At 41.6% G+C, this 229,267-nt stretch overlaps 2 protein-coding genes and 1 long non-coding RNA gene across 6 annotated transcripts; 2 read left to right on the top strand and 1 right to left on the bottom strand.

Moving 5' to 3' along the window:
* Positions 1-8,516: 8,516 nt before the first annotated feature.
* On the top strand, positions 8,517-21,452 carry LOC138719825 (uncharacterized). 2 transcript variants are annotated; one of them, XR_011337315.1, is made up of 8 exons: positions 8,517-8,885; positions 9,422-9,544; positions 10,377-10,480; positions 11,451-11,573; positions 14,396-14,496; positions 15,214-15,353; positions 15,550-16,174; positions 21,202-21,452. It is a non-coding gene; the product is annotated as an uncharacterized lncRNA (long non-coding RNA). The 2 variants fall into 2 exon arrangements; XR_011337314.1 differs by having other exon boundaries at positions 10,343-10,480.
* Positions 21,453-37,198: 15,746 nt separating this feature from the next.
* ZNF330 (zinc finger protein 330) lies at positions 37,199-53,532 on the bottom strand. Its single transcript, XM_069855278.1, has 10 exons — positions 53,389-53,532; positions 47,740-47,871; positions 47,442-47,461; positions 47,262-47,332; positions 45,105-45,184; positions 43,692-43,818; positions 42,840-42,944; positions 40,028-40,074; positions 38,819-38,936; positions 37,199-38,155 (listed from the first exon to the last, which is right to left on the bottom strand). Exons 2-10 carry the CDS (start codon positions 47,857-47,859, stop codon positions 37,881-37,883), a joined length of 963 nt encoding a protein of 320 aa, XP_069711379.1. The 5' UTR covers positions 47,860-47,871; positions 53,389-53,532; the 3' UTR covers positions 37,199-37,880.
* Positions 53,533-82,247: 28,715 nt separating this feature from the next.
* RNF150 (ring finger protein 150) lies at positions 82,248-214,403 on the top strand. 3 transcript variants are annotated; one of them, XM_069855274.1, is made up of 7 exons: positions 82,248-82,776; positions 157,000-157,250; positions 164,221-164,292; positions 164,753-164,835; positions 172,338-172,434; positions 179,766-179,976; positions 183,165-183,391. In XM_069855274.1, exons 1-7 carry the CDS (start codon positions 82,311-82,313, stop codon positions 183,374-183,376), a joined length of 1,392 nt encoding a protein of 463 aa, XP_069711375.1. In that variant the 5' UTR covers positions 82,248-82,310; the 3' UTR covers positions 183,377-183,391. The 3 variants fall into 3 exon arrangements, with proteins under 3 accessions (XP_069711375.1, XP_069711377.1, XP_069711376.1); XM_069855276.1 differs by lacking the exon at positions 183,165-183,391 and adding an exon at positions 214,348-214,403 and having other exon boundaries at positions 82,254-82,776; XM_069855275.1 differs by lacking the exon at positions 183,165-183,391 and adding an exon at positions 206,474-214,260 and having other exon boundaries at positions 82,255-82,776.
* Positions 214,404-229,267: the final 14,864 nt, after the last annotated feature.

Genomic DNA, 229,267 nt, shown 5'->3' with positions numbered 1-229,267 from the left:
TCGCCCTGTCCTGCTGGCCAGCTATGGTTGATATTCTGTACATCAGCCAGTATATGTTTTATGTGATGGTATGACTTGCTTTTCTGAGTTTTCTTATTGGCAACTGCATTAGCCTCAAACTGAGGCTAATTCTTCCATCTAATTATCAAGTCTGATATTACTGCTTTATCCATGCTCCTGAGACTACATGTCATCTGCAATCAACTGCTCATTGTTTACACACCCTGCAAGTATGGCAGCTAGCTTCTGTTGCCTGTGCACGTGTGAAATGAGTATATTTTTCAAGCATTTGTCACACCACGAACAACCTGCCTTTCATTACTATTGCCTCATTGCATGAATTACTGTTTTCTTTTCTTGAGGTAGCTATGGTAATGGGTCCCAGAACTGCTGTTTCTAATAATTCTCGCATCATTGCCTCTCAGCTGCATATTTGTCTCCCTGTTGTTGCAAAACAGCGTGCACTGTTCTGAACACCTTGATAGTAAAAGGTAAAGGATTAGCAGTTGTTTATATTAAATGGAGTAGTAGATCAAAGCATTCATAATCTGATGTTAGGAATGTCTTGGACAGCTGGATCGAAGAAGGATATAACAAATCAGGCCTTGTCATCAAGATTGTCAGTTTGGCAGAGAAACATATGGGGAAAATATCCTTAGACCAGATCCTGACTCACAGAATATGCGAAGCATGAAATTAGTATGATGCAACCACGTATGACTTTATAAATGACTAGTTAGTGATTTACATAGATGGAAGTACTTTACATGTATTCACTTGGTAATTTTTGTAATAAACTGAGCACAGAGGCTCCTGTCAGGGGTGCTTGATTTGTCGAAAGCCACAGAGCACCCAGACTTGAGCAAATCTGAAATAAAATCAATGTCTCAGCTTGGCATGTGAGATTGTTACTGGCATGCCAGGTAATGAATCTGATTTTCTGGAAAATACTAAGAGGCATGATGTTTCCATAGAATACTTCCTGGTGCTCAATACATGCATCTTCAGTTTGCATCCCTCTTTTCCACTGGATCTCTTCTAGCTTGTCTATATGTTCTATGTCAGCAGTCCTTGCTCATGAAAAAAGAGCAGCTCAAATTGTATTTAAATAACGCTAAGGTCAGAAGTTAAATGCTATAAGAATGTCACTAATGGGTTTAGCCATGTGCTCATCCTTTTTCATCCCCCTGGGATTCTACCCATTGCTGAAGCAAGAGAGAGAGGGGCTAGGGAAATTCCAGCTGTCATTGAAACACACTTCAGTGCTGACATAGTTGGTAGCAGTGTAACAGCTAGTGTGCAGTGAATTGAGCAGATTCATTTTAAGAGTTTGTCTGAGGCTACCTACTGATTGTATAGTAAATCTACTTCTAGACTGAGATCAGAAAGGTTTTGGCCACATGGCTTACAGCACTGATCCAGTGCAAACTCACCCTGCCAATTCAAATTTGTTTAAAAGCAGTAGGTTCAACAGTGTAATGTTGTACTAGCACGCTTTTTCAGATTAGATACTGCTTATTCTCACAAAATAAGCATAGAAAGCACTCTGTGGTGTGTAGTCTGGCTAATGTGCCAAAAATACCATGGCCTGATCCAGACCAAATTAGTACTGCTGAGTACATCATGTGCAGCTCTGGCATTATTGGCTGTGGACCTGCAGTGATAAATACATGAATGATAGTAAGTGTTCTTCAGCTCTTGGCAGAGCTCATGCTGTAGGTATTTCTGCTCAGTCTGCCTGAGCCATGACTAATGCCATGTAGGGAACCTGAAGAACAGCAAAAACCTTTGAGGCCACAGAATTAGAACCTTACTTCTCCAGCCTTAGACAGTCGACTGTTTTGGCTTTCACCTCCATGGGAAACAGTTACCACATTCTTTGATGTTTCTGTAGCTTTGACTGCTTCCAGCATTTGAAGGCCAGTTGTTACCCCAAGTCATAGAATCACAGAATAACCAGGTTGGAAGAGACACACTGAATCATCGAGTCCAACCATTCCTATCAAACACTAAACCATGCCCCTTAGCACCTCGTCCACCCGTGCCTTAAACCCCTCCAGGGAAGGTGAATCAACCACCTCCCTGGGTAGCCTGTTCCAGTGTCCAATGACCCTTTCTGTGAAATTTTTTTTTCCTAATGTCCAGCTTAAACCTCCCCTGGTGGAGCTTGAGGCCATTCCCTCTTGTCCTGTCCCCTGTCATTTGGGAGAAGAGGCCATGAGGGTGCCCTTGGTACATCTCTGTTGTTTAGCTTTTCCCATGCAATGCAGGAACATGTAAGAAGACCAAAGTTAAGATGAGATGCTCATACTGTCCATAGGTGCAGCATAGGGTGCAGAATATTGCAAGACAAGACAGTGAGAGGAGGCTGTATTGCTCGGGCATCTCCATTTCTCATCCCCACATTACAGAATTTTCTTTTGACTCACCATGTGCTGCTGAATTCACTACAAAAACAAAAAAGACCCACCTATATTTTTTCTGTAGCAACTGTTCCCTGACCATATCTTTTGAGGCATTTTTTTTTTTCTTTTGTCCAGTAAATTGCCAACTTGGCTAGGACTAATCCTCACAGTGACTCAGGGATCTGGGAAAATGTGGGTTGGGTTTTTTTTTAAGAAAAAAAAGCAAAGCAGATCAAAACAAACACCTAAACCCTATTTTCTGTTCAAAATTCCAGTTTACATGGGATAGCAGTCATTATCGGATGTTAGTGACAGGAGTTCTAATACAAGTACCACTGTAGAACAAAAATTTAGGCACTATCCCATGCCTGCATGTCTGTTTAGCTGGCATCAATGTGCTGGGAAAAGATATTTGAATGTGCAGCATGTAGCCACCCCATTCTGTTAATCTCACAAACCCCACGGTTTAGGCTATGCATTATTAATTATTATCTCTTTGCACATCTGCTTGTAATTTGTCGTGGGCACTCAAATTGATTTGGAGGATTTCCTAAGCCAAGATAGTTATTTGGTTGCTGTTATGCAGTTCAAATGCAGTGGGGCAGCGTCAGAGCAGGTCTGCTGTATGAGTCCCACTGACAAGAAGAAAGGGAGCAACCAAAGATCAGCATTGTGAAGTTGTCTTAGATCCCAGCTGCATATTCAGCTGCAATCTGTCTTACAGAGCCAAGTCCTTCTTTCTCTAGGCACTCCAAGGAACAGATGCCTGTCTAGTGTCTCTCTGGACACATGACTCAGAGGTCTAGAAAGGGTGGTCTTTGAGTTTGACAGCTGGTCTTGCCTTAAGTGAGCAATTGCATAAGCAGTGGATATAAATGATCTCATTTTATTTAAGGTGGATCTGTTTCTGGCTCTTCCCAGCTCTTACTTTACCTTTGCTTTGGATCCATAACAGCTCTGACCAATGCGAAGCACAGGGGACTTTCTTTGTTGGATCTGCCAATACAAACTGTTATAAAGAATCTACCAGGAAAGCCTGGTAGATAAAGACAGATAAAAACCTATACCCCTAGCAAAGTGAAGAGGCAGTTTAATTCTCTCTTGAGCTGTTTTCTGGTGCTTCATCCATGCTGCATTATGTGCTGCAAAAAGCAGTGCAGGCCTGGAGCACCTAGGTTTCTTCTGGTGATGTTCAAGCCAGAACGTGTTTCTGGGCTTTGTTTTGGCTACTGAGTTCCTGCTTGTGTGTATAAAGGAGTCACCTAGTTTGTTTATCAGGCCTGGCGTACAATCAAGATGGTGAGTAAAATGTAGAGTAGAAGTGATTCATCTAAAGAGGCTGAAATATCAGAGAGGTATATCTGAGATACAGTTGAGTTTAATTTCTTCTGTCACCTGCTATTGTGCCTTTTGGATCAGGGAGGGCTCTCAGGCAGTCCCCAGGTCTTGATATTCCCCGATGCTCAGTCTTCTGTGAGGCTGTCACTCTCTTTTAATGACCATATCCCTTAACAATCTCCTGAAGAGCTCCAGGGGACAATTTGGAGTACATGGATTATACCACATTAATGCGCATCCATACTATTAAGATGCCTGTCTTGGGTGACAGGCAAAATTAGATAGCATGAAAAAAACTTCAGTCAGAATGTCTCAGCTCAAGCAGCTTTTAATGCTGTGAGGTTTGTGCAGCTGATCTGTTTTACTCTTGGCAATTAGGAGAATGAAACAATACACAGTTGTACATAGCAAGTATCTTCCTACATTGAAACGCCACCCTAATAGTAGCCACATTTTGAAATGGAGCCCTCTCTCCAGTTCAACTGTTTTAAAAAAAACAAAACAAAACACGAACACAGTAAAAGAGTTTTAATTATGTGAAAGAAATGCCAAAAAATGTTAGGATTGATATAGCTTTTAAAGGTATCGGATGAAAGTGGGATTAACTGTCACTAACTTCTGGGACTTCTGGAGGTCTCCTCTAACTGACTGAAAAGTTGAGAAAAGGTGTCTTGACCCCAGTGACTCCTGAATTTATGTGGAACACTGCAGCAGCACAGCTACAGACTGTGAAGAGAGTGGTAAATCTATTTGGTAAGCAAAGTATCACAACCAAAACTTGCCTTGGATTGTGCACCCAAGCGCAGCCCCTCAACCTGCCCTGGATGCAGGTGTCAGGCTGTGCCTCGAGCAGCTCTGCGTGAGCCAATGAGCTGCTGTTAGTTGTCCCTTGGACTGCAGTACAAAGCATGTGTGGCTGCTTTCCATGCTGGATGCTAATCTTGGAGCACTGCAATCATAACCTGTTCTGAAAATGTAAGTGATTGCACCAACTGGACCCTGGGTGTACATAGCCAGGCACCCAGCTTTTAAGGTCACGAAGAGAAGACTGCACTTTTCCCTAAAAAATGACCTGAAATATCAGTTGGTAAAGCCTTTGGTAAATCTGCATGCAACATTTCACTGCTTATTTTGACAGAAAGAAGGGCCTTCAGAAATTCTATCTAAACATGAAAGGGAAAGTGGAATGAAAAAGATGACGTGGGAAAGCAGGTTTTCATAACAAAATTCTTTTCCAAATACTACATATTTGTGACATTTAGGCTGATTTCATTAAATACTGTAGCACTGGTTTGATTAGTACTTAGATATATTGTTGAAAGCGACAGATTTGTGGGAAATGGTAACTACTGAGCCAGGTATTTTTTAAAGTGGGAAACCCCTTATAATCGGCTAATATAGGTGTTACCAAATTCTCTGCTATAGAGGTATGCTTAGAATTCATACCTTCTGAGCATGTCACACCACAAGGTCTTTCTTCTCCCTCGGTATTTAGATGTATAGCCTTACATTTTTCCCCCCTCATAAGCTTTTTCATAGTTACTTTCAATAATCTCTGTGTGACTATTTTCTATTAAACCTGTATTTATATTATTTACAGATACCTCTGTATTATTCCCAAGAAGTTTTTCATGTTGACTTCTTTATTGGCTAAAGTTTATGTTTTTCTTTCACGGGTGGCTATAGGTTTTCCTGAAATGACATTCCAATTTTAACATCGCAATATAATGTCAGTGTTAAAATGGTCATAAGCAAGAAATGCACTATGATAATTCAAGCCTTGGAAAACGAAGAGGAGGCTATTACTAACGAAGCAGCTCCTGTGAGGTGAGGCAGGGCTCAGTGCTCCAAGGGCTTGCTTCTCCCACTTTACCCCCCCAAGCAGCCCATGATTTCTGAGAGGCTGTGCTCTTTCAGAGGACTTGGTCTGCTCACTCAGTGAAAGACTGTTCGGTAAGGACAAGAGGAGTCAAATCTGAGAGTCTACTGCCTAGAAGCTTTATCAAAAGGTTGATTACTCTGTGAAAGGGCCAAGTAATGAGAAATGATGTTGCTTTTGTCATAGGCCACTGGGTCCTAGGTGGTTGTTCCCATTTTCCAGAGCTAATCTCTAAAGTAAATAGTTTTCTTTTTGTTGACTGTCAGTGATGTGTCACTGTACAGTGATCTGGATGTACAAGTGCTGTGGACTACAGATATTGTGGCCTCTATCGAATCCGCACAGTGCATGTCTCCCACTCCTGAATGCCCCCTGCCATCCATTCCTTTCAGCCTGGAAGGAAGGAGACAGTCTATCAACGGGCTGAGATTGAGCCATTTGTGACTGTTGAGAAGCAGCCTTAACTGTCTGATGGCTAAGTCCTTTCTTGTTGGCCTTTCTTTTCTTACTTCTGAACCTCTTTTTCATTTTAGCAATTATGCTTTGCTCCACTCCTCCTCCTGCCTTTTTTTCATTTTTCTTTTCTCTGCTTAACTCAGTCTTTCTTTACAGGATATGACTTTACATGTGCATGCATGCACACACACTGAATTTGAGTAAATTGTAAAATCTGCTCATGATTCGTAGTGTTCACACTATTCATAATTCATCTGTTCACAATTTCATAGTGTTGCATTGCCTACTTCAGCCCCTGACTAATTAGAGTGATTAAGACACCAAAGCAGTATACATGTACTCTTCCTAGTATTTTTGTCTCTAGCTGCGTGTATTTTATTTCCTTTCTAAGAGATAGGAGACCACCTTTCAAGGCACTGTTTCTTTGAAAATTACTGATGTGAATGAACGATACACAAGAAGTGATTTGGCGTGGAGCTGCACTGAGTCTTGCACAAATAATGATGTGAATGCTTAAATTAAAAACCTTGAATTCTTTTAGAAAGCTTCCATTAATCGCATGAGAACTTTCACCTGGTGACTAATTTGCCTATATCTCTGCAGCTAGCCGTTACTATGTGCCCCAAAAGACCAAGAAGACTGCACAGGGAGGAACAGAGACTACCCAAAAGTCCAGTCTCGCACAAAAGTCCTTCATCCCTGCTGTCAGACTCTACATCACAACCATCTTCCTCAGTTACGAGGTTAGTGACTGCAGTTTATCCCCGAGAAGAAAACCAGGTGCACAGGTCTTATTCTGTGTACAGCTACAAAACTATTTATTTTTCAAGTCGTTGCCCCATGACAGTTCTTCATGAATAAACACATGCAATGAGGAGATTCTCACTGTGACAAAACCCACAGTGTTTCAGTAGTGCTTTCTCAGCTGATGGTTGGAGGCAATCAGAGGGAACCAGACCTTAGGCATATCAGCCTAATAAAGTAGATCGTAATGAAGTACTGCCAGGCTTTGTCCCTGGTCCTTTTAGGCTTTACACCAGCTGAGATCTTGGGCATACACACCTCTAGAAAGCTTAACTTCTCATCTCGTAATGGCATGTTTTTAAAACGGCCACGTACTGCTATAGGAAACAAAGCCCAGCCCTCACCTTGCAGATCTTGTAACATGAATACATGATAAGAAAATGAGCAGATTCAAAACCAAAGGTAGCATCCAGCTAGGCTTGCGAGTTTGGAATACGTATAAAGGGAGCAACCACAGCACAGGAGTAATGAATCACTGTCAGATGCTATGTGTATGGGAAGACATATGTAAGTCATAAGAGATTTGATGTGACCTTGTAGATTTTCTTTAGAGGAAGCTTTTCATTTGCAAAAAAGAATGTGATAAGAGAAGAAGGAGCAGTATTGGAGAGCACCAGCAGCTGGAGAGCCATCTCTTACCTTCTTGGTTAGCTGCAAGCCAGTACTGACCAGGATGGGCTTTGAGAGAAGGGGGTAACAGCAAGGTGCAAAGCTTGTTTGATGCATAAGAAGAAAAAAAGTAGATGAGGGATACAGAGAATGTGAAAATACAATAGAGGTGGTAAGTCAGCAAGATAACTTTTACTGCAATATGTTAAATGGTTTCGCAGGGAGAAAAAGTAGCTTTGTTGAAAGACGGGAGAAGAAAGTTTCAGTTGTGGGTATGTGAGACAATGAAAACCTGAACTAGAGCTTTACCAAAGAAAAAGCAGCTGGGTTTTTAAGGCAGTATGCAGGAAGAATGTACATGATTTGTGTCAAACAGGTTGCCTCTTCTCTTGCCAGCTGTGCACATTAAAGAGAATGCTGGGTTTTGCCATTCACAGGTTACTCCTCTAACAAAATTGCTCAACATTTCCATGCCTGTCATTGTTTAGAAACGGTTGCAATTAAGTTTATCTAATTATTTCAGTTCCCTCTGTTTTGGTTCCTCTTATTGTTGAGTTTGGTTCCTCTGCTAGAATCTGCAAGCTTTTGCAACTTTTATTTCACTCATTATTCCCAGTGTAACCATTATGTCAGCATAAGAGTCATCCCAGCTTGTGCAGCATTTGTCTATAGCTCTGTCTTAGGCCATATGAACTGAAATCCTGTGAGGAGATTTTTGTTTAGGAACCTAAAATGTTAAGACTATGCCAAACTGTGTTCCTCAATTTTTATCCTCTGTTTATTTCTCCACTAAAAGCTCTCACAACATTGATGTTTGTAGAAATACTTCTCTTTGTGTCATTGAGCATGATACAAGTAAAGTTAAAACCTTGATAATACTAAGCTTACTTCAAGAATTCTAAAGACTGTCATGATACGAGCAAAGACCAATGCTTGTTGTGAGTCTTAATGATAATTTTGGTAAGGGACACTCTCTTAATAAACAAAATAGAAACAAAAATCATGATCTGTTATGTTCCTATAGCTAATACCCAGATTTTCTGGGAGAAAGAGTTCTCTCTGGAACCCAGAGAAATTGCTTAAACTCTCAACTGTAGAATTCATATTTTACCATAATGTAAAGGCTTTTCCAGTACAGTGAATGTTACTGAGGATTTTCCAAGAGTAGTTTTTACAATCTCTATTTAGCATAAATTGAAGTTTGGTTGGATTTATCCTTATTATTTGTAACCTGCAATCAAAGAAATAATACCTCTGAGGTATTACATTAGGATGCATCGCACCAGAGGGAGATGATTATCCAGAGGAACAGTGAGCACCTGAAGCCACTTTTGTCTCCTGGAGGATGTCAGTGCTGAAAGGAGTCAGCTCCTGAGTTGTTTGTGGGAAGAAAGGTATGATGTCTTTGGTTTTTGTTTAGTTTAGCAGTTTGTTTCCTTAACAAGATGAGAACAGAAGTCAGCTTTGGGCTAGGAATGAACAAAAAGGGATATTCTTTATTGCTTTCAATTCTCAGATAGAAAGGAGATTCTCCAGGTTGTGCTGATGCTATTGTTGGTGGAAACTCAGTCACTACAGGGGGAAAAAAGAGAGTCATCTAGGGGTGGTACAAGATAGTACAAGACAATCTTGCTCCTGTTCTTGATACAGAGCCTGAGGATCCAAATTATGGTATTATGACACTATTCATAAAAATATTCAATAGGAATGACACATGGGGCTGTGGAAGTGAAGGTAACATATAAGGGCACACTGTCAAGCCATGGTCTGAAGTTTCTCCTTTGTCTTCCTGAGACAATACAAGTCTGGGGAAGATGAATAAAGCTGAGACTGTGATTCTGCAATCTCTGTACTGATACAAGCACAAGCTACTGCAAAAGAAAGAGAACCATACATTTTGACAAAAGTCTGCCCTTTTATTTTTTTTCAGGGTAACCAGGGAATCGCGCCCTCTGTTAAGTCAGGCTTGGTTGTTGATAGAAAACCGAGAGTTACTCATGTTTGCATCAAAAAGAAGCAAAAGCCACAAAGGCAGTGTTCCTTAAGTACAAAGGTAAGATTTCTCTTCAAAGTTTAATACTTTAAAAAGCACTGAGGTGTTTGAGGTAATCTTATCTTACCTGCTATCCCCAGTTTTTACATAACTTTCACAGTGAACATAAGCCATCCTAATAGCAAAAATGGGTGAAGAAAAATGATACCAGCGGGTTCAATTAGTCATGGGAGCCTCTTGCAATATGCTCTCTGTGCCTATGAGGAGAGCAGTTTGTCTGTCCCCTGAGAGGGTGTGTTGGAGCACACTAGGTGCCTGGATGCGCTGGAGGCATCAACTGCCACCATCCCTGCTGGGTTCTGGCAGAAGAATCCAGCTCTGTGGCAAGCTCCAGCCTTCCTGACTTTCCTGGTACTGACACTCCACACACAGGAAACAGGGATGTGGAACCTCAGCTCTGCTCACTTCTGCTGGTTCCTGAGATTCTGTCCTGTCACTGTGCTGACTCAAAAGGTCACATCTTCATGGGCATGGCGCTGCCAGCTCAAACAGATGCAGAGTCTTCAGGACAAGTACAGAAATTAATCACTCTATAATTAGCAGAAGAGAGGTATGAATCCAGATAAAGCAGCCAAACCCACTCCAGATTATTTGTATGTACTCCACAAGTTTTTCATCCATTTGTGGAGTAGTTAGCAAATTTAAATCAAACTGAGAAAAATATTTGTTCTCCTGGTCCCTGCATGCTTTTTTCTCTCTTTCTTGAAATGCAGTCTATTTTTCCAGGACAACCAATTTCTTTCTTCCTTGCTAACTACCCACACACCTGCACCAGCCCTTTTTTTTTCCTCTTGGTAGTGTCCAGTACCCTTTGATGGTATCCTCTTCACAGCTTCTTCAAGCAAACACCTGAGGTGATACCTCCAGCAGATGTGCTCTTTTGGTAACAGCCTCTCAACACACCAAATGTTCCAACAGTGTAAAGGGCAGATGAAGGTAGGTGTACACACTATTGCTAACAAACCAAAACATACAAAATCTGTGACTGGGTGGGGCATTTTTTTTTTCTGTTACCCCTCCTCCTGCCATTCCATTCTATATATGCCTGTATTTATCCATGTTAGATACTTTTCTTTCTTATCTGCCCAACACAAATGTGTTTAGACAGAATGCAGCACTGTCGCTGATGCAAACTTGTGCACTAAGCAGATTTGAGGAGTATGGGCAAAACAGAACTAAAACAAGCATGATACTAGTTCTGAGTAAAAGTGCTGAAAGAGTGAGAGCCTAAGGGGTGTTTAACTCTGCAGGATGCTATCTGTCCTAACACAGCAATATCTATCCTAACACAAAACCTTCCTGGTGCTTCTTCTGAGACAGGGATAGAGCTTGAAATAGTGAAACAATATCATTAGGCACACGACTGTAAATGTAAGCAAAATGGGTCATCGCAAAGGCTTTGAAGTTTGCACGTACAGTGCATAGAAGAACTGCAGGCACTTAGGTGTTCCCTCTTTGTGGTGACTAACTTGGTGAGGTTTCAAACAAAAGGGAATGTATCTATGTTCTGTCTCTTCAGCTCTGCTTCACTACACAAAGTGATTGTGCTTCTTCCACCTACAAAGGAGAATAAAATGTTGTTGTCCTTCTTTAAAATTTTCTTTTGTGGTGATGCCTGAAAAAGTGCTGATAGCAGGACCTGTATCTCAGAACCGCCTGCCTTACTGATCTCCTCTGTCTCTTATTCTCACCATCTGTTGATTTGTGTTTTGCGAAAGGTGTGAAGCAGAGATTATCTGTGTACAAAACCCAGCAGAGTACAGCTTTGATCTGCAACCAGCTCTTATTATCAAACTCATCAATAATAACATGGAGTTCTTTGAGCACAGTTTTTGGTGGAATACAGTCCCCATGGGGAGGCAGCGTATAATTTCCCCAGTGTCTAAAGAAGGTTGTTTCTCAACAGATGCATTTCTCTTTTCTTCCTGACTACCTACTTTCGTGGAACATGCTGGAAGATAATATACAAAAAACGTCTCCATCTCTGTCAAATCGAACTGCAGCTGGCCAGAGGTTCAGAATGATGAAGGTGAGAACTGAGAAATACCAGAACAAAGACTGATATTTTACCTTCAGATACGCTAAGCTAAAAATGGACTGGTTTGTTTTCAATTAAAGGAAAAGTTAAACTGGGATGATACTATAGGAAGCAGCATGCAGAGCTACTGTAAAACAGGCCACAGAGTAAGGCTGCCTGACTAGGCTGCAGATATAACGTTGTGCTGGGGTGTGGGACTCATTTGTTTTGGTTTGTTAGCATTTTCTGTATTGGTTTTTTGAGTTCTGTGAGCATGACTCTCTGTAAGTGTGCGTTCAAACCATTTTTCCTTTGCTTCTTCATGTTAAGTCAGATCCATGTTTCTAGAATTCTTGTGCTTCATAAAAGATTCTAAAATATCTACAGCCAAATTTGTGATGAACGTACCCGAAACGTCCTCATGAAAACCTGCTTCAGTCCATACCAAGTTGCGCTATCTTCGTACTGAGCTGTCCTAGATGAAAAATCTAGAGAAAGTAAAATGGGATCTCAACATCTCCACTCTTTTTTCCCAGCTTCTAAGAAATAGCTCTATTAGAAGACAATGTCAGCAATTTAAAACCTGGGTTTAGACGTTGTTGAAGGTTTCGCTTTGCTTCATAAGAACACAATTCAGGTTCCTGATGCAGAGCTGCAAGAAAAATGTCATACTGCTTCATAGCCTGGAAAACTGATCTAGCAAATGCTGGGGAGACAAGCCAGGTTTTTTGTGGTTTCTGGCTGATTAACTGGCAATGGGATAAACAATCAAGTAAATAAATAATAGCAGTATTTTTAATCTTTGTTAGATAGATTTGGGTTTGGTAGGGATTAAATAGGAAACATCTGAGCATGATATTTCCCTAAGTGCACAGCAGCCACTGATGTTCATGTTCTGTGCCCTAGGCAAGAGAAGATTTCCCATTTGTCATTACTACTGCAGTGCTTCTGTCGACAGAGTGGCTGCATCTCTCATCCCTCTACAGCAGTTGCAGTGTATGCAACAGCAGCACTGTAACATAAATATGTCCAAAATCATACTTCCATTTAATTGCCTATAAAAATTCTTCTGTAGAAGTGAGGGAAAGAATTCAGAATTGCTTTTCTTAAATAGATTGAATTTCAATAATAATCCTGAAAGTTCCTTTACCTTTGATTTAAAGAACGCAGGAAAGGCCTGGACAGTCACTAAATCAGCTGTTCATTGGTAGAAGGAGCTTGATGCTGCAGTAGAGATTCAATGCCCTAATTAAAAAGTCTGACACTAATAGAATTTTCCATTATGAAAACAGACTGTCTCTTTGCCTCACCATTATGATGTTATCTTTACTCATCGCATGTATCACAGACATACGGAAATTAATTTGGGTAAAAGAAATTTAGAATATATTCTTTTACACCATCCTCTTCTGAGAAAGTGGGGAAGAAAAAGAGTGCAGACCTTTTAAACATCCTACAATTTGTTTCCACTTCTTTCTATGCTGCATTCCAGTATGTGACAATTTCTTTTCCACCATCAGAATACAAAGTGCATCTGGATTTTGTATCTTCCTTTAGAGGTGCAATCCTGTAGGAGCTATAAAGGCCTTAAAAGTATCTACTTACACTACAAATTCTTTGAATTTTCTGGGTGTAGTGCTCTGTATCTGTGTTTTCTCTGGGCAACCTATTCCAGGCTGGTTCCTATTCAAAAGAACCTCTTCCATTTGAAAGCACCATTTCTTTTGTTCCTTTCTAAACATTTCTTAGTCATATATCTAAATTATGTAAGCAAATCTCCACACAAAAAGATAGTTCCAATCAGGAATCTAAGTAATGGAAACAGTATTCTCTGCCAAGTGTTAGCTGGGCATCTTGCTATTTAATATAAATGCAAGAAGTCCCAAGTACTTAGGAAGTCCTGTTGAGAAGAATGGCAGGACTGAAGAATAGAGAAACCACTTGATGACTGTGTTTTCATCTGCAATCTGCAGTACAAAATTCACTTGCTGCATGTCTTCTTTTCAAAGTATATTATAGATGTATAAATTTGTAAGGTACTGGGCTAGGTGTTAATTGGCACATGGTGAGTTGGCAGTAATGAATACTGAGATTCAGTAAATGACCATGTAAGAAGGCATTGTCACTCTTTATGAGCAAACCTCTCTCAACAGAGAGAGGGCCTTTTGTAAAGAGGAACAGAAACCCAGGCTAGACTCCTACTCTGAATTGCCTTTCAAGAGGAGCTCTTTTCTCCCTATTGAGAGCCCAGCCTCCTGATTTCAACATCTACATTAAGTTTCTAAAAATGGAATACACCAGGACAAACATCTATATAAACAAACACTTACTTGTGTAAGGCTGTGCATGTTGAAACTAATTCTGAAAATAAACTGTCCTGAAGCAGACACTGCTTTTTGTAAAGCATTTATCACACTTCACAGTTCATTTCACCTGAAACCACCTTTCCCACACCTCCTGTGTGGGGGTTATGCACAGGAGGCTATTGCAGAACTAGGCTATATCTGAATGGCAGAACCTGGGCATGGTCCTGTGCTCTCAGACTGAAGTGCACATCACTCACATACCAGCCTAGAGAAAGTGGATTTACAGTTTATTTTTTGACGTGGGATTTGGGGCAAGTTTATGATTTGAGAATAAATTTGCCAATATTTTTAGTTTAAAACAACTTGATCTATGTTTGTAACTTCTCAAAAGAAATGTTAAGAATCTCTGTTGTGAAACGTGGAGATACTAGACTGTTAATTTTTCCATGCACTGTTGTTTGTTTTATTTTTCTTTTTCTAAACATATACCATTTCTTTTTTATACTATCTGAATATTCTGCTTGGAAGAAAGAATCTCTGCTTGCCTGCCACTGAATTGTCATGGAGCTCATTACCTCCGATGAGATGTGCAGTGACGTGAAATAATTAAACTTACTTCCTGCTGGCAAGTGAGAAATCTTTCCACTCCGTTCCTTTTGATTTGACCTTTGACTAAACACATTTCTCTTTGCTGCATGGATGGTATTTCATCCCCTGGACGCAGTGTATTGCTTTATCCTAGATGAGACAGTGACTTCTAAAGTGTGGTTTTTGAAACTGTTTGCAAGAAAGAAAATGTGATCTTTTATATTGTTGAATGAAGAAGAAGGTTTGCCTGGGCAAATCCTTTTTAGATGCTATGAAAGTATGCTTTTTCTGCCTGTGTGAATTAATTACCATAATGGAATTTCTTTATTAATACCTTTTAATGAAGTTGCGTTTCTTTGTTTATACCAGGTACTGTTTAATCATGTAAGAATCTAAATCAGAGATTTCTGGTCTAATCCAACATGCAAAGGTAGCTCTTGGGAGGCTTCACAGAGATTCAAGAGTTAATTCATACTGAAATGAAGAGGAGTAACACTTCTATTATATGTTTTTTCCTTAGTTACCAGTAAAAAGCATCCAACATCTTAAAAAAAAAAAAACCACAAAAAAAGCTCTTCTTCCCCCAAAAATCAACAAAAAATAGGCAAAAACCCAAAGTAAAAAATAAAAAGGCTACCCGTCAAAGTGTAATGTAGCCTAGTTACAGTACAAGATGAGTTTGATTTAGTGGTATCTGGTCATTGCCTGTGGGTAACTGGTATTTTCCTATGGCAATTTTCCCTTTCTTTTATTTTCAGGTCATTTGGATGCTTATGAACATGGACACTCCATGGGCCTAAATGCATGAGAAACACTGCGTGGGAACCAACAGCACATGCCTACTCCCACCATCCTCATAACGTTGTCCAGCTGGGTTTAATCGTAAAGAAAAACAAGGGTAATGCCATTCCTCAGCCTGCTTATAGGCTGATCCCTGGGAACCTTTAATTCTTTTTCCCTGCTCTGTCTTTGCAATATTTTTGACATTAGTGAAAACAGTCGTAGTATAGTATCTCCCCGTCCCTATGCAAGAAAGTAATTTCACTTCCTTGTTTTCTCACTTTGACGCTATTTTCTTTTTCTTGTTTTTTTAGTGGAGAAACTTGCCTGCCAGGGATAACAGAGAATATGTGGGCTCGAGTCCCTCTGTAGCAGAGAAGGGAGGATTACACAAGAGTGTCCCTTATCCTGAGGGCATTGGCTCACCCCATACTGGTGGGAACAGTGCACTGCTTGTGTTTCTCAACCCCCATCTGAAAAAAAAACTTGTTTGCTGCTCAGTTTGTTAAAGAAAGATATTGGCACCTTCTTCCTTCTGGAGGACAGATGGAGGTATGTCCTTGAAAATTCCTATGGAAAATCCTTCCTCTCCATATCAGCTTTGCCTTCTGATGCCCATAGGCCCCCAGAGTATGGGGTACATGCAGACCCTAGGAGGAGCGACTGACTTTGGCTTGGGTTGCCTCCCCACATACACCAAAAAGCAGCTTGCACAAAACAAAGCTGTGGCCTGTCTGGATCCAATTACAGTATCATGGACAAGAAAGCACCCTCCAGTGAAGTGTCCCCTCCTGACAGGTGGGAGCAGAAAGTCTGCAGAGCCAAATGCTCCAACCTGAGTGTCCAGTCCCTTCACCACTGCTTGCTGACCATGGCCCAAACAGAGATTTGGAGGCATCTATGGAAACAGGTCTGGCACCAGTGTGTTATGCAGAACAGGTGAGATGTTTCTATTTGATATGTTCCTTCTGTCAGGACAAAATTTATCGGTCGTTATTTTCAAGTATTGACAGTACTGAACTGTATATAAGAGGAATGGGTGTAACTCCTAACAAGGTGACCGTAAAAACAGAGTGGAACACCCAAAAGCCAGTAATGTATACAGGAAATGTTGACTTGAAGGAACATTTTTGTATACAAATAAAATTTCCCACTTCCTAAAAATGTGTTTCAAAGTATTTTAAAAGGTATGACTTTGAAATTGAAGCTGACTCCTAGGCAACAGAACTGAGGCAAAGGTAGCTAGTGGTACATCATCACAAGATACTGAAAGAGCCTGGTAAACAAGACAGTGATGAATAATAGAATTCTAAGGGAAGTTTAAGGAAGAAACGTCCAACCTGCTAACCTTCCCCCCTCGAAAAAAAAGAAAAAACCCCACCATCAACAAAAATCTTTATTTGTAATCACGCTACGGTTAGCTATTATTTACAGAATGATTTTAGAGGTTTACTTTGGGTGGTTTTCTTTAATTAAAATCACTGTAAATTGAAGACCAGTAAACCCTGTTTTACTATAAAACAAGTAACATAAAACGATAATTAATTTTAGTTTTAAATAATGTAGTCCCAAGCTAGTGTGGATTTTTACTGGAAAACAAAAGGCAGGTGAAAACAGAGGGAGTTAAAAATGTGAGAGAAGAGACTCCTACAAGAAACACAAAACACATAATTGACCTCTGGCAGGTATTCGTTATTCATAAAGAAATGGATTACCTTAATTTACTAAACACTTAAAAGGGATATAAATTCTTGTGCTTCAGAGTTAAGACCAATTTCTATTGAATGGAATAAAGACGAGCAACTTTCACTGTATGTACCTGTCATTTCTTCATTGCCTGTAAGGTAATTCTTAGGACTTTTCTCCAGTACCAACTTATGTCAGGAGCAGATTTGGGCTGATTCTGACAAGTAGTTCAAGTTACACTGTACAAGTAACTGCAAGGCGAAGCAGATATGGTGTAAAACCAGAAAAGACAGGAAAAGGAAACATAAATATTTCCACGTTTGAGAAACTGGTTATAGCACTGCCATGTCTTTTAGGAAATCTTTGTATCCCTGCAGTCCTTCTAAGATGCCCTAGTTCAGCCACAGGAGAGAATACGCATCCCAAGTGACCCATTATCAAAGTGGGGAATTGGGAAGCACACGCAGAAGAAAATAAGATCCTGCAGGCCCTTTTATATTTTTTGTGTAGGATTCACATCAAGGGGAGTTTTGCTTTAAAAACATGTTTCTTCTTTCTACAAAACCTTCTTTGTGAGAATGCTAATATTCTTTCCATAGCAAGGAAACCTTTTTTTTTAAGCTTTGGCCAATGATCCAGTTTTTTCCAGCTCCTTTCCAATAAACTTAGTCTTCTGAAGTCCCCAAGTGCACAAACAAGATAGCTTGTAGTAAGCTGTCTAACAACAGATTCTCATTTCACTGGAGTCACAAGCAATATATTTTTATCCTTATATCCAGCACCAAAAGGCTCTGATATGGTAATTTTTACCCCTTTTACTTCCTTTTCTCCTCCTTCCTTTGTACTCATCTCAAGGTATCTAAAGCAAGAGACACACAGCTGTGTCTGTGCATTCATGCTGGAGAGCTGAAAAGCACACGTGCCACACCCCACAGGGAAAACCAGAGGCTGGGGTTGGCTTAGGATGTATTCACAATGCTCTAGTTTATCAGGAACAGCAGCTTGGTTGAGCTGAGGACCAATCAGGCTGCTCTCAGCAGGATACTTTGCTGGATCAGGTTTGCTGTTACCACCTTTTTTTTTTTTAATTGCCTACCTGCCTTACAACAGGCACCCATAGCTATCATTGGCCCCTTGTAGTCAGTTGAATAGGCACAGCTTTGAGTTTTTAATGTGATTCCTTTCAAAGCTTTTGATTTTTCTGTCAACTCAGAATTAATATTTTGCTAATACTTTCACATACTGTCTTCTAGGTGCTCATACCCATTTGTTTTTTAAAAAGCTGCTGAGTCAAACCAAAATTCTAACAGGTCTTTGATTCCCTGATACCTAAGTTGCTCTTGAACACTTCATGCTGAAAAAAAAAAAAAAAAACAAACAAACCAATATCCCAAACCCACAAAGGTTATATGTGCAATTTTAACAAAAAAAATGGTATTGGAGTTGCAAATTCTGACATTCATCCTGCTCAAAGAAGCAAGATTATAACACAAATGTGCCTAAAGTCTATGTAAGCACTGCAATCAGAGCAGGCAACTCTTTGTAATTCAATCACAGCGCTGGTGCAGAAAATTTCATCACAAGTAAGAATGGCAACATTGAAGAAAGTACTTTAATTTTCTAATACCTTGTGTAATGCAGAAGCAACCCTGGGATGCACACCTGAGACAGCATAATCTGGGAATTAGCTAGAGACAATGGCAGTAAAGATTCTTTAATTCAAAAAGCCAAGTGCTCAAACCACACAAAAACACTAAGAAAGTGCTACAAAAGATAAAGTGAACAAACCGCTGGCCATGTAATTATTCTCCCAGCAGGCTCATCAAACCATTCCCAGCATGCCCTCCTGCCTCTTCGGGAGATGTTTTGACTAAACCTAAGAAAATAATAGCTGCAGTCACCTCCTTTTACAGTCACTTGCGATAGAAATTGGATGCAGTGTCAAGTCCTTGAAGGAATTGATGGTTCTCATCAGCAGTATCTGACTGTCAGATGCAAACCACCTGGCAGACATGCAAACCTTTTCAAGGCAATTGGAAAAAAATCCATGTTTTTCTAGGCTGAGAAGTCCTCAGGGGGAATCATGCTGAAATATGCACTTTTGATATGTTTCATTTTAAGAGGAAAGGGATTTTTTCATATCATTTTAGATTATTTTAGAAAAAGCTATCAATACTCTGGGAAACTTGCTGTTCCTTATCGTAGGCATCATCTTTGCCCTCATTAGGAGCAAGCAAATTGAGTAAAACTAACTTCAGAAGCTGTTTCAAGGCACTTGTCCATTTGTTATATCTTTTAATCCTAGTCATAAATATTTACTGCTTTTAAAAATTGCTTCCAAAAATTGAACTAGAACTCAGAGCTTAACTACCATGTCTTCAATACGAAGATGATTCTCAGCTTTAATACACCTTGGTGAGACCTGAATTGCTAATATTTACATTTCTTTCATTCTCTCCGTGACAAACTCAGGAAGTAACCTAGAGTCAGAGCTTCACATTTAGCTAGGTCTTTCACACCCATTGGCCTCACTGCACAGTTTTAAATATAAACATGTTTTATGTCTGAGTAGTATATAACAACAGCAATTTTAGCAACTTGTAGGTTTTAACGGTAGAAAAAGCTGTAACATCTCCCAGAAGAATAACAGCATGATTAAGTTGCAAGGTGAGGCTTGGTCCCTTCCAGTACTTAAAGGAGGCCTAGAGGGAATCTGGGGGAGGGCTCTTTATTGTGGAGTGCAGTGACAGGACATGGGGTAATGGTTTTAAACTGAAAGAGGGGAGATTTACATTAGATATTAGGAAGAATTTTTTTCCTGTGAGAGTGGTGGGGCACTGGGAGAGGTTGTTCAGAGAAGTTGTGGATGCTCCATCCCTGGAGATGTTCAAGACCAGGCTGGATGAAGCTATGAGCAATCTGATTTGTTGGAAGGTGTTCCTGACCATGGCAGGAGGAGGACTGGAAATAGAGGATCTTTAAGGTCCCTTCCAACCCAAACCATTCTGTAATTCTATGATTTCTGTGTCTTTTTGTACACTATCAGACATAAACATAAAGCAGTGTTCCAACTCCTTTAGGTCATAAGAGGTTGAAAAAAATAGTCAGTTGCCCTCCTTGATGTACATAGGTCTGTTACCCTTCATTAATAATCAACAGTACACGTTCGCACAGCTTTCAGTCAGATTTTTCTAGGTTTGAATGAGGAACACCTTCAAAATCCAATTTTACTATCGGATATGGGCCGTGGCATACCTCACCATCGTTGTCCCAAATACAAGGTCAGATGCATCTCAGTTAATGGGAGAGGACAGGGAACCACCTTGAATATCTGAGTAAGATCATAGGAGTCAGGTGGAAAGCTGATCTGTTTTCACAAGGAAGTTATTAGGCATCTGTGAGACTTTCCATCTAAGTTTGTAGGGCTACAGCAAGAGGCTTTACCTTGATATATTATGAACCTATCCAGCACTGGAGATTTCTGGATAGTTGTCAAACTGCATTTCTCCCTCTACCGATATAGAGCTGAAGCAGTACCCGTGGCATGAGTCAAAATGGTCCTGTTGAAATCAACTATCTCTGAGGAAAAATAAAGCCAACCAAGATTTATACCATAGGTGCTATGTATGTCTTGTCATACTTTTGTGAGGGAGAAAAGTTACAATCTCTTGATGTTTCTCATTGCTTCATAAATTCATGTCCTTCAAGATGAAGAAAGACCACTAGCCTTTCTCTTGACTGTGCCTCACAATGGCCACAGCATCTCATTACCACCAAAACAAGGCATATAACTTGCAAGTTAGAATTAAAGACAAAATGAGTCAGCCAGAATGAAAGCCCAGTGGTTTTCCTGCTGCTGCATCCCCACAGGGCAAGTAGGAGTGTGTTTAGTGACTGCCCACCCAGCCCTGGCAATGGACCCGCTCCTCTTCCAGCCTAGACAAGAGGCACTCCTAGGCAGAAAGGAGCTATGCTTCTAGAAATATTTGCTTGTGAGAAGATAATAAAATGGCAAATGTTAACTTGGAAAAGATCTTAAAAATTTCCCTATATCACTGAATGTTTGTAAAGCTTAGGATAGCTGAAAAATCCAACTTGCCTTTGGAGAAAGCTGTTTTCACCAGTGGCAATTCAAAATGTTAGACTTATTCAAAACATGACATTTGCATGTCTAAGTGAAGAGATTCGTCTCAGTGTGTGAATTAGAAAGTCTGCTCTTATCTGTCATTGACTTTATGGAAGTGAATGTTCTTGCAACGGGCTTCTCTTATTTTTTTTAGGTCCTTACCCACGAACCTCAACATCTCAAGTTAGAAAATCAATACTATGTTGAAACAGTTTACCATGTTTTCTACAGTCTTTTGGGTTGTATGCTGGATAACAGATGATTTAAGATCAAGTGAACAACAGGGTGATCCAGAATAGTCCTCCTTGAAGAACTACAGACACTCTTTCTATGCTAACATGCAAAAAGAATATGATCTGTACCCTTTGTGAAGCTAAACTCTGTATGAGATAACTAGCAATTTCCTGCACCTTCCTGAAAGAAACCTTGTCTTTTTCAGTCCTCGAGATCTGTTTCTCCTTCATCTGTTCTGTCTCACAAGGTTTTCTGGGTCACATTTGCTAAGTAAGGGGTGATGCTACCTCCACCGTCACCTCTCTTTCTGGATCTAACAGAGCCAGCCCTAAGACCAAATTAATTAACTAAGCAAAAGACTGCAATGTGTCCCAGATCTCCTGCCTACAGGAGTGCAGTTCCTGCAGGACTTGCCTACATGTCATGGTCAGAGCTAACACAACTGTGCCACATTCCCAGGCTTTTGGCTGTCCCCAAAAGAGTATATTTTACTATTCCCACTGAATTCAGTAGAGCTGGGGTTTGGCAGCTGGTGTTTTTGCACAATCCCTAACTTGCGTCTGTAGCTATAGGCATCATGGGTTCAAGCTGGACAATTTCTTTTGTCAGGATGGCCAGGAGTGCAGGTTACAGAGGTGATGAAGAGTGTGTGTGAAGACAAGTCCTCACCACCTTCTTCATGCTTGCAAGCATTCAGCCCTACTCTGTCTCTGCTTGTTGTAGCAGAGCTAATTCTTCCGTCTTTCCAGCCTTGCAGTCGTTCTCCACAGGTCCCAAAGGCATTGACCCACTGTTTTATCTAAAAATTTCTAGTTTAAGATGGAGTCTGAGCAAAAAGAGCATTCCTTTACTTTGGGGTATATATTTCCCCCTGCATATCTCATTACAGCCTGGTCTGTTTAAACATCAAAAGTGCTTGTGTAAATATATACAACGAGGCTAAGTGATTAGAATAATCTAATGCAAATTTCAAAGACTCTGAGCAGATCTGAGAAATCAACACTGTCATAAGTTTTATTTCTGCTGCATGAATGGAAATAGTATAACCAAAGTACAGGTTGTGCTTCAAAGAAAAGCAGTGTTGAAATTCTAATAAGTAAGAGGGTTGCCCGAAGGTGAGGAGGGGAACGTGGCAGGTGGGGGGAATGGTCTTTCCCCAGTTGTAAACACGTTTTATTTTTCCATAAAGACCTTAAGATTGCAAGTAATGAGGCACTCTTTTCCATTAACTTTTACCATATCCTATTTTCACACAACCTCATTTGTTCCCTGAGCCTGACCTCAACTTCACAGGCTGTCCCTCCCCAGGCCATCACCCCAGCCTCTCTCTACAGCACCAGCTGCAGCCACCGCATCTGCTGAGGACCAGAAACATCCCAAGAAGTAAAGCTCTACTCCAGGCAGCACTCCAGCCTCAGCCGCCAGCTTCCCAGACCAAGATGCCTGTTCTGCAAAAGGAAACTTAGTGAAAAGCAAAATATGATGCACGGATTACCTGGAAAAAGCAAAATATGATGCACAGATTACCTGGAGGCAAGAAAGGGCAGTGGTGGCTAAGCCACAGCTCTGATATCTGCAATTCTTGTGGTCTGAGCACCTGCCCTGGCTCCCCCACGTGTCCTTGATGTAGCATCATGTGTCACCACTGAAGCGGATGTGGGAGAAGGGAATTAAAGTGTAGAGTCATCGCATCTCCCCTCTGATGAGGACGTGAGGGAGCCTCATTAAAACATCCACTTCAGATTCAAACTTTCACAAGGTTGCAGAGCTTTGCCTGCCAGCAGCAAGCGGCAAATTGAAAATAAAATTGCTGGCCCCTAGAGCTGCCAGAGAGGAAGTGGCTGCGTTCCCGTGAGGGAAGTGTGGTGCAGAGCAGATGGTGCATCTACTCCCCGAGCTGGGGCTGAGTCTCCCACCTTCTTTTGCGTGTGCATTATCCACTGAGACCCAGAGCAGCTCTGCAGCCCAAGATGCTCATTTTCTCCATCATCATTCCCCCACAAAGTGCCGCAAGCACCTCATCAGGGAGCTGGTGGAGAGGTAGGTGCTACAAGGCTAGGAGTGTGTCTGGTTTTAGCTTTGAGGACGGGCATTTTCACGAAGAAAAAAGGGTACATTTTCAGAACAATAATAGGTGACCAGTTCAGAAATAAAAGCTTTTCCCTTATATTATTATATGCAAATAATCCAGGCTGCTCTAACAACTTCAGGGCTGTAATGATCTTAAAGCACTGTCTTTTTGCTGCCTGCAAAACAACCAAAGCTTGACCTGTGAAGGACAATTTCATTTCAAGTGACATGGGGAAGCAATAAAAATGCAAAGACAGAATAGGAAGAAATATTTATTTGGACACTCATGGTACTGTTTTTATTTGCATCATAGATATCATTGACCAGTTCTGTATGATCTTTCCACTCTGTAGAAATTGCAGTGTTCCACTGTAGCAAATGCACAGAGTTTAAGGTCAATGTCGAGTCATAAAATGGCTACAAGTACAATTTAAGCATTTGCAATTACAGGCAAAACAAGAAAAAAGGTACTTTGTGCTCCATCTGGAATTCTACTCACTCTACACAGTGTTAATAAAATACAGATGCAATTCAGGGCAGTGGTAATCGAAAGTCATTAACATCAGAAGCTGTTCGGTGGCCTGTATGAATTGTATTTTGCTGGTCTTAGCCCAGTGCCCATTAGACAGACATCTACATTATAGCCAGAGCCTTTGTGTCATTGGCAAGGACCAAGGACTATAACACATTTTCTTACTGAATTCCCCTTTTGCAGGTAGAGCTAATCACTTTTGGACACAATGGGGTCCCTCCTACCAGGCAGCACTTGTGCTCATAATATTCGTGGTCTCTGAGGGCAGAACGTCCATCTGCAGGGCTGCTGGGTAAATAATAAAATGCAAATACACATAGGTCAACCGAGAAAGTCATGACTGATGTAAATGGAGCAAGCAGCAACTCTCAGACTGCCTGTTTAATGCAGAGTACCTGCCTATCCAGAATCAGACCCATGTGCTGACTGCAGTCAAAGGCATTGCTGTAGAAAAAAGACACTGTGTGCCTGCAAAGCAGCTCTCTGGGTGCACAGCATCCAGCATGATCAGGGCTTTGCTGTCTAATAGAATTCTAATCAATTAGAAGAAAGAGATTGGTAAGCATACCTCTCTCTTCTGCCATGTAACTTCTCCCTAACTTGTCTGTAATTTTTCTCCATGGGAGGCTGCTAAATTCAGAGCTTAATACTGCGGCAGCATCTCCCATACCACTCTCTCTGGTCTGTTCTGCTCTCTATAAACCAGCTCTTATTTGCATTTGGCATGAGGGAGACTTCAGTTTCCACTCCATATTTTTCAGGATCACCTTTTCTGAGAAACAGAGCCCTTTGCTGCCAGCAGAGAATGCCTCAGCCTTCCTCTCAGCCCAGCTTTAAAGCTTTGTAAGATCCATATGCTTTGAATGAGCAGGGTGATTTTTCTCCTCGTTTTTGAATGGGTGTAACTTATGGCTATCTCATCCATGCAGTGATGGCCATATGCTCTTGGGTACCAGCAGAAGCACATGGGAGAAGATTATCTCTTCAGAGGCCTGTGTCTGTCATTAGCGCAGCCCTTGCCGTAACGCTACAGGACCAGTGAGCTTTGAGTCCTCCTGTTAAGACTTGCTGTTCTTCTAAGATGTGACCTTTTGTGCTCAGACTTGTCATGCACCTCACAGGCTGGAGATTATATTGTGAGTCATTAAATCCTCCAGTCCTATCTTGAATAACGCGCTTTGTTTAAATATTTCTTGAAGGCATTTCCATGAAAATTCAAGTAAATTTGTTTTTTTAAGGCTGTAAGGATCTGGAAATATGTATTTGTTCACCAAGATGTTTTTAAAAGAGTACAAGGCTTAGCAAGTGAAAATAAAATATGTCTGATTTATTCAGCAATACAGTAAAAAGGCTGTGCAGGAAAAAAAGCAAACGGTAATTTTATATACATTTAAGCACATTAACTCTCTAAGTGATTATACAGTCTCTAACATCTAGATTTTCTTGGGGTTTTGTAAGGCTTCAAAGGGATATAGCTGCAAACAGACAAGTATAAGTTTCATTTTTCTTATTTCAGTAATAGCAAGTGCATATTTTTGCTTTCAGAAGCAGCCTCTTCTGTCAGTTGTACTTACATTTTTGTCTGCTTTTATGCTGCTAAAATTCTACTGATGTCAGCTATAAAAAAACTTCGTGCTTCATAAAGGTGTGAGCAAGAAGAGAATTGGGGTCATGCTAAACAAACAAATGTCAATCATCAAGGAATAAGTGGGGGGTTTAGCCTGCGAAGAGGAAAGGTAAGTGGAAAGGCCTTTGTATAACTCTTCCTCCATGCTCAAAGGTAATATGCGGATGGCTTTACTTAAATAAAAGCCTAGATTTTGCCTTCTTTTTTTTCTTTCTGTGCTCTCAGAGGAACAGGTATTGAAAAGGCTAAAGCCACTGACATTTTGGTGTTGTGAAAGAGTGAGAATGTAAGCTAGAAATTAATGGAAATACTCCCCTAAGTATATGATCCATTAAGTTGTTTTGCAATGCTAAGAAATGAAGCATAGAGTATTTTGTTAAAGTCAGTATCCCATGGGGATGAAAGAAAGATTAAGATCTTTCCCTGCAACAGGCCAAGCCCTGCCAATAAGCACATGGGTATAAATCAAAATGCTTCCAGTTTAGTCAAGTAGCTGCCCTGAATTCACACCAGTGCAGCTGAGGACTAACCCGTGGGCTGTATCCCCACTTTGGATGTCTCTGGGCCAGTGTGCTCAGCGCTCTGAACGAGCCAGTGGCAACTCGCTGTGTGCAAAGAACTTCTGCCAGATGTGTTGATCCAACAGCAACGCAGGAGATCATGACCTCCTACTGCCCATTCCCAAGTGAAGGGTACCCTTTTCATCACCAGGATTTACTGTAGTTATCTGAGTGACTTTTATTTTATTTTAACTGCACAGAGTTGCTTGCCCTTCCAAGAGCATAAGGTATCTGTTCAGTGGAGAAAGGGGGTTGCATTACCATTCTGCAAAGAGCGTTTATGAAATTCTCTTATTAACACGTTGCCCACAGCTCTAGCACCAAAGGACAGTATTTTACTCGGTCCTGGCAGAACAGGTTGATTACCAGTTTTCGCTGGTATGAATCTTGATGTGCTGCTGCCTTTTTCCTATACCTTCTGGCTGCTTTGATGTCAAGGTTGCATTGCTCAGTGGCTTCTGCTCAATCTACTAGGCATTCAGCTAATCAGTTGGTGTTCCAGCATATTTTCTTTGCTTTGCCTACAGACCTGAATAACAGGAAAAAGACCACCCAGGTTCAAGATAGATCTTAACTGGTTTTTTCAGAGGGGCTTAGCTGCGGCAGGATTTCTTTTCATACTCAACTCAAAGGATGAAGTAAAGAAAAAACTCTCTGGGGATTTTCTTTACATTGCATACCTGAAACACAAATTAAAAGAGAAGCCAAGGCTTAAGAGTGCCAGCTTCAAAAAGTTGTTGGCACTGATGGAACGTGGCTGATCAATGGTGTTTTGTTGCTACAAGAGGAGCTTTAACTGAGGTTGTTTTCCCTTGGTCTGCTGCCAGAGAAAGCAGCAGAGGTCACTGAGGAGCTCAGGAGGGAAGGCAAAGGAGCCTGCAGCAATTCCTTTGTGGCAGTGACTACGGACCAAGAGAAACCTTTCAAACACGAACATTTTTACAGCCAAAAGCTCAGTAAACATTAAAAGCAGGCAGCATGTTGTTGAAAAGAAAGGCGACTCAAGCCTCAAATACCTCTTTCGTAGTATTCTGTCTTCAGGTTTCATGAAGTGGCAGGGGAGATGAAACACATCTGAAGACAGTTAGGTCCCTCTCCATCTTTCCCTTTGCATTTGGCATACTGGGATCTAAAAAGCAGTGCAATTATGAAGCCATGGTTGCCCATAGCAAGGACTCTCTCACCATTGTCCGTTCAAGACAATAAGTATCTTTGCCATGGTGAGGAGTCTTACTCAAGCACAGCAAGAAATTTGTGCATGTGGGATTTCCCAGGTGTCCCCCATACTAGAGTTGCAGCAAGCGTGACATTTCCAAAATCTGACGTGTGCGATGCACTCCGGGAGTGCAAATGTGTAGGTCCTGCACACAGAGACCCACTGTATCAGAGAGACTGATACTCCCAGGAACAGCAGGTTTACCCTCCTCTCCCCTTGGGACCAAGCAGTTCGTGCACAGGGCTTTTTTAGGGGAGGCTTCGTCCTGTGCTGTCAGCAGGTCAGGAAGCCACAGCGTCAGACTTGCAACATCAGGCCAGATGTTGAGAGGCACAGTTGGCCTCACTGCACACGACGCTGCTTTAGGGCACCCTGAGACCATGACCTAGAATTGTGCCTTCGCATACAGACATACCCAAAGGAGCTCTGACCTAGCTGGCTCACGTGGTGCTGCTGAGATGCCTTGGGCTCAGGAAGCTGGGGGGCTCATCCACTGGTGTTGGGGTGGTTTTTAACCTCTTCACAGCTAGTTCAGGTTTGTTTGCTAGAGTTAAATTCACACACATGAACCACGCAGCTGACATTCACAGTAAAGGAGCCATGCTGAGGACAGCAGGACTGCTGATGCGACCAACGTTCACATGTAATGAATGGGAATAAAGTCCGGAGCACTGTCATGTCTCAGACTTGGAGTAACTGTGTCTCTCCACTTCTGTCATGGAGTTTTTGAAGCAACGATTTTTAATTCTTCTTCTAGAAATAAAACAGATGCCTTTAATAAACAAGCAGAAGCCTTGGGTGCTGCATCTTTTTAACCAGATGATAGTGTGGCTAGAAACCATCTCTCAATTTGATAACTTTTGCCTTATCTCTAAAGTAGCACATTTACCTGATCAATCAAATATAAAAATGCAATTTGAAATGGCTCCATTCTCGTTTTCTGAAATTCACAACATCTTTAGACTGTGTTACTCTTCTCCTCTAAGCTGCAATATAATTTAGTTAAAAACCTTCTCTTTTACCTTACTTCATAGTTCCATTAAGACTCCTTTCCTTTAAAAGAAATGGGTATGATTTTTTGGCTGCTGGGGGTGAGGAGAGGGGAAAAACTGAGTTTGGAGAGGAAGCAGGATTGCTTTCGTGTTTTGCTTTTCTGTTTGTGCATATAAAATTTAAACAATGAGTAAACCTTTCCCATCTGTGAGTATATGCAGAAGTAGCTTACATTGCCTAGAGCAATTGCAATAACTCACTTGCCACATCTATAAAACTCTCTGCTTTATTAGTTTTATGCTGATAACTTCATAGTTACTTTCCAGGCATATCGAAAGTTGGTAATTGAAATCACCAAGGTAGCTTAATACCTGAGTTATTGTGTAATCACCTGGATGCATCTGAAACTACATTAATAGTATGATGGCTCTTTCAGCTGCGTAGTGATGCTGGTTATGTATCAAGTAACTGATTGTTTTCCATGCAAGCTGGACAAGTGACAGAAGGACCTCTTCTCCTGACAGTGCAAGTTCTGTAATATTTAGGAGCAAAAATTTAAGACCACATGGTCAGAAGCTACACTTCTACTGATAAATGTGCAATGGGAGAAACCTGTAATCCTTATGTTTGGATTAGTGGTGTCAGTAAAAGCTGAAAATACTATAAATCTGCTAGATCTTCAAAGCTTTAAAGAACTGAAGTTTATTTACATCAAAAGCTTGTGTTTTCATGGCTTACAGGCACAGATGGAGAAACAGCTTTCACCATTTCAGCCACGATGAAATATTTCACGGTGGCTAATGGAATGCAACAGTGAAATTGAAGAATTCTCTTTCTGTGGCTGGAATAAGACTGAAGACCATGGATATCTGGTGCAGCCAGATCTCAGGATTAATCTGAACTGACTAAAGACGGCATGCAATTCCAGCACCTCAAAATATATACTAGTATGCAATGGACCTGGGAATTCCTTCTCCTGGCACCTCTACTTAATCTTCCATATCTTCAAAAGCTATTTCTTCAGTCAAGCATCATATCAGTTTCCTTTTCCCTGCAGAGTGTGGCTGTAACAGCAAACAGGTCAGCCAGGGTGCCATAAATTTCCAATTAAGGTGCCAATTGAGGTCTCACAGTAGGTGAAAGCTGAGTTTGGAAAAACCGTTTTCCATCTGGGCCCTCAGAAGAAATATAAGGTATTTTGTTGTTCATATAGTAACAGCTGGAGGTGGGTACGTGATACCTCAGCACATTTCTAACTTTCCCAGGATCAATTGCACAGGAAATTAAATGACAGGAAATTATCATTTCCCTATTTCCTACACTAAACACAGAGGCAATCTTAAGTGAGGGGCTTTTTAAACCACAGCCACTAATTCTACATTTACATATACTCATTAAATTTGATTCTCAGAAGGTGGAAAATCCCATCATTAGTAGAAAAAAACCAAAGCATGCTAACAGCTTTTTGTCCTGGTCTTTCTGTTCAGCTTCAGAGAAAACTGTTGTGTGCTGTTAGCTTCAGTTTGCAAGGCTCTATGCAAGGAGGCATCGCTCAAGGGAGTGCAGGCACTACAAGCAGCTGGAGCTTGTGCTGTTCGCCTTGGTCCTTGATTAGACTCGATTCCTTAGGCAGAAATGGCTCCCTAGAAACCAGTGACTGGTGCTGGTCTGGGATTCCTGAGACAAGAATTGCCTTCTGCTGTTCTCTGCTGACAGCTCTGGGTAAATAAACGTGAGTTGCATTTGGGCTGTCTGTCACTCACCATGCTGCAAAAGCAACGCACGAGGCTTCCAGTGTTTGATCTCGCATACTAAATGATCAGTATTAGTGCCAGAAGGAACACCAGCATTGGAAAAAGGGGAATGCAAAGGCACAGCGCCTGCTACAGCTTAGACAGTTGTGTCTGAGCCCACCTGGTAGCCAGTGGGCAACCATCACCAGCTCCTGCAGGCTCAGAAGAAGGAAGAAGTCATCCTAAGACCACATTTGCCCAACACACAGCCCATGTTTCATTGGCACACAGCTGATCCTAACACAGTAATGGATTACTGGATGCTAGACACCAGTTCCTGCAGTTCAATTGAATCTAAGGGTGAGTGAGCAGCCCTGGGATCTTTGGCAGCTGGGAACAGTACAGAGATTGAGATGAGCAAAGGACCACAGCCCACAGAGCACTGTGCAGCACACAGGGAGCTAGAGGGCTAGAAAAGTACAGGTACAGGAAACCTATCCCTCAGGCTTATTAATTATGTGGTTTGACAATATTCCATCCATTAGAACAAAATGCAGACACTAGACTTATCCCAGTAAAGAACATGACAGATCATTTGGCTTTTGTTTTCGCCAAAGGACCTGAGCTTAGTTGGAAAGAAAATACCGCATCCTGCGGCTTCACGGGTCAGATCACAGCTTGGGCTGAACGCTACTTCTCTGTCACCCCAGAGTGTGCTCTTCTGCTGGGCTAGAGCTTACGAGACCAGCAGTGTAGCAGGTGGGAAGACCTCAACTTTCTCTGCGAAGCTGGAAGCAAGTTGATTATCTGAGAACCAAACCTTTCCAGCAGGACACAGACTTTCAGACGTTTGAACGGCACTGTAAGGGCTGTGGCTCATTTTTGCTGTTAATGATCTGATACAGCTATAATACAGACAAATCACAGCATATGAAAGACCATGAGATTATATTTCAGTTTGCTAGAAGCTGAGATAGTCACATTAATATATTATGAAGGCATTGTAACAAGAGTGCTAGTATTTTAATGATAAAACATCCAGGGTCAGTAGAAAATACATATCATCATCTGCAAATTCATTTTAGGTATAATAAAATAGCGTAGCATAGGAGAGCTGTCAAATGTTAAGTAGGATAAATATTGTTTATACTTTAAGCTGCAACATTTTAACTTTTGAAGCAGCAGGAAGGTGCAGCAGGACTCAGTACTTGATCATGCAGCATCTGTAAACGTGCAGAGGGGCCACGGCAGCTGATCTGACAGCAACGAGCAAAGACTGTGGTAATTCTGGGGCTTGCTGATACTGAAGGCCAGCTGCAGAGAGACAAACCACATTCACCTGTTCCATCCAGGAGGGGCTAACTGGGCCCTGCTGAAAGGGTGCAGGTGAGGAGGAAGGTTATAAACAGAGGAGCAGGCAGGGAGTGAGCTGTGAGTGTCTACAATGTCGAGGAGTGTTGGCTGCTGCCCTGGTCTGGAGCTATTTCACCTATGGGTTAGTGATATCTGTGGTTTTTTTATTTTTATGAGGGTAGTGTGATAGTCAGATGTTGCTGGTGGCAAGGAGTAGAGGGGAAAGGCTTGTGGTAGTGAGTGGTTTCCCTTGTGAGTGAGCTCTGGTGCTTTCAAGCATGGCCACAGGGAGCTGTGGGAAGGTCCCAGCTCTGTGATCTTGCTTCACATAGCTGAGCTTGGAACAGGGTTTGAGCACCCTGGGGTACGGTGACCCTGGCAGAGCCCAGGGGATGGCAGATGTGCAACTGCACTCCAGTGCCAGTGGTACTTGGATGCAGGTCCACCTTTAGTTGATTAAAACTGACTCACTTAAACCAAGGTCAGAAATGTGGCTTGTCAAAAAGGCTTCATGAGCTGGCTTTGTGAGGTGTCAGAGAAGAGAATGGCAGTGGTTTTCTAAAGGTGTACTAAACCTAGACAATACCTGCTACGTTTATATTGGTGCTATCTGCATAGAAGAGATTTCTGATGGTAGGTTAGAGTGTGCTTGTGCAGTATTTAGCATGTAAATGTCACGATGGAATCTTTGAAATACATGGAACATCAAGAGGGTGGGGAGGTTATGCAAGGAAAGCAACTTATTGTCTAACTTAAATTATTCTTGCTGTTCTAAATCTGCAGTGGCTGTGTGCGCTAAATGCCTAGTAAGGCTCTGTACTGTGCTCCCTCTGAAGCTCCCTTGGAACTGTTTATTTTGGCAAACAAAAACCCTGAGGTTAAGCTCTGCATAATGCTTTCTTGGCCTGTACTTCCAGACTTAAAAGGAGGGTGCATGAAAAGCTAATTATGAGCATATGGTATTGTTTCTGCATCTCCCTCTTCCAAAGCACTCGGTACACTGCTGTTGGTAGGGTAAATTATTATTTTTATAATAAGGAAATAAACAGTAATAATGACTTCTATATAAGCTTATGGACATGTTCTGTTATCCCTGAGAAAGAAGTGGAGGGGTAAATACTTCCTTGAGCTTTGTAGATGTTGTTTTTCCAGTTAGTGTGCATTTAAAGACCAGTAGAGGCTGCAGCATTTGGATTTCTGCAGGCTTCCGAAGTAATCTAGTGAAAGGTCACGTTTCTGTTCCTATCACCTTGAACTGGCAGGAGAGCACACAGCTTTGAATTGATGCTGACATCGAGGGTGAGGTCCTTGCACGTCTCTCCTGCTGGTGGAAAAATCTCAAAGGGGCTCATCCTTGTCTCTTTCATCAAAATAAGGTGCTGAATTTAAATCGGACTGGAGCTAGCCCAAGGGTTTATGTGCCTGACTAGCAGTGATTCACTTTGAAAACAATCAACCTGTTTCTCTCTGTCAAAAATAAAACAGTGGGAAGAGCAACAGGCAATTATTGCACTAAAATACTTGTTTTACCTGCTAAAGAAATTGTGCATCTTTGGCATTCTAGCTCTGATACAAACCCACCAAGTTATTTTTAAACTTGCAAGCCTACAGCTGATGTCATGTAACATCATGATGAAGTCAAAATATTACTCAGTGCTTCTCATTTCAGATGGAAAAAAAAGTAAATTTCCAATTACTGATTGGGGAATGTTGTGGAAGAAGCACTGGCCTTGGACATGGGGTTAAAAAGAATGCAGTAAACATTTTCATACACTTCAGTGTTAGAAAATAGCAGGAGTAGGGATAGCTACAAAGGCTTTCTCTCATTTTGCAGTCATTTCTCTTTTGAAAAACCATTGTGCAGTGCTTAAACATGGGATGGTTGTAAACTAACAGTAAAACTGCCTGCTTAGGTAGCTTAATTTGGTGAGAGTCTGAAATGCAATTTCCCCCCTCCTCTATGCAGTATGAGTATCTAATCAAGTAAATAACTGCAGAAGCAGTACAGGTTTGTGAGCCTGTTGTTTGTTTACCAAAGGGGAAACAGTGGCTTTTCCATAGAATGATCCTCGTGTCTGTGTTCTCTGGCTGATTTTTTTTGTTGTTGTTGTTGTCTGTCCTGGCTATGGAAGCTAAAAACTAGGCTCTGCTTCAAATTTCAGATATGTGGTAGCTAATTACAGTACACATAATCCTAATAAAGAAGTGTCATTAGTTACAAAATATGTTTACCCTAGAGTTTCATGGGTAGGAGATGGAGGATCCAAGCTGCAGAGGGCTGTTGCCAACTGGATGGCTCAGGCTGTGATTTTTGTCAATTACTGTGTTCTCTATTTATGTACCTACAAAGCAGAGATGATAAAATTTGTCTGTGTCCTAATTGCCTTGAGCTTTTAGCAAATATTTATGGAATGCATGCAGACTTTCAGGAGATGAGTAATTAAATTTCTACGTTATATTAAATGTGTTTTGTAGAATCATAGCTCTTCCTGCTTTAAATGGCTTCCTCTTGCGAAGTACTTTCCAGTAGAACTGTTCAAATTCAAAACAAATATTTTCATGCTAATATTTTCATGCCTAACCTCATGTTAGGCTTTGCTCCTTCTTCCTCACTTCAGCTTATTCCTATGTCTTGTTCCATAACACCTCTTGACATTTTAAGATGAACTGTAGATACTAAAGATTATTAAATTTCTCCCACTTGAATAAATGGGAGTTTTGCCATTGGTTCCTCTGGAAATAAGATGACAACCTGGACAGATGCATGTAATGTCTTGTAAGACATGCTAATAGGCTTTCTACCTGACCAAATAGGACTCTAAGCACTTCTGAAGCTTGTCCTCTAGTTCTCCGCGACATGCAGGTTAGTACTTGATCAACTGGCAATTGAAACTGTTCGGTATGTTACAATGATCTTCACATTAATTTGCTGGAAGCAAAACCAGAAACCCTGCAACAGGATTGACTCAAAGACTCCCAGCCACAGGCACTAAATCACACCTGAGTATAAATGAAAATGCATTAAATCCACATAAGAACCCAATGAATTCATAATGAGCTGGTGCTGTCACCATAACAAACTAAGGCAAAAAAGAGCTTACAGATGTGGCCAGAGCACTTTTATTTTTAGGGTCTACAGGCACACTAAATATTACTCTGATTTTGATTCAAATTCTACGTAAGCTTTGCTTAAATGGTCATCATGAAAAATCCTACAGTAAGACTTCATTAAGATCTTGGTTTTCTGGAGTACTATATATAACTCTCAAGTATTCCTGATTACGTGTTACAAATACCCTTCTTGCAGCTCAGAATTTCCTTTAATCAGGGACAGGATTTAAAAAAAAAGTTGATGTACTATCACAATTTTATTTATTTAGCTTATGGCCCGCCAGGAAGCCCACTCAGCAGTAGTGCAGGTTTAAAGCCATGGAGTTATGGGGGCATTTGTGTGCCCAGGCACTAAGTCTGGGACTTCAGTGCCTTGAAAAATCACTTCTTGTTCACAGAAGCAGCTCAGCAGTCACCTGAAATTACTTGGTGGATTGTGGCAGTGTCTGAACTAGCTTGAGATCCTGTAATTTATAAAACATATGTCATCAGTACCACAGCATCCTCACCTTCAGATTTAGCAACAGCGAAGTTGAATTTAGAATCAAACAGCTCTTGAATTTAGAAAAATAAGTAAATGGAGCACTAATGTACAGTTCAGGTGCAGCGATAGCATACAGCCCTGTCTGTGCTCTACTAATGTTCCTCCAAGATACTTCAAAGTAGGGTACGAGCAAAGAAATAAAAAGGAGCCAATAAGACTGGAAGTCTGTCCTAGACCTGTTTTTCAATAAAGCTAGTATACATGTTCATTCTGTGTTTCTTACTGTTCCTGTAATTACCTTAAGACAACCAGAATTATGCACTCTATGAAAGCGAGCTCTGAGGACCTATCCCGAACAGACCATGTGCTTTTAACTCTACTAAACAAGCAGAGAAGGATGAGAGAGTGCAATCTGTAGCATCGTATCCTGTCTGCCTTGTCACAAATTGACCAACTCCATTAGTAGAAAATGCAGTCGTGTTTGTCTATTCTAGGTGGAATCCACCGGATTATTTTAAAGCAGCTTAAACTTGATTGTCTTGACCCCCTGAAGGCCAGCCGCTGCAGGTTTAATACCTGAGCCCTATTTCCAGACAGGTTCATAGCACAGGCGTTTTCAGTGGTATGAAAAGCAGTACAAAGAAAAAGCAAATAAACTTCTCTGTCCATTGAGTGGTGACCTTGCTAAATTACAGCAGGAGTCCCGAGCATCTGTTGTAGGCAGTGCTGTGGCCTCCTCTTACAACAGTATAATAGGAACACGCGTTAGATGTTGCAAGGACATTTCAATGAGAAAATGAATAATTCTTTACTCTGATTATGGTGATTAATTCTGTTACGTCAGCAGCCTTTGGCACAGCCACTAACAGCAGCAGATTTCATACAAGGAAAACTTAATTCAAGAGCCTTAAAGGGGAATCTTGTGTGGTTAAGTAATGTTAATAAATGACATGCATGCAGCTATAACTTTATGTGTATGCAGAAGCCCACATACTTTCCTAGGCCCTATGTAAGACTTTGTACTGAGGTATAATTTTTTTGCATTTGAAACAACAGCTAAGATAAAAAAATCTGGCATTGTTGCTGGAATTGCCCAGCCACTGATGGACTCAACTTTGCAAGTTTTTTGGCCGTGTGAAGTTAGTCATAAACTTTATCAAATGTGCCAATTTCACAAATAAGTAATAGCTGGCAAACTGGCAGGCGTCCTGCTTCCCTCCCCTTGAGATTGATTATGCAAAAGACTAATCAAGACAGCCATCAGGTACATAATTTAAGATGGGCAGCTCTTCACTAGCACATGAAACTGGATAGCCCTTGAGTTTTAGTTTTTGAAGGGGATTTCAGTTTCTGACAGTGCACTAATTGATTTCCTTTCCAGTTCTCGTGGTATGCACTGATCAGGTCATGTCTCTCTCTCCAGTACAGTTTCCTCCCTCAGCTGCCATAACCAAGTTATGCTCTTTGTCAGTTTGTTTTTGTCTTGGACACATTCCAGCTCATGTCTTTTATAGCATTCACTATGAGAGGCATTTAGGAGGGAAGTATCAAGGCCAGCTTTCTCAGCCCTGTTTTGTTATGAAATGCTCATTTGGCAACCCTAACATCATTAAAAATTGTTCTCAAACGGGTATGCTCTGCCAACACATGACCTTTAGCTGTTAAACAGCAGAAAAAGCACCACAAAAGTAGGTAATTCTATGAGTTCAGATAGTTGACAGATAACAAGAAATGGCTCTTTCGCATTTAAGCATGGCGTTTAGAAAGCTGGAGTGATGTTTTAGGTGGCTGCACTTATATCTTGATCTGTCTGCTGCTAAAGTTGCTATCCTCTCAACATACCCCTAGAGGAGGATACATACTATCACTTAGATGTGTAGAGGGGTAATTAGCATGTTGACTGTGGGTCTTTTCCAACCCAGTGATTCTGTGATTTTCAAATCACAATCACTGCAAACACTTCTGCAAGCATCACCTCCTCAGCTTAGATGTGCTGGTGCAAGGCAAGCAGTCAGCACATTTGCACAGAACAGTATCATAACCCAGTATTTTGACCCATGCCTGTGTTTACTCACCTTATCAATTAACATACAAGAGTTGTTTCCTATGACATTTCTTGGGTTTTGCACTACGTGCAAGGAAAGAGTGTTGAAGGTTAGGCACAGAAGAAACCAGCCTCTGTTTGATCTAATGAGAAATTGTCTTATAAATTTTAGTGGCAGAGAGGATAGGCCAACATTTTTATTGCAATAAATTTTATTACCTGGGGTGCATTTGTAATGACTGCATATAGCCCCACTGATTAATGTCTCATACTAAAAATGCTGAAAAGGTAACGTTCAAGTACATAGAGAGCTACATTGATCTGCCTTGCCTACATAAACAAGGAAGTTATTTTAGTGTCAATTTACACTTTGTATACAAGCTGCTTTCCAACTATTCAAGGGAGATCAATATTTATGACAAATTCATAAAGAATGCAGTTGATTTTATTGCACAGAGCAAAAAAAAATGCAGTCACCAACCCACCACTACATTAATTCTATGAAGTCAGTTAACAAAATTATTGTAAAAAATAAATTAATTTCTGATGAGCAAATGCAAACAGTTGTACAGCCCCCCAACATCCCTGTATTGATAGGGGAAATGGTGCTGACCCATTAAACTCAGGAACTTGGGAACAAAACTGCTTCTGTTGCTCAGGGGAATAAAACTAGTCTTGTTTTCTTCTCCAGTCCCAAGCCTGATAATGGTTTATACCAAAAAAATACAACCTCACTTTGAGTTACTGCAGAAGTCCCATGCTCTTTAACTTTGATACGCAAGTACCTGACAGAGCTATCTTACTAGCACGTACACAACTCAAGTGAAGCACTGCTTGGTTCCTTCCATGTATTTTTAGCTTGCCAGCATACTAAGCTTAATCTTCTGGCTCCTCATAATGTGCATACCCACTAGCATACGTCCTTCCCAAACTCAAATTGCTGAATACATCTGTAGTCTCAGTATCAGAATCCTTCCTTCCCTCATCATTGTCGTCTTCATCATCTTCTGCTTCATATTCATCATATTCATCCTCACGGTCAACTGCATCTCCAGCCTTGCTGGAGGCGAGGTTCTTCCAGTAGGCATCATAACCAGAAGCTCCGTCTGCATCTTCACCTCCAGTCTGTCGGCCAAACTTCAAAGAGCGTGCTGCAGGCAGAGAAAAATCATCATGTTCTCACCCTTCAACAGCAATTTGAGCCGAGCGTCTGACATTTCTTTTCCATCCTTTTTCACTACTCAGCAAAGAGCACGCAATATTAGACAATCTTTTTCTAAACCTGACATTTCAAGATTTAATCCATACTCTGACAACCTTTCTGCTACAGTCTGTTCTCCTGCGCCTTGGCAAGTTTGTGTAATAACTGCCCCCAGAGTATGACCTAGATTTTTGGGGTAAACGTTTGGTACTCTAGCCAAGAAAACCTGTGACTGGATTTGCTTTGCAGACACCATGTGTTGTGATCTATTCAAGAGTCATTGAAGTGGACTGTATGTATGTCAACAAACTGCACTTGGAAATTCATTAGCCAGCTTCTTGTAGATGGAAACAGAGGCTTAAGCAGTGATTTTTTACAATTTAGCTATAAATAAAATTTAAAACTAAATGAAAGCTTTCACTGTATTGGATTCACATAACCATTAAGAATGAGACACTGCTCAATTCTAGAACTAAGAAACATGAAGTTTCCGAGAACAACTGCAGTAAAGCTTTGTGAAACACTTCAAAGTAATTGGACATCAGTGTGCTTATGCAAAAAAGCTGTCATCAGTGGTAACTGTACTACTCGTTAGCTAGAGAAGCAGGCTTACTTGACATGCTCAGATCCTTTGTCTGCTGAGTTTCATGGCCACATTTAGGGCAGGGAGGCTCTTTTCCTTTTTCCTGCTTGAAAACCTTACTTCGCACATGATCATTGCAAAAACAAGCCTGTAGGATGAAAGGTGAATAAAAAGGTTAAATGTTTTAATCATAGAAGCATACTCTTCAGCAAGAAGCAAGCAAAAAGTGTCTAACAGCAGCAGGATTTTCTGGTTGGGATTAAAATTTAATGAGCTCTGCAGTGGAACTGGAGGCTGTGTAGGGAGCAACAATTTCTGTGTTCAATGTTGTTTCATGGCTTCCTAGGGAAGAAGGCTGGATAAATGTGCTGATAAACAAGTAGAGAAAGTAACACACTCAAGGACTGGATTATAGTGCTGCCCACAAGGAGCCTGGCAACCTTTGGTTTACACTGACAAACTTAAAACACAGAGATATTTGCCAGAACGTAACTATGCGGTGACCTGGAGGCAAGAATTAGAGATTGAAATTTCATGTGTTGAGCACCAAGGTGCCAGTGAAGAAATGTCAAAAAAGGAACAATTAGGAATATGAAATTGATGCCATGGGGGACTGCAGGGAAACATATGGAGAATGAGGAAAGTAAAAGCAGGCAGCAAACCAGTACCTGGAGAAACCTGGACAATACTGATGAGTAGAACTTTTTAAACACAATGATTTCTAATCATGTAAAACCAAACGCCTGATGTCAACAAATTAGCCCTGCACATGGATTAACTGTGGAGGTTATTGAATCTAGGCTGCAGTTTTGTCTGGCCAGATCATCACTTCATGGGTTTTTTTTAAAAAAAAAACAACAAAACCACACTCGAAATTCTTCTCTTAGTTCTACACTGGATCAAAGCATATTCCAAAGGCTTGGATTCTATTCAAGATGAAGGATTTGTTTGGTGGTGTGGTCTGTTTTGGTTGTTTTTTGAAAAGGCCCAAACATGGTACAGCCCCAATTTAAACAGAGGGCTGGACAAACTGAAGATCACATCACCTGGCCTAAGGATGCACAACACTGGCTTGTGGTTAGCAGGCAAGTGCAGCCCTTTTGCCTCCCCATAAGACTGTCCTCAGGCTTCAGAAACTAATACAAAAGAATGACTATTTTTTTAATAATGAAGACATGACACTGCTTGATACTAGCTAAGGAGAAGTCTGATATCACAGCTACTTGAAACTCTCTTTACCTTACAACGCAGGCATGAATGCTGCCCAAGCCTGTTACAGGAAACACCTGTTGGAGAAAATAAGACATACAATTCAGTACTTAGAAACTGCAGACCTGGGAAGTTGTAAAAACCTTGTAAAAGTATGTCATAATGTAACAGAGACACTAATTTTTTATTCCCTGACACAAGTGCACTTTGGCAACATAGAATCATAGGATGGTTTGGGTTGGAAGGTGTCATCCAGTTCCAACGCCCCTGTCATAGGCAGGGATGAGGTTGCTCAAAGCTTCATCCAACCTGGACTTGAACACCCCCAGGGTCAGGTCATCCACAACCTCTCTGGGCAACTTGTGCCAGTGTCTTGCCACCCTCACAGGATAAAATTTCTTCCTTCTATCCAATTTAAATCTGTCCTCTTTGAGTTTAAAACCATTACCACTTGTCCTATCACAGCAAGCCCTTGAAAAAAAAAATCCCTCTCCTGCTTTCTTGCAGGCCACCTTTAGGTTCTGGGAGGCTGCTATAAAGTCTCCAGGAAGCCTTCTCTTCTCAAGGCTGAATAATGCTAACTCTCAGCCTGTCTTCAAAGTAGAGGTTTTCCAGCCCTCTGATAGTCTCTGTGGCCCCAAAACTGAATGCAGTACTCCAGGTGAGGTCTCGTGAGAGCAGAGCAGAGAGGCAAAATTGCCTTCCTCCACTTGCTGGTCACACTTCTTTGCAGCCCAGGATACAGTTGGCTTTCTGCACTGCAAGTGTCAAGTGTGTGTCATGGGCTCATGTTAAGCTTCTCAACAATCAACACCCCCAAGTCCTTCTCCTCCTTTATTACATGCAACTTCATACAAAAATCTATCCAATTATATTAAAGAATTTTGAGCAGTGTGTGAGCTGTAAAGAGCAAATTCGGTGGTCAAAATCTAACTTGTCTTGAAGCTTCACATTAGTTTTAGTCCACTAGAGGGAGTATAGTGAAGAAAACTTCAAAGCAATGCAAAGCTGGGTTTATAGATACTCCTCAAGAAGCAGCAATACGTATTTTATCAATGTCTGTGAGTACTTGTTCCCTTCCACCTTGCCTTATCTGTGTGACAATCTTTTTGAATATGAAGTAATAACTATTGTGAGTTGTCCATGTGGGCAGGACAGCCACAGGATTTAGCACTGTCATGTTTAAAGATAGAACTAGAATGCTCATGCATGTATATTCAAATGTTTCTGGAACATATTTGTTCTTTAAAAAACTTCTCAGTGATGGAAAGTAACGATACCTTTTTCCCAGTTAGAATGCTATTTAGACCATAATCATATGACCACATTTAAAGTTCATGTATTCTGTAAAAATTCAGGTTTTATAACCTTGTTATGACACACTGACAAAAAGCCTGCCCCTCTACTGAGACTGCACCATGCCACGAGACATGGAACATAATGTGAATTCTCAAAAAAGCAGTTTTCTCTATTCAGGGTGTGACATCACATCTGTGAATTAAAAGCTTCCAACAATCCCTGAAAAAAAACGTTCTTGTGGAACAGCTGTTGCTGCTTCAACATTGCTATGCAGGAAGATATTCTGGCAGAATACATCAAGAGAAGCTAATCAAGGCTTAAAATAGCTGGCTGGGAAAAGGATGAGAGACGAAAAGGAGAGAGATTTCCAAAGACGGGCTATAGCACTGAAATCACCAAATACCCTGAACTAAAAGAAATCAGGACAAGAGATCAGTCAGTTCTGAAGAAAAGTTTTATACGTGATAAAGAGCACCCTGAATATTTATAATAAGGACTGAAAATGTTCTAATAGTCAAAATACATGCATACAAGTTTTAGAAAGGACAAACACTTGTCTTAAGGGATAAACCAAATAGTAGTTAAGGGTGGGTAGAGAAGAAATACTTTTACAAAAGATTAATTACTTCTAACATGCATAGTCTTAGTTTGGTTGGTTGGGTTTTTTTAACTTCTGTTTAAGTTTCCCTATTTTAGCCAGAGATGAGTAGTGAACCACTAAACTCGGGCATGGCTGTCATATCCTCTTATAACTATCAGTTTCAGTTTTGTCCACATAATTAATCAAAGTTCAAAAGGATATGAAGTCTTCAGCTGCCTGTTCTTTACTCAGTAAAAGTGGACACGTTTTAACATCTGATAAGCTACTGACTCTTCCACTGGTCAGTGAAAAAACTAACACTAACTTCATGCTCCAGATGATTTTGTTACTCGCTTCTGTGCTCACCCTATCTCACTGAATCAGGTGACAACTGCTTCCTGAGTCGCAGTCTTTCTTAGGACATGCTGCTTTTGCAGAATCCGTGTAGGTGCAAGCCCTTCACCAACATACAGGCCATCCACAGCAATCAGAAGTTAGTCAGATTAACACAGGTGTATTTTTAGGGCAGTTGTTTTCCATGAGGAACAGGTATCTAGAATTAGCTCATTGTATGGTTAGAAAAGTGAAAGAGTTCCTTCTTGCCTGCAAAGCTTTGTGGAGTAAAAAAAAGCAGATTCAGCAATTCCAGCAGTTTGACTGCAGTCCTGGCTACTGCCACCACTGCAACTTTAGAGACTGCTGGCTCCTACAAAGGCAACTTCCCGTATAAGTAAGAACATTACAAGGAACAGCTGCTATGTACAATTTGGCATGGAGGAAGATCAAAGACAAAAGCTCTAGTCTAGATAACTGGATATCAAGAGCAAGCACATAGGAAACTGGCCCTTTTCACTAGTGGTGACAAAAACTACTTGGAAAAGGTGAGGGCGAGTATTCTGGAGCACAGAGGAAGCAATGGAGAGTTTGCTTAGCTGTGGCGAAAAGGGACTATGAATAACTTACATTTAAATGTCTCTGCTTCCAGAACTTGGCAGCTGGCTTGATGTTCAAACTGATCATCTTCACAGAGGAAATTGTGGCAAAAAGAGCAGGCGAATATTCTGCCTCCTAAAAGATTCATCAAGGCAAAATAAACAGCAACAGGAATAGGCATCAAGTTCAGCTCTGCAAACAATTTAGGTCGTAGTTTTGATTTAAGACCTTGTCTCCCTTCTGTCACAAATGCTTCAACAAAGTCCTAAATTAGGCACTGCCACCCATTACTACACTGAAAAATACCGTGTATCCTGCAATACAACACAGCATAAATATAAAGCAAGTGTTACTTTTAATCCTTTTCTTCATTTTAATTTGACTATGGCATTAAGTATTTTTCTTAAATCAGATTGCAGTCTGTCTCCTCCAGTCCTCTTCCTGCCTAGCCCCTCACCTCTTATGCACACTGAAATACACCCTTTAAAGGATTCCACGCACGGGAATCAGTGTGTTTGCCAAGCAACTGGGGAACCAAACACCTATAATTAGCACAGATGACTTGAGTAGGAATAGCAGAAAATTGTTAACAATTTGATGTGGTGCTTGATTACATGAAGCACTCAGCTGACAGGACAGTTAGAGTTTAGGTTACATGGACATCCCTGAGTACTGTATGTTCTTAAGCAGGTCATTAACATTCCCCAACACATAAGGCCCATTTTAAAAACAGTGAAAATACCTTGCTTTGAACAAACATACTCCAAGGACTGATTGGTGAATTAAAAATGCTATTTTAAGAACGTAGGTACAGTAACTTAAGCAATGCCGGGGTGGGGGGTAAACTTGGTTAGATTTCATTTTTGAGTGTGAACAACCTACCGTGGTCCCAGACGCCCCTTTCACACTCAATACATTCTGCATCTGCAAGGGGGCAGATACACGCATGTGTGCTGAGACACTTCCTCCCATGACACACCCAAGCTTCACAGAAATCACAGATTGCACCCTGCAATTACAGAAAGATATCTTGGGAATTCTGCAATACCTGGAAAGACGCTCCTATTCCATAACCCTAAAAGTATCCAAGTATCCATTCTCTCAGTGGGTTCATTCCAGTTAAGTGAGAGAGTATGATCTACATCAGTATTCCTATCAGGACACTCCAAAGTTCATCTTGTTTGCTTAGTATTCATTTCTGCAGGATTAAATATAATGCAAACTAACTTGTTTTTCTCCTTTTCTGTTCTTCACATTCATATCTTAAATCTTATGCATGAAAACTGTCCTCCAGCTGAAACCTGAGCTGAGATCCATAAATGATAACAATGTTCTGGCAAAAATGCAATTTCAAAAAAGACCTGAAAAATGCTACTAGATTCTTACAGCTGAAATTGGTTATTCTGATTTTAAACCATGCTGTATCACAACACAAGCTTTGCAGAGAGAAAATATGAAATAGAAATAAGATCAAATAAGAAATAGAGAACATAGATCAATTAGAAATAAGCCAGACCCTAATTCTCAATTAAACAACAAGATCTATACACTTCTTTATCTGTAGCATTTAAGAAACCTCCTCAGCCTGAATGTAACAAACTATAATGTGCATATAATGCACACAACTAAGAAAACAATGGTGAATCGAATTTAATTGTTGACAAAAATACTGTGGCAGTGAATGCATGAAATGAGTTTAGTAACTTCAGACTGGAAAGGCCAGCTGTATTACTGAGACAAGCTACAGGCAGAAACAGGATGGAGGTTTAGTCCATTCACTATTTAATCCAGAGGCTACGACATAACATACCTTGTTTCCCAGAAGTAACTAACTTGTCCTTCTAAGAACAAGAATTCAAAGGACAGAATCTATGACTAGCTCTGATAAGAGCCCAAATGACTATTTTTTAAAATAAAATTCCCCCTTGATACCATTAAATAGTTTCTCCTCTATGATACTAGTGGTGTCTGCAGTACTAGTTTCTACAGAATGATTGTAGATTTTAATGGAGACTGAGAATTTGCTGTGGGACATGTAAGCTCCAATACTGTTAATGCTTAGGGCCTGCCACCAACACAGATCTGTTGGCATTCAGGATGTGCCAGAGCTTGCAGGAGCTGAATCTAAAAAATGCAAACTTTGGGTTTCCAGTATAAGGGAAAAAAGTTTGTGAAGGTAAGATAAGAAAACAAACTTGGCATGCTATCATTCCATGAATCTGTTATCCTTTTCTCAAAAAGATTTGCATAGAACAATCTCATCGGGCAAAAGAGGCTGTAATTTTGTATACATACCACCATTGCCAGTCCAGTACTGTACACACCAGCATGTTTTATAACGCAGTCTGAAGACTTCATCATGCATTTAGTTTTTCCTGTTTAAAGAAGGGCAAACAATCAGAAGAAAACTACACAAATTAAAAAAAAAAAAGAAATTAGAATAAATGTTCATATAATACCAGTACTTCAATGAAACACCTGTACTTAATTGTAAATTGAAGTAAAAATAATGTAAACACATCTGCAACTTGCAACCCACTTTTACATGTTCCTTAGATCAAATTGTTGTCCATTTTCAGCCAAAATCTCTTGCCTGAGTGCTGAGATAATGAGGGAGTGTTGTCTTACTGTATATTTCCACTGGCAAGAATTTCACTTTATTTTGTTCTTTGGTTTGCTTTGACATTTGAAAGTCAAGCAATGACATCTTTAGAAGTTGCACTCTAGACTTCTGCAAGTTCTGTCCCACCATAAAAGCAGTACATGCTGTGAGCAAGGCTTAGGTCCTGTGAAAAAAGCACAAGTGCACCTGATGATTTAACTACTGCCAGGCACTTGCATACTTGACTTTTTGGTACTAGTGGTTGTTTCGTCATTTTCTTTTTTTAAATCATGTAAGAGATTGCTTCCTAGACAAAAAATTCCCTTTAAGTGGAGGGGATGGGTGGGAGAAAAAGCCACAATCTGCACTCAAAAGTCATTCTGAGACAAGCAAGCAGGTAGGGTAACAACTTTCCCCTACTCCTTGCCTCTGACATAAATAGCTCTACCAGAACTATCCACACTCTGTATGCAGTTAGACAAGCGGAAAAAAAAGTCTTATTGCTAGCCAAGGTTACTGCAATGGGGTTTTAGTACTGACTTAAGCTGCCCTGCCACAGACCCTTTTGGTGTCTCTGTTACTGCCTGCTTAGGGGAACTAAGCAAAAAGTGCTCCCTGTAAACCTATTCAAGAGCTGACAAAACCGCATTCTGCTCTGAAAATTTAATTAAATTCCAGGATGGCCACATTAAATCATGCTTCAGATTCCTCACCCTCCAAGTGCCACTTGGTAAGACCTGTGGTGGGGATGTTACTGGGTCTGCAGGTCTGCAATACAGACCCCATCCCTCAGGGACTTCTCTAGGAAAGATGCTGTTAGTTTAGAGGGGCTGTCACCAATGCTCGATTAAGCACCAAACAGCTCTAGTAGTCTTTGTCTTGGAAAACCCTGGGATTCAACGTCCTGCAGATTAAGAAAAACTCAACATATGGATGTCAGCTTTGGATGTATAATATACTGTAAGACAGACAATGTGTTTTTAGTACTGCACTGCATGATGGCAGGAGGAAGGTTTAAGGAGGATGGTGCACTGCCACTGCTCACTAACAGCCTGGCTTCTGGAAATTATCAGTATCTGGAGATCCCAACAAAGGCACTGGAAGCTGCAGACGACAGCAGCTCTGGAAGTCAAATTACAGGACAGCCAAATTGCTTAATGACAAATTGAAAATCTGCAAGGATGTTTTGAAACAGTAAAACAACAAAATTAATCTGAAAGCACGAAATTATCAACATTCCCTGCAAGCAAACAGTTTGGTCTGTTTTGGTTTTTTTAAAAAAGAAGCGGGGGGGGGTGGAGGGGGCATTTTAGCTGGATTCAGGGTCCAGTTCTGTCACAAGGAGTCCTCTCCTTCTGATTTCAGTGTCAGCTCTGCAGCACATACAGATAACATAAGCAGCACGTTACATTACAAAAACCATGCAAGGTGAATAATGTACTGTTGCCTTAATTGATACTAAAGTGATCAGAAATTATATCATCCTCCTCCAAAAGCAGTATTTATTGGCAGTCAGAGCCCTTTTAACTTTGCTGTCATTATGAAACAATACCTCACATGGTCAATCAGATGTTCTCAATCCTCAGAGGCAGTGAGACAAATTCTTCCAAAGATCAAGTGCTGAAGGCAAGCCCATGACCCAGCCTTGCAAACCTCTGGGAGCCAGAGGCATATGCATTAGTGTAGCACTGAGCAAGATCTCTTCTCAAGAAAGATACACGCATCAGATTTAAAAGAACCTGTTCCAAAAATTGCAAAGGTACTCTAAAACAGAGGTACTCTAATTGCTGAGAGTTTAACAACACAAATGGCACCGAGACAACGTGTTTTCCTTCATTATTTCTACTTACCACATTGCGCACAAATGGGTAATTTTTGAACAGAGTTACAGAAGTAGCAAAAAGCTCTATTCTTCTGTCGTCTAGGCACATGAGGGGGGGGAAAAAAGAAAGTAAACATTAAGAGACCTGTAAAAGGTTTGAAACCAATTAATATTAAACTACTGGTTTTAGAAGGGGAAAAACACTTACCTTTGGCATTTATCACATTCCTGAAGAAAAGAGAAAATACTGGTGATTATTTTTATTCTAGGTAAAATATAAAAAATTTACAGATTGCACAGCAACTTTGAATTGAAATTTGATTAGGAACCAAACTTTTATTCAAGTATTATACCTCTGATGCAAATGTAACCTTAAATATAATATAAGGGAAGGATAGTAGAAAGAATGGCATCCTAGTGGCATTAAATACAGTCTATCTATTATCACTGATTTTACACAATTTAAAATTAAGTATTATAATATAAAGTAATTCAGGTTATTTTACCATTGAAGCATTACAAGGATGTTTGGCTAAATCTATGTTGGCTCTGGAAGCCCTTATCTGCTTTTCACGTTCACGGCGGTTCTCAGCTTTCTTACGAGCACCAGTCTTCTTTTTAGGCATTTTTCACTACCTCTGTGAGGAAGAAATAGATATATAATGAATACACACAAAATGTATGTATGTCAGTATATGGATACACATGACCCTTCCAGCACTAAAACTGGGTTTTGGAGTTCCCATGTTAGCAGTTTCATCTGTGCTCATTTCCTTTTCTGAAAGTTTCTTTTCAAACACTGAATAAGGGGCCAAGTCCTGTAGGAAGAATCATGTGATGAACAGTGAAGAATCTTGTGATCTGGAAAGGACTTTGCTGTCTTAAACTTAGCGCTTAACCATCTTTGAATTGTTTTGCCTTAAAAAAAAATGTTATGCTTTGTAGGTTGGTTTGTGATGGGCCTCTTTTTTGTTTGCCTTGTCTATTTAATAAGGACAATATTCAGTTTATTTTCTCTTTTACTTGTCTCTCATGCTAACTACTTCAACCAGCTATAAAGCATTCTCAGATAAGCAAATTGTGGTGTACTGCAAAAATTTAAATTTCACCCTTCATGAAGAAGGCTTAGAAAACAAAATGTCAGTATTACAGACTTAAGAGCTATGACAATGGGATGTTTGTACTGCTTATTTATCATTCTAGCACATTAGCAATAATGAAGAGATGGGCATGCATTTCTTTGAAGAATGCCACTGTTTCCCAGGAAGGATTTACACTAATTTAATTCCATCTGCTTCAACAGTTTGTCTATTTTAACATTTTAGGAGGGAATTAATGCAATACAACGGCAAGACCATCAGGTAATGAATCAGACCACTGCTCTCTTGTCATCTCTGTAATCAACTGTGCAGTATTCACATATGCTTAATTCATTCTGTGTTTATGATAAGTAGCAGAGTACTATCCTGACTTCATGAAATGGACAACTGAGAGATTAAATGCATGATCTGATGTTAGAATTTCTCTTGTCAATGCAGACACTCTTCCTTACACTCCATCTTTATCATCTCCTCCTTTCTGCTGATATTAACTGTTGTTGGTGCCACATTCTAAACCAGATACAGGTTAAAAACAAAATGACCGAAAGACCCCAAATCAACAAACACCTCCGAGACCCACTTTACCATGATCTGATGAGAGGAGACAGTGAAAGGAGCAGGGGGTATTTGCTTAGCAAGCATGAGAATAAGAAAGCAGCTGTGGAAGAGGCAAGGACTGCTCAACTGACATGAATAAAGGCCTTATTGAATGTAGTTAAAAAAATTCCCAAGTCTGTGGCCCAGGTTGACATACTTCTTTGTGCTGTAGCTACCAAGCCATACTTCCTTGCAGACAACATGGCTGGATTTTTTAAGTGTTTAGTTCTTATTTTGGTACCACACTGCAGCTTGGACTCGATGATCCGGTGGGTCTCTTCCAACCTGGTTATTCTGTGATTCTGTGAAAACTTAGCCTCTCTAGCAAGTTGCACTGTACAACTAATTCACAGTTTTTTCACTACGAGTACATCAAATACTACTCCTGCCTCTGCATTCTGTTTTCCAAAACTGCATAAATATAAACAATTGATAATTGAGACTCAATTGTCATCTTAAAATCTCAATCTCCACTTGTGGGAGTGGGGAGGAATTGATCCATGTGATGAGAAAGTTCTGCCCAGGCAAAGTTCTGCTGATTCAGTAGGTCTCAGAGTGGCTATCAAGGGCTACTGGCATGAGGAAATGGGAGGCAGCTGTTCATCCCTAACGTCAAGCAGACATACAGGTGTGCATGCTGTCATCCGTAAGAAGAGCTGCAGCATCAACAAGTGGTGAAGTGTAGCAGCTTAAACTTAGAAGAAAAATTAGTATCTTTGTTCAAAAGCTCTTATAAAAACCCCACAGTCCTATCTTTCCCAAACAATGAAATATATTGTCCTGACCGTATACCAACATTTGTTGTTGATAGCACACGTAAATCAGTTTGCACACTCTGTAGCATTTTGCACTGTGTTTAAATTGTATTAGTGTCATACTTTGTAGTCAAAATAGCACCGTTGAGCTGCCTGCTGGCAACTGTCATTATTCTAGAGCGTGACATTTCTGACTCTGGGAGCCCAATATGAGGTTGCACGCTAATTTTCAAACCGCCTGAATGTTGATTTAAGAACAGAATCTAATGGTTAGTATTTATACCTTGACTCCTCCACATTACCTTGTAATCAAAAGCATTAAACTGACAAACCATTTTGATGACAAACACTCTCAAAAACTACAGAGGACACAGATTATAAGAAGTCTTTAGGATAGTTTTCAGAAAGTTGCAGTAAACTAAATAAAACTGCAATGCCAGGTTCTTTTAACAAAACTGTCAAGTCAATCCAGGCTTTCAAACACCATCCAATAAATAACATCCTATAGACCAATATTCTGTCACTCTTTCCCTCTAAGCTTCTCCTTAAAATGTTTGTTGTCTCTAACCAGACTTCTAAATTTTTAGGGAACTGACACATTTTTCTAACTTTCTCACTAGAACTTGCTAGTGTTATGATGCCAGAAATTGACAGTAAAAACTTTGTTTACCTGCAGTTCCTTCCAAATCGAGGGTACCACACCTTTTAAGCACTAATCAGTATTTAAAATGCCTCTGTAGTATGTTTTACCTCCACTTTTGGTAACACTTCTGTAATCCAAGCCTGATAGGTGACCCAAAATTTAATTCAGTCACCACAACACCATTACCAAATACTCAGAAAGAAAAGACACAGTGGAATATGTAGTCCAGCTCCCCTGTAGGGTGCATGAGAGGGAAAAGTGCCTCTGGGAGACCTAGAATAACAAGTCCACCTATTAAGGAAATGCCTACAATGAGCTTAAGATCTACTTGTCAGAAAGGTTGTGTAAACCTTTTGCTTAAACAGAGTCTTTTTTCTGAAGGCAGAGACCTAGAGCCATGCTAGCAACCTCCTTTTTATCTATGATACTCTTGTAAGAGAAGTTGCCCAGAACACAGTAGATCCATGCCTGGTTTCCTCCTCAGTCTTGGGAGGTATGACCCTGCTGTCCTAGAGAATATCCAAGCTTCCCAACTGGGGGCAGTTCTTCATAAGGTTTTTTTCCATTTGAAGTTTTCACTCAGGACCAAAATGCTTCAGAGTCACCAGATCAGAGTAGCAACAGGAAGGGAGCATGACTCCAGCTTAATAGCTGATGCTGTGGCACAGAAAGCAGAGTTTGGATATCAGGAGGCCATGTATGAGGTGAGCAGTAGTTCAAAGAAAAACTCCTAAAATGTGTTGTATGCATATGGGATTCCCAGCACTAAGTGCTTCCTTCAGTAAAAGTTTCACCTACTTTTTCTTGAGTTCTGTGTTATTTGCTAAATAAACACAGGCAAAGCTATTCACACCACAGCTCCAAAGCCTGCTAATTTATCTTACCCAACGTAAAACACATGGACCACGTCTGGCATCTAAATTCTGTTAAGGTAGTACCACCATGCCTATGTCATTTTTTTCCCCCTCTTGAAGACTGTCCTTGATGAGTTCCCAAAGATGCACAGTAAGTTTGCAGCAGACAGGAAAGCAGATTGCACCAGCAGATTTCCAGATCTGTGTTGAGCACAACGCTCCCTTGCGTCACATTATCTTGTCTTGCATGATATGCTAACCACCTTGCTGTCAGAGAGATAATGAACAGCTGTAACAAGCTATTCATTTAGGGGGCAGTGAAACTGTCAGGTTATTCTTGTCGTACCACCTAACACCTAAAAGAGGCTCTTGGTATTTCAAAACTTCTTGTACTTGACCACTGAATAGCTTTTACCTTATGCAGATTCATAGAAGAGGAATCATGGTAAATTCACAGGGTCACAACGACTCTGTTCAGGACTCAACACCACCCATTCCACCACTTTGCAAGAATTATACAAGATTAGAATATTAATTTTAAAAATGGATATGAGTAGTATCTTGTGGTTATGGAGTTGTGGACTGGAATGACCTCTAATAATGAAACAACTTCCAAAGCACTGTGATTGTAATGACTTATTCCATCTTTCAGTAGTGTGGTGGCTACCTCTACAGCCTCTGGGGACTGCTGCCTTGACAAGGGCCCTGATGCCCAGAGGATTCCACAGGGACATCCCTGACTGCTTCCCCCCTAAGGAAAGGCACTTCACTTCAGCAGGAGCATAGCCTCTCCCGTGACTGCTGGTAATCATAGAATTGTTTGGTAGGAAAAGACCTTTGAGATCATAGAGTCCAACCATACCTATCCACTGCTACACTGTATCTCTGAGGACCCTGTCCACCTGTCTTCTTAAATGCCTCCAGGGATGGTGATTCAACCACTTCCCTGCGCAGCCTGTCTGAGTGCAGGATAACTTTTGGTGAAGAAAATGTTCCTGATGTCTAATGTAAACCTTTCCTGGTGCAACCTGAGGCCATTTCTTTTTGTCCTGTCACTTCTTACTTGGGAGAAGAAACCAGCACCTGCCTCGCTACAACCTCCTTTCATGTTGTTGTAGAGGGTGATAAAGTCTCCCCTCAGCTTCCTCTTTTGCAGGCTAAGCACCCCCAGTTTATAGAATCAATTAGAATCACATAATAGTTTGAGTTGGAAGGGACATTATAGATCATCTAGTTGCAACTGCCCTGCTATGGGCAGGGACATCCCACTAGATCAGGCTGCCCAAGGCCCCATCCAACCTGGCCTTGAACATCTCCAGGCATGGGGCAGCCACAACTTGCAATGGCAACCTGTGCAACTGCCTCATCACTCTAATGGTGAAAAAGTTCTTCCTTATATCAAGCCTAAATCTGCCCCTCTCCAGCTTATGCCCACTCCCCCTTGTCCTATCACCACAAGTCTTTATGAATCATCCCTCTCCAGCTTTCTTGTAAGCCCCTTTCAGGTACTGCAAGGTCACTGTAAGGTCTCCCTGGAGCCTTCTCTTCTCCAGGCTGAGCAAGCCAAATTCTCTCAGCCTGTCCTTGTATGGAAGTTGCTCCAGCCCTCTGATCATCTTCGTAGCCCTCCTCTGGACCCATTCTAACAGCTCCATAACGTTCTTATGCTGAGGATTCCAGAACTGGACACAATACTCCAGACGAGGTCTCACAAGAGAGGAATAAAGGGGCAGAATCACCTCCCTCAACCTGCTGGTCATGCTTCTTTTGATGCAGCTGGCTTTCTGGGCTAAGAGTGCACATTTAGTTGAAGAAAACCTTTCAGATCGGGTCTGACTGTACCTGTGTCCACTAAAACCCTACTCCTGACCACCTCACCTGCCTGTCTTTTAAATATTTCCAGGGATGGTGACTCAACCCCTTCCTTGGACAGCTCGTTCAAGTGCTTCGTGACTCTTCCCATGAAGAAATTGTTCCTGATATCCAAACAAAACCTCCCGTGGTACAACTTGAGGCCATTCCCTCTCATCCTATCACTTGTCACTTAGGAGAGGAGTCCAGCACCCTCCTCTCCGCAACCTCCTTTCAGGTAGTTGTAGAGAGCAATGAGGTCTCCCCGCCGCCTCCTCCAGGCTAAACACCCCCAGCTCCCTCGTGCCACGTGCGTAACACAAACACACCAGTTTCTCAGCTTTTGGTATTTTACCTTCTTTTTAGCACGTTAAGGAGCCGCAACTCGTTTCCAACCCGGGGCCGCCGTGTTTCTGGGCACTGAGAGTCCCCGGGGAAGCCGCGGGGCCGGGGCCGCCGCCCCCTTCGGCCCCCGTGAGGAAACCGGAAGCGCCGCCTCCACCCCCGGCCTGCGGACACCGGAACCGGCCCCTTTGCTCTCCCCTCCCCCTCTCCAGCGCCGCCGGCTCCCGCACGCGTGCGGAGACCGGAAGTGCCACCCCCGCCCGCCGGCGTCCGCGCGGAAGCCGGAAGCAGAAACGTTCCGAGGCGGGAGGGCAGGCTGTGAGGGAGGAAGGGAGGCGAAAGAGGGAGTCGAGAAGTGGGGAGGAGCTGCGGCTCTGCCTGACGGGAGCTAGGGAGGGGAGCGAAGGCTAAAATGGCAAAGTCTGTGCTTTCCAGAGCGTGTCCAGAGCAAAGCAATGAAGCTAGTGAAGGGGCTGGAAAACAAGCCTTACGAGGAGCGGCTGAGAAAGCTGGGGTTGTTTAGCCTGGAGGAGGCTGAGGGGAAACCTCATTGCTCTCTACAACTACCTAGAAGGAGGTTGTGGAGAGGAGGGTGCTGGCCTCTTCTCCCAAGTGACAGGGGACAGGACGAGAGGGAACAGCCTCAAGCTCCTCCAGGAGAGGTTCAGGCTGGGCATCAGAAAAAAGGTTTTCACTGAAAGGGTCATTGGGCACTGGAACAGGCTGCCCAGGGAAGTGGTTGAGTCACCTTCCCTGGAAGTGTTTAAAGGATGGGTGGATGGGGTGCTGAGGGACATGGTTTAGTGATTGATGGGAACGGTTGGACTTGATGATCCTGTGGGTCTTTTTCCAACCTGGTGATTCTGTGGTTCTTGTCACAGAATTGAACTGCATCTCCTTGGACAAGAAAAAGGAAGAAAAGAAAAAGCCAAAACTGCTGTCTCCACGTATATGTTAGTGTCCTGCATAGAATTAGGAAAAAAAAAAATCTCTTTTGTTATTTTGTGGGTCCTAAATAAAGTAATCTTTCTCCTCACATCAAGTATGCCGTCTGTTTCACTCTAGTTGTGAAATCATTGAAAAAAGCTTTATAAACTGTTTGCATGGATGTTATTGTTCAGCAGTTATTCCATCCTCTAATTTGGTGTCCTTTTGTAGTGATTGCCTCACAGTTTTCACTTGAGAGAGACCAAATGTTAGGGGATAGTAATTGCAACAATTAGTTGTGGTTGTAATTGATTAGGGTTGGCTGGAACCTGGAAAGTTATCTCTGAAATCTTTCATCAGTGGCTCCATCTGTTTTCAAAACAAGCTATTATTTAATCTTAATGGCAGGAATAGAATGTAACATAAAAAGGGGCATTATATCTGTACCATAAAAAAACCTCCACAAAGCTCTGTCCCACCTGAGCTTATGCAAGTCCCACTGTATCACAGATTATCTTGCCCTTCAGGAGAGTTCAGTCTATTTCTCAGCAGTTTCTTCTCATTCCCCAACTCAGACACTTAGAGGTCTGTAACCTAGTGGTGCTTGCTTGCTGGAGATGTGCAATAGCTGCAAACTCTGGAGCTTGCTTTGGCTGGCACATATGAAGGACACTACGTGAGGCATGACAGAGTATGAAGTATGGACTTGCTGTTCTCTTTTCTTTGTATCTGTGATGAACCCTTGCTTAACTACTTCCCCTAAATGACACACAAAGCAAGAGGAATTGTGAGGATGTCTTTGATTCATTCTAATGTCAGTTGTTCTCCTTACAAGCATATTTATTGCTCTTGTGCATGTTGACTAGAAAACCCTTTGTGAAAATCATTAGATGAGTTATTGTATAGATACTTAAATGATGGTGATTGCAAAGGTCATGGAATAGTTACAATCCAGTGTATTTCATAGTCTTTTCTCTAGGAGAGGTTTGATAAGTATTTCATATGAATAAGTCTTGGAGTGCTGTTTTATTTCTTGTGTGCTTTAATGATCCATTCACTCAGATCAGGTGGTTGTACTGCTTCACATTGTACTTGGGCATGTTCTTTTTATTGAAAGTTGACTGCTGGTTATGGAATCTGATTTCACTGAATGAGAGTGGTGCATATTCACTGGCCACCATTGCCATTTCAGGAAGACTCTTGTAACTTTTGTGAGGCCAGGGTTGTATCTCCCACAACAAATAGTTTGCTTATCATGCTTTTGCTTCAAGATGTGATCTTAGTGGGACACAGAAAACAGCATTATTGCTTACATGGTGATTATTTAACTGGGCGTTTCTTCTTTGTAAGAAAGCATGTGGAGAAGTCGATAACCAGGACTACATAGTATTTAACTAAAAGTCTAAGTAGAAAATACAATCTTTTTTTAAGACCTTTGGGGGGGTGTGCCATTCTCACTTTTCTTAATGACTTTTCTTTAATTCTGGTTATGACAATTCTAGTCCATATCAGGCAGCTATGAAAGCAAGAACACAATGAGAATAAATAATTTCATCTAGTTTAGAATAATTATTCCAGTCAGTTAATCTTCTTTCATGAATGAGCTGAGCTGCTGAAAAAAGGACTCTCAGAGACAAGACAATTGTTCTCTCATTTGAATGGACATTTTTACATAAATACAGAATACATAGTCTTAGGCAGACATGGAGATTTTTATCTTTGTCTCACTTAAATAGATTTTAAGCAGTTTTGTTTTATCCTGTGAAACTATACCTCCCTCGACTATGTTCTAGAAACCACCCTCTAGATGGCAGGAGTTAGTCACCTCACTCCTGAACGGTGGAGTATCTTCTGGTATAATTGGCCTAGGGCTGTAATACAAGTAAGAAAGACAAAATTAGATAAGAATAGCCAATTTAGGGCTTGCAGAATTTTCATTGGCAATACTAGACTACTCTCTGCAGAATTATTGCATACTATTGTTGTTTTAAAGGTATGTTTAGAAAGTGAGAGTCACCCTCATTTTTGAAAGGCATTTTCAGTGACTTTTGTTAGAGAAGCCGTGGAAGGACACTCTGTGTGCTTCTGAACTATCGTCTTTCCATGTTACTTTACAGAGAATGAGAACTGTCATGTTTTTGCTTAATGGCCGCTGTTTGCCTAGCTGAGAAGACAGGACAAGATTCTTGTGAGGGCCTCTCTACGTTGCCTGACAAAGGTGTTTGAATAGTTGAGAGTTTGCATGACAGCACAAATATTGGTGTGCTAGCTGCAGAGTAAAAGCTGTTTGCTAGAGTGAACTGGCGATGAAAGTCACTCTTGTAAACTAATGATGCAATGACAGCTTAGCTGTCCTGGTTGGTATTTACACATTAAGGGCGTATCTTGCAGTGTGCGTTGTTTTTCACTCCTGTTTTGCTCTGCTAAACCACTAAGCATCTCATAAAGCTAGTTTCACCTATGCAGAGGGCCACAGGATACTAATAAATCACAATCCACGTGAGATAAATTGCTGTCCAGGGTGCAGAACAACGACGTTTTGGGCAATCTCTTTCCATCTTGCTCCCTTTTTCATTCACCTTTTGGGGTCATGTGGCGGAGCAGAGCAGTAGCATTATGGATTACATAATGACTGCTGGTCAGATATGAATTTTTAAAGGCAGAAAATTCACAAACATTTTAAATGGGAATAATTTAGCAAAAAAGTAGTGTTGGGAACAGTTGCCTGAGGGAGGGTGGGAATTGCTTTTTCCAGGGACAAAGTCAAGTAGTATCATTGCAGCACCGCGTATCAGCTCATGCGGGCACTAGCATTCTTCAGAATTGCCCTTTAACTCCTTCACCTGCTCGTCTTGTAGAACTTCTTCCTTTCCAGTCCTGGATGGACATTTACTTATTCCTTAAGCTACTCAAGTAATATGAAAGGATTCATTCCATCATTCTATTATTGAAAATGATTGAGATCAGAAAGGAAAACCAGGAAATTAAATATGTGCACAGCCTCTATCAGAATGGCAATACTCTAGGAGAGACATTTCATATGCAGTGACACTGGGCTGTGCTGGATGACAATGAAACACTTACTGTCTTTTGCTGTAATATCTCAGTTCCCCCTAAAGATACAGTAAAGCATGTCAACTATCAACTTGAAATAAATACTGACCTGAATTGTTGTAATTTACTTTTAATTTCATATACTGTGATTTCTTTTTCTCTAAATAACACGCTTGTTCTGATCTAATTAAGCCTCTATTATCTACCTACCTATTACTGTAATTATCTTCATTATAGCAATGTCTCTCCACAGCATTCAATATGTTTGCCTCCCTGGGGGCTGCATTGTAAAATGGGTGCAACTAATACCTTTCTAACTGACCTTTGAAATGGCATACATCAAATTTAATTTGGTTTTAAATTCTGGCCTTGCAGCAACTGACCTTAAAAGTCATGTCAATATTTGTTTGATGTAAGATAATTTTGTCTGTAGACATTTATCCTTGCTGATTTAACTACATAAAGAAAAAGGAAACAAAGAAGAGACCTTGAGGCAAAAATCTTTACTGATATCTAGTGAATTGCCATCTTCAAATGTTTTAAAATTGGCCGTCTTGCATTAGGCGTTAGAAAGATTTTTTGTGTGCATGCTCTCTTTTTCCCGCTACTATTATAATTGATACTTACAGTCATTAAACTTGGCCATGCAAAATTATTCCCTGAGAAATTTTGAAATAGTTATTTTGTCTGGTCAATGTTTGTGAAATGTATCAAAATGTAAAAGAGAAAGAAAAAAAGAAAAAGAGAGAATCTTTGATATTCAGGTTGTATATTTCCACATTTCTTCCATGACTTCAGCAAAGAACTGAACGGCATTTTATTGTGGTAGCTTGTTGGGATTGTTTTGGGTTTTTAATATGAAGGAGATGCAATGAAGCTAATGTTGGGATTTCTGTAGCACATTTAATGTGGTATCATATGTTAATTATCATATGTTAATTAAGATTGCTGAGGTGAGGGGATGGTGCAAGACTAATCAGTTACTCATTTTCTAATGAAAGGGGTAAGCAATAATTATTTGTGATGGAAAAAGAACTTGTTGGCTGATAGCAAATCATTAGTATTGTTTTTCCATTATGAGATTGTAATGTTGTAAATTATCTTGTTTCTCTTCTACCTGACCCCATCAAAGGCTGTCACATGGTGATAAATTTGCTGCCTGTGTGACACTGAGAGGCTTTGTGTGTAGAGAAAGAGATAACTGATAGAAATAAACAGGAGCACCTGTGTGACAGAAATGGAAAAAAAATGAAAAAAAAAAAATCAAGGTCAGACAATGGATGACTAATGACAAGAATTTGTCTTGCAATGCTGGAGCTTGTCAGATGAAAGTGACAGAGTAGAATGAAAAATGTGAATGCTTTAATTGGTCACAGGATATGATTCTAGTTTACCTACCTTCAGCTGTGTAATGATGAGCTTGTGGATCTAGCTTGTTTACCAGGTTCTCCCTCTAACCTATATAGAGAGAAGCTCAACTGAAGAAGGTCAGCCATCTCTCACAGGACAGGATAATCACTTTTTTTAGGCAGCTGAAATCTGCCCAGGGTGCCTACCAGCTGCCAGTACCAAAGACAGTTTCTAGGCTGTACTGAAGCTGGTGTTTCCAACAGGAATAGGGAAGATCTAGTGGTATCAAAAAGTCTCACAAGGCATTATCTAGAAAACTTGGTACAGTTACTCACCTGAGATCAGCCCTGATCTAAAACAAGGGCTACAGAGCTGCAGCTGTAACATACGAGTCAAGAGATGTGTTAGACTGGAGGATGCTAGAGCAGAAGGGAAGAGAAGAGAAAAGAATGATTGAAGTTCTTGTAGACTTCCCATAAGTCCTCCTATAAGCATGGACCAGTTAATACCTATTTATCCTTGTTCAAGTTAAAGTACTCATCCAGCCAGGTGGAAGGAAATTTCGCCAAGGTGATCAGGAAAATAAGAAGTGAGTCACATGGGAGGAGGCTAAAAAGATGTGCTGTGTCTGGCAAAATGAAAGGTTAAAAGAGGGTCGAGTGGTTTTGCATCAGCATGCAAAGTACAGGGGTGAGCAAAAAGTCCATTCTGGCACAAGAGCAAATGGGTTTGAAACTTCACAGCCTGGGGCCATACGGTGCAAGGGAGATAACAGCGGGAGAGTGCCAAGGTTCAGGAGCTGCAATTGTGTGATGTATGATGAGAGCTGAGGTTGTTTGATCTGGAGAAGGGAAGGCTGAAAAGATCGAATTGCTATCTTCAAGGACCTAAAGGGAATTTATAGAGAAAACGGAGTCAGATTTTTCTCAAGGGTACACAGTGAAAGCAGGAGAGGCAAAAGTCACAGGCTGCAGCAAGTGGAATTATGACTGGCATGCAGAAAAAATAGTGTTTGGAGTGAGAGTGGTTAAGCACTGGAAAAGCTATGCTGCAGCCTTATGCATTGATGACAAAAATCTCTCTTCTAATTTAAAATGGATATTAATTAAAATAGCACAATAAACTAGATTTGCAGGGACCTCTGGACCTCACCTAGCCAAGAATTCTGCTGGAAATTTCCACATCAGATAAGGTTGGCTGCCATGTCTAGCTGTATCTCAAATGTTGCCAAGGATGGAGATTGTACAACAGCTCCGGGGAACCTTTTTCCAGGCTTAACAACTCTCCCTGCAAAGATTGTGTATAGGATGATCCTATTGACTTCACAGGCAGTTGGATTATGGGCTAGATGAGGCAGACTATTTGTTTGCCATCTTTTTTCTGAAATATCTGTGCTAACAATTTCAGCATTTGGGCTGTTCCATGGTTTTTCTCAGTTATTGAGTTGCGTGATGTGTTCCTCTTTTGTGTCACTTCTTATCTAGATAGCAATTTTTTCTCCTTTAATTATGGCTTTTCCTTGTTCAGTAGATTTGGTTGTAGAAATCTTATGCAAATACAAACTGAATCGTTTTCCTGTCTAATTATAGCTCCATTTAGTTGAAATTAATATTAGTGGTACTGAGCGCTGGCTGAATTGAATACTGAATTTATTCAACTAATGAAAGCTGAAGGATAGGTTGTTTGATTTACAGCGTGGGTGGTTTAGCTGTTGGTTCTGAAGGGACTGAAAAAGAATTTTTGCATCACCAGTTCACTTCCCTGATATCGCAGGGAGTGCTCTCATATAATCTTTTTCACAAGCTTAACAAGCTCCTATCTCCTTTGCCCTCACGATGATTTTGAAAAGCAGTGAGGAGAAATGACAGAATTATACCCAGCGTTTATAGTAGTATCATGCAGCAATTTGTCACATGTTGAGCTTCATATTGTAGATGATGTCATACCTGTATTATAAATAAGATGTTTGAATGCAGGTAATCAAGTGTCCAATCGTATGCTTATGGCACTATGAAGGACAAGAGTTAGAACAATTCCTAGACATGGACATCAGTCTTCTATATTCTGATTGATTTAGAAAAACCCATCTGGTTATGTTCCACTGCTTTTAGTTAGTATTCTGACAGTATTTTCTATTCATTGTCATTTGTATTTCATTTGTTAGATTTCATTTGTAGTACAACAATGTAATAACGGGTCTATTGCTTCTCAAGTACCTGTACATTTAGAGTTATTGCAGTGTCACTACAAGTAGTCATGCGCTTACAATGTTCACTAGCTCCTTATTTATATTTATTGTGGAGTTATGAATACTCTGAGCTAGAACTTATCCATGGGTGATATATTGTGAAATACATTTTCATTTTCTAATAAGTGTTCCAAGCGTGGTGGTGGTGTTAAAAAGCCAAGTAAAAGCATTTTTGCTGGAATATAAGGGGGAATTGAAGAGATTATTATTTTATTGTATTTATGTATTATTCAAAACATTGGAGGAAAACTGCAATGCTGATGTACCCAAACTAAAACTGCAAGAGAAGGACAAGAAAAAAGCAAGCAGTTTCTGAAAACAGCACCTCAGAGTGGCATTTAGTTCCTTTACTAATTTTCACTCTGTTCCAGTTCTTTTTGAAGAGATGGAGTTCTCTCTAACTCATTGTAGATGTGCAGTCTCCACACTGAGTACGTCTGATGGGTCACTGGAGTTTCATCGGGGTGTTTAAGGAGCTGTTTGTTTGTTTTATTATATTTCTTGCTGCTGTCATGACACTGGAGAGTCTGATGCCATCCACAGCTAGGATGTGGCTATGTATTTTTATATGAAGTTGAATATTGGTCTACAAGGAATAGAGCCTTGAGGCTATGAATTTACTATTTGCATGATAATGAGTGAAGTTAGACAGGAATAACTTTTGGTCAGTGCCAGTTTCTCTTACTCTGACCCACTCTGAGCTTGAAGACCTTCCAGGCATCCTGCAAAAGCTAGTTGTGTAACAGATTTGGGCTGGAAGATGGATGGGATGCCCCTGGCAGTCAGTATGTTTCCAGATAATTTCCATTTGTATCTTTACCCAACTGCAGTAGCATGTTTCTTCCATTTGTTTTTTTTTCAAACAGCTGCTTGGTGGAGTTTATTTGCATAGTGTTATTTTTGTCACTGGTCAGTTCATTTTAAATCTAATTAGTTTCAGAGAGTTCAGCCCTTTTAAATGAGCACACTTTTATTCCTAAGTTAAATCTGGCTAAAACAGCCTAGAATGAATCTGAGCACTAGCCTAGAAAGGAAAGTCTTCACAGTCCATTACCGATCCCCTGAGCCATCTCATCCCCTTGACTGTCATGTAATGTTTGTTTCATGTAGAATTTCCATATAAAATGAAACAAAATAAAACACAAAAAGCAGAACAGCAGCTCTTTGGCATTAAGATATTAAAATGTGAAGGTAGTGAAAATGAGATTTCCTTTCATAAGCGCATTAGCAACCTTAGGGGAGCCCTCAGCAGGGAAATGCCTCAGTGGTGAGAAAAGGCTGAACTAAGAGAAGGGGGTGGATGTGCATGTTTGGCAGTGTGGGCTGGAATCACTGGAGAGTTTTGCTTTCAGCTTCGAGGGTGGGAGCCTGTGAGGATTTCTAAAATAAGTGCTCTGGGCCAAGCTGTCACTGTGCATGTTACCGAGTATGTCAGGGCAGGAGCGTGTCACTGTGTGAGTTACTGAGGATTGCTACGCGTAAGTAAGCACGTCATTTCGTGAGTCACTGAGGATTTCTGTGCATGAGTGACTGTTTCTGTGCTTGAATATGAATAAATAACATCCAGAGCCTCCAGTCATTCTAAAAAGGTTTAATCAGGGCTATCAAATAACTGGATTGTCAAAAAACGTAGCTTACTGAATTTATTCATGGAGTTTCAGGAACCAAAGTAAATTCATCATCCCAGAAGTTTCTCCTAGGTCTTTCACATTTCCCAGGAAGACCCCTAATTAATATCCTGAAAAAATGTAAAGCTGAAATGGTATCACTTGTATGAGAGATGGAAGTGATGTTTTCAAGTCCTGTGCACGTATCCCCTATTGTGGGTTGCTCTCAAGGTCAACAAGTGTCTCCGCAGTCACTGGAGGATCTGTCTAGCTTTGCATGGTATTGAGTGTTGACTATAACATTAATCTGTTGGTGGGTTAGGGATTAGAGGTACTTGGCGATAAGGAGAATGCATGTAAAATGTGAGTAACAGCCTGCAAATACTTGTTGAAAGTACTGGGAGCATGCAAGGGAAAGAATTTCAGAGCTCACTCGCTGAGCGTGCGTTAACATTACACTTTGCCTGTCTGTGTTTTCACCCAGGCCTGCTGAGTCTGGTGCGTTCAGCAAGATGCTCGCCCAGTCTGCCTCTGCATCCCACTGCTCCTTCCGTCATCCAGATCTTGCCTCACCTCCACCTCATGGTGGGACCCAGGGACTTGTTTGTGTCACAGTCTCTCCCTCTTAATCTCTTGGATGCCATCACTCCCATCCCCTATGGGACAGCACAAATTAAGTCAAATGAGGCAAGTAAGGCTGTTCTGTAGATTAATATAAAGACATTCTAAGAAGGAATAAAATAAAAAGAATTACAACACCTGAAGGCTATCCACAGAATTCAAGTTAGGAAGAAATGAATGGCAGAAAAATTTATACAGCCATCATCAAACACAGACTTCCTTGGATTCAACTTTAGCAGTTGCTCCTCAGCCTGGTGGTGATCTCATCCAAATATTTGGATAGGTGGCAGATGGCATTGTTTACATTTGAGGTGAAGCTGATGTAAAGTTTGGAGTAATTTTCTTATTGCAGATATTTTATGCTTCCTATATAGCAATGTACACTGAAGTTGTACAGAGAACACTGTATGACACAGCCCATCTCAGAACAAAGCTGGAACTGAGGTGCTAAAATAAAAGCAGTAATTTAAAGCTAGTCGGATATTATCTGCAGGGTTTGCTGCCCTATCTCTGTTGTGCAGCTACACCTCTTGCGAAGCAGCTGCAGCTAATAAATAGGGTGCAACAATACTACAGGCATCCTTGGAAAAAAGGGCACAGAGATAAATTAAAACAACCATGAATTACTATTATCCAGCTTGGGAATGGCTTGTCACACAATTCTTACTGCCTTTCCTTTGGGGAATTTTGCAGAAACGGACCTTCCATTTTCATCCTCTGATAGAAGATGGCACCTCCCATAGCCAAATACACACAAGCAGCCCTCAAAAGCTTTTGTTCTTTATTGACTGGAAGAAAACATCCTCGCTACCTACTGAATCACTGGCTGACAGGGCTGCAAGATTTTCCCTAGCTGAGGCTTGTTGGCACTTGACTGATGAGCAAAACCTTTCAGCCAGCCTCGGGTAGTCCCAAGGGTGTCCCTGCTGTGACTGGCAGCCAGGGATGGGGGATCTGATTTTACAGGGCAGGAGAGAGGGGTCTCCTGGCTGGGCTTGTGGTGGCTGTGCCATGTCTGTTGGCCCTCATCCTGGTTTCTGTCCTGAGCTCGCAGGACTTGGCTGTTATCTCAGTTTCTGTTTCTGGCCACGAGTTCTTAGTGACATAACCTTGCTCCAGCCCTTGGCCCTAACAAGAGGACAAGACTGGTGGCACAGCCTAAGGCTGGCACATCAATCCTCTCTTAGCCCATGTAATTAGAGGGTGGCAGTGCTAGTTGCCCAGTGATTTCTTGGTCTGCATGCATAATGTCTTTTGTGTGTTTTCAGCTGCTAGCTGTGTTTGCCTTTCCTGTTGCAGCTTTTAATGCCTTTCATACCGATTTCAGAGCCGATTCTTACAATCTAGAGGAAAAGGAAAATTGCAATTCTTACTTAGCAATTTGAGTTTCTTGCATATCTTATATTATTTATTTTTCCCTGAAATAGTAACTCATTCAATAAAACTGAGCAAAGTAAAGCTGTGGAAGAGAGAGAAAGAGAAGGAAGTCCCCAAGTATGCTGTGTGTTTGAGTGGGAGAAAAGGGAGAGATATGGAAGACACTGTCATCCTAAGCTGGGGAACATGCAAAGATGCCAGCTGTGGAAAGTCATCACACAGACAGGAAGGAAGAAGGAGAATTATTTTCCTTTTTTTTGAAACATATTGGGTGAAATCTTTGGCATTAAAAGTTGGACTTCGAAACCTCCCCTTTGCAATGGTGTCATGAAGTGATATTTCTGAGTAACCAAACTGATGTAGCAGGTACATCACTCAAAGCAGAGGCAAGAGCCTAAAACCATGGTACGTGGCAGCAAGCTAGAGTACAGCACGGCCACACGCAGCTTGTCTGTACTGGCAAAATCCTGTAACAGGGGGATAACGTAAGGCAGGAGAAGGGTGGTTTTGTAGTGGCTTAAAGTTTCTTAAAGTGGCACTGGATCAACCACAGTCTGATGTAGTCTCTACAATATCCTTCTCCCCTGTCATTTGGATTCTTTGTCACCTTCCATGGTGTAGTTATGCTTGTAAAACTTAATAACACGGGGAAAGCTTGTGTGGCTTTAAGAGATAAGGAAACAAACAGGGTAGCTGGGTTTATCTAGCCATCTGCAGGTAATCGGCAGGCAGATGCTACAAAGGGCTACTAGATACAGCTACAAGAAAGGCAGTTACTTTGAGAGATGTTTGGGGTCAAATATTAAGGGCTGATTGAAGCCACGAGCAGACAAATGTTGAAGGATGGAGTTCCCTTCAACATAGAAGGAGTCAAGGTTTTTGAATTTTTGAATAAATTTGAATTTTTGAATAAATTCTAGAATTTTTGAATAAAAAGTAGTGAAAACTTTGTCATCATTTTTTTCTGATTTCGTGACATGTGCTGGGGATATTGAACTCTGAACTACCTAAAAGGGCCCAAATTCACTGCTGATTGCCAAGCTGTGATGGATTAATCTGTCTGGATAGAAAATAACTGATTTAGCAGAGTGATGGAAGCTAGTGTGCTTTGGTATGGATGTTAATTAACAGAATGTCTGTGCACATGCATAACATGATTTAGCAGACAACGTTCATTTGATAAGGTGGAAGACAAGAAATCTTATGTTAAAGCTAATATTTGGTATAAGAATTAAAAGAACTTTGTCTACGTAAACTGTGTTGCCATTTTCATGGGAGATGTGATAGAGGTATAAACCAATTGAAATTGGTTTTGTTACAGTGCTTGAAGTAGTCATAATAAGTTAGCAAATTGTCGATGCTATTTTTTTTCACATTTCTCTTGATGTAACATAAAACTTATTTTGTCAGGCCTAGTTATCCAGTTAGACTATTTGGAGTAGTTGAACATTAGACTATGGTTCACATAATGAATAAAAATATCCAACTCTGTACGTGAGGAGGAAGTCGTTTATTTGATAGAGATAGTCAATATATTACAGCTTTCAAACATAAGCCACAATACTGTGCTTTTCTCATACGTTAATCGTATACAATTATTCAGACTATCTAACACACATTTTGTCTGTACTGCAAGTTGAACGTACATCAGGAGTACATTTATTTCCCCAACAGTTCTTTTTCAATTTGAATTTCTTTTTCACTAATGCTAGCTAACAGCAGTGCTGTTTAGAAAAAAGTGAGATGAGGACAGATATGAATAAAATACGAAATAAATATTAATTGGGAAAATCTATATTTAAAAATATTTTTAAATACAATGATGAATATACTCTGTAGCTAGAAAATCGGCATGTTGTAATATGTCCATTCAATTAATGAATTGGTTTTCTTTCATTCTGCATTATCTGTCCTGCAAGGTTTTAGTATTTCAATAAACTGTAGCCACTCATGAAAGCAGCCTGACACTGGTGCTAATTGAATGGTACTGGATTGTTAGCTTTGATCTATAATGAGGTTTCCATGGCAATATCACCAGGTGAGACTATGGCCACTATGGCAATTTCTTTGTGCTGTTGTGATTCTGAATCACCTGCCTAGCTGAGGATGAAATCACAGCTCTGATGAAGATTAGTGAGAGTTTGCTGTTTGTTTCAGAGAATTTGATGTTGTCTCTATCATGACTGGATTTGGAAACATGCTCTGGAGTCATATAGGCCCCAAATGAAGTCAGTCTGTACTCAAGATAATACTTTTGGTTTAAACTGTTCACTGTGTTGCCTGAAACCAGATGGAATTTCTCGACATTCAAAACCCTTCTGAGACTCACCATGTCTCCACATTAAATAAGTTATGCAAGACACTTCCCTTATAATTTAAACACTTAAACTGTGCTTATTTGATTTCATTGCATAGGAGCCCTTAGAATGGAGTAGGGCCATCTTACATAAAGGATCATAAAAATATAGAAAAAGGTTCCCCTTCAAAGATCTTCCAGCTCATGAGAAAGACTGGGAAAGAGTAACGTAAGGAGAACTGGCATTGTTCAAAGCTTATTGATTGCCTGACTACATTTGGTTTGATATTTTGCCATTTGAATAATTGACACCGGTTTTAAGAAGGCTTTCCAAGGAAGAGAAAGTGATTTACTCTTCTGCATGAAGCAGGTGGACAGAAGTGTAGCAGTGCTTTTTGGGAAATAAGGGGGCAGCACAGACTGGTAACATGTGCAGAAGGATGGCAAGGTGGGTGAGGATGCAGCAGTGGCAAACCCATGAGCGACTGCGATGCCCCTCAAGGTGAAGCTGGTAGCAAAAATTTGGTGTGACCAGGAAGAAACAGCTGGTGGAGGAATATAAGGAAAGGGGGTAAAAGGGCCAAGATAAGATGATTATCTTTTAACAGTGCTCTAAATTGGCAAGTTTGCATTTGCAGGACAAGACAAAATGAAGCTCCTATAAATATGTGAGATGGGTGAAACCCCAATTGGGACATGAGATGGATTCCTAGATGAGAATTTTTAGGTGCAAGGGTAGTTGAAGTCTGTAATTTTCAAGAGATTATGTGAAAAGAAATCGGCAAACTTTGCATGTAACTCGGGTAAGAACATTTCTGGAGGGCTCTGAGTATAAAACAGTTTTCAAACTTCTCTACTTCCTTATGCTAGTAAGACAGCCTCATATCAGGTAACAAAGTAGAGAGAGAAGCATTTCTGTGATACTTCTACTGGTTTTTAAAGTTAAGAATGGAACAAGGAACAGGGTTGCTTGTAGAAGGTCGAAAGATGTCTTAAGGAAGGATGTGAGCTTTAATTTTACCACCCATTCTTTCAAACTGAGAAGTAGCTGTTTCTCTTAGCAAGAAAAATATCTAAAATAACATCCCCTTCTTCTATCCTTGTCTTAAAGTTGAACTATGTGCAGAAAGGTTCAAGATAGATATTTAAGGAAAGTGAGAAAAGAGGTATTAAAGGTACATACTTGAAGAAATAGTTTTCAATTTATTGCAGAAACTTTTTTTAAATGAAGAAGGCAAAACAATCTAGTTCTATGTTTAGTTTTTTCGCTGGTGTAGTATTGAGTAAATACAACACACAGGAGAAGAGACCAATGTTTTTCTTCCTAAACTGCGGAGAAACTGTTCTTATAGAGCAATCATGACCTCTTGCGGTCATTTGGTAAAGTTGCAGGTTTGTTTTGTGTACAGAGGAATTTGATTTTTTTTATTAAATTAGGGAGAGTCACAAAATCGGCTGCAACACTAACTATTCCTGTACAAATCCTTTACTTAACGGTGGAGTATGAGCGTACTGTCAGAGAGAATGAGTTTGCCTCTTTCACACACGATGAGGTTAATGTTCTAAGCTGAAATGAGATTTTTTTAAAAAATCCATAAAAGCGAAACAAAAATACAAATAGACTTTGTGCGATTAAAGCCTTGCAAGTAAATGTCCCTATCAGCCTAAATGTGTGGTACCCAAAAGTCGTGGCACCGTGCTACTGTCCAGGAAAGTGCTGTATTTTCACTGTTTGTGTTGACTGAAGTACTGAGACTAAACATTCTGCATCAGCTGGTGCAAAATATATTTCTAAAATTACTCCCTTGTAAATACTCTAATTTACGTTCACATTAGTGTTTTTAATGATACCACGTGCTTGGAGTGTTAGCGTAGAGTTACAAACTTACCTTTAATCATATAAAAAGCTTGTCTTATTTAAGTTGAAATTGTTTACATTTGACAATGATCTGCAAGTTAAAAATCTATTGACTGACTTGAAATGTGGTTTAAACCATCAGTGGGTTTGAGGAAGGAAATGATCTGTCTTTCATAGAGCATCAAAATCATCACTAGACTTCCTTTCTGTCTCTGCTATGTAGTGCAGTATGCTGTGAAATGTGATGTGTAAGTAGCCCACAGTGGCTTTGTACAGACCTAAGGTTTTTCTTCTGTTATGTGTTGCCAGAAGTAATGTTAAATCTGTGGCTTGAAGACTGGGAAGTCAATATAAAAACTTTCCAGTCAGTGAAGGAGCATATCTAGGCATCTAAACAACCTTGGGAAGAAAGGCTTGATTAGAAACATACAGACAGACTCCATTACCACGGGATGTCAGTGTAACTGAGAGTATTGGAAAACTCAGAGACTAGACCATGAGGTATTTCAGAATGCATCTTTCTGGTGGTTGATGCTAACACAAAGCAAAGATGCTTCAAGACTTAAAGTCATTTCTGCAAGACAATGTAATATGAGGTGGAGGCAATGACAAGAGGAAAAATCAGCTCACGTCATTTTATCATAGGGCTTTGTATCTTCCAATATGTTTCCTTCTTTTGATCCTTCAGGGGTGGTATGCTAATTCACATAGATTGTATGTCTGCTAACATATACCCATTTCCAAGGTCCTATGAATAAATCAGTAGGCTAAACATCAGAAAAATAAAAAAAGACCACCAGAAGAAATTAGTTTTCTTTCTGCATAAATCACTTCAATACGCATGAAGGCAACACAAATGTTTCCTAAATAGCGTGGAAATGTTGCCACTAACAGTAGATTGCAGCACACTAAGTACAAGTTATATTTATTTTCCACCTACCCTAGTTGCTCTGCTTCCATGGTTAGAGATCAAAATGTTCTAGAGGTTTTACCTGGCCTATTGTCCAGAACTAATCACTGTCCACAGGACATCAGAAGGTGTGTCAGAACCCCAAATTTAGAAACGACCACATGTGCACATTACTATACAATCAGGTATAAAGCAATAGGTATAAAGCAGTGCCTACACAGAAGCATTCCCATGGTTGGTTCCTAACCTGTGTTGGTGCCAGAAACCCACCCACTACTCTTAATCTCAGGTGACTAACAGGCATGGGACACAAATTATGAGTTTTCTTCTTTTGGTTTGGTTTTATTTTTTGAAGGAGTCAGTAGCACTCCAGTTCTGAAAGGCAGAGAAATGTTGTACTGTGGCTATTGCTTGTAAGCTCCCAGCTGGCTTTAAAACGCTGTGAGGGAACATTCATCAAATCTCTGGGCTCAGATAAAACACTAGAAACACAAGAGCAGCCAAAGTAACTTATATGAGCAGCGAGTTCCTCAGGGGGCTGACCCACAGCCACAGATTAACTCTGAGGATGTCTATAAAGTACCTCCTTGTGCTGAGGGATTGGCTAGCTACCAGGTACCACATAATTGCCCTAAAAGTTTTAAATATACTTGCAGATTAAGTAGAGCACTTTGATTTTGTGGCACTTTTCCTTCTGCTTGAAAAAAAAGAGGAGGAAGACACAGATGATTCCTGCTCAAAGAGAGGACACTCATCCAGAAGACCTTTCAGCAACATGGAAGGCACCAGGTGACTCTTCTAATCCTAAAAGATAATGTTTTAAAAAGAACGACATTGGCAGAAAACTCACAAGTATAGTTATCTCTCAAAAAACTGCACATGCAAATCACCAGTCATATGACCTTCCACCACTCTTGAGTGTGAAGTAAAGTTTCTCCATCACGGCTCTTCCCCCTGCCCCTTGTCCCCCTGTCCCCCACAGGACAGAGCCTTAACTCATCCCCACGTGGTGAGAAGAGGCCATAAGGCTTCTCTTGCCTCAAAGTGTAGAGAAAGTCTCAGTTTGCTTTCTATGACCGCTTTGGGGTTCCCAGCAGACTAAAGGGTTGAGGCCTTCCTGACAAATCACTTCAGGCTCTTATCTTTCAAAAATTTGCCTAAGGGCTGATTTTGTCGAAGTTGTAGTATTAGGGCTTAACATTTGATAAATATAATAAAATATTTTTCTTGAGTCCCTGGGGGTTATTTTGAAGTGAGCAGATATTTGGAGAGAAAATTTTTTGCTTATATGTGTCAGAACAGGTACTTGTATTCAATTACTAAGCAAAGCTTTCTGTTTAGGACCAAAATATTCAAGGTAAAGAAACCAAAACAAGGCTGTGCTATGCCTAGAGAAAGGAACACTAGTTCTTTACTAAATGCCTGCTTTGCATTTATATATGCTTCTTGTCATCTCCAGCACAAGTGGAACAGCCTTACAACCTGCTGAAACGTTTTGCTAGTTTTTATATATGGTTTGTATGGTAAGAGGGCGACTATTTATAGTGAAAGTATTTTTGCTTAAGAGTCAACCAAATTTCTGCAAACTTACTTTGAAGATCAAAAATCAGTTTGTAAAGTTTGAGATATATAATGGAATATAAACCCTCTGTAAATTCCCGGAAAGCTAACAAGTTGAAAAAAATACCTTTTTTTTTTTTTTTTTGTAGTGTTTCGTAAACCATGGATCTAAAGATGATATCTGATATTAAAAACAATATTCACAATTTAAATGTTACTAATACAATTAGCATTGTAGGAAATCAGAAGAGGTGATCATAATGGACCCTCTTAAAGGAATCCTAATTAGACTTTGCAATTTATAGCAAAAACAAACCCATACTGACTGCAAAAAAGCCTCCTCTTTTCCCAAGATGTTGTTATAATGAATCATTACATTGACTTGTATGGCAACACAGCTTTCAGTCTCTTCACAAAAAAAGAAGCTTTTAGACTAGATATTGACAAAGGCATATGCTAAACAAAGGTGCAATGTAATAAAGGGATTTGAGCAATTTAAGTTTAGATCTATCAGAAAAACAACAGTGTTATTGCAAACTGCTATGCTCAATTCTATAAAATGACAAAAGCCCACGTTAGAGATTAGAACTAGAACTTGATTAGCAAACTTTCTTGAACGGCTTATTTGCAAAATGTACTTATAAATCATTCATCAGTTTTACCCTGGAAGGACCATTTCTTTGTTCTAATTGTAGTGATAAACAGTGTATAAATGTATGAGATAAGAGGGCAATACAAACAGAAGGGCCATTATCTAAACTCTAAATGCAATGTCTGAAGTATTTGAGTGATGAGTTCAGAACACTCAGTTTTAAAAGACTAGTCTTATAGGAGGGCAAAGATCTAAAGCACAAAGAGGACGAGAATTGGTAAGAGCCAAAGTTAATAAAATCCATCTAAGCTCTATCAAATTTTTAAGTAACATCTACATGTACTTCTTCCATTAACTCTATGTTCAAAATCTAACTCACAGTCCAGGTAACTAATATCCTGTCCTTGAATTTAAAGAAAGATCCAGTGAAGGAAATAAGAAAATGAGACAGCAAAATCCTGGGCTCTCATCTTTTTTTGTGTGCTTGGCATCCCTAGGATTTAGCGCAATTTTTATTCAAATGAGTTAATAGAATACTGTTTGAAGAAGAATTTTAGTGTCAACACATGGAAGTATTTCCTTTGAGCGCAGCACTTCTTCTGAGAACCTGTTCAGACATAGATTTGAGCAGCAAACAAACTTTAATAGCATATGTAGGAACATCATAAAATATGCTTAATGTGACACAGTTTCACAGCATTTTGGCCATTACCTGTAAAAATTAAAATCTGGATGTACGGAGCTTATAAAACAGTCTGTGACAGCACCAGCTGGTGTCTTCCAATAATACTGTTTTAGGGGAGGGAAAGGAAAGAAATGCCCTGCCAACTTTTAAAGCTAAGTTTGCATATAGACAAAGGGGATTTCCTTGATAATCTAGCATCATGTATTATTGAATTACATCACATCTCTCTCTGTCACATCAATAAGGTTATCCTGTATCCCATATGTGTCTTTCTATTGCAAATGGCACGTTAATTTGTCATCAATGAATTTCCCATTTTGTTTGTATGCACCATGGTGACTAGTGAACATATTAAATATGATCAGTCCCAGGAATCTTCCTTGGAAAACCTCCATGACTAACCCCAGAGACCCGTGTCTGTGTCTGCAGCCTGTGTGGCGCTGTATAAACGGTTTATTGAAGTCCAGCTGCAAAGTGTATTTGCATAGGAAAATGCTCAATTAATTCAGGTATGTGCTTTCTCTCTCTCAAGCAAGACCAGGAACCTCTGCATATTTCTGAATTGTGCCCTATAAACAGTCTTGCCATTATTACATGCACAGGCTTGTTGGTGAAGGTCTTGACAAACTTGAGCATCTTGGTGTCACTAGGCACACTCAACTTTTTATCTGAGTATGGTAGCTTTCTGAAGTGTAACACTGTAAAGGAAGTCACTTATAAGCACAATCTCTGAATCATAGCTAGAATATGCACATGTCGCTCATCCCGTCTCACACACCTAATACTAAAAGTTTCATATTGGCAATTGTGGAAGAATTTTGGGGTTGTTCTTTCAAAAGCCGAGGTTCCCACTAGAAAATCTGACTCAGCTCCCATTTCAAAGTCTGACTATGCCGCTCAGAACTACAGAAATGGTTGAGTTGCCTTAGCCAGGTAAATGTTGTATTTTGTAGTTCTGCACCGTCTTCCGTGGGCGATTGCTTAAGGATCAAGCTGCAGGATGTCTGTTGAGTAAGTAACTTAGGCCATGTGAATTATACCTCTTCTGCAGCATATTCACTGATATGTTTCGATCAAACCAGTGTGAGGTAGGGTTCTGCCACTAACTTGAAAACTATAGTAGTATTTATTGTATGCTGTCCACAACAGACAGTGTGCTTTTCTGGACAGAGGCTGAACACAGTATTTCCTTTGAGCATTAGAGAATGGCATGTAGCTGGCAACCTCTACTTCCAAGATTTATTGTTATACCACAGAAGTTATGAGCCACCTAACTAGCACTTAGTGTGACTCTCTTTGTTCCAGATCACATGGGCTTCCAGCATGAGGCACAGATTTCTAATCACACATTTCTATCTGTCTTCTGTAGCATGTTCCACTCTACAGTCATCATGTGTAAATAGATTTCCAATTTGTTTTTCTTTTTTTGAAAGAAACTCTGTCATAAATTACAGCTTCTTTCAGATTCTTCACAATATTTCCCCTGGAAGATGATTAAAGTGCTAGGAACTGGCTCCATTTGGGAGCCTGAATTCTCATGTGTTAAGAAGTTCTGTCTCAGCAGGACTATGTTTCACTCTGCGTGTGTCTGTTAGCAGCAGAGGGGCTATCACAGGCACAGAGATATATCCCACACTGAAGCTAGAGGCTGTCTCCAGTCAGTCCGGCTGACCATTCAAGAAAGATGATGAAGGTACCTGGATCTGATCCTGGTCACGCTAGTTCCATCCTTTCCCCCTATGCTGTATAGAAGATGGTAAGATAAATAACAGTAGCTTATTAGGTCCTGGTAAACCTTGGATGTATTTGGTTACATGCGCTCTGCCTTAGGAGGAGGCAGGGAGAAAAGGAGCAGTAAGTAAGGTGAGCACTTGTAGTCAAGTTACTGGCGTACTGCAGGAGAAACCTCCCAGCTGGGATGGCAAGAAATGCTGGCCCAGGGCTGACACATTGGCAGCAGAGCTGGGGCTGGATTTTCTCACTTCATTCTTTCTCCAAATAAGATGTTTAAATAATTCCCTTTACAGAACAGTAACGAAATAACTAGTCACAGGAGAAAACTAACTTTATTATATTTTTATGTAGCAAAGAAAAAAACAATATTTTGACTGAAGGCTGAGTAAGCCTCCACATGAAATAAATGAGAAATGCGGAAAATGCTGAAAATTTAAGGGAGCTGAGTGAGCTATTATGGAACAGAAAGAAATTGCAGAAAGGAGACACGTTTCTTTCAAATGTTCTTTAAGAAGCTATAATAGAAGGAACGGGCAGAAAGATGTTCATCAGCAGCAGTCTCCTGGGTTCTTGTAGTTTAATCTGTAACAGAAGCAGATGCTAAACAAATATGATAAGACATGGCGATTTTTGCTTCTGAGACACAGGGAGCACCATCTCACTATGAAAACTTAATAAGGATCAAACAAGATAAATCTCCTTTCAGCTCTTTTCATATTTTTTAAATTAAAATGTCACTTTCCCCATAAATTCTACTGAACCTTTCCTATAGCTCCAATGAGGAGTTTATCTTGACTGGAACAGGTTTTGTTTTCTGGAACTTTACTCTGAAGATTTCTTTAGAGCATCAGAACATTATCAAGAATATTAAATTGACCTAAGTAAATGAAACCAGAACTACAGTAGCAACTATCCTAATCCAAACAATGTTACAGAAGAATGAAGCAATATTCCAATCTAAGGCAGGATTCTTTAAGAAAGTAAATGGCAAGCAATATAGCTATTAGGATATGGATAGGAAGATGGATGGAGTATTAATGGTGTCAGGTCAAGAAAAGATATATCACTCAATTAACTCTCTAAATGAAAAAACCTGATGGTTTTGGTTTTTTTCACTCTAAGCACGGTATTGGCAGCAAAAGGGTGAGGCTATGCTAGTGCTTTATCCTTTGTGTGGTCTTAGGTTGTTAACATCTCTTCTGTTCTTCTCCAGCTGTAAACAAGAATCAATTTCAGGCTCATGGCTCGGGAAGGATAAAGAACTTATTTTCCTGAGCACCTGCAGAGAGATAGTATTTCAGTCAACTTTTCCTGCTGTCCATCAGCATCGAGAAGCCCTCAGGCTGCTTTGGAGTTAGCTCTAAGTGTTAGCTCTCCCAGTGTGCACCTGCTGGGGTTCTCAATGCAGAGGAAACTGAGTTGCCGACCGAAACCTCCTGAGACTAGAAAGTGAGATGGGATTTCTCACATACTCTGTGGCATGTATTTTCCATAGGTTTGCTTTTGCCTATGCAAAAGTGACCTCTTGGTGCATGTAGGTCCTATATACAGTAAGGTATTGAATTTGCATCCTCTGGATTGCTTGCTGGAGGCTCTTTCTGTTAATGGTAAAGTGAGCCAATGCAACTAATTTATTCTTTCTCAATACCCTGCAGTGCTACCTTCAGAATATTTTTGGATTAAGATTCTTAACTTCCCAGTAAATCACTACTTCAGCAGAATTTAGGCAGCCTAGTCTTTAAAAGCCCAGCTTTTAAGCCTTTTGCTACTTTACCTCTCAGCAATGATTATCCCAACAGGTTGAGACAGAGGTCCCCAAACCACGATGGGATTCCATAATGGAGGGGCTTATCGACATAGAAGAGATTCCTCACCTTTAACTAAAGCAATTTCCAGCCATTCCCTTTGAGATCATTTGAAATTCTGGGTACCAGCCCAATCTAGGCATAACAAGTTACCTTTTAAAAGAAAAGTTGTAGAAAGTAACACATTTTACATTGTGAAAGAGCAGTCTAACAAAGCATTGTGCTGCGTATTGGAGGTAGTCATGTAGTAAATACATAAATCTAGCTTCTGTACATCGAGAACCTGGAGCTAGAGTTCCCCGCATGCCACTTCTCTTCCACTTGTTGACCGTGTTTCACACATTCAAAACTGAATATGACGGTCTTGTAAATTTCTGCATGGTATAGTTCAGCTGGAATTACTGTCACTTCAGAAACATGGAAAATGGGGAGGAGTTGTTGTAATATATTATTAAAGTCATATATAACGTGCAAAATTCAGAGATACACCCCCCCACCCCCCAATGCTACAGGCATTGTAAAATGATTTTCAGTAGCATAGAAAAAGAAGAGATCGTGCTTTTCACTGTAATCCAGGCAAGATCATTCTGGATGAGAGTCTTATGTGCCTCTGCGGAGGCTGGAATGAGACAGAAGTCTTAGGGTTTGGTTTTTTTTCAATAAGAGAGCATAGTCTAGGATAAGGTGGTAGATAGAAAACATCTCGCTAGCCTGAGAGAAAACATATTGCAGCTGCTTGGATGTTCACTGAAAGTATGGTGGGGTTTTGCCAGGGCCAGAACAGAGATCTGGGGACCCAGGCAAAGGGAGAAGCTCAGATATTCCTAAGAACAGAAGCAAATAATTTAGGAAGGACCACCACCAACTATTATACCAAACTGGGTGATTATAAGCCAAAGCATTAACCTAGTTAATTGTAGTTTAGCTTTTAGCAACACACGTAATCAAATATTCTGTTGTTTTTATTCAGGAGTACTTTTAAGGCGAGAAGCGACCACTAGATTTTAAATTTATTGTGAAGAATTTCATATCTTGCACTTAAATAAAACATGCTTTTCAGCAGGTTTTTTTTGTTTAATTTGAATATGAGTAGATTGTCTTTCACTTCCCAGGAAAGCCTCACTTCTGAATTTTTTACAATGGGCAATCACTTTTTAATCATGTACTTTTGCTCAAAGTTGCATTGTGTAGTTTAAACTTTGGTTCTTGTTATGCCTCTGGCTTAAAGATCCTGTTAGTACCTGCTGTTATATCCCTTTGACAGTACCTACATAATGTAATCATCTCGCTACTTTTCTGGAAAAGCTGACTAGATTGCACACCTGAAATCTTTCCCCCAGAGAGGAATCCTTCAAGTTATTTCTAGGGTTCCTTTCTTAAGCTTCTCTAGTATTTCAATATCCTTTTTAAAATGCTGATACTAAACCTGGACAGCTGCCTGTATGTGTGTCTCTGATGCTTCAGAGAAAAGCTCGCTTCCCTATTCCTACTTTTTACTCTTCTGAAACATCTGAGGGTACCTGCATCCCTTTGGGCCCCTTTTCCCAAGGAGCATAGCAAAGTTCCTTCTTATTCTGACCCCCAAATCCTTCCCTGTGTGAAGAGTGAATGACACACTCCCCAGTTCTGCTCCAGAGTGGCTGGCATTTTGGGTCACCTGGAGTCATATTTTTTGCATGCAGCTCTATAAAAACACGTTCTGTTTCAACAAAGCTTATCTTATCTGGTCCTTAATAGGTTATATGTGCAATGAGAACATCACATATCATTGAATAACACACCTTTCAAAAACCTGTTATGGTCATGGCTGTGTAAGTTTACTAACCACACTGATAATTTCCTAGCAAAAACATGAATCATATTTGCTTGGCAGGCCACTTCCCATAAAAACTATATCTATAGACTGGATTTTTTCTCTCAAGTTTTTCTTGCAGTTGGTTAACATTAGGCTAACCAGCCTGGAACTACCTGGTCACCATAATTAGGTTTTCTGTATCTTATCAGGAAATTGAATACTCATTCTTTTAAGATTTTCCTGTTACGCCAAGTAGAGTAGAGTTATTCTCCTTGCCCTCTCACATGCTCTTTTGGGATTCATACATGCCATTTTGCCAGGTCTGCTGGGTTTTGTGTGTTTTTAGAAGACACTTCCTAATCTCTCTTTTATCAGTTAATCATATGGCAACTATGTCCTCTCTTCTTTCCAAATATAAACCTGAAATATTTATTGGTCATTTGCACATTTTCTGCCTTCTTTTATAATACTTCTTAGTCTTCCAAATATACAAAGGCTTAATTATCCATAGCTCTTCTAGCCAAGTATTGTCCTCTAATGGCTTTTGCTTCCCTAATGAAATCTCAACACTTTCTTGTTAATGCTGATTGCCATCTACTTTTGTTTCTCAATGTTAGTTCTACATGGTCATTTTTTCTTCTTAGTTGCTGACCTCAGTTCTCCAGGAGTGGGCTTCCAAGGAAAGTTGTTCTCTTGCTTGATAGTAAACCTTTTGTCAAGCCAACATATTTCCCTGTAAATATTTCTATTTTATTCTCCTATTCACCTGCACATTTTTCTCCAAAATTCACTTCTTTTTTCAAAGCTGGGGAAATAACTTCTACAAAGCAGCATGTGTGTGTGCAAAATACAGTTAGGGCTGTAATTTGTATTTTTATCTCTTTGCTTAAATCAACGACAGCTATGAACATAAACTGGAAACTAGCAAGATACTCAGGCATTTCACCTAAATCAACCTCTTCTCCCAAGTAACAAGTGATAGGATGAGAGGAAATGGCCTCAAGTTGTGCCAGGGAAGGTCTAAATTGGATATTAGAAACAATTTCTTTACTGAAGGAGTGGTGAAGCATTGGAACAGGCTGTCCAGGGAAGCAGTGGAGTCTCCATCCCTAGAGGTTTTCAAAAAATCTGTAGACGTGGCACTTCAGGCCATGGTTTAGTAGGCATGGTGGTGCTGGGCTGACAGTTGGACTGGATGACCTTGGAGGTCTTTTCCAACCTTAATGATTCTACTAAAGGGAATGGTATTTCTTGCAGCAGATTTTAATAGTCAGGGGGGTAAACCAGACAATATATATTAATTTTGTGAGATGTCTTTATATTACTAAACATAGTTATGGAAAAGGAGAACGTTTGCTACTCACTTGCACTAGGATAGTCAGTTACATTTTCATGCTGATTGATATTGTTATGAGAGGCTTTTAAGTCTTGGTCAAAAGTGTCTTTGGGTGTTTGATATGTTAAAATATCCTCTTTCATTGAGCCAAATTAAACTATTCTTGAGTGTTTTCAGAGAGCAGCTCCGTCATTCTCTGAGGTTTCACCTTCCCTGTTCTTTCTGTCCCTTTCAGTTGGCACCGATTTTGGTAAACGTACTTGTCAGTATCATCCAGAGCTGTATGGAAAGAAATTTATTTGTTTGGATTTTAAAACCTAAGCAGGGGTACTTAGTAGCAAATAACTTTTGAAAATATACAAACATTTGTTCATCTAAGCTGTGTGGCATCATTACAGCATTCCCATTTGCCTTCTTTTTTTTTTTATCATAGAAGCATAGAATTGTTTGACCTTTGAGTCTTTTGGACAGCCTGATATAGTGGGACGTGTCCCTGCCCATCACAGGGGGGTTGCAACTAGACGATCTTTAAGGTCCCTTCCAACCTAAACTATTCTATGATTCTGTGATCATTAAGACCAACTGTACTTGTCCACTGCTAAACCATATCCCAGAGCACCTCGTCTACCCATTTTTTAAATATCTCCAGGGATGGTGACTCAAACACTTCTATGGGCAGCCTCTTCTACTGCCTGATGATACTTTCAGTGAAGAATTTTTTCCTGATACCTAATCTGAACCTCCCCTGGCAGAACTTGAGGCCATTTCCTCTCATCCTATCGCTTGTTACTTGGGAGAAGAGACCAACACCCACCCCGCTACAACCTCCTTTCAGGTAGTTGTACAGAGCAATAAGGTGGCTTTAGCCTCCTCTTCTCCAGACTAAACAGCCTCCTCATAAGAGTTGTGCTCCAGACCATTCACCAGCTTCGTTGTCCTTCTCTGGGACACGCTCCAGTGCCTCAATGTCCTTCTTGCAGTGAGGGGCCCAAAACTGAACACAGGATTCGAGGTGCAGCCTCACCAGCACTGAGTGCAGGGGAACAATCAATCCCTAGTCCTGCTGGTCACACCATTTCTCATACAAGCCAGGATGCTGTTGGTCCTCCAATGCAGAAACCCGTGAGGACGAAAATGCAGTAAGCAATTGCATTTCCATGAAACTAAAGCAGAATCTTAAATAGCAGCTTCTTTAGGTTATTTCCCATCTCTTCTATGCAAAATATCAGTGTAGGCCAATCACAAACTGCTGGGTTTCTGCAGTGTTTGTAAACGTAACAATGTGTGTTTGTTAATAATAAGAAAATGCCTTTGAATTTCTGTGTGAAATATGCAGAGATGGTAGTCACACAATACTTCTGAGGTGGAGGGCTCTGAGATGTGTTCCAGTGCTACAGCTGTCAGCCTTTCTGTAGACACAAATGTTGTACTGTCAGAATTTAATAGGGTGAAATAGGTTCATTAGCACTAAGTACCAGAGGACAATCACGTCCCCGGTCCTGCTGGCCACACTGATTTCTGATCCAAGCCAGGATGCTGTTTGCCACCTTGGCCACCTGGGCACACTGCCGGCTTACATTCAGCCACGTATCAACCAACACCCCCAGGTCCTTCGCTGCCAGGCAGCTTTCCAGCCGCTCTTCCCAAGCCTGTAGTGTTGGATGGGGCTGTTGTGACCCAAGCGCAGAACACTTAGGAGTGCTGAACCCACCGCAGTGCCTGCCTCCCCTCCAGCACATAGATGCGCTTAGTGTCATCTGCATGCCTCCTGAGGGGTGCACTCAACCCCCTCCTCCAGCTCCTATAGCAGTCGGGGAAGGAGAAAAAGAAAAACACAGTTAAAACTAGGCATGGGGGGGCACCCTATTAAATGCGAAGCACCCCCAGCCCGGGAGAAGCGCTGCCGCCCCGCTGCCGGCAGGTGGCGCTGCCGCCCCGCCCGCTCCTCCCGCGGGGGGCAGGAGGGAGGGGGAGAGGGGGCAGGAGGGGGAACAGGAGGGGAGGGGAGAAAAGGAGGGCAGGAGAGAAGGGGAGAGGGGTAGGAGGTGGGGAGAAGGGGGAAGGAGGGAGGAGGAGAGGGGGCAGGAGAGAGGGAGAGGGGGCAGGGGAGGGGAGAAGTGGGGTAGGAGGGAAGGGGAGAGACGGCAGGAGGGAGAGGGGAAGTGGGGCAGAAGAGAGGAGAGGGGGGAAGGGGAGAGGGAGCAGCAGGGAGGGGAGAGGGGGAGCAGAGGGGCAGGAGGAAAGGGGAGAGAGGGGCAGGAGGATGAAGAAGAGGGGGAGCAGAGGGGCAGGAGGGAGGGGGTGGGGGAGAGGGGGGCAGGAACGAGAGGGGAAATGAGGCGAGAGGGAGGGGGGACAGGAGGGATGGAGGGGGCAGGAGGCGGGGAAAAGGAGGGAGGAGGATGGGGGCAGAAGAAAGGAGAGGAGGGTAGGGGAGAGCGGGGAAGGGGAGAGGGAGCAGCAGGGAGAGGAGAGGGGGAGCAGAGGGGCAGAAGGAAAGGGGAGAGAGGGGCAGGAGGATGAAGAAGAGGGGGAGCAGAGGGGCAGGAGGGAGGGGGGTGGGGGAGAAGGGGGCAGGAGGGAGAGGGGAAATGAGGCGAGAGGGAGAGGGGGACAGGAGGGATGGAGAGGGGCAGGAGGCGGGGAGAAGGAGGGAGGAGGATGGGGGGCAGAAGAAAGGAGAGGAGGGTAAGAGAGGGGGCAGGAGGGAAGGGGAGGGGGGCAGGAGGGTGAAGAAGAGGGGGAGCAGAGGGGCAGGAGGGAGGGGAGAGAGGAGGAGGAAGGAGAGAAGGGGGGCAGGAGGGAGGAGAAGGGTGGAGAGAAGGGGGGCAGGAGGGAGGGGAGAGAGGAGGAGGGAGGAGAGAAGGGGGGCAGGAGGGAGGGGAGCAAGGCGGCGGCGCGGCGGAGGAGGAGGAGGCGGCGGGAGGGCGGAGACGGGTCCAGCCCGAGGAAATCCAGCGTCCCCGCTATGAATTAGGCTGCGGAGGGGGAAGGAGGGTGGTCCCCGCCCCCTCCTCTCCCCGCACGGCCGCTCGGGGCGCGCCGCTCGCTCACAGCGCAGGGGCGGGAGAGGGGGGGGGGGCGGGGGGTGGGACAAGAGATATTAAAAAAAAAAAAAAAAAAAAAAAAAAGAAGCAGGGGAAAAAAAAAAAAAAGCCAAAAAAAAAAAGCCGGCAGATGAAGATGGCAATGTCTGTGATCCAAGCGTGCCGCAGCCTGGCTCTCTCAACATGGCTGCTGTCCTTTTGTTTCGTGCATCTGCTGTGCCTGGACTTCACCGTGGCCGAGAAGGAGGAGTGGTACACGGCCTTCGTCAACATCACCTACGCCGACCCGGCTGCCGGCGGCGCCGAGCTCCGCAGCGAGAAGAGCGAGTGCGGGCGGTACGGCGAGCAGTCGCCCAAGCAGGACGCCCGCGGGCAGGTGGCTCTGTCCGCCTCCCCCGCCGACCGCTTCGCCTGCGACCCCGGCACCCGCTTCAACGCCCCGGCGCCCGGCAAGAGCTGGGTGGCCCTCATCCCGCGGGGGAACTGCACCTACAAGGACAAGATCCGCCACGCCGCCGCCCAGAACGCCTCCGCCGTGGTCATCTACAACCTGGGCTCCAGCAACGCCAACGAGACCATCACCATGCCCCACGCAGGTGAGACCGAGCGCCCTGGGGGTCCCGCTTACCTGGGCGGGGGGAACGCGCTCTGCCGCCCTCCAGCCCCGAGGGGACGCGGCGGGGCGAGAAGGTGGCCTCGCTCCTCCGGGCAGGGAGCGGGGAACGCGCTCTGCCGTCCCGGAGCCTTGTGGTGGGAGCTGCAGGGGGAGAAGGTGTCTTGGCAAGGAGTAGGGAACCTGTTCTGCCGTCCTGAATCCTTGTGGTGGGAGCTGCAGGGGGAGAAAGTGTCCTCGCACCTCCAGACGGGGAGCAGGGAACCCGCTCTGCCATCCTGAATCCTTAAGGTGGGAGCTGCAGGGGGAGAAGGTGTCTTGGCAAGGAGTAGGGAACCTGTTCTGCCGTCCTGAATCCTTGAGGTGGGAGCTGCTAGGGGAGAAAGTGTCCTCGCACCTCCAGACAGGGAGCAGGGAATCTGCTCTGCCATCCTGAGTCCTTGAAGTGGGAGCTCCTGAGGCGAGAAAGTGTCCTGGCAAGGAGTAGGGATCCTGCTCTGCCATCCTGAATCCTTGTGGTGGGAGCTGCTAGGGGATAAACTGTCCTCACACTTTCAGACAGGGAGCAGGGAACGCATTCTGCTGTCTTGCATCCTTGTGATGGGAGCTGCTGGGGGAGAAAGTGTTCTAGCAAGGAGTAGGGAATCTGCTCTACAATCCTCAGCCCTTGTGGTGGGAGCTCCTGGGGGAGAAAGTGTCCTCGCACCTCCAGACAGGGAACAGGGAACCTGCTCTGCCATCCTGAATCCTTGAAGTGGGAGCTCCTGAGGCAAGAAAATGTCCTGGCAAGGAGTAGGGAACCTGCTCTGCCATCCCGAATCCTTGTGGTGGGAGCTGCTAGGGGGGAAAGTGTCCTCACACTTTCAGACAGGGAGCAAGGAACGCGCTCTGCTGTCTTGCATCCTTGTGGTGGGAGCTGCTGGGGGAGAAAGTGTTCTAGCAAGGAGTAGGGAACCTGCTCTACCATCCTCAGTCCTTGTGGTGGGAGCTCCTGGGGGAGAAAGTGTCCTCGCACCTCCAGACAGGGAACAGGGAATCTGCTCTGCCATCCTGAATCCTTGAAGTGGGAGCTTCTGAGGCGAGAAAGTGTTCTGGCAAGGAGTAGGGAACCTGCTCTGCCATCCTGAATCTTTGAGGTGGGAGCTCTCGGGGCAGAAAGTGTCCTCATACTTCCAGTCAGGGAGCAGGGAACCTGCTCTGCTGTCTTGCATCCTTGTGGTGGGAGCTGCTGGGGGAGAAAGTGTTCTAGCAAGGAGTAGGAAACCTGCTCTGCCATCCTGCATCCTTGAGAGGGGAGCTGCTAGAGGAGAAGGTGTCCTCGCACCTCCAGACAGGGAGCAGGGAACCTGCTGTGCCATCCTGAATCCTTAAGGTGGGAGCTGCTATGGGGGAGAAAGTGCCCTCACACCTCCTGTCAGGGAGTAGGGAACCTGCTCTGCCGTCCTGCGTCCTTGAGGTGGGAGCTGCTTAGGGGAGAAGGTGCCCTCGCACCTCCTGGCAGGGAGCAGAGTGGGCTGCGTGCTTCGCCGGGCAATAGGTGCCCATCCCAGGGGCCATGGAGCAGCTTTCCATGCTGCCATGACAAAGGATGGATGTACTGCTAGCAGCAACGCACTCTGGTGCTCCAGGGGTGAAACATTTGGGAGATGTAAAGTTTGGTTCTGGTCAGAGGAATGGATGGGATACTGAGCCCTCTGTGAGGCACCAATGTTTTGTTGTGTCCTGAGGATCCTCTGGCAGGTGTCATCTAAGATCAGGTGCGATTGAGACCTTCAGAAGAGGAGAAAGGTAGTGTTTATGGTGCAGGCTTATCAGGAGATGCGATAGAGCAGGGAACACGGTGTCCACTGTCTTGTGTATGATAGTGTAAAAGGCATGGGATCGAGTTGGAACGCTGAGTATCTGACCTGGTGAGACTATGAGATATTTTGTCCAGGACCGGGCTTGGGAAGGTGTTCGCTCTCCCAGGTGAACATTGATGCAGTTTGTTGTTGCACATGGGTGCTTGGGTCCCAGCATGTTCTCATCAACCAGAAATCTGATCACAGGGGATAACCTAAACCTGGCATGATGCCCACAAAAAACAGTGGGCTTGTAACAACGTTTGGTCTGAAATAATGTTGTTTTAAAAACAGATCACAGGTTTATATTTAGGGATGGAGTTTTCTGCCAGGGGTCAAGGTTCTTTTACAGCAGCATTCTATGCCATGGGGACTAAAATGCCACCTCTAGTGAAATCTCAGTTTGGTTTGCATCCAGTAACTAATCATGCCCAGCTGTTTCATGCCAATTGAATCTTAGCAGAGTTAGGGGTAAATTGAAACACAGAAAGCCTGCAAAACAGGATGTTATTCTAATGACATTTTATATTTCCACAGTAAACCAGCTAGCGTGGATGTGCTGGCAAACCATTTGTTGCCTAACTATAATGCTATAATACTGCTGATGCAAAAGTATTGCTTTTGGGACCTCTTGTGCATGGCCTCTTTAAGAGATTAACCATTTATTTGGGCCAATTCATGTTTCTTCGGTAGGGTTGGTAGAAGATGGGGTTTTTTTTCAGTATTTTCCATTGGTTTTGTGAGACAAGCAATTCATAACCCCTTGAGCCTCTTTAAAACTGTACTTTATAACCTGCGTATGGTTTAGTAGCTGTTCAGATTATACTTCTTGGTACTTTAAGTATCACAGGTTATATACTAAGCAGTATAAAATAGTAGGAGCTTGGCATACTTACGCATGCTTGAAGTAAAGCTCAGGCTGTTTCAAAGCTTAAGATGCATCTCTTGTTCTTTTCTAGTGAATTTTTCTGAAACTGCCAGCATGCTGGATCAATTAATGGTTTGCCTGTTTTTAAAGTATGCACTGAGCTGGTTTCCCACACAAATGGTGTTTTATTAAGAAACAGTGGGAGTAAAAGATGTGTCTAACCTTTTAAAATGTTAGAGCTTTTGTTTGTTTTAAAGTCTAAACTGAAGTAAGCAGGGAATCTTTCTTACTGAAAGTGGCCTCAGCTTTCAAAAATACGAACACTGTATCGCTTATCTTGGGGGCAGCTTCTTTTATGTCATATGACTCCTTACAGTTTATTCTGAGAATCCTTTTTGAGTACTGAACTGATACCCAGCAGTGCGATTGTGCAGTACCAGAAGCTGAAATAAAAGGAAATGCCGAAAATAATCTGGACTTGTAGAACACAGACAGTGAGACTAAAGGGCTTTGTGGATTGATTGTATGAGGCTGTCTTTGTTTTAAGGATTTTTGTTTCATGAAGTTAAAAATGGTTGTTGGTCTTACTTTGGGGAAAACCTGCCCTCTCTGTACAGTCAAAACTCGGAGGAGTTTTGGAGCATAAGCCTCCTGGAGCAGGAGGAAAAAAAAATATTCTTAAATATTTGACAAACTAGCACGGATTCAGAACTGGCTTTACTTTTCCTCTTGTACCACCGTTGCACTGGGACATAATGAATGTACAAGCTGTGTTCAATTATCTTTCTGACTTGCAGCCTTTGACGTTTGCTTGGTCCCAGCCTAAATGATAGCGCAAGATTCAAGGGAAGAATGAATCAGGTTCTTGGTTTCTGAGTTCAGCAGCATCTGTGGTGCTCTGCCCACGCCAAATCCTGGAGTGGGAAGAAGCAAATTCCATCCTGGAAAATACTTGGGGGGTGGAAGGGGAGGGTGAAATATGACCTAAAAAGCAATTTGAAAGTCAAAAGAAATATGATGTTACTCTCTTTTTTTTTTTCTTTTCTCCCCCAGATATTTTTTTTGTGGTTTCATATAAGCTTAAATAAACTTTCTGTACAGAAATCAGTATATCCTGTTGCGTAACAGTTTGGCTCCTGCCCTTACTAAAGAACTATTACTCCTAGGAGAGATGCTTTTCCTTACATGTGTTCATCAATTCTATATCTGTTGCCTTCCTTCTTTTCTGTCATTTTGTCACTGTACTACTTCTTCAGCTTCTTTCGCCTTCACTCTCATTTTTTCATCCCTGCCTCTGTGCTTCATTTCCGTTCTTGACCATGTTATTGTGTGGCTTCATAGTGCTTTGCCCTTGCAACTTTTTTTACCAAAGCTCTTTTGCTCTTGCCAAAGATCTTACCTCACAGCTGTATGTTTAATTATATTTCCTGTTTTCCGCTACAACGCCTGCCAATAACCCTTTGCTAATATGTTGCCTCCTGATTTTAAAATCTATAGGCAACTGATCAACTGTTTTAATATTCTTGAATTTGAAGGAGGGTTGGTAAACCTTCCCTCCCCCTCCACCCTCTCATCTCTAAATCTAAACCAGGGTGATATTATATTGAAGCTTGTTATGGAAATCTTCAAATACTACTTTCCAGGATTTATTTATAGTGCACCAGACAGAACAGATGAAGTGTGCGATTTGAACCAGTTCAGTCACTGTACTGAAAGCCTTTGCTTGTGCTTAGGTTGCTGCTTGCATATACAGAAGGGAGAGGTAGAGCTGTGACATCTGTGTTCACAGGGGAGGGAGAGCTCTGTGGTTCTTGTGCTAGGACACAGATTTTGCATCACCTGCTACAGCCTTTGTAAACTCGCGTCTTTATTTTTACTGGCTTGAAGTATGATATAGGAGCTCTGAGTCCAATTTGTTTTGCTTTTTGACCAAGTATACTTTAACCAGAGAAGGAACAAAGGCGTCTAGAATTTCTGTTTCAAATGCTTTTTATTTCTCTTAAATCAACTCTTCTAGTAGAAAAGTACTCTAATAATATAGAGGGTGTTCTTTTTCCTCCAGAAGAACGTGGTGTTGGCTATGGTTTCTGGTTGACATTTTTTTTTATTTAGAACAAATTAGCTGTTATTTAGGTTTGAAAAGGCTCTAGTCACTGTGTCTACATTTAATAACTTAGTATTAATTGGAAGTATTCTTACTGTCTGTTATAGCACATATCCTAACACTGCCTCTGAGCTCTGGACAGATACTGTAAGGGAGCCTTCCAGAAGATGATTCAAGGTGAGAACTTCCTCTCTCCAGCTCTTACTTGAAGGAACCTAGCGTGACAAATGCTAACTCAGGCACCTGTTGGGTGCTTGGGACTAGGGATGGATATTAACTGTGACTGTACACACGATTCATATGTGGGTAAAAATCAAGCCCTTAGGGTTCAAATACGGTTTGTAACATTCAGTTTGACTTCTGGGGTGCATCAGAGTATCTCGCAGAATGAATTATGTGAAATAAATTGTCTCTGAAGTACTTTGCACGAGAAGCATGTGTGAGTTGGCCAGTTTTGCATTCTCCATATTCTGCTTTTCCAGTGCATGCCTTCACAAGTTTTAAGTCACGTATTGTGCGTATGACAGCTTATTTTCCACGAGTGGCAGATGCCTCAGTTTTTGTAATGGCTCATATACACTGGCAGCAACTGTAAAGTGTATCTTTGAGACATGAATCTTAGATGTGGTCTAGGATGACCGTGAGTTCTCTTTGGCCCTCAGCTGCAGCGTGCATACACCAGATGCATGAGGAAGGTGTGACCGTCCCACTGCAACACCAGGTGTGTCCCTGCATACGTACTGCAAATGTGGCCAGCCTTGATCTGCACACGTTTGGTTCAATAACGATTTCTTCCCTTGTACTCAGATTTTCGTTCCATGATCAATGACTAGTCTTGCCTTTTACATATTTTAAGATGTGTTGGTAGTAGTTTTGGCTTTGGGCTCCACTGTAGATTTGTAATGATGTGCAAATTAAACACTGAAGTTGAAGATTTCTCTCTGGGCAGACTTGCTTCAGTACTGTAGCTATGTTTGTTCCTTTACTAAAACAATTGTTTCCCTAAACTTTTGTTGAATTCTGGTGAGGAAAAATTGCTGACAGCATTCACACTAAATTTACATATGGATAAGTGTGAATTAATCAAGGGTTGGAGATTTCAGGCTTCTAAGGCCTGCCATAATTATTTTCTGTTCCAGGCACCCGGGATTCGTTCCTAATAGATTCTCGGTGGGGGAGGGAGGTGGAGATTAGTGCATCTCTAAGCCTTATCCATCATGAAATTGAGGCACAGCCAGCATGTGCTGCCATCCTTAGGAACTCACAGGAGCTCCTGGATCCATCACGTTGACTTGACTTTCAGTAGTTCTTGAAAATCTGGTTCTCTATCAAAATCAAGGATTTATACCATTGACTAGAGCCAGTAGTAATGCTGTCCTGCTGTATTTGCTGATGAGCCACTCTTCTGTCTGTTAGTTCTGCTGTGGCTCAGTGCTGGACTTCCCTGCTGCAGATGTGTTCAGTTATGCCAAGCGGCGGTGGGACTTTGTGATATTAGGTAACTAGCTTAGCTTTAGCTTAATTAAAGGAGATGAAATCGACTGGTAAGGGCTAGAGCAACAAAATAGTCCTAGTCTCCAGTACTATTTGGGACAGCCACTTCAGCGCTAGTTTTGTCATTAGATGAGACACTTCTTGCCTTGCTGGATCTCACGTCTTCTTTCAATCCCGCAACTGGTTTGTGTTTCTCCTTCAGAGCCCATTGCAGTCAGTGGAGAGAGTGAGTCTATTGACTCATAGAATGATTAAGGTTGTAAAAGACCTCTAAGGTCATCTAGTCCAACTGTCAGCCCAACACCACCATGCCTACTAAACCATATCCTGAAGTGTCACATCTACAGACTTTTTGGATACTTTAGGGATGAAGACACCACTGCTTCCCTATACAGCCTGTTCCAGTGCTTCACCACTCTTTCAGTAAAGAAGGCTTTTCTAGTATTCAATTTAAACCTCCCCTGGCACAACTTGAGGCAGCTTTGAATCAAGTCATAAGGTACAGCTTTCCCTACAAAGCGGCGAGTTATTGATTCATTGAAGATTGTATTGATCCTCCATGCTTACTGATAGCAAAAGCAATTAGATTTCTGCATGCCCTTCAGTTATCTGCAGCAATTGTTTGCAGTGATATTGATACAAGTGCTGTCTTCAGATCTCTGCAGTAAGAAGTGACAGAGTAAGAAGAAAATTGTCCTCAGAAACAAATCTGGTTCAGCATAGATTCTAATTCTGCCTGTTAATACAGAGCACCTCCTTTTGGTATCCTATCCTTAGGAGAATAGTTTGCTGTAGATAAAGTGATGGTCTGTTCTAGTCCCATTGATATTTTGGCTTTATATCTGTTAGCTTGAGTTGTTAGAGTTATGGGGTGGTCTGTGGCTAGTCTGTTAACTCCATTGTAGCTCACTAGTTGATGCAGACACATTTCTGTGCCACCTCCCTTCGTGGTAGATCCCACAGCACAGGAACATTTTCAGCAAAAGGGAAGAGAAATGTACAGTTAGTTTAGTGTCAGCACTTCAAGAGTGCCTCTTTTTTATAAGAGAAGAGTACGCTTTCTACTTTTCTGTTGTAAGTTGAGGACTAAAAGAACCCATTATTTTGCTGCACTTGTTCGATGGAGCTCATAGCAGACTGCCATGTGAGACTGAATTTCAAATTATCTCTACCTCCTTGCACCATGAGCCAGGCTGATGAAGAGTTAGATCTCCACTTCCCAATAACTTCTGCACAGCTAACTTGCTGTGTCATGTGATGATTTCTTTGGCACAGAAGGGATCAAACAATATAATCATTGACTCATAGAAATCAGATATGGAAAAGGCAGAGTAGCCCACGTAATCTGTTACCTTCTAATGAAGGACTGCTTCCTACGGTGTCACCATCTACTACTGTCATAGTCCTTTCTACTTACTGTCTTATAAAGGAAAGAATGTTGAGGTACTTCAGAACAAAATGCAGTGGATGAGCAGGGGTCAAGGACACCCCAGGGTACCCTGCTTGTCCATGAATGTGTTTATATATAGTATCTTAGAAAGTAATTATATTAAGAATTACAATTTCTGTTAAACCTCAGCTCCTGAAATTTACTCTATTAAATCTACCAGCTTTATATCTACTGTTTGACCCACTCCCACATTAGTGGATGCCAAGCTTCATAAACCTGCAAGTTTGCTAATGAATTTGCTGTGAATTCAGGCTCATCGATAATAGAATTACCATTCTTCAGTGTATTTTGTGGACCCCTTAGGAGCAATTCTCCAGCCAGGTTGGATTGAAAATTTCTGAGTTAGGTGCTTACTGCTTTTGTGGAAACAAAGTTTTTTAATTAAAAGATGGATGAGTGGAAGCATGTCTTCTTTCATGAGTTTTAGTAGATCGAGAAAGGCTGTAAAGATTGGTTTGCTTATGAAACAACAATCCTATGCAGCTGTGGTTTACAAGAGAGGCTTAACAAGGGCATTATTTATGTTTTGGCTCCTCTTCAATAAATTACTTGAGATAAACCTTAGAAAACTGAGCTGAGGAGAACTGAAGGAGATGATGAAAAAAGATTAACCAGTTAGTTTTATTGTTATTCTACATTGAAATATGAAAAGCTAGCACCTTTGATTCTTTGCTACTTAAAGATACAATAGCTTTTTCAAATAATTGTTCATTTCTTTTCCTTCCCAAGAGTGACTTAGAAATAACATCAATAAAGTGAAGTGCTATTTCATTTGTTTCTGATAGTATAATCATAGCAATATTCAATTGTGCTGCTAAACCTAAGGGTCTGTCAGAGTTTTGATCTCAAATTAGATGTATTTTACTGTGTATACGTGTGTAATAGTCCATGCTGCAAATTGGAAAGGTAGCCCATTTATTATTTTAACCTTATTTTCAATTTGAGACCAAACTGGAGGAAAAAATGTTTATATTTTTCATTTCCAAAACACAGAAACATAGATTATAGCCATGTAACTCCATAAAGTCCTGGTTTAAGTATAGCTGGTATACTCCATAAACACTTACAGAAGCATTACATCTGCGTAGGAATGTAGTTCTTCCTGGGATACATAGAATAGGGTGAGCAGTTCTTTCTGTATGCTCTTCTGCCAAGACAAGCCCCTGCTGCTGACGTGTTTGTCCATCACCCATGATTTTTTTCTCCCTGAACATTGGCTTAATTGTATAGGATGTTATTTTTCCTCATAATTTGTTCCATGCCTTGGGCTTCCTCCCTTTTTTATATGCTCTGGTTTGCTTCTAACAGTTCAAATCTCTCCTTACAAGGCATCTGATTTTTGCAAGTCATTGTAAGAATATCTCACCAGATAATATATATATTTTAAGGAGAATTATACATCACATTAATCTCTGGCTTCCAGCTTTATAAATCGCACATCATTAAACAGTGCTCTTCCATTTAATGCTTGATCTTGCAGTCCTTGTCAAAAACACTGATTTCTAGCACGGTCACTACTGCATTGTGTTGAATGTGTCTGACATTACACTGCAGCACTAAGAATGGACTTGGGAGCCTAGTAGGTAGATTGACCTTTAGTTAAGGTATATGTCTGATCTTAAGATTACTCTAAAATGTTTCAACATTAGTTGAGTATGTGTTGTGGGTTGGTTGGGTTCAGACCCAGTACTATAAGCTGTACCGTTGTACCATTTTGCTTAAATTGACTTGTGAAGCACTTGCAAAGCTTTTGCACCTCATTTTTTACTGTCATACTTGCAGAGTAATTCTAGTTCCTCCTGATCAAAGCTCTGGGTGTCTAACAAGTTCCACTGTAAAAGGTTTCTTGGATTTTCCAATTATGCAAAAGTTCTATATCAGTATCTGATAAAGATCTCTCTGGTTTTACATCCTGCGAGGTCAGTTAAAATGTTAGTTTTCTTTTTTTCCTTTTCCATTTCAGTATTTTCTGTTAGAAGGCAGAAATGTATTTCTTCTTTTCCTCTGGCCTTTCAGAAGTCTCTGTACTAGAGAACCTTAAATCTGTCTGTATTTCTGGGGCACGTCTGTGCTTATGCTCAAAAAACCCCCCTTTAAAACAGAGCAGTCTGATGCTGCAGTCTCATTCATTATTGCTTCTTATACTTGTACAGAATGCTCTTTCCCCTCTTGCGCCTTTTTAAGCTTTTTTTTTATATGCTGTCTCCTAGTTTTACCTGCCAGTATCATGTTCCTTGAGTGAGGCAGCTTTTGCAAGATTGTGTAATATCTGCACCTGGTCTCTTACTGCTCTTTATATGTCCATGTGTTTGAAGTACCAGCTGGTTGTCCATGAAATTCATACCTTTACTAAATACTATATCAAGAATTTCACTCTGGAAAATTAGGAGTTGTCTGAGTAAAATCCATTGTGTCTTCTTATAACACTGTTTTTGATGTCTTTCTCTTGCCTTATTTTTCCTTTTTTTCCTTTAATACTCTCTTTGTCACTTTCTATTTGTTTTCTCTTTCTTTTTTTTGGTGGGAGGGGGGAAGAGAGGGGGCAGGCAGAGAAGGAGGGAGAGTTGTTATATAATTTCTTTACTTTCCACACTTCGAATAAATCTTTTCCTTGGATTTCTTACTCATTTTTTTCTATCGTCTTCACTTTTCTTTGTGCTCTGCACCCATTTTTCATCTCTCCTAGGTTTTTCTTTTTTTCCTTTCTCCCCACCCCTTACCAAGTTGACAAAAGTAGCCAAAGGCTATTGCTTTACATAAAAAGCAGTGTAAAGGGAAGCAGGACAGGATTGTGCTCTTTTGCTTGCTTTTCCTTTGCAGCTGACTCCAGCTTTAAAGAGCATCTGCTGTCTGCTGCTCAGGGTCATCTGGGAGGAGTGGGACACCAGCAACTGGGACATGTGGCAGTGCCGTTTATGAGCAGAAGACTGTCAGTCAGGCATAGCACATTTGCTGTGCGTAGAATAGCTCTGTCTGAACACTCCTGTCTCTTTCATGAATTCTTAAAAGACTAAGCCACGATCCCCTCTATGTAAAGGGACAGATCCTGCTCTTTCATGCTTTTGCGGAAGATGATTAAGTTTCCCCAGCTGGATGCTAGAAAAAATGACAGGGAACTTTTCCATCTAAACTGTTTTTCTTTAGTAGTGAAATGTATTTTCAAAAAAAAAAAGAAAATTTGAAATCTTTTGCTCTCCAGGAAAGCTCTTATATTTCTGAGTTTGAAGAAAAAACTTATTTTAGTAAATATTGAATGTCTCAGAATGTCAGATTCAGAAAGAGTTTAGTTTCTCTTTCCATTTTTGATGATATATTACATTTTAATCAGCTTTAGACACTAGTTCCACCCCAGAGCACAGACGTGACTTCTTCCCAACTCAGATGTTGCACTTCTCCAAGAGTGAATGCATGCATTTGATTATAAGTACTATTTAAAGAAACTGAACTCAGGTTTGCAATGCTGATTTTCTTTTCCCTGTGATAGCGTGCCAACAGCTTTCTGTCTTCCTATAGCTCAGTCCCTAAGCTATAAGATCTTTGGCCCTTGCTTGGTGTGCATATGTATGCTTACCAGCAGGCTAGACGTGACGTTAGCACTGTCTAGATACACACGGGAATGGTTCTTGGTATGAGATAAAGATTGCCCTCATAGACAAAGGCATTACAAGGATCAGTAGTTGTCAGTGGAAGTGAGACAAAGTCAGGCATGTAGTGAGATGCAATTTCCTAAATGGTCGCCCGTAACTAAATGTTATTTGAATGGGCTTTGATAGCTCTCAAAAAGTCACATCCTAGAAAAATTACTCTGTCGTCTGGGAAAATGGTGACAGTATGTTTACAAGGAAGGTTAGAGGAGGTGTTCGTGGTAGTTCTTTATGGTTTTAGGGACTGTGCCTCTCTGGAACTACCACCCAGCTCTTTTCCACACTTGGAGACTGTCAAAACAGCTGTGGCAGAAGCTCTGCATGCTGCATGAAGTAAATCATCAGCTTTTCACAGAATCACTTGGTTGTAAAAGACCTCCAGGACCATTGAGTCCAACCATTCCTATCAAACACTAAACCATGTCCCTCATCCACCCATCTTTTAAACACCTCCAGGGATGCTGAGTCAACCACATCTCTGGGCTGCCTGTTCCAGTGCCCAATGACCCTTTCTGCCCCTTGTCCTGTCCCCTGTCACTTGGGAGAAGAGGCCAGCTCCCTCCTCTCTACAACCTCCTTTCAGGTACTTGTAGAGAGCAATAAGGTCTCCCCTCAGCCTCCTCTTCTCCAGGCTAATCAACCCCAGATCTCTCAACCGCTCCTCATAAGGCCTGTTCTCCAGCCCCTCCATTGGCTTCGTCGCTCTTCTCTGGACACGCTCCAGAGACGGGATTTCAAGACGGGATTTCTGCCATAGCATGTCTTTTATTACCTGGAAGGAACTGAGCTGGGTAGCAGCAATGAATCAATGTCAGGTTATTATTTCTTAGTGACTGTTGTTTATATAAGAGGAAGCTGCACGAAAAGGCACTTACAAGAAAAACGTAGTCTGAGCCACTTCTATTTTTTGTGTCTAAAGATAGTCAACAAATGCAGAGAGCTGCATGTAAGCCTCCACAAAACAAGGATTTGCTGGAGTGTCTGTCTCATATCATAAGAGAAGTTGAAAGCCTTTCTCTTCCAAAACTTCTATACAAATGCTGATTATCAGCACAAGGGAATATCCTGATTAAATGCAACCCAGAGTGGCAAGGGTGTCACAGGTGGGGATGAAATACTTCAAAAGCCAATAGGACCATCATTCACTTTGCCAGAGGAACAGTTAAAATAGCCATTAGGTGAAGGGGAACATGAATGATCCTTGGTCCTGGAGAGGTGAATTCATACTGATGGGAAAATAATACACATGGAAGTAGCTTGTGACCTGTGTGGCATCATTAGCATGGAGATGCTCTTCCTCTTGGAGACTATGAAACTTATTTTACTAATCCATATATCTTAATCCCCATTTTGGTTCTGCACTGACTCCCATTTCTCACTGGTACCCACTGTCATGATCTCTGAACTTTTCTTGTTTGCTGCCTCACTGCTGTTTGTTCCAGTCCTTCCTTGCTGCCTTTGCTGGTGGTGGGATCATTCCCTAAGGTGATGAAGATCTTGGTAACTTTGTGCTCTGGTTTGAGCATATACCTTTTCTAGTTGCCTTTAGCAGTTTTGCATGTTGCTTGGTGTTTGCGTATGGATGATTGCGTTGCTCACAGAATATTGCCCAGCTGGATCCATAAGTAAATTGGAGAAAGCTACTAAACAGCCTGACTGTATGGGAAAGTAATGAGGTACATCTAACGCAGTCAGGATCCACTGCTGCATAATGATTCTTCAGGGAACTCTTCTGCCCTTTTCACTACACTGGCCTGCTAACCCCTGCTTAAGAAACCACATAGGAAAATTTCATTTTTCTATTTTTTTTGTCCTCTAGAGACATTCTCTTTTCTTTATCTGTCTTAGTCTGAGACAGTTATTTTTTTTTTCATTTCTTTTTTTCTGTGCTGGTCTACTAACCAGAACTTATTGATATACAAGTTATGGTAGTCCATAGCCTCTTTCTAAGAGAAAAATATGACCATATAACTGAATTTATAATCTCTAATGGTTGGTAGTTAAGGAAGTTCAGAGAACTGATAGTATGTGGTCTCTAAATATGCGTGACCTATCACTTCTTTCTCCAATAATTAAGGGCTTCATTCCTGTTAACTGATTTATAGAACCGTCTTTCTGATATTAGACTTATGAAAAATAACAAAGCAAGCACTGAAGTTTTAGTCTAGAATATCTTCTGTTGATAAAAGTGTAGAATCTGTTCTTGGTTCTCAACCAGGACCATGTTGAATCAGCACAATGATTGCTGTTGGTCTTTTCTGGACAACTTGTTTTGTGTCTGTAGACCAGAAATATTTTTTGCCGATGCAAAGATAACTCCAGTAGCTTTATCACAAAGCTGCTGTCTTTGGCTCTGACTAGCCAGATCTGTTGTGGACTAGCCTGCAGAACGGGAGCTATTGTGCATACGTAAAGCAGTGGATTCTATGATTCTATGATTCTATGATTCTATGATAGCTGGGAGGCAAGTATAACTGTGTCTCACCTAGACAAGTACAGCAGCTCCTAAAATCATGGAGTGGTTTTGATAGGAAGGGACCTTAAACATCATCCAGTTCCAACTCTCCTGCCATGGCCCAGTCAGTTTGCTTAAAGCCCCATCCAGTCTGGCCTTGAACACCTCTAGGGATGGGAGGTCAATTAGATATTATGATGTCTTCCTAATATCCAGTCGAAATCTCCTCTTTCAGCTCAAAACCATTACCCCTCACCCTATCCCTGCACTCCTTGATAAAGAGCCCCTCTTCAGCTTTCCTGTGACTCCCTTTAAGTACTGGAAGGCTGCTATAAGGTCTCCTCGGAGCCTTCTCTTCTCTAGGCTGAACAAGCCCAACTTTCTCATCCTGACCTTGTATGGGAGCTGCTCCAACCCTCTGATTACCTTCATGGCCCTTCTCTGGACTTGCTGTGACAGATCCATGTTGTTCCTGTGCTGAGGACTCAGAATTGAATGCAGTAGTCCAGGAGAGGTACTTGCAAATGAGACTGATACTTAAAAATCACTTCTCGCATTACTGAGTTTTATGACAGCAAAATCACTCCCTAGTAGGTATTTTAAAATTTAGGTTAGACATTATTTCTAATGTCTACGTTACATTAGGGTAATTTGGAGAATGCTTCATGTCCTATTTCAGGATGATGTTTGCACAAATGGTTTTAGTTAAGCTCGTGTTTAGTTCTTGCTGAGGATGGGCCAGAAGTTGAGCACCTTGACTAAATGTAATTAAAAGTGATTTTATGAGAAAATGTCATCTATCAAAGAGGTACAAGTGTCTCATGAAATCCAGAGGTTTATTACTAAGAATCTTACTCTTGTAATCTTGGGGGATCTTAACGCCTTCCTGTAGCACTGTGGACAGTCGAGGTCTTTCAATGAGGAGTTTTTATTTATAATTATAAATATAATATATATTTGATACCTTTCATAAAACAAGTGCTTTATAATACCTATTGAGAGAGGTACTTTATTTTATGTTTCTCCACATAGATTGGCATCTGCTTTCTGGATTATCAGGCATGTCTGCATCACAGTAAAAAGCAAAGGTGCCTCTCAGCTCTAGTGAATGCTGTTCTCTTTCCATCTGAGGAAGAGTTGACCACCCTTTAAAAAAAAAAAAGCCTTTAAAACTCATATGCTCTCTCTTCTTAATTGGACTTTATTTAATGTCTGTTACCAGTGCATGCAGAGGAGCAATCACAGCAGTGAAAAGTGTGGACATCTGGTTAGTTATTTGCAGATAACTTAGAGATTTATATCAACTGGTTGGTTGTACTTGCTAGGTGAGCTAGAGGAGTTTGTGTAGTTTCGAATAGCCACACAGCATTTCTTGCTACTCAGGGAGTTGCCTGATTTAGAAATACATATATCTCAGATATACAGCAGCTTCATACCTTATGCCCATTCCACTTTGGCAGTAATTATTGTAATGTTTTGCGGATTTGGTTTCAGTAGGTAAAAATTTGCATTCTCCCTTGTGGCCTTATCAGTCTGTCAGCTTCATTTTGCTTTGAGAAACTCAAGTTTTCTCAATGTTCCTCATAGTATGTATCAGTTTTGAACAGAACTTCAAGGCACTTGGACAGTGGTTGGGGGTATTCTGTGAGGATGGAAAACTGTAACAGAGGAGGAGGGAAATGTAAAATGAACAGATATTCTTCCATTAGACACTCCTAACAAATTAATTGCCAAATTTGGTTAAAGGATCTGCCTGGAAATAATATAATACTTATTTTTAACAAGCTCTAAGTATGCAAGGATGCCTTATGACAACAGCGTTAATATCACAGTAAGATTTGCCACACCAAGCAAATATTAATGTATAATCAGCAAGTATTAATGAATACCTGAGGTGACTCAGTAGTGTCCTCAGTGCTCTGCAAATCTGCATTTATCAGCACAAGCCTCAAAGATCCTCCATAATCTCAATGTGAATGGACATCAGTGAGAGCAGAGGTGATTAGTATCCATGTGTGAATGCTGTGCTTTTCACAGACCTGGGCCCTAGCCTGCGTTCTCCTGTGCCTCCTTGTTTAATAAAAGAGAATTGGAATCCATCCATCAGAGAATTATTGCAGGTTTGATTAATTTCAAAATAAACATGATGTTCCTGCTGTTACCTAACAGTTATCTCCACCTGTTGGCAAGAGTTTCAGGATCTGAGAGTGAGTTAAGTCTTTATTCAAGTGCACAATATTCAGTCAGCTGCAAAAAAAAAAAATTAATTACAGCTTCATTTTTGTTTTCCATCTTTAATAACAGCAATGTTCCTATCACTGAAAGGGATAATATACACAGCATGGAAGCACCCTCAGGCTGTAGCAATGAAGAGATTGTGCCTTTTTCCTGTGGAAGGATGCTATGCTCTGACTTGGTGTCATGGAAACTGCAAGAATGTATGTAGATGAATTTTAGATACACTTCTCTAGCTACTTTGAAGAAGCACACAAATGATTTGGCTATAAAATTCACAGGAAGTACACGGGACAAAAAATTCTCTAGCACCAAGTTGATGGTTTCCACAGTTCTTATGTGGAGTTTTGGGATTAGACTGGGCTTTAAACTGTGTTTCCACAGGCCGTATTTAATTTCTGCAGACTGCTTTCAGGCCAGCTCATGTTCTAAACTTTCAGATTAGTCACCATTGTTTGAGGAGTCCCCCAAGTCCCCATTTCATTTATTTACATCTTTTAATGTTATGAAGGTAAAACTAATAATCATCCTGTAAAATTTGACCCCAAAATCTTTCCTTTAGAAAAAGCATTAGAAGCTTGCTGACTGCCAGCAATGCACTTACCTATGCTGTTAATTTGTAACCTCTGCTTCTGAAATCCTAACTCTGCTGAAGTCAATGCCAAAACTTCTTAAGGATTTCATTGCCTAGTAGTTTAAGCAAGAAAATAAATACGTGGACTCATTATGTCTTCTGCTGCCCCCACAGTATTTAACACATTGTTGTCAAGTACAGAAAAGTCTCTTTCACTGAAACCCCACAAAAAACCCACCAGTCTTTCACTAGCAATCACCGTGAAGTATTAGCACTCTGCATTTCATATGAATTGCACACATCTATCAGATACTAGTAACACAACAGACAACACCAGGGCTTCACAAAGGTCATTTTGTAATTGAGTAAAATTATGGGCCAGCCTGTGAGTCCTTTGAAGCTGTAAGCATTAACTTGTATGAGTTTGCCAGCACAATTAATAAAAGGTCCACCTGGCCTCCAGTGCTTGTATAAATTACGTAGCCATTGTTACAGTTATGATATAGGTAGAAGTTAATTTTCTTACCTTTTGAAGTGCTTGAGAATAGTAGGACATGTCTTACGTGTATTTCTGACAGTGGGCTTCAAAACAATTTCTTTCTGAAATCTACTGACAGCTTAAATTTAATTCTTTCAAGGCTTACATATTTTGTGTGAAATTAAAGGAACTGGGGAGGTGTGGTGGTGTTAGAGCTGTGCTTCAGGAAGAGGCTAAAAAGCTCGGTTTGCAAGGTGCGCGTGCCTGCTAGCTCATCTCCGAGTGCAGCGAGCAGCCACCCTCACAAGGGCTGTGAGTGATGCTGATGTCCAGCAGAAGTCATAGTTGAGATAAAAGCTTCTAAATCTCAAGCAGGTACTAGCTGGACACACTGCCAGGAGACCTGCTCTATATTTGGAGGGTGAGAACAGTACAGTTTATGGTTTTCACACCTTTCTTTGCTAAATGGTATACTAAGAAGGAATGGCAATGATGACAGCCTTATCATGGGGGGAATGCTTTAGAGATGGTTGTTAGGAGAACGCTCAAAATAAGCATTTGCAGTTTCCAGTGAAGGAGTGGAATCTACATTTTATACATTCTATATGCTAAATAAATGTGAACAGGTGTCATGAAAACAGTTATGGAAACAAATTCTACCACATTAAGCCTAGCAGAGGTCATTCCTTACCTGTTTCCAGTCTGACCACAGTAGAATGTCATTTAATACAGGGTGAATTTATTCCAAACAGAGGATTAGTTATTAGATTTTGGACTATGTGGTTGTTTAGTGAATTGTTTTCTTAATTTTAATGGAAATACTGTTCAGGTGAAGAGATAACAGTGCAGGCAATACCGCAGGTGATTCCAGTGCCTTTGTTGTGACATGCATATTGTGTTTTGAGTGGTGCTGATCTGTTTTGAGAGCTTGTGGGATTTTCAAAACCACTGCTATGTTAATCTCATTTGGCTGCTGCAACATGTTTCAGATCACTCTCTCTTTTCAGGGTCTGATGACAAGATATTGAATGGTGTGATTTGTATTGCAAATGGTTTGTTTTCAGTTTTCACTGCACCTTCATTTTGGAAATCTGTGACTGCTTGACTCCTTTTGTAATTCTTAAGGCATGCCTTATTGTGGTGAATCTCTGCTAATAGAGATGTTTGCTAATGAGAGAACCTCTGTCTCTCAGTTGGTGTAGGCATTGCTGTATCCTAACGACACTTTGCCTTTTGATCTCTTTGATCCAAATTAATTGCAAGAGGCTAAATGCAGACAGAAATACCAAATGCACAGCTATGCTTAACAGAACTGTTACAATTACATAAAAGTATCAGAAATCAAAGGAGAGATCCAGATAGGTAATTCAGCATAGAAATAACAGGGTAGAAGTTGTTCATGATTTTAGCTGATAGTTCAGATCTGCTGTATGTAGGCACTGAGTCATCCAAGGCATAAAAGCTAAATGAAGAAAAAGAACACAAGCTTTCATACAAGAACCAAGGTAAATACAATTACCCTCTTTTCATGTCCTCTTGCATGTGGGCAGAATTGTAGTCTGAATGTAGACATATATAAGCAGCAGGAATATTACCAACAGAGGAAAATTTCCAGTAGTTAAGACTACTGTGCCTCCCTGGGAACAGGAACCTGTATGTGTTTTGTTTGTTGTTAGGGAGTTTGGTTTTGTTTTTTGAAGAGGAGAGAAGGGGCAACAGGCATGTAAAATAGCATGTAAAGATCCAAAACAGCATAATACAGCATCTGAGTTGCAGTTTCAGAGAATAACTAGAAGTTACCAAGTTTGGCTCAAAACAAGCCTTGGTTTGGCATCAACTGAATAACTTAAAAACATTCCCTTCACATCTTCATCTGTATCTTGTGTACTAAAATTTGCTGAATTTGGTGCAAGATTTAGTTTCTGAACATCTTGAATCCAGTGTGTTTCATATCAAAGTCTTGTTTCAAGTCACTTAAAGAGTTATGAAATTCATATTCAATCCAGAACTCTAATCTGCAATATCTGGCTCCGGTACATGTAAAGACAATCCAGATTTCATTAGGGTAACAGGGCACTTACCTTATCTATTACAGATAGATCCAGTATAGAAAACCCTGTAGTCAGCAGGTCCTATAGAGAGATCTGCATTGGTATTCATTTGAGTATTAAAAATAAGGGATCTAATTAGCAAGGTACTGTGATATCAGCATTATGTTAAGTGCATTTGTTTCCATCATCCTCAAAGATTGCCTAGATCTCTTAGAGGAATGATGGAAACTGTATAACAAACCATATTACTGCATCAGTCACAGTCATGCAAAATGTAGCGTGGCCAAAAATGTGAAGCCTGCAAATACTGGCAGGTAACTGACAAGTGCTTTGTTTTAGAAATACAAGCACATGCAGCACACTCTGAAGAGATCATTTCAGTAGAGCATCATAAATTTGCCTGAGAAGTATGTGCTGAGAGGAATTTATTTCTGACTGATTAGTCAGAAGCAAAGTCTGTATTGCCTTGCTCCTATAAAAGGAGGAGCACAGAGGGGAGACTCTGCCTACTTAAAACAGATTGGGAGCCATTTCATAGAATCATAGAATGGTTTGGGTTGGAAGGGCCTTTTGAAGATCATGAAGTTCCACCCCCACCTGCCATAGGCAGGGACACCTCCCACTGGATCAGGCTGCTCAAAGCCTCATCCAGCCTGGCCTTGAACACCTCCAGGGATGGGGCAGCCATGACTTCTCCGGGAAACCCGTGCCAGTGCCTCACCACCCTCACAGGAACAAATTTCTTCCTAATATCTAATTTAAATCTTTCCACTTTCAGCTTAAAACCATTACCCCTCGTCCTGTCCCTGCACTCCCTGATAAAGAGCCCCTCCCCAGCTTTCCTGTAACCCGTATTAAGTACTGGAAGGATGCTTTAAGGTTTCCTCAGAGTCTTCTCTTCTCTAGACTGAACAAGCTCAGCTCTCTCAGCCTGTCTCTCAGCCCCCCAATCATCTATAAAAAAAGTAACTTCCTTCATGGGGATGGGCTATAGCAGATAACCCGCACCTAGTCTTGAACTCCTAGATGAGTCAAGCCATTTAGATTTCTGGTATGATTCTTTGGCCAATGAATCTATCTAGATGTCTATCTAGATGTAAACAGTCCTATTTTGAGGCCTCATGGCATGGTAGTAATACTCTTGCTGGTTGCTTTGGGGTTCATTTAAACTGCAGTCATGCAGAACATATTGAAAATTAATAAAATAGAGCTTTCTAAAGTTTCTAGACAGTTTTAAAGAAGCCCCTTTTCTGTGCTTTTTTTTATTTTTTCTGATTTGGGAAGGGGGACTGAGGAGGGGAGGGGGAGGAAAAATGTCTCAGCCAGCTCTAGTCCTTAACTTTTCAGGTCTTAGAATCTAGATAAAACTTATTATACAGCCAACTCATAATGCTATCCTGCAGCTTGTATGTGCACATGTGTAACAGTGGGGACAGGCATTTTTCTTCTATTCAGCAGTATTTCAGAATACTAGAAGCAAGAGATTCCATCTGGAGATGAGTTTCTCATAGTTTCTGGGTACAAAAATGAAATAAATGTTGTTCCCATATTGTTCTAACTGCTTGGTAAGAAATGAGTCAGAGAGTTGTCTCTGTGTTCTCCATCTGGATATGTATACTCCATGGTAAGCTTGGATATGAAATTTAAAAATTCTGTTTAAGTGCTTAGCTTCTCAGCTAAAAAGACAGTGTTAGTTGGTTGTAGGGAAACTGTAGAGATGAGTTTTACAGTCGTAGGTCCTCATGCTGAAAATATTTTTGTGGGCAAGTACCTCATGCATGTAATGAACTTGCTTGATCTATTTATAGCTTTACTCAGTGGATGTTTGTACCCAGATGGTGCTCCTTAAATTTCTCTGGCCTGTGTGAATAAGCAGCAATTCACGCTACAGATCACAATGCAGGACAAGAATCCAGGTAGCAAACAAATATACTTAAGTAAGTAGGTGTTCACAATTAGTTAATAGAATATTTATGACTTTTTCTATTAGTGTCTCTCTGCAAGAAGGATCTGTAACTGCATGTAATTAGTTTTTAAAACATTTTAGATCATTTTCTTTACAAGAATGAGTAAATAACTTTCAATTTTAACAATGGAGAAACTGACAATAAGGGAGGAGTAGCCCAATCTTGCAGTGTGTCAGGAGCAGGTTCCAAACTTCCAGGCTCCCCTTCTTCTCTGGTAGTAATAGGTCATTCGCATCCCCACATCACCTTGCTTCTCCAAGCTTGTTCTTTGCTAATTTTGATTCTCTGTTTACTCTTTCCCTATGGGGGTTCAGCCTCCACCAAGGTTGGTTTGGATTTCTTTTACAAGCAAAACTGAAATTTTCCTCTGTGCTTAACTGAAGTCCATATGTATTTGCTTCTTCATAAGCTATTCTTGTAATTCCATTAAAAAATACCATTTTTATATATATATTCTGAAATTCTGCTTCAGGCTACCAATTCAGAGTTGTCTAAGTCCCCAAAATACCATAACTGTGAAGGGGGAACATAACGCAGGCAATGAATGCTAACATTAAACTTTAGTGGGAGAAAATGCGTTTCCTTGTGCCCCTCCCCTCCTATTGAAATAACAGATTTCACATTAAGTACACCACTTGAAAAATGCGCTTTTTTTGGACACCTCCAGCTACTAAATGGTGTTTCATCTCCTAATATAGTGATACTTGTTAAAGGATCTGGTACACATGAACACACCTAGGATGGCTACTTTTAATATTTGCAGGGACAGATATTATGACTGTGTATAAGGAGGCCTGCAGCTGTCTTTGGGAGGGTTACGAATGGAAACTCACTATGAGTCTGAGCTATAAGTATGGGTTGTTTATTTTGTTTTCCCTGGCAGTGAGTGTCCAGAGGCTGGCTTCCCTTCTGCAGTTTGTTACCTGTAAAAGCATTTGAAAATACGAATGTTATGATTTATTTGGGCACAATGATTGCAAAGAATTGTGACTTTTAGGTTAAATTACTGGAATTGGATTACATCAAAGGAACTGTAGGAGTATTACCATTACAAATCTGCTTCTTGATCAGAGCTATTCACCACATTGATTTCAAGGTGGTGAGATTAATGTATTTCTGTAACATGAGTGAAACCCATCTCAGGTTTTAATACAGCCTTTTATGCACTGCATATAACTTAACTCTGTAAGTAGCCAGATGCTAAGAGGTGCCGAGTGCCAGCTTTAAGCTAATGATAATTTACTGATTCTAACTAAAGAGGCATTAAAAGTTACAGGGAAGCAGCAAAGAAGGGAATACTGCCTCTTTAGTCATAGTCCTCAAAGCAGTGGCTCTGTCTTTATTGTAATTTCTATACACTTGGCATAAGACCTCTGTTTTTTTAGAAAACATTTTTCTGTCACTGTTCTGATAAGAGAATTGAAATAGGAAATGTCCTTTAAAAAGATCTGAAAGATCATTTTAATGAACTTTTATTTTTTTTCAAGACATTCATATGTAAGTATGGTTTTTTAATACTGTTACAAGTTTTGCATTAGTCTAGTGTGTCCTGCTCATCTGTCCATGGCACCGTCTCTGCTTTCTTGTGTTCATGAAGACCCTGTAAGCAATATCCCACAGACTGACTGCAGAATGTCTGAGACAACAAGACAGTTAATGACTCGGTGTATTCTCTTCAGAAGCACAGATGTCTTAACAGGCTCTCCCCATTCTCCCTTGCTCTCTTCCTTCCTAGTGTTTCTCCAAGATACTTGTTTCCCTCTCCCATATTGCAGTTTTCTGCCCTTTTAGCTCTTTCAAAATGAGCTGGGATTTTTAAAACTTTAAAAAGAAACCAGTCTTGTTTGCTTTAGATCATATCAGACATGTTTTGCCCTGCAGCCCCTTAGTTGGCCCAGCTGAACGGTGGGTGAGTGGTGGTGTTGTAGCAGGAGCAAGTGGCTGCACTGGTGAGACTGCGCCTGGAATCCTGTGTTCAGGTCTGGGCCCCTCACCACAAGAAGGATGTTGAGGCTCTGGAGCGAGTCCAGAGAAGAGCAACAAAGCTGGTGAAGGGTCTGGAGAACAACAGGCTTTATGAGGAGTGGCTGAGAGAACTGGGGTTGTTTAGCCTGGAGAAGAGGAGGCTGAGGGGAGACCTTACTGCTCTCTGCAACTACCTGAAAGGAGGTTGTAGAGAGGAGGGTGCTGGCCTCTTCTCCCAAGTGACAGGGGACAGGACAAGAGGGGATGGCCTCAAGCTCCACCAGGGGAGGTTCAGGCTTGACATCAGGAAAAAAATTTCATAGAAAGGGTCATTGGGCATTGTCAGAGGCTGCCCAGGGAGGTGGTTGATTCACCTTCCCTGGAGGTGTTTAAAAGACAGGTGGATGAGGTGCTAAGGGGCATGGTTTAGTGATTGATAGGAATGGTTGGACTCGATGATCTGGTGGGTCTTTTCCAACCTAGTGATTCTGTGTGTTGGTGAGGAGAGGCAGTGACTTGGTGAAATGGCTTTGTTCCCGAGGAAAGTACATGATGGAGTTGCACATGTATTATGTCTTGAGCGGAGCATCAAGTGCAGCTGTGTTTATTACAGTGTCTGCAAAACAGCGGTGTGCAGGCAAAAGCTCAAAAGCCCCTTAGTAGCTTCCTAATCAGGGGTCAGTCAAGAAAGGATTCACCTTTTTCTGCATTCAACTCCCAGCTTAGAGGGAGGACCTGTACGTAAATCTGCTATATATTCAAATATCATTTGAAGTGGTTTAGGCTATAGAAAAACAGCTAATAGTTTTGGTAGAGGACTAAGGGACTGGAATTAGTGTAAGTAATTTACATGTCATGCATAGGTGTGGTACCATCCATACAATGTGTATGCCCTGGCTTCCCAGGCTCTGAGTGCTGACATACAAAGTCTGACACATAAACCCCTAAACTGACTCTATAGCTTGAGAACCAAGAGTGGGAGAGGACAGAGAGAGAGATGGTTATCGAATATGTTCTAACCTGTCACAGTGAGACAAGGCTTAACTCTTATCGCTCCACTCAGTATAAGTGAATGCATGTTCAAATACAGATTTTTTTTTACCCGTGGTTGGGAAATGTCGCTGTGTGCCAGCTCACAATGCTTTGTCTATGAAGTAATTTTTAGCTAAAAGAATATCACTGTGCTGGAGCACCCACCCTATCCACCAGACCTGGCTCCCTCTTCCCAAAGATCAGGTTGGTGCTCAAAGGAACCTATTTTTTTTTTTTGTTAGTAGAAGATGTGAAAGCAAAAACAACAAAGATCCTCAGCAGCCTTTTAGAAAATGATCTGTGAAACTGCTTTGAACGTTGGCAGCATCATATGCAGCTGTGTGTCAACTCAGAAGGGAAATGTTTTGAAGGTGATCATAGATGATTTTCTTAATTTGTTAAATAGAAAAGTTACAGGCACAGTAACTACTTCTGTGTGTGTTGGACCTCATCGGCCTTCCCTGCCATACATGCTTAGGCTGTTCATGTTGGGTTTTCTTCTGACAACACTTCTATCACACTAGCTGCAGCTTCCTGCTCCCCAGGTCTTGGCACGCCCTGTGGTTTGACTGGCTTGATAATATTCCCGTCTCCAGCAGAGCCATCTCTTCCTGTAGAACATCTATCATATCCTTGATGACCTCCTGTCCAGTTAGCAATTCATCCACACTTTCAGTCTCTTTCCGCTCCGTTCTGCCTGTAATTTCAGGTTATGTTACATGCCACTGTTAGCATGCATGTGCTTTTCCTTATCCGTGTGCCTTTCCTTATCCATGTGCTCGATAATGTTTAATCAATGCTTTTTGTAAGGGTGGTCTCTAATCTTGCGCAGTTTTAGTAGCTGCAGCTTGTTGAAACAGTTGTATTATTCTGAAGCGTAGTAGAACTATATGTAGAATGTCTTTTTCTATCCAAAATATTTTGAGAGGCAGGGAAGATTTTCAAAGAAAGGTAGGTGAGGTAATGGAAGAACAGTTACTTACGCTGCAAAATCTGTGAATGCGTCTTGGGTAAATCTGCCTGGGGCTTCTTAATGGTGATGGGGGTGTTAATAATTCCCACTAACATGTACAAATTCAGTGTTTGTGCTCATTCTTCACATGATGTGGCTGTTTATCTCCTATTCCTACCTCAGTCAGATGTGTAGGAGCCATAAATAAGCTGTATAGCAAGTGCAGCTCTTCCAAGCCAGCTTTTCTGATCAAGGTTAAATGTTGCATATTTCACTCTATGCATCTTCCTTCTGTCCTTTATGACTTCAGTGAAAAATCAGAAATGGTTTTCTTGAGCATTTCTTTAACCTATGTAACGTCTTCCTCATTGTAGTTTCAGGAACCATTACGATTTTCTGCTTCATCTCCTATAGTCACCAGCCTTTATAGATCATCAGATGCTTATCAGACCTAACAGAAGTCTGAAGCAGGAACTGAATATTGCAAATCATGTGATGATTGTGAAAAGCTGCCTGAAACTCAAAGTCCGTGTCAGTCCTGGAGTTTTTGCCTCTCTTGCACGTATACGTTAAACGTTACAGGGGTAGTTCAGTCTGTCTTTAAAATCAAGATAGACCTTATTTTATGGAGGTGTAGCTGATCAGTCTAGTACATGAGTATCCAACTGCATATCTCTCACGAATGGCAATAAATTATGTGATTAAGCTGCTGTCTGTATTGCACTGTCTAGGCAGTGGACATCTCCTCATCACTCTTCACATTGCCATTTATGAGTTTTCCTGTAAGCTAATAGAACCGGTATTAACTCATTGCAAACAAATAGAAAATCTAGTTCTAAAGCAGTTATCCAACATGGAAGAAGACTTGGTGAATAAACGTATCTTTGGTTAAGATTCTTGACATTTAAAAATGCATTTTAAATTATTAAAAGTCCTTTATAGACTCTATATTTAGTCCGGTGCTGTCTCCCTGTCACAGATGTACTATTAATTCATTAGCATGATTTTCACTGTAATTTTTTTTAGCAAGCTTGGAAGTAGTGAAAAGTGTAGCAATTGAAAAGGGGAGAGAAAAAGTGAATGTATTCACTGGAGGCAATAAGGCATGGGAAGGCATTTTTTTCAGCAAATTAGAGAGTTTTTATTTTATTTTGCAGATGAGAGATGTAATATGCTAAAAGTGCAGCTTAATATGTTTCTGCATCTCATTTGAATAGACATCAAGCAAAGCAGAAGATCTGTATAGCATCAGAGTACTTGACCTCAGTACTGTGTAAACATGGGTTGTTATTTTCTGGCTGTTTTGGTCTCCCACAGAGTCCAGTACATACTTTACATTTAAAATATGTTGCCTCATTGCATTTGAAATGGAGTCTTTGTGTATTAGGAAAATTTACCAAAAAATCTGTGGTAGATAGAAGAGAATAGCAACTACCTTCATTAAATATTGCTTTTAATACATGAAATATTACAGAGTAGGTACAGATTAGGAGAGAAATATTTTGCCTCTTAGGTCAATGAGAATAGATGAAGGGTTAAAAAGCTGATTCTTATAACAGTATAGGCTTATTGTCAGGCTGTTCAGCACCAGCTGGAAAGCACTGTTAGTAAAAATATCTGTTATCACAAAATCTTTTTAAGAAACGCATACTCAGGCTGCAGTATCTTAATGCAAGAAGAATGAGTTCTTTGGTTTTAGGCTCTAGAAGAAAGAGAATTAGTTACCACATTAAAAGATAAGAGGTAAGCATGGTTAAATGGTATTGTGTGGTCTTGTGTGTACTAGTTAAATGGTATTGTGTGTACTAGTTTTCTAAATGGCCAAATGTACCAAAGGCATCACATATAGTGCTAGCAGCTCTTGTAGCTGCTGGTAGGAGAGTAGTTTATGGCTCAAGGCAATTGTTTTTCTTGTTAGTTTAAATTTAATCATGAGCATACTTGACTGTCCGATAAATAGCTCAGTAAGGCTACCTGTGGCACAGCAGCCTGTGAGCATTGAAATCATCCCGTCTGAAAACAGAGACAATTTGTCTGTGAGGTTAGACTTGTGGTCAAGTACCCTGTTGTATCAGGGCCTGCGACAAGGAGCCTTCTGAAGGAGGATAATAATGAGTTTCCAGGTTTCCTTATTGTGTAGCACGTTGTCTCAAAATTACATGTGCTGTGCCATCATTTCACACAGTTTCATTGACTCATCAGAGGCTTGTTGCCAACGTTGTGCTTCATCGGTTACTGCCAGGAGAACAATCTCGTGAAAAGGCAGGCGTGTATGTTATGGAGCTATTCAGAGCTCCAAACAGGATGAGTGCTGAGAAAGAGGAAATAGAAATAGAAATGACAAAAAGCTACAGATGCTTGGAGAGCCAGAAGACTAATGCAGGAGCTGCCAAAGAAAGAACAGATGACAGCAAAAATCAGTGGATGAGAAATACCGGAGTGTGGGATGTAGTAGAAATCCTGATGAAGGAAAAAGATTTGAAATATTTGTCAGGATAGGAATCATCACCAGACCATGAGTGGATTATGGCATTTCCTAAGGTCTTTTCTGCTTCAGCACAGTTTGATGACTTGATTATATTTGATAAGGTGATTTTACTTCTGTTTGTACTCATTTTCCCAGCTGAATGCTTGTAAGCTAACAAAAATATCAAAAATTTATAGTCTTATATAGAATTATCTTATTGTAATCATAGAATCATAGGACAGTTTGGGTCGGAAGGATCCTTAAAGATCATCTAGTTCCAACCCCCCTGCAGTGGCAGGGACACGTCCCACCGGAATGGGAATGTTTGGTAACATTCAGTAGAAGAGGAAAGCTGATGGTCTAGAGTATTTGAAATGTAATTTTCCACAACTATTTAAGTGGGATTTTTTTAGTCAGTATTCTGAAAAGAAGTACCTGTTCTCCCCTAGATCTGTGGACTTAATTCTCCTCCACACATGCAAATAAAATGCTAATATAATGAATACACAATGACAGGTCTTCGTCCCGCAAGCCAGTTTAAGGCATGCTCACCTAGAAAACAGGTGTGTTTATAACCTCTGAGGATAAGCAGTGTTATCCTGGACTGGTGATAATCGCAGTGAGTGCGGAAGAGCATCAGTAGCGCCTGCGTCAGCAGCAAGGCTGTGTTTAGTGATGCACACTGAACGCCTACTCCCTGCATCCTCAGTGTTACTGTTATTTGCGCTGGCTGGAGTAAAGCCTGATAAGTAGGCAGCTTCGTGTCGCTATATTGACATGCTTCTAGGCAAACTTTGTGGCTTGCCCAGCTGGGAGCTGGCAGAAGGAGGACATTGCAGCAGCTGAGGAGTGCTGGAGAGTGCAGGTGTCTGTTGGCCATCTCTCTCTTTTCCTGTATCTTCCCGCTGTTGCTTCATGGTAAGTCCCTCAGATCGTGACTTAACCTGTAGCAAGGCAAAGCACAAGTAATGCAACTGCACCGTGGATCTGGCCGTTGGTATTTTTCCTTCTGTCCTGTCTGTACTTTTCATGCCAGTTAGAGAACACTCGCCAGCACCCACTGAAGCCTTCGTGTGGTGCAGGTAGATCATAGAATCATAGAATCCCAGAATCATTAAAGTTGGACAAGCCCTCTGAGATCACCAAAACACCACAACAGTAAACCATGTCACAAAATGCCACACCTACACACGTTTTGAAAGTGTCCACGGAAGGAAACTCTGCCACTTCGCTGGGTATCCTGGTCTAATGCTTGGCCACTCTTGGTAAAAAATTTTTTTCTAGTGCCAATCCAAAACTCCCCTGGCAGAACTTGAGGCCATTTCCTCTCATCCTATCGCTTGTTACTTGGGAGAAGACACCAACACCCACCTCACTACAACCTCCTTTCAGGTAGTTGTAAAGAGCAATAAGGTGGCCTCAGCCTCCTCCAGACTAAACAGCCTCAGTTCCCTCAGACTCTCCTCATAAGAGTTGTGCTCCAGGCCCTTCACCAGCTTTGTTGTCCTTCTCTGGATACGATCCAGTGCCTCAATGTCCTTCTTGTAGTGAGGGATCCAAAACTGAACACAGGATTCAAGGTGCAGCCTCACCAGCACTGAGTGCAGGGAGACAATCACACCCCCAGTCCTGCTGGTCATACAATTTCTGGTACAACAAAGGACGCTGTTGGTCCTCCAGTGCAGAAACCTGTGGAAGGTGTGCATTGTTCTCCATGAGGATGAAAGTGCAGCAAGTTGCATTTCCATAAAGCTAAAGCAGAATCCTAAACAGCAGCTTCTTCTGGTTATTTCCTTCTCTTCTATGCAAAATATCAGTGTAGGCCAATCACAAACTGCTGGGTTTCTGCAGTGTTTGTAAAAGTAACAATGTGCGTTTGTTAATAAGAAGAAAATGCCTTTGAATTTCTGTGTGAAATATGAAAAAAAGGTAATTACACAATACTTGGAAGATGGAGAGCTCTGAGATGTGTTCCAGTGCTACAGCTGTCAGCCTTTCTGTAGACACGAATGTCATACTGTCAGAATTTAATAGGGGGAAATAGGTTTCAACAACTCCAATTACAATCTCTTAGAATTTCAGTTACTGTACTCTGGGTGAATGTGTTTAACAGCGATTTCGTATATGGCACAAGAAACCTCCTTTACATGTTTGCTGGAATTACAGTGCTGGTTACAATATCATGCTGTCCATACAGTAGGGTGGACAAGGCACTTCGATTAATCCCCTTCTATCTTTTTTTGTTGTTGTCATTGGAGTTTTTTTGTAACTGTTTTTAGCCTGTCTTTTATCCTGAACTTATCACTCTTATTCTTAGTACAGAAGTCAATTTCTCTTGATAATTGCCAAAAGTCCCACCTGGCTTCTTCAGAGGTCTTTCCATTTTTAAAAATGGAGTTTTATGATTTGCTGAAGAAAAATAGTCTTATTCCGTGTTTATTCCTGAAATATGCAAGGTTAGAACACTTAATTTCATGGAAGAACTGTGGTATCTGTAATTGAAAGGATAAATTTTAGTTGTCATTTTTACTGGATTTCTGAAGGACAGTTGCTTTGCTGTAAAGTAATGATGTAATTGGTAGCAGTGTCTGTAAACTGTTAGTGAAGTCCTCACAAGAGAATCTTCATGCACTGAAGTCAAAAACGCTCTGCTCAAGTTTTATTTGCCTTCTTGCATACTGAGATAAAAGCCACAATTCAAATATTTTAAAGAATTCAGTTTCTAAAAAGAGTTTCCAGTTCAATTCCCTTCTGTGATATTTTGGAATCACAGTTGAACTCTATTATGAATTCGGTTTAAAAGCTGATGCATATTCCTATTCTGTAAAAACATTGTTTTTTAGCACAATGGACTAATTTGTTACATTCAAGACTATGAAATTTTAAGGTATTAGGTTTATATCTTGAAATATCTTTGGAAAGCTGGGGAGAGGCTCTTTGTCAGGGAGTGCAGGGATAGGACAAGGGGTAATGGTTTTAAGCTGAAAAAAGAAAGATTTAGATTAGATATTAGGAAGAAATTTTTTCCTGGGAGGATGGTGAGGCACTGGCACAGGTTTCCTGGAGAAGTCATGGCTGCCCCATCCCTGGAGGTGTTCAAGGCCAGGCTGGATGAGGCTTTGAGCAACCTGGTCCAGTGGGAGGTGTCCCTGCCCGTGGCAGAGGGGTTGGAACTGGATGATCTCTAAGGTCTCTTCCAACCCAAACTATTCTATTGTTCTATGAATTGCATACAATTTTGAGATACTAAGTTTATACCTCCATTTAGTCGTAGTCCTGAGCTTCATGAAATGTAACTTCATCCTGGAAGCACCCAGGTGCCCAGAGAGGAAAAAAGTTGATGTCTGAGTCACGTCAGGAAGAAAAATTATTCCATTTTACTTTTCAAAGGGTGTCTCTGTTGGGTAAAATGGCTTTGATGTGATATCTTTTTCTACTAAAGACATCTTCCCTGTGTACAGACAAATTAATTCACGCTTATAGTAGTTTTCTGTAAGGTTAACATAGCAGATAATAATGATCTGTCAATAATAAGTTCACTTGCGGTCACCTGGCTTAAGCCTGTGTCTGTTACTGTGGTGGTGAACAGTTGTCCTATGAAACCCTGTGCAGAGACTGGAGAATGCTGGAGGTATTACCAAGACAGAGAAACTAGAACAAAGCTTGACTCGTTCATTTATTTACTAAATGTGAGATACAATTTTACTTGTAGATCAAGAACATATGGTATGCAAGTTTTTGAAAATAACTTGTTAAAACTTCATGTGTCTCTTTTCTCTAATTCCTTGCAGAACAGAACTATCTGTAAAAAAAAAAAAAGTATATTACTGCAGTCTGAAATGTTAATATTAGTATGTGTTTCTATTGTAACAGCCAAGGAAGGCAAGTTGCTTAGAAAACCCACATAAGTGCTTTGCATAGCCTAGCAGCCTTGATGTGTTTGTGTACGCCTGCGATTGATTTGCAGAGGGGAAAAATAATATCAACACTGTTTATTACATATACATCTATTTCACGATCCAACTTTTTTTTAAAAATACAGTAAATTCAATACCTATAAAATAATATATAGCTATAATAAAATGTGTGAGAATATTCTTTATCAGACATTTCATCAAATTCAGACCTGAAAAAATAATCTATATCTGGGTTCTGTGTTAAAAATAACAGTGGGATATATTTTGATCACGAACTAAAATGACATTCGGCAGTCTGTCAACACTGTTGATCTATTTCTGAATGCCATTTAATCTGGTAATGAAAGCCACAGTATCTTTTTTTTTCCCTCTCCCTTCCCCCTCCATGCTTAACTGGAACAATTTTTTCAGGTGCTGAGCACCTGTGGCTCCAAATAAATTTAAGTGCCTTGTCTAGCATAAATTGATAATTCTGCTTCAGTCAGAAATGCTCCTCAACAAGTCCTTTTTATTGCAGAGATGACCGTCTGCCCTTGTAAGCTCTTGACTGTGCTATTTTAGGATGGTTTCACTAGTTAGCTCTGGAACGATAGGAACACATCTTAGCAGCAACAAAAAAACTGATATAAACCAAGTGCATTTAACTCTAGTTCTGACATGCTGGTAGACAATTCAAATTCATATTATATTTGCTTCAGAGGAAAAAACTGTGGAGAAAATAATGTGAACGGACAGTGGAAGGGGCATTTAAGGCACACTGACAGACTTTAATTCCAGATTAAGCTTACTGTCTGAATGCCAGTGCACTCACTTCCTTGCCATAAAAAGATCCTGTCTATCTCTTCACTTTAGTTGATTGCTGGAATGTAGAAAAAATGTTCACTGATGGAGTGAGATACAAAATGAAGTGCTGCAGATTAGTGCAGTCAGAATTTGGACTGCGTGGTGACTTCTGTTGCTGAGAAATTATCAGTTTAGGCATTTAAACGGGGCTTACGGCAGAGAGATTGTTTTTTGGCTTTGTTTATTTAATGGCAACATTCATTTTACTGATAGAGAAATATGACTGAGAGCAGAATATGCTTTCACAAAATGGGTGTATAACTTGACCCACAGACCACATTGTGCTCACATCCAGTCTTATATTACGAGGAAAACTGCAAGTGGACGTGAGGACAGAAACTTCTGCAGATTTACCCTTCTCCTGCCGACTAAGGCTCTCAAGTTAAGAACTGAACACACTTGGAGAATTTGAACAAGAAATAGTGAAGTAAGAGCCAGTCAACTGCAGTATGTGTCACGGAGAGTAGCTGATGCTGTCTTTTAGGAACAGCTTAAATATAGCGAGTTATCTCAGCATGGATAGCTTTGGGAGACAATAAAAAAAAATCCCCAAACTTCTGCCATATACTTGGACATAAATGTGTGTTTTTTCTAGTTATGCAGTAGGTTTTGTACATGCCATTCCTGGTGTGGGGAGAGGTGGATAGAGTGTGCTGTTCCAAAGGGATGCTGCCGTGCTCTTCAGTGTTCGCCTTGAAGGGGGTGAGCAGTAAGATGCATGCAGCACAGCCTCTCACCACAGGTGACAAAATGGCACATTTTGGGGGCTGAACCTGTTTACGCTAATAATAGATGCTATTTTTATTCAGAGCTGAACTGAATCATCAGGAATAGTTTCTTCTGCTGAACTGCTCCATCCTGTGGAACAGAGACCTAGTAATGAGTTATCTGGGTTAGTTTGGTTTTGCTGTGGCCAAGTTCAGGTTTAAAGTTTAGCAGTTTTGTCGCTTTGGGTTTTTTTCAGTACTGGATGGAAAAAAAAATGCAACAAACTTTACATTTTAAGTGCATGTTCTTTTGTGTAGGTGTGAGTCTAGGTTTGCTTCCTTTAACTACCCTGAGCCATTGTAAGCTTGTTCCATTGCATATCACTACTCCGGATTGAGTCAACTTTAATTAGATTTATATTACAATGCTTACTTCAACTTGGTATGAAAAGCTGGAAATAGTTAACAGCTATGACCTTCAGAACTTTGGCTGCATGCATGGTCTTTTACGTGAGATGCTAAACATGTCTTTTCCTTTAGTGGAAACAGTGGCCACTCAGGACCATTGAAAAGCACATCACAGATCTTCTAAAAAAATAGCCATGATACACAGAAGTGCATTTCTTGGCATAATTCAGGACAACTAACAAAGTAAAAATGACTGTGCAAATGCTCTTGTGTACAACTAAGGGCATGGTTTTCGGTGTTTCAACAATCAGAATGATTTTGACACTGCAAAATGCTACAGTGCATCCCCATGCTGCCTTCTGCCAGAAGGCATCTCCTTAATAATAATATCAAACCTTGAGCAACAAAAGCATTTTAAACTTGGAGTTCCTCTGACTAGTCCTTTGCACCATTTAGATTGAATGGCTTCTTTTTCTTATCCTTGAGCATATTTTCCTTAGCACTACTTAGCTATAACGATGTGCTCAGTGATTCAGGCCTATTAAGGAGATTATTGCAGCATTGGAGTAATTTCTATTTGAACTTACTCAGAGGCAAATACAAATACCTACAAATAAGCAAAATTCACTTTCTTCATCTATCATTGAAGAGGTATCTAAAAGCCAAAAGTACAAATGAGAGCGGATGACAGCAGACTAAAGATCATAGAATCATAGAATCACCAGGTTGGAAAATGATGTTTTTGTTTGCTCAACTTCATGAGATTCTGCTCCACAGAACATTTGAAATAAATAAATAAAAGGGAGAATAGGAAGCAAAATGGGAGTGGAAAGTTGGAAAATGAACTTGACTAAGTGCATATTGCACATAGCTCTTAGAAGAGTTTCTGTAAATCACCAACTCATGGACTCTGCATCTTTGGAATTGTCCCTTTTCTTTAATTTTAACACTGACAAAATAGCCTTCAGCAGATTCAAGAAATCTGCAGCACTCACTCTTCCTGCGAGTGTTGTTATTTAAGATGCAATAAGGCTTGTTAGTATGGAGAACCAGGTACCAAGAACACTTGTAACATCATAGCAGTCATAATGAATTGACCTGCATTCACTTCAGGGTGGAGCAAATACAAAGAGCTTCCCAGTATTTACTGATCTGTTTTTTGGAGAGTTTCCAGTGCAATAGCTTTGTCCCATTTTCAGCATACTTTCTGTTGTATACCGAGGATTTGAGTAACATGTGAAGTGCCTAAGTGATTGCAAGCTCCAGTGGGATAAAATTAAAACCTTGTAAGGCTGAGCTCCCTCATGAGAAATTCTGTATTTTGAAATTGTAAGGATTAATCTGGAAAAGATAATCAACAGTACAGGACCCAGATGAGACCAGAACCTGGCCAAGAGACGTGCAGTATATTGATGGTCAGGAATGGCCTTGTGTGTATTAAGAATCTGGTTTTATAACGCCCTTTGAACAGGATTAAAATGGAAAAATAGGCAGATAGACACAAAGGATCTAGCCTTCTCTGAAAACACTGAAGACATGTTACCAGGTTTTTACTGGTGGATAATTTCTCTGATGATAGTGATGGATCCTTGATGCCCATTCTTTTTGCACTTTGATAATTCCTCTGCAAAGGTTGGGCAATATGGCAGTAGCCTGTAGTCAGCAGCTCACAGAGCATCTCCACAGGAGATGTGGACTCGGGAGAGCCGGTTTGCTCCGTTTGCAGTTGTGCTCCACCCCCAGTTGCCAGGGACAAATGTACAGTTGCCAGGGGTGATGATTGGGATGGAATCAGAGATATACTTTTATGTATTAATGCTTAAGCTTAGAAAAAAAAGAAGTCACACCGTTAATTGTAGCATTGGGAAATACACTGCTTACAGATCAATCAGAAGACCTAAGTGCTGCTTAGCTCATAGGAACTAAGTACTTCACGAGGATGCACAAGCACAACAGGACATCTCAGACTGTAGTTTTAGGAACTACACAGATTTGCTGTCCAAAAATCCAGTTTGGGTGATGTTGTTAAAGTAGGAGCTCATATACTGGACCTCCGTTTTCATGTCAGAACTCACAGACTTCCACAGAGCTTTGAGAGGCTTTGCTAGCAGATCATAAGGTGGAACTGGGGCAATAGACTCCTACTGGCTGTGGTTTGTCTCTGTGTCAGTTGAGAGATATTTGAATTTCATTGTCTGTTCAGCAGTTGAAGAGTATAGTTACTGGAATGTTTCATTAACTACCATCTTAAAACCTTTTTTTATTTTTCTCTTCTTCTGTTCTCAAAGGAGATCAAATATTTTTAACCTCGTCTGGCTTTTACATTCTTATGAAGGTGTATTTGGTCAAAGATGATGTTGCATTTTTCTCAGAAAGGCATTCTCTCTGGCTGAAGGCTTAATCTGAATAGATAGAATTTAAACAGAAATTACTTAGTACTGTGTAGCACAAGCAAAGATTGATTTGTTAGATATAGAGGCGCTGTGCCTTTCCCTTCTCTGAAAGCCTGTTTCAGATCAAATTCCTCAGTTCAGTGTAAAAGATGACTTGTAGTGAGCTGTAGCTAAATTGTACATAATGAAACAGGGAGTTGTGTGGTGGAAGCATCTGTATGTGTGTATGAGTGAGACCGAGGGATTCTAGCTTATTTGGAAAATAAAATGCATCATTAATCTAAATATGACAGTAGCATAAGCTGTGAGAACCGTCTTCCAAACAGCATGCCATGTTCCTGCTTTGTTTTCTGCTTTCTGCCAGCTGCAATCACGTTTTTGCCTAACTGCTGGGTCATTCCCTGGCACTTGGATGGGCTGATCACTGCCCCTGCCAGAAAAAAGCGTTGTGGGGAAAGACTGAAAAACATCCACTGAAAGAATAATCTGCTCAGATGCAGTGTAGTGGGGAATGAAGTGGCAGAGGAGAGAGATGCCAGTTCGTTGCTTGTTCCCAGCTAAATCTAAACACTGTGGACTGACTTCATGCCCTCTGCCTGGAGTCTTAGTAAGAGATAGGTGTGTTTCGTAGTGGTGTGGCAAAGCTCGTGGAAGAAAAGGATTTGATAAGAAAAAATAAGCTGCGAAAGCTGATTTTGTTTCATCGTTATTCTGTGCGCACTGTTTTGCGTACATGGTAGTTTTCTCCCTTCCCTGAATATATGTTTTTCCTATAAACCTTCTTCAAGTTTTGTGTTTGTTGGTGGTGGGTTTTTTTCAGTAACAAACGAGTCATGGGTGAGAGAGTGCAAAAGCTAACAAACATAAAGCAAACAGCAACTGTGCATGAGAAATGCATGAAGCAATATATAGATGTACGGGAAGTTTTTAAATAAACTGAATATAAATACAGAAGCAGAAAAGGCTGAACTGCTGCCAGGAGGATAATTATATAATTTATGCACATGTCTGAGACCACTTTTTCTGTGGTTTGATATATAGCTGCACTAATGAGGTAGGTCTCAGTTCCAGAATTTGGTCTCCTGTTCCGTGTGAAAGCCTTAGATATACTTAGGCAGCTCTAAAAGGAATATGCCTGCAGCCTTTTGAAAATGAAACAGCTCTTCTAGGTAACATTCACCATGTGTTGCTGGTTGCTGCGCCACACTGTTTGCCACTTCCCATTCAGGGGAAGATGGCAGTGGGAGTTGGTGCAAACAGAAAATTAGAGTCTTCCTGTGCACGCAGAGATTCACCTCCTTTCCAGTAGAAGTCATGTTTATTTACATGTATTTTCCTGATTGCTTTTGTAACTGAGTTCTCATTGTGCCTCCTTTGTAAATTAATGATACCCTTCATCTTGTGCTTAAGCAGAAACTGGCCTCATGGACAGATCGATGCACTGTTGGAGTCTGTAAAGGTCAGAACAATGGATGAGATTCATAGGTGTGTGACTGGAAGAATCAGGCTGTTTTGCTGTTGTGCCACACCAAAGTACTGGTAATTTGAAAAATAATTGAGTCTAAACTGAATAATGCATTACCTATGACCGTTGAGATGATTCTGGTTGAAAATTGATTTTACTGTTCTGTTTAATTTCAAAATTATCAGATATCTTTTTTTCCCACCTTTGTTCTTTTATTTTTCTGCTATTTGAACTCCTTCATGTCTTTGTGCTTTCCCTGTAACTCTGTTCCTTCCTCGTGCGCATTTGTGTGTTAATTTATGTTCTCAAGTGACTATTAGGAGGCTTCAAATCTGGAAATGCTGTATATTAATAGGTAAGTGTGAAATAATTGAAGGTGTTTTGTCTAAAGCGTACCAGTTGCAAAAGTATGAAGGAGACTAGTTTAGAGATATAGACCAGAAGTTCCAGATGTATATCCCAGTTATGGATAATTGTGCAGAACCTACCTGAAAGAGAGATCCCAGTGAGATAGGACCATGTCTCTTCACTGAACCGAAAGGACCTGCTTTTCTGCTCTGCCGGGCTTTGCTTTGCCACTTGCACATCGAAGCTGGCATTTAAGCCTTTACCTTAGGCATTATTCCTCAGTTTTGAAAAAGCATAGATCTTGGAAAAAAACAGGTGACAAACCATTAAAAGGGCATTGTACTGCCAGAAAACATGGGTTATGTTTGTGCAACTTCAGAATCACAGAATAGTTTAGTTTGAAAAAGACCATTAAGATCTTCAAGTTCAACCATAGACCTAACACTGCCAACTCCACCACTAAGCCACATCCCTCAGCCACATCTGAACATCTGTCTTTTAAATACCTCCAGGGATGGTGACTCAATCACTTCCCTGGGCAGCCTGGTCCAATGCTTGACAACCCTCACAGTGAAGTGATATTTCTTAATATCCCATCTAAACCTCCCCGGCACAACTTGAGGCTATTTCGTCTTGTCCTATCACTTTCTACTCAGGAGAAGAGACCAACACCCATCTCACTACAACCTCCTTTTGGTAGCTCTAGTGGCAGAAGGAAGCAGCTGGAAGGGGCTACTGGAAGCAATGCCAGGAACTGGGCAGCAGTGAAAGCACAGCTAGAGCACATGGTAAGGGGAATATGAGTGAAGCAAATAAAAAGAAGAGTGTAGGTGCCGAAGAGCAGGGAGATAATTAAAGAAACTTAAAATATAAGAGCCTGGTTTTTATACATTGTCACGTGTTTCTTGACAGCAAATCACGTTAGTGACTTTCCTTTTGCAGTAACAGAAAAGTAGTTCAGGCTGAATTTGTCTCTCTGTACATCTTTTCCTGTGTATAATATGTTGCTGTTCTGTGGGTTAGGTTTGTAGACAAAAATTCCTCTCAAAAGGGTTTGCAGTCTGCATACTTGCATATTTGTCAGTACTGTACATGACTAACCCGAACCAAACTGATGGTTCAGTATTGTTTTGAAGTAGACTGGTCTTGGCATCAAGAGGTATTTTCAAGGAAGTATAAAGCCAAAAATAGAGGTAAAGAAAATAGATGCAGCAGAGCCGTGACTGGAGAGTCATTAGCAGTGATGTCACTAACTAGGCCATGCTTAAAAAAAAGAAAGTCCAAATGGGAAGAAATCTAGCATATGTATGGTGCAGTAGGAAACAATATCTGGATAAGCTCCTGAGAAACAACTGCCAGGTTTATGTATTTAAACAAAACCTTCATGCATTTAAAAATCTGGCAGTAGACAAAATGACTTGGGAGCTAGTCAGCTTCATGACCAGAAGCTGAACGTGAGTGCTGCTCCACATGGAGCTGAGCCAAGGCTATGCTGCTCAGCACGATGGGGAAAACTGCGCTTTGTGGCAGCATAGTCTCAGCCAGAGCACCCTATAGGAAAGAGGCAAGGAGGGAGCAGGTGAAAACACAGAGATAAGGAGCCTGGAGAGAGCTATTGGCAGGACTGTAGCTGCAGAATCATAGAACGGTTTGGGTTGGAAAGGACCAACCCACCCTGCCATGGGCAGAGACACTTTCCACTAGATCAGGTTGCTTATAGCCTCCTCCAAACTGGTCTTGAACATCTCCAGGGATGGGACATCCACATCTCTGGGCTAGTGCTGCCTAGTGCTTGTGCAGTGCTTGGCTGACACTCCATGATAGCGGGTGCTGAGCCACGTGCTCTGAGCCCCAAAAAAGCACCTGCAGTTGGACTGGCTCTGCTCTTCCCTCACCCGATGCTGTCTCTGGCATCTGCGTGGTTTGTCTAAGCCTAGAGCTGTCTCCAAGTTACCCAGTGACTCACTGCTTTTCTTAATGAGTTGAGAGCTAGGTTAGCTTAGATCTTAGCCAGCAACATGTCAGTACATTTGAACTATTATTTTTATCTTTATAAAGAGAGAAGACTTGAATATATTGTTTAAATTGTGATTCTTCTGGTGGTAAAAAGAAAGTTCTTTTTTGGCACTGCCATATCCCTTAATGTTTTTGTTTACCTCTTCTGTGTTTTTTAGTGATAGCATTGATTACAAAATAATGTCCTAAAGTTTGGCAGCTTTTTACCCAATGAGAGGATGGTGATTTCTTTTACCAAGAAAGGCCTTTGCACTAGGAACTGACAACTCCTACTTCAACATCTGTAAGTGAAAAAGAAAACAGATCCATGTTGTTTTGTGCATGGCTGCTGTATGCTGGCGTTCAGATGCTGCGGGATGTGCCCAGGAGCAGGAAGCTCAGTGCCTGGAGTAGTGTGGGATCTAATTCAGGCACGTGTGGTGAGCTGATGTGTCAACACAGTGAAGCAGGCACGGGCTGGCTGGTGCAGAAGGTGCTGTGTGACTGGGAGCATAAGCGCTCCAAGCCTGTCAGAGTCGACATTCAGGTTCAGACCTTTGCAGCCAGTGTCTTTAGTGGCTTTTGTCAAAAATATCAGTCATTTTGACTGAAGACAGTGCAGTATATGACATGGTTTAGTAGGCATGGTGGTGTTGGGCTGATGGTTGGACTGGATGATCATAGAGGTCTTTTCCAACTTCAATGATTCTATGGTTCTCTATACTTTTAAAAGGCCTCAGGGTTATCTTTTTTTCTTTTCCTAGCTCTAAATGGCAAAGTATGCGGGATACACTTATGTAAGTGAAACAGGTGTTAAAAACACTGGTATTCACAAGATATCATGGCTGAAGAATAACTGTTACGAAGAGAGGTGGATTAAAACTTTTGCTTTCTATCAAGTTAATTACTTAGCATTAAATTAAATCAGCATCCAATCAAAATCCATAAATAAGTATGTTGCACAACTTACATTTATTGTAAACCATAGGGAAAAAAATTATTTTTAGGAATATAAGCACACTGTCACTGAGTATTAGATCTGCTTTGCAAGGGTGATTTTCATATTGTTGAGTGACAAAAGGTGCATTAGATGGCGTCTAAAATTTGTGTATTGGTGGCATTACTAACCTTGTGATATCATAAAAAATTAGATCTTAACGATTTTGGGGGAAAAAAACCTCTGCAACCTTGGCTTTCTTTGAATTTGTTATACTGTTATTCTTTTTTTCTTAATACATTCCATATTCCTTGTTCTCCTAAACTTGCAGAGGATGAAGCCAACAATACAGTTTTTTTATCCTTTGTACGTAATCATTGAAACTTACTCAACTTTTTTAATTTTGATACTTATGCCTTCTCTGCATCCTTCGTTACTCTCTGCATGCTATTTAAGCATTCTGTTTGCTCCATGTATATATTGAGAGAAATCTTGAATATCCTTAGATGGCTATGGATGATTGAGTGATTGATTGCCTTCTCTTGTCCAGTTTTCCCTTTCTTTCCCTCATTAAATGTGCATTAAATGCATCCATCTATATCTTTTCTGGTAGTTATCCTTACTTTCCTGCTTTGAGAAACTCTTGAAGAAAAGAGCTTATTGCTGCAACCCCTCTGACATGTCATTTGTGAAGTTCAGGTTTTCTTTTTTGAGGGGCTAATATTATCATCACGGACAAACATCACTCACAAATTCTGACCCTGCTCTTGACAAGGTGAAGTTACTAAAATTCATTTACAGCTGGTAAGAGGAGATGTCTGGAGATAAAGTCTAGTGCTACTGAAAAATTAGGTTTTTGTCTACTTGTTGCTGACCATTGTTGCCAGGTGAGACCAGTGATACATGTTCCTATCTCATCATCTAAGAACTTATTCACAAGAGTGAATATCAGCATTATTATTAATCAACATTAGTCTGAGCTGGAAGGAGGAGGGAGACTTACAAGCCCCTTAGCACTTCTGTCTGCTTGACATTCATATCATCTTTTGTCTGAGGACTTGTTTTCAGACAAAAGATGGATGGCTTCCCCTCAGCCCATCACTGTCTTTGGACAATCCCAGCACCCTCACTGTTTTAAGAGGTTGCTAGAGCATCTCACACCAAGAGCATCCTGCAGCTGTCAAGTGCTTTGTCATCCCTCCCATGGGCACTACCCAGAGTTTCAACAAGGTGTGAGGATGCACAGCTTCTGAGGGAAGATACTAAATAGGTGAGGTTTTGTTTCAGTAAGGACTTGCAGAGCTGTGCATCCTGTAGTGAGCTTTGTAGTGACATTTGCAGGTGGGAGGGATGGACACATATCAAAATTTAGAGGAAGAAAAGCAAAACCACCAACTTGCCAAATACTTCCATGGGTTTTCCAACCCTAATCAGGCCTTTCATCACAGTCAGGTTTTCCAGTTAGGTTCACAAGATGTTAATCTAGACCAGTATATGGAATTCCCAGATACATTCAAGATTTCCATTACTTTTTCACAATATGACTCCAGGTCATAGGATTAAATATGGTTATAACAGAATCCCAACAGAAATTTAAGATGCTAATGGTGCTGTGTTTTCAATCTTCCCCTTTCCCTTTCAATAATTTCATGTGTTTCTTTGAATATTTTCTTTTTTTTAAACCATCTTTTACCCTGAGGAAATGAAACTTCCAGATTAAGTATGAAATAGTCCCTTTGTCAACAAATTACTTATTGCAGTTCTCTGGTGTTAAGGATATACATGTTCTTTTGAAAGATGAACAGTTGGTTTTGATCCAAAAACTCTTTCACACTTTGAATATGCTAGGAAAGAGTTCTTGCACTTTTTCCCTTTCTTCATCTTCTCCTTCAGTGTATTATTAATAAATTATTTACCCAAGACTCTCTGAAGACAAGGCATAAAAACAAAGAATGCCTGAGTTCCCTAAGAGTTTATTTATACACTGCTTTTCACTACAAAAAACAGTCCTGAGGTGATACATACATCCAGGTCTGAACAAGCACTATTGATTCTGGGAAGGTCCATGTGTGTGTTTTAAGTGCAGGAATCATTGACTTAAAAAACACAACTACTGGTAATAAGCATTCTTCATTAAGCCTTTTATGTTGAATATTAAAGAGCCAATTTTGTAGCAACAAGCTGAGCTTTTTTTATTTTGCCAACCTATAGTGTCTTGATTTATCCCCTTGTTTTTCTTTGTTTTCTCCTTATTTCCTGCTCTGTGGTCCTTGCATCGAGAAACCTGTGATAGTTAATGATGGTAATGGAGAGAAAGCCGACAACCATGCATACTTGAAATCTCTGTTATTCTTCTGGAACCTACATAAGCAATACAGCATTAATTTCAAAAGAGCTTGCTTGGTGATGGTGAAGGCTTTTAGAATATTTACTTTGAGACTTTATGCTTGATTGTGTTACAAATGATGCCTGATGTATTTAATACTTTGTTAAACCAGGAAAATGAAGATGGGAAGGGAGAGGGAAAGGAACTTTGAGATTTTTTTTCTTGTCTTTATTTAAAATATTGTTTCTGATGGCAGCCTGACTCTATTATTCTAAAGAGATATTCTGGAAGAAAAGTCATAACTGAAAAAAAAATTCAGAATTTTTCGTCTGGGTGCAGGTTTTTTGTTACATTTGCATATAAATTAGTCTCAGGTTTCAAATATGGTGCTTTAGAGACTTGTCAGCATTTGTAACATCCTGCTTTGTTTTGGGGTTTTTGTTGTTTCTTTTTTATCCTGGCATGCTTCAGAAACTAAAATAAAGGAATGGAGAATTTTATTTCTCCTACAATAAAAAAACTGAAATCCTCTCAATTCATAAATTATACATTTGGTCTTTCCAGTTTTATAGCCCTTAACTATTATTCAAGGTGATCGTGAAGAAAATTTCTAGTATCTGAGAGGCAGTCCTGTTGCTATTGAATCCTACTGCAATTACATTGCCTTGCTTTTCTCTCACCCACCCCCACTGAAAAAGTTCACTGTGGTAGATGTGAAAATATTGGTAGAGGGCTTGGCTGTAGGCAGTGCAGAAAGCTTTTTCCTTCTTAGTGTAATTTTACAACAAATGCTTTTTCTTTTCATTCTTAGGAATTTTGTTGACTTAATATTTTCAGAGTACTTCAGTTACAAGTCTTAAGATTCAGGAGAGATCTTCTGCCATTACGGCATAATGTGATGAACCATTTTAACATGAATTTGTATGTCCAATGTGGTTCATAACATGTCTGTTGTGAGTGGTGATCTTTGTAATTAAAAATATAGTACGGTTCCCATAATTGCTTTCTTTGTAAAGATCAAATCCTTGTTTGTCTGTCCTCTACTCTGAAAAGCCTCTTCTGAGCTGGTATTAAAAGGCCAGTTTCTGCTGCATCTTATTTTGAAGGCTAAATGATTTAGGAATGTCATGGCTGCCCCATCTCTGGAGGTGTTCAAAGCCAGGTTGGATGAGACTTTGCACAATCTGATCCAGTGGAAGGTGTCTCTTCCCATGGCAAGGGGGTTAGAACTGGGTGATCATTAGGGTCCTAAATTATTCTATGATTCTGCATAATTCTGTGACTAATGTTTTTTTAATCTAGAACGTGGAAAACATTTTGTTTCAGTTTTTTTTAAGTAAAAAAACAGCATACGTCAAGTATGGATTGATTCGGATAGGAAAATACGTGCAAATGGCAGAACATTGCATAGAAATGTTTTCAGAAAGTTTCATTTTTCTTTCTTCAGCAACGTTCTGTTAGTATTTTTAATAGAAATTAAAATATTACCTTTTCCAGTCTGTATGGACATCAGTGATTCATTCTAGAGGGAACAACTTTTTAGTTGCCTGGTCTGTCATCAGACCCATGAATGCTAATACCAGTTGTTTCTGCTTCTAGATTTTAGCGACCTATTAGTTAGACAAGAATGAAGAATACTGTTCTGAGCAAAACAACCCCCAAACCTGTAATAATGATGATACAAGTTCTATCCAGTTTTCTGAGATGAGCTTTAACGAAATTATTCATGTCTAAATGCAGTGTGAGAATAGACATAAAAGAAAAGTAAATATACTTTTAAGTCAGTTTTGGAGGGGAAAAAAAAAAAAGTTTTTACTTAAATACACCTATATTTACCACTGATGTGGAATGTGATTCTAATATTATGTGAGTGAATATAATGTAATATGCTACTTCTGTACCAGAAGCTGGGTTAGGGGTTGCTTATTGCCAGTTTCTTAGTAAAACAACGCACAGAAAATGATGCTTTTCTTTCTCACATACTCTTTTATGGATGCAATAAGCTGTAACTCTGTAAAGCATCCTTGGTTTGTAAATGGACTACAGCAAAAAGACCTGGATGGTGCAGGAATGTTTGGTTTGTACTTTGTCCCAATAGAGAAGACTGGCCTTTTAAATCTGTCTTACTACTGACAGGATTGTGGGATGAAAGTAGACAGAGAAATGGGGGAGTATAGAGGGGGTTTTTTGTTCATTGTTTATCTGGCATTGGAAAACTGATTTCTGTTGTTTGTGTAGCGAGTTAGGGAAATACAGAACTACCTTCCATTATGCAGTTAAGAATAGCGTAACAGAGAAACACAAAGGTAGGATAAATTCTTACTTATTAGTCATAAAATGTCATTTTACCACCTGTTTCATGCTCCATAGTTATTCAGTTAGTCAGGTTCCTCCTGGAGCACAGCAGGGGTGGCAGGATTAAGCCCCAAATTTGAATGACAACTTTATGCTCTGTTCAGCTGCAACGTTATGGTTTAAATGGAAGCTGATCCATCAAAAGCTCTTCCTTGAATACTTCTGTTTATGAAAGAGAATAATTAGACTGCCTTCTTTAATGCAGGGTACTGAAATTGAAAACGGTGCCAAATATTTAGGTAGTTGTGGAGGAGAATGGGTCTGTTGATCGTGTCCAAAGTGAGAAGACATCAAGGTCATCTATCAAATGCAACTTAGGAGAAGGTGGGAAAGCTTTTGCTGTGTGTAGTGCTTTGGGGGTTTTGCGCTCTAGGGAACATTGGAGCTACTAAACCCAGGGTTCCTAAAAAGCACTGTAAGAAGCTTAAAGAGGTAAAATGCAGAAAACGTATCTTATGTACAGTGAATGTTTTTAGAGAGCATAGTGGAGTACAATGCAATGAAAAATACCAGTCTTTCATAAAATATACCCTTTTGTATTGGGTTTGTATGGCAAAGTTTTGGTAGTGAGGGAGTGGGCTGCAGGGGTGGCATGTGTGAGAACCTGCCAGAAGCTTTCCCCATGTCCAACAGAGCCAATACCAGCCATCTCCGAGCCCATGCCCATCAGTGACAGTGGTAGCGCCTCTGGGACAACATATTTGAGAAGGGGGAAACGTTGCTGCACAACAGCAAGAGCATCCGTGAGAGAGGAGTGAGAATATGTCAGAGAACCGACTCTGCAGACACCAAGGTCAGAAGGAGGGAGGAGTGTTGCAGGCACTGGAGCAGGGATTCCACTGCTGAAGACCATGGTGAGGCAGGCCGTACCCCTGCAGCCCATGGAGGTCAACAGTGGAGCAGATATCCACCTGCAGCCTATGGAGGACCTCACGCCAGAGCAGGTAAATGCCCCAAAGAGACTGTGAGCCCTGGGAAAGCCCTCGCCGCAACAGGCTCCTCTTAGGACCTGTGGCCCCCATGGAGAGACAAGCCCATGCTGGAACAGTTTTGTTAGCAGGACTTGTGACCCCATGAGGGACCCACAGTGGAGCAGTCTGTTTCTGAAGGACTGAAGCCTGTGGAAGGGACCCTCGCTGGCGCAGTTCCTGATGAACTGCAGCCCATGGGAAGAACTCGCACTGAGAAATTCATGGAGGACCATCTCCTGTGCAAGGGACCCCACACTAGCGCTGGGGAAGTGTGGGGAGTTCTCCCTCTGAAGGGGAAGGAGTGGCAGAGACACATGATGAATTCACTACAACCCCCATTCCCTGTTCCCTTGCACCACTCTGGGGAAGGAGGTAGGGGATTCAGGAGTATAGGTGAGTCCATGAAAAAGGGAGGGGTGGAGGGAAGGTGTTTTAAGATTTGAGGTTTATTGTCTCATTACTCTACTCTGATTTGATTGGTAATGAAAAATTCTTGAACCAGTGCCCTGAGAGTGAGGGACTTCTTGAGACCTTATTAAAGGGGCATGCTTCTTTGCTATTAGCTTTCCCATCTCCCTTTGCCTTTCAATACATAGAAGGAGCCTCAGCACTGAAAATATTTTTATAGTGTGTTATACAGGAAAGGTAATTTTTTATGGGGATGAAGAAGCACATGATAAATCTCTCTATCTTAGAAGAGAGGAGGATGGCAGTTTTTCTACCTATGGTCATCCTGATTTCATTGTTGTGAGTGTTTCAACTGGTTAATCGCTTTATAAACTGGAAAAAAATGCAATTTGAGGTGTTTAAAAAACTGCATGCTAATGTTTTTGAAGAAAAACTACTCTAGAAAACCTCCAGGGCCATGCACATACATAAACAGAAGTGGGGGAGTCGTACAGCAAACTGTGCTTTTTGGCAGCGGCAGCTTAGATGTGGATCCTCAAATGCAGAACACTTGAGCCCTTGTGCCTGAAATATGATCTGTGACATGACAGTTGTGTAGTAGGAGTTCATCCAGATTTTCTCCTATCTTAGACTGAAATTTGCATAAAAACCTCTATTGACCCTAAAGAAGTTGGACTAGAACCTTGGCTAAAATGTTGGGAGTCTACAGATATGTCTAAACCACCGTGGCTACAGAAGACATTTGATCATAAGAAAGACTATTTTGGACTAGGTTTTAAAATTGGTTTTGGGGATCTTTGGGGATTTGGCCCTGTAGGTATCTTTTCTTTCTGTTTAGATAAGGACTTAATCCTCTCAGCCTGATTGTTTTCAGATCCAAGTATTTGGCCCAGAACCAGTTCTGTGTATTAATGATGTGGGAGTGCAGGAACTTTGCAGGTTCTTTGCAGCCACGAACAGCTGAACTAGATAATTAAGGAGAAATCAGCCAGACTCCCACTAGACAAACTGGAGGAAGAGTCGCACACGTGGAAACGAACACTGTTTCCATTGAAGTCAATGTATTTTCATTCCAAGAAGAACAGGATCTGTTTTGTTTTTCCTTTCAACATTGGAAATGAGTGTGTCTCAGAGTTTGAGCTCTGTGAAGCATTGTTAGAGATTTTTTTCCATTGAGTCTAATCTCTGCTTCCACTTTCTGGCTTTGTTTGTTCAAAATTATTATTGGCATTGTTAGAAAAAAATATACATGCTACACTGGGCAAGGTGCTGGTTAATTTTTAAAGAGCTATTTAGTTGGCCTGACGTAATTTCAAGAGTAAATTTCTATATCACTGAAGTCATCAGAAAATTATTTACACAACTTTAGCTAGAGCTAAAGAGAATGTTTTTGTGATTTCAGAGCTGGTTTTATGACAGTATAAATTCATGGCTTCACAACAAAAAAAATCTGAAAATGTATTGTTTCACTGAATGTTGCCTGTAATTTTTGTATGGCAAAGAACCAAAACATCCCTAGGAAGCTGTATGTTTGTTGGTCTTTTTATTAACAAGTTGTTGGCTAAATAAATTTCCGTTGTTGAATGACTGAGACAGTCAAATATTTACGATGCAGACACAGGGCAGTTCCTTTTAAAGGCTATGCAAGAAACATCTGGCCAAATGACTGAACATCTTTTGTAACAGGGAATTTCTGGGATTAATGGTCAAGGATTCTGACTAATTGCAGGCACTAACTCTTAATGAGTCCCAAATGTGCACCTGTTTGCCTCCCTCTCTAGCTCTTCCACAAATGTGTTGCATGGATGATGTTCTGATAGGCAGTTGTTTTGTACTGTAGCTTGAAGGTCATTTTCCCGGCAGCTCGGTTTTATTTCACACATCTGGGCACATCATGCACACAACAGGCTGTCAGCGCTGTTATTCAACTGTAGTCTAGTGACCCTTACATATGCACTAAATCAATTCCTTAGGCTGTACTTAAAAAATTCCTCTTGTTCTTATTGCTCTGTATTAGACAACGTGACCAACTGTTTTGTCAGCATTCGTAAGTTTTACAGAATTTCAATGATTCTTTTCCGAGATGCTTTCCGTGCCCTCCAGCACGTAACATTACAGTCTAGACAAAGGGGAAGGAGTTTGCACTGACAATTTAGGGTCTGGATCACTGCTTTTCTAGTTTTAGATGGATTTAATGCCACTGCAGGGAAGCGAGCTCGGGGAGGAGGTGCTTTACAAATCACAGTCTGTCTGACAGTGAAATTTGTAGACAATAGGGCCTTCCAAGCCCAGTCAGTGCAGATCTCGCCCTTCAAGGCTCAAAGAATGAAATTCCCTCATATCTGTGCAGGTCCCTATGGACCAGGTTAGGCTTAGGCCATCCTGGGTGGTTTGGAGACATCCTGCAAGCATACAGATTTGTTGCATGGTGAACCTACAGCACACGAGCAGCATTGCTGTATGGAGAGATGAGTGTTACCATTGCATTGTAGGCTCCCCTGCACCTGCATAGCAATAAATCACCTGGCTGTAGGAGTCTTCTAAAGCTGATAGAAGAAGGGTTATGAAGACATCACTGCTTGAGACCTCAGGGCAGAGACATGGTAGGGCTGGACCTCTCACTGCCAGCTTTCTTCAAGTGCAAAGTAGCAGGAAGGCAGTCTTGTGAAAATGCTTGGCTTTAATATTATAATGCAGATATTCCAGACGGTTAGAAGAGAAACAAAACAGAGTCGAAAGGACAGCCTACAGGCAGGTCGCGTGCAGGTGAGCAAACTGATAAATGGACATTTGGTGAGCTAAAAGGAGGGGCCTTTATCCTCAGTTTAGGATTACAATAAATGGATTGTTGAACTGAAAATCAGTAAGCCAGAACTTCCAATTAAATAGTTCTCTGATGATTTCTTAAATCCATATAAACTTCCTCTGTTGTCAAATGCGTTGTGGAATAGTCTGGGACATGTCTTTCAGAATCAGGCACTTCGCAGTGCCTTTGCGCACATCTCATTTCCCTTTTACACTTGGGAATGTAGACCTCACTGTACTTTATACTACTTACAAAACACTTAAAATTCCCACAGAATAATGGTTTGTTTCTGAAGCCCAGACAAAACAAATCAATATTCTTAGCACCTGTGTAGATGTGGTAAGTTATGAAGAGCAAACTCGGTGCTAATTTTGCAAATCCAATGTATTGCCGTGATGTTTACAGCTTGTTGCTGTCCAGCCTCTCTGGAAAAGCAGCAGCTGCTGTGCTTCATTGCCTGCTTCTTTCCTGGGAGGTGTTTTATGATTTAAATCACATCTTTGGGTGGAGAGAAGCAGATCTCTCATTCAGACACAACCGTCTACATTTCCTTGACACCAAGAACCAAGAAATAAAACCAGTTCAAAAGGATCACTGCAAGAAAAGAGAAGAATAGGCTTAACTAATAAAAAGCTGCTGAAAGCAAGATAAAAAAAATTTTAAAAACCCCAAGACTACATACCAGGGTTTAACTCTCTGCTTTATGACATAGAAAGCATACACACAGTCTCATGCATTTCAAAGTAAGGAAAAGTGTTGTTTGGTTTCTTTTTATTAGGCAGAGTTTTATAATATGTATTCCTAATAGGTCTAGAATGATCACTTAAATCAGAGCGCAGCATCCATGTGCTATGTATGCATTTTAAGCAAAGAACTGACTGTCACCACATCAAATCCTTTTGCCTTTTTTTGGCTGGAGAAGAAATGCTTCCAAACTCATTACAAATGCAAGAGGAGGATCAGAGTGTACAGGTTTATATTTGTGCCTCTTTATACCATGTGCCTTTAGCAGAGTGTGGCATGGCTAGCGGGTAGCTTCCCCTCCTATACCCCAAATCAGATTATCTAACAGTTAATCTGTTTTGTGGATGTGCTGAGTGACAGCAGCTCATTCAGGAACAGGCTTGAGGCGGGAGGGGGGAGCAATTCCGAGAGCAAGCTGTTTCCCAAACATTTTCCTTTTAGTGATTTGTGGGATTAAATTTCAGGCTGTTGTCTATGGAACTTGGTATTAACAGCCAACGCATTCATCACATTAGCTTTCCTCCTCAACTTCCCTTCTGGGAAAAAGAATAGAGCCATGGTTTATGACCATCAGTCTCCCTTGACCAGCTTGTGTGATCACCCTTTTTCATCGCCTTATAATATTGACCAAAACCTAGATGGCTGAATTCACAATTCTCTCACCCTTTTTTCTTTGTGTCTGTGCGTGTTTCTTTTCAGCACATACAGAATGGTTTCTGAAATGAGCTGGAATTGATCTCTGCTGCTGTTAACCTCCTTTCTTCCTTCTTTCTAGACACATAATTATTATTTCTCAGCATGCGTGTATACGTAACTATCCATATTCAAGCTATGTAGCAAGGCTGTTTCATCTTTACCTAGAGGAAAGGTGGGAATTCATATATTGTTTTGTCAACATTTATTGCTTTGTCTTTCTCTTATTTCAGTTAAGTCCATTAGTCTGTAGATCTTTATATGGCTCCTGAGTACCAGTTCACATAGTACTTGGTAGTTTGTATAATGTCTGAATGGAAAAGTCTCTTCTAGTCATCTTTCTGTCTTTTCATGACATGAAGGGGGGGCAGGGAAGACCTAAGCCTAATTAGAGTGAATGAATCTGTGTCTTGTACATGCTGCTCAGAGGCTTTGCTGTCTCTTATCCATATTACTGTCGCAGCTGAGGAGCACATCACAAGGGCACCCTGGTGCAGACCCCGAGTGCTTATCTGTATAGGTTACCGCAGTGTGTTCATGCAGGGTGAATCCAGACTGTGCCGCTTCAGCTCTCACAAAGCCTCTTCGCAAGAGGAAAATAAATGATGTTAGCTAACATGTAGCAACTGCCAGGAGGTAAAAGCCTAATGAAATTAAGGAAAGTGTGGTTCTCACAGGTTGCAGCAAGTGCTTATGGGGAAGCTGAGAGATGATCAGAACATGGTGGCAGGCACTAAAACTACAGATACCTTGCCTTTTTGAGAAATGCATTTTGCTTTATTCTGTATGTATAACAGTGTAAGAACATACTTTGGCATCACAGAGACAGGATTTCAGCCAGTACAGACAGAACTGAACAAGTAACAGCTTAGGGTAACAGCCAGGGACTAGATGATCTTGGTAGGGCAACAGGAAACCTCACTGTGGAGTCATGGGGTCATAGAGTATGTATTTTATTTGGGAATACTGTTTGCTTAGCTGGACCTGCTAGACTTGTCCTAACCACAGTAAGGAGGTGACCTGTCTCTTTATATACCCATATTATTTGTATCTAGGTATTTCTGTCTGTCAAGAGTGTATAAATTGCCTGGTAGTTCTCTCCATGTTGTTTAGAAGATCCATAAGGCAATAGATTGAGACATGCCAAGTGGCTCTTTCAAAAGAAAGGGCTCAGTGATGCAAAATGCTGGGAGCAGCTGTGATTCTGGTGGTGAAAGAGAGGACAATAGTGTCCATGTATGAATGGTTTCAGGGATCGTCTGGGTCTGTGAGGAACCTGGGTCCTGCTGTAGTCAGGAAAGAGTCCTCTTGGGTTACTGGATTGATACAGGTGGATTTTAGCTTCTAGATAAAATAGGTTAAAGGGTCTTGAATAAACCTTTTGTGTCTACAATCAAAAGTGGTGGTCCTCCACCTCCTCTACATTCCATTTCCAAAAGAGAACAGTCAGTAGTGGCTGGAGCAGCCCAGGTTTTTTTAATCTGCTTGTCCTGTCTGAGCTTTTTCTGTGTTATTTTCCGGGTCTGTACTATATATGACTCCTGACTCCTGTATCAACCCTTAGACCAATTATAAATGTAACCCTTTCTCTCATCTTTGAATATCATAGTCAATCAGTCTGTTTTTATGTTGTCATCTGTTACTCTAAAGGGTTCAGCATGGAGAGACACCTCGTAGGGTGCCACATGATCCCCAGCCTTCATTCCCTCTGACTCAGCAAGCTGCTCTGAAACCCCCACCTAAACAAAGCACTCATTTGGCACTACGTGATTCAGACACCAAGTGTATTTCCTTTTGAAGCCCTTGGCCTGAGGTACAGGACTACAAAAGTCTTTGCAGTTCCTGATTTGTGCTTCTTTTGGGTCAGTTTCTCCACTTCCTTCTAATAAGACTTACATAACTTCAATAAAACCAGTAAAGCCTTCCCATCAGAGCATTTGGCTACTATTGTACACCAAACCAAAACATTTTGAAGATTAAGTCTTTGCGTCTCGTGCGTATGTAAATAACAACTATTTGCTGGTGTAACAGGTTTTTTTAACTGGTGACTTTTGACAGATGAAGTTCAGTTTTACCAACTGTTCCTTTCTAAAACATGAAGAAAATACAGGGTAGTGAGCAGAAACAATACTTTAGTGTAAACAAGTTGTGTTTAGGGTGTTAACAAATGTAGCAACTACTGAAATATGTAAAAAGCATTGTATTTGTGACTAGAAATGTGAAAAGTCATGTATAATTCAAAACCAAATTCCCCACACAATGTGCATGATTTTTTTGAATCATTTATTAAACAAGGAAACTGAAAAGGGTAACATTTGCTGTAGTTCAGACATCTTGTTAATGCATACGGGTAGTTGCAACCATGTGAAGAACTTTGTTTTTAATGCTGAAGCATATGTGACTGCAAAATGAGACAGGGGATTGGTAACAGTGGTAAGCAGATCAGAGTAATACAACAGTCCTCTATTCCTGAAACGCGAGAAAAACTTTATCAAATCTCTGAAACCTTTTGGGATTTTTTTCCCCAGTCAGGGGTAGAAGTTTTTGAAAATGAACTTATAAGCAGGCCATGCTCCAGCTGAGTATTATACATTCGTAACTGCAGAAGCCATTACTGATACACAACCTGGCCCAGCCCTGTGAGAATCTCAGTTCCTTCTGTTGTAACTTCTTCCCAAGGTCCTGACAAAACAGAGAGCTCTAAAAACTTCACATTATAATCAAACACAACTTTGAACACAACTTTGTGTGAACACAACTTTGCTCCCAGTTAAAGTGATGTCATTGAGCCACGAAAGTCATTTTGTAACATCACCAGATGTTAATTTATTTTTTTTCACAGCTAAATCTGAAATTCCAGGAAAAGCCACTTCAGTGGGATAGCTGAACTGCTTTCTATTTTGGAGGGTCCTGTAACATTTTGAGTAGTACACTCAGTCAAGCTGTATGTAGTAGCTATCACCAACTTGCACAGGCTAAAACTTCCAGTCCGAAGCAGGACTCCCTGCCTTGGAATGACCGCTCTGCCCAGTCTCTGGGACTGGGTGAGAGTCAGCTTTTGGGTTTTTGTGCTTTGCTCTGTAGTCCAATCTGCCTGCCACAGGAGAACTGATTTAAAAGCTGCCCACAGTATTTCCTGCTAGAAAGAAGTTGGAAGAAAACACGCTGAAGGAAACCTTAAATTTTTGTGTGTGGTCTTTTTGTATATTTCTGGATGACTGCGTACCTCCACACATAAGGGGAGTAAAAATTAGAATGGACTGACATAGATTTCAAACCTCTAGGTCAGTATGGCTTACTGCAGTAATTGCCTAGTGACCTGCCTTTTGAATCCTTGATGGTGCCTGTCTGCTTAACACATACTTCTGCTATGTCTTCTGATTACAAATATAGAGTATTATGTTCTTGGACTTTCTCTCCCTTCTTGTAAATAAATAGTGTTGACTAGTGTGGTCATTATTCCCTGAGGGCTTTCTGTGACCACTTTTGAAATAAGTCTATACTGTGATGAATAGCTTTGTTGTTCAATGTATGGAAATCAAGTTCCTTGGTCTCCTACAGATTTTGTCTAATGACAGTGGGTGGGTTGCTTAGGAGGGCATTAATTTTTTTTTATTTTATTACCCAAACTAACCTAAAAGTGAGGCTGCTAATCTGAATGAGTCCACTGGGTTCAATTTATTGTTGTAGCGGAGAGCAAGACATCTGCAGAGGGTGAATATCTTGTCATTTTTGACTGTAGAAAGAGCCTTGGGGTAGCTAACTTGCTACCAACCGAGTTGAAGTGACATTCATTCTATGTTATGGTTTTAAATCAAACCACTCATTGATTTTGATGGGAGCACACCTGAACACACTTTTATTTCCTTTTCTGGGCTGTGACTCATCCAACCTGAGGCATCCCATGCATAGAGTGTTAGGTTTGACTTTCTTATCTTTCCTTTAACATTTAGATGGCTGTATTCAAGTTTCGAGATGAAACTCACAAACAAATGATCTGCAAAAGTGTCTCAAGCAGAATGCATTGTTTCTATGGGGTTTTTCCCTACCTTTTTCTTTTTTTTTGGCAAATACATTTCCACTAAACATTTTTAAGAACTACCACGATGCTACAAACTAGTAACTGAGAGAATCTTGTAAAAATAGCATTAGAAGGGACCTCAAGAAGTCATTTAGGCCATATCTCTATACTTCAAGGCAAAAGCAACTGTTCTTACAAGTCCACAAAGGTTTGGTTTGCATCCTTATTAACCTGAGCGCTTTTAATCACTGGTATGCTTTCTATACTGACTTAAATGTTTTTCACAGTGCAGCAGGATTTTTAAAAAAGGCACATCTTTTATTAAGCTAGGTATGTTGTACTTTATTTTATTTGTACATGGGACAAATACTGTCCCAAACAGCCAGTATGTGTGGGACTCCATCATGTACTGTTAGTAACTGACAGTGCATGATGGAGCAAAGCAGGAAAGGAGGCCTAAAAGAATTCACTATCAAACCTGAAATCTTTGTTAATATCCTTTGTTTGCATCTCAGTGCTGTCTTAAAAGAACATTAAAAAATTACCCCTGGAAGTCTGTTCAAGAGAACTGCATTCAATTTGGGGTCTTTTCAATTCTTTTGGCTTCTGGAAGTTGCTGTCTAGCTTGAAGTGTCTGGAATATATTTTTGGCATAGATGACTTCTATGTGTTGACTTCTAACGTTCTGATCTTTAAGATTGCCAGGCTCACCTCTGGGGAAATTTTTTATAATTGGAGTGTCATGTAAAGTGTGTTGCTTTTTGACTACATTCCTTTAGTCTTTGGTATTTCCCTCTTTTATTTCTGAAGTTCCTTCATTTCTTGTCGTAAATAACACCAAACTTGCTGAATTGCTTCAAGACTGGTTGAACAGAAACAAAAAGGGAAGTGAGAAGGCATTTATTCAAACGTGACATTAACATGAGCCAGTGGCTCTTTGAGGCACTGCCCTAAATACTAAGAACCCCAAAACATTTACAAGATCTACAGAACTGATGTGCTGCTTTAAAGCTATCCTGGACCTAAGAGGAATCAGAAAAATTATCAGGAAAGACTGAAGGTTAAACGTGCTGCTGTCTCATGACACAGAGACTTAAACACCCAAGCACACAGACAGCAGTGTTATTATTGTTAAATGTGTACGTAAAGCAATAAGTGTGCATTTAAAAAATCTCTGTATTCTCAGAATTGTCATCCTATAGGAATGTGGGACTTAAGGAAATGGGTTTTGCTTTCCATGAGCACTTGGCATAGACACAGCTTTGATGTAAAGTGACCACATGCTCCTTGGTTTCTGCTGCCCTCACCTTGCATTGTTGCTTGCACCAGCAGTACCTGATCAGTTCTACTGTCCTTGACAGTCACTCTGTGCTCCCTTGCCTTGTGCGGGTGCAGAATGATGCCATAAAAGCCACAGAACCATATTGTTGAGCCTTTTACATGAACTGTTGGAATAATGCCAAGGTTTTTTCAGAGGATTATTGCAGACGTTGTTTTACATTTCCAAATTAAGCATGGAAGAAGCATCTATAATCTTTAAGAATCTTAGATCTCTAAAAGTAACGCATGAAGACCAGGAATTTCCACCATGTGGTGGTGACTCTTCTTGGGAAACAAGGTTAATCCCTGGGTGGTAGGCAGGAATGATACAGTAATTGCTCAATTAGCCTAGAGTACCTCCCCATGGGGCAGGAATACTGTTTTATTTCTTGATTTTTTTTTTTTCCAGTCTTTGCTTAGTAAATAAATGTGTTGAGAGCCTCTGCATAAAGATACTTCCAGGAGAAATGTACTAAAAGTTTTTGCAAAGAAATATGCTTGAAATAAGATCATTAGCTGATATTTTCACAGAACATTACACTTAACTGCCATGGTATTAAAAGTGGTGATTTTAAGCAACACAAGATTTTCTTTGCCCAGTGTAGCATATACAAACTGAAATATGCAGTTGTGAGTACATCCTGCGTATCTAGCATGGTTGGAGTATTTCAACTTGATTTGAATCATATGTTTTCTTAAGTCTGCATTTCCAGTGAGAATACTTAAAAGGCTAGCATGCATTGCATATAAGCATAAAGAAGATTAATTTCTCTGTATCATTCAATTATGAAGCATACAGCTCTATAGGGTTTGATAATGGTGACATAAAAATAATAGTATCTTTAAAGACCTATGGAGATGTATCTGAAAGGCTCACCAGAGCTATAACCCTTTTCTTCTCATCATGCCATCATTCTCTGAGCACATGAAGAGGGATTTCTTTGTCTGCAGGGGGAACGTTCTTCAGTAATTATAACTCCTTTTAAGTAACTCTTTGGAAGTAATGTCTCTGAAATGAAATTGTGGAGTTGCTTTAGCCATCTCTCTGGCAGCAATTCATTCAGGCACTGTTTGAAATGGCTTTTCATGAAGTATGCGTTTCTGCTTTGCTGACAACGACAACCTGTAAAATGCTGGGATGTACTGTGGCATTTTAAGAAAACGTTTTGCTCTTACACCTGCCAAGACATTTGGGGCCCTGTCCTCTTTCTGCAGGATGCCTGTAACTTCCATATATAATCAATAGGAATTGCTCATATCCTGTGCTAGGAAAATAAGGCATGTGAGCCAGTCTTTTAAAACCTGTTGTCTCAAAAGCAGTGTATAAATGCCACCATTTTTTTCAGTGGTGGTAGGTGTTTTTCCTTCTCTTATATAAACCTTAAATAGTTTGCTTATATGACTGCTAAAGGTCTGATCTGCATCATTTTAAGCCAGTGGGGGATTTGACATTGATTTCACTGAGGGGAGAACTGGCCTTGCAGTGAAAAGATGTGTGAATGAAAGCACATACCTTTCCTTTCTAGCACATGCCTTTCTTTCCTAGTTGTAAGGTAGGAAGATAAGGTTTATAAGACATTTCCTTTCCATGTATTATAAATATGCTTTTGAGTTGTTTAGATTACTGTCATAGCAAGATGTGCATTATAAAGATTTTTAGAGGAAGCTGAGTCCAAGGTCCACATAGGTTTAATAATCATAAGGTTCCAGAGCATAACTGTTAACTCTGGATTGCACTAGAAAGTATCCCAGTGACTTTCTCCATGTGAAACTAGAAGAGATAAACAACATGCCTTTATAGAAGTATAAATATTTTTCTCCAAGTTATTTAGACTTTTACATGCTGTTAAGGGTTATTTTCTTTTTTCTGCTGTAAGAAGGCCTGCATATTCAAAACATTTTCAGACTTTATGTGTAGTTTTAGCTAAGAGTCGGTGTATCTTGCAGAGCTTGAGGTTTGGTTAACACTGCCAAGTATTTCTGAGTTCACACAGTTCATTCATCTAGTTGAAGCCTGAAAAAACACTTCTCCTGTGTTTCATTTATGGAGTTTTTCCTCTTTTGAGTTTGTTTTTGTTTGTTCTGCTTCTTGTTTTGAATTAGGATTTTTGCTCTGCATTCAAGTTGGAACGTCACCTTCTGAAAGATGGTGTGTGTTTTGTAACATGCAGCTAGTGGTGATTCTCCAGTCTCACTCATTACCTGAGCCAAGGATGACCTGCGCAATAATATTAGGGAATTCTTTTGTGAGACTGTTGCATGTGAGTGGCAATGTCTGCTGATCTTTAGCTTCCCATGAAATAATCTCATTTCTGCACTCAGGTTACTTTAAGCCCAAATGCAAATGAGAGTTACAGTTGCCATGGGAGGTGTTAGTGACTGTACTGAATAAACACAAGCACCTACACATCCTTGCTGAACGCTTGTTTGGGCTTCTGTCTAGATGTGGAAAGAAACCCAGTAAAGTTCATATTTTGTTCTCCTAATAGTTGAGTGCATTTGAAATTAGACTGGGTAAGTTTACCATCCCTAAGCTTCAAAGCTTTTGAGAAGCTGGGGGTGCACATCTAAGAAATCACAGAGAAATGTTTACATTTTTTTAATTTGATCTGTTTACTACAGAAAATGAGAGCTGCATCCATCTCTGCTATTGATTTTCTCTGTAACTTGGACACCTTGCCCCACTGTAAGCTGATAATATTTACCTGCTACAGTCAGTTTCTCTTGCACTGAATAGATTCTTCAGCTCAAATTACATGTACCCCCCACCCTCAACCCTTTTTTCTCCTGTCTAATCACCCTCACGGTTTAAAGATCTGTGATTTACTTGTGATTTATTTCTTATTTGAAAAGACTACCTTAAGACTCCACCTATTGATTCTTGCTATGCCTTTTTCCAGGTGGACAAAGACCCTCTTACTAAACATTATTTTCTCGCATTCTGAGCATGTGTACATAGATATATGTGCATATAGATAAATGTGTGTAAATATATAGTCAGATCACCTCCTGGTCCTGTTTTCAACAAACCAAGCTCCTGGCATTCTTCAGGTCTCCCCAGAACCCTGTCTCTGCAGCCGTGAGCAGTTATGTTATTCTGCTGTTCCTCTCAGCTGCTTTTTGCTTCTGCTCGCTGTTTCCTGTTTATAAATCCCAGGATCCTACTTCTCTTTGCCACAAGGTTACCCTTGAACTACATCCTGATGTGGCACTTTTTTGTTTGGTTGGCTATCCTGCCAGAAGAACTGCTTTCCATATTTCAGTCTCTGTGGTTTCCTTCTTTTTGTAGTTTCTCCCCCGCCCCTTGTTTGCCCAATCTGGCTTTCTGGTTCCTAGAAACACTATCTTGCTTGTAAGGTGTGCTTTAAGACATGTGTATTGCTGCAGGGGGCTGGGTGATCCCTGCCAACCCTCCCCTGCCACTCAGTCTGTTTTGTTGGGCTATTTCACGTAAGAAATAATTCACGTAAGAAATTGCTGCCTGGAGGAGAGGGACCTGGGGGTGTTGGTTGACAGCCGACTGAACATGAGCCAGCAGTGGCCCAGGTGGCCAAGAAGGCCAGCGGCATCTTGGCTTGTATCAGAAACGGCGTGACCAGCAGGTCCAGGGAGGTTCTTCTCCCTCTGTACTCGGCACTGGTGAGACCGCTCCTCGAATCCTGTGTTCAGTTCTGGGCCCCTCACCACAAGAAAGATGTTGAGGCTCTGGAGCAAGTCCAGAGAAGAGCAACAAAGCTGGTGAGGGGGCTGAAGAGCAGGTCTTATGAGGAGCAGCTGAGAGAGCTGGGGTTGTTTAGCCTGGAGAAGAGGAGGCTGAGGGGAGACCTCATTGCTCTCTACAACTACCTGAAAGGAGGTTGTGGAGAGGAGGGTGCTGGCCTCGTGTCCTAAGTGACAGGGGACAGGACAAGAGGGAATGGCCTCAAGCTCCACCAGGGGAGGTTTAGGCTGGACATTAGGAAAAAATTCTTCACAGAAAGGGTCATTGGGCACTGGAACAGGCTGCCCAGGGAGGTGGTTGATTCACCTTCCCTGGAGGTGTTTAAGGCACGGGTGGACGAGGTGCTAAGGGGCATGGTTTAGTGTTTGATAGGAATGGTTGGACTCGATGATCCAGTGGGTCTCTTTCAACCTGGTTATTCTATGATTCTATAAGAAACAGGCTCTGGTGTGGTCTATGTTTGGCCTGGGTTTTCCTCAGAAATGTTACTAGCTGTGTGTTGGGAGTTACACAAAGAAAATGCAAGAACTAATGTATCAGAAAGGTCATTGGGTTCAACAAGGCTCAGTGCCAGGTCCTGAACTTGAGCCACAGCAACCCCGTGCAGCACTGGAGAGGTGCCTGGTGGAAAAGGACCTAGGGGTGTTGGTCAACAGCCAGATGAACATGAGCCAGCAGTGTGCCCAGGTGGCCAAGGAGGCCAACAGCATCCTGGCTCGTATCAGAAATAGTGTGGCCACTGAGAGCGGCTGAGGAAACTGGGGCTGCTTAGTCTGGAGGAGAGGAGTCCTTATTGCCTTCTACAGCTGCCTGAAAGGAGGTTGTAGCAAGGTGGATGCTGGTCTCTTCTCCCTAGTAACAAGCAATAGGACAAGAGGAAATGGCCTCAGTCTGCATCAGGGGAGTTTTAGACTGGATATTAGGAAATATTTCTTCTCTGAGAGGGTTGTCAAGCATTGGACCAGGCTGCCTAGGGAAGTGGTTGAATCACTGTTCCTGGAGGTATTTGCAAGATATGTAGATGTGATGCTTAGGGACATTGCTTAGTGGTGGACTTGGCAATGTGAGGTTAAAGGTTGGACTTGATTTTAAAGGTCTTTTCCAACCTAAACAATTCTGTGATTCTGTGACGATAGTCCCTATTCTGCATTGAGTCATTATTGAGTTGGATTGCTCTCTCTTGTGCTTTAGAGAAGCCAGAAAGTAGAAAGTGGGACTTGCAGAGTAGAGAACGGGTGAGTCAGGAAAACCAGAGCTGCATTCCCAGCTCTGCTATTGATTTTCTCTGTGCCTCGGACGCCATGCCCCACTTTAAGCTGGTAGTAATTGCCCCCTGCAGCCACTTAAGCAGCAGAGAATAACATCCAACCTTTCAGTGGGATCAGAAGGAACCATTTCTAGACAGGGTCAAATGCTGAAAAGCAGAACCCGAGGCGCTATTTGGGTTAGTTCACATTGCTGATACTGCTAAAGATTGGCGTAGAGACAGTTCAGTGTCTGTGATGGTAAAGAGAGAATTCGAGCTGCTTCTAGACACTCTTTTGTTATGTGAATCAGGGCCCAGGTTGGTTATTTATTTAGACTGAACAGAAGCAGAGGAGGTTAAACCGTCCCTATCCTAGACTGCAGAGCTGACAGTTGAATCAGTCAGAGTAATATTAGCTAACGCCAAGATAGCTCACTTGGGCAAAACAAACAAACAAGCAAACAAACCAAAACAAAAATGTAGGAGTCTATTTAAGCAAACCCATTGCAATCCAAAACAGTGGGTTTAGGTGGCTTGTTCTCAGTTTTGTCTCAGTTCTTCTTAATTATGTCTCTATTCCTGTTATTCTGTCTTTATTATCATATAAATCAAACTGTTACTGAATTTTATCTTTAGAAAACTCTGACACTGCAGTTAAAAATGGAGTTTGTTGCCTGCCAGACCTTTTCCATGATGTACAAAGAGACTTGGGAAGTTTTATTTTACTCTAAAAGCTCTCACTTTCTCTGAAGTTGATGTTTTTAAACATTATTTTAACATGGTTTGCATTGGTGTAGGTAATTTCACAGAATCACTAGGTTGGAAAAAACCCACTAGATCATCAAGTCCAACCATCCCCATCAATCACTAAACCATGCCCCCCAGCACCTCATCCACCTGTCTCTTAAACACCTCCAGGGAAGGTGACTCAACCACCTCCCTGGGCAGCCTGTTCCAGTGCCCAATGACTCTTTCCATGATTTTTTTTTTCCTGATCTCAAACCTGAACCTCCCCTGGAGGAGCTTGAGGCCATTCCCTCTTGTCCTGTCAGTTGGGAGAAGAGGCCACCTCCCTGCTCTCCACAACTTTTCAGGTAGTTGTAGAGAGCAATGAGGTCTCCCCTCAGCCTCCTCTTCTCCAGGCTAAACAACCCCAGCTCTCTCAGCCGTTCCTCATAAGGCCTGTTCTTCAGCCCCCTCACCAGCTTTGTTGCTCTTCTCTGGCCTCGCTCCAGAGCCTCAACATCCTTCTTGTGGTGAGGGGCCCAGAACTGAACACAGGATTTACTGTATCCGTTTAACTGTATCAGTTTGAAATCTAATTGTAGTTAAGCTTATGTCTCTTCATAATATAAGAAAGACCTAACATTTATCTTCTCTTGATTTTTTTTTTCTTTAGATATTTTAAATATTGTTTACCCTAAGGGATTATAGGGACAGCTGGAGAATTGCAAAACTAACAGTGTTAGAGACTAATGAAACAAAACTTGATTTCTTGAGAAAGGAGTTGAATCTTATTATCTGAATAATATGGTTTTGCCCTGATTTTTGTCTGATTTATACTAGTTGCACCTTTTTTATTTCAGTATGTGGAACAGATACCCAGGTCTGTGTGCCTTTTAGTCATACTACCTGAAAATGAAGGCCAAAGATTCGGCAGCTCGGCCCCATCCTCAGGATGGAAAGTCTCCTTGACAAGGTTCTTGAGCAAACAAGATCTTTCCAGCTAAAACAAGAGAGACTTTATTATTCCTGTTTATGTCTGAGGCCAGCTGAAGACGTGCCCCCCTGTTTTGAGGTGTTTGTTTGATTTATGTGTTTTTAATTCAGGAAGCTGCTGGCATTTGGGTTTTTAATAGCTCAGAACCAGAGGCTAACTGGTGTATTACCAGAGGATGTAACACTTAGAGTGTTGGCAAACTTTCAACTATTAACCAAACCTATCCATCCCCTATACAGAAAAGCATGTTCAGAGGTGTGGAATGACTTCTGTATGAGGAATGGCTGAGTAAGATAGGGATCATTCAGTTTGGAAAAGAGATGACTAAGAGATGTACTGGAGGGTACATATTGTAGAGATCTACCAAATTCCCATGAAAATCTAATGACACTGAGGGATGTTCAGCAGTTTTGGAGGGTTTGGCAGTGTTGGTGATGCTATGCCTCAGATTTGGCTTGTTTTATTCTGCTATGTGTTCCTGGCCCTTGGCCTGAGATTTGGCTTGTTTGCCCTTTTGTTTTATTTTTACCATTTATTTTCACCATTTTCTTTTATTTGCTCCGTTTTGATTCATTGCTCTTATTAGTTATTGTTGATCCATCCCTGTGCACAGAGTGATAAAAGCCATTAGTGTTTTTGCGCCTCTGGGGAAGTTTTGTTTGAATGAGTAAGGAGGAAATCCCCTGAAGTAATTTTACGAAGTTCCTGGATTGCTGCTCTGAATCTGTTTCTTGTCCAGCTAATTTGAGGTCATTTCAACCGGAACGCACCCAACAACATAGCCTAAACCCACAACAGATGTGCTGCACTGTTTTCTAGCTCTTTACTTTTAGGGTTGTCTGTACTTTTAAACCACAAGCCACTCTGGCCCACGCAGAGCCCTCATGGTGGTAGTATGTGCATCCGACCAGAGTTGTCTTAATCTCTTGGTTTGCTGGATTTGTTGGTAAGGCTGTCTGAGGACCACTTCTGTGAAGCTTCATCTTCTCTAGAGAGAAAAATGTGTGGCCTGTAAGGCTCCTGACTAGTAGGTTTGATGGGTGCAGCAGGAGGATGGGCACAGTCCAAGGATCAGGCAGTGTTGCCATGTCCCCTTTCCTCCCACCTGCAGTCCATGGTGCATAGTCCTTGGGTCAGCCTGAAAGCAGGAGAGAGGGGCTTGGGGAAAAGTTAAGGCAGCCTTGGGCTGTCCCTGTGTAATAATTTGAATGCACAGGTAGAACTTCGGCAGGAGCTCTGATAAGTGGTGGGGTGACCTGCTGTGCCTGGGAGGTGCTGGAGGAGATGGGGAGGCTGCAGGAGAGATTGAGGGTCAGAGCAGAACCACAGCAGGGACTCTGCAGTGCCCTGGGGGATCCAAGACAGCCCACGGGTGCTGTAGTGACTTTGAAGCTGCTTGGACTTGCACTGGGAGCTGATGTGGTCCCAGCCTTGGGGGACAGGTGATGAGAACCAGTGATTAAGGAAACCTCATCTGGTCCCCATCTATTTCCTTTAATGAAGAGTTTTCAGCGAGAGTTGCAGATGAAGTCTCAGGGGTTTAAGAGGTATTTTCAGCTGTGTTTGAGACATCATTTCAGAACTCAGGCATTTCAGTTGAAATGAGATTTTTGCATGTGCATATTTCTCTCCCTCTCATTTTTTCCTTCTTTAATGACTTAGAAAGTTCCTAATGATACTTTGCTCTCTGTGGTCAAATGTTGTTTATTTTGCATATGGCAGTAGTGCTTTCTTAATACCTTCCCTGAAGTTATGAGTAAAGGGGCAAAATTTGTCACTACATCAAAACAATCTTTGATTCTGTCTTTAAATATAGGTGAAAAGTTGCAATCAATCTGCATAATAATTTCTACATTTTTTCTGTGTACAGTCTCCTGCTCATTTCCTAATTTTCTGTGTGCTTTCAATATTCTTTGTTCATGAAGTTTACAAAACACAAACAGCACATATTTCTTTCAGCAGAGCATAACTCCATGCAGGTTATTTAAAGATGCAAACATCAGCTCCAGTTACTTCTAGTGTTGTTAATTTGTCTCCCTTGTTGTATTTTTGAGTGTTCTGCGTATCTTTGCGCACCCATGAGTTATATTTCTACTGAACACATTCATATATTGTCTAGTTATGGGATTAAAGTTCAGAAGGTGGAATTGCAGGTCCCTGCTGCAGTTAGCTGTGCTAGAGGTAGCTGGCCTGATGTTTGCAGTGGGAAGCTATGCCCACTCCCTCACAGCCCTCCTGGCCACCAACACTTCCCCAAGCAGTGAGTTGTGGGCAATGGCACAAATAGAGAGGGGTACTGCCTTCCTAAACCATTCCAGGATGATCAGCCATCTGTTTTTATGCCTTATTCTGTGTAAGCATCCTGATTCACCCAAATAAAGGGCTTACCTGGGAAGGGATCCATAGTTTGAGGGCAGGAGGGTTTAAAGCAGTGGTACAGTGACAAACTTGGCACGTGGATTCCCATGCAGGGAGTAGACGATGACAGCATCTGCCAGCTCGTGCCAAATTGCTCTGCTAGCAGAGGGAAGGGCACCTCGGGCAGACAGGGCTGTGTTGAATCTTTGCCCCTTTTTCCAGCTAAGACAAGAGCAGATCCAGCCATTGTGCTTGTTCAACCTGCCTTTTTGGAGGAGCATCGGAGCTACCTGCCTGTTGGGGATGAAGCTGGGATTTAGGTGTTCTGCCTTCACTGTTAAGGAACCTTTCTCCAGTCATTCAACACACTTGCTCTAGTTTCCCCATTTGTAAATGAAATATATTTCTACCTTTTCTGGGAGCACCAGGCACAGTAACCAGCTTGGATTTGCATTGTACTCTGCCCTGGATGTGTAAGATGCTATTTCAGACATATTTTCTTTTGGCAAAATTCCACTGAAGATAGAAAAGCAGCTTCTTCTTTAGACAGTGTGTGTGTTTTGCCACAACTCTGAAAAGGTTGTACTTTACTAATAAATTATCCCTGTACCATATTTTGCGATGAGTTGGAGCATATCTTAACTGTAAGGCCTGCATGAAGGAGTCTGTCTGGTCACCTTGTACATGAAAAAAACACCGAACCATAAAGCATTGCAGTGCAAATTCCAGAAGAGAGAACTTAAAACAAGTGGCATATGGCATTAACAGTACATATTGTTTAGAAACCAGGGCAGATTTCTGGAGAGGTCTTCAGTACAAATGATTAGCAGTTATAACGAAGTACTATGCTGGTTAAGGTAACTAAGCCTCAAAAATTTGTGCCATGGATTGGGTTGGGGTCTGAGGAAACCTCTCGGAGAACCGCCAGTTTTCTGTAATTAAGTGTGAATAAGTAACACCGTGTTGGTACATTAGCATTGGTTCATTCATCAGACTGATGAGCTGACACTGTGGGAACCAAGCCCAGGAAAAATGCAGAGATCATGCGGAATTTGATTTTGTGAGCTTTGTAGCTTTCTACTTCTTCCTTTGCTGCAGTATCTGCATAAAATCAGAGGAAGTCAATATATTCTGAGCTCTTACAGCCTTGGCAAGATCAGCATTGATTACAAAAACACGAACAGAAATTTCTTTGTCCCTAAACAGTAATAAACAGTGGTGGAGGCTGCTGTTCAACAGGAAAGATCACAGCCAGAAGCATTTTGCCTCTCCTGGTTTTAGCATCAAAAGAAATGAACCGAGAACAGCTCTGCTGGAGGTTATTGTTGTGCACTTCAGGACCGAAGAGAAAACTTTTTTCTCTGTTACTTAAATACTGTAGCCAGTCATTAACATCACTAGATCTTTTTTTTTCTTACAGGTCGCTTGATTATCCTGTTAGGTATTTGTGCTTCTGCAGTGAGAAGTGTTTGGTGGCAATAAAGTCGTCCAAGAAAAAAAACAGTTTGCATAAAAGAGGTTCCTTCTTTTGCAAATGGGAAAATTGCTGTAGGGAAAAGGTGTTGCTGCTCTCTCCATGGTTGCTGCATTTGCCTTTTAAGGAAACCTGATTTACTGTTAAATGTTTTGGAAGATGGGCAAAGGACCAAGGCGAGTGCAAACAGTGCCAAGGAGAAGCGGGAAATGAGGGAGAAGATAAGTTGAAGGAAATATTTCTCTGCTCTTAAACAGAGAAGGAAAACAAATTGGAAATGTGGGTGGGGGGAGATGAAAGCACCTACGTCATTGCAAAGCAAAAGCTGTGGAGTAAAAAAGGAAAAAGATTATGTGTGAAAACTCATGTTCTGATAACTTCAGTTGCTTGATATCCATGAAAACAGGGCTACGTGCTGCTATGCTTGTCTTTGCTTCTGGCCTTGCCCTGCATTTTTTTCTCTCTCAGGCTGGGCAACCTAGAAGGGGGTTAGCTCTGCCTGCCTGATGTGACTCAGTTTTAGCAAAAGAGACAGGGAATGGTCATGCTCCTGCTTTCCTTTCCCAGCTGGCACCTCTCCTCCTCCACTCAGCAAGTCCATGCAGTGACTGCAGGCCCTGTAAGTGGGTACACAAAGACTTCTGCATCCCACTCTGCAGCCTTCCCTCACTGTAGGGTGAAATCTTTTCCATAACCTTGCTGATCCCTTGCCCTCGGTGACAGTGATGCCTTTCTGGGATGGGCACTGAGAGCAGAAGTGGGCAGATCATCTGCAGGACCCAGATGTGGTGTTCAGCAGAGGAGGTGGTGCAATCTGTCTCTCCGGACCGGTGGGTACATCTCCCATCTTGCTACTGCTTTCCTGCGTTCATTAGCCCTGTGGTGGCAGCTGAACACTTGATGCTCACATATATGGTGCACAGCTCTGAGCCACCAGTCCCACCCTCCTGCCTCTGCATGAGAAACACGGCCTCCTGCCTTGGGTCAAGCCCAAACTGGGGCTTTGAGAAGCAAGACAGCCCCAGTCCTTTGTTGTTCATCACTGATTGCAGAAACAGGTAAGGTTTCCCCACTCCAGCTCCAGGAGGGTCTTTGACATAATCAGACCTCTGACTTTGGCCCTGTTGTTGTTCTGTCATTATATGAATTAATCTTTCTTCTCTCCAGGGGAGGTGCAACTTTCAGTTCCCAGTTAACGTAAAAGCAAGTCTATGGTTTGAAACCAAAGATCCGTCTCTCCCAGCATTGTGTTTCTTATAATGGCAAACAGCAGTTCCTTGGGGAAGGGTAAAAGCATGAGGTGAACATTTAGTTCTGCCTCCCCAAAATTGTTCTCCCAACCTCCAGCAGTCTGTGGTCCCTGGGCGTCTTTTGTATTTGCTGGTTCTCTAATGTTCTGAACATCAAGTCCCTATGTTTTAACCCCTCTTTTTCTCATGTGTGGCCCTTCCTATTTTATTTAGAGCTGTCTTTTTTGATTAAGAGTCTTTGTTGAGAATCCTCAGTGAGTAATGTGGACAACTTGATCTGTAGTTGCCCATATCTGTTATGAAACCTGATTAGAAATTGGTGTCCTTTCTAGTCCTCTGGCATTGAGACAGTTTATGCAAGAGATTATAGATAGCAGCTTGTAGTCTTCTCAGCTATGATATATGATGTATTTGCTGTGTATTACTCTTACTTGCTGTATATTGCTCTCTTCTTTGCCAATTTTTCCTGTAATCTCATTTACTAATACTTCAATTTGAGACAAATGCCAGGAATGCTACATAAAGGCAAGTTCCTGCAGGGAGCAGTCCTTTTACCCAGTTTGATTTCTTACTGGTAATACTTCCCAGTTGGCCTATCTAAGTTCTTTAACTGACCCTACACTGCTTTTTCTCTGAAATGGATGAAGTCAAAAATCAGCTTTTCTAAAATATTGCTTTGGTTTCCAAAAGTAATTTTTGAGTTCAGAAAAATGTAATTTAAGCCTGTGTTTATCTTTATGGAGAAAACCACGCAAAAGCTGATATTCTGGTCAATTTAGAACTGCACCATATAGAACAGAAAAACTAAGATTGAACTCTTATTGGATGGTCTTGAAACTTCAGAAGCCTTATTGCAACTATGAAATTATTAGAAAAATTTACATGACATTAAAATTGAATTGAAATGCCATCCGGTTAACCTATTTACCTTTTCCTATGTAATTTAATTGTAAAGAAACTAAACACGATTATAAGGCAATAGCCTTTTTGAAGGCAACAAGGTCTGTAGCAAAAGGTGATACGTTCTAATAGCCCAACAGATCATTCTTGGCTGTAGCTTAAACAATCACAACTACAGCACCATCACCGTGGATTCCTTTTCATTCTCTTTAGTACTAACTTTTCAACTGAGCTGGAGAAAAAATATGTAGTATTCTTTTAAAAAAACAATATCTGTGCTTTGTTCCAAATTTGCTTTAAAATGCTACACCCCATCCAGATCATACCATAAATCCATTCACACAGACGCAGGCAGCAGCAGGAGCTATGGCAGGAAAGCACTCATGTGGTTGGCAGCACAGTAAGTCCTTGTACAGAGCGAGCGCCAAATTGGCTCGCACTGTGTGGGGCTGGCAGGACCCACCGGCCACAGGCTGATCCCAGGGAGGATGCTACAGAGCTGGACACGGGCAGGGGTTGAATTGTTTAGGACTGCACTGGATTTTCTTTTTCCCAATAGGTGATAGTTGCCAAAGTTGGTTCCTAAAACTGAAATTATTTATTCAAGAAGTAAAGGAAGAGTTGCTTAGGTTCTTGCACCTTCCTGTTTCTATTCCTGGGCTCTGAGCAGGACTGAACACTGTGTGGTTTTTCAGGGAGATATCTGAACTCTGCAGTAGTGTTTGAGATTTCAGTTGTGAAAGGAACTTTAGCACCTGACTTTGATGTACAACATAAGAGAAATCCATATTTGTATCTTGGTAAGATATCTTGGAGCAGACTCTCTATGCCTCCGAAATTGGATTTCTACTCAAATAATTCAAATTAATTATTTATCTAACTGGCTTCTGGCAGTTGCCAAGCATGAAGAATTAAATTGTCTCTTCTGAGATGTGTCATACCACTTTTTAAAGCTTCCATTAGAACTTGACAAAGCATTAAAGAAACAGCCAACCACTGCTGGGCCTGACTGGAAGAACTCACGACTAATTTCAGTATCATCTCTGCAGCTCCCAGAGCAGAATCAAAAAATATCACAGGTTTGTCAGCACAGCCTGTGTTCAAAGTGGAAAATACACGTACATCTTCCAGCCATAAAATCTGTTCATTTCTTCCACAAAATCCACTGTTACAGAACTGAAGTTTTTCTTTTCCCCTGTCACCAGAGAATAGATTGTTATACTTGAAAAAGTTTGCAGTTTCACATAAAAAAGAATCCCAGCTGAAGTGTGTTTCCATAGCCGAGTACTGGGTACACCCAGTACTGCAAACTTTTCCCCCAAGCACAGGGGGGAAAGTTTGGAGAGGATCTCCTGGATCTTTTTCCGAAGTTTACATCTTGCCATTGAAAACACTTTCTGACATTTTCACTGCTCTGCCATCCAACATCGTGTGAAGGTGTTGGATGGCGGCTGGCATCTCCTCTCTCCACGGTTTCTCCTGCTGTTCACGTTTAATTGGGGCTATGTCTTCGGCAGACTGGGTTGAGGAAGAGCCTAGGATGACCCTCACAGGAGGATATAGTGCTTGGGGGATCAGTTTGTCCAGGCTTATTAATTCCAGAGCAACTCTTGGTAAGTGAACAAGGTAGCCACAGCTTGGCGTGGTCGTTGTGCCATCAGTGGATTAGCTGCAGGGCTACATGTTTGGCACCGTGACTGGGAAACAAGCTGAGCTTGTCCACAGCTCCCCAGCATGGGCCCTTGGAAGCCAGCAGTGCCCAAAGCAGCCCAGTTCCCACCAATAACCATACTGATGGCCATCCTGTGAAATTCCTTGGGATGCAGAGCCCAGAAGCAGAATAGCAGCCTGAAGACCAGCAGCACATTTTGTCCATCCATAAATATTTGATTAGGTGAATACGCTTCAGCAAGTTGAAGTGGCTTAAATCATCCCAAATGCCTGCAAGTTCTATCTTATCTATTTTGTAATTAGCTTATAGGGAGAGAGTGTCAATATATTAAATATTTCCTACACCAAAAAAATAAGAAAGAAAATCCATTCACTGCAGCCAGGATGCCTTTGATTTATGAATTTCTGATTCATCCTGAAAGCTACTTAAAGATTCATGTTGAACTCCTCATTAATCTTGGCCAGAAAAAGAAAACAGAAGTGTTAAGTAACAAGAGTACTACAAAATGCAGTTACCATTGTGGATGTGTGCAATGAAAGGCATTGTTAACATTTAACTCACAAGAGGAGCATCAGTACATGTTACTGGATACTTTGTTTTTTTGGAGTCTGTTGAACATGTGTACTTGGGTGTGGAAATGCATCTCTAATATTGATGTCTCATTACATCATTGCTCTTCTTTCATGCATATAGTTTTTGTGTATGTCAGAGCTTCCCGTGTGTCACTGGATGCAAAATATTTTGTATAAGGGAGGAAATAGAAATAAATTGCTTTATCTTTTTCTTCTTTTCTTCTCTGTACTGAGCATATTGGAGATAAAAAACTTAGCTTAATGACTTGATTGATCAAATAGCATTCTCTCTAGTACTTTGGAGAAATTATCATAATAGAATGTAAAAAAAATCCTGATTATTATTCGTTGCCAATTTTGTTATTTTTTTTCCAAGAATGCTTCATTACAAAATGCAGTGTTTTCCAAGAAAATAAACAGATAGCCTGCAATTTGAATATATTAAGTGTTTGAATAAATAAAAGCAGCTGCTTTCCCCTTGCAATAGCTGTGTCTTCTACTTTGCATTTCTAAACCAAATTTTACTTAGCATATACGTATGACAATTTCCTTAGTATCTTGTGTTTTGTAAAGTTTTTTAAAAGGCCCCAGGCCCAATGCGGCAGTAGGCGGTCCTGGCGCAGATGGAAGGGGGAGAGAGTAGAGAAGGAAGGTGTGTGGCTGCACTCGTGTTCAAAACCAGTTACAGTTCTAACATGAACTGAAGCCAGATAGCTGCACTGTAGCTTAATCATAAAGGGCAGTTGGTGAAGAACAGGAATGAGATTAAATATATGCAGGAGATGATGGTTTTTTTTCCTCCCTCTTTTTCAATTCTTTAATATTAATGAAAGAATACAAGACACTACTGTGGGGTGCTCATTGTATTATTACAAAAACATTAATTTCGTAATTGAACAGTGGAATGGGATTCTTCATTTGCAACGTGTCGTATCTGGCCTGTCCCCTTTATTTACAGTTGTCCAGAAGTATACTAGGCTATGTTCAGTTGAATTAAACATGACTCTTAAAGTTTTTAAAGAAATTTAAAGTTAAGGATAATTAAACAGTTGGGATAGTACCGATATTTTCTACTGAAAATGGTTATGTCTTTGTCTCCCATTTACATAGGCTTTCAGGTAGCATCATTCACACAGTGTCCTGGATTGTACTGAGGCGATGTTAGAAGTCCATGTTGGACAAGTGAGGAGGTCAGAATGGTGGCTTTTGAGAGGAATTGATGACGTGCTTTTCACTGTGGGCTCCTTTTCTGAGGTTGTCTGCTTTGGTTTTCTTGTAGAGTGATTTTTCAAATTTTTGTTTTCCTTAAAGAAAGGGAGGAGAACAAAGGAAGGTGTGTGGACAGCTAAGCACTGCGCCAGACAATTTGTCTTATTGACTGCAGGAAAATTACTGGCATGATACCAATGCCCTTCTCAGCCACTTTGAGACTTGGCAAGTTCTCCCTAGGCTGTTAGGGTAATGTTTGCATTAACCTTTTGTAATAAACAGGTATCAGAGGAGTTGCAAAGGTAGATTTATCTTGGCTGCTGAAGGTGGGCTCTTACTAGACAAATAAAGGGAAATAGCTGAAAATTATCAGTGCTTTATGAAAGATTATCAGCAGAAAGGTTACATTTTCTATTATGGATATCTAAAACTCTTTTAACTCAGCCGAACTATTGATTTCCCCCTATTAGTTGACTGGCGTGTTCATGATCAGGGAGTGCTATGATAGAAAGCCTCCTGAGAGGAAAAATAGTCCAGTTTGTACTTCTTCAAAACTTGGGAGAGGAGAGTTCAGTTCCCAGCTTTGCAGCAGATTTTGTGTGAGAGCAGCAACAGGCTGTCATGGCTATTTCATTACCCCCAGTTGATCCGGGCACCCAGCAGGGTTTGATAAAGTTTCCACCACAGTTAGCATTTTCCATTGAATGCCATCCACCTGTCTGCTTTTAGTATATACAAAATCCTGGTAGACACCTCCTGATCTGAATACCTTTGCAAATCTTGTTTATACATCCCAGGAGTTTTTGATGGAGAAATGCCTGAGCTTGACACAAGGCACAGTGTTGCACTAGTGAAGTGTGAATTGGATATCAACTTGGAGAGGGGATGCTGCTGGAAATGCAAGTCGCCCTCTCGCATCTCCATTTGCAGCCAAGTGTCCCATTCCCATCTCCGCAAATGTCCCGAGGCAGGCAGCATATTGTCCTCTGGGCACAGTCAAAATACAAGGTAGCCAAGGGAATAACAACAATCCATCTGATTTCCTGGGATTCCAGCTGAAATTTTGAAACCTAAGCATCATCTTTCTGGCTTCAGAAACTCCTGGTTTGTACCTTTCTTTCTAAATGCCAGTTTGTGGTCATTTCATATGCTATTGTTTCTAGCATGTTTCTACATTAAAACACATCTTGTTTAGTACAATTCAGGATTTTACTATTGCAAAACATAGCTTGGGCATAAAAATTGTCTACACGCTTGCTATGTGAAGTAGGAGAGAATATCTCTAATATTAAACCATAAAGAAGTGGTGGTTTATTTATAAATCCAGAAAAGGCATTTAGCAAGCTGTCCTATCCCAGATAATTTCAGACTGTGTTTCTCACATGGAGATCTATGATTGAAAGCATTTCTGGTCTGAACATGGGGTTTGGAGGGGCTTCTCTGACAGACCCGTGACCCTGCAGAATGTTCTATGATAAATGTATATGGCTTGCTCGACAGAAGGATGCTGGCTACACCATGTCTCCCTTTCTGCAGTGCTTCCAGCAATATCATCCATATAAGCCTCACTATTGCTGGAAATCTGTGTTTATTGCAACCCATGAAACACGTTTTACCTGTCTCCCCAAGATTAGTTTATAGAAACACACCATGTAACTGGTTCCAGTTGAAACCTTCACCATATCCATCTGACTCACTTCTTGTGAAAACCAGTGGGAGAAAGGAGAGCTTTTTTTCATTACTGTTTTGCCTTTTTTTTTTTTCCTCCCCTTGCCACATCCTTATGTCATTTTATTACGTGGTTGTCACCCTTTTTACTTATGGTTTCTTTACTCTCTTCTGTCTGACAGGTCTAGAAGATGTTGTAGCAATAATGATTCCTGAACCCAAAGGAAAAGAGATAGTGAGCCTCCTGGAGAGGAACATTACTGTGATGATGTACATAACCATTGGGACCCGCAACTTGCAGAAGTACGTCAGCCGGACCTCTGTGGTGTTTGTCTCCATCTCCTTCATCGTGCTGATGATCATCTCACTGGCATGGCTGGTCTTCTATTACATACAGCGATTCCGCTATGCGAATGCCAGAGACAGGAATCAGGTGAGCAGTACTGGACTGACTCTTCATGTTTCCAAAAAATCATCATGGGAATCATCATGGGATTCAGCTTTAAATGATTTAAAAGTAAAACTTGAGGAAAATGTGAATATGTGGTAAGAAAAAAACCAAAACAGAACAAAAAAAAACCTAGAGGGGAAAAGGAATGGGGATAAAACAGTGCCTATGTTTGGGAAAAGCCAAGACTTATGTCAATAAGGAAAATAGAAATTGATAAATATATTGTGTATATGTTATGTGGGTTGCCCTGGTGCATATAGCCAAGGCTATATAATAATCCTGAGATCAAAATGTTGACTAAAATATAATGAGGTATGTGAATGGCTCTGTGTGAAACAAGATTCACTATAAGTGAAGAAAGAAAACAGAACAGAAAGGGGTTTTATTTTAATATTTCTTTAGAAGTGTCTTAGGCTTGAAAGGCAAACATCTCCCTATTCACTTGTCAGTGGTCATTGAACATGTAAGTGCTGTAGTGATAGCCACCAATAAACCATTGCTTTTGGGTTTTGTATCTTGTCCAAACCCCCTGAAAGAGATACAAACCCTATAGAGCTGGAAAGAAGTCCATTGGGAATGGGCTCTAAATCCTGAGGCTCTCTGGATTTATAAAGCACTGTGCATCTTTATGGTAGTTCAGCAATGAATAATAGCAATGACGATAATAAATTCAATCTTTTCTTGTCTGGATGTAACTCTCTCAGCATCAGCAGAACTGTGAAGCTGAGGCTTCTACATTTCATTCTAATGGTCCAGTAGAAAATGTTATCAATGTTTGAAATCTGAGGAGATATCCATTTTACTGCAGGGAAGAAAAAAATACACTGTAATTCAGAGATGTTTCTGGACCCGTAATACATTACTGCGGGGCAGAAGGAGGGTTGCCTTGCTTGCTCTGCACAAAAAGTAAAATAGAGTTTTAAATCATCATCTTGTAGGGAAAAGTGCTGCCACACACTCTGTAGTGTATACTTAACGTATAGGGATTCCTCACATACCCCCACTGAAATTCAGGCATCCTCTGAGATAAAGAGCAGCTGCTCTGTATTTACAGACAGAAAAAATGTATTTTCCTTTTAAATACACAGTATGAAATTTTGGATAGCACGAATGAGACTATCCCAGCTGGAATTTGAACATCACTGGCAGTAGATTCGCTGTGACTGTGACGGTTGTGATCATTTTTAGATGCTTTGGCTGCAAAAGCACATGTGTGCGTAATTTATGTATGCAAGTACCATAAGCGTGCTTTCAATCAAGTAATTACAGAGGCAGATTTGCAGTGTAAATAGACATACATAAACATGAAACGCAACAAAACAGGAAGCTCATTCAGGTAATATGCTATAGTTTGGAACTGATAGGTTTATATGTTCGAGCACATTTGCTTTTCTGTACTTTCTTTTCAAAGTCTGGATGGGACTAACATGAGCACAAGCAGTTGTCCTGTGCAAAGGCTTTAAGGTTTTGTTATTATATTGGTTTTGCTCTTCTGAAGAATAAGAAGGCATGCCTGATAAGCAGTTATTTATCACAATCTTTTGCCAAAGCTGTAATAATGATACTTGACGAACTAGAATTTCTCCATGTACTTTATTCATCCAGTTTTGCCTGACATCTCCTCTCATACCTTTATTAGCTCTTTTCTTATGAAAAATGGTAGGAATACACAGACAAAGCTTGGCCATTTGTGTTAATGAGTTGCTGTGGTTTGGTTTTTTTCTTTCAGCCCTGTCTACGCAATATAATGATGTAGGTGTTTTGGAAGAGCTTTGCATGAGGGTTGCTCTCTGTGACCCTCAATGTTCTACCTTTATTTTTCTTTTTTGACACATTTTCTTGTAGCACAAGGATGGGATCACAAAGCTCTTTGCTAATATGTTGGGTATTTAGGTAGACAGAGGAAAAATGGCTTGTGTTGCTTTGCTGGAGCAGGATTCTTTTGTTACTGTGCTCAAATTTTTTTGCCCTTGTAGCTTCCACATGTCTGAAGGTATTGTGCTTACTTGTTGGAAAGCCTTGCATGTGTTGTAAGCACCTTCATTGCTGGCCAACTTTATAAAAGATGCTTCCTTCTACTTGTATTTGAAGTACTCAGGATAAAGTTTATCCAAAGGGTAAGGCTGAAATTTTTGGCTAAGCAGAGCATCAGATGAAGGGGGAGCCAGCTGCTCTCTTCAGAGAAAGTTGTGCTATCAGGCCTACCCTACAATGCAATAAAATCAAACTGCGTACTGACTGCCCTGTTCTGAAAGTGCAAACACCTGAGACTTGTTTATTAGATTTCAGTTAAAATCTTGGAAAAAAATTTACTAACACCTAATTCATTTTTACATCTGAATGAGTTAAAATCCCACAATTTTAAATCAAGAGCTTTTGAGGGCCTATGTTTTCTGTGTCAAATGACAACCGACGCTGACCTTTTTGTTAACATCTGTCATGCATTCCTTTCCTAGGTTTGGCTGATACTGGGGTTGCTACCAGGAGCAATTCAGCTCCTCTGCATTGGTAGTCTGGGCACTGTGCTGAGGGGATAGGATGATGTGGCTAACTGCAAAATATGATTGGCGGAAAAAGCCGTTATCTCCATGCAGGAGAGGTGTTGCACTGTTACATGAAATCAAGATTTCTGAACATCTTTCCTTGATCCTTTCAAGTCTCCCTAAGCTATCTTCCATTTTGCCTCTTCCAAGCTGACCCATTGCAACTCCGTGTTCCTTTCGTGAAAAACGTGGTGTGTCCTTTTGTCAAGCCTTGTAATCACCTTGTCCTCTTTTACTTGGTGACCCTCCTTTCCAGGTCCACTTCCTTTCTTGCACACAGCATAAGCTGCTGACCAAGCAGTAAACCCAAACGGAGTTAATACAATTATCCGTTGAGAAAGCAATGAGTCCAGCTAGTGAGAGAGGCAGCTAGTAACATGGAAGAATCTCCTGGAATAATTTCCTGTGACTCCCCAATGAGATGAAACCTGGACATACAGTATGTATATCTTCAGCCACCGCTGTTTATCACCATGTGTGCAAAATCCAGGTTGAGAAGCCAGGAGGAAGGCACAGCTCTCTCCAGTTAGGTGCCTGATTTTGATGAGTGGAGAATCAGGACTTAAAGAATTCTCACCAAATGCCTGGTTCCAACTTGGCTGGGAATTTCTGCACTGGAGCACAGTGTCTTCCATTATGGACTTGTGCACCTGCACCCGGGGTGTTAGCTACAAGTATGGTTAGATTTAAATTTTTATTTTAATACATTTGATTAAGTGTATCACTAGAATGGACAACAGTACAATACGTGTGGAAGTAGAAGGTGGGTAGTAATATTCAAGGTCTCCTCTTTTTTCCTTCCTAAAAACATGTCCAAGAAGTGGGTGGTTGCCCTGAAGATACACCCTCTTGATATAAAGAGAATAAATTTGTGTAAGGAAAGCATAGGCAATCTCCTTCCTCAGCAGCTCATTCCTGGAGCTCCCCTGAAGATGGGAGAGTTTGTCTGTGAAAGACTGTGAGAACTGTTTGCATCAAGAGACATCAGGCTGCAGAGTTAATTGTAAGCAGTTTGAAATTACATGACAAGTTAAGTCCTGGAGATACTCAGCAAAATGTGCCTTGCTGTCGCAGCCCTGTAACAGCCAGGATGCAAACTTTAAAAAAACAGCCAGCCCTGCCAGTGTGTCAGATTTCATATTTCACCAGTAATAATAGAATTCTTTTTCTGTCGTCTGTGAGCTGTGAAATGGGAAGGTGGCAGGGAGGTGACGTTTAAGTGCCAGACCTGTTGGCAGGATTTCTTCCACGTCATTTCTTCCCATTGGTTTCTTGTTTAGAAATTATTTGTAAAAGCAATTTGAAACCAGGTGGGCTCTGTGAGTTTTGTAGTGAAAGCTGAAGGATGGAGTGATCTTACTGGGGCTGAGGAGGGTCCTGGGCATCCTGAGTTAATGCCCAGTGAAGGGTCTGCTTTAGTTTGTGACTGGCAGCATGTGCAGGATCAGGTGCTTCCTGAGAAGGAAGACCGCTAGTCACAGCTTTGAAAGAGACTTTTGGGCCATTGAATAGAGACATTCTCTTTGAAGTAGTCTTGGGAGAATACTTCTCACAATGGAGTCTGAAAACCTGACCTGTGGTACAGATGCATCTGATATTTTATCCTGTTTGTGCACATCATCCTGCACAAGGTGTTCCTCTCACTGCAAAGCTGATAGTTTAGTAAGGCCATTAAGAGAAAAGCACCATACTTTCTGTTCCACAGTAGGAACTGTCATTTACTTCCTCAGGAACAGACAAGTGGTGCTTTTGATGCTGCTGTCCTGTCTTTTTAACTAGTATGAACCTCTCTGTTAGACCACTACATCTGATGTGCTTAACTCCTTCTAGTCCAGTACTGAATGTTTCAGCCTTGCTAATGGGATTATGGGATTTATGATTATAAATCTCTAAGCCTCGCTTTAAACCCTTAAACAATTGTAATGCCCCATACCTTTTAGGGAAAATCATTGGTTAGTGATAGCATGCCTTTTGTTCAAATAGAACAATCCTTTGAAAGTATGGCTTTACTCCAAGATATTCCTGTTCTTTTGAAAACTAAATTATTCTTATTTGCATGTAAATCATGAACTTGTCTATTTAAGATAGATAAGAGAAACCAAACATGAAAACAAGCAGATCAAAGATGTACACGAATCTTTAATCTTGTCCTTTCCCCTTGAAGAACGTGCAAAAAATAACCGAGACATTTCATTAGTTTAAGTAGTAGTAATGATAAAAAGGAATCACAAGCAATTCCTGAAGCTGGACGTAATGGCTCTTGTCTTGCTATACGTTATCAGTCTGTCTTTGATTTGCACTGAAGAAACAAATAGCTGGCAAGAAATGTTTCCAACTCTTGTCTGATTCCTTTATTTAAGGGAGACCGTGAGAAAAATGTGCCACAGAAAAGATGTTGTATAACTACAAGATACTCATGTGTAATAATTAGTTATGCTACAAAGTCATATGTAAATCTCAGATAACAGCCAAGATAATTTTCACCTCTTTAGCCAGATCTGAAATTACTCTCTGCTTTCAGTATTGCATGCATTTTGTCAGTCTTCCATGTCTTTCCAATCCAGTAATCTTACACTCTAAATTTAATTCAGTGATTTTCATTGAATCTGAAGAACAAAGTGGTTATTTATTAAAGGTATCTGTATGGCTGTTGGGTCCCAATTTACAAACTACATCCAGCTTCCTGCCATTTTTGGCTTCATGCTCTTGGCCCCTCCAGCTGGAAACCCTTCCTGCTGACAGGCCCCTCTGAACTCCAGCACAGGCAGTCCTCCGAGCCCAAAAAGTTGAATGTCTTCTGAGTCACCAGAGCTCCTAAGTCTCCTTCCTGCCTAGCAGCATATGGCTGGAAACAGAGATGGGGCAGGGAGGTGAAGAACAGAGTTTAAGTCAGTCATTTATTGATGGCAGATTGGGATGCCAGGAAGAGGGTCACCAGTATGGTCTAGGAGGAGAACATGACATCTGAGGAAAGGCGGAGGGAGCTCAGCTTGCTAAGCAGGAGGGGAGCAGAAGAGGAGGAAGGGCTCTGCTTGCTGCATTCAGCTGCAAAACAGCTGGTTGGAAAGGAGGCAGAGTCAGGGTCTTCTCAGAGGTGCATGGAAAAGGACAAGGGTAATGGTGACAGATTGCAACAAGGGAAATACTGTATATTTAAAAAAAAAAAAATTACTGAAAGTAGTTAAGCACTGGAACAAATTATCCACAGAGGTTATGGAATCTCCCTTCCTGGAGATGTTCAGAACTTCACTGGACACAGCTCTGACTTTGAAGTTGACCCAGCCTTGAGGAGGGAGTGGGAGTACATGACCTCTCAAACCTTTCCAGACTGTGAGTCTGTCTCCAGATTGCCTCGTTGTTGGGTTGGCAGAAGTGAGCAGCCAAGTCCTTGGAGCACTAATACAGTCGCAAACTCCTTAGGCACAGGGTGCAGAGGTAGCTCTGCTGAGCAGTGATTGTATGAACTGCCTCCTAGTGTTCTCAGCCTCTTTCAAGAGGCAGGCATCTCCATCTTCAGCTTTTGGGAGCAGGGTGTTTTGCGTCAGGCTGTTATTGCATACTTTAATCCTGAGTGGCTGTGACCCTGCCAGCACAGTAACAGTGTTTTGGAAATATGGGAGAACAGTCAGAAACGTCACGTGGTGAGCAATTCATGGTCCACTGGAGGGAAAGATAGGAAGGCAAAGAAGAAGCAAATGGTTATGTCTGGGGAGGTTGTTACTGCACAACTATATAGGGCTTTACCTTTCAGAAACTGCAGATGCTTTAGCCTCTTTTTTATACTTTGCATTGCTCCTATAAAGTAGGCAACTCTGTATTGAAAAGAGAACAGCAGAGAGGATGATTCATGCTTTTCATGGTTAACAAATTAAGAGTTCACTTACGACACTTACATCTTGTTGAAAATCTTGAACTAGTTCTGGAGCAAAGTAAGAACAAAGACCTCTTGAATCTTAAGTCCAATGTTCATGCTGCTTACCAACCCAGGCCTCATTTAATAGTGGTTTTTTTAGAAGTGTTTTTAATAGTGTTTAGTAGATTTAATAGTGGGGTTTTTTTTAAAAAAAAAAAAGAGAGTGAAGACGTAGGATACCCAAATAGTGGACTTGTTACATGCATTGTTACTCATTGGAATAGTAAAAGTGCTGTAGTGTAGTGTCATGACGGGCTTACATGCAGTCTCCACTGGAATTCTGTTAGAGTAGCTTTGGCTCACTAACAGTGGGTTACCAGTGAGCATAGAATACCTACTGTGCCCATATTCTGAATAACAGCATGACTGACCTCATCTGTTTATATTTATACAACACTGTCCTGTTTCATTTACAGTCACTTCAGATTCTTGAGAAGCCTAGGGAGAAAAGGTGATGAGAGATACTCTTTGCCTAAGATCAAATTTTGTATTACAGCGCCGGCTTGGAGATGCCGCAAAGAAAGCAATCAGCAAGCTGCAAGTCAGAACAATCAGGAAAGGTGATAAGGTAAGTCTTCAAATTGCTCATTACCAAAAAATCTCTGTACTGAGGATTCTTTTAGACCACAGGGACAACAAGGCAGAACAGAAATGGCAATTGCTTATTTAGCTAGGATGTGTCCTCCAGGGAGAGAGGAATACCGGTAAGCAATTTGGATGGGATGGGATGGGATGGGATGGAATGGAATGGAATGGAATGGAATGGAATGGAATGGAATGGAATGGAATGGAGAGTGAAGGCAGCGATTCTGTGATGGTGCAGAAAATCCTGAAACTTCAGACATACTAACTAAATCTGTATGCTTTCCAGGGCAAGTTTCCAACTGGAGATGTGTTGAAAGTCTGACTTACCTGTCTTGAAGTCATTATTGGATTTTCAGAATGCATCAGTGACTGTTTTGCTTCACTGTATGAGATTAGCTGAAAAAGTGAAAAAATGAAAATGATGAATGTTCTCTTTCTTGTAGGAAACTGAGCCAGACTTTGATAACTGTGCTGTTTGTATTGAAGGCTACAAGCCCAATGATGTTGTCAGAATTTTGCCTTGCAGGTAAGTTGAAGGTTGAAAGTGCTTTTAGCACCAATAGCCTCTCTGCTTCAAGATAGGATCTATTCTCAGAGTATCATTCTGATGAAATTACCTGAGAGCCTGGGGAGAAGAGCAAGTCGATCATTTTAACTTGTTCAATATCTGCTCTCTAAAGATATTGAAAATACCTGTTTATTCAACTTGAAGTGAAAGTAGTATTAATGGTGGTGAGAACCTGAGTTTAGCACGATAGTCAGAAATTTTGTCTGATCTGGACCTATTACAAAATCTTCAGTAAAATTTTTAAATTGAAGGTTTTGATTCCTCTGCATTCTTCACTGGTTTCATGTCAGTTCAGAATAACTCACTTAGAAGAGTTTGTCCCTGACTTCAAGGTGAGCCCTGGGCGTGTTAGCCAAGGATAGTATAGGCTCCTGCTCCCTGTGGAGCCCTTTTTGTGGTCCTGGGCCATGACAAGGCGCTGGGAAAGGGATGACTTGTATGAAAAAAAACAGCCATAAAGAGATATGCTGGTTGAGTAGAAACAGTAAGGCCAAATGGGAATGTGACAAAGACCACATTGTCTTTTGGTGCCATGAAAATATTCCCAGGCATGTGGGACATGGAGGTGTCAAGAACAACTTTGGAGCTTATTCTTTTCTTTTTCCTTCCCCTTGTGTAAACGTGTCCTGTGCAGCGCATCCACTTGCAGCGATGTGATGCGGGAGCGCAGGCTCTTGCCACCTGAAACAGCTGCATTCCTCTCTCTGTGCCATCTGTGAAGTGTTAGCTAATGAAGAATTTCTGTAAGGAAATCCATTTTAGAGGAAATTTCATAGGAACAGCCCTAGGAGAGCAAGAGCAAGTGTTTGATTTTCCCTAGAAACAGGAATCTCAAGTGTTGCGCATACAGAGCAGAGATTGTATTTTTTATAGAGTTTTTCTTCTCCTAGAGACATATTCACTGGCTTGAGAAACTGAAATATTTGTTTCTTTTCCTGGTATGTTGTTCCTTGTACATATGTTAATGTTACAAGCTGTCCATTTCTATTTGTTCATGTGACTCATTAAATCTATTTACTGCCATCACTAAATGGCAAACAAGAAGCAGCAGATTAATCATAAATTTGACCTTCAGTAAATCCCCCATGATAACAAATTGCATCTGAGCTCTTTTTTTTCTTTTTTCTATGAACAAACACAAATGCATCAATTCATGAAGCAGAAATACAGAAAAATTACCAGAAAATGTGGACCTTAGTTTGACATCAAGCCTGTTTTCATAAAAGCATAATAATTCTTGGAAAATTGGCACCACAGAGACAGGCAGTTTTGGGAGGTAGATAGGCAACAGCAAAAAATATGTTTAAGCTCTAGCTTTCACTTGTGTCTTGCCTCACAATTCAATGAGATTCCAATCAGACACTGTCATCCACAGTGTTGAGTCAAGCAGAGTGAGTAGGAAACACATAGTTAACAGGTGATGTTCAGTTCTTGGCTGACTTAAAAGGTCACTTAGAAAATGACTCATGCGAAAAGGTTAACAGCAGCAATACTCACCGTTTGAGCCTGAGCAATTTTGATTTATAAAAACTCAAAGATCTTCATCGAGCAGCTGCTTAACAAACCCTAGGTTTCTTGCCTGTCAAATTGTGAGAGCTGTGTTCTACACATTTGCATGGGTTTGGTCTTCCAGAACAGGAAATGGCACTCATGATTCTTTCTGCTGTTGTCAGCCTTGTCTCCTCATCCAAAAAATAAACCAACTAACTAAATAAAGTGCATTAATTTCTGTTTCTGTTAAGTGAGTAGGAGGGTGTTATATCTTGATAAAGACCTACAGACTCTGTAGGTTTCTTCCTCTGGCATCCTCAGTTAAACTGCCTGCAGTTTCTAGTATGGGAACCTCGTTAGACTGCTGTTTAATAAGAGGCTGGCATTTCACCAGCCCTTACTGAAGCCAGCACCATACGACACCAGTGCTGGCTGACGTTAGTGTTTCTGTCCAGGAGGTGCTTGTGACTGAGAACTTTTTACCTGCGAACCCAAATATGCCCCAAGAGCTGCACATGCAAAATGCTGTCTGGTACTGCAGGCAGTACTGGGAAGACCACTGCGAGCAGGCACACTCTGTGTAAGGCCCTGAGTATCTTGAGATTTCTTTCTAAGGCTGCTGGAGCCTGAACCTCCTAAGAAATTGGTACCAAAACTCCACCAGCCAATATTGCAGTGGATGAGCTTTGAAGTTATATAGATGTTCACTAGTGATTATGCTAGTTCCCAAATGTCCTCTCATTTCTCTTGGCAGAGAGCAGGCCTGTTGTTAAGTATCCCACGCCAGAGAGCTAGGAGGAGAAATCCAGTTAACTTGTGCTTCTTCCTCTCTGTCCTCTTTAGCCAGCTCCCACAACTGACCGTACTGATAAACTTCAGTCTACAGAATGTATTAAATAAATAAGGACTGACACTTGATAAAAAAGTGTCAGCTTGCAGCTGGTTTTGTGTTTAATGGTAGCAAGAATCACCGAGGTTGTCTTTGAGGGCACTGACACAACATCAAATGTAACCAAGTTCATTGCTCCCAGGGTGACATCTCTTGTCAAAGCCCTAGTTCCTTCTGCTCGTCCTCCATATCTTGCTTCAATACTGATGCTGCTACTCACACTATGTGCCTTTTACTAAATTTACTGAACTTCTACAGAGAGGTGAGATGGTTCTTTCAACGTCATCTTACTGAATTCTTCATAAGCTTTTTTTTTTGGTGGTTTCATTTCTGGCACTAATAAATGCACTTTCTGACCTCATTCTAGCTTGTTCCCCTGAACTATAAACAACTGTGGTTTCAGAGACTGCCTCACTCCTCCTTTCTCTTTTTATTAGCTTCCTCTGGAAATTATTTCATCACACATATTTTTCCTTTTGATTCCTTCCTCTCACTCTTGTCATCATCATCCTTTGTCCTTCCTCTCCCTCAAAAATAAACAAATACCAGAGAGGCACCTCAAAAAGCCCAAGCTTTCTAGTTGGATTACAGTGCTGCTCAGTCTCTCGCAAATCCCTTCTCAGTGCTCTGCTTTCAGCCTTATGTTTAATCCAGGCAACGCATGCTCTTACTCAGGGTTCCTAGGGATGTACCTCTCTTCCTGCTTTCGCCTCCTTTTCTCTTAGCTCATGCTTTTCTTCTAAGAACAATTACATGTCTGCCACATTTGTTTTGTAGTAGTAGAAGGTGAGAGGAGAACAGTTTCCCTTAACCTGGGAAAAAGGTTCTCAAAATTGTTGGCAAGCTGAAAACTTCACAGTAGTTTTACAACAATCAATTTACTATTATAATAATTCTGGGCTGAGCCCAAAATAATTTTTTTTCTTGTATTATTAAAATCACAACTTTAAAAAAAATTTAAATACATTTAAAATAAAAGTAATCTCCAGTTAAAAATATGAAGTGCTACTTAGATAATAATAAACAAAATGCTCTGTGATTTTTAGGTTCTTTTTCTTTATGCTCTGTAAGCTTTACACAGCCAGGAGCAGTCACATATGAGTACAGGAGGGATCCCAGGAGGCCATCACCTTTGGAACTGCACAAGGGTACTGGTCGTGCACGTGTCATTCTTGAGAGTTTTTTCCAACACACCCTGCAGTCTCCAGGGATGAAAACTCTGCAAATTCCCCTGATAATTTATTGCAGTGCTTTGCTTCCAAGTGATTGTGGTGAAGCTTTTCCTGTTGTGTAACCTGGATCTCACTTTCTGCAGTTAAACACATCATTGTGTCTCTCATCCCTAGGAGAGGTGAAGAACAGTTGGTTCCTTATCCTTATGGAATCCTTTGTTACATTGTTACAACATCTCTCCTCTTGCCTCCCTCTCTCTCAACTAATCAATTACAGTTCTTTTGAGAAACTTCAACCCATCCAAATGCATGCGGTTGCACACAACAGGAAAAAAAACATTTTTTTCTATCTCTGACTTTGATTGTTGGAGCCATGTCCCAAGCCTGTGCTTGAAACACCTCTCTCGTGTCTCCCTACATGGATCATTACTTCTGAACTCATCCATGATGCCTCTACCCTATCCTTCCTTTTAAAACTTGCATCAGCCAGAACTGCAGGAGAGGCATTTTTGTTGCAGTTGTTTTCACATCTTTGTCTTACCACATGAGAGTGAAATACTGCAGTTGCTTTCTCATCTTGCTTTGTGCTGACCCTTTGCCTGAATTTGGATGATAAACTTACCAGGACATCAAACAATGCACAATTTGTTGAAAGCCATAAGCATGTATATAGTGCTGTAGCTAAACCAAATGAAATTAACTTTCAAATCCAAATCTGCAAAGCCTGCCACCTGAATTCTCTACACACATGTTTATGTGTTCAAAACTAGGTATTATGTGCTCTAATGATACAAGGTGGCACAAAAAAAATTAAAGAAAGCTAATCTTTGTCTAACTTTAAATAACATTCCATTTTTCTGTAGACTTCCGTAAAATAATCGAGTTCCTTCTGTTGTACATATTAAATCTGAAATTAATACAGCCACTATACACTGTGTTAGTTCAGTATTGAGAAGTGCAAAGTGACATGATCTGTCATGTACTGAAATTACTCTGCATTGGTAGGGTTTCTTTAAGAATATTGGTTTTTGAAGCCAGCTTTAGGAATACTAAACTTTAGGGTTTGAAGTCTTTTAGGCATGAAAGTTGCAAGCTTCTGGTGATTAATAAACATTGTGAACTGCTGTAATATGAACCACAGCTTGACTGAGGCTCTCAAAGCCTGAACTTGAAAACAGGAGACTTTCTAGTCTATGGTAAAGTGGCTTGATAAAAAATTAGGTATTTTTTTTTATCCAAAACAGATTTTTGGAAATCTGTGTTGGTTTTTTTTCAAGAGAATAATAAATAATTTGGATTTGGTAAACGTACTGATTGTTTGTTGGATGAGGCTTTGAGCAACATGATCCAATGGAAGGTGTTCCTGCCCATAGCAGGGGGATTGGAACTGGATGATCTTTAAGGTCCTTTCTGACCCAAACCATTCTACGATCCTATTTTGGCACAGATGTACTTCAGATTTTGTAGTTAAAAAGACTTGTTTATGAATTTGAGTATATAATTAAGGAAAACAAATCTCTATTGAGAATTTCATAGTTATTTCAAATAGCTGAAAAGCAAGACATTGACTTTGGGTCTCCTCTGTTAATTAACACACCCAAGGAATTCTGTCAGTCTTCTAAGGGTAATATTGCACGTGCCTGAGGACTATGTCTTTATGCTGTCACCTGCTCAGACCACTTGCCTGATGATGTGCTGAGAATGTTCCTCCTCAAGTAAAAGAAAACAAGAGTTGCGCAGGACAGAGGCCAAAATTTGGTACATTGTGTTTCTACCCAGTAAAGCAAATACTGTTCAGAGGGAGGGTTGTGAACTTCAGTAGCCTTAGTACAGTGGTGGTTTAAACTTCAGATACCACGATACTTCATTTGTGTTAATCGTGTTGACATACAGGATCAGATGAGGTTTGTCAAAGTATGATATTGCAGCCAGCTGATATAATTAGACGAGGTCGAACTTCCAAGAACAGATTTGCCCTTTCCCATAGTTGTGTGAAGTCACACCAAGGACAAGAATGTGATAATTTGCCATGTAGCTTTGTTTCACAAAGCACCCATTTCTTCTTGAAGTAATGAGAAAAAACAGCGAAAGGAATAAGGTTCTGAGATTTCACATAGTTTTGGCTTTGAATTTCCAGTGTTATTTAGGACTGAAGCCAGCTAGTAAGCCAGCCAGGTAGCATGTGGGCTGGTAGCATGTTAGTAAGAGCCAGGGTTGCAGATTGATACTGATGAAAGTGCAACTTGGTATCTTCCATCAAGTTGAAAGGCCATGTGTATCTCCTTGTGCGAGAGAGGCCGCAACACAATACAGCAGCCGACCCGTTCAGCTAAGTATGTGCCACTTAAATATTTAAAACTATTTTGGTGCATTAAGCCATTCTGGCTTTCTCAGAGATTGCGTTTCCTCGTGGAGGCTGGGATGTGCCCCCACTCCAGACCACTGTGAGCTGTGTACACCTGCAGTTACCTGGTGGGCTTGTACGACTGTGCTGTACGAGCGATGCATGTGGGGCACATGCACAGCACATGGAACACAGACTGGGAACTGTTCAAGTGTAAAAGTTCAAGCAGACTGAAACGTGACTTTCAGGCTCTGCCAAGTAAAATGCAGGACACCTGTTGCAAGCCTTAGAAAGGAAATTTAAAGCTGATCTGTATAGTTTTTCAAAACAAGCAAATTACTTTTGCACTTTTTGGAGCAAGACTGTGTATGAATATTGAGCCTCATATTTCAGAATAAAATACCCTCTTTCAATTTTGCTTAAGCTATTATTATTATTATTTAAACTATATTAGGCAGTTGGACTAAGGTTCCTTTCAACTGAACTGTACTATTCAATTCAATTAATTAATTTTTAAAGGTTTTTAGGAACACAGGTCAATTTTCAGTTTCTTACATGCCAGAGTAATTTCTGAGGCTATGTGCTTAGTAGGGAACTTTTCTTCTTTTCTTCTGAAGGAGTGGGGCTGTACAAACTTCACTGCTTTGGCCTGAGCCCCAACTCCTCTACTTGGCCCACTCAACAGCATTTCTTAAATCATGAGCCCTGCATTCCTGAATATTTTAACATTTGTTCTCTATGACCACAGAGTAATGGAATATGCTCGCAAGAGAAAACACAATCTGTCAATCAGGTACTTGCACTAAATATCTCTATATTCAATATCAGTTTGTGTCAGGCAAGGCTAGACAAGAAGCTTTCTATTCCTCCACCTGGATATTGTCTAAGAAAAGTGGCCCCCAGCAGCCACAGGGCTCAGGTAGTTGCCTAGTGGTCACTTCAGACTGTGCACAGGATTAGTCACAACCCCTTCAGGTCTGGAATTGTTTAGGAGCTCACTCTAATGGACCACTTCTAAAGAGCAGGAAAGTCAGGGAGATGCTGTGAAAAGCATCATCCTTTTTTTTTTTTTTTTTCATTTAAATGAGAAGTAGCCTTCTCTTTTATTCAGTTTATTTCCTTATGCCTGCATCCTAAAAAACTCCATACCCTAACAGCTTAATATTTAAACTAGGTGTAATCAGGTTTGTCTGTAGAACCATCAAGAAATACTAATGTGATTTTTACCTTTACCAACAAGCAGGTTTTGTTTCCTGACAGCTTTTAACATTTAAAGAATATGGATTTTGCTGATGCATTTTGTATCTTTTTCCCAATTTTCTAATTATGTTCGTGTCTTTGTTTCCAAACTCAGTTAAGCAACATTGTGCACATATGCTTTAGATGCTGCAGATATAATTTTAGTCTTGTGTACGTAGGCTATAGCTTTGCAGTCCTTCCAGAGGTCACAAACCACACCATTTGAAATACTCTCCCTTTCTTGAATTCAGAAGAAGCATCTGGTAGTAAGTTGTAAATTGCATTGTGGTGGATTTGAATTAAAATATCCTGGTTTTCATTGCAGGCATCTTTTCCACAAGTCCTGTGTAGACCCCTGGCTGCTAGACCATCGTACCTGCCCGATGTGTAAAATGAATATTCTAAAAGCTCTTGGGATCCCGGTAAGCACGTCGCAGAGCGGCTGGTCGGGGCAGGAGGGAAACACCAGCTGCTTGCGTATATCCCTAGCCTTTGCCTGTTACTGATTTATTAAGGGGAATACAGGCTGAAATGTCTGACTCTACCTCTCTCTTACACCCCACTTTTATTAGCAAGGAAGAGTGTGTGTATGGGGATTGGTTGAGTGTTGGGATTTGTGTGTCTGTGGTCGCCTGCTTTGTGGAGCAGAGGATCATTTACTGGTGTTCCACTGGATTTATAGTTTATTTCAGGTAGCTGTTATTTGTGTTTTAAATCACGAGTGGATTTATTTTTTTAATCCACGCTCTCAGTTCAGATCTCTAAGCAGAAGGTCTGCAAATAAGATTTTCTTTGCTATACTAGTTGAGTACAATTAAATGCTTTTTCCAGGGAGACATATCTTTTTCTGTCAGATTTCTCTTGTCTGTAACAAGTTCTGTGCTCCTAATTCCAATTAGGCTGCATTTCTCCCAGTAACTAAGCATGCAGCAGACCACAGGACATCCAAGAGGTTGTTAAGCTCTTTGTTATTTGGAACGGTCAGATGTGGTTAGAAGCTCCCAAAGCAATTGGTCTTTTTAGGTTGCATGTTTACATACATATTGTGCGTGTCCTGTCTGCCATAAGGTTTCCTAACCTCAATTATCCAGCAATCAGGGGCTTCAGCAGGAAGGAGTGAGTCACCTTCTCACACTGTGTAAGGCTTGCCACGTGATAGTGAAGTTCAATACTGAAACAGCACAGACTGGTGCGTTAAAAGGTCCTGTAAATACCCTCCCCAATTACAGATGGTGGCATGCCAGATATATAAAATAAAATAGCTCCTGTGAATGTATTAGGGAAGCTGATGCAGCCATTCCCCTAGAGTTCATTTTCATGGAGACTAAGAAGCCACGCAGTTTACTGCAGAAGAGCAAGTGAAGAAGTATGTTTTTACTGAAGTAGGCAGATATGTTAATCAACATAGTATAATCTAAGCTAAAAACATGCAATGGGAAAATGAAGTAGAGCATTGTTGTCAGGGTAACATGTCCTTACAGCTGAGCTACTTTTTCTGCTAAACATATATGTTATCTTTAGAATATGAAAAGGCGATATAGCTGTTAAATCAATATTTGAGATGTCAGGAAAGATGAGAATGAAGGCTGGCTCTGTGTCATTCAGCATCTCTGCACCTAGGCTTAGGTGTAGAAATTTTTCCCCAGGTTCCCTGTCTGAGTTCACAGGCCTGCCAGTGAGCAGTTACCCAGAATTTTGACACCCCCTCTCTATACCCAGGGTATTGTTCCACGGCTTTCCTCTGTGTCAGGTAGGACCACGCAACCTCTGCTGTCACACTGGTCCATTCATGGTTTTGCGCAAGCATTTCATTGCTATGCTCTTCATCCAGCTTCATAATCAGGGGATACAGATAAATCAGACCTCCAATTTTTGGAGACCTGCAGTGAGATAGAATCATAGAATAACCAGGTTGGAAGAGACCCACTGGATCATCGAGTCCAACCATTCCTATCAAACACTAAACCATGCCCCTTAGCACCTCATCCACCCGTGCCTTAAACACCTCCAGGGAAGGTGAATCAACCACCTCCCTGGGCAGCCCGTTCCAGTGCCTGTTGTCCCTTTCTGTGAAAAATTTTTTCCTAATGTCCAGCCTAAACCTCCCCTGGCAGAGCTTGAGGCCATTCCCTCTTGTCCTGTCCCCTGTCACTTGGGAGAAGAGGCCAGCACCCTCCTCTCTACAACCTCCTTTCAGGTAAGTTATAGAGAGCAGTGAGGTCTCCCTTGTTGGTTCATTCACCAGCTGTGCAAGGAAGTTGTCTTCCACGCACTCCAGGAACCTCCTAGACTGCTTCCTTTCTGCTGTATTGTACTTCCAGCAGATATCAGGAAGATTGAAGTCTCCCACAAGAACGAGAGGCATTCATCTAGAGATTAACCCCAGCTGTTTATAGAAGAGCTCATCAGCTGCTTCTCCTTGGCTGGGTGGTCTGTAACAGACTCCCATCACAAAATCTACCTTCTGGTGGGCTCCTCTGATTTTAACCCACAGGCACTCAATCTCCTCATCACCACAATCCATCTCAACGGAGTCCAAGTCCTCCCTTACAAAGAGGGCTACCCCGCCTCCTCTCCTACCCTTCCTATCCCGCCTGAAGAGTTTGTACCCCACCGTAGCTGTACTCCAGTTATATGAGTCGTCCCACCACGTTTCTGTGATGGCAACGACATCATAGGCTCCTTGCCCTACAACAGCTTCCAGCTCTTCCTTCTTATTCCCCATGCTGCGTGCATTGGTGTAAATGCACTTCAGCTGAGCTGCCGAGCCTTCAGCCCTCTTAGAGGGAACAGAGTTCATTCCCAATTGCCTGGTAACTGGAGTACCTAGCTCCAGAGTGCCTGTATCTCCCTTAGCACCCCGAGGTGTGTTCTCCCCCACTTTTTGTATGGTGATGTATTGGTGGTCCTCACCAGCACACCCTCTCCGAATCACCATTGCCCCACGTCCAGGCTCGTTCCTGTCTAGCCTGGTCTCAACCCCCTCCCCCTTCACATCTAGTTTAAAGCTCGATTTATGAACTTAGCTAGGTTTTTAGCAAGGGAGATGTTAAGGTCTTTCCGGAAAGTTTAGTACCATTATTGTATACAACCAGAATGTATTTCTCACTGACTTCACTGACAGCTGCTGAAGGCTTAGTGTGTCTGCAGGCTGTCTGAGGCTGGGTACATCACAGGGAAGGGAAAACATGCCCGGAGGCCATGTCTAAAGGTTTTGGGTTACAGGACTGATTTTTACAACATATGAACAGCTCTGTAGTGGCAGTTATAGAACCTAATTACTGGGAATAATTAAAATTTCCTCAGCCATTGTTTCTCTTCTCACAGTTCCCTGTCTCATTCTCTGTGTACCATGTGTCAGAAGGGGGATCCATCCTGCTCCCCTCACTGAGACCTTTCCAAATGGAACTTCGTGGAAATAATTGTACTGGGCATGTAATTAAAAATACCACCATAACAAGTATAAACAACTGGGTCAAATTTGAGATTTCAGAATTAACCTTAGTTCTGGTCTGTGTTAACACTAAAAACCAAGCACTTGGATGTTATTCTTCCATTAGCAAAGTTTGTTTAGAAGATTTTATTTTATGAATTTCTGTAAAATTTTCCCTTGATTGTTCTAAGACAACAAACTGAAAATGACCTGCTCCATCATTCAAAGGAAGCATACTGGCTCCCACCCGCATGGATCATCGGTTAGGGTCGTGAAGGAAGCGGAGATGCATGCTAAGCCCTTACCCCTACTGTGATTTACAGTAGGAGCTGTTTTCCAGGGGAACTGGGAGCAGGTGGTAGACTTCGTGTCAAGGGTTTCCTCTGGCTGCCAGCAAAGGAAGCAGGACTCCTAGGGCATCTGGTAGCTTGGGGTTAAAAATTCCTATAGTGCTATCTGTTGTTCCTCTCCCTATTTTCTCTGCCCTCTCGTTTTAAACTATGCCTCAACTTCTGCTTCTCCCTCTCCTAGTTTGTGTCCTTTCCTGCTTCTTCTCTGCATAACCCCTCCTGCCCAACTTTTATCCTTTTGTGCTCCTGCCCTGGTGTCACTTCTGGTGTTCCCTGCTCAACTGACAGGACCTGTTCTCCAACCACACAGAAACTGTGTGTCCTCACCCTTCTTGCTGCCCAGCACCAGATGAGGGCAGCCGGCATGAGTTTGCAGGCACCATTCAAAGCCCTCTTTTCTTTGGAGAATGCAGTTGCTGGTCCTGAATAACCCACCAGTCTCTATCAGCACACATGAACCGATACTTTCAGAGGCTCATGACTTTGCCAGATGTCAGTAGGCTGTTGTGGGAAAAGACATTCCCTGGAAGAAGCTGTAAAGCTCTAGGGTTTCTTAGTGAGAGGTGGCGAACAGTTCTGTAGAATGGATAAAGCAAAATGCTGTTCCCTAACCACATTCTTGGTCTTGCTGAGCCATTTTAGCTGGAATTTCTGCACAAAGAAAAGCAGCCTTAGGCAGGCATTGGTCTCTGATGGGAGACTTGAGTGCAAATTTGCCAAAGTCCTTTTGCAGGCTTTTACAATGGGAGGAATGAGAAAATCTTACCATAGGCAGGGCTAATATGTTTTTTCTCCTGCCAGCTGCATGTTTGTCATGTGGTTGTTACTAAAGAGCTGGCTTGTGTCACTCTGGATATATTGTGCTTCATTTAGTAGGAAGACACGAGATTTTTCCAGGAAATTATTGGTTAAAACCCAAATATCTAAATGTTTCAATTCAGTTCACAACTAAACTCTCCAATTACTTTGTAACAGAGACTTCAAATATTATCTGCCCTAAAACCAGATTCCCCGGGCTGCTACCAGGCACCAGAATGACTGCACTCATTTTCACGGTAGCTGAGCACCTAAGCATCTCTACTTCTTGCCGTGGCTCTCTGCAGATCCAGAGGATTCTTAACTATCAGCGAACAGTTGGCCTAACCTCTTCCACTATCTCTTTGCTGGTGAATTCAGCTCAGACTGTACCTCTTTTGGCTGTAATATTTGAAGTGAATTATCAGTGAAAATGTCTTTTGCCTTCAAAGACCTGCGTTGCTTTTGGGATGATCATATCACATACAATAGTTTCCCTCTGCTTCTCCCCCTTTTCTGCAAATATCTGCTGGATATGCAGACAGCTGCATTTTTGGCAGCAGATTGGATGACTTGAAGCTATTCACTAAGAGCCTTAGCCAAGCCCTCAGAAGTCAATACAAAGCCTTCCCTTGACGTTAGTGGAATTGTGCCCCCAAAGGACTTACATGCAGGGAATGAGTGAAACCAATATAATTAAACTTTGCAGATGTATCTGGGTCACTCTAACAGTAAAAGCCATAATGTATTTTTTTCAATCAGTATTTCATATCGTTAGTTTTATAGTATGCTGCTTAGTTTGGGGTATTTTTTCCAACTAAAATGATCCAGGAGTAAAGGGATTAATTATATCGAGCAATGCTATTTTTGCATCTTTAATGTTTGGTTTTGCTTTCAGTTATAATCCCCCCTTTTTAAAGGCTTAAAAGTTAGTGATAAAACCTCACTTTAGGAATAACTGGAATCAGAGGGCAGGCAACTGATCCCCTGAAAAAAAATTGAAATAGTTTTTCATAGAGTAGAAAAGAAAATACAGCCTTTTTTTCCTTAAGATACACTACTATCAAAGCCAAATTTAAGTTAAAAATGAAATTCTGAAAGCATTTGTTATAACATTTAAAGGTGAGGGAAAGAGTGATAGATCTAAGGAATAATTTTGGATCCTAGTCCTACAGATGAATGATTGGTATTTCACTTAGAAATGTACAGGTTCAGCCAGGTTTCGTTAAAACTGGTGTCACTGAATGTGCCTTTATTCCAATTCTGAGGAGCTCTCGCTGCTAGTGGATTAGATTGGAGCCAGACAACGGCAGTTCTAATTTTTATCCCAAACTTCTGTTTGTGAGTACAAGTCACCTGAGGATTGTTTAAAATGCCTGCCATTTTCATTAGGAACATTTCTGAAAAAAATATTTATGAGGCAGTAGCAATCAGACAGGGAATGCCTGGGAAAAGAGAAAACATGCTAAATTCCTGGTTCTGCAAAAAAAATGTAAGCATATGGTAGCCTTCTATGCCTGAATTCAAAGGGATTACTCTTGTGTTTAAAGCTAAGCCTCTGTTTAAGTCTTTGCTGTATCATATTTTGCTTAGTTTTTAGGTGCCTGCTGTTGGAGATAGACGGGCAGCAAGATCTTCAAAAATGCCTTAGCAAGTGAGATAACTAAGCATAGCAAAGATCAGATCCACAGAGCAGAGTGTGTCTCCTCTGATGTTAGCCATCCAGACGAAGCCTAGCAGCTTAAGTGATGTCTCTCCTTAGAGCAGTGGGAAGGTGGAGGGATCAATTCATACCACTTACTGAATCACACAGTGAAATTATCTCAAACCACTGAAGTTAGAGGAAGCCTAAGTGACTGATGCAGATTAGCTGTTTGACTCCTGGTCAATAAAGATAAATGGGAACAATGTAACTTTTCGTTTCCTAACTTAACAGGATATCTGCATAATCACAGCTCTGCCTTGGTATGTTCCTCTGTCATTTTGGAAACTTTGCATCCTCATTTCTGAATTATCCTTGATTTTGTTACAATATGTTAAATCTTCAGAACCCAGTTCTTGAAATAGCTATGCAAACATAACTAGTTTCTTGGGGAGAGCTAGACCTGGAAAATGATGCAAGAATCCGTTCTTCTTAGAGGAAGAGCTTTTTTTTCTTGTATGTTTGTCACCAGTGTTTATGGGAAGCTCCATAGAAATCACTGCTGTATGAATGGCAGCATGAGGCTTATAAAAAGCTAGGGAAATCAAGGGTAGAAAATAGTCTTGGATACAGTGTCTCTGGGCACACAACCCTCTTTGCTGCCCAGCAAGACTTGAAGTCTAGGTGCTCTTTGTGAATAGGCACTCAGTGCTAAGGATACTGTGTAAAAGGTGGGCACCACAGATGCTTCTTATTGCTTCCCTATGTAAAGGCAGGCACTAGACTTGAAGACCTTGGCTCATTCTGGAGATGTTGGTGCATTCACTATGTAACTGCAAGAGAGAAGTGTCTAAATTCCTCAGAACTGGGTTCGATCCTTGGTCTGTCAGAAGGACTATGGATTGAATAATATTATTCAAATACTCATTATTGATTGTTCGTTTCTTCTCTCATATTTTAATTTTGTAGTTAATATAGCATTAGCAAAGGAAAATACCTTTTGATGTTAAAATACTTCACTTATAAACAGCTTTAACTTCTATTTTTGCACTCCACACATAAATGCGCCCACTGGCAGTTCCCTTGAATTCCTATTCCTGAAAGCTCTGATATTTGCTCTGTAAAATGTGTATTTAGGGAAAAGATAATCATTCCCCTTGAGCGACTGTCTCCATTTACATTTGTAATCTGACTCAGCAATCTGCCTATTTTGAGCAGATCATATCTGTGAGTTGCTCTTTTAATGTGTGCTCTCCCAAACCCTATAAGAAGTATAAATAAGAATATTTAGAGATTATAAGTGGCTCAGTTTAATACTGAATATTTCCAATGCACACTTTGGGTCTCTCTTGCAACAGATTGCATTAAGAAGTTTTAAGTACTTGAAGACAAACAAGCTGTGTATGTTTATTCATAATGTGTTGCCATTTTCAATACTGAAAGAAAGTGAAAAAACTCTAAAGAAGTGGGAATAGGTAAATTAAATCTTTTTATTAGGGAAAAGCTCATTTTTCTTCCTTTTCTTCCCATTAGCCAAATGCGGATTGCATGGATGATATACCTCCAGACTTGGAAGCATCCATAGGAGGACCACCAACCAACCAGATAACAGGAGCCAGCGATATAACAGTGAACGAGAGCTCTGTAGCCCTGGATCCACCGGTGCGGACTGTGGGAGTGCTACAAGTCATCCAAGACGTAGACTCCTTTCCCCAGGTTGGGGAGGGTAACTTCACAACAAGCAGTAAGTTCCTCTTTCTGGCAGAATTTGCACTGAAATGAATGTTTAGAAACCCAAACCACAAACTGATCTCTAGTGCGGGGAAAAATGACCTTTGAGGGCTTTTTCACTGGGGCAATGGCCTGACTTTAACCCTAGCAGAAATCTACGGGGTAAGTAAATTTAAATATCATGTCATTCTGCTGTACTGCAAACACTTCCAGTCTGTGGGCAAATCAGCATGTTGGACATCAAGCTCTAGTTAGGAGTGCCCTGCACAAGCAGAACAAGCTGTTTCAGTAAACTCAAACCAACATAAAGTTATGGTCGTATTCAGGTATTTTTTATAATGAGTGATCCTATTCACCATGATATCCCAACATGTATCACCCGACTTCTTTGTGAAGCAGGTTGGAGCATGTCATTTTAGCCTGCCTTTCCTCACCAAGCTACATGTTACCTTGTGGAAGCTATTCTTGCCTGTGTATCATAAAATAAACAGTGAACACAACAATCACTTTCACTGCCTTTGGTCAAGAAAAAATTCTGGTTGTGCCTTGCCTTTATCTTCTTACATCAGATGCAGCTCATCTGTTTATTCATACTTGAATTTCTCATTTCAGAAGGTTTGATGGTCAGAGTTCCTGTACTTGAAAACCTGAGTGTAGTGAAATAACTCTGCCAATTTGTACAAAAAAGGAGAATTTTGGATGTTTACAATGTGTTTAGTTTTCACTTGTTTCAGGGGCACCATTTGAACCAGTAACTCTCAAAATGTCTGCATGTCTCCTAAAAATAATGTTCTTTGTTGAAAATCTCATTCTGACAGTTTAAAAATAATGTTGTCAGCTGTTTTGAGTGAGGATTGTACTAGTCTAAAATTCTCGTTTTTAGATAAAATAACAGATCAGTAGAAAATACATATCTGTTTGATACCAGTATTAGTATTGACAAGAGTATTGAAGAAAATAGTTAGATGTACTTGAAGGGAGGTAGAAGAATGTGATAAATACAGGTTTGTGTATGGAGCCAGCTTAGATCCTGGAAAATATTATACATTTTTCAACCATTTCTAGGTACTACTCTGGGCCTGGGCTTGAAAAAGAAGGCAAGTAATAATATGATACCTAAAAGGTAGGATGAGGGGACTAGGCTGAAATGGTTTTACATTAGTCTCTTCACTCCATGGAGAGACTTGATAATCACATTTTCCCTGATACTGCAGACAGTGTCATGGCAGTAAAAACAACTTCTGGAAACGCTGGACTTGTGACCTTAGCCACAAGTGACCCACACAGCAGTGGATTTTAGTTTCTGCTTTTGTGGGTTAGGTAGTGGTGTCAGGTATGGTCCTTTTATGGTCTAGATGCTGGATCCAGCAAGAGGTGAGCAGCAAGGTTATAGGCCCACCTGTCATCCGTGGCCAGCCTGTCAGCTGTCAACTTCCTCAAGCCTCCTGGCAAAAGATGTTCAAAACGAGATGCTATTTTGTTCCTTCCAGTTTTAAATGCATTTGAGACTGATTTAAACCGTAAGGGAAAGATTTTACTTCATGGTACCAGTGTAACTGAAGGCTGGGCTAGACGCTGGCCTCACCTCTACCCTCGAACACTCCTGAAGTGAGTTAGCTCCTCTGGCAGATAATTATCTTTATCCGGCTGTTGTTTAGGAGCTCTGCTATTGAAGTTGGGAAGGAGGGTCATGGTGTACCCTTTATACCCACAGCTGCATGGCACATGCTGAGAAGAGCCAGCAGCCAGCCTGGTGCAAAGCCCAGCACTAGGGGTGGTCCATGCCTTTCATACCAGGATCTTCTCAGTTCTTCTGGTTTGTTATCAGGGGTAATAATAGTGTTGAGGCAGCCAGAGAGCATAAGAGCTTAGGAACTCTCCAGTTACTCTTTTCCCCTCTAGTATTTTTCCAGAGTCTGCAGAAGGATCAGAGTCTGTTCAAACACATTTGTTCCTCATTTTCCAACTTGGCAGCTAAATGACTTGGTGAAAAACTTGCTCTGAGTACTGCAGAGATGCTTTTTATTACCTTTGTGTCCTCCTTTTCTCTCATTACATTGAGCAGTCCTGAGGGCTGACAGCACAGCCCATGGACAAGGAACTCGCACCAGGTCTGGTGATCTTCCTGGGCACGTGGGTAAAGAGGTAACAGGCCACAGAGGTTCTATGTGGTCTGGGGAAGGACTGTGAAAAGGGATTTTCCGTGATTATTTGAGACAGGGAGAGAAGAGAGCAGGGAGGAGAAGCTGGCAGGTGCCCTGAACTCTGAGAATGCTACGAGCCTCACACTATCACAGGAGCGGCTGGAGACACACTGCTAAAAACACAGCTTCTCGGTTGTGCAGTGAGGAAAGAGTAGTCCTGACAAAAGCTCAAAGGACCTTGGGAGCTTCTAAACTCCGGTGCGTGCCTGCCTACAGTGTGCCTGTCACGTGCAGTCACTTAGGGAAATCTGGTTTGATGCTTGGTTAGCTGTCGTCACTCACCCATCATTGACATATAGGCATGAATCTTCACCTGGATTTCTCATCTCAAAGTGGAATGCTTGAATATTACTGAGTGGTTGGTGTGCAAGTTTACATGCCATAATCACCACATCCAGAGTGGTGCAATTTGTAGTAGTTCTGAGAAACAGAGCAGTTTGACTCTTTCACAGCAGAGCTGCAGTAAAGAAGAGGTGTTTCGCTGGGAGACGGGCTGAGTTCCATCAGTGATGGGAATTTGTCCCTCCAGCTGCCTTATGTGGATTTGGGCTGTTCAGGCACTCTGAAAAGTAGAGCTTAGTATCTTAGGCAGTCTGAATTCTTAAACCAGCGAAAGGGGAAGATCAAGGACTACCATATAGTTGTGGTATGAAACCAAACATTAACTAAATCAGAGGGCAACTGTAGGCTAAATAACTGGGTAATAGCTGTCATCTAGATGGGGCTTTATAGGTATTGTGTCTGTTTATTGTATTCAGGCATTGTGTTTCTCATTTCTAGAATCTTCATAGTTACACAACTGCAGAGCTTGTTGAGCGTGCCTGCCTTTGAATTAGCCTGCCTGGAAATTTGGAAGTGATGATGCTGATTGCTCCTATGAATCTTTGCTGAAGTTGCTAGGTTCTGGCCTCCTTATATAGCATTAGTGGCAGGAGCATGCTTCAATGCTGAATCTGCACTAGAAGATTTTCTTCTTCTTGTTATTGGGTCTTTGTAGACCACCTCCAGTGCAGTCTTGACTGGCACCCTGTACCCTGTACCATGAATCCTTACATCCCTCCTTATTCCTGGCAAAGTTCAGTGGTCCAGGAGGTAAAGGACTTGCCTTCTTTGCACCCACTTATGCAATACTTTTTGCTTAATTATTGTTGCAGCCTTTTTTGTTTGTTGATTAATTGTCCTGGTATTGTTGTCTTGTTTTGGGTTTAATTTCCCTTTCTGTGTTTCCAGTAAGTATTCAGAGCCAGAAGAGCTCCCACAGTGTGTCTGGAGGGAGGATGTTTCCAGAGTGCTGTTCACATCAGCTGAAATTCCATCTCCATTGAAATCTGGTGGCAAAGCCCCCACCTACTTCAGTGGGGCCAGATTTTCATTTCTGGAACTTGGCCAGTGTTTTTATTTCTGTGTGTATGCTCAGAAGGCATTTCCTCTTTTCTACCTCCCTTTTTCTCACCATGGTTCTGAATAGATAATATCTTCCATGGGACCCTTGGAGAAGCACGACCATCTGATGGGCCTTCATTTGGGGGCCCATCCCTAGAGCCCCTTCTGAACTAAGCATCTCCTGTGTAGTAGCACTGAGCACTTAAAAATGGACCAGCAGTTTCTCTCAGCTGGCTTCTACCAAGATCCAAGCTTTCATAAAGTCCATTGGGCATGTCTACAGTCCAAAGTCTGTTCAATATTTGGTATTAGTGACTGTTTGCTCTCTGTGGTGAAATTCTGTGCAGGATCCTGGCATAGTATCTTGGAGTATGATATTTTTGTAATCAGCTGCTCAAAATGGATGAATGGAAAATTTGCAAGGCTAGAGTTGGAAAAAGAAAAGGGAGGGGAGAGGGCTGAAAACCTGTGTGAACTACATAAGAGTTCATCTCAACTGAGTTTCCTCGTTTGACCCTATTACTTTTCAGCTCTCCGGAGGTTATGAAATAAGGTAAGTTAAGGATCTTTTTCCTCAATAATGCATCATAGCAATCTGTGGTGCCTAATTTTTAGTAGTAAGTTCTGCAAACTGCTAACATCCTTGGAAATTCCAGTGCAGGTGGAATTCCCTGCTCTACAGATTATGTAGACTGGCTGGACTTGGCTAAGATTGAGCTTGAAGAAACTAAGCTACACCAGCTTTGGAAAGGTGGGAGGTGGCTTTGGGATTTGAAGAGGACATTGCAATGTTCTTTGTGTCATGCTTAGCTCGGATTGAATGAAATTGGTAAAAAAGATAGTTTGCTGGGAAAGTAGTATCTAGATGTTTTAAAGGTTGTATGGTGACACTTGCAGCAGAAAAAGTAGATACTAATTTTTTTGTATTTTATAGCATTCATGGCTATTTATCTCCCTCAGTCCACGTGGCACTTGCTAATTACTGCAGTAGATAATGTGCACTGCCTGAGTCTTGGCTCTATGTTGGTAAATACCTTAAGTTTTTCAATTTAGATAATCTTTTATGTCCTCTTCAGCAGGATGTCTCATCCCAGTGCATAAGGCCTGAGAAATCCCACCAGCACTATCTCTGTAGTTGGAGGAAGATCCATAAACTATTCTACTGCAAACATGGGCAGGAGTTTTAGTAAGAAAAAACACAAACTCTCCTTCAAGGTGTCATATCACCTGCAAAGTCTGCCGAGTTTGGCAGGCTGTACAGTAGTGGGGGCAGTCTAGAGAATACCAACAGTTCCTTTTTTCTGCCTCTCATTTTGTTCTTTGCACAAAACCCTGCCAACGTATAGCTCATCGTGACTGTTAGGACACTTTCAAGTCTTTTTCATAGCTCTTCATTAAATCTATTAATAAAACTTCTCAAGTAATTATTTTGATCTGTATATGTCTAAAATGTCTTTGTGAAGAATAGTCAGCCTTTGGAAGTGGATGAAAGTGCATAAGAATCTGATCCACTGTTGTCTTGCAACCACTTGTCTGTTCCTCCTTGCTATTAATAGGGGTCTTTTTAGTCAGAATGTAAAGGGGGAGGAAAAGGTGGAAAAACTCCCCAGACAGTAGTTAATACGGAAAGTTATTAACACTTGTGCTAGCACCTAACTTTGTTCTGGAGACAGAATACTGATGGGACCTAGTTAAAGATTGAACAGATAGGGTCCCATGTGCCTGGAGTATGACATAAGTCCTGGAGGCTCTATTAAAAGCCTGTGCGGATGTTAGACTAAATAATTATCATGGACTCAGAATTCCAGTGAGCTGAGGTCCTAGATTTGTTTTGAGACTCACACCAGTGCCAAGACAGCATTGGTGGTTTGAAAGGTCAGCAGTGGTTTGAAGGAGTCATCAAATAAAACCTAGCTGGCACTAAAAATGTGCTCTGGATTATTATGTACACCTGCATTACTCCCACCAGGCTCTGTGAATGGACAGTGAAAACCACGCTTCCTTTCCATATGTTAAGTTGTGAAATACAAAGTGCATCTGTACAACAAGTTGCCAAAAGGTATGTACAAACTGCTGTGAAACAAAGAGAAAATTTAAAGTCTAATGTTTTTTTTTCTCTCTGTTTCACATCTGCTGTGTGCATCGACATTGTGTACAGAGCAAGCATGAAAGCACCAACCCCCAAATCTGCTTTCTTCCCTGCAGACACTGAGCTGTGTCTGTGCCTCAGTCAGGTAAACTCAGACTGTCTGGTCTAACCTAGGGGGCCAAAAAGGCTGCAGATCTTAAGAAACTCGCTTAATAATTGACTCTAGGGACAGATTTAGAAGCAAATGTTCTTCAGTAGTGGAAGCTCCATTTATAAGTCTGTATCTATGTATAAATGCTGTGGCAGTTACCAGCTTGTCTCTCTCTGTCCCAGATTATTTGTTCCTGTCTCCATGTAGCCCTTCTGTTGTGCACGTACCTTCTGAGCCCAGTCCAGAAGTTAACCAATTTCTTCCTGGTTTTGTTTTCATTTGGATCAGTTCCCTGATCCAGAAGTAGTTGTGCCAGTACAGCACAAGAAAGAAACACAGAGTGTAAGAGAAAAGAGAGCCATATAAGCCAGCTTTCACAACACAGTTGCCAAAAGCCAGCGTGCTTATCTCAAGCGTAACTAGACCCTACACAGCTGCCTGTTTTGCCCAGGAATTGGGATAAACAAATAGGCAAAATAAGCATGAAGTTTCAAATCTTATTTGAGTGTTCATATGTGAGCATCCAGACATTTCATTAATGGTCAGTGAATATGAGAGACGGAAGGAATTTATTATCTGTGATGATGAAACTCAGTAAAGAAAAGTGCCATTGTAAAAACTGTATGGCACGTAAGCGTGTCCTTACATATATTATTCACTCTGAATGTGCATTGCATGTGTGCAGGAGAAAAGGGGATCTGAGGACTGGGATCAGAATAGCATAGCTTATGTCTTTCTTTATCCTTCACTGTATTAAGCAGACAGCTAGATAAAACATTGAACAAGAAAGCTTTATAAGCATAGTGGACAAACAATGTAGAGTAAAATACAAATCTGAACTGCAGAAAGACTAGATGATTTCATACTAGCTGATCTCTGATTTATTCTTGAGAATGAAAACTTTGACTTGTGAGAGAAGTTCAGCATCTTGTGTACGAACTGCTTGATTATTTAGGGCTCATTCTCGCATCTCTAATGGCTGTGGTGTTTTTATTCTTGTCAGTTTTTACGCAGAAGTCTCCATTGAGATAATCAGGAAGTACTGTTTAAGAAATAACTTGCTACTGTGATTCTGAGTCTTTTTCTGACCAATTCAGGAGCAAAAACAAATGGGAGGCACAAGGAACCACCTTGGATCAGCACCTGGAAGTAAGAATTAAGAAGTAAGACTGAGCAATAGCCTTCTAGTCAGGCAGGCAGAGGAAAGGCAGGGTTCCAGGGACAGTTGTGCTGCTTGTTGTCATTATTTCAGACAGATAAGAAATGCAAAAGTGGTGCCTGCTTGTACCGTAGAGACCCCAGCCAGGGTCAAGCTTTGCTTGACACACACCAATAGTAACAGATGGACCCGCTTCTAAAAAATTCACAGGTAAGAGGAGTTTTTAGCAAACAAACAAATTTAATAAATTTAATGGGAAAAGAAAGACAGTGAAAAAGCAGCTGTGCCTATGGGAGAGTAAAAACACGAGACTGAGATAGAGGAGGTACTTACAGAATGTAGTGCCATTTCTGCAGCACTCATCCTTGATTCTGCTTGCAGGTATTTTGTGCTGGTTGCATTGATTTATAATGAAGTGTACATTTGCCTTAGAGCTCCCATAGTGTTGTGACTGCTTGGAAGGTAACTCAAATGAAAGGAGTACCAGGTTAAAGCTCTACTGATGTGCTGTTTCCAGTCATTAGTATACACATCTTTCTTCTTATTCATCTTGGGCTTTGTAAACTTACAAGAGAATTGTTTACATGTGGAAGCCATCTGGTTTCTCAGAGGCATTTAAAAGATCACATACATGCTTACACCTGTACTTTCTTTGTTATAACCAGCAGTTTTAATTTCTCAGAAAGCCCGAGAGAGTTGCATTTAGAAGCAGATTAAGTGAGAGAGGTTTGTGGCTGTGTGATGTTTCTTGTTGGATAGAATAGTCTTTCAGGAGATGTTTGCCCTGCAAGAAGCATCCAAAACTGCTTTGCTTTAAATTTTCTCCATATCCTTCTAGGGGGAATAGCTCAGAATTCTACATGCAGTGCCTAGTACTTATGATTTCAGCCGGAACCAAAAAATGTCATAGTTGTATTTGCTGATAAAATACCAGTCGTGTCCCAGTGTGGTTTTTAAACAACTCTTTCTTTTGTTACTTACCTCCAACTCCAGCAGAAATTAGGGTGCTTCAGGGATCCTTTAGGGTTGCCACAGTAACCAGGTCACTTAATCTAGAAGTGAGAGTTCTCATTAAATCTTTAGTAAGTGGGCTTATCCCTTTATTGTGCTGAATATGGACTGCTTTGAGTGAAAATAGTGCCTGAAATTGATGCTTTGAAACTGGTAGGCCAGGTGGAGAAGTGGCCTATAAGTGTTTATAGAAAATATGAGTGGTCAGAAGAGACCACTCAGGTCAAGACCAAGATACAAGAGTAAGTATCCAGCTACTGGCATGAGTGTTTGAAGAGGATTTTCTCCTGCCTCGGAGCCTGTAAGGGATGGGAGAGGTGAGTAAGCACTAATATTTTTGGGGTGCTGAAAATAGGACCCATGTGTTTATATTCTAGTCCAACTGGATGCCAGGCTGGTATCCTGAGGAATATACTCAGACTGTACTCAGCACAGTGCACTGCAGCACGAGAGTCACCAGAGTTAATGAATATCTGGGCTTCCAGGGCACCCAGGAGATATATATGATAGAATATCCACCCAACTTGACCTCTTAATGTGACTGTCTTTTGCAAGTGCCAATACTTTTAACTGTTCTTTTCAATATAACTCAAGTTAACATATCTGAGGCACTCACAGAGTGGGCAAGAACATATGCTCTGTTGTGGCAATAATTAAACCCTGCGTTAATATGCATATTAATGGGCAAAACAACTTGCCTGGAGATCTCTGTAGTGAGTTTCTGCCCCGTTTGCTACTGTCTGTGTAGCACAGTGCTTTAAGACAATGATAAACAATACTCCTACAGGAAAAATGCATAGAAAATGTATAGAACAAAGATAGCACTGCCAAAGTCAGAATATGAAAGCACTTATTTAACATGGCTTTATTAAACTATAGCATCTCAGTGGAGAAAAAATAAATCACTTAAAGGATGTGTAAACTTTACTAGTTCCTTGTGCAAGTAGTTAAAAACCACAATATTTTCAGCTGCTAATGTTCCTTTGGGAGACAGCCAACAAATGTGGTAATCAGGTATGTATGACAAATCTTGCTACAGATTTTGCTGCCATGTGCATGGGATATTGGATTCAACTGAGATGTTGCTAAACTTTATTACTTCTTTAATTGCTTTCTGAAAAGATAGTGGCACCAGCAATTTGTATTTCTGTGCATAAAAAGCTATCAGTCTGTGAGACAAAAATAGTCTCAGAGTGGGAGAGTTTAGGGATTTTGGAAAAACGACCCAACCTGCTCTGTGGTTTCAGTTTTGTAAAGGCTGGGATTTTTTTCTTTCCTTCTTTGATAAGCCATTTTTATAAATGTATTTTCAGATGAGATTTGAATGTGGCAGTGCTGACCCGGCAGATGAAAGATTTATTTTTAATGGGAAAAAAACCCAAAACTGTTGAGCTATTGCAGCATTGTCAAAGAAATCTTCCAATTAAAAGGAGATTGGTATCAAGCAATTTAAAATGTCTTAAATGAAGATAACAGGATAAACTATTGACCTTTTTCTTTATGAATGCTTTTCTTAAATGTTGTTCTGTATTCATGTTCCTCTGTGAATGTGCATAATGTGCATTAATATACACAGCCTAGCTTGTTCGAATTTCATCTGTTGCACTAGCCCTGCTGCAAGAAACAATAACATTTTGGACATTTATGTTCCAAACAGACAGCGGTGCTGTATACCTGCTAGTCATATTTTAATCCTCATGCCTTTCATGAGTTTGAAATGTACTCATCTTTCTTTCCTGTAGAATGCTTTTGTTTACATCAAAAGTATTGCTAAATCCTTAAAGCAAATTGTGAAAGCAACTTAAAAGGATGCAAAGGACATTTAAGAGGTTTTACTTTTATTAAAAAAAAAATGCTTTCACAAAGTCTTTGGGTTTTTTCCTGATTCCTAAACTAAAGGTAAGAGCCATGTTTGTCGTAAAAACAACTGTGCATAGACAAAATAAAACAGGTTTTTTGCTTAAGTTTGCAGGAAGTCCTGGAAGATGTTCCTGCTGGAAGCTATGGGCTGTTTCTGGCTGCATGTATCTATTTTATTCTTCCTGGTAGTACTCAGTCACAGTTATACAAGATTTATAGATCATACCAGTGCTGACAATGTCATATTAGTGTATGATAGGAATGGTTGGACTCGATGATCCGGTGGGTCTCTTCCAACCTGGTTATTCTATGATTCTGTGATTCTATATCCCGGCTGCCAATCCATGAATTTCAGCAGCAATTTGAGTCATTATGCACCCTGTGTAAAATGCCGACCCTCTGTGTGGCACAAGACACGTTCTGCTAACAACTGCCCAGAGGTACACAAGGACCTTCCTGGTGCATAGACTATCCAAATAGTGAGAAGCTCTCACTTTAGGAAGTCTTTAGTACAAAAATTCACATTTTAATAGGGAAATTTCTGTTTGTGGCCACGGTTAGATGCATTTCTCAGTCAGAAAACCAGCCACAACCCTAGGTAGAAAATTACTGATAGTGGAACTATCGAGGAGGCTGCAGGGAAGCTCAGAGCTGGAATAATTACTGTTCAAAAACTGCTTAATTACACTGGAATGTAAAACATGTTGCAAGGTTTGATGAGCTTGCAAGGTATCAAAGCTTTAGCAGCTGAACTCATCTGTCATCATAGGATGTAAAAAAAAATTTAAATCTCCGTGGGTTGGTATTGCATGAAGAGTTCTTTTGAAAACCAGGTATTATATCTTTTAACTGACATCTGACTGCAGTTCTGCACTGGCAAAGAGATGAACTAGGTAGCTGGGGAGCCTGTGCAGAGAATGATGTTAATTGCTAGCAAATGTGAAAGGGATTATATTGTGCAGTCACTACAATAGTGGAGAGTAGACTCAACTACCCAGGACATTCCTTCCAATGCAAGTCTCCTAAGGGTTCCTCTTTAACTGAAGAGGAATACTCTATGCATTAAAGAAATGTTCTACTGAAGCTATTTTGAAGCACGGTTGCACGGTTTCTGCACCCTCTACCCTTTATTGCTGTTGTTTTAAGACAACGTTGTCACTTGGACTCCTGAGAAGATGAAAAATCTGAAAACAGTGAAGCATTTCAGGTTACTTATTTTAAAGGAAACATTTATGGTAGCTCCAGTAGTTGGCAGTGACTCATCTTAAGTGTTTGCCAGTGCACAGCGAAGGTCAGGGCTGTTCATTCTGTGTGTGTATGAGGATGGATCAGACAAAAGTACCTACCAAGAGTGCATCTGAACACAGGGCACTAGAAATGAAGTGTACACTGTTTTCAATTCGGGTAAAATTCCCCATGTAAAGATTCTGCAGTACTGGATATTAGAGAAAGCCTCCTTGTGGAATTTTTAAATTATCCTGGGGACCTCAAAAGAGAAAGTACAAATACTGTAAGAAGTCTGTAAGAAGGAGATTCAAATTAATATAATTTGTTACTTTGAAAGCATCTAGAACTTATTTTTAAAAACTACTGCAATTCTAATGAAATTAAGGGGTGACACTTGAGCTTGTCACGTTGTTTTTCTTCATTGCTAATGCACATACAGATGGCTGAAATTGTTACTCTGTATGGAAAACTGGATGTTTTTATTTTTTTTAACTGATAATTCTATAATTTTTAAATGTTTTGCATAGACATGAAAAATGCCTGGCTAACCAATCAAATCATCCCATCCGTGTATTGAGAAAAATGTCTGTTCACCTGTCTGCAGAACTAGTGTAGCAGTAGTGTATGGCTTTAGTTGTCTGTTCAGGTTCTTTGTTCCAATACATGCATCAATCCTGTCTGCAGGATGTTGTACTGCTGCTGCTGCCACACCAGCCAGAAATACATTTTCCAGTACCTGGTGGAGTTTGTGAGATGGAAAAGCACATGCTTTGCTTTTAAGTGGGATTTCTTATGGAGTCACTGAGACTGTATGGTTGAGGCTCCGTGATTCTGCTTTTGTGTTGTTGTTACAAGAGATTTTTCTACAGCTGAATCGCACTTAAATCAATCTTTATCTTTTGAACTACAGTAAGTAGATAAGCCGTGGCCTATGATAAAATATGTAATTAAGCTGTCCAATTCAAATCAGGTTAGACAGCTCTGTAAGGTTCAAGAATGTATTTCCTCTGGGTTTTTGTGCTGTTTCCATCATGTATTCTGTTTTTATGGACTTGGTGAGAATTGATTTGTAACTTTTGGTGAAATATCTCCCAGTTCTCTGGGGGCACATATGTGACAGTCCTGTAGGAGCATGAGTGTGTGACAGGAGACTAGAAATGGTCACGTCCTGCAAGTCCACGTGTGGCTGGTGGGAGGCAAGACACTGATTTCACTGTGAGGTGTCAGAAGGGAAAAGAGAAGTGTGACACACCATGTTGTGGTCTCTGCATGTCTGTTGTTTGTGGGCAGCCCTTGGGTAGCACAGAGGATGCTGAAACTGTGTGGGTGGATGACCACTAAATGCCAAACTAATCTGTCCAGGCTTGGCAGGCGTGGTGGTCCCACAGCTGTGTCCTGCTTCAGGCCTTGGAGCTGTTGCTGCAACACAGACAAGCCCGTTCTCAGGCATGTTGTTTCCTTTTACTGAACAAAAAAGAAGACTTGTTTTCCCTTTTTGGTAAAAGTTACACTGTTATAGAATTGTATTTTGCTAGTGACACCAGTAAAAAATGACCTATCCATTAAGTGGGTTCCTCCACAACCACCGTGGAATTTTTCTCTTTTGGCTTCATTGCTGTGTGCATTTTTTTCATGTTCAATGACAAGGCATCTCTGGGTGAAATTTTTATTACGGACATTTCAAATAGCGTTAAATCGCCCCCAAGCATCACCATCACCAACATGCATGAAGAGGAAGGGGTTCCTAGTGACATACTCAAAATCCGAGAGCCCAGGAAGTGCTGGGCTAATAACTTGGCCCTTTATCCTGGACACATCCTGGGGATCTCAGGTGGAGCCCAGTGTTAGCAGCATTGGGAAGGAAGGCAGGGATCTGTGTGAGAGAAAGCAGGGGAGAAGGTACATGTGGTTTTTATTTTTAATTCTGCCACTGCTGAGCTTTTCAGCCAACTCCTTGTACGTTTTCTCATTAAATCCTCTGACATACGCACAGGCATTTTTGTGACATCTTTGCACGAGGATATTTGTTGTTACTGCTCTTGCAAATTCAGTGTATAATTCTTCAGAATTCTGCTTTGCTAGTGACCTAGGCTTTTTGAGAGCTTGTACAGTGAAGAGTATTTAAAGAGGCAGATTTGAAAATCGCGTCCATGCTTCCATGACAGACAAACTTGGACACAGAGAGCTTTTCCAATGCCCTCATTCAAAAATTAACAGGAGTTGTCTGTAAAGCAAGCTGTTGATTTCTGTTACAGCTGTGTGCATACTTGTAATTGAGGAAGCAGTTCACAGTGATTAGGCAGAAACGGCTTTTTTTTCCTCCTTGTCACAGCAGCCTACATTTCACATCAAGTTCTCAGAGTTAATTGCCCCCATGCAGATTTTTGCTGGCTAGTAGCCACTTTGTACGTAAGCTGAAGTAGAAAAGAGAAACTTCTAACATCCTTGAAAAGCTGAAGTGATCTGAGATCTTTTGCAGCAGCCTAGCCAAGCCTGGATCTGTGAGTCCATTTTCATGTCGTAGTCTTGTTGTGCGCCCTTGTGGGTTGCTCTTCCAAACACCCATTCTTGCAATCCCTTCAGGGCTGGAGGTGGCATTTCCACTTCCCAGGAGGGCTGTGGTCCTGGTACCTTTGCAGGATCCAGCAGTGCTGAGGCTGTTAGGCAGAGATCATAGTGATGGGCTGCAGTTTCCCCCAGTCCCTGCTGTGTGCCAGCAGATCCTGCTGAGCTTCGACCACCACCCAGCTGCAAGTGCTCTGAGATGCGTTCTTTGGTTACTGCAGTCGGGAGGCACCTTGTGTGGGCCTGTGGGTTGAGCATCCCTTTTCTCACTCCTTCCAGCTAGGCAACAGAGTGCAAAGCAGCCAGGCAAAGCAGAGCTGCTGTGCAGGTGGGGTCAGCAGGGATCTGCAGTCCTGAGAAGGAGCAATCTCAGGTGGCTTTGTGCAGCCACTTCTGCCATGGTGCGTTCCTAGGAGGTGTCAAAGTCTGCAGCATGATCAAACCAGAGAAAAAGATTTTGGAAACCACTACCTTACATGGAGTGTTCTGGTTTAATATTGTATCGTGCTTGGGGTTATTACAATACCTCCCTGGTGTGACTGCTCTGAGGGATTTTGTGTGGTGTTGGCCAGTAGATCTCTAAATCGCCCCATGAGAGTATGTTTCTTCCTTATGTTCCTGAAGAACAGAACAGAACTGAAGTTTCTCTTACCAGGATGCTCTCGCTTGTTCAATCCAGTGCATGATGTGTCTGAGTCAGGCTGTAATTTCCTTCTCCTTTCAGGCTTGCAGGAAGCAGAGCACACTGCTGACATGGGTGTTTAAAATGTAAATAAGAAAGCTCCATCACAATAGCAGTCACTAGTATAGCCTATGGAATCTGAGTTGCACATGGTTAAAGTGTGTGATTATACTTCTTGGATGCCTACTAAACCTCAAACCATATCACCAAGTGCCATGTCTGTGCATTTTTTGAACACCTCCAGGGATGGAGGCTCCACGATTTCCCTGGAGAGCCTGTTGCAATGCTTTACCACTCTCTTGGTGAAGAGTTTTTTCTAATATCCAATTTAAGCCTCCCCTGTCACAACTTGCAGCCATTTTCTCTTGTCCTATCACTTGTTACTTGGGAGAAGAGACCAGTATCCACCTCACTACAACCTCCTTTCAGGTACTTGTAGAGAGCACTAAGGTCTCCCATCACCCTTCTCTTCTTCAGACTAAACAGTTCCAGTTCCTTCAGCCGCTCATCACAGCTTGTGCTCCAGTCTCTTCATCAGCTTCATTGCCTGCACTGAGGGATGTTTATGGTGTTGTCCAGTATGTCTCTAAATCAGCAGTTCAATGTCTTTTCTTGTACTGAGAGGCCCAAAACATGACCAAGCATGATTATTTTTACCTTTACCACATACTGGTATCTATTTTGCAGTAAAACCAAGGAGCTCTGATCATTTAGCAGCAGCTGAGTCAACCAGGTGAAAAAGTAGTCCCCATGCCACACCCAACATTTTAGATGAATAACATCAGGCAGGGGCAGCTTGCAGATAATGGGATGCAAAGGGGAGTCCTTTCCCTTCCTTTCTCTCTGTGTGCTTCTTTCTTGAAGTTGGCTGCAGTACTCGCCTTGTGACTGAGCCCGCCTGTTCAGCTGCTAGCCTAGCAAAAAATGTTTCCAAGGTAGTTTGCAGACTTTTTTTTAGATTAAGTCAACTCCCTGGCCAGTCAGAGGAATAGCAGGGCTGACTCAGTGGGTGGCAGGAGGGTGAGCTGGGGCTCTTGGCTCTGTCCTGCTGCTGGTACACAGAAGTATGCTTCAGCTAAGTCAGGCACTTGGTCTGCATGCAGAGAAATTAAATGGAATAATAATAGAAATTGTTGGAAAATGATTGATTCCTGCACATGAAATGTTTACAGCAGTTCTTGGAACTGCACAATGATAGTGTTTTAAGTTCAGTCTGGGCCTAAGAGACTCTTTTATTAGTTACATTGGTGAAGACTTGCATTAGACTTTTTGTTTAACATGGAATGGAAAACTTAATTTAATGTTTCTTAGGATTCTTAGAGTGGTGTAGGAGATGGCAGATGTTACCAAAAGTAGCTGATTGCTTTTAGAATTAAAGATCTTTGACTATTTAATATATTAGCAAAGGTGAATAAGGTACTTGAGAATCAAAACTGTCTTGTAGTTACAGCCTCATGCTTCTGTATTTTTGAATCTTTTCTCTTTTTATGGGATCTCATTTTCTGATTTCAATCAAATGCATGAATAATTTTGCATGTTCTAAGTAATAATAATTTCTAACGTGCTGCATGTTGAATGAAATGCATTCAGATTTATGACTGAAATTTATTGTGTACATCAGAAGAATGTGTTGTCCTGGCCAGAGGTACATTTCATGCAGTACTTGGGCACTGAAGATTGTCAGTGGTGGACAGTAAGGAGGGTGTGCAGTGGCATCCCACTGTCACTCTCCCCTTCCAGACAATGGGAAGACGTGGAGAGAGAAAGGAAAAGCAGCTTTGCAAAGGTTTAATAGGCTGGATGCCCTGTCATGAAGGAAGTAGGTTGGTTCTTGTCTGGCCATCAAACAAAGGGAGAGTGTGGGACTGAAGAAAACGGTCAGTCAAAGATGGAAGAAAATACTTTGTAGTGAGTAGTGCCAGTTGTGCAGATAAACTGTGAAGGACCTTTAATAAGGAGATCAGTTGATGTGAGAGCACAGATGTGGTACAAGAGACCTTAGTGTGATGACTCCATAGACTGTTCAGGTAATCCTTCTGATCATATTTTGACTGAGTTTCCAATAGAAAAGAGGAAAGACTAGTCATGGGAAGAGGACATGAAATAGCAGTATTAGGCCACAGAAGGATTTTCCCCAGGCAGGAACATGATGAGCCTGACCCATAAGAGTAACACTAAAGAGGAAAGTACACTGAAAGCAAAAATGCTAGGTCTTCTTGTGTCATACTTGGCAGAGGCATGCTTGTTGTATCACAGAGAGGGTTGGCAACTCGTCACTAAGACAGCTGATCGAGGGTTCCCAAAACGTCAGCCAGCCTCTCATGGAGAGAAGACAAATCTCTAAAGTGTTGACTCCTAAAATAATGTTAATGTGTGCTGTGAATTTCAAAGGACTTGTGTTCTGTTTTGTGAACAAAATCCCAAGGACCTAGTATGTGCTCTTTAAAGATAGATATAGAAGTATAAAACGTAAGAAATGCTTTGCTTTTCCAGCCAATTAGGTCCAACTGTCTCTATTAAATAACATCTGGTATGTGTTCTTCCCCTTTTGCTCAGCTTTCTGTAAATGTGTTTGCTATCTACTCCACGTGTTTTTTATCATATGTCTTTATTTGGACAGATTTTTTTGGTTTTTTGCTGTTTTTGGAGAGAGCATTTTGGTGCCGATCCTTGCTGCATGGTTTATGAAAATTAATTCATTGTCCTTGCCAAAACACAAAATTACTTCTCTAGTAACTCGTGTTCCAAATTTAGGCTTCTGAAAATTGGTGGTATTACTAATAATTTCCCCTCTGGTTTTTGGTGCTTGACATGAGGTACTGGGATATGACTTCCAGAGGTGCTGAGTGCTTACAGCTGTAGTTGAATTTAGGAGAAAATATGCTTGGGATGTACAATGTGGAGGTTAATGCTCTTAACTCAAAAATCAGGTTTCGAGTGGCACCTATAGTCATTGAATGCCTTGATGAGTTGTGACTGTCCATCTCCGTAGCTTGTGTCTAGAATGATGATGATTATGTTACCCCATCATACTACAAGATGTTTGAAGGCAGGGAACTGTGGCTGTTTTCCATCAATAAATTCTGTATGTTGTCCTGAAACATATCCTAGAGAAACATTAAGGGAAGAAAGTTTGTTGCCTTTTCACTCACTAAGAAGAAAGAAACAAATTTTCTTTGGGACTCTAGTGTTTTATATGGACCCCATCTCTCACCAACTTAGGAGTTTGATCCAGTTAAACACATTTTTTAAATGCTGTATTGAATTAATCTTGCCAGGTCATGGCATTTGGTTCTTCCTGGTATGCTGATGTTTACATGTTCTTTGCAATGTGTTTCAGATTTACGCTGCTATATCCTCTGGATGAAGTCCTGTTGCTATTAGTACATTCGCAAGAACTCTGGCTTGTTATTCATGGAAAGGGCTCTAACCTTTTCTTCCAAAAGCAGTTACTGTGCTCAAGTATTTTTTTCCCCCTGTTGCTCAGATAAGTCTCTCTCGGGTGCCAGGGAACAGCAATAAAATATTTCCCCATTACTTAGTTCTCAATTGTAGCCAGTCAGTCTTCTTCATCCATTTTATTAGATACAAAAGGCCCATGTTAGTAACAAGTTTTTTATAATGCTTTCTCCTTAAACATATTCCCACTGCTTCTTTTGCATTAGAGATTTTATAGCATTTTTTTCTGTATGTTTTATTTCAGTTGTTTTCTTAGTGCATTTATGGCTTGCTCTAAAGTATTACGGTTATCAAGATGATATGGAAGGAATTTGAGACTTATAAAATCACCCAATAAGAAGTACTGGGCAATTAATTTGATAATAAATTTAAGAATCAGTAGTGTTTTTAAAGAATAGGGTCTTAGGAATAAAGCAGATTTCATTGGTTGTGGAATGAGTTGCCATTTGAGGTACTGACTTCATAAGATCATGCTCCTCTTAGACATAAACAGGAAAGCGATGCTGTGGCAAGGCTGCAATAGGAGGGAGCAATAAAATCTGTAATGGTAAAGGGCATTCTTGGGCAGACAGAGAAAACAAATAGCTCTAGAAATGTTTCTCTCTCCCTGTCATAAATCAAATGTGATGAATAGTGTTCTGGTTGTTCTGATACTGGAAACAATCTGAATAACACTGCTTGCATTGGCAGTTCACTGCGGCTACATGCTGAACAGAATCCCTTCTGATAAAGGTCCCGTATCATTGCCTCTAAAGGACCCTGGATGTATTTTCTTCCCGGGTCCTCAGAGCTCCAAGAGGTGGTTACTTCTCTGATTTCTTCTGGAGTAAGATGCTTCTAGATGCATCTAACTGGGGGCAATGTTTGTTTAGTAGATGTGAGCCTCAGACTGGAATAACGTTCATGCTAGCACATAAATTTTAGATATTTGTCTAGATCTGAGAGCATACCTGTCACAAGGGATTTCATGTTTTGGCTCAGTTCTATCTTCAGAAAATGAAGAGTTCTGAAATAAACCATATTTCATGGTAGTAAGAACGTGAAAAGAATAGTGAATTCAAATCCCAGTTTTGCTGTATATTTATTATCAAAATGAGGTTTTAGACAGAGTCCCATTTGTTGTACAATTCCTGCCAGCTAAGGATTGGATAATAACTGGTAAATTTTTCACAGCATTTCATTTGAAGAAGAAATCAGTAATTATTCATTTCTCCTCAAAGCTGAGCATCTACCATCAAGAATGGAAGATCTGTGCAAACCAAGACTTGTTTTCTGTGCTAAATGCTCAGCTTTATAGCTAAGCAAATAGGTTACACCTAACTCGGTAGCATGGTAGCAGCTTTTTATTGCCCTTTGATTGCCATGACTATCACAAGATGAAGAAAACCATTAGCTCTGTGCAACAGTTTAATTGTGTGTGGAGAAGGACTGAGTAAGCTGAATTAGTTCACGGAAGGCTGATAATAAATGAGAGAAGGGAGTCTGACTCCTAGCTAAATAGTTTATTGCTGTGGCCTATGTTTTTAGTCCATGAGAATATGAGAGTGCTGGCTTTAATACAATTTCAGTAGATGAAGTACACACTTTGTGGCAACTCTCATTTGAAATGTAATGATCAATACTTCTCTGGTTACCCACAAATGGGTGTAATAGAGTTACCTGAAGGGCCAGAGAAGGAAAAAAGTTCTGCAACTTCTCCAACTGTTTGAGCTTGAGGGAAATCTGAGCCTCTGGGTCAAGAAGGAGCAATTGTAGGAGAGCCTTATGGCATTGCCTGTGTCCTAGGGACATCGGAGCACATTGTCAGATGTCCCCTTGGGAAAAGTACAGTGGTGAGCAGTAATGAAGCCTCCATGAGTGCAAAACCCACAGCAGTTACATCGACTTGTTCCTCATCCTTGAGTGGGTCATTACAAGTATATCTTTATTTATGTCCATGCCTGTATGCTTACCTATGTGTGGCAGATCAGTTTTGTAAATGCACTTTTCATTCACTTATGAATGCCCAGGTCCCTTCCAAGACTCTTGCAAGCAGTACTGAATTCTTAGAAAACATTCATCTAACGTTTTTCTTTTGGAATATTTAGTAGTCCACAAGAGCTACAGACTTACTCAAAGTGTTAGGAATAGCGCAACAGTAGGTAACTATTACTAGCATGCTGTCTTACTGTTTTGAAAGCACCAGAGTAATTAGCTATTTCCATCCTTGTTAGATTGCAATGATACTCAAATATAAACATCACTTAATGAACTTTGCAGCAGGTAAGGGCTGTACCACTATTATGCCAGGCAGTTCCATAGCTACGTGGTGATATTCTTTGTGCATTAGCGTAATTAAATTTAAAGTAATGTTGTCTAGGGGAGGAGTTTGTTTTATTGCGCCTCTCAGACAAATGTGCGTCAGGGAATATAAGCGAGTGGAAAAAGTCTGTCTGGAAGTGGCAGTGTGCTGTGGTGTATTGCATTTCGCTGACATGAGAGGAATGTGGCAGTGAGGTCTACAGTTGCCTGCTGTAGGCACTAGCACTCAGTCTGACTGAAAAGCAGCTTGGGATGTGCCTTTTGCTTCATTAAGCAAAAGGCTTTATGCCTGTGGCATGAAATGCTGTAGAACACAGTGGAAGTATTACAGTTTATGTTGTAGAACAGGATTGCCAATCTCAAAAAATCACAAGTCAAATATTACAACATAAAATCTGTCTGTAAATAGGGATATGTTTTTAAAACTCTTTCTTTCCCTTTTACTTCTTAAGATTCATTTATTTTTAAGTGAAAGCTGAGATCTTCGCTGGAAGTTGAGAACTTCACCTGACGTCAGTGCTTTAAGAAAAACACCTAGTTTCAAAAAAGTTGCAAAAAGGTCATTAAAGTTCTTAACAGTGAGTCAGGCATCTTGTGTAGAAGCTGTGTGATTGTAAAAGCTTTGTCATTATAAATAGAGCTGAAAACCAGGGGTGCAAAATGCAGAATTGGCTCCTGGCAGTTACAGTTGAGTTGGCATTTGCTTACCTTTAACAAATGTCACTAACTATGCTGGCTTACGCTATAGAGCAGCTGGCCAAAGGAAAAGGAAAAACAAAACACCATGGTCTAGAAAGTCTGTGTTGTTTGGGAGAGCCACAGTGAAGCAGTTTGTAGACCTTGCAGCTAGAGTAACCTACAGCTGGTCCGTATCTGGTGTAGCTTCTGCAGCCTCTCAGAGTTTCATCCTGTGCATGTTGGGGTCAGTAGCAGGACTCCTGTTTGTAAAAGTAAGTGTGTAATTCTGAAGGATTCATTAATTTCCTTGTGTTGTCTGTATCTTCCAAAGAAATGTCAGTGCTGACCCCTTCCGTGAGGGTGATGTCCAAGCCTCTCTCTCCACTTTGCTGAAGTGGCAGGCTGTAGCTTTAGGATTTTGAACCACTGCACTGTTAGCAAGCAAGGAGGGTAGAGCATTTGTGTTTCTAGGTCGTTCACAGTGCTGGAAAAGGGGTGTTAGGCTGTAGTCATGGGTATTTTTATGATCCATTGTTCATTGTACCTACTGACCTGCACTTTAGTCCCAAAGACAAACTACAAAGCCCACACTTTGGAAAGACTGAGATCTAAGAATATGAATAATTGTATAGGATTTTTAATGTAAAACCCAAGCTTTTGGTTTTGGAAAGCAGGTACTCCTGTACATAGATTAGGCAGTTGGTAGTTAAGCTGTAAATCTGCTGCTGTTTTATGTGCCTATCGTGAACTCGATTGAGATCTTTTTCTGCTGTGCAACCCTAGAAGAAACAACAATTCTTGAAATAACATTTCAGTGCCATAAAAGCTTCTCATTTGACATCTGGTGTTGGCAGCTCAGCCTGCCTCTTCACCGTACGTGTGGCTGTCACCATTCAACCAGGCTTTCTTTTTTTGCATGGCTAGTGCAGATGAAAGTCACCTTTCTCTCAAGAGCACTCCAAGCTGCTGATTAACATGGCTAAGGCTCAGGACCTTTGTCATGCAAATACAAACTTGCTCTTAGGTCAACATTTAAAGCATCATTTTCATTGTTTTTAAGAATCCTATTAGTAGTAGAGGGACGATAAATAATCCAGTGGTCTGGAACCACGTCATTCTAGCTCAGGGAACTGTTACCACTACGGTTGATGCTTTAGGTCTTGGAGCTGTACATGAAGCACTTTTATACTTTTGGATCTAGCAGTTCGCTTAATGGTTCGATGTAATTGAAGCTCACTGAAATCTGCAGGAGATATCATTCAGTTCTGTCATAGTTTAGCCCTAAGCTGGCAGCTAAACAGTACGCAGCTGCTCTTTCACTTCTCCCCACCTGGTGGGATGAGGAGGAGAATCAGAAAAGAAAAGGGAAACTCATGGGTTGAAATAAAAACAGTTTTAATGGAGCAATAAAAGAAGAGAGAATAAGAATATATAGAAGAATATATTAAAATACAACTGCTTACCACCAAATGACCAGCCTGTCCCAAGTAGCAGTTTCAGCATGTGCAGCGACAGCGGCAAGCAGAACACCCAATGCAGAATTCAAATCTCCTGCCTGCCTTCCAGCCAAATTCCCATTTCTATACTGATCACAGTGTTATGGTATGGGATATTCTGTTGGCCAATTTGGATTAGCTGTCCTGGCTCTGCACCTGTGCCCTTGCAAAACATAGGAAACTGAAAAATCCTTTATTTCTTAGCAGCAACTGAGAACATCAGTGTATTATCTACGCTCTTCTCATATTAAATCTAAAAAACAGTGGCTGCTGGGAAGAAGTTTAACTCTATCCCAGCTAAGGATTGCCTAGCAATAACTAAAAGAATGTGTGTTATCAACATTATTCTCATACTAAATCCAAACGCAGCAGCTACTGGGAAGAAAATTAGCTATGGTTACCCACCAAGTGCACACAGATCCTTAAGTTAAAGCAATCCCACAGATGGGTTTGCCTTTGCCCGAGGCAAGACTAACCTAGATGGTCTTCCCCAGCACATTTTTGACACCTACTGCAGAGACTTTATCCCCTTCTGCAGTACATAAAAGTTTTGATTGGGTGGGACCCGTTTGACTGATAGATGCTCCAGTGTTAACTAGCCGGTTGGTTTTTGCTAAATGTTTATCCCAGTGCTTGAAGGTCCCAGCACTCATTGCTCTCAGTGCAGCCTTTAACAGTCTGTTGTATCACTCAGTTTTCCCGGAGTCTGGTGCATGATAGGGAATGTGATATACCCAGTCATTGCTGTGCTCTTTGGCCCCAGTGTCTATGAGGTCATTTTGGAAGCGAATTCTGCTGCCTGACTCAATTCTTTCTGTGGTGCTACATCCACAGGACTTGATTTTCAAGGCCAACGTTAGTGTTTCCGGCAGTAGCATAGGGCACAGGATATGTTTGCAGCCATCCAGCGGTTGCTTTTACCATTTTAAGCACATGGTGCTTGCCTTGGCATGTTCATGGTAGTGTGATACAATCAGTTTGCCAGGCCTCTCCATATTTGTATTCGAGCCATCGTCCTTCATTTCAGACAGGCTTGGTTTGATTGTAGCATGTTTTTCATGTGTGCAATAGTAATAGTGTTCATGGTCAAGTCCACCTCTTGATCATGAGCCCATCTATATGTTTGTTACATCTCTTCCTTGATGGCCTAAAGGGTCCTGGGCCCATGGAGTTAAAATAGTTCACCCTTATGTTGACAGTCCAGATCTACTTGAGCCATTTCAATCTTAGCAGCCTGATCCTCTTGCTGGTTGTTTTGAAGTTCTTCAATGAACCAGCTCTTATGTCATGCAGATGCTCATGTACCTACTTTTACAACTGGATTCTCTAGCTGGGCAGCAATATCTTGCCACAGTGGGGCAGCCTGCCTGGATTTGTCTCCGTGCTGCCAACTGCTCTGCTTCCATTGCTGTAGCTACCCCCCCACAGTGTATCTGCTGCCATCCGCGAGTCAGCATAGAGATAAAGTACTGGCCATTTATCTCATTCAGCAACACCTAGAGCCAGCTGGATAGCTTTCACCTCTGCAAACTGACTCTATTCTCCTTGTCCCTCAGCAGCTTCTGCCGGTTGTTGTGTAGGACACCACACAGCAGCCTGTTCGTACAGGTAGGGAGCCAGCCTCTCAGCTAGTATGTCCGGCAATTTCTCCACAACTGAGACACAGGCCTGTAGGGAGGAAAAGAGATTTTCTTTGTATTGCCAGAGTTGGCCAGCCACATCATCCACAGTTGGTGTCTCTTCCTTTTTGCGGGACTGTACTGCCAATGAGTTGGCATACAACGATGCTGTGCTCCGTACAAATTTCCACCACATGGGTCGTGTTCATTTAACTTCATCTGGATCTGTGGGTAACTGTGTGCTGCTCAGGTCAAAATAAATCACGGCCAGCACAGCTAATTTCCTCAGGTACTGCATATCTCTCTCCATCGTGGTCTATTTGCCTGGATGCCAGATAACACCTTCCTTGAAGGGATACCTTTCTTTCACATCTAACAGGAGTCAGCTCCAGAGACTGAGGACTTGTGTTACTTTTCCAATCACCTTTTCAATGCTCCCTTCCCTAGAAAGGGATCCCTGCTGTTTGGCTTCCTTACCCTCTAATTCCAGGCTACTGACTCCGTTATCCCAGCATCAGAGCGACCAGGTAACTATGTTCTCACATAGATGATGGCTGAAGTCTTTTCATGTATCACTCAGTTCACTCAGGGTTGGGGATGGGGTGGTTACCTCTGATTCTGCCCCTTCCTTCTGTTCCTGTGATTGCCCTGCTTTGTCATCCTTTACTAAACAAGCTGTCTTTCAGGTCTATTTCTTCTTGGTTTTAGGGGCAACTGATACCAGCATAGGTTGGTTCTCAGGTTCAGCTGCAGTGCCTGTTGCCAGGGCTGGAGCAGACGCAGTACTTGCTCATCTGTTTTCCCTCTTTTCCCCCTGCAAGTGCTGCATAAAGTTGAACAGGGCTTGGTAGGCATGGGCCAGGCCCCAGCACATTGCAGTGATTTGTGATTCCTTGGAATTGCCAGGGCAGCAGCATGCTTTTTCCAAATATTCAACTGGTTTTTCAGGATTCTGCACTTATTCAGGGGGAAAGTTCCAAAACACCGGAGGCCCCTACCATCCTAGGTATTTGTTCATGCTATTCCACACACCCTGCCACTCGTAACTATCCAGCCCTGAGGCAGACCTCCAGATGATATTTTTAAGTAGTTATTTAACCCTAAACAAGACCTGAAACATGTTCAGGAGGCATAGCAATAAGAGCATCTTCATAAGTACTTTCTTCACCTCCAGTGGAAACATGTATAGTCAGAAGCAATGCTTTGAAATCTTTTACTACTGTCGTATTGATAGGAAAAAAAATAGATAGAAAGAGATTGTGTGCATTAATTATTTATCGTGCAATCAAGAAAGTATGAAAATAATCCAGGGTGAAAATTGGGAAGGGTTGTAAAGTAAAGCACTGGCTCTTTCAATTTGAATAATTCAGACCCCACTCAAGCTTTCTCCACAGAACATGAGGTCTAATCCCAGCACAAGTAAATACACATGTTTTTTCTCTAAAAAAGATTTAAAAGTCTTGCAGCCTTTGAGGGGAGATCAATTGGGCTCACTTAGCTTCAAGTGAATAATTAAACTGCAAGGAGTTGTTATTTTCCTGGCTCCTTTGTAATGTCTCTAACTTATTAATTCTCAGATATTCAACTCCTAGACTTATTAGCATCAATCAAGCTCTGCTTCTATTCTCTAGAAAATAAAATATGTAACAGAAAAACTGCCAAGATTGAAACATGTTGTTGTATTGTTACAGTATTAATACCATCACTGTAATTAAACCACCTGAAAATATGAGCCATCCACTTTTTCTCTCAGGGACTCATCCACCTATGGGGTTTTGTTCCTTTGAAAATCTCCCCAGAGATCCAGCATGCTTTGCTTCTTGTGATTGTTCTTAGCTTTTAATCCTTTAAAACCTGTTGTCTTTATCTGCTACTAAGTACACACATATTGCTGTGTGATCACAGTTTTGATGGGATTTGCAGTTTGGCAGAAGTCAGTGATCTGACTTATACTGTTTTTGGGATCATGGTGGGTCCCTTTGTCCTGGATCAAAAACCTGCAGGGTATCTTTAAATCGAAGGGAAGGATGAATACAAAAGAGACTGGAAAACGATGAGAGAAGGCATCCAAGAAGGCAGGTGCCCTGGTCCTGAGTCCTGGGGCAGAACTAACAACACTCATATTGCTCTTTCGAAACATTAGCTTAGCACCCTCTTAAAAGTCTCTGCTAGCAGAGGTTCTGTTACCTAATAAGGATTTGGGCAGACTTTTTTGCCTGTTAGAAATGTTGTCCTGATGGCCAGCTCGCTCCATCAGGTGCCTGTGACTTTATCCTTACTTTGCTGCTTTTGTGGTGAGAGTAGGGTGATTCCACATTAAGGAAGTGAAAGAGGATGGGGAAGGAAGTGCCCAGGCCTGGATGAAAACCTCTGGAAGGCTTAGGAGGAGAAGAAAATTGCCCATCCAGGCTCCTTGTCATTGTGTTTCTTGCTACTGATGACTTGACTTTCTGATACTTTTAATATGCTTGAGACAGATATTGAATACGAGCAAAGTCTGGAATATTAAGCATGACTTCAGTAGTGGAGAAACCTCTGGGTCCCATCTGGAGAACTAAATAACAGTAATATTTTGACAGAAGAATGTGACTGTAATGCCCTTTTCCTGTCTTTTCTACCTTCACAGATGAACAAGAGCCAGCAGTCAGCAGTGATTCAGATATTTCATTGATTATGGCAATGGAGGTTGGACTGTCTGACGTGGAGCTTTCCACTGATCAAGACTGCGAAGAGGTGAAGTCTTGAAAAACAAACAAAGATCCAACACTAAAGTACAGGGGAGGGCCACAGGGAGGGACCGAGTCAGCTTTCTAGGATTTGGACCAGTCATGCACATGCCTCCAGAGCACTGTCACTCCTGCACACTCCATTCTGAGATGGTCACGAAAAGCAATAGCAACAGTTGTGTCTGCCTGGATGTGATTTCATCATCTACATACGTTCATTTTGTTCACATGGGAGATGAATGCTTCCAGTTTACTCATGCTTGAGAGCAGTCCTGAAACTCTTCAGTGGCTCATAAATACACAACTGAAATGACGGCTTGAGTGTTTTCTACATTTGTTGATTGGGAGTTTGTTTCTTTTTTTTGAAAAGACGTATGTTTGTTACATTAGTTTGTTTGTTTATGGTTTGTTATGGATGGACACTCTGTTTTTGTTGACTGACCCCAGCTTTTTCAAGAGTTCAATCCAGAAATATGAATTCCCGTTCACTGGTCACTTCACAGTCTGACTCCAGGATTTATCATTGCCTTGTTGTTTCTGCATGAAGTACACATGGCTTCAGAAGGATGGTGCATTAGCACCCTGCATTAATGTGAAGCCAGGTTTTCAAGTGGGAGCTTGGAAATGGTGTATTCTGAAGGCCTGAATTTGTAAGGGAGTTCTGAATTAACAGAGATTGCTGAGATTTGGGTTATAACTGCGTTATAGTGACTTTTACTTAGTGCTCTGTTCTATACAAATATCATACAGTGTGAAGGAGAGAAAGAAAAGCTTAAAGCTTCACTCCGTCCTTGTAGTCCTTTACTGTATTTTATGCTGTTAGCGGTTGTCAGTACATTAATGGCTTTTCTTCAAATCACAGTTCAGTAACTGGAAAAGAAGATCTAATATAACATCATGTCTTTTCCTAATTTTGCAGACTAAAATCTGACCATTAGGCTAAAGGAGTGACTGAGAGGTTTCCAGAGCCTGCTTGTTAACATCTATGGATTATGTGGTTGAAAATGTTCTTTAAAAGGGTGTGGAGATGCTGGTATCAGTGTCAGAAGTTGCTAACGAAGCAGGAGGCAGCTGGTTGAAACGTTTCCTTCCTGGTTTGGTTTTGATTTTTATTTAGCGTGTTTCACTTCTTATGTTTTGACAGCGGTTTTTTCCTGCTTCTGATCGAACACAAGAGTTCAGGTGGTTCGCTCCCTTCCAGAGTCCCTGTCAACATTGTTCCAAGCATGATGGAATACTTGCAGTTTCTATGGGTATATATATATACCAAAATATTTTGGGTAGAAGTGAGGAAATTTGAAAATAGAGAGATAGCATAAATCAAAACACCTAAATAAAAATGACCTGTTACAATTATTTAGTTCATCCTGAGCTCTGCTTTCCAGAGGAAAGCTTATCGTTACTTGTTCAGTGTACAATTCTATTTTTCAGTGAAAGTACTCAACTGTGAAGAAGCGTTTTTAGCTTGCTGTTATACAAGAGTAAATGGTTTCTGTTGACAGTCAGATGATTTGAATCACATTACTGCCTCCTGAGTAAGTCCATAGAATCCAACAATTCATCTTACATTGAAATTTCATGGAGAGGTCAAACATTTTGACTTGATGGTGTCACAGCAGCATCTCAAAATACAACTGTTAGGGTTCTTGCTGCATTTAGTCTCCTATTTTACTCATTAGGTGTAGAAACCAACTTTCAGTGAAAATTCCATTTGTCAGATCTTATTCAGCAGCAAAAGTGTTTTAAAACTATCCGTGAAATTTTGGTCAACTTGTTTCTTTAGTACAGGAAGAAGGAAAAATTATACTCCGTGCTTTTCAGTCCAGTTAGTACTCGGTTCATTTCATTACTTAATTTTTGGATGTTCTTAGTCCCTAAATTGCAGAGTAACTTCGAGGCAAAGGGGCACAGCCTAGTAATCCTTCAAAACCGTGATCCGGAAATGTGCCGTTACATTTTCATAAGCCATTCAAAAGGACATCTCTTTTTAATTGAAGAGGTACAGGAAGTCTACTTGGTTTAAAAAGAAAGTGAGAGTTAGTTTGAGAGGGCACAGCTAGGTCAGTCTTGCCAATGTTTGTGGTTCTTTAATCTTATTTTTCTTATTCTTTAATGTCTTCTCTATTCCTTGCTGCAATGGGAAAGGCCCACAGTGTCAGGGGAACAAGTGCTGACGTTCACTTCTACACAAGGGAGTTTGCACAAGGTTCTGCATCAGCTGCACTTAAGCTCTGGAAATAATGCTGAAATGGGATTTAAGTGGAGATTGCACCAAATACTGGCCCTTCACACAGGAATTAAATTCATCTCAAATGACTGCATGGGAAAGAGTGAAGCTGGTTATACACAGTCAGGTCTCCCTATGGAAGGTACATGCACAGGTACAATTTCTTCTCTAACACTGGAGCCTGGGTGCTACATGTCAGAGGAACATCACAAACACAATGTTTGTGTTGTCAGTGATCCTTTAACATCTGCCCGCTGCAACCCAGCACACAGACAAAAATCTGGCTGAATTGTTTGTGTTTCAGAGGAGCTGTCGCAAAGTCTTAGTTTTATTTCACAAACTCAATTCAGTTAATCTCCATGGATAGATTGACCAGTTGTCTGTTGCCATAGTGGAGTCACCCACAGCACAGCAGAGCAAGCAAGGTCAGTGAAGGAGCAAGGCAGGAGGTGGAACTCTCACTTGATACTGAACTGGGTCCTTCTTGCCACAAAATCATTAAAGGGAGCAGTGCTTAAGGGGGCATCATGTAGATGGTAACTGGGACCCTGCCCATATTACTAGGAGCTGGGGAAGGATTTTGGAGAGGGATCTCACTGTGCATGCTCTTTTCTGAAATATCCTGTACCAGATGTGGTCTCTCAAGGTCCACAGCTGAGGCAGGGTGCTAGGCTGGGTGAGAAGTTTTTACATGTCACTATACTGGGTTGAGTTTTTCCGCTTTGTTTTCCCAGTTCTACCTGCATTTTCACTCAAGAAGGGGGTTTTCCCATCCCTGTCCTCAGGTTCTTTACAGCTCTGAGCACCATTAAGAGATGATGAGTGCAAAGCTAGGTTACACATCACTGAAGCCAGAACTTAGGAAAGCACTTAAGTAAATGTTTTATTCCGTCCTTCTTCAGAAAAGCACTTAGGACTAATTTTAGACTTGTACCTGAATCGTCTTATTTTCAACAGGTCTTCTGTGAGCATAATTAAGCTCCTGTGTCAAGTGGAAATGTTTTCCTACAGCAGGACCTGGCTGACAATATTCTTTGTATATATAACCTGTGAAATGCCTTGGGAATTTGAGGTGCTTCATAAATATTCAGACCCCCACAGGTATGTTTGCAACACACGTGAAAGCCTTAATTCTGCAGGTCTGCATGCCCATGCACATTTTTGCTTACATGAGTCTCTCCACTGAGATTCCTCACAGGGTAAAATTAAACCTCCCAGTTTGCAGCTTTGGGCAAGATTAGTCCCATCCTGAGCGTTGTGTGAGTTCTCGGGACTGCTGCCCGCTAAGCCTGAGCTCTGACGTTAAATATGCGGGATTCAGATGCCAGGGAGGCAGTACTGCCTCTTCAGAAGGGAAAGCAGCCTTTAGCACGCAGCCAGGAGAAACCAAAATCCTCTGGTGCCCTCTGACGAACAAATGCTCATGCACGTAATTCTGCAGGCTCAGAGGGGCACCTCCTGCACAGGGCCAGCAGCCAGAGGATGGTGCAGCTCTCTGAGAAAGGCGCTCTTGTCATTAAGCGGATCTTGTGTCTCTGAGCTCTTCCTGTTCTGTCATCTGAGGCTCTTTTCTTTTCTTGGAGTGAGTAGTAGCTTGGAAAAGTATTTGCCAAGTGAGGCTTGTCTTCAGTTGAGCTGGGTTGCAGGATGAGACTTGGACAGGGAGAGACTGCACTGTGAGTTTCCTTTGATTTTCGTGGATTTCACTAAACTGCCGTCCCAGCCCTTCCCCATGGCTCACCCATTCCAAAAGGGATACAGATCTGTCACTTGCTGAGAATTTGCTGAAAGTTTGGGGGTTTAGAGTTTTTTTTCTGACTGCCTCAAAACCAGGATCAGGATGTTCTTCAAGCATCCTATAGCATTAAGCTGCCATCTACGCATATAAGAGAACATTAATATGACTGTGGTAACTATTTTTAGTGTAAACAGAAGCAGCTGCCAGTTTTAAACTTTATGTATGAGGGAGGTTGTGGCAGTAAAGAAATAGGCTTTCTAGAGGCAACTTGAAAAATAAATTTATTGAAATCACATATGGTAAGAGGTCTCTTGGATCTCCCTACCTTAATGACCCCTGGATCAGATCCAGAGGAAGTCATTCCAAGAAGGGCACTTGGTCTCTTGTTGAGTGGCTTGTTAGGGATCCATTCTTATTTTGTTAACAAAAGGAACACAATCACCAAAGGCAGGTCTGGCTCTGAATTTAATCTTTCTCAAATAATATATGTTTGTGATCCAAAGTTTTTGTTGTCAGACCTGTTAACCCAACCCCATATTCCCTTGCTAAATAAAAAGAAATTCTTGTCCAATTTGAAAAAATATCTAGCTCAGAAGACTTTTGCATGTGGATGGGCTGCCCTGGCAGGTATCTGCACATCAGTTAGTACTTCTTTGGGCTTTTAGTCATTGGTTCAACACAGTTACAGATTTTTCATAAAGTGTGTTTTATTTGCTGTTTTTGTTTAACCTGAAAGTGCAGTCATCATACAAGTTTTCCAGAGTTTTGCCTTGCAAGCTTTTCTCTTTGAATAAATGCCACAGTCTTTTGAGAGAATTCTGTGATTAAAAGGCAAAGATTGGGTCATCACTCTTTATATCTCATCTCTGGACTGCAAGCCCTTGTTGTGGCAATTGGTCCATACTGAAATGATAATACAGGTTATGTGTAATCGGTGGGAAATGTCTTTCAACCCAGGCAGCTGGGAATCTCTTGGGCTTTGTTTGCAAGAGGCTCATTCCTTTGTGGTCTCTGTCTGGAGAAAAGCTCATGACTAAGTATATAGTTTGAAGTAAGCCAAGAACAGGAATTTATAGTCTGTGCATACCAAGAAAACCAATAGTCATTTATTGATTTTTATTTGTTAGCAATAATGGACTTCTGTAGCGATTTGTTGTTCTTTTAGATCGCTGTTGTAAGGCCAAAGTTACCAGTCTGCTTGGAATAGGAGCCAGGACAAGCTGACTCTTTAAACAGAAGAGGGAAGGCTTGGTTTGCTGTTGGGATGCATCCATTTCACGGGTCAAAAATGGCAGAGAAATCCAGCCTGTTCCTTCCCAGCCCTCTTCTCAGATGTTTGCTCCAGAGGGAGCCTTTGTTGCAGGGGAAGGAGACTGCGGGATCAAACTAGCGCTGTGCCTCTTCCTCTCTTGCATTTTGTGCTGCCTGTATCTCTTGCAGCAGGTTGGACTGCCCTGGTTCAGCACAGGGGAAAGAAGCCAGCCTAAGCTCAGCTTAAGGACTTAATGAAAGATTGTCCCAAGGGTATCAGCAGATTCGTGACCAGCACTGACCAGGATTGCTGCTTCATTGACGAACACCGAGCATTGACTCATTTGTTTTATAGGTGCAAATGTGTGAGTGTACATGGGGCAGCCAGCATGACAGAAATAAATTGGCTTGGTTAAAACAAGCGGTGAAAAACAATGTCATGAGATATTCTAGGGGCCAGGGAAGATGAGGGCGGACGTGATGTCTTAGCAGACTTTTTTAATAGGGACAATTGATCCAACAGAAGCACTTCTTTTATTTTATTTTACCAAGCTGTTACCTGAACTAATTGATAGTTTTGCAGTTGAAAGAGGAACGCCAGATGGACTTCTTAGTCTGGATTTGTTAGCATAGCAGATGGCAGCTGCCGGTTGGGATGGCGAGCGAGGGAGAAGGCTGCCCTCTGCCGCAGAGCTTCCCCCGCTGGGCTGGAAACCCACTCAGCTCCTTCCTCTTCTTTGGCACTTTCTTTGTCAAGAAAAAAACCTTCTGAGCAGGAGCTGTATTTCAGAGAGAGAAACAGAGATGAAAGATGAATGAAAGATGTGGATTTTGAATGAAAAGCCAATGGATGTGTTTTCCATCCGAAGTTAATCTTGCCTCTCTCAACTATTTTAATTGTGAATTTGCGGAAATTCTTTCTTTCTGGAGTGAATACAAAAAAAAACAAAAAGGAGAGGGAAAAAAAATAGTTTTCCCTTTTTTGTTTATTTCCAGATTCTTCAGTTCTGTGTAGCATTAAAAACAATAGCGAGATGCTTGTTTGCTCTGAATGTATACAGTTATTTCAGATGTCAAATACCTAAATGTTTTGTACATGTACATAATACCATCCTTACTTCTTGTTTCATGTTAGGAACCTGAAATGACTGTACCGTTTTATAATTAGAAGTGTAAAGAGGGGACAGTGGGTGGGAGGGTCTGTTATTTTTATAGCAAGATGTTCCTTGTATTTAGTGAACATTTAAAATGGTTTTGTACTTGTCAAACTATACATTCCATCCATTTCCAGAAGAGAATTATTTTTATTTAGTGTAGTTTATAAGCAAACCAAAAAAAAAAAAAAATGTGGCATCCCATTTATACGCAGTTCGTGAACAGAGCAGAAGTATCCTGGTTTCCAGTTGTGACTCCAAAGCTTTTTCCAGCCGTGTCTCTTCTCACACGCTACAGAGCCATACCAGCAAATGCCAATGTTATAAAGGGAAGAAAAAATCCCAGACAAAATAAATACCATACGGATCAGTGCACAGCTTGCCGAAATAACTTCCAGTTCGGAGACAATGGTCTGTCCCAAGGAAGTTCTCCAAGGTAATCAGTTGTGCTCTGGACAGCAGGGGTGGATTTACTGGGAGGCCTTCAGCCCTGCCTGTCCCCCTGCCCACAGCAAGCTGGGGGGTGACAGGGCTGTCACGTCCCACACTGCATCTCTGCTTGTGCTGCGGTTCCCTCAGGATGGGAGCCTGTTTTTGACAGAAGTTGTTTGCTGGTCAGGCAGTTGGTTTCTGCAGGCTGGCCACATCGTGTTTCTTTTGACTCTGGAAACAACCCTTCATCTCCGCATTAAAAACAAAGTTCCTTTCTGCAGATAGCTGCGCTTTGGTTTGTGAAACACCTAGCGAAGCACCATGGCAAAATCACACAGTGGCATTTGCATAGGTGGTTCTTTTTCTTGTAGTCAGCTTCTTTTACCCCTGCTACCTGTGACTTGCTGCCGAAAGTGCAGTAGCAGTTTGTGAAGCGAGACTTTTTTTCTAGCGTTACTTTCTGTACAGTATTGCAAACATACTTTAACTCTTTGCTGATATTTTGTAATGTATACATCTTCCCCTCCAATGCACTTTATCTCTCTTGAAAAATGTGGGAGTCGGAGAACGACCATCTTAAAGGGATTTGCCTGCAATCATGAGGCACACAGTTTTTATTTCTTTTCCTTCTTGCTTTGGTATATACTGTAAATGCTAAAGAGCATGGACAGTGACTCAGCTGGGGGAAGTACAGAAATGTTGAGGCTAATATCTGGAAGCATTATTCAATAGTACAACATGGCTATTTTTGTTATATAGAAGATTATAATGTAAATATGTGAGACTGTGTTATTATGTACTAGTAAAATATTGCAACTCTCAAAGTTAAGATGGTGAATTCCAAGGAATTTTATTGCAAGTTTTTTAATAAAATGAATCCAATTACTGTGTCGTACATATTTTCTAACAGACTGTGTAAAACTGGCATTTACTGATGTGTGAAACTCACTGATTGTTTCTTCCTGAACTCAGCTGCTGCAGACTTTGGCATTCACCAGAGGCTGAAGCTATAGTGCGAGGGGACCTGAGTGACAGCCTGGCATCCATGCCACTGCTCCAGCCCCAGTCACTACTCCGATTCTCCCAGTCCTTCAGCTTCTTTTGATCAGAAAGTAGCAGCTGTGCAGGAGGTAAATCATAGAATGGCTTGGGTTGGAAGAGGCCTTAAAGATCATCCGGTTCCACCCCCACCTGCCATGGGCAGGGACACCTCCCACTAGAACAGGTTGCTCAGAGCCTCATCCAACCTGGCCTTGAACACCTCCAGGGATGGGGCAGCCACAGCTTCTCTGGGCAACCTATGCCAGTGCCTCACCACCCTCACAGGAAAAAAATTCTTCCCTATATCTCATCTAAACCTCTCCTCTTTCAGCTTAAAACCATTCCCCTCGTCCTATCCCTGCATTCCCTGATATAGAGCCCCTCCCCATCTTACCTGTATGCCCCTTTTAAGTACTTTTGAATGCCTCCACTTCCCCACAGCCTCACCCTAGGCACTGGGCATGCGTTAAAATAGCTTTAAAAGGTGACAGCTCTGTAGTGGTGTGTTCAAGGCATCAACGTGCCACATCGGTCATGGCCCTAACTCCAATTTCACCCAGAAGCCAGGAAGGCAGCAGCTGTGGACTAGATCACACCCAGCTCCCTTGAACCCCCACGGCTCCTTGCTCCCATGCGTCCACCCTCCTGCAGGGCTTTGCTCTGGCTGTTCATGGTGGAGAGGCTGCAAGAAAAAACGTGTGTGATTTAACGTGTCTTTCTCAGCAACGCCAGGAATTGCTTTGCCCCTCCCAACCTGTCTCAGCCAGCTGGCAGCACAGCCTGGAGTGCCTTGTCTCACCAGCCCTGCTGCAAGGGCAGCTCTCCACACTGAAACGAACCTCAGGCTGCGTGTGGAAGGGAGGTCTCAGGTGTGGCCAGCCAAGGAATCTGGCCACGTTCTTCCCTTCTGTGCCCGATGCTTTGTTCTCTGCCTGCATTTAATAACTGGCTGGGGGAAAGGAGCGAACGGGGCTGGTTTTCCTTGGCAGGCAGCTGTGCGCAGTTGCTGTGTGATCTGCACACGCACAACGCAGCCGCCACTGGTGCTGCAGCTATGGTGGGAGGCAGCGCGCTGGAGCGGCACAGCAGAAGTAACACAGCGTGGAGCTGCTGGGAATGGCATCAGGGCTATAAATAACAAGGGGCATAAGGCAATTAATTCCAGGATACGAGCACACACTTAGGGCTTGGGTTACATCACCCTCTACTGTATGTGGGACTCTTTTCGGGTCAAAATGCACAAATAAATCTGGGCTGCTCTATGCTCTCTTTTGTTGTTTTATTTTCTCTTTTCTTCAGAATGAATAAGACAAATTTTCTTCACTCCTGTAATTCATGGAGGTGACTCTCAGACCCATCACAGTCAATGGAGAAGACTCAGGGTTCAAAGGGTATTTATCCAGATTTGCACTGTGCAATGATTTCCCCAACCTGGGGTCCCTTCTCTCCAGAGATACCCAAACCGTGCTAGGAAAGAAAACAAGCTTTGTGCTGCACATTTGAGGGTGCCCAAAGGGGAGCTGCAATCATCTGTGCCAGGCCTTGGGGAGCCACTCTGGAAAAAAACACTCTGAAAAGGCAGTTCTGTAACACAGAGAGATGGGTTTGGGGACATCCCAGTGAGAATAAAAGGGACCTTATGGCCCAAAAGAAATCTGCTGGGTTGGTATACTTATCATAGATAAGATGTAGGAAATCTGTGCCCAGTAAGTGAGGGTGTAATTTTGCAACTCGATCATTCCTCAGCTTTGGATCCCCATGCAAACAAGCTGCGAGCAAGCGTTGGCAGCAGTGGAAGTGGGCAAAGCCACCACCATCATGTGCCTGGGCCACCCTCTGCTGCAGGCCATCCCATTGCTCCTCTGGACATCCTCCTGGACACCTGCATCTCAGCAGCTTGGCTTCACAGTTCCTCTTCTCACCTGAGAGCAAAGAGGCTGCACAAGGAGGCCGGCAGCGACATGTGGTAGCTGAAACCCAGGCAGATATCCCTCCTTCTCCTCCATCTAGGAAGCACGGTAGCTCCTGGCAGGGGAACGGAGCAGCCATCTGGGAGTGGTAACACCATATCTGCATTGGCAGAGACCCAGAGCTCATCTGGAGTTGTTTCTCTGCCCCCACTCAGGGCGGCTACGCTGGCTCAGTCCAGCAGCCTGCCCAGCCCACATCTGACTCAACCAAGGCCAGGAGCAGACACCCAAAGGAGTAACACATCAGCGGTCATCCCACACTCCCTGTTGCTCCTGGTTTTGCAAAAGTCTAACACATCCCTGTGGTGTCTGTACTTCTTGGCTGCAAGGAGCAAGCTTGCTCAGTTGCGTTTTGTGGGATGCTACTCTGTGTCCCAGCACATCCTTGCTGCCTTTCTCTAGACCCTGCTACCCTTTCCATAACTGCACAGCATGAGGCGTCCTGGCTAGAGCATGATGCCAGGAAGGATGAATGGAGACAAGCCTCACAGCAGGGACACAGCCAAGGTATCGCCCAGCACCATGACAGGGAACACTCCCATCTCCCAAGGGTTTCAGATGTTCCCTGCAAGCAGAGCACCCCATGCCAGTGTCCTGGGCCTTCCCAAAAGGCCAGGTGTGCCGGGAAAAGCCAGCGCATGTCCACTTTGATGGTTGTGGTATTTCCTAGAACCATAGAATTATAGAATCACTGGGTTGGAAAAGACCTTTGAGATCATCAAGCCCAACCATACCTGTCCACTGCTAAATCGTATCCCTAAGCACTGCATCTGCCTCTCTTTTAAACATTTCCAGGGCTGGTGACTCAACCACCTCCCTGGGCAGCCTCTGCCCGTGCCCAACAACCCCTTCAGTGAAGAAACCTTTCCTAACATCCAACGTGAACCCCCCCGGCGCAACGTGAGGCCATTCCCTCTCATCTTATCGCCTGTCCCTTGGGTGAAGAGACCAGCACCCACCTCACTACAACCTCCTTTCAGGCAGTGACAAGGTGTCCCCTCAGCCTCCTTTTCTCCAGGCTAAAGAACCCCAGTTCCCTCAGCTGCTCCTCGTAAGACTTGTGCTCCAGACCCTTTAGCTTCAAATGTCGCTCTGGGACGCGGTTTAGTGGTAGATGGGAATGATTGGACTCAATGACTCAATAGGTCTTTTCCAACCTGGTGATTCTATGAGATGTTTTCTGCCAAGCCTCAGCTTCTGGAGGCAAAGGAGCGAGGCTCCGAGGGAGGGAGAGGCTGGGTTGCAGCCTAGGTGGTTGAGAAGAACTCACTTCCAAAAATGAGCGATGAAGGGCATCCTGGAGGAGGGGGAGCAGCAGCGAGGAGGCAGCTGCCTGCATCCCGTCCCTTCCCCTCACCCTGTCTCTCCAGCAGGAGGCTCCCCCGCCTCGCAGATGTGTCGTGGGAGAGCAGGGACACCCCTGGGCGAGCACAGACACTCGTGGGCCACCCACGGGCACCCACGGGCCAGCGGCCACCCAGCCCACACGCCGCCCGGGGCCGCCGGCTGGTGGCATCCATCCCACGGGGTCCAGTGATGGTTGTGCCTCGCCTGAAATATAGAATCATAGAATCACAGAATAACCAGGTTGGAAGAGACCCACTGGATCATCGAGTCCAACCATTCCTACCAAACACTAAACCATGCCCCTTAGCACCTCGTCCACCCGTGCCTTAAACACCTCCAGGGAAGGTGAATCAACCACCTCCCTGGGCAGCCTCTGCCAGTGCCATATGCTTCACAGCTTTGGCAGAGGGGAGTGGGATTGCTGCCCCACGAAAACCAAAGCAAAATGCAGCAAGAACACCTGCTGACAGTGGCTTTAGCAGCCGGAGTGGGGCTGGAGACCAGGACTGCAGCCCCCACCACAGCCTAACCCGGAGAAGATGGCACATTTGAACTGCACTTCGACTAAAGAAGTGGTTTTAAAGCAAATCGATTGAACTTCTGTTTGTGCATGCACTCACGTCATTCAAAAGCAGGTTGTTTTGGCACGACTTTCACTATGGATTGGTTTGTGGAGGACCAGACCCAGGCAGGAATTGCCGAGGTCATCCTGCATGGGTAATTGCACTCAAATAGGACTTTGGATGGGGGGAAATACCAAACTGGAGCATGATACCTATTGCAGGGTGCTGGATCTCACGCTCTATTGCAGCTGAATCATGAGAATCACAGAATCACAGAATCACAAGATTGGAAGAGACCCCCCGGATCATCAAGTCCAACCGTTCCTATCAAACACTAAACCATGCCCCTCAGCACCTCGTCCACCTGTGCCTTAAACACCTCCAGGGAAGGTGACTCAACCACCTCCCTGGGCAGCCTGTTCCAGTGCCCAATGACCCTTTCTGTGAAAAAATTCTTCCTGATGTCAAGCCCGAACCACCCCTGGTGCAGCTTGAGGCGTCTTGTCCTGTCCCCTGTCACTTGGGAGAAGAGGCCAGCTCTGTCCTCCCCACAACCTCCTTTCAGGTAGTTGTAGAGAGCAATGAGGTCTCCCCCAAGCCTCCTCTCCTCCAGGCTAAACACCCTCAGCTCTCTCAGCCGCTCCTCGCTCCTCGTAAGACCTGTTCTCCAGCCCCCTCACCAGCTTCGCTGCTCTTCTCTGGACACCCACTTCAGTACCTTTCATCACCACAGCCAATGTCCTCATCTATCCAGGCTGTTTCATGCCCACAAGATACAACACAGGCTGCTGGTACAGCTCCTGGGTATGAATTACTTCGTCCCCCCAATCCTGGTGTACATTTACCAGTAAAGAGATGCTCAACAGTGGCTCTTCTCCCAGTAGCACTGCCCAGAAGCAGGGGAGGTTGTTCACACCGAGGCAGCTCTGGAGGGGCTTTGGGGAGGCAGGAGATGAGTTTTGCTTTCAGCCTGGCTTGGGTGTGAGAGTCAGAAAATGCCAAAGAGTGAATGAGGAGGACCGCACAGAATTGTGTTGCCCACAGTGCTGTTATGGTGAGGGTGATGTTTTAAAAATCATCATCCGAAAGGGCAATAAAGAAGAGGATTTTCTAACAGAAAAGTGGCCCTGACTGACTTTCAGCTGTGAAGCTGCTCTGAAAAGGATTGTTAGCCCTGAGGAAAACAAAACAAAACAAAACAAAACAAAATAAAACAAAACAAAATAAAACAAAACAAAACACCAAAAAAACCAAACCTCGGTGAAGTCCTAAATACAAGCAGCTGCCAAAATTTCCCAGATGCATGTAATGACTCGTTAGCAATGACCATCATAGGTCATTCCTGCTGAGTCAGGTGTGTGGAAGGGAAGATGCTCCACAAGCTGGGAAGGCAATTGCAGTACCTGTGGGGGCTGAGGCTATAAAGCAAACCCACTGAAGCTGTGAGAGAAAGCTGCTGGTTGGTTGTTTTCCTTTTGCTTGCTGTGTGTTAGGAACTTTCTTTGCCTTGATTTCAGTGGAAGAAAAGGGCTTAGAGCAATGCTGGGGAGCTGCCCTTCAGGTGCGAAGAAAGGACCTGCCTGTGCTTTGACTGGTAAGAAAATGGGTTTTTTTTCCCCTGAAGCTGATTGTCTCTTGTTGGAGTGGTCTGCCCAGCTCGTGATCTAAAATGTTCCTTGTGCGTACCCAGTATGTTGCTGCTTGGGTGCCTTCACTTTGCTTGGGTTTGTCATGTGCACTTTATTGAAAGGCAAAGTATTTTTCTCCAAAATAGCTTAGGGTGGGGATTCCCTGGTGGCTGGTTCCTTGTCAGGGTGAGGAGGGAGCAGGACTGTGAGCTGGGGTCCTGCTTAGCCGTGTGGCTCCCCTGGGCCGGCTGCACTGCTGAGCTCTGTCTACCCAAATCCCTCTATGGAGGAGAGTGTGGGGTGGAGAAGTGAACGGGCAGTAAGGAGGTAGGCATAGTTTCACTCCTGCTTCTGTTAAGTCTGATGATTTGTCCTAAGCCTTCCTGCTCACTGAGAAGGAGGCATTCACGGCTGGAGGTGGTCGGGCTGATGCAGTCCGCAGCAGAAATAGCCACTCAGGAGCAGTAATGTCCTCAATGACCTTGGGAGAGATGCTCGTGTTGGAGGTAGGCAATGTGGAAGGGCTGTTTGGGCAGGGGTAGGAGCTACCACATTGCTTTTCACAGACATATGGGTGCTCAAAGGCCATGAGGACAACAAATCCATGTCAATTTGGGACCTCTGGCAATCTGATATAGCATGGGCTTAATCTGGGTAGATTGTTTATGGAGTGTTGAGTGGACCGATCGAGTACATCCTCAGATACAGGGCATAGAAACAATAAATGCCCTGGGTGTGGTGATAGTTATTGCTTGAATGCCCTACACGTGTTCTGCTCGCAGCCAGACTCCAACAATGGCAAAGCAGATTCGCTCTGACCGCTAGAGTTTCTCTCTCCTGTGTTGAAGATAATTCTATGCAGCAGTGAGATCATCTCCCTCGAGATGAAACCTTAGCAGTGAAGGAGCAAATCCATGCTACTGCATCTTGCTTCTCAGATGTCTGAGATGTTAAACAGAATAATTCAGAAATGCATTCAACCATCTCAGAGACATGAAGTCTGACTCCATGCAAGTGACATATTAAATATAAACTGTATGTGGAGCATAAACATGATTTTTACTTTCTAGCAGAGAGTGTTGGCTTGCTTTGTTTTGCTCTCGATTGTATTGCCAGAAACCTTCCTCAATACTGTTACTCTTGCTGGTGTTAGGAAATATTATCTGTCTTGTTTGTTCTCTAATTTGGATGGGAACAGAGATTACTTTTGTCTTTTGGTTTATGTAATGCTTGCTGATAGCCAGGGAGTCAAATGTTTTTGGGGTTGGGGTTTTTTTTCTCACTTTAAATATTTCACTGTAAGGACTGTGGTGCTGTAACATCAAACAGGGGGTGCAGAAGCTATAGTTATTCCAAGGACCTGATAGAGAGCTTATATTAAGGTGTTTAAAGATCACACAGCATCTCTGCTTCCACTTTCTCCCCTTCAAAAGGAGATGACACTGCTGACCCTTCTTTTTAAGAAGAAAAAAAAAAAGGGGGTGGGGAAAGACTTTTGGAAGCACCATGTTAAAATACTACTTCATAAATATCTCAGGGGCTCATCTGGCTTGAGAGAGGATTGTATTGTGCATGTTGTGTGTGTGTGTTAAAGATGTTTGGGTTGGTTTTGTTTGGTTTTTTTTCTTATGGAGACCACTAGAGCTGTGAGTTTTGAACCACTGATGTGAGCTGTGAGAGCACAAGCCCAGCAGGAGTGTGTGGGAGGTGCTGTTTGGCCACCAGCACCTCTCCAGCAAGAAAGTCCCAAAGGAGAAGATCACCAGCTTAGGCTGGGCAGCATCTTGCTGGGAGACCCACAGGACATTTTGAGTTTGACGGAGGAGCAGGCAGTGGGAGCCAGACCTACAAGATGCCTGTAGACCTGCTGGGCGCCCTTGCTTCCCACACATGTAAGACATGACAATAGACAGTGTCCCTGACATCTCTCTTCCTTTGTGTGCTTTTTCAGCCTGGAGCCTTTTGGTCAGACCCAGTTTGCTGCTACAACCCCATAGACATTGATGGCTTTATTCCTGACTCCCATTCTGCAATGCTGCAGTTGGGCCTTTCATTCCTCAGGTTATGTTTATTCCCTTTATCACTCACTTCTCCAGAACAATTGATGTTCAGGAGCCCTTCCTCTCTTTCCCAGTCTTTTCCCTATTACTACTGTAATTCTTTTGTGTTTACTTGACTTTGAGCTTGTCATGTGGCAATGAATTATCACATGGGAACAGCTGTAAATGAATTATGCATTAAAGAAATGCCTCTTAAAAATAAAACGGAGAGGGATATTCAGAAATTCTGATATTTGCACTGTTTCTTCTGGTGTGATCCAACTTGCAAAGCAGAAGAAATGAGGAGGAAAGAAGGGGAAAGGATGTCCAAACAGCAGAGGAGGGGGGATGCTGTTGCATATGAAGTGATTGAGTAGGGGAAAAGAGGTTGCAGAGTTGTATGTTGGGGCGGTGGTTTGGGTAAGGGGCAGGGGCAGAAAGCTTGGGTGACGGTGGGTCCTGCCTGCAGCTAGCAGCAGAGCCATATGCTTGTCTCATGCAAGCATTCAGCCTTGTGTATGCAAGGGACTCCAAAATGTTTCTGAGTGTGTGGATTCATGGGGATTGGGAAAGGACCCAAGGAAACATAACTGAACAGCCATAGGTTTGTGGCACCCATGCTAGCAATTGCCACCTCCCAGGAAGCTGGTCTCATGATGGCATAGCTTCTGCCCTGTGCTGCAGAGGAGCAGAACCACTGGGGCTGGTGCACATGGGACCCAGCCCTAGCTTGTTCCAGGGGCTGCAGTCTGTGTGGAAGGAAAGCTTAGCACCAGGGACCAGTGTCCATGAAAGCTAGGAGGCTCAAACAGTGGCCTCATCCCTGCCCTGGGTCTCCCTCTGTTTCTACTGCTGGTGTGGCTTTACCATCTGTACATACCTGTGCCCCCAGTGACACTAGAAGGCCAGAGCTGCCTCTTCCATGTGAGTCCTAGACTTACCAGGCAACACAGCCTCCTTGTTTCTTTACACCCCAGCAACATTTATGTATGTGCAACAGCTTCAGCAGTGTTTTTTCCCTGGTGGGTAGTCAGGGCTGAGCCCTAATTTGCTGCTGTAGGCCACTTGCCCACCCTTGGGGATGCCCAAAGCCTGGAGATGCTGTGTGAAAGGGTTTGTCTTCCTCCCCATGTCCCAGCCCAAGGGTGAACGTCCCCTGTCAATCAGGCCTCCGGCTGATGAAGCCCATGTCTGAGACTGGACAAATGCAAGCATCATCCAAACCAGTCCAACAGGGTGCCAGGCACCATACAGGCCTCTTCTAATTCTTCTTCCCTTTATAGGGAGGAATCCCTTGTAAGTGCTTTAGGCACTATGTGAAGGAGGAGGGCAGGAATCCTCTCTGCAGCGTCCCTCTGGGGTATCCCAGGCAGAAACTGGCAGCAAATCACTGGTAAAAAGCAGCACAGTTGCTTTGATGTATCTTGCAGTGCATTTTTCTTTTTCTCCTATGTTTTTAGTGCAAGTTTTCAGCTGTTCATATTCTGGTCACACAGGAGGAGCTATTTTCTGCAGCAACACCTTCCTGTGTTGGCTGTGTTCATGCAACTCTGGCTGATTATAAAACGAGGCAGAGTCTGTGTTTGGGGTCTATATGAATGAGCTTGAAGTATATCGGGTGTTTTTTTTTTTCCTTGGGGATTTTTTTTTTTCAACAGGAAAGATTTGCTCTTCAGGTGTGGGGTGTCTATAGCTTCTCTACAGTTTGTACCTACAGAAATTTAGACCTAGCAACCACCTGTCTCACAGTGATGGGTACCATCCACTGTCACTTACCTCTTGCCTGCACGCTCAGAGCATCGCAAGATCAGGTTCCTTGGGCAACACGATTGTGGGGAAGTTCAGCCTACAGGAATGCTGTTAAAAAAACCCTGTTGTCAATGCATGTTGGCAAGGAAAGTCACTTGTTGTGTGTTGAGGGTCGTGACTCTTGCAGCCTGTCTTTTGGAGCTGCTGTAGACATGGGAGCTGTGACTGCCTGCTGAGCTGCTTGGGGTGGGAAATCATGCCGGGGTTTGTCTTAGCTGGTGTTCAGTTCCATCTGCAATGCTTTAGGCACTTTTAGTCAGTCCTCAGAAAACTCATATCTGCCATAAGAAGTATCCTGAGAGTCATAAATCTTGTAGGATAGAAAGCACTTTCTACCCCCATTAAAGATGGATATCAAAATGTGTGTTACTCAGTTTGTACAGGAAGCTTAAGGGATGTGTAAAATACCATTGCAGAAAACAATCATGTAGTTACTTCATGCCTTTATCTCAGGCAGGAGTAAAGACATGAAATCTAAAAGCGATTAAAGGAAATACCATAATGCAGTGCCCTATTGATCTGTGGGATTTGCTGCTGCTTTAGATGATGGTGCCATGAGTAATATCTGTAGCTGTACTAACTAGAATTAAAATAATTATAGAATGAAAACAGCCTGAAGCATGCACTCTTTAGGCTTAAAGCTTTCTCCTGCTCACTTGTTAGCTGCTTGGGCCCAGGTGAAATGCTTTCTGCCCCCCATGCATATTACTGCAATGCCTAGTTACCCATGCTATGAGTGTTTTGTGTCTCATGATAGGGTTGCTTGTAAAGCCTCCTTGGAAAGGCTGAGTGCCAGGCCCTCGCCTGATAGAAATCAATACAGCAGTGCTGATTTCAGAGGAAGGCTGCTCCTACCATGGGCTCAGCCAACTCCCTTCCAGCCCAGCAGTGGTAGGGATTTAATGCATGCAACAAAATCCAAAGATGCCCAAGAAACAGGGTAGGAAATGAAGGAAACCCCTCCTTCTGCTAGCTGGTGGGGGGAAACATCAGACTGGCATCTCAAAGCAAGCAGGGGAGCAGGCACTAGAGACTTGGATAGCACAAAGTGGTAGGGAAGGTGCAGTTTATGGCCATGCAGGCTGGAAAAGGCAGCAGGGTGGATGACATTTTTAACAGCCGCTCTCCTGCTGCTGCTTCTACCATCTGATGCAGCAGGATGGCTGCAATGGCTTGGCAGCTGCTTGGGCTGGTAGAGGTGACACCCATTTGCAGTTATGGGGTAATCAGTAGCACCGTGGCACTATGTAAATGATGAATTAACTATCGTGCGTTACAGAGCTGTAGCTGCAAGTATTTTTCTTAATTTCAAACCTTAGTTAATACATCAATGTAATAATTAGCCCAGCAAACCCAGATGATGGATACTGGCAGGCTAGGAGCTGGGTTATAGGAAGGAGATTGACCTTTCCCTAAGCACTGATTTTGTGTGTGTTATAACAGCTGTCATGGATCCTACTACAACAGCTTTTCTTCCTTCCTTTTTCAGAGTAGGGAGAGTGTCAGGCTCTTCAGGATTTGAGGGGTGGGCTTTGCCCCACAGCTTCCTGACTACTTGTGTACAGACTGTACAGAGATATCTTGCTGCCTGCTTGCACTCAAGTAGGATACGTGCTTGAGGGCATTCATGCCAAGCAATAGGTAATTGCTCAGAAGATTTTTTTTCCAGTATGCAGCCAGTTTCCATTGCACTTCAGATCAAATATACTTTCTGCTGTCAGAAAGGAAAAAAAAGAAAATTAAAAATAAAACCCAGGGACTGAAAGAACCAAGGATTTTTTTTTTCTTGAAAGTTTCTGAGTAATTTTGACTTGCATTGAAGCTGATCAGTGGGGGCACAGATTGCATCAGCCTTCATAAGAAAAACCCAGCTTGCAGGAGTGCCTTCTCTGGTGATGTGCTTGTTTCCACAGGCAGGTTTGGGAGTGCACAAGGACTTAAACATATGCAAAATCTAGCTTCCAAGGATATCCTTGTCAGTCCTCTCTGGAGTGATGCATAACTAAGTTATGCATTCAAATAGTCTTCTGTGATCTGCCTTCCCACACACGCACAACTCCTGTATCCTTGGACCCTACCAAACAGTCACTAATCAGGACTGTGGGTCTTCCCGTCGTGATAACTTGTAGGGAGACCACATGAGAGCTCAGACTTAACCAATGGACTTCTGTACAGGCAAGAAGCAGGGGCTTCAATTACCCATAGGACTGGCTGTGAACAAAAACCTCAATTTCTCTTCTGGATTTTCAGCTGCATTTCTAGGAGCAGGCACTCAAAAGGCTCCATTTTTTTTTTCCCATCAGCCCACAAAGATGAGGAAAATGTTCCTGTGTGAGCCAGGTAAGAGGATTTCCCTTATACTTCCTAATATCCCATTATGTGGCTATAACGCCTTGTTTCCCATGTTTACTCACTTTTCTAAAGTGAACCCCAAAGGCAGGTGAACAAAAGCCTTTGCCTACCCAGTTAGACTGCTTTTCTCTCTCATGTGATGCTTCAGCAGAGCTTTGAATGAGGCTCCAGTATCAGCCCACAGGGATTTTGCAGGCTCCGTAGTGCAGTGTCTGAGTCATATTCTAAAAATAGCTGAGAAAATGTCAGCCCAGCCAAAGTCATTGGCTGATTAACAATGAAGTTTCATGATTCCAGCTCCTGACCTTCACTATAGATCCAAGCTTCGAAAAGGTAAAAAAGAAAAAAATAAAGAAAAGGAAAAAAAATGATGGGTAGGGACTTTAAAGGTAAAACTTGTTAGAGGTAAGGAGGCAGAAGGAGTTATCCCCTTCCTCACCAGGAAGGTATGTGATTAACATGGTGATTAGGTACCAAAGGGCTAGGGGGACTGGCTGGCTGGCTCCCTTCTAGTGAGAAGAATGAGAAAGAAATTAAAACCTGGGCAGGACTGAAGATAAAGCAAATCTTTGGTGAGTGGAGGTGCTGTGGTACTATGGCTGTGGTCTCGCATGGGAGTAGGAGATGGTCTGTGGACAACCAGAGGCCAGGTTCTAGGACATGGTGGAGGAGCAGCCAAGGTGCCCATACCCAGCCCTTTGGGCTTGCCCAGGGGTGCAAATCTACTTTACAAATGCTGATCTAATTGAACTATCCCTCCAATACTGGTGTGCAGTGTCATCATGGTGCCACAGGCGAGCTCTGAGCCGTGGTGAGATGCGGGAGCTTGGCCAGAGGTGCTGATGGAGAACACCCCAGCACCAGAAGTGTCTGTCTGCTGCAAGGGCTGAGGGTATAACTTAAAGAGCACCTGGCAACAGCTCTTTAAAGAGCCTGGGGAAATGGGATTAAGCTATTAATAATCACTCAAAGCTAATGTGGTGCCAGTGCAGGGGCTGCAATGCTGCAGCAGCACCTTGTGAGGGCAACGTATCCCTTGGGCTGGGCATGCTGAGTGGCTCGCATTCCAAACATGGTATGGACAGAGGCTCTGGGGAAAGGAGATGAAACACCTCATCCGGAGAAACAAGGGAATAAATCAACAGTGAGTGAACAGACCGAGCACTGGTGCCTGACAGCTGTTGTGAGATAGTAAAAGGCTTTACTGACTGAGCTTCTTGTTCCTTTATTAATTCTGGAAAAGTCTTTGCTCCTGGTTGCTTGTTTCTTATGGGGGGGTTCAAGCAAAGGCTACTGCTCGCATGGTCAAGGGGAGAAGAGGTGGAATGTTCAGACATAAGCTGTTGGAAACAGCAAGGACAAGGTTGGTGACACTGACAGTCACCATGGTGACATTGACAGACCAGTCCAATAACTGGTCTGTGTGCTGGGGAGGGAGCATTATTTTATTGCAGCTTTGGCAGTCCCATCAAACCCCCTCAGAGTTCATCACTAGTGCTGTGCCTAGGCTAATTATACTGTGCATCAGAACTGTAGCAACAGAAGAGTGAATGGGCACACTGCCCCTGAACATGGTCCTCAAGTCCTCCCATCAAGTAAATAAGCTTTTCTCCAGCTTATTTTCAGGCAGAGAATATGTTAAGTTACATGAAAAGATGTCAACCTAGGGTGAACAGCTAAGCAAAATTGCCACTAATGGCAAAGGAGGAAAGAAAGGAAGCTTTCAACCTAATATTTTTGATCAGCTTTCCTTCCAAAGAGGAAGGAGATTAGACTCCCTGCCAGACCTTATCATACTTGATGCAGCGCAGCAGGATGCTCTGTGCAGGTACGCTGCAAAATGGCTTTCCCACCTTAGAACTCATCAACTTTCCCCTGCACATCACAGCTACAGAAGGCCCATGAGAGTGAAACCACATAAAAGAAACGGTGCTGGAGTGGGGTCACCCTGTAAGAGGATCTGGTGCCTCTGTGGCATGGATGTGTCTCTGTATCTAGCCATGCTGGTGGGAGAGCTGCTAACATCCCCGGCATCGCTCCTAGCACTCACCCTTGAAAGATGGACCCATGGCACTGCCTGCCCTAGGCATGAGTGGGAAGGCTGAGCTGCACCCACTGGGGAGGGGGTCAGATCCGCCTCCCTTTGGTGCTGCAGGGGTGTCCTGGCAAAGCCACAATGACCAGACTGCACATGCCTGTCTGTCCCTTGAGCTGATGGCTCTGCAGGGACATCGTCTGCCCCCACTGTGGGAGCTTCTTACTCCTCCTGATCTCCCCACCTTGCACCTTTTAAGTTTAAGGTCACTGATATCTGGAGGAGCCACCTTCTTGTCAGCTTGCTGAACCTTGTGGATGAGCCAGCGCTGCCTGCAAGGTGATGCTCAGCTGCTTGGCATGCGAAACACTGGGGATGCACAACTTGCTCTCCTGGCTCCCCTCTTTGCCAGGTAAAGGTTTCCATTTCTTGTAGAGGAAGCCTCTCCAAAAGCACCTCCCTCCCTGTGCACTGCAAAAAGCTTTGTGTGTCCCAGTGAGGGAAGGTGGCAGAGTTTGATTAGCCCTGTTCTGGGATTCAAAACCTGTATCCCTTCTTCATGGTGCCATAGAAAGGTATATTTTCACAACAGGTGTTGTGATGCACTCCCCTTTTTCATCTCCTCTCTGGGCCCAGCTGCTGTTAGAGATTAGAGAGGTGAGAGAGCAGCTAAATGCTTCACAAAGAGAGTGTGGAGATGAGGAGTGGGTGGATTCCTTAATGCATTCTGAAATCCAGATCTGCTGGAGCAAGGGCAAGGCTGGGGATCTGGATTGAGCAATACAGGAAAGCTCATGAAAGTGACCCAGCTGGTATCTGAACTCAAGTAATTATTATACAGAGTTTGAAATGTTCAAATGGATGAAATGCTTAACTCTTTCACTGATGCTATTTGCCACAGAATTATGTGATGTGGAAAAGAAAATATTTCTGCCAAGGGACTTGTAAATAAGTATTCTTCCATGACCTCTGAGCTTAGTGGATGCATTTTTATAAGCTGAATAAATGCAAATTAGCAATAACATTTCCCTAATTTGGCAGTCCTTCCTCTTGCACTGAGGGCAGTGGATAATGGGATGTGTCTGTCTATGCTTGGAGAGGCCTCTTT

Source organism: Phaenicophaeus curvirostris, chromosome 4 (genome assembly GCF_032191515.1).
Source record: "Phaenicophaeus curvirostris isolate KB17595 chromosome 4, BPBGC_Pcur_1.0, whole genome shotgun sequence".
Lineage (NCBI taxonomy): Eukaryota > Metazoa > Chordata > Aves > Cuculiformes > Cuculidae > Phaenicophaeus > Phaenicophaeus curvirostris.
The sequence above is the reverse complement of the archived record's forward strand: the minus strand, read 5'-3'. Positions and strand labels throughout refer to the sequence as shown.

Coding starts and splice junctions, on each gene's coding strand:
- ZNF330 (XM_069855278.1), bottom strand. CDS start 47,859: ATGCCTAAAAAGAAGACTGGTGCTCGTAAGAAAGCTGAGAACCGCCGT. Junction 40,075..42,839: donor GGAAGCAGAGACATTTAAAT/GTAAGTTATTCA, acceptor TTTCTCCAACAG/GTGTTTCCTGTAACAGGCTT. Junction 38,937..40,027: donor ATTCATGCCTGCGTTGTAAG/GTAAAGAGAGTT, acceptor TTCATCCTACAG/GCTTGTTTTTGCAATGATCA.
- RNF150 (XM_069855274.1), top strand. CDS start 82,311: ATGAAGATGGCAATGTCTGTGATCCAAGCGTGCCGCAGCCTGGCTCTC. Junction 157,251..164,220: donor ATGCCAGAGACAGGAATCAG/GTGAGCAGTACT, acceptor TTTGTATTACAG/CGCCGGCTTGGAGATGCCGC. Junction 164,836..172,337: donor GTCAGAATTTTGCCTTGCAG/GTAAGTTGAAGG, acceptor TTTTCATTGCAG/GCATCTTTTCCACAAGTCCT.